At 43.3% G+C, this 260996-nt stretch overlaps 7 protein-coding genes and 1 long non-coding RNA gene across 14 annotated transcripts; 3 read left to right on the top strand and 5 right to left on the bottom strand.

Moving 5' to 3' along the window:
- Positions 1-36844: 36844 nt before the first annotated feature.
- On the top strand, positions 36845-89893 carry fcho1 (FCH and mu domain containing endocytic adaptor 1). The gene is made up of 27 exons (XM_083766436.1): positions 36845-36953; positions 46600-46657; positions 54972-55063; positions 59060-59134; positions 63019-63160; positions 63275-63427; positions 63906-64010; positions 65185-65283; positions 66307-66403; positions 66936-67047; positions 67488-67512; positions 69462-69527; positions 71429-71605; positions 71868-71892; positions 72027-72086; positions 73372-73423; positions 73825-73949; positions 74187-75227; positions 75829-75935; positions 76729-76927; positions 77475-77589; positions 79864-80019; positions 80507-80639; positions 81975-82171; positions 83845-83909; positions 88301-88468; positions 89195-89893. The coding sequence occupies exons 2-27, from the start codon at positions 46631-46633 to the stop codon at positions 89221-89223; spliced, it is 3642 nt and encodes a 1213-aa protein (XP_083622562.1). The 5' UTR covers positions 36845-36953; positions 46600-46630; the 3' UTR covers positions 89224-89893.
- Positions 89891-125662, bottom strand: rfx2 (regulatory factor X, 2 (influences HLA class II expression)). 4 transcript variants are annotated; one of them, XM_083766423.1, is made up of 18 exons: positions 125536-125662; positions 113263-113374; positions 107382-107471; positions 107124-107206; positions 104776-105043; positions 102169-102243; positions 100949-101130; positions 100639-100758; positions 100046-100167; positions 99779-99897; positions 96684-96796; positions 95746-95897; positions 95346-95443; positions 95039-95188; positions 94737-94945; positions 94413-94566; positions 92715-92757; positions 89891-92541 (listed from the first exon to the last, which is right to left on the bottom strand). In XM_083766423.1, exons 1-18 carry the CDS (start codon positions 125559-125561, stop codon positions 92420-92422), a joined length of 2238 nt encoding a protein of 745 aa, XP_083622549.1. In that variant the 5' UTR covers positions 125562-125662; the 3' UTR covers positions 89891-92419. The 4 variants fall into 4 exon arrangements, with proteins under 4 accessions (XP_083622549.1, XP_083622550.1, XP_083622551.1 ...); XM_083766424.1 differs by lacking the exon at positions 102169-102243; XM_083766425.1 differs by lacking the exon at positions 107382-107471.
- Positions 125663-145436: 19774 nt separating this feature from the next.
- acsbg2 (acyl-CoA synthetase bubblegum family member 2) lies at positions 145437-169268 on the top strand. The gene is made up of 15 exons (XM_083766422.1): positions 145437-145560; positions 152376-152493; positions 153460-153572; positions 156854-157125; positions 158440-158528; positions 160270-160390; positions 160643-160723; positions 161134-161283; positions 161894-162070; positions 163512-163693; positions 163932-164174; positions 165832-166049; positions 166642-166781; positions 167809-168055; positions 168168-169268. Exons 1-15 carry the CDS (start codon positions 145554-145556, stop codon positions 168284-168286), a joined length of 2277 nt encoding a protein of 758 aa, XP_083622548.1. The 5' UTR covers positions 145437-145553; the 3' UTR covers positions 168287-169268.
- A 19204-nt stretch (positions 169269-188472) lies between these two features.
- On the bottom strand, positions 188473-190754 carry LOC310859735. Its single transcript, XR_014569334.1, has 2 exons — positions 190515-190754; positions 188473-190459 (listed from the first exon to the last, which is right to left on the bottom strand). It is a non-coding gene; the product is annotated as an uncharacterized lncRNA (long non-coding RNA).
- A 494-nt stretch (positions 190755-191248) lies between these two features.
- mllt1a (MLLT1 super elongation complex subunit a) lies at positions 191249-212318 on the bottom strand. Of its 2 annotated transcripts, none has more exons than XM_083766428.1 (12): positions 212221-212318; positions 206647-206827; positions 205400-205482; positions 201354-201497; positions 201082-201207; positions 200326-200961; positions 197857-197947; positions 197439-197550; positions 195976-196075; positions 195198-195275; positions 194193-194264; positions 191249-193881 (listed from the first exon to the last, which is right to left on the bottom strand). In XM_083766428.1, exons 1-12 carry the CDS (start codon positions 212230-212232, stop codon positions 193753-193755), a joined length of 1764 nt encoding a protein of 587 aa, XP_083622554.1. In that variant the 5' UTR covers positions 212233-212318; the 3' UTR covers positions 191249-193752. The 2 variants fall into 2 exon arrangements, with proteins under 2 accessions (XP_083622554.1, XP_083622555.1); XM_083766429.1 differs by having other exon boundaries at positions 195207-195275.
- A 4267-nt stretch (positions 212319-216585) lies between these two features.
- Positions 216586-218454, top strand: LOC310859932 (transcription factor IIIB 90 kDa subunit-like; the record flags this gene model as incomplete). Its single annotated transcript, XM_083766697.1, has 1 exon — positions 216586-218454. The coding sequence occupies one exon, from the start codon at positions 216586-216588 to the stop codon at positions 218452-218454; it is 1869 nt and encodes a 622-aa protein (XP_083622823.1).
- A 1146-nt stretch (positions 218455-219600) lies between these two features.
- acer1 (alkaline ceramidase 1) lies at positions 219601-224444 on the bottom strand. The gene is made up of 7 exons (XM_083767324.1): positions 224397-224444; positions 223335-223447; positions 222369-222483; positions 222087-222225; positions 221206-221343; positions 220920-221057; positions 219601-220817 (listed from the first exon to the last, which is right to left on the bottom strand). The coding sequence occupies exons 1-7, from the start codon at positions 224401-224403 to the stop codon at positions 220625-220627; spliced, it is 843 nt and encodes a 280-aa protein (XP_083623450.1). The 5' UTR covers positions 224404-224444; the 3' UTR covers positions 219601-220624.
- Positions 224445-227949: 3505 nt separating this feature from the next.
- On the bottom strand, positions 227950-260474 carry myo1f (myosin IF). Of its 3 annotated transcripts, none has more exons than XM_083767255.1 (28): positions 260208-260474; positions 252854-252982; positions 251080-251169; positions 250373-250467; positions 250198-250285; positions 249867-249956; positions 246210-246341; positions 245188-245322; positions 244650-244782; positions 243868-244064; positions 243388-243468; positions 243184-243270; positions 242113-242199; positions 240664-240831; positions 239743-239828; positions 239542-239623; positions 239197-239303; positions 238910-239008; positions 238479-238623; positions 237058-237172; positions 236786-236955; positions 233401-233546; positions 231620-231766; positions 231029-231177; positions 229883-229951; positions 229234-229447; positions 228942-229114; positions 227950-228422 (listed from the first exon to the last, which is right to left on the bottom strand). In XM_083767255.1, exons 1-28 carry the CDS (start codon positions 260208-260210, stop codon positions 228346-228348), a joined length of 3294 nt encoding a protein of 1097 aa, XP_083623381.1. In that variant the 5' UTR covers positions 260211-260474; the 3' UTR covers positions 227950-228345. The 3 variants fall into 3 exon arrangements, with proteins under 3 accessions (XP_083623381.1, XP_083623382.1, XP_083623383.1); XM_083767256.1 differs by having other exon boundaries at positions 243874-244064; XM_083767257.1 differs by having other exon boundaries at positions 249867-249932.
- Between the last annotated feature and the right edge of the window lie 522 nt (positions 260475-260996).

The following is a 260996-nucleotide window of genomic DNA, read 5'->3' as shown; positions in this document are numbered from 1 at the left end:
CTTAAGTCCTACATAATATATACACTTAGTCGCACAACAATGTTCAATTGTAAAAATGGCTGATCTACAAACTCACAACACAGCATTGTGAGGCTGTTTTTGAACATTTGTAAAGGATAATTTCACATGTTTCAAGTGATTAAAGGATGGATGGCTTTGCTGGCATTTAATGTGAATCACCACCAGCCCAGGTGAAATGTATGCATAGTTCTTGTGAGGCTGGAATCTATTTTACAGTATGGCTCTAGATGCGGAACATAGAAATGTTATGTCAGATTTTCACATTCAGAACCGTGTTAATCAGACCAGTGTGTGTCCATGTGGAAACCTCGTATGAATCTGATCTCAGGTCAGAATGGGTTAATCAGACCAGTGTGTGTCCATGTGGAAACCTCGTATGAATCTGATCTCAGGTCAGAATGGGTTAAATACTACTGAAGTTTCACTTGTAAGTTTGGGTAAGAAACTGTTTTTTTTTTTGCAGAGACTTTTTGTCTAATCACGTGGTCTGGTTCTTTATTTTCTTTACTTTATACGATAAAGCGTCCAGTACAGGAGTTATGTACAATTTGTCAATTTGCAGGTATTTAGAACAAAATTATAGACTCAAAATCTATACATGCTGCAAGTGCTCCGTCTTCCAATAAATAAGGTTTATCAAGTAGAAATACATGTTTGGTTATGGTGACATACATTTTGTGCGTTGTACATTTACATGACATTGGCAGTTATAAATAAAATTGATATAAATTAACATGTTTTGAGTACTGAGTTATTTCACCGAGCTGGTCAGTTCAGGTGAAGAAGTTTAAATGGTTTAATGTTTGAAATTATGTTAATTAATTTATTATTAGCCAAATTTGTTTGATACATATCAAGTAGTGTCTAATGGGGGTCTAATGGGGGCTCAACAAATGTGGATTTGGGAACAACTGCAGACTGCAGTACAGTATTACGTTATTAACAGATCCCTGATTGATCTAAAACGAATCCACAAATCACCAACAACACAGCAATAAGGCATTAAAACGTTTCCTTTGGAAAGTCAGAAAGTGACGTGCAAAATAAAAAATAAAATCTGCCAATTTATACACACTATGTTACACGTATACCGACGGTATAGGATACCGTGTCTTTTAGGGGCGTTTCTGTGGTCAAGATAGGGCTTTTTTTTGGTACTGTAGCCTACCTGTCAGTTCTGCTGCTGGAGTCGGGTCTTCATGTAGGCTATAGCCAGAGATGGGCAAAATACATTGAAAATGTATTTTGATACAAAATACAAATACTGGGTCAAAAAAATGTATCTAAATACAAAATACAAAATACATCTTCCATCCCCATCGAAATACAAATTACAAAATACAAAAAAGTATTTCAAATACGTATTTCAAATACATGTATTTCAAATACTGCCCATCTCTGATGGGCAAAATATATTGAAAATGTATTTTGATACAAAATACAAATACTGGGTCAAAAAATGTATTTAAATACAAAATACATCTCATTTCTTCCATCTCAGCGAAATACAAATTACAAAATACAAAAAAGTATTTCAAATACGTATTTCAAATACATGTATTTCAAATACTGCCCATCTCTGGCTATAGCCTATGTGGTCTTCAATGTATAGCCTATGTGGCGTGAACACTAAATCCAGGCTAAAATCGCGAGATAGTCAGCAAGTCATTAATTACAGAAGTATTTCACACACCTTTGATTCGCTGTAATAAAGGAACTAAAAGGTGATCATGAAGCAGAGGGAAACACAAAAGTCAGTTGGCAGCGCCACAGCCCAGCGACACCCACGTTGTGGCCAGAAATGTCACTCCGTTTGTAAGCTAAAGGATCCCACATAATGTAGGTTTGTAATAATGTTGTTTTTTGATGAATTGAACAATGTGGACTTTTGATGAATTGAACAATGTGGACCCTCTAAAACAAGTGTAATGCTTAATTGGGTCGTCCACTCACAGTTAACAGTCTTTGTATTGAGTTTGTGCTTGAAATGTACTGTAATTCTACAAACTATTAATAAAATATTTAAATCAATCAATCAAACCAGAGCTAGACTAGACTACACCATGATATATTATTAGGAGTACAATAACTTTGCATTGTGAATAAAAAGGTATAGCCACAGTGGGGTTGCAGTGTAATGTAATGCTGAAGGTTTAATCACAGGGCTGTCTGCTTTATGTACTATGATTAAACGTGCATTCTGGTATTGTGAATCAACGATTGAGAAAAACATCAGAGGGGTTTGAACCCGTGAAGTTATATAAAGTTTAATTCAAAGTCGGGTGTCTAAACCGCTAGACCACTGAGGACGCTGCCAGGAAGGGGACTCATGTCTGTATTGACTATTTATAAGCCGTGAGGCCTCACGTCATACCCGGAAGGAAGTGCCGCCCCCCCTCAAATCAAGAAAGCTCCACGTCCTCGCGGGCGTGGCCTCACGTCATACCCGGAAGGAAGTGCCGCCCCCCCTCAAATCAAGAAAGCTCCACGTCCTCGCGGGCGTGGCCTCACGTCATACCCGGAAGGAAGTGCCGCCCCCCCTCAAATCAAGAAAGCTCCACGTCCTCGCGGGCGTGGCCTCACGTCATACCCGGAAGGAAGTGCCGCCCCCCCTCAAATACGGAAGAGACGCGTGGAGGGGGTTTTGCTCAGTGTTGTTTTGCCACGTCACCATGTCGGTCGTCGTCGTCGTGTCCGCAGCAAGCAGGTACGTTCAATGTTATTTAATACTTAACGTTGTTGTTGTTCAAACATCTATGATCACTTTATATGTTAACTTGTTGTGATGTTTATATATTATGTTCGTGCCACTCTGTAAAACCGTGTTCCAGTAGCCCAATGGTTACTCTCGGCGCCTAGTAGACAACAGGGCCCGGGTTCGAGTCCCCATCGAGGACTGAGAGTTAGCTTCATTCTTACCAAACTAGCACAATTGTTTTAGCTTTTCTCGTCGAGGTCCATTATTCATTCAGTATTTGAGCCTAAAAATGGTGGTCCCGTGGCTCAGATACGGAATGAATAAAGGACCTCGACTTGATGCAAACAAACAGTGTTGTGTTTGTTAAGAAGAAAATAAACTCGGTCATCGACTGGGAAGTGAACCCAGGCCCGGATGTTCACATACCATCGGCTTAACCATTTGGCTACTGGATCATGGTTTTATAAAGTAGTAGTAGTAACATATATGAACACAACACAGTAGGAACAAAGCATTCTGGGATGCACGCTAGTTCGTTAGCTAGCTAGCGTGCTGCCGTCGTGAACGTGCACAATGATAGTCAACGGACCAGCGCGTTCATGTGTTTGGGGCCAGGCTGCAATACCTTCATTCGGCCACTATGTCCATTTCGCCTCAGGGTTTCCTCTGGGTGCCTTCTCTATTCATAATATACTCTATGCTCACAATGGTGGTCCGTGGCTGAATAAATAATCGACTAGAGGTGAACAGAGTAGTGTTTAGATGGTTCTGTTATGACTGCATGCTGTAGTGTTTAGATGGTTCTGTTATGACTGAATGTTGTAGTATTTAGATGGTTCTGTTATGACTTCCCCTCTGCATGTTGTAGTGTTTAGATGGTTCTGTTATGACTTCTCCTCTGCATGCTGTAGTGTTTAGATGGTTCTGTTATGACTGCATGTCGTAGTATTACTATTTAGATGGTTCTGTTATGACTTCCCCTCTGCATGTTGTAGTATTTAGATGGTTCTGTTATGACTTCTCCTGCATGCTGTAGTATTTAGATGGTTCTGTTATGACTTCTCCTCTGCATGCTGTAGTATTTAGATGGTTCTGTTATGACTGCATGCTGTAGTGTTTAGATGGTTCTGTTATGACTGAATGTTGTAGTATTTAGATGGTTCTGTTATGACTTCCCCTCTGCATGTTGTAGTGTTTAGATGGTTCTGTTATGACTTCTCCTCTGCATGCTGTAGTGTTTAGATGGTTCTGTTATGACTGCATGTCGTAGTATTTAGATGGTTCTTTTATGACTTCCCCTCTGCATGTTGTAGTGTTTAGATGGTTCTGTTATGACTTCTCCTCTGCATGCTGTAGTATTTAGATGGTTCTGTTATGACTTCTCCTCTGCATGCTGTAGTATTTAGATGGTTCTGTTATGACTTCCCCTCTGCATGCTGTAGTGTTTAGATGGTTCTGTTATGACTTCTCCTCTGCATGCTGTAGTATTTAGATGGTTCTGTTATGACTTCTCTGCATGTTGTAGTATTTAGATGGTTCTGTTATGACTTCTCCTCTGCATGCTGTAGTGTTTAGATGGTTCTGTTATGACTTCTCCTCTGCATGCTGTAGTGTTTAGATGGTTCTGCTATGACTTCTCCTCTGCATGTTGTAGTGTTTAGATGGTTCTGTTATGACTTCTCCTCTGCATGCTGTAGTGTTTAGATGGTTCTGTTATGACTTCTCCTCTGCATGCTGTAGTGTTTAGATGGTTCTGTTATGACTTCTCCTCTGCATGTTGTAGTGTTTAGATGGTTCTGTTATGACTTCTCTTCTGCATGTTGTAGTGTTTAGATGGTTCTGTTATGACTTCTCCTCTGCATGCTGTAGTGTTTAGATGGTTCTGTTATGACTTCTCCTCTGCATGTTGTAGTGTTTAGAATGGGGGTGGGCAACTTTGACGATAGAGACTATATTTCCACAGTCCACTATATTTCCACTCTCACTCCAGAGGGCCACGTTGCATATTACTGTTGTAGCAAAAATAGCCGATGTACAAGCTCAAAACGCGTCGCAGTGCAACGCGTTTGGGGCTTATTGATCAGCTATTTTTTCCCCAAGACGGTGGATTGTGGCCCATGCCTTCCTGCTGTTATTTGTCATGTTGGTGTTCTCTATATCTTTTCGTCCTGGGCATGACGTTAAACTGTTCCGTTCGAGAGGACCGGCGACCCTCGAATGTAAACAGCCACGAAAGGAAACTATGTGTGTGTGAGGTGTTCTCTATCATTTCATTCCAGTAGGCTACTACTACTTTGGGTAGTGGCTGGACGTTTGTGTAGATATTGAAAAGGAGGGGGCGAGCAGGCTACCTTGTGGTAGGCCGTTCTTTTGGGCTTTCCATTTACTCCTCTGGTCATTTAACTGGACATAGAAGCGCCTGTTGTTGAGGAGGCTTTTCCTGACCATTGTGCGGTGTTGGACAGTGTCGTAGGCAGCAGAGATATCTCTGAATGCTGCTCCAGTTATTTGTTTTCCCTCAAACCCATCCTCAATGTGTTGGTTGAGGTTGAGCTCTGTCCAGCACAGGAGCGGCCAGGACGGAAACCACCTTGGTCTTTAGTCAGCTTGGTGTCTATGAGTGGCAAGAGGCGTTGGAGTAGCAGCCTCTCTTCTAGGTGATGCAGAGGAGGGAAATGGGTCGGTAGCTCTTTGTGGATAATGGGTCTTTGCCAGGTTTAAGGATTGCAACCACTTTGGCCTTTTCCCAGACAGAAGGGATGGTTTTCTGTGCTATGCATGTGTTCAGCATCCCCACAAGCCAGGTCTTTGCGTTGGGTCCCAGGTGCTGTAACATTTCTGCCAGTAGGTCATCAATCCCTGCTGCTTTTCCGGGTTTCAACTTTCCCATTGCAGTTTCAAGTTCTTCTAGGTCGAAGGAGTTGGTTTGAGGGCTGGCTGATTGTGCTTGGTCTGATACCACTGCGCAATGGTATTCTCCTGTGGGTCGGTGGCGGTCTTGGTCACAACTGGTGGCCAACAGTTGTAACCAACACCGCCACCGACTCACATAGAATACCATCGCACAGTGGTATCAGACCAACCACAATCAGCCAGCCCTCAAACCAAACCCTTCGACTTAGAAGAACGTGAAACTGCAATGGGAAAGTTGAAACCCGGAAAAGCAGCAGGGATTGATGGCATACTGGCAGAAATGATACAGCACCTGGGACCTAACGCAAGGACCTGGCTTGTGGGGATGCTGAACACATGCATAGCACAGAAAACCATCCCTTCTGTTTGGAAAAAGGCCGAAGTGGTTGCAATCCCTAAACCTGGCAAAGACCCATTATCCCCGAAGAGCTACCGACCCATTTCCCTCCTGCATCACCTACAAGCTCTATGAGAGGCACTAACATTTCTGAACAGACTATATTTACATCAATATGTCTGGGTCCCCACCTACTCACTCAGGGTTGACGTGTCACACCTGCAGTGATGGGAGGGGTACCAAAATGTGGTGTTTTGATTGGTTGATGGGGGCACTCCCTTAGTATAAAAGTGTATGTTTTGTGTACACATGACCTGATGAAGATCAAATAGATCGAAACGTTGTCAGTATTTCAATACAGAACGTTTTTTTTATACCTGTGAAGTGCGGGCTCCATCCAATACCTACACCAGTTGTGATGCAACAGAGTTTGCTGTGACCGTTGTGAATTATGGGTGGTGTGGTCTTTGCCAAGACGGTGGATTGTGGCTCATGCCTTCCTGCTGTTATTTGTCATGTTGGTGTTCTCTATATCTTTTCGTCCTGGACATGACGTTAAACTGTTCCGTTCGAGAGGACCGGCGACCCTCGAATGTAAACAGCCACGAAAGGAAACTATGTGTGTGTGTGAGGTGTTCTCTATCATTTCATTCCAGTACTACTACTTTGGGTAGTGGCTGGACATTTGTGTAGATATTGAAAAGGAGGGGGCGAGCAGGCTACCTTGTGGTAGGCCGTTCTTTTGGGCTTTCCATTTACTCCTCTGGTCATTTAACTGGACATAGAAGCGCCTGTTGTTGAGGAGGCTTTTCCTGACCATTGTGCGGTGTTGGACAGTGTCGTAGGCAGCAGAGAGATCTCTGAATGCTGCTCCAGTTATTTGTTTTCCCTCAAACCCATCCTCAATGTGTTGGGTGAGGTTGAGCTCTGTCCAGCACAGGAGCGGCCTGGACGGAAACCAGCTTGGTCTTTAGTCAGCTTGGTGTCTATGAGTGGTATGAGGCGTTGGAGTAGCAGCCTCTCTTGTAGGTGATGCAGAGGAGGGAAATGGGTCGGTAGCTCTTTGGGGATGATGGGTCTTTGCCAGGTTTGGGGATTGCAACCACTTTGGCCTTTCTCCAGACAGAAGGGATGGTTTTCTGTGCCATGCATGTATTCAGCATCCCTACGAGCCAGGTGTTTGCGTTAGGTTCCAGGTGCTGTATAATTTCTGCCAGTATGTCATCAATCCCTGCTGCTTTTCCGGGTTTCAACTTTCCCATTGCGGTTTCGAGTTCTTCTAGGTCGAAGGGTTTGGTTTGAGGGCTGGCTGATTGTGGTTGGGCTGATGCCACTGTGCAATGGTAATCTCCTGTGTGTCGGCGGCGGTGTTGGTTACGACTGTTGGCCACCAGTTGTGATGCAACAGAGTTCGCTGTGACCGTTGTGAATTATGGGTGGCTCCCTGAGGTCCTTGATCCCCATGGGGTCCAACAGTGGCCATTGAAGCGTGCACACACACATGCACACATGGACCTTTAAATGAACAACAACACAAAAACTAAGGCGCTGGTGTCGGACTTCTGGTTTACCGGAACGGGGTTCAACTCCCTGCAGTGCCCTGCTCAATGTGTTGTATTTCATTCATTGGTCCATGGTCTCAGGTCATTGAGCGGCGCGCTATAGTGCGCGATTCTTCATCTCCATCCAATAACTACACCAGTTGTGACGCAATAGAGTTTGCTGTGACCGTTGTGAATTATGGGTGGTGTGGTCTTTGCCAAGACGGTGGATTGTGGCCCATGCCTTCCTGCTGTTATTTGTCATGTTGGTGTTCTCTATATCTTTTCGTCCTGGGCATGACGTTAAACTGTTCCGTTCGAGAGGACCGGCGACCCTCGAATGTAAACAGCCACAAAAGGAAACTATGTGTGTGTGAGGTGTTCTCTATCATTTAATTCCAGACTTTCCTTCGTTCATTCCCAACTTCACTGTCTATCTCCTGTGTTCTCCATTCATCTTGAGCGTTACACAGTCGTCTGATGTGCGCGGGGAGGTGCCGGCTAGCGCATAAAGGCACGGACGGGACAGGTGTTGTCTTGACCCATCCCGTGATGATGCGACAGGTGTCATTTAGGGCTGTGTCGACCAATTTGGTGTGACGTGATCGGCTCCAGCTTGAGCAGGCATACTCTGCTGTAGAGAAAGACAGGGCCATGGCAGTTGCACAGATTGTTTGTGGGTCTGCGCCCCTCTTGGATTTCACTAGTTTTCACAGGATGTTATTGTGGGTGTTGACCGTGGCTTTTGTGTTCTCCAGGTGTTTTTGAAGAAGAGTGTCCTGTCCAGTGTAACTCCAAGATACATGGGGTGGGTATGGTTGGAGAGTTTGTGACCATCCCAAGTGACGCTCAGTTCTTTTTTCGCGTCTCGGTTCCTCAGGTGGAAGCTGCATAGTTGGGTTTGTGTGTCTTTCTTTTTCTGTCTTTCTTTCTTAGGACGGAGATCAAGGTAGACGCCGTTGGAAGGCTCAACACAAGCCGGTGCCCCTAGAGATCCATCCCAAAGCTTCCCTCAGGGAGCCCAGCATGCCAGCTAGCCAGCAAGCCTGCCCAGTCAGCGAACGCAGCCAGTCAGCTCCGCCAGTCAGCCAGTGTAGATAGTCAGGCTGCCAAGCCAGAGCATATCAGCCCTTGCAGTCAGCCACTGCAGCCATGCCAGCCTTGCTCAGTCAGCTCAGCCAGGCCTCTCTCGAGGCCTGGCTCTCTGTCTGCCTGGCCCGGTCTGCCCCGCCCTGCCTTGCAGCAACAGAACCAGCCTTTCTGGCAAGCCAGCCAGCTCAGAATGCGAGCTGAGCAAGCCAGTGCAGCAACAAGCCCAGACTAGGTTACTGCAGCCTTACTGTGCAGCCACAGCCACTCAGCGGAGATCAGCAGGAGCTGGCCAGGCTCCAACCCTTGCAGCGCAGCCTTAGGCCGGATAGTCCCCCTGCCTGCACTTTGTTGCCTTCCTGGCCTGTCTGCCTGCCTAGGCGCCTCGGTCTTCCTGTCTGTCTGCCTTGGCCTGCCTGTCTGAAACTGGTTAAGACTAACTGCGTGCTTGCCAGCTGCGCTGGCTTGCTGAGCTCGTATTCTGAGCTGGCTGGCTTGCTAGCAAGGCTGGTTCTGTTGCTGCAAGGCAGGGCAGGGCAGACCGGGCCAGGCAGACAGAGAGCCAGGCCTCGAGAGAGGCCTGGCTGAGCTGACTGAGCAAGGCTGGTATGGCTGCAATGGCGGACTGCAAGGGCTGATATGCTCTGGCTTGTCAGCCTGACTTTCTACACTGGCTGACTGGCGGAGCTGGCTGGCTGCGTTGGCTGACTGGGCGGGCTTGCTGGCTAGCTGGCTTGCTGGACTAGCTGAGGGAAGCTTTGGGATGGATCTCTAGGGGCATCGGCTTGTGTTGAGCCTTCCAACGGCGTCTACCTTGATCTTCATCCTAAGAAAGACAGACAGAAAAAGAAAGACACACACAAAGTCAACTATGCAGCTTCCACATGAGGAAGGCAGGCAGGAAGGCAGGCACGCAGGCACAAGCTGCCTGCGTGCTTGCTTCGCCCTCCAGTTGCTGCTCCAGTTATTTGTTTTCTCTCAAACCCATCCTCAATGTGTTGGGTGAGGTTGAGCTCTGTCCAGCACAGGACGGGACGGAAACCACCTTGGTCTTTAGTCAGCTTGGTGTCTATGAGTGGTATGAGGCGTTGGAGTAGCAGCCTCTCTTGTAGGTGATGCAGAGGAGGGAAATGGGTCGGTAGCTCTTTGAGGATGATGGGTCTTTGCCAGGTTTGGGGATTGCAACCACTTTGGCCTTTCTCCAGACAGAAGGGATGGTTTTCTGTGCCATGCATGTGTTCAGCATCCCCACGAGCCAGGTCTTTGCGTTAGGTTCCAGGTGCTGTATCATTTCTGCCAGTATGTCATCAATCCCTGCTGCTTTTCCGGGTTTCAACTTTCCCATTGCAGTTTCGAGTTCTTCTAGGTCGAAGGGTTTGGTTTGAGAGCTGGCTGATTGTGGTTGGTCTGATACCACTGTGCGATTGTATTCTCCTTTGGGTCGGCGGCGGTGTTGGTTACGACTGTTGGCCACCAGTTGTGATGCAACAGAGTTCGCTGTGACCGTTGTGAATTATGGGTCGCTCCCTGAGGTCCTTGATCCCCATGGGGTCCAACAGTGGTGAAGCGTGCACACACACATGCACACATGCACCTACACACGCACAGGCGCACATGCGTATGCACACCTGGACCTTTAAATGAACAACAACACAAAAACTAAGGCACTGGTGTCGGACTTCTGGTTTACCGGAACGGGGTTCAACTCCCTGCAGTGCCCTGCTCAAATGTGTTGTATTTCATTCATTGGTCCATGGTCTCAGGTCATTGAGCGGCGCGCTATTGTGCGCGATTCTTCATCATTGTTGAGGATTTTTTAAAGGTGAAAATCAAGGAAAAGCAAAAGGCTATAGTCCATGGTCACGGACCGCATACTGGTCAAGGTCATTTATACTGGGGAAGATCATTTACTAGTCTTGTAAAGGTCATTTACACTGGTCAAGGTCATTTACTAGTCTCATGAAGGTAATTTATACTGGTCACAGTCATATACTGGTCACGGTCATTTCTACTGGTGAAGGTCATTTATACTGGTCAAGGTCATTTGTACTTGTCAAGGTCATTTATACTGGTCAAGGTCATTTACTAGCCTTATTGAAGGTAATTTATACTGCTCAAGGTCATTGATATTGGTCAAGGTCATTAAGTGGCACGCTATAGTGCGCGATTCTTCATCATTGTTGAGGATTTGAAAAAAGGTTAAATCGCAGAAAAGCGAAAGGCTAAAGTCCATGGTCACGGAGGGCATACTATAGTATGTTGTTTTTCATTTTTTGGTGGTGTGCGGGCTCCATCCAATAACTACACCAGTTGTGATGCAATAGAGTTTGCTGTGACCGTTGTGAATTATGGGTGGTGTGGTCTTTGCCAAGACGGTGGATTGTGGCCCATGCCTTCCTGCTGTTATTTGTCATGTTGGTGTTCTCTATATCTTTTCGTCCTGGGCATGACGTTAAACTGTTCCGTTCGAGAGGACCGGCGACCCTCGAATGTAAACAGCCACAAAAGGAAACTATGTGTGTGTGAGGTGTTCTCTATCATTTCATTCCAGACTTTCCTTCGTTCATTCCCAACTTCACTGTCTATCTCCTGTGTTCTCCATTCATCTTGAGCGATACACAGTTGTCTGATGTGCGGGGGGAGGTGCCGGCTAGTGCATAAAGGCACGGGACAGGTGTTGTCTTGACGCATCCCGTGTTGATGCGACAGGTGTCATTTAGGGCTGTGTCGACCAATTTGGTGTGACGTGATCGGCTCCAGCTTGAGCAGGCATACTCTGCTGTAGAGAAAGACAGGGCCATGGCAGTTGCACGGATTGTTTGTGGGTCTGCGCCCCTCTTGGAGTTCACTAGTTTTCACAGGATGTTATTGTGGGTGTTGACCGTGGCTTTTGTGTTCTCCAGGTGTTTTTGAAGAAGAGTGTCCTGTCCAGTGTAACTCCAAGATACATGGGGTGGGTATGGTTGGAGAGTTTGTGACCATCCCAAGTGACGCTCAGTTCTTTTTTCGCGTCTCGGTTCCTCAGGTGGAAGCTGCATAGTTGGGTTTGTGTGTCTTTCTTTTTCTGTCTTTCTTTCTTAGGACGGAGATCAAGGTAGACGCCGTTGGAAGGCTCAACACAAGCCGGTGCCCCTAGAGATCCATCCCAAAGCTTCCCTCAGGGAGCCCAGCATGCCAGCTAGCCAGCAAGCCTGCCCAGTCAGCGAACGCAGCCAGTCAGCTCCGCCAGTCAGCCAGTGTAGATAGTCAGGCTGCCAAGCCAGAGCATATCAGCCCTTGCAGTCAGCCACTGCAGCCATGCCAGCCTTGCTCAGTCAGCTCAGCCAGGCCTCTCTCGAGGCCTGGCTCTCTGTCTGCCTGGCCCGGTCTGCCCCGCCCTGCCTTGCAGCAACAGAACCAGCCTTTCTGGCAAGCCAGCCAGCTCAGAATGCGAGCTGAGCAAGCCAGTGCAGCAACAAGCCCAGACTAGGTTACTGCAGCCTTACTGTGCAGCCACAGCCACTCAGCGGAGATCAGCAGGAGCTGGCCAGGCTCCAACCCTTGCAGCGCAGCCTTAGGCCGGATAGTCCCCCTGCCTGCACTTTGTTGCCTTCCTGGCCTGTCTGCCTGCCTAGGCGCCTCGGTCTTCCTGTCTGTCTGCCTTGGCCTGCCTGTCTGAAACTGGTTAAGACTAACTGCGTGCTTGCCAGCTGCGCTGGCTTGCTGAGCTCGTATTCTGAGCTGGCTGGCTTGCTAGCAAGGCTGGTTCTGTTGCTGCAAGGCAGGGCAGGGCAGACCGGGCCAGGCAGACAGAGAGCCAGGCCTCGAGAGAGGCCTGGCTGAGCTGACTGAGCAAGGCTGGTATGGCTGCAATGGCGGACTGCAAGGGCTGATATGCTCTGGCTTGTCAGCCTGACTTTCTACACTGGCTGACTGGCGGAGCTGGCTGGCTGCGTTGGCTGACTGGGCGGGCTAGCTGGCTTGCTGGACTAGCTGAGGGAAGCTTTGGGATGGATCTCTAGGGGCATCGGCTTGTGTTGAGCCTTCCAACGGCGTCTACCTTGATCTTCATCCTAAGAAAGACAGACAGAAAAAGAAAGACACACACAAAGTCAACTATGCAGCTTCCACATGAGGAAGGCAGGCAGGAAGGCAGGCACGCAGGCACAAGCTGCCTGCGTGCTTGCTTCGCCCTCCAGTTGCTGCTCCAGTTATTTGTTTTCTCTCAAACCCATCCTCAATGTGTTGGGTGAGGTTGAGCTCTGTCCAGCACAGGACGGGACGGAAACCACCTTGGTCTTTAGTCAGCTTGGTGTCTATGAGTGGTATGAGGCGTTGGAGTAGCAGCCTCTCTTGTAGGTGATGCAGAGGAGGGAAATGGGTCGGTAGCTCTTTGAGGATGATGGGTCTTTGCCAGGTTTGGGGATTGCAACCACTTTGGCCTTTCTCCAGACAGAAGGGATGGTTTTCTGTGCCATGCATGTGTTCAGCATCCCCACGAGCCAGGTCTTTGCGTTAGGTTCCAGGTGCTGTATCATTTCTGCCAGTATGTCATCAATCCCTGCTGCTTTTCCGGGTTTCAACTTTCCCATTGCAGTTTTGAGTTCTTCTAGGTCGAAGGGTTTGGTTTGAGAGCTGGCTGATTGTGGTTGGTCTGATACCACTGTGCGATTGTATTCTCCTTTGGGTCGGCGGCGGTGTTGGTTACGACTGTTGGCCACCAGTTGTGATGCAACAGAGTTCGCTGTGACCGTTGTGAATTATGGGTCGCTCCCTGAGGTCCTTGATCCCCATGGGGTCCAACAGTGGTGAAGCGTGCACACACACATGCACACATGCACCTACACACGCACAGGCGCACATGCGTATGCACACCTGGACCTTTAAATGAACAACAACACAAAAACTAAGGCACTGGTGTCGGACTTCTGGTTTACCGGAACGGGGTTCAACTCCCTGCAGTGCCCTGCTCAAATGTGTTGTATTTCATTCATTGGTCCATGGTCTCAGGTCATTGAGCGGCGCGCTATTGTGCGCGATTCTTCATCATTGTTGAGGATTTTTTAAAGGTGAAAATCAAGGAAAAGCAAAAGGCTATAGTCCATGGTCACGGACCGCATACTGGTCAAGGTCATTTATACTGGGGAAGATCATTTACTAGTCTTGTAAAGGTCATTTACACTGGTCAAGGTCATTTACTAGTCTCATGAAGGTAATTTATACTGGTCACAGTCATATACTGGTCACGGTCATTTCTACTGGTGAAGGTCATTTATACTGGTCAAGGTCATTTGTACTTGTCAAGGTCATTTATACTGGTCAAGGTCATTTACTAGCCTTATTGAAGGTAATTTATACTGCTCAAGGTCATTGATATTGGTCAAGGTCATTAAGTGGCACGCTATAGTGCGCGATTCTTCATCATTGTTGAGGATTTGAAAAAAGGTTAAATCGCAGAAAAGCGAAAGGCTAAAGTCCATGGTCACGGAGGGCATACTATAGTATGTTGTTTTTCATTTTTTGGTGGTGTGCGGGCTCCATCCAATAACTACACCAGTTGTGATGCAATAGAGTTTGCTGTGACCGTTGTGAATTATGGGTGGTGTGGTCTTTGCCAAGACGGTGGATTGTGGCCCATGCCTTCCTGCTGTTATTTGTCATGTTGGTGTTCTCTATATCTTTTCGTCCTGGGCATGACGTTAAACTGTTCCGTTCGAGAGGACCGGCGACCCTCGAATGTAAACAGCCACAAAAGGAAACTATGTGTGTGTGAGGTGTTCTCTATCATTTCATTCCAGACTTTCCTTCGTTCATTCCCAACTTCACTGTCTATCTCCTGTGTTCTCCATTCATCTTGAGCGATACACAGTTGTCTGATGTGCGGGGGGAGGTGCCGGCTAGTGCATAAAGGCACGGGACAGGTGTTGTCTTGACGCATCCCGTGTTGATGCGACAGGTGTCATTTAGGGCTGTGTCGACCAATTTGGTGTGACGTGATCGGCTCCAGCTTTAGCAGGCATACTCTGCTGTAGAGAAAGACAGGGCCATGGCAGTTGCACGGATTGTTTGTGGGTCTGCGCCCCTCTTGGAGTTCACTAGTTTTCACAGGATGTTATTGTGGGTGTTGACCGTGGCTTTTGTGTTCTCCAGGTGTTTTTGAAGAAGAGTGTCCTGTCCAGTGTAACTCCAAGATACATGGGGTGGGTATGGTTGGAGAGTTTGTGACCATCCCAAGTGACGCTCAGTTCTTTTTTCGCGTCTCGGTTCCTCAGGTGGAAGCTGCATAGTTGGGTTTGTGTGTCTTTATTTTTCTGTCTTTCTTTCTTAGGACGGAGATCAAGGTAGACGCCGTTGGAAGGCTCAACACAAGCCGGTGCCCCTAGAGATCCATCCCAAAGCTTCCCTCAGGGAGCCCAGCATGCCAGCTAGCCAGCAAGCCTGCCCAGTCAGCGAACGCAGCCAGTCAGCTCCGCCAGTCAGCCAGTGTAGATAGTCAGGCTGCCAAGCCAGAGCATATCAGCCCTTGCAGTCAGCCACTGCAGCCATGCCAGCCTTGCTCAGTCAGCTCAGCCAGGCCTCTCTCGAGGCCTGGCTCTCTGTCTGCCTGGCCCGGTCTGCCCCGCCCTGCCTTGCAGCAACAGAACCAGCCTTTCTGGCAAGCCAGCCAGCTCAGAATGCGAGCTGAGCAAGCCAGTGCAGCAACAAGCCCAGACTAGGTTACTGCAGCCTTACTGTGCAGCCACAGCCACTCAGCGGAGATCAGCAGGAGCTGGCCAGGCTCCAACCCTTGCAGCGCAGCCTTAGGCCGGATAGTCCCCCTGCCTGCACTTTGTTGCCTTCCTGGCCTGTCTGCCTGCCTAGGCGCCTCGGTCTTCCTGTCTGTCTGCCTTGGCCTGCCTGTCTGAAACTGGTTAAGACTAACTGCGTGCTTGCCAGCTGCGCTGGCTTGCTGAGCTCGTATTCTGAGCTGGCTGGCTTGCTAGCAAGGCTGGTTCTGTTGCTGCAAGGCAGGGCAGGGCAGACCGGGCCAGGCAGACAGAGAGCCAGGCCTCGAGAGAGGCCTGGCTGAGCTGACTGAGCAAGGCTGGTATGGCTGCAATGGCGGACTGCAAGGGCTGATATGCTCTGGCTTGTCAGCCTGACTTTCTACACTGGCTGACTGGCGGAGCTGGCTGGCTGCGTTGGCTGACTGGGCGGGCTTGCTGGCTAGCTGGCTTGCTGGACTAGCTGAGGGAAGCTTTGGGATGGATCTCTAGGGGCATCGGCTTGTGTTGAGCCTTCCAACGGCGTCTACCTTGATCTTCATCCTAAGAAAGACAGACAGAAAAAGAAAGACACACACAAAGTCAACTATGCAGCTTCCACATGAGGAAGGCAGGCAGGAAGGCAGGCACGCAGGCACAAGCTGCCTGCGTGCTTGCTTCGCCCTCCAGTTGCTGCTCCAGTTATTTGTTTTCTCTCAAACCCATCCTCAATGTGTTGGGTGAGGTTGAGCTCTGTCCAGCACAGGACGGGACGGAAACCACCTTGGTCTTTAGTCAGCTTGGTGTCTATGAGTGGTATGAGGCGTTGGAGTAGCAGCCTCTCTTGTAGGTGATGCAGAGGAGGGAAATGGGTCGGTAGCTCTTTGAGGATGATGGGTCTTTGCCAGGTTTGGGGATTGCAACCACTTTGGCCTTTCTCCAGACAGAAGGGATGGTTTTCTGTGCCATGCATGTGTTCAGCATCCCCACGAGCCAGGTCTTTGCGTTAGGTTCCAGGTGCTGTATCATTTCTGCCAGTATGTCATCAATCCCTGCTGCTTTTCCGGGTTTCAACTTTCCCATTGCAGTTTCGAGTTCTTCTAGGTCGAAGGGTTTGGTTTGAGAGCTGGCTGATTGTGGTTGGTCTGATACCACTGTGCGATTGTATTCTCCTTTGGGTCGGCGGCGGTGTTGGTTACGACTGTTGGCCACCAGTTGTGATGCAACAGAGTTCGCTGTGACCGTTGTGAATTATGGGTCGCTCCCTGAGGTCCTTGATCCCCATGGGGTCCAACAGTGGTGAAGCGTGCACACACACATGCACACATGCACCTACACACGCACAGGCGCACATGCGTATGCACACCTGGACCTTTAAATGAACAACAACACAAAAACTAAGGCACTGGTGTCGGACTTCTGGTTTACCGGAACGGGGTTCAACTCCCTGCAGTGCCCTGCTCAAATGTGTTGTATTTCATTCATTGGTCCATGGTCTCAGGTCATTGAGCGGCGCGCTATTGTGCGCGATTCTTCATCATTGTTGAGGATTTTTTAAAGGTGAAAATCAAGGAAAAGCAAAAGGCTATAGTCCATGGTCACGGACCGCATACTGGTCAAGGTCATTTATACTGGGGAAGATCATTTACTAGTCTTGTAAAGGTCATTTACACTGGTCAAGGTCATTTACTAGTCTCATGAAGGTAATTTATACTGGTCACAGTCATATACTGGTCACGGTCATTTCTACTGGTGAAGGTCATTTATACTGGTCAAGGTCATTTGTACTTGTCAAGGTCATTTATACTGGTCAAGGTCATTTACTAGCCTTATTGAAGGTAATTTATACTGCTCAAGGTCATTGATATTGGTCAAGGTCATTAAGTGGCACGCTATAGTGCGCGATTCTTCATCATTGTTGAGGATTTGAAAAAAGGTTAAATCGCAGAAAAGCGAAAGGCTAAAGTCCATGGTCACGGAGGGCATACTATAGTATGTTGTTTTTCATTTTTTGGTGGTGTGCGGGCTCCATCCAATAACTACACCAGTTGTGATGCAATAGAGTTTGCTGTGACCGTTGTGAATTATGGGTGGTGTGGTCTTTGCCAAGACGGTGGATTGTGGCCCATGCCTTCCTGCTGTTATTTGTCATGTTGGTGTTCTCTATATCTTTTCGTCCTGGGCATGACGTTAAACTGTTCCGTTCGAGAGGACCGGCGACCCTCGAATGTAAACAGCCACAAAAGGAAACTATGTGTGTGTGAGGTGTTCTCTATCATTTCATTCCAGACTTTCCTTCGTTCATTCCCAACTTCACTGTCTATCTCCTGTGTTCTCCATTCATCTTGAGCGATACACAGTTGTCTGATGTGCGGGGGGAGGTGCCGGCTAGTGCATAAAGGCACGGGACAGGTGTTGTCTTGACGCATCCCGTGTTGATGCGACAGGTGTCATTTAGGGCTGTGTCGACCAATTTGGTGTGACGTGATCGGCTCCAGCTTGAGCAGGCATACTCTGCTGTAGAGAAAGACAGGGCCATGGCAGTTGCACGGATTGTTTGTGGGTCTGCGCCCCTCTTGGAGTTCACTAGTTTTCACAGGATGTTATTGTGGGTGTTGACCGTGGCTTTTGTGTTCTCCAGGTGTTTTTGAAGAAGAGTGTCCTGTCCAGTGTAACTCCAAGATACATGGGGTGGGTATGGTTGGAGAGTTTGTGACCATCCCAAGTGACGCTCAGTTCTTTTTTCGCGTCTCGGTTCCTCAGGTGGAAGCTGCATAGTTGGGTTTGTGTGTCTTTCTTTTTCTGTCTTTCTTTCTTAGGACGGAGATCAAGGTAGACGCCGTTGGAAGGCTCAACACAAGCCGGTGCCCCTAGAGATCCATCCCAAAGCTTCCCTCAGGGAGCCCAGCATGCCAGCTAGCCAGCAAGCCTGCCCAGTCAGCGAACGCAGCCAGTCAGCTCCGCCAGTCAGCCAGTGTAGATAGTCAGGCTGCCAAGCCAGAGCATATCAGCCCTTGCAGTCAGCCACTGCAGCCATGCCAGCCTTGCTCAGTCAGCTCAGCCAGGCCTCTCTCGAGGCCTGGCTCTCTGTCTGCCTGGCCCGGTCTGCCCCGCCCTGCCTTGCAGCAACAGAACCAGCCTTTCTGGCAAGCCAGCCAGCTCAGAATGCGAGCTGAGCAAGCCAGTGCAGCAACAAGCCCAGACTAGGTTACTGCAGCCTTACTGTGCAGCCACAGCCACTCAGCGGAGATCAGCAGGAGCTGGCCAGGCTCCAACCCTTGCAGCGCAGCCTTAGGCCGGATAGTCCCCCTGCCTGCACTTTGTTGCCTTCCTGGCCTGTCTGCCTGCCTAGGCGCCTCGGTCTTCCTGTCTGTCTGCCTTGGCCTGCCTGTCTGAAACTGGTTAAGACTAACTGCGTGCTTGCCAGCTGCGCTGGCTTGCTGAGCTCGTATTCTGAGCTGGCTGGCTTGCTAGCAAGGCTGGTTCTGTTGCTGCAAGGCAGGGCAGGGCAGACCGGGCCAGGCAGACAGAGAGCCAGGCCTCGAGAGAGGCCTGGCTGAGCTGACTGAGCAAGGCTGGTATGGCTGCAATGGCGGACTGCAAGGGCTGATATGCTCTGGCTTGTCAGCCTGACTTTCTACACTGGCTGACTGGCGGAGCTGGCTGGCTGCGTTGGCTGACTGGGCGGGCTAGCTGGCTTGCTGGACTAGCTGAGGGAAGCTTTGGGATGGATCTCTAGGGGCATCGGCTTGTGTTGAGCCTTCCAACGGCGTCTACCTTGATCTTCATCCTAAGAAAGACAGACAGAAAAAGAAAGACACACACAAAGTCAACTATGCAGCTTCCACATGAGGAAGGCAGGCAGGAAGGCAGGCACGCAGGCACAAGCTGCCTGCGTGCTTGCTTCGCCCTCCAGTTGCTGCTCCAGTTATTTGTTTTCTCTCAAACCCATCCTCAATGTGTTGGGTGAGGTTGAGCTCTGTCCAGCACAGGACGGGACGGAAACCACCTTGGTCTTTAGTCAGCTTGGTGTCTATGAGTGGTATGAGGCGTTGGAGTAGCAGCCTCTCTTGTAGGTGATGCAGAGGAGGGAAATGGGTCGGTAGCTCTTTGAGGATGATGGGTCTTTGCCAGGTTTGGGGATTGCAACCACTTTGGCCTTTCTCCAGACAGAAGGGATGGTTTTCTGTGCCATGCATGTGTTCAGCATCCCCACGAGCCAGGTCTTTGCGTTAGGTTCCAGGTGCTGTATCATTTCTGCCAGTATGTCATCAATCCCTGCTGCTTTTCCGGGTTTCAACTTTCCCATTGCAGTTTCGAGTTCTTCTAGGTCGAAGGGTTTGGTTTGAGAGCTGGCTGATTGTGGTTGGTCTGATACCACTGTGCGATTGTATTCTCCTTTGGGTCGGCGGCGGTGTTGGTTACGACTGTTGGCCACCAGTTGTGATGCAACAGAGTTCGCTGTGACCGTTGTGAATTATGGGTCGCTCCCTGAGGTCCTTGATCCCCATGGGGTCCAACAGTGGTGAAGCGTGCACACACACATGCACACATGCACCTACACACGCACAGGCGCACATGCGTATGCACACCTGGACCTTTAAATGAACAACAACACAAAAACTAAGGCACTGGTGTCGGACTTCTGGTTTACCGGAACGGGGTTCAACTCCCTGCAGTGCCCTGCTCAAATGTGTTGTATTTCATTCATTGGTCCATGGTCTCAGGTCATTGAGCGGCGCGCTATTGTGCGCGATTCTTCATCATTGTTGAGGATTTTTTAAAGGTGAAAATCAAGGAAAAGCAAAAGGCTATAGTCCATGGTCACGGACCGCATACTGGTCAAGGTCATTTATACTGGGGAAGATCATTTACTAGTCTTGTAAAGGTCATTTACACTGGTCAAGGTCATTTACTAGTCTCATGAAGGTAATTTATACTGGTCACAGTCATATACTGGTCACGGTCATTTCTACTGGTGAAGGTCATTTATACTGGTCAAGGTCATTTGTACTTGTCAAGGTCATTTATACTGGTCAAGGTCATTTACTAGCCTTATTGAAGGTAATTTATACTGCTCAAGGTCATTGATATTGGTCAAGGTCATTAAGTGGCACGCTATAGTGCGCGATTCTTCATCATTGTTGAGGATTTGAAAAAAGGTTAAATCGCAGAAAAGCGAAAGGCTAAAGTCCATGGTCACGGAGGGCATACTATAGTATGTTGTTTTTCATTTTTTGGTGGTGTGCGGGCTCCATCCAATAACTACACCAGTTGTGATGCAATAGAGTTTGCTGTGACCGTTGTGAATTATGGGTGGTGTGGTCTTTGCCAAGACGGTGGATTGTGGCCCATGCCTTCCTGCTGTTATTTGTCATGTTGGTGTTCTCTATATCTTTTCGTCCTGGGCATGACGTTAAACTGTTCCGTTCGAGAGGACCGGCGACCCTCGAATGTAAACAGCCACAAAAGGAAACTATGTGTGTGTGAGGTGTTCTCTATCATTTCATTCCAGACTTTCCTTCGTTCATTCCCAACTTCACTGTCTATCTCCTGTGTTCTCCATTCATCTTGAGCGATACACAGTTGTCTGATGTGCGGGGGGAGGTGCCGGCTAGTGCATAAAGGCACGGGACAGGTGTTGTCTTGACGCATCCCGTGTTGATGCGACAGGTGTCATTTAGGGCTGTGTCGACCAATTTGGTGTGACGTGATCGGCTCCAGCTTTAGCAGGCATACTCTGCTGTAGAGAAAGACAGGGCCATGGCAGTTGCACGGATTGTTTGTGGGTCTGCGCCCCTCTTGGAGTTCACTAGTTTTCACAGGATGTTATTGTGGGTGTTGACCGTGGCTTTTGTGTTCTCCAGGTGTTTTTGAAGAAGAGTGTCCTGTCCAGTGTAACTCCAAGATACATGGGGTGGGTATGGTTGGAGAGTTTGTGACCATCCCAAGTGACGCTCAGTTCTTTTTTCGCGTCTCGGTTCCTCAGGTGGAAGCTGCATAGTTGGGTTTGTGTGTCTTTATTTTTCTGTCTTTCTTTCTTAGGACGGAGATCAAGGTAGACGCCGTTGGAAGGCTCAACACAAGCCGGTGCCCCTAGAGATCCATCCCAAAGCTTCCCTCAGGGAGCCCAGCATGCCAGCTAGCCAGCAAGCCTGCCCAGTCAGCGAACGCAGCCAGTCAGCTCCGCCAGTCAGCCAGTGTAGATAGTCAGGCTGCCAAGCCAGAGCATATCAGCCCTTGCAGTCAGCCACTGCAGCCATGCCAGCCTTGCTCAGTCAGCTCAGCCAGGCCTCTCTCGAGGCCTGGCTCTCTGTCTGCCTGGCCCGGTCTGCCCCGCCCTGCCTTGCAGCAACAGAACCAGCCTTTCTGGCAAGCCAGCCAGCTCAGAATGCGAGCTGAGCAAGCCAGTGCAGCAACAAGCCCAGACTAGGTTACTGCAGCCTTACTGTGCAGCCACAGCCACTCAGCGGAGATCAGCAGGAGCTGGCCAGGCTCCAACCCTTGCAGCGCAGCCTTAGGCCGGATAGTCCCCCTGCCTGCACTTTGTTGCCTTCCTGGCCTGTCTGCCTGCCTAGGCGCCTCGGTCTTCCTGTCTGTCTGCCTTGGCCTGCCTGTCTGAAACTGGTTAAGACTAACTGCGTGCTTGCCAGCTGCGCTGGCTTGCTGAGCTCGTATTCTGAGCTGGCTGGCTTGCTAGCAAGGCTGGTTCTGTTGCTGCAAGGCAGGGCAGGGCAGACCGGGCCAGGCAGACAGAGAGCCAGGCCTCGAGAGAGGCCTGGCTGAGCTGACTGAGCAAGGCTGGTATGGCTGCAATGGCGGACTGCAAGGGCTGATATGCTCTGGCTTGTCAGCCTGACTTTCTACACTGGCTGACTGGCGGAGCTGGCTGGCTGCGTTGGCTGACTGGGCGGGCTTGCTGGCTAGCTGGCTTGCTGGACTAGCTGAGGGAAGCTTTGGGATGGATCTCTAGGGGCATCGGCTTGTGTTGAGCCTTCCAACGGCGTCTACCTTGATCTTCATCCTAAGAAAGACAGACAGAAAAAGAAAGACACACACAAAGTCAACTATGCAGCTTCCACATGAGGAAGGCAGGCAGGAAGGCAGGCACGCAGGCACAAGCTGCCTGCGTGCTTGCTTCGCCCTCCAGTTGCTGCTCCAGTTATTTGTTTTCTCTCAAACCCATCCTCAATGTGTTGGGTGAGGTTGAGCTCTGTCCAGCACAGGACGGGACGGAAACCACCTTGGTCTTTAGTCAGCTTGGTGTCTATGAGTGGTATGAGGCGTTGGAGTAGCAGCCTCTCTTGTAGGTGATGCAGAGGAGGGAAATGGGTCGGTAGCTCTTTGAGGATGATGGGTCTTTGCCAGGTTTGGGGATTGCAACCACTTTGGCCTTTCTCCAGACAGAAGGGATGGTTTTCTGTGCCATGCATGTGTTCAGCATCCCCACGAGCCAGGTCTTTGCGTTAGGTTCCAGGTGCTGTATCATTTCTGCCAGTATGTCATCAATCCCTGCTGCTTTTCCGGGTTTCAACTTTCCCATTGCAGTTTCGAGTTCTTCTAGGTCGAAGGGTTTGGTTTGAGAGCTGGCTGATTGTGGTTGGTCTGATACCACTGTGCGATTGTATTCTCCTTTGGGTCGGCGGCGGTGTTGGTTACGACTGTTGGCCACCAGTTGTGATGCAACAGAGTTCGCTGTGACCGTTGTGAATTATGGGTCGCTCCCTGAGGTCCTTGATCCCCATGGGGTCCAACAGTGGTGAAGCGTGCACACACACATGCACACATGCACCTACACACGCACAGGCGCACATGCGTATGCACACCTGGACCTTTAAATGAACAACAACACAAAAACTAAGGCACTGGTGTCGGACTTCTGGTTTACCGGAACGGGGTTCAACTCCCTGCAGTGCCCTGCTCAAATGTGTTGTATTTCATTCATTGGTCCATGGTCTCAGGTCATTGAGCGGCGCGCTATTGTGCGCGATTCTTCATCATTGTTGAGGATTTTTTAAAGGTGAAAATCAAGGAAAAGCAAAAGGCTATAGTCCATGGTCACGGACCGCATACTGGTCAAGGTCATTTATACTGGGGAAGATCATTTACTAGTCTTGTAAAGGTCATTTACACTGGTCAAGGTCATTTACTAGTCTCATGAAGGTAATTTATACTGGTCACAGTCATATACTGGTCACGGTCATTTCTACTGGTGAAGGTCATTTATACTGGTCAAGGTCATTTGTACTTGTCAAGGTCATTTATACTGGTCAAGGTCATTTACTAGCCTTATTGAAGGTAATTTATACTGCTCAAGGTCATTGATATTGGTCAAGGTCATTAAGTGGCACGCTATAGTGCGCGATTCTTCATCATTGTTGAGGATTTGAAAAAAGGTTAAATCGCAGAAAAGCGAAAGGCTAAAGTCCATGGTCACGGAGGGCATACTATAGTATGTTGTTTTTCATTTTTTGGTGGTGTGCGGGCTCCATCCAATAACTACACCAGTTGTGATGCAATAGAGTTTGCTGTGACCGTTGTGAATTATGGGTGGTGTGGTCTTTGCCAAGACGGTGGATTGTGGCCCATGCCTTCCTGCTGTTATTTGTCATGTTGGTGTTCTCTATATCTTTTCGTCCTGGGCATGACGTTAAACTGTTCCGTTCGAGAGGACCGGCGACCCTCGAATGTAAACAGCCACAAAAGGAAACTATGTGTGTGTGAGGTGTTCTCTATCATTTCATTCCAGACTTTCCTTCGTTCATTCCCAACTTCACTGTCTATCTCCTGTGTTCTCCATTCATCTTGAGCGATACACAGTTGTCTGATGTGCGGGGGGAGGTGCCGGCTAGTGCATAAAGGCACGGGACAGGTGTTGTCTTGACGCATCCCGTGTTGATGCGACAGGTGTCATTTAGGGCTGTGTCGACCAATTTGGTGTGACGTGATCGGCTCCAGCTTGAGCAGGCATACTCTGCTGTAGAGAAAGACAGGGCCATGGCAGTTGCACGGATTGTTTGTGGGTCTGCGCCCCTCTTGGAGTTCACTAGTTTTCACAGGATGTTATTGTGGGTGTTGACCGTGGCTTTTGTGTTCTCCAGGTGTTTTTTGAAGAAGAGGGTCCTGTCCAGTGTAACTCCAAGATACATGGGGTGGGTATGGTTGGAGAGTTTGTGACCATCCCAAGTGACGCTCAGTTCTTTTTTCGCGTCTCGGTTCCTCAGGTGGAAGCTGCATAGTTGGGTTTGTGCGTGTCTTTCTTTTTCTGTCTTTCTTTCTTAGGACGGAGATCAAGGTAGACGCCGTTGGAAGGCTCAACACAAGCCGATGCCCCTAGAGATCCATCCCAAAGCTTCCCTCAGGGAGCTCAGCAAGCCAGCTAGCCAGCAAGCCTGCCCAGTCAGCGAACGCAGCCAGTCAGCTCCGCCAGTCAGCCAGTGTAGAAAGTCAGGCTGCCAAGCCAGAGCATATCAGCCCTTGCAGTCAGCCACTGCAGCCATACTAGCCTTGCTCAGTCAGCTCAGCCAGGCCTCTCTCGAGGCCTGGCTCTCTGTCTGCCTGGCCCAGTCTGCTCCGCCCTGCCTTGCAGCAACAGAACCAGCCTTTCTGGCAAGCCAGCCAGCTCAGAATGCGAGCTGAGCAAGCCAGAGGTTGGGTGAGGTTGAGCTCTGTCCAGCACAGGAGCGGCCGGGACGGAAACCAGCTTGGTCTTTAGTCAGCTTGGTGTCTATGAGTGGCATGAGGCGTTGGAGTAGCAGCCTCTCTTGTAGGTGATGCAGAGGAGGGAAATGGGTCGGTAGCTCTTTGGGGATGATGGGTCTTTTCCAGGTTTGGGGATTGCAACCACTTTGGCCTTTCTCCAGACAGAAGGGATGGTTTTCTGTGCCATGCATTTATTCAGTATCCCCACGAGCCAGGTCTTTGCGTTAGGTCCCAGGTGCTCAACTTTCCCATTGCAGTTTCGAGTTCTTCTAGGTCGAAGGGTTTGGTTTGAGGGCTGGCTGATTGTGGTTGGTCTGATACCACTGTGCGATGGTATTCTCCTGTGGGTCGGCGGCGGTGTTGGTTATGACTGTTGGCCACCAGTTGTGACGCAACAGAGTTCGCTGTGATCGTTGTGAATTATGGGTGGCTTCCTGAGGTCCTTGATCCCCATGGGGTCCAACAGTGGTCATTGAAGCGTGCACACACGCACACACACACACATGCACCTACACACGCACGGGCGCACATGTGCATGCACACGCTAACCAAATGTAACTCTGAGAGTGTAACACATGTAACCAAATGGACCCTTACAGCTCTAACTCTGAGAGTATGGTGGCCGACGGGCACGTACAGGTCTAGTGTAACCAAATGGACCATTTGGTCCATGTCTGTAAGTCTGAGAGTGTAACACATGTAACCAAATGGACCCTTACAGGTCTGTCATTCTGAGAGTGTAACACATGTAACCAAATAGACCCTTACAGGTCTTTAACTCTGAGAGTGTAACACATGTAACCAAATTGACCCTTACAGGTCCAACACTGGTTATCGAAGCATGTACACACGCATGCACGTGTAACCAAATGGATCCTTACAGATCCAACACTGTTTTTTGTTAATCATCGAATGAAATGTGGGAGGTCGGCAAAAGAGAAAGTTTAAAAAATCAAAGCAAAGGTAATTCGAAAATGTTATTTTTGTGCTTTTGTGTTTCTCTTCTTTATATATTACTTTACTGTTTGAAATGTAAAATTTACATTTCAACGAAAGGACCTGTAAAGGACAACACAAAACCTAAGGCACTGGTGTCGTACTTCTGGTTTACCGGAACGGGGTTCAACTCCCTGCAGTGCCCTGCTCAATGTGTTGTATTTACATGGTTCATTGAACGGGGTTCAACTCCCTGCAGTGCCCTGCTCAATGTGTTGTATTTACATGGTTCATTGAACGGGGTTCAACTCCCTGCAGTGCCCTGCTCAATGTGTTGTATTTACATGGTTCATTGAACGGGGTTCAACTCCCTGCAGTGCCCTGCTCAATGTGTTGTATTTACATGGTTCATTGGTCCATGGTCTCAGAGGTCATTGAGCGGCGCGCTATAGTGCGCGATTCTTCATCATTGTTGAGGATTTAAAAAAAGGTGAAAATCGCGGAAAAGTGAAGGGCTATAGTCCATGGTGTCGGACTGCATACTGGTCAAGGTAATTTATACTGGTCAAGGTCATTTATACTGGTCAAGGTCATTTATACTGATCAAGGTCATTTATACTGGTGAAGGTCATTTATACTGATCAAGGTCATTTATACTGGTGAAGGTCATTTATACATGTCAAGGTCATTAATCCATGGTCTCGGAGGTCATACAATAGTATGTCGTTTTTTTTCGATTTCGGAGGATTTGAAAAAAAAAAAGGTGAAAATCGCGGAAAAGAGAAAGGCTATAGTCCATGGTCACGGACCGCATACTGGTCAAGGTCATTTATACTGGTCAAGGTCATTTATACTGGTCAAGGTCATATATACTGGTGAAGGTCATATATACTGGTGAAGGTCATTTACTAATCTTATGAAGGTCATTTATACTGCTCAAGGTCAGTGATGGATTGATTGATTGTCGAATTACAGTACATTTCAAGCACAAACTCAATACTAAAAAGTTCCAGCATGTGTCTCCACAGTAAGCTGAATAACAAAGCGTGAATGTAGTTTCTAGGTGAAAGTGATTTTTAAATTTCCCCATTGACATGAATGGGAAAAGGCAAAAATTCACATTCAAGTATTTGTTCCTCGGAGACTGTAATCACTATAGTTACAAAACTTTTAGGGATAATTCAACATTATCCCTAAAATTATTTAACCCTAACATTTTATCGGTCGGCCTCATGGTGGCGCTATAACAGCCCACTTTACCTTTTGGCTTATAACTCTTGAACCGTAGGTCGTAAAATAAAAAATATTTTTTCCCTGGATTCCTTGGGTCATGACGCGTCTCCCCATATAGGCCACGCCCATTTCCGCCATGATAGATTTTCAGAAATCGGCACACGTGATCTCTGGACCCATCCAATTAAAACTGAACTGCAGAATTTTGAAAGTGCGTATCGTTCGGCCGTAATCCTCTTCCGAAGTTAGTAGGAGGGGCCTATATCACAAAAAATGCCATAAATCACGAACGGAATGTCCAATCCATCCCACATTTCAATCACATGTCCGGGGTGGTTCAATCAACCAAGTTCTAAAAGCAATTCCATTTTCATCCATAGGGGGCGCCGCAAATGCGAGAAATGTAACCGTTTGTCGCAAAAACATGAATTTCGGGGGTTAAATCCCCTCCGAATTACTTACGCATGATCTAAGGCGTGACTTGAAATTGTAATTGGCTGGCAATACTAGTGGGAGGGGCATATGTAAGCCACTGCGGCAACCACACTCTGCAATTTTTTTAAATTGCGAATTTTCTAGTTAATTTCTAGGCTGATGTCATTTCATTTTATTTGTGCATATTTTAATGGTAGATTAAGGGCTCAAAACATCATCTTCTGTTTCATCTGTTTTTATAGATGAATCCAAGAAGACTGTCGTTCAGTTTGTTTGCAAAAAGATAAGGTTTTGTTTATAATCACACAGGTCTTTTTTTCTATATATTGTTTTGCTTTCCTTTCCATGCACCTGAATGTTATTTCCAACCTCAAAACATGAAATGTTAAAGCTCTGCTCTTTGCAGAGCAATGCTGTATGTCAATGAGTCAAACATTGTCTGTCTGTCTGTCTGTCTGGCAAACAGTCTAGTTCAGCCTCCCTTTGATTATGCCAGCACGGCCTGGTATAGAGGGCAGCCGTCTATACCAAGCTCCAGGTATCCCAGAATAAACTGGTTAGGATGTGCACAGGTCTCCACCAGAAGGATAGGAGTGTGTGTGATATTTGGCAAAATGTTTAGGAGTAATATAAACATGTTTGTGTGTGTGTGTGTGTGTGTGTGTGTGTGTGTGTGTGTGTGTGTGTGTGTGTGTGTGTGTGTGTGTGTGTGTGCGCGCGTGTGTGTAATAATAATAATTGAAGGAGCCATTTCTGCCTGTGTGTGCCTTTAAACTGTTTGATGGGCGGGTTCACCATGGGGGGTGTGTGTCACAAGGATTGGCATATGAGAACACAGCAGGTGCAACAAGCCAGGTTGAACGGTTTGGAAGGTATGGGCACAGGCTAAGAGATCACAGGGTTTTTACCGTATCATTTTAATCTTGCATAAAGAAAACTACTGTATGACATAGGCTAATGTGTTCAATAAATGGGAACCTCACCCTACAGCAGTCAACGCCTGGACAATATATTATATACGCGTCAAAAACGGTTTCTGTATGCATGTGCCCAGCCGAGTGGCAAAGTATAGTTTGAGCTTGCCACTACGCAAGTAAAAACCAGATATTGTGGACAAAGGAAGACAATCCTGTCTCTTCTCATCTCATCTGGAGATTCTGATCTGGAGATCCTGCTCACGACCGCTGAACAACAAGAAGAGCTTTGGATCGTTCCCGAACTGGACTGGACAACTTCAACACTTCGCTCATTTGAGAACTGCGAATCCCCGCCCCCCCTCCCCCCCTTTGTGAAAAAACCGGAGCGCACCGGCCGACACATGCAAAATGCTGCAGGCTATCGCTGGTTAGTGCATATTCACTCACACATTTATTTTTGTTTGGAGCGGCATCGCGCCGTAAAATGACTTGGATCACGGCCGCTGTTTGATGAACAAACACCCCCCCCCCCCTTCTGCCATACACGCGCACACCAAGACCACAAGAGTGCGTGTCTCTGACAAAACGGCACAACGCATAAAGCAGCATCTTTGCACAATATCCGCACAGTGCACACACATGCCTAACTGGTTCTTATTGTTTGGTTGCAAATGAAAACACTGCGTAAGGTCTTATTGTTGTTTGCAAACGAAACTACACTGTTTAAAGGTCTTATTATTGGTTGCAAACGAATGCACTGTTTGGGTCTTATTGTTCATGGTTGCATTTAATACAGTCTTATTGTTGGTTGCAAATGAATGTGTATTTTATTTTTGGGTAAAAACGAATTTATGCACTGGTTTATTGTTGGTTCACTTGAAAATGAGCAGTAGGCCTACCAAACAAACCGGGTCTGCAGAAATGCAAATGAGCAGTACCAAACAAACCGGGTCTGCAGAAATACAAATGGTTTCTGATATTGAAAAAAGGGTGAGAACGCCAACTTTGAAAGGAATCCAAATGACAATGGAACGGCTTCAAATGGAAAGTTTAAAAACAGGCAAACAAACTAAAGACACAAACCACTGCTCTCATGGCTTCAAAGGAAAATGTCTCTGCTGTCCATCAAAATCTGAGAAGGATCAAAACCCTATTTGAAAAGGCTGAAGAACAGCACAACACACTGTTCACTGAGTTTCCTATGCCTGAGGGGGAGCAAAGTAAACAAAATGCATGGCTCCATTCAGTGATGACAAAGAGTAACACGTTCATTAAAGACACATCACAATGGTTACAGGAAAATGTTTTTTCAAATGAGGATGGTGAATATGATAATGCAAATGATGATAATGCAAATTATGATTGGGGTGAACATGTACAGTGTCAAGATTACATTAATCCTGTGGACAGTGTGTCTAATGTATCTGTGTCTCATGTGTCAAAGGGGTCAAGGGCCTCTAGCAAAGGTTCTGGGGTGTCATCTGCATGCTTAATGGCTAAGGCAGAAAAAGCAGCTTTATTGGAAAAAGTGGCTGCTCTGCAAAAGAGACACGAAATAGAGGCACAAGAGGAAAAATTGAGGAAAAGCAAGGAGCAATTGATGTTCGATCAAATGTGAAAGGTTATCATACTATGGACCCTCAAAGTGCAAAACGTCCCACTGTCAGACAACTGCTGCAACCAAACATTAGACCATTGCTAACAATCACCCCAAGGAACACCATTCAGAATGTCAATACAGTTTCAGAACCTCATGTACAGCAACATAAACAGGTCCCTTTCTGCACAAAACCAAACACCAGTACAGTCATTACAAAACTCAGTTGACCCCGAGACTCTTTGTGGAATCATGAAACGCCAAAATGAAATAACTACACTGCTGGTACAACAACAAATGGCATCCACTCTACCACAAAGAGACATAACAGTGTTTGATGGTAATCCATTACAGTGTACTTCATTTATCAGGAACTTTGAACATTGTGTCGAAGCAAAGGCAAGCAGTTACCAAGACTGTCTATATTACTTGGAGCAGTACACCAGGGGGCAGCCCAGAGAGCTGGTGAGGAGCTGCCTACATATGCTCCCACAAGAAGGCTATGAAAGGGCAAAGGCACTGTTGAAAGAGCACTTTGGCAATGAATATGGAATAGCCACAGCCTATATGGATAAAGCTTTTGGATGGGCCCCTATTAAAGCACTACAGGAATTTGCATTGTTCTTAAGAGGGTGCTGCAATGCTATGATGGAGATCCAATATATGGAGGAGATGGACATCCCATCAAACATGAGGCCTTCAGTTCCAGAGGGCAGGGGCTGCCACGTAGAAGGCTCTATCGCAGAGAGTCTGCCGTTTTGCGTGACGGATGGTGAGGAGTTCCATGTCTGAAGACCTCAGGGTGTAGTCCTTGAGGAGGTCAGTCAAGTACTGTGGGGCAAGGGCATGGAGGGATTTGTAGGTGAGGAGGAGCAGTTTGTAGTGAATGCGGAACTTAACCAGGAGCCAGTGGAGGTGTTTGAGGGTGGGGGTGAAGTGCTGCCAGCGTTTTGTGCGGGTGAGCACTCTGGCAGCGGAGTTTTGCACGTACTGCAATCTGTCAAGGGACTTCTTGGGGAGGCCGAACAGAACACCGTTGCAGTAATCCAGCCGGGAGGAGATGAATGCATGGATTAGGGTCTCTGCAACAGAGTCCGGGAGTGAGGGGCGGAGTCTGGAAATGTTTTTGAGTTGGAAGAAGGCAGATTTAGTGACAGATTTGATGTGGGATTGAAAGGAGAGGGTAGAGTCCAGGATGACACCCAGGTTGCGTACTTCAGGGGATGGAGAGATGGAACAGCCATCCACCTGGAGAAGAAAATGTCCAATCTTCTCAAGCTGAGCCTTGGGACCCATCACCATGAGCTCGTTTTTTTTGCTGTTGAGTTTGAGGAGGTTGGTGGTCATCCAGGTCTTTATTTCGAGGAGGCAGTTGACAATGGACTGTGGGGGGAGCAGAGCGGTTGGTGTAGTACTGAGATACAGCTGTGTATCATCAGCATAGCAGTGGAACCGTAGATCATGTTGGCGGATGATCTGACCGAGTGGAAGCATGTAAATGGTGGACCAAGTATAGAGCCTTGTGGCACTCCATGGTTTACTGGGGCATGGTGGGAGCTGGAACCGTTGGTGGAGACAAACTGCTGCCTGTCGGACAGATATGAGTGGAACCAGGAGGGAACGGATCCGGTGAGTCCAAGGTGGGTGGAAAGGCGGTTGAGGAGTATGGAATGGGAGACAGTGTCGAAGGCTGCTGAGAGATCCAGAAGAATCAGGAGACTGATGTTGCCTGAGTCAGCAGCCATGAGGAGATCGTTTGTGATCTTGATCAGGGCTGTGTGTGTGTGTGTGTGTGTGTGTGTGTGTGTGTGTGTGTGTGTACAAAACCTGTACAAAGCAGGCTACTCCTGAAAACTTTAGAAGCCAATCGTAGCCAATCTGGATGGATTATGAGAAATCAAACAAACCCGTCTTGATCACATGACTATGGAGAGTATGTGTACCGATTTGCATGAAATTTGGGTACAATCTGAAGGAGTAATATTAGAAAAGGTGTTTTACATTATGTCGACCTCTTGTTGCGCTATAAACAGCAGATGTGAAAGATTCCAGGCAATGGTTTTTCCTTGGCCTCTAGGGAGTGTGCATACAAAGTTTTACACAGATCCATGCAGTTTAAGGTGAAAACACTAATCGGCCAGTTATAGTGCCACCATGAGGCTGAGTTGAAAATGTTCCAGTGGTATTTCTTCGGCCTAGTGGGAATGTGCGTACACATTTTCACGGAAATCACACAATGTGTTCATGATTTGCGGCATTTTGTTTGAAACTGAGCACTCTTGCGAAATTTGGAAGTCAATATTAGCCAAAATTTGAAAGACCCGTTTCGTTGAATGGCTCTAGAGAGACTGTGTACCAATTTGCGTAATGTTTGAACAAAATCTGTAGGTGTACTGTCTAAAAAAATGTTTTGCACAAAGCGGCTTCCTAGTGGTGCTATAAGAGCCCAATGTGAAAACCTTGTGTGCAGAGTATGGCTGCGATCAAACCAACGGTGCCGGAGATTAGCTGTCCACAGACGGACAGACACACGGACACACGGGCGGACACACACACAAACAAACAAACACACGGACGGAGTGCAAAACATACTCTCTCCCCATGCCTTCTGCCTCAATACTCATTCACATTCACGGGGCATCATGAATGGAACTAATGGGGGAGGGATGCTGATCGATAATGCCATTTGTCAATTATGTTTGTGCATGACCAGACTGGAAATACAAATTAGCCTGTGGAAGTAAATTATGCTCGAACCCTACCCTGAGCTGTGTGAGAGGCAGAATAGATAGCCAGACCTTTTTTTGATTTGATGGAGAGAAGTACCGTAACATACAGAAAGGGTATAGCAGGGAAAAATGTAATAAAGCATACAACAGAATATGCCCGGCATACAGTACAATAGCCTGCAGGGAATCGGGATGATATGCGGCATTGTCAACTTTTATTAGGCATAGGCCATAGGCATATGTGTTAATAGTGTTTTATTTTTTTTGTTTTGTTTTAGATAATATTGGAGAGTAAAGCTGTCAGCCTATGAATGCAGCATTTTTTTTATTTATTTTTTGTACACTATGTGGACCATGGTGAATTGATGAATTCTTGATAAAAAGCTTCTAATTTATTATTTAGGCCCCACAATCTTTAAATCTCACACTATTAAGGCAACCGTCTGGTTGCACAAGGTTTTTTTTTCTTCACTTGAGCACCTGCCCCTCTAAATGTCTGTGCACTCCACTGTACATAATTGACACAATAGGAATTAACAATAAGCATCCTTAATCATAGCCCTTCCCCCTTTGCCCTGTGCTTTTTCAAACACACACACACACACACACACACACACACACACACACACACACACACACACACACACACACACACACACACACACACACACACACACACACACACACACACACACAATCCCAAAATATAGTTATCACATGACATGCCCAACAACACACAGGAGGGAGGTTGTGCAAGCAATTTCTGCTTTATTTATAAGCAAGTGTAGAGGCAAGACAATGACGACAGAGAGAGGGTAGACATGCAAGTTGTCAGTGCACTAACTGGGTGTGAGCCATCAGGCTGCAGATCTGTGAGTATGGTGGCCATACCAATTCCATTAAGCAGAGTGCATTAACTAATCTGATACAGTATTTAAACAATCAAGCCTAAACTAATCTTTTATCTTTTTGAAGAGGCCCTCTTTTCTGAACTTAGTTTTGATTTCAGTTTTGGCAACTTGTACAAATTCAACAGTTTCTTTCAGCTGTTTACAATATATATATATTTGTCTACTGTGTGACAGCATCTTGACGAGGATGTGATGATTTATGCAACTCAAACAGTGCTGAGTTGGCAGGGGCATGTCTTCACACACCGCTCACCGGCTCATTTGGTGGTGCCTCACTGTGCTCAAGTCTGCTTCTGACGCTACGCTACGCCTGCCTAGTTTTGTTTTTAGTGTATGTGTCAACCTGTTACAAGTTGTAAGTGAGGATGTCACTTCCTCATTTCATTGTGGGTGGTAGTTGCAGGACTACCGTATTCGCATCAGTCCTTGATTCGCATAAATATAGGGTTATATGGGTGGGGACTCTCTGGAACGCCCCCAAGGGCCCTTGGGTGTCGCTGGACCTCACTTTGAGAATCACTGATAACCTTACAGTGGCAGCATGATGAGGATAACGTTCCTCTTGTTTGTATCCTCACACTCCTATAAGGCTGAGCACCTGCATACATTTCTATAAAAAAACTTACAAATCTCACCATCTCTGTTATAATAAGGGGGAGGCGTCATAAGGCGTCATGTGGCATGGATACAGATAATAATATATGTACTGCCCCTGAGAAATTATGAACTGGCCTCCTCTGTTTGTTTGAATTATTTAATTTGTAAAGATTTTCATTTGACACATTTCTAATTCTACTCATAAATTGCCACTGTGACTGAAGTCAACACTTCTAAACACAACACACCAGCACAGTAGTGACCCCAATAATTAGATTTTTTATTATTGTTTTCAAAGTTTTGTTTATTCAGCATTTCAGGACATCCATTAAATAATGATGTATTTTGTGTGAAATGCCAACATACAGAAGAACAGAAGAGAATGGCAATAATATATTGACATACAAATGCTGTACCATCACTGTAATGAGAGGACAAGAAGTGCATACAAAAATAGGCAGAATTAGTATAAAAAGTGAAAAAACAAGCATAAAAACAAAGAACAAATTTTTTATGAAGAATAATACTAATGGTCCATAAAATAAACACATCAACAAAACAAAACATGGCTGCATGGTCACCCAACAGAGCTAAATAGATTTGGACTTTTTTATGTATACCTTCTGATTACCAGAAAATCTCTCTTCCGAATGCACACAATTGTGTCAAAGCAGACCCTGAGACATAAAACAACACCAGACTGTGTTTTGTTGACACAGTATAGCTGTTGTCACTGCATGCAGCCAACATTCGTGCAAAGGTTTCTGTATTTATAGTAAACAATAGCCTAATCTATTTTGAGACTCATGAGTTCTTACTGCATACAGGGGAGGGACTCTCTCTTCCTTTGGTGTGTCTGTGTAGCACAGGTAAATGGTGCATTTATATAGCACCTTCATCCAAGGTGCTTTACAGAGATTGTGCATTACATTCACCCATTCACACACCAATGCTGGAGGAAAACCATGCAAAGCACCAACCTGCACATCAGGAGCAATTAGGGGTTCAGAGTCTTCTTAATCAAGGACACTTTGACACTAACTCTGGGGGAGCCCGGGTTTGAACTGGAAACCTTGCGGTTGCCGCCCCAGTCCGCACCCCAGGTGGCGCCTAAAGCTTAACTTTTAACTTCACACACACAAACTATGCCTAAACCCTAACCCAAACTAACCCATAACCTCATAAACACTACGCCTAACCCTAAATCCCTAACCTTACCCTAACCTCACAGTTGAACCTAACCTCAAAACCATGAAGTTAAGTGTAAATCGATTTAAAAAAGATTAAGAGCATCTGCTAACTGATAAGTGCCTAAATTGTAAATTGTAAACCTGCACGTTGTCCGGTAATTCTAGCTCTGATTCATACCCTTCCTGATACGATTCTACGAATTTCTGCCCTCTAGTAAGGCTATGGGGCAAACGGGGTTAAATCTCAAATCGAAATCAGACCAGCCTCTCTCCTTTAGTGGAAATCTCACGAACGTTTGACCTACTCACCAATACAAACACGGGTTGTGTCAATAGAAAGCCTACTTTCCTTAGTGGACGAATTCTGAGCCCCCCACCACACGTATAAACTGTACTTTTTGGCCAAAAGGGGATTTTGTTTCCACCGGAAAAAAAAAAAATTTAGTTACTCCGCTGCGCCCTCTACTGATATTGCCCAGAAAACTGCCTCATAGAGAATATTTTTCCTCCGGTGGAAAAAAAATCCCTTTCTGGCCAAAAAGTACCGTTTATACGTGTGGTGGGGGGCTCAGAGTGCTTCCACTAAGGAAAGTATAGGCTTTCTATTGACACAACCCGTGTTTGTATTGGTGAGTAGGTCAAACGTTCGTGAGATTTCCACTAAAGAGGAGAGGCTGGTCTGATTTCGAATTTGAGATTTAACCCCGTTTGCCCCATAGCCTTACTGGAGGGCAGAAATTCGCAGAATCGTATCAGGAAGGGTATGAATCAGAGCTAGGTAAGCCTACTAACATGGTTAAATAATGATTGATGACAATTTCATGTATTGAAAAATATTATGTCTCATTCTGTGTTCTTCGACAAACTTATAAAAGCTGAATTATTATTATTATCTTCTTTTTTATATATGACTAGAACAGGCTGTCAATATTTTTTAATTCTTGAAGTTTGCCTTGTAGTGAACAATGTGAACTTCAGTCCTGTGTTTGGTCATTGTTCATCCTTTGTATGACCTTGAGCGCCACACTTAAAAACTGAAGTATTATTGCTACAGTCAGTAACACACTACAACCTTTTTAATATTTTTTGTGGGCGTCATGTTTGAATCATCATCCAATAGGCTATAGGTATATCCTAGTTGGCCCGCCTCTATATGGTTGCTATGCCTACAACACATTTCTTCCTGACTGAAGAACATATCGGCCAATCGGGTTAAAGGTGGGCGGTGGTTTCCGCGCACAAATGAAAAGTGCCTGGTGAAATTCTACTATGATCAAATCTCTCCGGGTGCATGCATGCTTCGATCGGACATTCGGACTCAAGGCTGTTGAATGGGCTCAGGATGGAAAATGTACTATAAAGGTTTTCTAGGAAACACATAGCAGGTAATAATCCGTTACCCGAATTCTGTGTTGTAGAATAGAATTAGATACGATTCTGAAACTACGAGGGAATACAAGATATACGACCGACTTGATCGTGGTTGTCAATGTTTAGTCCAAGCTAAGCTTGCAGCAGTTGTAGACAGTAGACACTGTGGCAGACGTACGTGTGGCTAATGATGAGGAATATATAAATATATGACTGAACGTGAACGAAGTAATGTGGGTGGATAAATTAACTACGGATTACAGAATAATTGAATGCGTGGTGGAAATAAATTAACTACCGAATAAATCGGGCTTAATTTTACTGCATTATCCTAAATATATCAACCCCAGAGTTAAGAATGTTTCAAGAAGTAATTATCAATGTGGATTTGCGCTTATATGCTTTCAAGTCTTTTTAATGTAGGAACTTCTCCCAGGACAGAATAGGAATTTTGTCATCAACTCATCATTTGACAGACTGACCCCTATTCAGCAGTTCTTCCTCCTTTCAGATGCTAATATGTGAGTGACCTTTGGGACCAAAGTAGGTTATAGCTTTCTATGGTTAAACCACAATCTCATCACCAGTGATGTACATCTCAAATGTCTAGCTATATTGCAGCATCTCCCTGATACAGTATGTCACTGATGATGAGAGACTTCATCTTAGGTTTCTAGCTAGGTTAAGGTTAAGTTTAGCCCCTCTCGGAACCCTCCATAAAGCTTTTCTGAAATTTGGATGTCGCTTTATTGTAGGGTCCCTGTTCATAACTATATTTTCGTATGGGAATTTTGGAACGCGGACATAAATATGCTCCGTAACATCGTATCTGCAGCGTTTGACGGCCTTTTTTTGTTTGAGTTATTCTGAATTCGTGAACTATAAGTACCTATACAAACCACTGCGAATATCTCCTGTGGCGCGGAAGCCGTTAAGTATTTTTTATTTTTGTTTGACCGATTTGGTCGCTTTATTTCTTCTTGTTTGTTTACCGTTTATTGTACCGCCTCCCGGTGTGCGGTTGGCTTGTGCCGGCTACGTCCCTGCCTCTGATCTGCTCTGTCATAGCTATAGCGTCACTAGCTAGCCAGATAGGCGGTACAATGAGGTGTCAATAAACAAGGAAGGAAGAGAAGAATCAAAGCGACCAAATCGGTCAAACAAAGCAGCATGTATGGGTACTTATACTTCACAGATTCAGAAGCCCTCACACGAAAATAAGTCGTCAAAGAGCGCAGACAGGCGTTATCCACGTTGTTTATGTTTTATGTATGTCCGCGTACCAGGTGGCAGGATACTGCTGGAACAGGACCCCATGGTCTGGGTCTAAAAAATGTCAGAAACTTCAGTACCATTGGGTTCTGCTTGGAGGGCTAGGTTAAGTTGTTGAGCAGCACAGTTATCCCATGTGAGTCCTTGGTAGATTAAGATTCTCCTTTTTTAAATAAGAGTCATGTGGTTGGCTTAATTGCTTAAGTTTAAATTGGGAGTAGAGTAGCCCCCACCCCAAAACTTCTAAAAGTAATCACAATACCAGTTTTTCTGTGAAGTCATGATTTTTAAGTATGGGTTATAGCCTATTGCATGCTTTCTAGAATGTGTTGTTAGCCTATTGTACCTGTTGTTACAATAGCAGATAATGCAAAATACTGCTTTGAGGCAACCACACTAATTATGTTATATATACTGTATCAATCGCAGAAAGGAATATTTTCCCCCCTTGTATTAGAGTAGTCTACTCTGGACTTCACTTCGGCATTCCCTTTCTTCAGAGCACCAGTAGATTATCACTTTGTCTCACTTTGAAGCCAGATATAGTGGGGCCTGGCTGTATCTTTTGATATACAATAGATAATGGTTGCCTGACTTCAGCATGGAGCAGCAAAGCCTTGGTTCTGCTGAGGATTGAGAAACTGAGTCAGGGTGAGTGGGATGGGTCATGGGAGTGAGAAGAAATGGAGGGAAGGGAGGAGTTTTCGCTATCACTTTCGCTATCAGCTGGTGGATGGAAATGACGCTAGTGTGTGCGTGGCTTCAACTTCGGCAAAGCGTTTCCATTTTTTGCCGACACTGCAAGTTGAAGCCATGCGCGAGCGTTATTTCCATCCACCAGCTGTTTAAAAACCCGGAAGAGACGCCTGGACTAGGTGGCGTAGGCTCTTTCTTGATGTCTCTTTGCCGCTACTGTCTGGGTACAGATATTGATGAATGTGATGTATGATGATAAGAGTTCACGCAAGTGTGATTTTTGAGGGGCGCTAGCCCCTCCTAGGTCCAGCTTTGAGGTTGCGTGTAAACACAAACGGAAACGGAAACACAAACATTGAAGACGAAGGTGAGGATGCAAATTCTAATTGAACACATGGGTGTTTAAAGAAAAATGTTGTAGAGCGTGACACCAGGACTATCTCTGACAGCTCTCCCATAGTCAATTAGAAAGGCCCAAGTACATTTATAAGCAGAAAGCAAGGGAAGTGCACAGTTATGATTAATTTGGGTTCAGATAAAGTAGAATATCATACATCCGTTTTAGGTTTTCTGAGAAAGCATTCAAGGATTGGCCCTCTGCGAATTACTATCTGCTGGGAAAACGCTGGCCCAAAGACTGGCTGCTTGTTTGCATTGCCTTTCAAAGACACACACATACACACACACACACCTGATGCAATTAGACCTCCTTTCTACTCATCCAGTATCCATTGATGTCATCTGTTTCAACTCCATGAAAGACTGTAATGTAGAGAGAGTGAAAGAAAGAAGGACGAGGTGAGCAGAAAAGGAAGAGCAAAATGGCTTTTCTACTTTGCATTTAGATTTGAATTGTCTTTGCTGTTGAGTTCAGGCCTCATCAGATGATACCTACTGAGCAGTCAGGCTTCGGCCACGTTTAAAAGAGAAATATGTCAAGGAAGTCACTAACACGTCTCAAATTTCTCATGTGTATGTTTGAAATCATATGCATAACTGACATCACACACAGATCACATCTCTCAGCTTGATCTGCATGCAGATCCTCTTACTATCCTCATTATGCCGGGATATGCCCCCTGCAGCTCTCCTACATGGGATGGTGCTGATGACAGATATTAATTATGAATGGGCAGCCCCTGTGTAATATAGGCTGCTAGTCCTCTCTCTCTCCTTTGCCAAACAGGGCAGAGCCGAGAGGCAGAGAACACGAGGCGACAGAAATGTCGGTTAACCTATTAAAGTCAGAACATCAACAGAAGATGCTAATCTCTGAAATGCTCATCGATTGTTTTACATACATCAATAGATTACTGTGCATAAGAGGTATTCAATATGTGTGGCATATCCTGAAAAGAGGTCTTGTCCATTATGTCCAACTCTTGTATTAACCATGATCCTTGCCCAGGGCGGTGAGTGAGGCCTGGTCAGGATCCCTGCTTACAGCAGATGGAGGGATCCTGGCTAGTTTCACACCGGCATTTTACCCTGGGGAAGCCTGGAGGAGCAGGCCTGCTTTAGTGACTTCTTGGCCTGATCCTCGGTCTATTTCTGGGTTATTGGTTCACTTCATGCAGGGGTCATTAAACATGAGTGATAGGGAGAGGTGGATGATAAAGGATTACTCAAGTGTGGTGAAACAGATCCCGACACCTGGATGGCATAATGGTTAGTTTGGTAGGTTGTTGGTTACTTTAGCAGCACTTTATTAGTCTCTGTAAAACTGAGGAAAAGCAGTTTGTTTTTATTTGCATGTGTAGCCGCCTAGCCGGGTTATTAAAAGCCAAGGCTGTCCAAAAGAAGCACACAGAAACTTCAGTGGGAGGGAAAGCTGGTAGGAGTGTTCAATTCACACATATCTTGGAGAGTCCTCTGCTACCTTTCTAGTCAGTAGACTAGTAGTTTGGCTACTAGTTGACTCGCATCAACTAAAATTCAAAGGAAAAGTGGGTGCTGTTTCTCCTTTATTTGCTGATGGGTTCTCATATTGGTAGACTAGTAAATACTAAATAGTCACAAAATACATTTTGTGGTGTGGCAATCGTCTGTATTTCATTTATTTCAAATACATTGTGAATCAAGTCCTGCGTTACAACTTAGCTTTGCTCTATGCAAATATGTTCCCAAGCAATGTATGCTGTTTGTCTTCTTGCCCATTTTAGAATATTAATCTTTTGTCTCTTTATGAACATTAACATGCATTGTGGAAGACAGGGCTGACTGACATTTGTGCCTACCATGCTCATGCTGTCATGCTGTGTTTTTCTCGGCTGTCTCTCACAGCTGCCAATGCCAGGGCTGGGTAGTGATGCCCGCCTGGCACATTGTCATAGACTGTACTGGACTGGGCTGTATGCTGCCTGCACCCACAAAAGCACATTCAGGCCAAGACAATGGGGAGCTGAGAGTGCTTGGCTTGTTTATTTATCTTTCTCTCTCTCCCGCTCTCACTATGGTCTGCCTAGCTGTCCTGCTCTGCTGATTTCTCGGTTTTGTTCTTTATCAGCACTGGCCAAGTCTTAAGTCATATGAAGTTTGAGCAAAATGGACATAAAACGTAGGGTGTTGTTAATTCATGACATCAGGATAGAAGTGAATAAGTGATTGACTCCAGGTTCTTACTTCTAGGTCCTCTTGTCTGTTTTTGTTTAAAGCTCAAAGCTTGGTTGTCTTTGTTGGGTCACAAGCTCTGTGTCTTGCTTTGTTTGATTGCTTGGTGGCTGCTGCTGATGGTGATGGTAGTTGTGGTAAAACGGATAGAAATCTTTCCCTGCATGCATATAAAAAGGAATGGCTCTCATTGTAAAGGTGCAATGGACAATGTTAAAGGGTTGTTTCATGCAGTTCAGTGTTTTCATCCAGCACTCATCTTAAGTTGACACTGCTGTTAAAATGATGGCTGCTCCTGGATCTCATGTGTTCGAGTAGCCTATTCTTTGCTGTTGCAGGGGAAATTGGCATTCACACACAAATCACTGTCCTTGCCTTGCCAAATCAGGTTTAGTAGTGAAGGACAAAAGTGAAGTTGTTATGCAGTGCCAGTAGGCTCTGGCTGTTCTCCAGCCATCTTGTAAAAAATATGTTGCAGAACTTGCAGCTCAGCCTCAGACTGATGCTATTTAAGTTCCAGTCTGAAGAAAGGAACAAGTCAACAGTTCCTTCCTTGTATATGCTTTTCTGGCCTGACTGAGGTCTTTTGCCAGAGAGAGTGGATGTTATCTTCCAATCTGTTCTGGAAATTTACTGAGGTAATAATAGTTTAATTATTGTGGTTGCACCAGGCAGCCACCAGTACTGGCAGTTCTTGTCTTGAACATCTTCCCTGGTTGTTCACCTGTTTGGAGTTGACATTTTTCAGCAGAACTGTCGGATATTTCAATTATTTTATACCTTTCCTCATAGTCTGTCCATTTACCCACACTCTGTCTCTCTCTCTCGCTTTCTGCCTTGCCTCCTGTGCCAGTGACAGATGGGGCTGTTAGCAGCCTGGCAAAGTGTCTGCTGTATATTCCACTATGGGTTGTGTTATTACACTTTAAACCCACCTCCTCTTCATTGTGTTCTCCAAGACAGAGAAAAACATTCTCTAAGGCTGTCTGTGACGGAAGCACGGGAAGCCGGAATCACTGCTCGTCTGTCTCTCTCTCTCTCTCTCTCTCTGTCTCTCTCTCTCTCTCTCTCTCTTTCTCTCTCTCTCTCTTTCTCTCTCTCTCTTTCTTTCAGTCTCTCTCATCCCTCACACTCATCCCTCACTGAGGAGCGGGTGGGCGAGGTGAGCAGGTGGAGGTGGCGATGAAGAGGAGGGAAGTTCTGCTGAGCTCTTCCTCTCTCCCTCTGAGGCAGAAGCATCTGACACTGACAGTAGAGTCCCCCCCCCCCCCCCCCCCCTAGCTGCAGAGAAAAGGGGGAGAGAAACGGCAAGTATAAGCTCAATATGGGCGGAGAAGTTGCACCATTTATTTCCTGCTGGATAAAAAAAAATGTCCTTGCTCGACAGTTTCTGTGTTCGCGATTAAGAAAGAGAATCTGTCTTCCTGTCCGCCCCCCCCGGCCTTCTAAAGGCCCAATTTTCATGGCAGCCATCTGTGTGTTGTCAGGCAGCATTAGGGGTTGGAGGGGCTGATAATATGATATGATAGCAGGAAACAGAAGTAGGAATGCTTTATTTATATATATATATATATATATATATATATATATATATACACACATACATATATGTGTGTGTGTGTGCATGCGTGCAATGGGTGCATGCATGCATGCATGGAGAAACATGCGTCAGGTTGAAACATGCGCACATGGGTCCATGTGCTCACATTCACAAGCAGCATAATGGTGTGCACTAACTGTGGTTGAGCCATACCACAAGGCACATATGGGAATGTATCTTTACTGATATGGCTACTGGGCTGGCCTCTCTTGACTCTCACTCACTGCCTGTTTGGGCCTGATATGATCACCTCTCTTCCCTATTGCAGCAAAACTTCAGACGCCACTGGCCTGTCCACATGGCTGTATTTGTCTCCCTGCAGATTATGTGTCTCTGTGACTCGCTCTCTGCCAAATCTAATTGTACTGAGTTTCTGTTATTTTTTGTCCCACAAATTAAAAATTAACCATAAGTGATTGTCTGTCTTGGGGGTGCTTGTCATATGCGTTTAAACTGACTTTAACCTCATTAGTGTAATCTGCCACTACCTGGATGTCTGCATGTCCCACTCCGTCATCAATGGAACAAGGAGGCATCAAGCAGTCATGTAGTGTACAAAGATTTGCTCGGAGTACTCTGTTAAAGGTACAAGAGATTAATTTGGTTTTTATGGAGCGCAGCGGGTTATTCTTTTTTCCCTCCCTTATTTAAACCTTAAAATAACTTGAGTACCAGTGTGGGATTTAATTGGTATTGTTTACTGCTGTTAGATGTTTCACCCACCCACCCATCTAGTGCTTGCTGGGTAAAGTCTCATACTTCTTATGACAGTGTCGTGTGCCACGCCGATCTACAAGCTAACAACGCGTCTCATCGCAACACGTAGTGAGCTAGTAGATATGCTATTTTCGCCATGCGACACCATTGTACAACTGTGTGTAGAATTGTAAATTAAGCATAAGTCCTGGGTCTGCTAATGGAGTCAAGCCATCTGATGCAAACCCTCTGTGACAAAATGCATGCAGAGCGTAACCATAATTTGCTCCGGTAGCGGTAAATAGTTTTTTTATAGAAACCGAAGATGATTTACGATGCGTCTGTCCTAACTTCATTTGAGCTTTGTTTGCCTGACAGCAGAGCTCAAACATCTAGTTGGAACCACATCTGCATGTACAATGCTGGATGTCGGCTAGTTCAGTCTTGCTACTACATCCCAGCAAGTGACTGGCTTGGCTTCCACATCTTAGGCCGCAACCGTTCTGTCACTCCCTGTATAAAAATATATAGGCTATAAAAGGAGCACAGTAAAGTCCCAATGCAAATTTCATTGTGGCACATCAAGTCTACCTAGCTGGAAAATGTATGTCAAATCCAATATTTGTCAATTTTCTCAAACTCCATCCCTGTCTGTCTCTATTTTTAGGTGCTCATTGGCCTGCCCTTCTCCCTCCATCCGCTCTCCCTCTCTTTTGAAGTTTTCTTTTTTTCTACTAAAACAGCTGGTACATTAGTGGGGATCATTGTCCCTTTGTCCTTGTCCCTACATGGATACTTTATCATGGCAGAATGTGTTCAGGGACTTGTTTGTTGATACCGGCAGCACATGATGGTGGTGTGACCTTTCATAAATAAACTGAAAGAATCTAATCATTTTGATGAAGTAGTGAAAATAGAAGATTTGCAAGCTCGTTACGTGGCGTGATGGGGCGTGTTTTGAGCTTGTAGATCTGCTATTTTCACGAGTGTGGGTCCTGGGCAAATGTCTAATTTCTCTTTTGGGTCGGGGTCTCCCGGGCTCTCCCCCTAGACCTGCAAGCAGAGAGGGTAGTACTTTGTCTGTCCTTCCGTCTGTCTGTCTGTCTGTCTGTCTCTCTTTCATTTGCTTTCTTTCTGTTGTGTCCGAGTAGCTCACTCTGCCAAACAGAACACTGTCCACAGGGGGCCTTTAGTCCCAGCGCTGAGCTAATTAACAAGGTGAGAGGCTGCTGGTGTGTGTGGGTGTGTGTCTCTTTGTGGTATTGTATTCCTGGCTGCCTAATGCTAGGTCGCCTGGCCCGAGCTCAGTCTGCCAGGAGAGGGAAAGGGCTGTTGTCAGCACAAAACGCACACACACACACACACACACACACACACACACACACACACACACACACACACGGTCAGCACTCGGCAGAATAATGGATGGCAGAAACCCTCAATGAGATCTGCCCTGGGGAAGTACTCTATATTATGGGCCATTGGGCCGGTGGCAGATTCTGTGTGTGTATAAAAATCGACTATTACCTTATTTTGACCAAATGGATAGTACTGTGATGATGATATGTTATTGTGTTTTCTTTTCATGTTTTTTATTTATTTATTTTGTATGTTGTAAGCTTGTAGATCTGCTATTTTGATATAGTTATCTATAGCCTAGTTGTAAGGTAGCTCTGGTCCATAGCTCTAATGCTGTGCATTTAGAGCTATGTTACTGTTGACTGCAGACCTGCCTCTTGTCTTTAGTGTACGGTAAATAAAAATAACATTTTACCTACTCACCAATACAAAAGTGGGTTGTGTCATTAGAAAGACTACTTTCCTTAGTGGAAGCACTCTGAGCGCAGTTGAGACCAGGAAGTTGTACATGCCCAAATTTGTGCATGTACAACTTCCTGGTCCAACTGCGCATGTTTCTTTCCTTCCATGGAGCAACATGGCGTCGCCCGTATGGTCTTCGTGTCTCGACCTCTTTAGACAGTCCTTGCCTAGAATGAGGATGTGGCTCAAATATAGAGGGCTATCACTTCCGGGTTGGGTGAAAGTGGTCTCTTATTCTGTGTTTTTCGTGCATTACACTGGCCTCACGATCCCACCTATAGTAACGGGAGGGAATGTGTTAAAACTGAGTGCTGTCCTGAGGTACTGTATCAGATCAATGCATACGTTTAATCATTCTGAAAGTAAAGTCTGTATCTTTCATCTCCTTGGCAGTTACAGTACTGTACCTCCTGTTTATTTCTCGTGGTGTCTCTCTCTCTCTCTCTGTCTGTACTGCAGCTTCCTCTTGTACTCTCTGTGTGGGTGTCCTTGTAGTTGTCAAACATGCCTATTTTCCAGCCAGGGCTGCTGTTACTTAATTAACTACTTGACATTACCTTCAGTATCGGTGTATTGTTCCAGACAGGTTTCTCCCTGTTTGACTCTCCATCAGAACGTTCCACACTCACTCTGTTTCATTACTCTGAAATATATACTATGTGATGCTTGCTTGCATTGTAGGGCAGAATTATGGTTCCTCCCTGGGCTGAGACTATGACAAATGTGGAGTATGCAGCAGGTTAAGATCAATACTAGTACCTATTAAAGGGAGAAAAGCTGCTGGCATACAGTACACACACCTCCTATACCTTTGTGTTTGGAGTAAGAGAACAGAGGTCAGATATAGAGTGACTTAAGTCTTGCTCCAGCTGCAAGACAGCAGATAAACGGCAACTGTATCCTCCTGGTTCTAACGCATTTTTTTCCGCTTTTCTTTCCTTTTACCTTCTCTTCTTTCTTTACAGATCACTGTACAGTAAGTCCTTCTGAGTGAAGATGGCCGTCTTTCAGAACAACTTCTGGGTGAGTTTGCATAATGATTGCAGTTGCAACCGGAAAGCATTTAGTATTATCATTTGAGTGTGCACCCTAAGAATTAAATTAACAGTCTCATCCTGAGAGTGCAGTGTAGGTGTGTCCTAGTGTCTTGCTCAAGGACGCAATGTCAGGACATGTTAATGTTGGGAGATACATGCCTGTAATGATGACAGTCTTTATGCAAGGCTTGCAAGCTTATTCTTTTAGCTGTCTAGGACACATTCTATTGCCCATTCAGCACAACATTGAGTTAGGATAATGAGTCACAGAGCTTTGGGAGTTGTACAGTATTCTCAGCACACCTAAACCTAACCTTAACCCGTGTCTAACCAATGACTAGTCTAAACTAAGTATGCACCCCGTACCCAGGTACCCACGCACGCTTCCTGCTTTCTCCCACCTCCAAAATGTGGAAGTTTTGTAGAAATTTTAAAACGCAAATGTTGGATCAATAAATGTAATTTAAGATGTAACCTTTTGTGTGGTATGAATCATTGCGGGAGGTGGTGCTTGCTTACTGCTTGATACTGAACACACACACACACACACACACACACACACACACTCACTCACTCACACCCTTTTCTGAGTTTTTCCCTTCCTCCCCATCTTGTACACCTGGTGCAGCTATTTCAGGTGTGCCCTACTTCTACATTGCCCCGTCGGTGAAATATTGGGACAAAAACGTAAAATGTAAAATGTGAACCCTTTATGAGGGAAAAAGCCTCTCAAAAGTAGGTTCTGATTAGATTGAGTAAACATTATGCTTCTGAGCTAGAGGTATACAATGTTGTTATTCATTGTTCAGGATCAAGCGTTCAAACAGGCAGAGATACCGGAAAAAGACCCGAGTCGGACCAATGCTCCGTCGAACCAATGCTCCGTCGGACCAAAGTGTGCCTCCCTGCCAACTTGCTCCCTGACGCCAACAGCTGTGTGTTCATAAATCAGCCTTCAAGTTAATGAGTCAATATAAGCCACCTGGGAACAGGTTGCACACAGGCTGATCTTGGATCAGGCACATTCCAAATGAGCACCTGCTCACAAAGCCTTACAGCATGTGCTGTCAATTTCCATCAGGAGCCATGAGAGATCTGCTGCTTACAGCACAGAGGGGGTACACCTGTTTTCTCTAATTAATACATCCTTCTTAGTAAATTAGGAACTTGTGTGTCGCTTGGGAGTCGAATTTCCTTTGCAGTATGATTTGTTGAATTTCCCCACACAGCACAATAAACTCAATGACCTCTAGTTTGTGTGCAGTAAACTGGAACACTCGGCCAATACTGTATACACAGCACAGTGTTTTCACTGAGTTCCACACAGGCACTAGGGAAATATCCCATCAATGCCGAAATTCCTTATGTGCTGCCTTGCCGAAAACCAATAATGTTTACTGTCCTCAAGCTACTGTACTTGTACTGTAGCTTGACACCAAGATGTTTCTAAATTATTATTATATATTTTTTATGTTAGAGGGGGGCATAACTGCATGTGGTTGCCATGCATGATTCTAAACTACGTCCGCTGCATGCATGCTGCAGGTCAGAGTGGGAGGTGCTTCTAGTACATAGTCAATCCCGGTGGGATTCCGAGTCCCGACACCCTCTGACTTCATGTCGAAATGTCCTTGAGTATAGTATGGGTGGAGGAGGAGTCGAAATTCAAATTTTAGCGTGTCACTTGTCAGCATCATCTTCTCCAGTTTCTACAGGCTCCTCCTCTTCATCTTCCTCCTCATCTTCCTCCTCACCCTCTTCAGCGTCAGTGTCTTGTTCCTTGTTTTTCTCCTCCTCCTGTTCTGTGTCATCTTCTTCTCTGGTTCCTTTGAGACACCCAATGTCTTGAGCCTCCTTCACATCATCTGTGATAATGAAGTTGTCGAAGATGGAAAATTCCCAAATGTATTAAATCTGTATGACCTAAAGCAGTGTTTTCAACCATTTTCATGTCAAGGTCCATTATTTATTCTGCATTTTTAAGCCACAGACAACCATGAACCATTTGATGACATTTAGCCTCTCAGACCCAAAACTTGAATAAGATGTCAATTCCATGCTGTATTGATGTGGTACCATAGGAGAGAGATGACAATGACGGTGTTGCTAGTCACCCATCACCGTGGTTCGTGAAGCTCTCTCTCTGTGGTGTGGGTGTGGCCTATGAGAACGGTAAACAGAGCTCTTCTTTATAGGGTTATAGCCTACTATCTTCTATCTCTGTCTGTATTTTCTACCTCTGTATCTTTGTACTTTTTTCCTTGCTCTCCCCATCTCTTTTTTTCATCATTCCCTCGCCTGCTCCTTTTCACTGCTTTGTTCATCTCAAAAGACATGTCCTTCCTCCAGTCATTTGTCCTTTCTCATACCATGCTTGCGGATCTGTTCCATGCCAAGCTAGATTAGATTAATAGCTCTGCATAGTGGCTCACTGTCCTGCAAGATAAATGGACATTTCAGAGTTATTTACCTTCAAGTTTGTAATAGCAGATGGTGTGTGTGTTGGAGTTGTGTGTGTGTGTGTGTGTCATGAGCTGATCCTGTGCTCAGACTGCACCACATCACTGTAGCCTCACGTGATGACCGCTGTCATCACTCAAAGGCTAACGGGCCTCGGCAAATAACTTTGGCCTGAAGGGGAGCCAAACTTGTGTGTGTGCGCAAGAGAGACAGTGAGAGTATTGCTGTCACAGTTCTATGAAAGGGTACTGTTTGTGTAATTGAAGCATGATCTCACATGCACACATCTGGTATCTTTTCTATACACGTTTGTGTTTTCACAAATGATGATTATTCACTCAGCATCAAGGATTGGATTGGGGGTAAATCCCTGCGACATAGTAGCATCATTCATGTCCAGGGGGTGTACTTGTACATCACGCTGCCTCACGCTACAGAAACAGCAGATAGGCTCCTGCCCTATGGGCCTCATGGCTCGGTAAGGGTTACTTGGTTACAGTATAGACCTCCACAACGCAAGTTATGTTGAATAAACCCTCCTTTGGTAATCCATTATCATTATTTATTTTCTCCAGATTAGCCTCAACAGTAGAACACTATCATTAGTGTGGGGTTTTAATGATGCTAGGCTATGTTGGCCGCTACTCCTAACACATGAGGGGACTGTCCATTTTGCTAAACCCCAGTCGATCAGCAGAAAAACGGAGTCAGCTAAACCCTCTCAAGTCACTGACTGGTTTGTTGACAGCCTAATGGATTGCTACAAGTCCATCCACTCGCCATGGTGGCTAAATAGAATCACCATTAAGGACACATTAACAAACACATTCTCTCGCCGTGAGAAAGAATACAAATAGATCCTGACTTGCTGATTAAAGGTATATTCAGTGATTTCACTTAATTCAAATATCACTTATTTTTTTGTTTTGTTGTGATAATCCTCTCTACTATAGAGTGTGCTGACCATATAAGGAGTTCCTCCCTGTCCCCAGTTAACCCCTGGGGGTCAAAAAACCTTAGGTTTCGTTTTTGACTCTCTATCCTGATTGGACGAAAGTTTGGGTCCCAAGGCAAAAACGAAACCTAAGGTTTTTTGGGTGAAATCACTGAATATACCTTTAATGAAAGAACATATTTTACAACCTGATAATACTGATCGAGCTTATGTACAATGCACAGATTTAGCAAATCTATGAGAAAATTGTAATTTGGTGAAAGACCTATAGAAGATACCTGAGGCCAGAAGATTGTGTTGACACGATCCTGCTCTCTTCTCTGCCCTGTTCTGCAGCAGTTTCATATGACTGACTGCCCGCCTGACTTCCTGCATCACAGCACAAGAATGTCCTCGGTCACCGGACCCCCTTAAACTGTCAAACTGATATTAGGCAGTCGGCCACTGAGTCAGGTGTCCATAATGATGAGTCAATCTGTTTGCATCAGACACAGCTTCAGCCTGAGACAAACTGAGCCTTGCATTTCTTGTTTACATATCTGTTAAAAGTTCTAGCAAGAAACTAGAGACTGAGGACTATAGGCAGAGGACTCAACAGAAGCTACGACATGTTATGACCCCTCTGACTGTCCCTCTCTTCCTGCCCTTAACCACTTAAGTACTTAGTTGATCAGTGTCCCCCAGGGCTCTATACTAGCTCTGTTCTTAAGGAGAAGTGGGCACTGGGCTGCCACCATGCAGCACACAAGGAATTTGATTTCACTCTACTCTCTTGGGTTGTGTTGCGGTGCTTTGTGTGCTGGCAGATCCGCAAATTTTGCTGAATGTTCACAGCCAGAATAAGGATGCTAGGTGTTATATGGTTAAGGCAGACAGGCAGGTCGTGAAGAATCAAACGGGTCCTTTTTGTTTATTCTAGTGGGCGGCATGTGAAGCTTGTTTATGCAGCCTAGGTTTGTTCTGTCTGTAATTATTCCCGGTGGAGGGGCAGGGGGTGGGTGTCTAATTAGAACCAAGTGAGAGTAGTTACTGGACCTGACGTCTTAAGAGTGTGTGTTTGTGTGTGTATGCATGCATAGTGTTCACCTGCTTGAGTGCGTACAGAGTGTGTGTGTGTGTGTGTGTGTGTGTGTGTGTGTGTGTGTGTGTGTGTGTGTGTGTGTGTGTGTGTGTGTGTGTGTGTGTGTGTGTGTGTGTGTGTGTGTGTGTGTGTGTGTGTGTGTGTGTGTGTGTGTGTGTGTGTGTGTGTGTGTGTGGGGGGGGGGGGGGGGGGGGGGGGGGGGTAGGTATATTATATTTTGGAGTATATGTTTGTGTGTGTGTACCAGACTAAGGAGGAGGTGGTGGGTACTCTAGAGGCGGTGCAGGCCCTGCAGGTCCAGAGCGGTCACCTCCAGAAGTCCAAGGAGGGCTACCACGCCAAGTGTTGGAGAGACTCAAGAAGGAAACCGCTCCTCAGAAAGAGCTGGAGAAGCGTGTGTGTTTATAAAGGGAGTTTGTGTGTGTGTGTGTGTGTGTGTGTGTGTGTGTGTGTGTGCTATAAAGGGAGTTAGGCTGTGTGTGTGCTATAAAGGGAGTTAGGCTGTGTGTGTGTGTGCTATAAAGGGAGTTAGGCTGTGTGTGTGTGTGTGTGCTATAAAGGGAGTTAGGCTGTGTGTGTGTGTGTGTGCGCATGCTATAAAGGGAGTTAGGCTGTGTGTGTGTGTGTGTGTGCTATAAAGGGAGTTAGGCTGTGTGTGTGTGTGCTATAAAGGGAGTTAGGCTGTGTGTTGTCAGCTAATGGGCTGATGCTATAGCAAAACGCTCAGCCAGCAGAATAGCCTGTGTGGTGAAGTGACTGAAGTCCCTGGGGCAAATGTTTAAAAAAAAAAGTTTTCAATATGATGTGACCTTACTTCTTGATGTGTATCAGTCCAGGGCTCAATTGATCTAATGCAAGTGATCTGATCAGATTTCTGTATTGAGACATCGTCAACCTATCCGCATTGTTTGCTAATCTACAAGCTCACGTGTCCTGGTATGAAGCAGTGTGAGCTTGTACTGTAGATCAGCTATTTTCGGTGAGCGACACCATTATTATGACGACGTATAAATCAAGCTTTTGATTGATTGAATCCTTAATCGTTTGCATAAAAAATCACAGGAAAGTACAGTTCAATACAAGGTCTGCTAATAGGATTTAAACCCAAGATTATGGCCTATATATTCGATTGGGGAAATACTAAATTCAGCAAAAATATGTGTCCTTATGTTTTTGTTGCTGTTCAGACTTGATAAAAACCAATCTGATTTTAATCTCGATAAGGCAAAAATTGGGCTGGCAGTCTGAACATAGCCCTAGTGTTGTGCATTCCATCGAATTGCCTTGTGACCGATCACCAGACAGCCACCGATTGGATGTGGGGATGAATGGGGATCCTGTCGTCTATTGTTAAACTTCTTCCCCATGCTGACTATAGATTTTCAGGGAGAGAAACAGGCTAAATGACAAGTCCCCTGTACCTCACCATCCTCCCTTGATAGAGTTGGAACAAATTCGCCCTGCAGCTGTGTGAAGTGCTCAGAGCTGTCATAAGAAAAGTTGTCAGAAATCCCCCCCCATGCAGATTTTACACACACCCTTCATTCCTCTCTCCTTGCTCCCCTCAATGTCATGATAATGTGCTTCTTCTTGCATGACCAAAGCGGTCATCTTAATTGATGAAAAAAAAAAGAGAGAGCACACTTAGAGAGAGAGAGAGAGAGAGAGAGAGTTTCTGATAAATTGTATCTCATAATAAATTTAATGTAATGTCCATTGCAAGTTATTGGGATGCAAGTTGCCAAACTACTCTATTTGCTTTAATAAAAATTCAAGGTCTGTCACAATTCTTCTTGAGGAGGTTTCCAGCGCGTAGCAACCATCTTGTACTGGACTTAGTTAACTATGGCAACTGATGAAGCATATTTGCATACAGCCTATAGACTGGCCTACTGACCTTATTGTACAAGGTGTAATGTCAAGCGAGGAGAGGGTGGGTGCGTGGGGGGGGGGGGGGGGTTGTGTGTGTGTGTGTGTGTGTGGCTCAACTTTCTATGACCAGGGTTTCAACAAGAGCCAAGTTGCTGTGGAGAGAATGAGACAAAGGCTGAGGCGGCCTGAGAAGATAATAGAAACCCAAGGAGAAACCACCCTATCACCAAAACCAACAGCCACATGTCTTATTTCAAGTCTGTTTATACTGCAGAATTAAGCAGTTGCAATATTAACTCCATAAACGCTAGCAGCCCTATTCTACATAATTGAATTCAAATTATCATAATACTACTTAAAGGTATATTCAGTGATTTCAATTAATTCAAATATCACTTATTTTCTTGTTTTATTGTGATAATCCTCCCTACTATAGAGTGTGCTGATCATATAAGGAGTTCCTCCCTATCCCCAGTTAACCCCTGGGATAAAAAAAACCATAGGTTTCGTTTTGCATAGAAGCTCAAACAATATTGAAGCTCTCAAGATAAAAAATACCATAGCTTTGTATCGCTGTCTGTGAGGTCAAAGTAAAATGACATGCTGTTAATTATGTTGATGTTGTCAGCCATGAGGGTATATTATGGTTGTGATTTGTAAGGCCATGCACGAATGAGCCTACATGTCAACAGCCTGTCTGACTTCACAGACACACACACACACACACACACACACACACACACACACACACACACACACACACACACACACACACACACACACACACACACACACACACACATGGTGGTTTGGTTTTGAGGTAACTTTGCGTCTCTACAGTATATGCCCAGACCCTTCCTTGGCATTCCATCCATTCCCCTGCTACCTGGGAATTTGTCTGGGCTGCTCTGATGGGGTATTTATAGTTCCTGAGAAGCAGCTGCCTGTCTGCCTGCCTTGAAACACAAGTTAGAATGGGCCCTCTGTTGGATGGTCAATGTGTGTTGGTGTTTTTCAATCAACGAGACAGGGCTATTTTTAATTGTGTTGCCTCAGTCTGGCTCTTTCTCACAATTACCGACATTAAAGTTAAGCCAGGTGTCTGTGATTACAGAAGCGTGGTTATGATGCTGTGTTTTTCTCAGTGGTATTCTTCTGGTATTGGTTGAGTCGCAGGGGAACCCTGCTTTGCGAATCAGCATGACTCTGTGCTGTTCTCATGCTCATGTTTGAGTAATGTTGTTGAGTCATGGTATTCCTAAGCTGTTTTTGCTTACCGCAGCCAAACATCCATGGCAAACAGTGTGTGTATGCTGCAGTGGTGTTACTGCGCACATGGCACACATCAAGTCTGTTGTGAGCAAGCAAAGAGACTTGCAGGTAGATATCAGCCGCAAAACCCATCAGAAAGGTTTTCCATTTATTTCTGGTTCTCGTTAAAATGTCATCCCAGGCTTTGATTACCCAACAACATTGAAGCACACACACACCCACACAGCACGAAAGCCTGACGAAAGGTCGTCAAAAAAGAAAGAAAAATGTGTTTCTTCTGTTGCGTGGGTGTGTATAGGATACTAATGTGACCAATTGATCTTGTCACTAAACCTTTTTTTTTTTTTTAAGATATTTTTTGGGGCTTACGTCTTTTATTGATTTTTGAAGGGACAGACAGTAGGCTGACAGGAAACGGGAGAGAGATGGGGGGATGACATGCAGTAAAGGCCGTGTCGGGTCCGGGAGTCGAACCCGCGGCACACTGCGACTGGATTACCAGTCCGGTGCCCAGACCGTTACGCTACGGCCTGGGCCGTCACTAAACATTTTGATAAGGGTCTAGACTTGTACGAAGACCACGCTGTACTTAACATTCCTCTCTTTGTCTTTAGTTTCTAATAATGGCCCGCCTGTGTTTTATGATTTGTTTCTCGGTAGGGGGAGAAGAATGCTGGCTTTGACGTGCTCTACCACAACATGAAGCATGGCCAGCTGGCTACCAAGGAGCTGGCCGAGTTCGTCCGTGAGAGGTAAGCCACTGTGTGTGTTGTACTGTATGCATGATAGGGTTGCACAATATATTGTTTCAGCATCAACATCGCAATGTACACATGTGCAATATTGACATTGAAATGACACAATGTAGCTGAGGCAAATTGGGCAAGTCAGTCACATTGTACAAAACACTTTTAGTTCTTGATGGAAAACTAAAACTAGCAAGGTTTGCATTTTTCATGAGTAATCTGGAAGTAAAACATTACAGTCCATCTAATAAATCATAAGAATTTAATGACTAACCTGGCCTTGCAAAAACATTCTTCATTCACTTCACAGAGGTGTCATGTTCAGTCGACCAGTATTGAACATCTGCCTAATATTCCACCCTCTAAATTCACCCTAATCATTGCTAGTGATACATTCTTTCAAAGTGGAACTATTGAAATGTATATGCAATTCAGAAAATTGTTTCTATTCATTCAGCCCTGAGTGTTTGTGTGTGTGGGAGGATATTGCCAGTTTGCCACCAAGTTTCACCAATATCATGTAATAAAAAACAAAATATAATATCATGCAGGTCTTGCATGATGACATTGATGAAGCTAAAGGCTGGTTGGGTGGTAAATGATGCATTTATATATATCAAAAGCGCTTTTACATAGATGGTGCATTATATTCACCCATTCGCATACAGAAGGCGGAGGAAACCATGCAAGTCACCAACCTGCACATCGGGAGCAAGACACTGAACCCCTAGTTCAGTGTCTTGCTCAAGGACACTTTGACACTAAGGGCTGTATTTTGCGTGTCTTAAAGGACAACTTTAGTTTTTTTCAACCAAGGTTCATGTTGTAGGTTGTTATTAGAGAAACTAAAAGATGAGTGTTATTTTTTTTCTCCATTTGCTGCTTTCTTTCGTTTTATACAGGGGGGCGGGGGCATTCGAGCATGGTGCTAAATAGGTATTTTTTTTTACAAAATATTATGGAGATTTATTTTTTTATTATTTACTATAGCCCTAATAAACCCCAGGAAATTACATCTGGCCACAAATAAATCACATGATCTACTGAATGTGACGGTAGCCTACTGGGGGGAAGCCACACTAGGCTCAATGTCAGTTTGACACATTCAGTAGATCTCGTGATGTTTTGTGGCCAGATGAAATTTCCAGGGGTTTATTAGGACTATAGTAAATAATTAAAAAATAAATCGCTATAAAATGTTGTAAAAAAATACATATTTAGCCCCATGCTCGAATGCCCCCGCCCACCTGTCAAAAACAGCTGAAATCCCTAAAACGAAAGAAAGCAGCGAATGAAAAAAAAAGAACACTCATCTTTTAGTTTCTCTAATAACAACCTAAAACATGAACCTTGGTTGAAAAAAACTAAAGTTGTCCTTTAAGTACCAGGTCTTATTACTTAACTTAAGACCTGGAGGCGTGATCAATGCCATTTGGCTATTCTGAGTGGCCAAAGAGCATTGACCACGCCTCCAGGTCTTAAGTTAAGTAATAAGACCTGGTACTTAAGACACGCAAAATACAGCCCTATCTCTATGAAATGCTTGGTGTCTGAAAATGAACTGTCAAATCATTTATTCAGTCACAAACGATAGTTCTGTCAGCAGAATGCAAAGTGGGCAGAAAAGATCACTTGCATGTCAAAAACCTGTTAATGATCTTGGATGGGAAACTGGTGTATCCTTGAGAATCGGAGTTTATAATTTTTATGTTTTTTGTACCTGGGTGCCGAATGCTGAGATACATTTCACAAATGGTTATATAAGTGTCTTCTATTTGTGTCCTTTCTCATATTAAATATCTTATTATGAATCAGTGAATAGTAGGTAAATGTAACGTTGGGTAAATAGCAGTGCAGAGTTTCCCAGTAATTTGTCACAGCAAGTGACCAACAACACCAGTGTTTTTACATTTCTGACATTGATTCAGAAGTTAGTCTTCTGCACATTCCTTGCAGAGAGCAAATTCGCTTTTCTGACAAATTAGCATCACACAACCAATCGGTGGTCAGAAAATAAAATGGGGACATTGTGGGATAGTGGTGGTATTGCACAGGACAGTGCATGCTATTGAAGTGATTTGCTCCATAGTCTGTACACACACACACACACACACACACACACACACACACACTGATAGAAATTGGATTTTCTGGTGCAGAAGTAGTTATTGCAAGTGAAGTAATAACCGTAGTGTGACACTCAAATTGCCCATTTCAGGGCCTATTGGTTGATTTCGACAGACCCATTCTGGCATGGTCTAATAAAGATATATTGCTACTGTTAGAATAGTGGGGACACCGGTCGTAACCCGTGATCCAGTTTTTCATCCGATGTGTAGCACACCAGCAGTCTGCTCAAGATCAATGCGTTTGTTTTATTTCTCTTCCTCTCTCCTTCTTCCTTCCACCCCTCTCCTGCTCTGTCTGCCTCAGTATCCTTCCACCCCTCTCCTGTCTGCCTCAGTATCCTTCCACCCTCTCCTGCTCTGTCTGCCTCAGTATCCTTCCACCCCTCTCCTGCTCTGTCTGCCTCAGTATCCTTCCACCCCTCTCCTGCTCTGTCTGCCTCAGTATCCTTCCACCCTCTCCTGCTCTGTCTGCCTCAGTATCCTTCCACCCCTCTCCTGTCTGCCTCAGTATCCTTCCACCCTCTCCTGCTCTGTCTGCCTCAGTATCCTTCCACCCCTCTCCTGTCTGCCTCAGTATCCTTCCACCCTCTCCTGCTCTGTCTGCCTCAGTATCCTTCCACCCCTCTCCTGCTCTGTCTGCCTCAGTATCCTTCCACCCCTCTCCTGCTCTGTCTGCCTCAGTATCCTTCCACCCCTCTCCTGCTCTGTCTGCCTCAGTATCCTTCCACCCTCTCCTGCTCTGTCTGCCTCAGTATCCTTCCACCCTCTCCTGCTCTGTCTGCCTCAGTATCCTTCCACCCTCTCCTGCTCTGTCTGCCTCAGTATCCTTCCACCCCTCTCCTGCTCTGTCTGCCTCAGTATCCTTCCACCCTCTCCTGCTCTGTCTGCCTCAGTATCCTTCCACCCCTCTCCTGCTCTGTCTGCCTCAGTATCCTTCCACCCTCTCCTGCTCTGTCTGCCTCAGTATCCTTCCACCCCTCTCCTGCTCTGTCTGCCTCAGTATCCTTCCACCCCTCTCCTGCTCTGTCTGCCTCAGTATCCTTCCACCCCTCTCCTGCTCTGTCTGCCTCAGTATCCTTCCACCCCTCTCCTGTCTGCCTCAGTATCCTTCCACCCCTCTCCTGCTCTGTCTGCCTCAGTATCCTTCCACCCCTCTCCTGCTCTGTCTGCCTCAGTATCCTTCCACCCCTCTCCTGCTCTGTCTGCCTCAGTATCCTTCCACCCCTCTCCTGCTCTGTCTGCCTCAGTATCCTTCCACCCCTCTCCTGCTCTGTCTGCCTCAGTATCCTTCCACCCCTCTCCTGCTCTGTCTGCCTCAGTATCCTTCCACCCTCTCCTGCTCTGTCTGCCTCAGTATCCTTCCACCCTCTCCTGCTCTGTCTGCCTCAGTATCCTTCCACCCTCTCCTGCTCTGTCTGCCTCAGTATCCTTCCACCCTCTCCTGCTCTGCCTCATTATCGTTCTGTTTTCCCTCTGACATTTGGATCCATATATCCGCCATCCTTGCTGTCTTTGGGGGTCTACAGATGGTTATTCAAGTTTTATGTTCACTCTTGGTGAAATAAGGAGAATTCATTATTTAAATGTGGTATTGTTGCTCAGAGAGTACATTTATCCAACACTGAAGTGAAATCATTTCTCTCACTGGTTTTGCTTTGTGTCTGTGTTGAACAGGAGAGAATGTACATTATGGGTTAACGGGGGCAGGTGGGTTGTGTGAGAAGGTTTTATTGAATTTGTACACCCTCTGCTGTGTAGTGTTCACTCTCTGTAGTCTAGTTGGTTCTTAGTCTTGTCTTCCTGATTTATTACTCGTAAACTAAATATTTCTTGTTCTTTGTTGTGTGCGTGTGTGTGTGTGTGTGTCCGGCAGGGCTGCAATAGAGGAGACTTATTCCAAGTCCATGAGCAAGCTGGCGAAGCTGGCCAACAATGGCAGTCCACAGGGGTGAGTGATGTTAACAGGCCTCCACAAGGTACTGTCTGTCAAACCACACCTAATTAACAGGCCTCCACACGGTACTGTCTGTCAAACCACACCTAATTCAGTCCACAGGGTTGAGTGATGTTAACAGGCCTCCACACGGTACTGTCGTCTGTCAAACCACACCTAATTCAGTCCACAGGGGTGAGTGATGTTAACAGGAGTCCACACGGTACTGTCGTCTGTCAAACCACACCTAATTCAGTCCACAGGGGTGAGTGATGTTAACAGGCCTCCACACGGTACTGTCGTCTGTCAAACCACACCTAATTCAGTCCACAGGGGTGAGTGATGTTAACAGGCCTCCACACGGTACTGTCTGTCAAACCACACCTAATTCTCCTGACGGTCTCTCATCATGTACTGTAAATATGTCAAATATGGAGTATTCATTTAACACTACATTAATACTAACCAGCTCAGTGGCCTCATGGTTGGTGTCCGTCCTGGGACTGGGAGGTCGGGGTTCGATCCCTGGCTAGGTTATACCAAAGACTGTGAAAAATGGGACCCTGCTTTGCACTCAGCATCAAGTCCCTGCGACATACTAGCATCATGTCCAGGGGGTGTACTTGTACATCAAGCTGCCTCACGCTACAGAAACGGGAGATAGGCTCCTGCATAGATATTTAAAAAAGATGATAGATGATAGATGCCTCATTGGTTGCTGCAGTTCATTGGAACGACGTGTCTCCATTGAAGGCAGGAAGTCAAGCGGAAATGCCATAGGGAAGCGCTGAAGGCACGCTGCGTCGCTGCCCAAGTGACGTCACTCATGCGACTCATCCATGTCTCTCGCTGTCACTCAACTGACTACTGGCCAATCACAGCGTGTCTTTTCCGGGACTTCCATTACGCACGCGCATGCAAGGAATCTCGGGGAAATTGTGCCTTCAATTTTGATGCGCGTCCCAGAGCCGGAAGAGGCTCCTTTAGATCTCTATGGGCTCCTGCCCTTTGGGCTTCATGGCTTACTTACGGTACATTAATACTAGACACAAGGCTGGGTGATATGGACAACATCATGTCACTGTATGTTTGACAAAATATATTGATATTGGTTATGAGATGATAAAAAAAATCTCCAAAATGACACATGGAGCTGATCTACAAGCTCACCCATGCGTCGCCGTTGTGGGATTATAGATCTGCTATTTACATTTTAATTTTGAATGTGTAAAATAGAAATCAGCAAAAGATAAAATCACTATTATTAGAAAAATGGCAGATGATATCTAGTCTCGTATCACAATATGGATATAATATGGGTAATGGTATACTGCCCAGCCCTATACACCACAGCAGTGTTTCCTAAACCTTTCAGCTTCTCCCCGGGACTCAACGTTACAAGAATACATTATGAATGAACCACTTAAAATGTTTTAAGTTATGTAATCTTTGTAATCCTGTAATTCTTTTGAAACATATTGTTTTTAATTTAAATAAAATACCGGTAATATAAAACAAGAAATGATCAAATAGTGATATTTGTCAGGTGAAAGAAGCGCTGGTTTCTTTATTTAGTAACGAACGCTCCTCTCAACCGGCCGGTCTCAATCATAATCATAACATTACGTTACATAACATTGGGTGTCTCTAAATTGGGTGTTACCTGCTTCCTGTTACCTGGTCATGTGACTTGAGTAACCAATACATGACAGCAGCCTGTGTGGCAGCCAATAAGGACTAAGTCTTCAGTATGACTCATGAATGACTATACAGTAGGTCTTTCACCTGACAAAAACAACATTAACCCATTCTGACCTGAGATCAGATTCATACGAGGTTTCCGCCGGACACACACTGGTCTGATGAACCCATTCTGACCTGAGATCAGATTCAAAAAATGTCAGTCGCTCTTCGATTTTTTAAAAATAGCAGACCTACAAGCTCGTATCGCGCCACTCGGTGGCGCGATATGAGCTTGTAGATCTGCTATTTTTAAATAGCTAAAGCATAACATGATGCTGACACCAAAATGGGTGCCCGGTCAGAATGGGTTAAAAAATTGGTATATTTACTTGATCGATGAAAATGGCGCACACACGCACGCATGGAGACTAACCCAGTCATCTGAAATGGCCCCAGACTGTGTTGGTGTTTTAAATGTTTTCAGAGGATGTAGAAGTGTGATGGTACCCAGATACCAGACTGTGTTGGTGTTTTAAATGTTTTCCTACAGAGGATGTAGAAGTGTGATGGTACCCAGATACTAGACTGTGTTGGTGTTTTAAGGATGTAGAAGTGTGATGGTACCCAGATACTAGACTGTGTTGGTGTTTTAAGGATGTAGAAGTGTGATGGTACCCAGATACTAGACTGTGTTGGTGTTTTAAGGATGTAGAAGTGTGATGGTACCCAGATACTAGACTGTGTTGGTGTTTTAAGGATGTAGAATTGTGATGGTACCCAGATACTAGACTGTGTTGGTGTTTTAAGGATGTAGAAGTGTGATGGTACCCAGATACTAGACTGTGTTGGTGTTTTAAGGATGTAGAAGTGTGATGGTACCCAGATACTAGACTGTGTTGGTGTTTTAAGGATGTAGAAGTGTGATGGTACCCAGATACTAGACTGTGTTGGTGTTTTAAGGATGTAGAAGTGTGATGGTACCCAGATACTAGACTGTGTTGGTGTTTTAAGGATGTAGAATTGTGATGGTACCCAGATACTAGACTGTGTTGGTGTTTTAAGGATGTAGAAGTGTGATGGTACCCAGATACTAGACTGTGTTGGTGTTTTAAGGATGTAGAAGTGTGATGGTACCCAGATACTAGACTGTGTTGGTGTTTTAAGGATGTAGAAGTGTGATGGTACCCAGATACTAGACTGTGTTGGTGTTTTAAGGATGTAGAAGTGTGATGGTACCCAGATACTAGACTGTGTTGGTGTTTTAAGGATGTAGAAGTGTGATGGTACCCAGATACTAGACTGTGTTGGTGTTTTAAGGATGTAGAAGTGTGATGGTACCCAGATACTAGACTGTGTTGGTGTTTTAAGGATGTAGAAGTGTGATGGTACCCAGATACTAGACTGTGTTGGTGTTTTAAGGATGTAGAATTGTGATGGTACCCAGATACTAGACTGTGTTGGTGTTTTAAGGATGTAGAATTGTGATGGTACCCAGATACTAGACTGTGTTGGTGTTTTAAGGATGTAGAATTGTGATGGTACCCAGATACTAGACTGTGTTGGTGTTTTAAGGATGTAGAAGTGTGATGGTACCCAGATACTAGACTGTGTTGGTGTTTTAAATGTTTTCCTACATCTGATGTAGAAGTGTGATGGTACCCAGATACTAGATCACATCTCTGCTCTGTGGTTTCTGTCCTCCTTCCTCTCAGAGCTGTCTTTTTCACTTCCTGTACAATGTGTGGGTGCTCTGACATTTCTCTGTGTAAATAAGTACACTGTAGCAATTGAACCACTTCTTAAACCATACTGTAACTGTACATTGTTGACTGGGTCCCCCAGGGGTCTATACTTGGTCCCCTCCTTTTTTCCCTCTACAACAAATCTCGTTGTTAAAGATAATCTATAAGCACGACATGTTATGAGCTTGTAGAACTCATACTCAAATTAATATTGTATATGTTTGACTGTTTGTATAGATCGCCTATTATTGACGAATGTCCGCCAGAATATGGAAGCTAGGGTTTATCTGGTTAACCAGTCTAGTCACTAGTGATCAGTTTCTACAAGCGTTCTGTGCAACAGCGACGATATATTTTTGATGATTTGTTCAGGTAAAAATACATTTTGATGCTACTGTGTCTTCATCAGAGTCAAAGGTTTGACTCTCATCCGTGACCTTTAGTCAAAAGGTGAAACATGTGTTTGTTTTTCAGGACATTTGCTCCCATGTGGGATGTGTTTCGGGTGTCCTCAGACAAGCTGGCTCTCTGCCACCTGGAGCTGATGAGGAAGATGAACGACCTGATCAGAGACATCAATAAATACGGAGAGGAGCAGGTTAAAACACACCGCAAGGTAAATTAACGCATCAGCACTAACAGAAGTTAGTTGTTTTGTGTGTGTGTGCGCGTGCGTGCATATAGTATATTATATTTTGGAGTACCGTATATGTTTGTGTGTGTGTACCAGACTAAGGAGGAGGTGGTGGGTACTCTGGAGGCGGTGCAGGCCCTGCAGGTCCAGAGCGGTCACCTCCAGAAGTCCAAGGAGGGCTACCACGCCAAGTGTATAGAGCTGGAGAGACTCAAGAAGGAAACCGCTCCTCAGAAAGAGCTGGAGAAGGTCAGACACTCATTTGAATCCCAGCATCCCTATCCTGGGGCTGTACGTTTGCCAATAATAATACATCAAGGTCTCCCCATTCGAAGCCTTTCATTAACTCTGCTCATCCCTTATAACACCTTTTGGTATATCTAAAGGTAGAGGGACTTAAACTAGGTCATAGTTTGCCTCTGGGGGCATGGAACATGGAACAGGAGGGCCAATGTGTTAATGAGCAGAAATTGATAAAGTAATCAGATTTGTCATTTGCTACAGAAACATTTTCTCATTGATCTGTGCTGAGCAGACTACAGGGACACCCAGTGTGTGAATTAATTGCCACTCAGTTTTTCTGTAAATACTCGGCAGAATGGCTGTAATTGCTCAGAATAAATTGTTCCTAATGACTTGGCAAGCCATACATTTTATTTAAGGTTTCGGAAATAGTCAGTTGTTAAAAGGCTCTGATTTATTTCCTTGTCTTTCTTTCGCTCACTAGGCGGAGCTGAAGTCTAAGAAATCGGCGGAGTCTTTCGCAGTGTGCATCGAGAAGTACAACCGCGTGGGAGGAGAGTTTGAGCAGAAGATGAGCGAGTCGGCCCAGGTCCGTTCTGACTCTGTCATGACCATCTTCATCTGTCTTTCCCTATTCTCCCTTATGCCATGCCCCCCTCCCAAGCTTTATCTTTCTCCGAATCTCTTTCTCACTCTCTCACTCTCTCTCTCTCTCTCTCATGGTCTGTCTCTCTTTCCCTCTCACCTGTCACTCTTAAAGAAACACACCGTGTGTATGATTGGCACCAGGTGACGACCAATTCCAAACCTTTCACCCTGAAAAGATTTTTCCCCAAAATTGGATGCCACGTTGCCCGCAGCCGTACACCGCCACTCATTACCCATAATTACTGCCTCCGGATCTCCATGGCTACCGCCGCCGTTACCATGGAAATCTTTAGCAAAAAAGCCATGCCTGCTTCTATGTGAAATGAGGATTGGAATCCTTTCCATCCAATTATCAGGATGGATTCAAGGGTCACTCTGTCCATATTTCTGAATGGTTGCACAGAGGAGCAGAAGTAAGGTGAATACAGCAAAGGCAGACTGGGACGGAGAAAGAGTCAAAGACGTACACAAAACCGGCCATACGTGTTTAGAAAAATGGGGACCTTGTTTATACTAATTGACGAGGAGATCATTGATCATTGGACTGATTGGAGGCTACGATGCGTAGTCGGGGAGAGAGGGTGGTTTACCAATTCACATCAGGGAGCTTCTCAGTACAACCTCCAGCAACCGGACGGCTTGTAGTAGTTAAGCAAGTCTCTTCACAGACAACGGCTAATCTACAAGCTATTTTTGCTGATTGTTTGCCTTTTATGACATGCCCAGAATAGCGACGCTATAGGGATCATGTGGCGAAGCGCCTTCAAGGCCTCATCGGAGTGCTGCACAATCACACGCTCTCTGCCACTGCCCCTGCATATCAACGCAGTATGTGTGACTGTGACAAATGAGGCCACACACTAAATCCATTCCAATTATCACAAGCTTATTACCTGGCAACGTCCGGTTCCATTCTTAAGCTGAATGCTTCCCTGGTGATTGTGTTGAATCCTCCATAGACCTGGACACACTGTTTGTTCTTATTAATGAGTTAATGAGGAAAAGAAAAAGAGAAAAAAAGCCCACCTGTGGCAGATGGTGGAATTGGTAATTACAATTCTTCATAGCTTGTGCGTTATTTAATTTTATGTCTGTGCATGCGTCTGTGTGTGCAGAAGTTCCAGGAGATCGAGGAGGCTCATCTTCGCCAGATGAAACAGCTGATCAAGGGATACTCCCACTCCATAGAAGACACTCATGTCCAAGTTGGACAGGTATGTCAGACAGGTTGACCAGACAGATCTCGGATCTCCATTAGAAGACTTGTTTATTTGTGCTTCAACCCATGCTGATGAGGCTCACTGAGGCTATTGGCTAGGCTGGCTAAGCATGGAACATTGAGGTCGTACTGGCTAAATCTGTCATTAAAAAAATAGGAATTTCTATAGAATATCTTAGTTACAATGAAAACAAATAAAATAAATTGCACACTAGTGCGTAAATTCTTGTAAATGAAGTAATGCAGATGTTTAACAATAAGTGGTTTGTTTTTAACCAATGCTGACCTGCAAAGCGTTTCAAGCGACTGGAAACAAATATATATCTTCAGGTTTCAAACAGCAGTGTTCTAAATCAACAGCAGTTGTCTGATCTGGGTACACAGGTGGGAACACTAGGCAGACGATTGTGTCCTTGTCACTGCACTTGTGACTACTGGTTGGTAGGTGCTAGTGTTGATTTCGTCGACTAAAACTATGACGAAAAACTACCTTTTTTCACTGAGGAAAACTGAATAAATACTAAGCTATGATGACTAAAACTAGGACTAAATATATTGACAATTTTGTCAGCAAATAAAAACTAGTCTATTTATGTGAATAATTGTTGTATAAATACTTTTGTCAAAAGAAAATTTATAAACATTTAAAAAGAAGAAAATAGTTTCTCCTCTTTAACGCACCTAGTAATTCATTTTCAATGAGACCTGCGTTTCTTTTTTTGTACGCGTGGAGAAGTCGAGGGGCGACAACGCAAACTTATTTACACGGTCCCGTGAAATTGTCGCGTGCATGCTCGTTTCGTGCGTATGCCAGCGACTGACTATACCTGGATTCTGGATTTACGCTTGCGTTGTCACGCAGACCTGGAGCAGATCTGTCGTTGATCCAGGTGACGTCCGTGTTAATCGATGCCCGTCTGAGGGCACCTTTTCTGTGAATTGGTGCCCTTTAGACAAGCACATGGTTGGCTAGTTGCTATTGCTAATGTATCAGTGCATCCTTGTCTGCTGTTCTCAGGTTCATGAGGAGTTCAAGCAGAACGTGGAGAACATTGGCATAGAGAACCTCATCCAGAAGTTTGCAGAACAGAAGGGCACTGGCAAGGACAGGCCAGGTACAGTATGCTAGAATGTTATATTCGTTGGATGGTAGTAGGTAGACTCATGAATAAAGGTGACCTCGTTTGTGTCCATGCTCCCTGAATGTCTAATTAATTACATTTGGTTGTGTAGTTAGGGTACGATTCTGAGGAGATCATCAAAGGTAGCACTGAGATGAAAAACAAGCACGCCTGTCCTACAAAGGAAAGGCGACTGCGTGCAGTGCTCTAGAGTCAGCCTAGTAGTGTCTAGTCAAGGCTGCCATTTCTCATGCAATAAAAATGATAAATAACAATCTCTGCTGCTTATGTAATATTAAACTCATCACAAACACCCACATGCTTAACAGTCTGCTGCTCAGGGCAGTAGTGGTCACACTCACATACTCCTGTTTTGAATTGATTTGTGTATTCAGAACTTGAATGTGCTTGATACATTATCACACAAATCAATTCAAAACACGAGTATGTATGAGGTGCGCATGCATTCTTTTTCTTACCTTTTCTTTGCCTGGGTCTATTGTTGGATTGAATGCTGGCTGTGTAGCTCTGGCGGGCTTTGAAGAGTACATGACAGCCGTGGTGCCAGAGGGGGTAAAGAAGAGTCGAGGGAAAGCCTTCAGGATCCCTGGCCTGGGAAAGAGGGACAAGGACTCCACGTGAGTGGAATACACAAGCATTTGTTGGACGTTTTGACATAGACATATAAATTACACTCACTCACACTCAGCCCACCCATGGTCGCTTGCCCTCACTCAATTTCATCTTTACTTGAATTATCTTACGTCACTTTACTTTGAATTATCTTCTGTGGATAGAAAATGTTACGGTTAGTAAGTTTATCCATTCATTTCACTCACTCGCTCGCTCGCTCGCTCGCTCTCTCTCTCTCTCTCTCTCTCTCTCTCTCTCTCTCTCTCTCTCTCTCTCACTCACTCACTCACTCACTCACTCACTCACTCACTCACTCACTCACTCACTCACTCACTCACTCACTCACTCACTCACACACACACACACACACACACACACACACACACACACACACAGGGCTCTTCTGATATTAAATCCTGATCTGTCTTTCTCTGTATCTTCACAGAGACTCCGCAGTGACAGAGGCTCCAGTGAGTATTGAGGACAATTCACACTTAAACACTACGGGCTGTATTTTGCGTGTTTTAAGTACCAGGTCTTATTCCCTAACTTGAGTAAACTAAAGACCTGGATCAATGCCATTTGGCTATTCTGAGTGGCCAAAGAGCATTGATCACGCCTCCAGGTCTTTAGTTTACTCAAGTTAGGGAATAAGACCTGGTACTTAAGTCACGCAAAATACAGCCCTACATCTCCAAAACCCTCAACCCAATTATCAGTTCTTTGCAACCTCCAGCTGCCCCCCGCCCTCCTACACACTGATCTGTCTAGTCTAGAGTGCATTTATTTTGTTTGGTATGTGAGCAGGAGCAAGTGTCGATGGGTAGGGGAGCCTTGTGTGCGTGTGTGGGGCTTTGGTTTGTGTATGCCTGCATGCGTTTTTGTTTGTCTATAGTGTCTTTGTGGGTGGACTTGCATTTGTATATTTCTGTGCTTCCTGAGTGAGCTTAACAGAACCTGTAAAGGGGAGTAGGCGGGTGAGAGGCAGCAGGCAGTCGTGTGTGAGTGGTAATGACGCAACTGAGCGTGTCAGGTTACCCACTTTATTCTGGGCCTTCTGAGAAGGAAGGGGCTTCTGAGGTAAGGTGTGTGTGTGTGTGTGTGTGCGGCACTGTGCAGCGCTTACGTGTAACAGCACGTGTGTGTGTGAGGCAGCTCCCGGGAGGCTTTGTAACAGACTGGAGAGCAAACATCTCTCTGGGGCCCCTGGATCTGTAATTTTGTTGGCTCACAACATTTTCAAATGCTTCCAAAATCAAGGCCTATGTACTTGCTGCTTAAAATATATATATTTTAAAGGGATTTTTAAATATATTATTGTAAATAGAATGTCAAACAGATGACGGCTGTGCTTGACTTTTAGGAGGCGGAAGTCGTTGTTTTCGCTGTAGCATTCCAAACGGAAAACAATAAAGTTGACATCACATGCTAACTGCTTAAAAGGGAAGTTTTTAATTAAAGTACTATTAAATAGGCTACTGTTAATAACAAACTATAACAACATAGTTGAATTACAGTGAAGAAAACTGCAACACTGTCATTGGGTTCATGGTGTTGAAGCAGTAGCCTGCTTGTTGGGTAGCATTGCCAGCTTTGTTAATTGTGTCAACACTGTTAATGTCAGCCACTTAATTGGCTTAATGTTCAGTAATTGATCCCTGGATTGACTAGAGAAGTTGGTTTTCCATCATGACTGGGAGCATTGTTCACAAGCTTGATCTGTTATCTATAGAGTCTGGCTGTGATGGCTGTAGTAGTGACTTAAGCTCACTTGTGTTGCTCTCAGAATGTTCTGGCAACATAAAGCGATACACTGCTGTGGTGGCATGCTACACTTTTTACACTAAATCCAATAAAAATCTAATTCCAAATGGATAATTTGGCTCACAACACCTATTTAACAAGAAGGAAACACTTTACAGAAGTAGCCTCCTTTTGGGTAAATAGCACATCTCACCACCGTAGTGGTGGTGGGTTACTGACACCACCCAGTATGAGGAACCACTTGTGCCTTTTGTAACGCCAGGGCTCCACTGGGCGCGTCTGCGGCGCGTCTGCGTCGCGTCTCCGTCAACGTCGGGAATGTGCCCTTTTAATCAATGGAGGGTGGCTCCACTGCCCGCGTTGCGTTGCGTTGTGCTGCGTTCGGTGACTCAAAAATTGCCCCGGTTCGTTTTTTGACGCACGCACGCGTCCAGTCATGTACAAAAATGTTTTGCTGACGCGCAGTTTTCAAAGGCCCGCGGTGGAGCACCTCTAGCGTGACGTTGACGTTGTCATGACACGAGCAGGACGCGACGGAGACGCGACACGCCCAGTGGAGCCCTGGCGTAAGAGAGGCAACTGAGGTGCTACAGTAGGTCTCCATCTTGCTGACACAGGTTTGTGTGTGCGTGTGCGCGTGTGTGCCCCTTACTAGAACTCGCCCCTGGAAGTGGACGATGAAGGATTTGTCATCCGAGCCGACAGCAATCAGAATGATATCCTTTCACAGTTTTTCTTACAGGGCTTGAACTGTGAAACTCCCATTTATGCCATAATTTCATATCGCCTATTTTTGCAAACGGCGGGTCATATCGCTAACCACCACCACTTTCACCACAACTTTATTTACCATTTACACCTGTGCACAGTATGACACACCTTCACATGCTCACTAATAACAAAACTGTGTGCAAATGCAAAATCAGACCCGTGTGTGTGAGTGTCCGTCCTATGAAGACATTTACGAATGCACCAGCATAGAGGTGATTCTGCTGGCTAGGTCATGTGATCCGTATGCCTGCAGTTCGTCTACCTCAACGGGTCCTCTACGGCCAACTCCAATCTGGCCCAAGGTCTGCAGGAGGGCAACACAAGCGCTACATTACAAGGACCACATGATGGTGCTGCTCAAGAGCTGCAACATACCACCCTCCAACCTGGAATGGATAACAGAAGATCCAGATACCTGGCACTCTTCCTGCATGCCTCTCAGGTGTCATCCCTGAGACGCGCAGCGAAGCGCAGGCATGAGCGTGCTGTAAGAACTGTCCAACCAGGTTCAACACACACCTGCCCCACATGTGGAAAAGTGTGCAGATCAGTAATTGAGATGAGACATGAGCCACATGAGATGGCATGAGCGCACCAAGCGCTGAAACCCCCCCTTCCCCCAGGAGATATGAAGTCATCATCGACAACGATAAGCAAGTGTGTGTGCGCTGCAGTGGTCAATGGGCCTGTGTATGTGTTTGTTAGGCTGCTCAACCGTGACACTTGGTGGTCAACCAACGCTATTGCCGTACTCATTTGGACATGCATACATGGGGACGGACACACATTGCTGTTCCTTGGAGTGGCTAGCAGCACTCAAAAACATTGGTGCATTGCCAATTGGTCTTATCATTTCTTTTCAGTGTCATTTGGAATGCTCATAATCATTTAGAGAATAATTCTTTCTTCAAAGATAAATAATATTAAGCCCAATCACTGATAGACATGTAGTGTAGTGTAGACTAGAGGAACATCTACAAATCAATTAAACACTATCAGACCATTAGCTGAGTAGACCATTACGTGAGACTGTGAGACGAGTTATTTATAAAGTAATTTGAGGAAGATGAAGGGAGGTGAGGGGGGCAGCAGCATACACTTTGTTAGTACCGATTATTAAATGTGTTTCACTTGTAAAATGGTAGATTGCAAGTAAATGCTTATAAAAGTATATATAAAGATAATGATATAGTACAGTAGGTAGGTGCAAAATTATTCTAACCACAAATTTCAGAAGGGAAGACATTGAATCTGGTGCCCATTGAAAAACAGGCAGTGTATTTTCCATTGTTTTTCCATCCGTCACATGCTACCGTCTATTCATATTATTGTGTACTCACACCTACAGTATGTAGACATTTTGCTCTGCCTTCTTTCATTGTTTCTTGGTCATCCTAATCTAATTAGTCCCCCAAAGATGTAATTACACGCAGCGTGTGCCCAAATAGCAATATCCACCAATGAGCCAAGGTATAATAAAATTCTTGCCTGCTGGCAAATAATCCACTGTCTGATGCGTTTATGGCTATGTGCAATTGTTTTATATTTCATTTTACCCCTCTGAGCCCATGAGTGGTTTTCTTACGAGATGTCTGAACCTTAGAAAGAGATTTATTTTAGAGGGAACAAGTACAAAGCATGTTTTCCTGATTTCTCTCTTTTTCACACTCTTCCTTTGATGGTTTTCTCTTGCTCTCGCTCCAGCAATGTTTTTCAGTGTTTTACGCCCACACTCACACCTTATATAAAATCACAGGGCGCCAGACAGTCACCATGTCTACTCAAGCTAAATTGTTTTTCACAAAGCTTGTGTTCCTTGACCCTCTGCTGTTCTCCATACGCTGTGTTGAGGAGAAGGAGAAGGACAACAACTTCTACTCTAGCGACTCAGACTTTGACGACGAGGAGCCCAAGAAGTTCCACATCCAGATCCGACCGGTAGCCAGCAGCAGCCGCAACAATTCTGCTGCCACAGAGAAGGAGCTGAAAGCCACCGTGGGGGCTCTTACACTGCCTCCCAACAGAGCGGTATGGAAACTGTGTGTGTGTGTGTGTGCCATAGCTGGCATGCTATTCATCATCACAGTGTCTTCAATTAAATTCACAAAAGCAATAATCCAAACTGTACAGTGATTTCAATAGTTTACTCCAAAACAATTAACTCCTCCTCCTAAAAAGCTAGACTACAGCGGAAGTCTGGACTTTACTGTCTAACAGTAAAGAATGTATTCTTGCAATTTGAATTAGACGAAAGTTAATTGTATTAAACTTTGCAATGTTTGACTTTCAGGTGTCAGTCAAGCGACATCTCTCCAGTAAGTTTCTTGCTTCTTTCCTCGTAATGCATTTATTTACTTGTATAAACATTGATTGAATATAAATATCGGTAATACAGTTTGCTTTATCTGCGTTGCCATTTGATCAGTTTTCACCTGTCTCTACACTTAAGGAAACTCCAGTACAGCAGGACAGCGTTCAGAAGGAGAGGGGGAGGGCGCTTCTCACAGGGGTTAGTCTCTCTTTGTCTTTACTTTCCTTTTCTTCTCTGGCTCCCCAGCACAAACGCGCTTCCTCCTCTGTTTTACTATTGTTTATCTGAGGTTGTAACAGGCACCAGAAATGAGGCAGCCTCCATTTGACCTTTTTAAGACCCAAGGTCGATTCTACAAATGCCTCGAAGTTTTTGGAAACACTTCGATAGGAGGGGCTAAAAACGATTTAAACTTTGTGCTACTTTTGTGCATGAAGTAGGGCTTTAATTTACAAAAAGATACAACATACAAATTTGAAACTTCGTTGTTATACGTACACGTATAACAACCTATAGGCTTTCCAGTTCTAAATGGGTTAATTACAAATCAATATCCACGCATCGCTTTTAATTTCGCATTAATCAAAAGAAAGAGCAATAGCAGCTTCATTATTTAGTAAAGAGAAGTGCAGTGGACTACTTTAACAAACAAAAAACTAGCATGACATCTTGGCTTTATGAGACTGTTTATGATAATGAGAACCGGGGCAGAGAAGAACTGCACCGGTTACGCCAATGTAACCGTTATGCCAATGTACCACTACACTGTAAAATCTGGAGTATTCAAAGTGGACCCGTAATGGTACAATCTGGAGTGTTTATTTCATAGGGTCCATTTTTTCACTTGGTTTGTTAATTGAACGCTCCAGATTTTATTGTGCTCATGTCCCCTCACACCCAGACACTCATTCATGCACCATTGGTTCAGTGAGGAGGAGGCTGCTGCTGCTGTCTTTCTGCCTCTGGCTACCTTGAATGAAGAATGGATGCCCTCTCACTCCCACCCAGCCCTCTGCTACTGCTCCCACAACCATGCTTGATCACCCAGAGATTAGCTCACTTCCTGTAGGTAAGGTGAGGGCGGGATGCTGCTAGCCGCAGTTATTTACAGCAGAGCAGAGATTCACTCTCTCTCTCTCTTTCTCTCTCTCTCATGAATTTAATCCAGGGGAGACGTGATTAAGGATGAGCGTGGGCGTGATTAAAGCAGTTATATAAGTGTCTGTGGAGGTGTGGTGCTAAGCGAGGCCATGCTAATGGCTGGTATTTATCACTGTGAAGGTAATGGTTGATGGGCATTCTCTCTCGGAAGGAGGGAGACATGGGGAGATGAGACCTCTCCATGGTCCCCTCCTTCCCCCTCCCCCTCTTGGCTCTGACTAATCGCACCGTTGCTGATTAGATTTGATTAAGGTACAAGCTCCAATTAAATTCCGTGTGTGTGTGTGTGTGTGTGTGTGTGTGTGTGTGTGTGTCCTTGCAGATGGAGAACAGGATGGTCTACGGAGGTCCACCTCCAGTCCTGATCATAGCAGGTAGCTCTCGCCATCTGTTGTTCTGTTTGCTCTCCTGTCTGCTTCTTTTACGGGACACTATCAGTCTCTTTTAAACTCCATCCATTCCATATTGATGTCTTTAATCAACATGTTGTTGGAGAGAGATGGGTACAGTTGGGGGTCTTTTTTGATTGCACCCGTCATGTTGTCTTTCAAGTGTATATCAAATGGTGTCCTTGCTGCCATCTTGTCTCCCCTCGAACCCTTTAGCCCTGTCTGTTCTTTCCTGATTGTTTTTCTGTGGCTCAGATGCTTTGCTAAGTCATTCCTGTCTCTCTGTGACTTCCTCTCTTAACTCCCCCCCCCCCCCCCCCCCCACTCTACACAATCGCTCACATTCACTCTGTCCTACCTGAAATTAATTCTGCTTCTTTACTTAGGTTGAACTCTACAGTATCTGGATCAGACAGTCTGTTTGGACCTCCGTTGGAGTCAGCTTTCAAGTCCAAAAGCTTTGCCGGACGAGAACAACTCAGAGAGCAAAGTACTTTTGGTCCATCCGAATGTATGTTAATTCCCTCCATTTCACTTTCGAATCCATTTTCATAAAGGAAAGAATCCAAAAGATAAGAGTAAAGTGGTTGGATGGCAGTTTAGTGGGGAACATAATGGCCAGTGTTGATTTAATTTGGTGGGTTTCATATAACTGTAATCTTCCCATGGAGTTAAATTAATTGCAATGCAATCTTGTTGTTGTGTTCTCTGTTGGTATTGTGCTGATACAGTGTCATGCGTTTCCCAGATGCTGCCTTCTCATCTGATTCCTCCTCTCCTGAAAATGTGGAGGATTCTGGACTGGACTCGCCGTCCCATCAGACCCTGGGGCCCTCTCCTGAACCCACGGGTTGGGCGGCGTGGCCTCCCACTTCACAGACTAAAGAACAGACCCACAGTCGTGGACGAACCTCAGACCCATTTCTCTCGGCTTTCCGAGACCCCTCTCCGGGACGCAGCTCCCAGCCCCAGGAGGACGCCTCAGGCGTCTGGTCGGCGGCACCGTCCCGCTCCGTGGACCCCTCATCCCAGCGGTTCCCTGCCTTCTCTCAGTCCCTGCCCCAACATGAGACGGAGGCGTCTGTGTGGAACTGTAAACACATCCCTCCGGAGGACCCCTTCTTGGCTGCTTTTGAGAGGACGATTGCCCCGGAGACCTTGCCGCCATCTGACGCCTGGGCACCCACAGTGCCACGCCCTACCCGGGAAGGCAGGGGGATAGAAGTGCGCAAGGACCCATTCTCCATTACGCTCTCGGATACCAAGACTCTCCCTGCCCCCGCATCATCGTCGTCTACCTCCAATCGTAAGGAGCGAGACAGAAAGCGTGACAGGAGCGCCCCACCGCCATTGTCTCCTGACGACCCGTTTGCCATAACTATGATTGGCAGTCCCACACATCAGTCAACTCTAGCTGCTGTGTCTGCGATCACGCCTCCTCACAACAATAGCAGCAATGGTACCAGCAACAGACTGGCTTCAAGTGCCAGCTGTGGCTCTTTACCTCCAGCCCAGCCCAAGAAGGAGCCGGGCCATTGGAACTCTGTCCACAACCCCTTCAGTGAGGGTGGTCCTGGTTCGGGGGCTCAGGCCCTCAGCGGCTCAGCCGCAAAGGAGGAGGGAGGCGAGAGGAGAAAGCATCGTTCATCAGACAGTGAGCCGCGCAGGAATGCCCCACCCCTCACAAGGCATTCTGGGCCGCAGGAGGACCTTTGTTTTTCGACAGACAAAGATCAAGACTGCCTGGATTTGAATGCTCAGTTGCCCTGCAATATGGGCCCACACAAGGGTACTTATCTCTGATTGAATATCATCAAATTACTCAAACGTCCTTAGCTTCTTATTTTAAACATAGTAATATATTAGAATGCAAGACTATTTCATTAGTGCTACGCCCACTTAGTGAAACACTTTATGGTGTTAATTGTTCAAGAAAATGCCATTAATTTAGTCGAGGCATTCATATACAATTCTTGAACTTGCTGAATCATGCAGTCACCCTAGAGTTGATTGAGGTCATAATATGAGGTGAATATATATTACAAAATGTACAAATGTATCAATTACATATTATGTAACTGATGATATAAGCGTACATTCTCTAAAGCCAGACTACCTTCATAATAATATCTCTGATTTGTGTCTGAAATACCCTGTTCACAGTAGTAGTACTGTGCTGTTTATGTGTGTTCTGCTCAATACAAGTGGAATATCCTACATTCCTACCTGTGGTGCCGTCTCATCTGGCCATGTAGACCCAACAGGGCTCTGAACGCAACCCTTTGACTATTTACAACATAGCTGCCTCTTGATCTTGTTTTTTTACCATTTCATTCAGATTGTTCCTGTGTTTGTCTTTCTGGCCGTCTAATTCTGCCTACTATACGCAGGTTCCAAGCACGGCTTCAGACAGGACAGTGCTGAGGTGCTTGTGGCTGCCCCCCCAAGGCCGACTCGGGCCAGGAGAACCTCAGGCCGACTCAGTGGCTGCGAGAGAGTAAACCTATGCCCTTTTACTATGCACATTATATTTATTTGTAGGCGGCTAGGTCAGTCTCTAGGTTGTGTAGTCTGTTTATATTGGATAAGAAAAAGAGGTTGAGCATCAACAATGGGTTTTCTCAGTGGAGTGCTAGACCCAAATCCAGTATACATATCAAAAGAAGGAATTGAAAAAATCCCAAAAAGGTAGCGCATCCAAAATTTTAAATCAAACCTGCATTTCCACTTTTTTATTGGCACACATCAAGAAACGAACGCTTATGCATTTCGGCTATGAGCCTTAGAGCATTCACATCACATCGTTTCAACTACAGTTTATAGAGTTGACCTGGCTACTCAACTTTTAATCCTATTAATGTAAAAACATGAGGATGTGGCCATCTACAGCCTATTATGAAATGGTCAACACTGAACTTGTCTGTAATTGCCAAATAAATTGCCACTTCGATTCACTTTTATTTTTAATTATAATGAACTGACGTGTGCATGCATACTGATTGGCTGTGAGTGACTTGAGTATCTATCACAGATTGGTTGTGAAGGAGCTTGGACTCGTCAACTTATTGCTTGTCTGTGAGAGAGAGAATGCATCTATCTAGGAAGTATTTTATTGACCTTGTTGAATCTTGCCCGGACCATTCTATATTACAAAGAAAAAACAAAATAAATAAATAAATAAATAGCAAAACCCCTTTAGAAATGAACTAAAACTTACTTGAAATTTTAAAACAAAGTAAAAAAGAAATAAGAAATGCCAAACTAACCTGTTTGTTTCCTGTGTGTTCCAGTCCAGGTCACTGTGCTCCTCTCCTCTGCCGGAGCCCAGTCCTCCCCTCACCTCCTCCTCGTCCTCCAGCCCCAGTGACTGGGGGCCACAGACCACCAGGGAAAATGAGTGGGGGGCCCAGAACCGTGCCCCCAGCCCTGCCAGAGGGGGGCAGGCCTCACCGGTACCATACCAGCACCAGGAGGTCCCCCAAAGACATAGTAAGTCATTATTTAACTATTAGTAATACCTCTGTAGATATATTTTTTCCCCTTGACTCCAGGCTAAATTGTTACGGTATGCATATCTCTGCAGAAACCAAAATATTGGCTTTTCGGGGAAAACAATTAACTTTTTTTTAGACTAATCAATGCCAAATAGGCAAATACCATACCAAATTGGTAGTGTCCTTACATTATCATCACTTTAGCCAAATACATCTTAAGTTGAGATAGGTTTTTGAAAATGAATGTGGAGAGACTTTTTCCGTCTGACTTCGTCATTCTAATCAATCGGAGAAAAAACACCTAACTCCACAAGTTGGAGTTGGATGATTTGACCAACAGTTTGAGACTTTTCATTGGTTCAATATTTGTACAGTTATTTCATAAAGGGTGTCGTTCAATAGCACTGATAGAAAAAAGGTTACTGTGACTATATACCGGTACATATCAGTAACCCTGAGTCACCCTCAAACCTCAGGACATTTGTGCTTTTATAGCTGTTGACTTACAATATTGCACTATACTACACTACCACTACCCACAGTGCACCTGTCGCGAGGTCCGAGCCCCATCTCCCTCAGTACCCAGGAGGCTTGGCCGGTGGCAACGGCCATAACAGAATACATCAACGCCTACTTCAAGGGTGGACAACATAACCGGTCAGGACTTTTTCAATTCTAACTAGTAGATTAGTAGAAGATACCTTGGAGCATATGTTTTGCCCTTAATGACTGTGAAACGTACTGTGAAATGTTTTCAATTAAACAAAAGGTATTTTTGATAAAACTATCCATGTTTTTGTTACAACAGTGGAAATGCATTGTAATATATATTTACCGCTACGTATTTTTAAGTTATTACATAGCATTTCTGATAACGTAGCTGTTATGTTCCAAAATATCCTCACACTAGAACCCTACAGCATTCATTGTTGGGCAGTAGTTACATGTTTCTTTCAAACTGAATTCTAGTTTGTGTCACATCCTAATGTGTGTGTTGACTATTTTTCATAATCATAAGTGTAGCCTCTGGCAATGGCTATTTGACCAGAGGCTATGGCTGTTTGGGGTATTAAACGACAACCTATATCTCTCACTCTGTATCTGTTGGTGTGAATTATCCCTCTGCTAAGTCTCTCCCCAACCCGTCCTTGTCCAATAGGCACGTTAGCAAGCTGTCATTCTCCCCCATAGAGATGCATGTTAAATGACGGGATTTATCCATACAAAATAAATAATCAATCATTTCAGTAGCATCAAAATGTATTCTATATCTAGTCAACCAGGCCTGCAGTAGGCTATGCACTGGACATATTTGACATTATTGCCATTATTATTTAAATAAACTAGAAATACGAGGAAATGACAGATAGATATAAAGGCCACGCAAAATAATACATTGGTCTCCGGTTGCCGACCGAATATGCGCGACCCATATTATTATTATTATTATTTTTTTAATATATTTTTTTGCGGCTTACGCCTTTTATTGATTTTTTAAGGGACAGATAGTAGGCTGACAGGAAACGGGAGAGAGATGGGGGGATGACATGCGGTAAAGGCCGTGTCGGGTTCGGGAGTCGAACCCGCGGCACACCGCGACTGGATCACCAGTCCGGTGCCCAGACCGTTACGCTACGGCCTGGGCCGACCCATATTATTTTATTGGCATTTGGTGAAAAAAAGTCAGAATGACCGAGTCAGACCAAAAACTCACTTTTTCGGTTCTGCACCTACTGGAGAAGTATATCACTCTGTCGGCAGCAACTACTACCCCCCCCCCACACACACACACACACGCACACCTCTCTACACTACACAGAGAGAGAGAGAGAGAGCAACTCCTTACTCCTCCATTACCAACCTTTGTCTCAAATTGACCAGCAAAACTATCCACATCGTCAGAGTGTGTGTCCTTTCCTTGTTCCAAATTGCTTGGAAGTCATGCGCATATTGCCAGGCACGTGGCAGCAGCAGCTATTAAGACGGTGAGCCTGTTAGCATTTCACCCTATAACTTCACCGCATAGGCAATCAAGACCCTTAATTAATGACAGCTGTGACGTCACTGTTTGTAGGGCAGGCTAATCGGACTACAGGGAGCAGGGACAACTATATTTTACATCCTCAACATTGAGGTGTGATATATATATATATATAGAACTTGAACCATTAGAATTATTGAAAAGATGGTAACTCAGGCAAATATTGAAGTTATTAAAAAAGAAGCCTATCCATCATTGCCGTAGGGGAAATAAATAAAATAAATTCCTTGCTACCCATCCTTCCCACGAAAAATAAAATAAAATAAATTCCCTACCTACTTTCAGCCCAAAAATGACAGCCAATCGGAGACCAAAGTTTTATTTTGCTTGGCCTAAGAGGGAGAAATCAACTTTTTCGTGTTGCACGGTCATTAGTATTATTGCCCTCACCTGGGTGGGTCAGTCGTGTAACTTTCTCGATGTTAAGCCGTGTATACAGTATTTTCAACAACACAGCCATGCAAAATAACATTGACGGCTATGAGGTGGCAAAAGCTTGACCTGCATAGCAACAGTTGCTAAACTATTTGGATTGGCATTGGGCAATCGCTTTTTGGGGTGGGATTTAGCGAAGGGCTAATTGAGTCCTGAATGAAATGTATGGCTGAGATTTTGTCCCATGATTCCATCACTTTGAACAGTTCCATAGTAGTGTATGCCGGATGATGTACAATGGAGTTGTAAAACTTCCTTTACTCTGACATGTATGAGAGTCTCTGTGCTGCACCCCTGTACAAGTAAGAGACCGTCACCAAGCAAGAATCTGACCTAGGCCCAGACCCACTAAGCCTGAAATGTGGATTTGTTCAAAATAGAATCTAACTGCTTATTTTCCTGCGATTTGAATGTGTGTGTGTGTGTGTGTGTGTTGCGCTTTTTCCATCCTCCAGCTGCCTTGTGAAGATCACAGGAGACCTGACCATGTCCTTCCCTGCAGGCATCACTCGTATCTTCACAGCCAACCCTAACGCACCTGTCCTCAGCTTCCGATTGCTTAATATTTCCAGGGTGGATCACTTTCTGCCCAATCAAAAGTTGCTTTACAGGTACTGGTAAAATGTTTTGCGTGTATATCTGCAATATATGATTGTCACTGCTGTGGGTTTGCATGTCTCTGTATGTACAGTATCTGTGCAAATTATTCATCCAGTGTGTAGATAATAATGTTGAGAACATGGATGTTCAAAAGTTGTAATGTAGTTTTAACCACTTAAGACTTCAAAATGTAATAGTAATGATAATAATCATTTAGTCCCCCTTGGGATATTTTTGTTACTGTAGATTTGTATATACATACAGTATGTGACACTACTAAACTAGACCACCCTGCATTTACCCATCCTAACTATTGGGAGCAGTGGGTGCTATTAATAGGCAGAATATATATTCTATATTCTTCGTCACCCGAACAAGTCGTGAAAATAGCCGATCTAGAAGCTCATAACAGATTGCGATGCAACGCGTTGTGAGCTTACTTTAGCTTTCACCAGGTTGAAACTAAAGTGGTCAATCCTCCAATATCTGTGTCTACAGTGATCCATCTCAAAGTGACCCAAATACCAGGGACTTCTGGTTCAACATGCAGGCTCTCCAGCTCTACCTACAGAGAGAGGCTGAACTCAACCCCCAGGCCTCCTACTATAACGTAGGCCTGCTCAAGTACCAGGTCAGCGTACCGCTAACAGTGTTCACATTTGACATGACTGTGATTGTTGTCTCTGCCAGGGAGAGAGGCCGAAGGCCGGAGATTATGTTTGCATTCCTATCCATTTCTGTGTGTATCCGTACGCGAGCAGCTAATCTCCAACACCGTTGGACTGAACAGCGTGAAACTTTGCAAACTTTGCGTTCCTGACATATGGCATTCACTCCGGCCGGCACAGCCGGCAGTGGCTCAGGGCTAGAGTATCAGGTAGAGCAGCCAGATGGCGATCGCGGGCTCCCCCAGAGTTGGCGTCAAAGTGTCCTTGAGCAAGACTCAACCCCTAATTGCTCCCAATGTGCAGGCTGGTTCCTTGCATGGTTTAATCGGTGTGAATGTGGGTGAATGTAATGCACAATCTATGTAAAGCGCCTTGGATAAAGGCGCTATATAAATATATTTACCATTTATTCACCATTTCCGGTGGGACGTAACTATGTACGTACCCCAGACAGAGTACATGAAAATATAATAGCGGATTTTTGACAAATCTGTAAAAGTCCACTATTCTGATCAAATTGAAATTAAACAGATCCCAGTCCTGCTCTGTAAAAATATTTAAATGCTCTCATCATGGTAACGCCGGGAAAATGCTCCACACGTCCCATTTTATGTAGTCATAGCAATTTATAGTATATAGTGTATAGTATAGTATAGTATGTATAATTTATATGTATAGTTTCATTATATAGATATTCCACTGTTGCGTTCTTAGCTTACGCATGTTTCATGATAACTACATTTTATGTATGTGATGTATTGCCATGCTTTTTGTTCTTGCTTAATGTAAATCGCTCTGGATTAAGAGCGTCTGCTAAATGCCTAAATTGTAATTGTAAATTGTCTGTGTACAGAATGATTCACTTTACCCATTCTGACCTGAGATCAGATTCATATGAGGTTTCCACTGGACACACACTGGTCTGACTCCTTCAGTGCCACCTAGTGGTCACCAGATCTCCCATTATAAAAAAAGAGGGCGTTTAAAAAAAAAAAGTAAAACAATAATAATAATAATAATACGTCTATACGGGCATGGCATTCAGTGCATAGCTGATTTAGATACGGGATGACGTCCCTGGCACTTAAACAGTTGAGTTTTGCACCTGCCCTAAACACATTTATTCAAGTGTTCAAAAGTTACGTATTTATGTGCAAAACAACTAATATCGGTGTATTTACAGTCTTACAGATCACTAACTCGCAAACTCTGTGGCCTGACACCTTTTCATTTTCACCTTCATTTATATTCAGCAGTTCTTTGCTAAAGTGTAACAATTTCTTTTAATCTCCCTTTAGGTGTCATCCCAGGACCCGGGCCGGGCTCCTCTCTTGCTGTCGGCTGAATGCCAGCGCAGCGGCACTGTGACCCGGGTCTCTTTGGACTACCACTGCTGCCCAGCCACAGCGCCCTCCACCCAGCTCACTGCTGTGCAGGTGCTGCTGCCCCTGGACCACACCGCCACAGACCTGCAGTGCCAGCCCCCTGCATCCTGGTGAGGGAAGCTTCAGCAAGGACCCCCCAAATGAATATATATAGACGTGTAAAAATACACCAAACTTTCAGATGCTGTTTCTCTGAGTGGAGGAAGAATGCATAGGATTTTTATTGTGATCTCTCACCCTTGAAATATATAATCCTTTGTGAACAATAATAGCAATTCAATGCAGTTGTCCTCAAAACCACACCTGCAGTCGCTGTCATAAGACCGGAGGGAGCGCTCTATATGAGCCTGATTCGCTGCGTTCCGGGAATTTGTTTTGTCACGAGAAGCGAAGTGAGAAATAAAACTCCGCTGAACGTATCAAGCAGGCTGAAATCCAGGCTAACCTGTGAGTCCTGGTTGGCAGAGGAAGTGTAGCGCCCAGGATTACATTCAATAATTGACACTGGGTGAAAAAATGGGTTGCAAAATCGTGAAATAAAATGTTTTGAAAAAAAAAAAAGATTGCTTTGAAAATAGCAGATCTACAAGGTCACAACGTGTTGCATTGTGGCACTTTGGGAGCTTTTAGATTGGCGATTTTCAAATAACTAATTTGGCTGGAGACCCCCCCACTTTGAAGGTCAGGGTTACAGTAGCTGTGGTCGAAGTTCTAAACTAGATAGGCAAAAAAAAGAAGAAAGAAATCGTCAGAAAATCGGCCGATATTGATAAATCATTATATTTATCTATTTATTTATTATCGATAACGGTACTTTTTTTTTTTTTTTTTTTAAGATATTTTTTTGCGGCTTACGCCTTTTATTGATTTTTGAAGGGACAGACAGTAGGCTGACAGGAAACGGGAGAGAGATGGGGGGATGACAGTAAAGGCCGTGTCGGGTCCGGGAGTCGAACCCGCGGCACACTGCGACTGGATTACCAGTCCGGTGCCCAGACCGTTACGCTACGGCCTGGGCCTGATAACGGTACATTTTTGGCAGTTTTTATTTTTGTCTGTCTGGGTAAACATAATTAATAATAATTAGGGTCTAAAAAAAGAAAAGAGAAAATTTGCAAAAAAGGAAAAAAAAGAAAACTGACGATGCTGGAAAAAAAATATCCTCACTGATTAAGAAGATAATGAGTGGGTGTGAGAGAGACGGGACAGAAATAATGAGTGGGAGGGATGTAGAAATGACTGCGACAGACTGATGAAGGAATGGATTGATTTAATACTTTATTAACACGATTATTATTACAGCTTGTACAGTCAAAGGTTATGCTAAGGATAACACAAAGCCCCAGGGTCTTGTTTCTACTGTGGGTTCATTAGGACAAGGGAACATATACTGTGGTGCTGCAGGACCCACACCGCCTGCATAAAGGTGACAAGAATGAAGGGGCATTTAAGTTCACCATCTCAGTAAGCTGTGAAAGGCCGGCAGGGACCTGTCTGTTGGATACGCTCCAGTGTTTCCTCACACTACTAGCGGATGGATACTAGATAAATGATTTTTCTATACGTACTATTCTAGGCTTCAATTATTTACCAAGTGTTCCAGACTAATGGAATGGAGCGATTCAATGAGGGTAGACTGACAGACAGAGAGGCTGCTTGTGGTGGGTGGGGGTGGGGTGGGGGGGGGGGGGGGGGGTTGTGCTCAGTAGGAAAGGGGTATAGTTCAAAAACATAAAAGTAGGAACAGGGTGGGCCTGACTCGCTTCTTTGTTTTCTCCCCCAGGAATGCTGAGGAGAGACGTCTGCTGTGGAAACTACCCAACCTCTCCCCGACGAACCACAGCAAAGGTCAGGGCTCTCTCTCTTACTTTTCATTTTCAGCCATTATTTAACAAGGGAAGTTGACTTTAGAACACATTGTTATTAACAGAAACCGCCTGAGGGAGTAGCTGCAGGGAGCGTAAGGGAGACTTGCACGTACCGTACATATACACAAACAAACCCATAGACCTACACCCGTAACACCTGGGATCTGCCCAATCAAACCGCTAGGCGTGTACCTATTGTTGGCAATTGTTTGAGGTGTTTAGTGCCTTGCTGGAGAGCACTTTGCCAAGAGTATAATTATTATGAGGACTGGAAAGTGTCCTTTGTTTCCCTGTGTGTCTGCTATGTTAGCCTGTCCATGTTTCTTGGCATCCGTATGTTTCTTTCACACTTTCTTTCCCTTTCCCTAAATGAGTACTGTACTGTACATGAGATGTGTGTTGATGCTTCAGTGGCGTGCCACGTCTTGCTGTTTCTCTTATAAGCTATATGAAGGAATATCATTATCTTGAGCATCAGTATTAGCATTTGAAAGGAGAGGCAACCACTGTGTTTCTGAATTAACTGAAGACATTGGGTTCAGGCTGAAAGCTGAACACAGAAATTGTCCAGAAACATCAACATTGAGCATTTCTCATTATGTTGTGTTTTGAAATCCATTTTCAAAAGTGATGGGTCTCACTCAGAATGATAAGAGTGAGTTAAAGGAGCGTTTGTCCTTGAAGGACAAACGCTGCGGCTATCCAGCCTTTGTCAGTGTTTTGCAATCCAGACATACAGTATATTCATTTAACAATGGCAAAACCAATTTGCTTTGACTTGATGATAGAAGTGTATTAAAGAATAACTCAAGCAACTCATAGTTTTACAACATCTAAACCTGACAAAAAGCTGGGACTGGTTGGACTGTTTAGCTATGTTTGTATAGTGGCTCATCTGATTGAAATGCATGTTTTGCCAGCACCTAGGATGGTATTCACTGCTGTGCACCGGGCGGACACCCACAATCTATTTTAACTATTTATATATAATAACTTATTTTCTGAAGCCACGCAGTTGGGGAACAATGAAAACAGTTCTTCGTGGCCTGTGGTGATAAATAGTGAGTTTTAAAGAACATTGATTGTTTATGATCCAAAGACAAAACACAGAAAGGTTACCATAACTCCTCCCTGTCCTGTCTCAAATACTGTTTTCCTGCACACGTCCTTTTGCCTTATTGCTGAGATGTAAGGAACCACAACGGTACAACCTCACATAAATAATGTCTTGCTAAGGCAAGTCAATAATTACATCAGTGGCACTGGAAGCCTTGTAAACAGAGGCCTGCCTGTCACTGAGGCAATATCTCTGTTCTTGACAGAGCTCTGGAAAGTGGCTAGACTTCACTGCAAAGCACTATTTATCAATTTTTAGGATATTGGCTCCTTAAATGCTCCCTTAAAGGTATATTCAGTGATTTCACTCAAAAAACTGTAGGTTTTTTGACCCCCAGGGGTTAACTGGGGACAGGGAGGAACTCCTTATATGGCCAGCACACTCTATAGTAGGGAGGATTATCACAACAAAACAAAAAAATAAGTGATATTTGAATTAAGTGAAATCACTGAATATACCTTTAATCAATAATAAATCGTCAATTTAAAGTGGACAATGGCTTTTTTTTTTGCATAATTATTTTTGTAATAGAGAATAAATATATATAGACGCATGCACGCAAGCGCACACAGCCTACAACAATGTGCTTAAATTATGGATAGTAGTAATATTATCAAATTGAATATGTATGAGTAGAAACAGCATTTTGTGACCAAAGAGAGGGTGTGCGTTAGTGGGATTATTGTTGGCAGCACCTAGGCTGGTATGGCCACCTCAAATCTCTGAATGTGAAGGGGGCTCCTATATAAGGGCTACCATAGTGTGGGGTCGATTAAGGACTTCTATGTTACTTACTTCTATATTACTAATCTAATTACAGTATTATGATCTGGGGGCGTGTAGTATGTCATATTGCAATTTTGGGCATGTTAAGAAGCGCTTTTGACACCCCGCGGAGTGCGCAAAACGGCCTTGAATTAGTCATGGGTGTGTTTAAGGCGTGTTTGAGACGTACCCAATCAACATGTCCGTACTATTCTCTTTACCAGTCAGCTGATGTCACATACGGAATGCGCACTTTGGGGGTCGTGGTATGACATTTCTTCAGGCTGGCACCATAGAAGACATGACATGCCTTTGTCACATTTGGGTTAATTATTCCTATTGCACTGCATGCTGTCACCTTTATGCCTCAAAAGAACAGACCCACCTTTCAGATCGGAATGGAATTGCGAGTAGATAGCAGCATATTGGCAAATTGCCAATCCATGCGTAATTAATTAATTCGATAACGATAGAACCATGTACCATACAGCGAATGAAAGCAAGATTCCTAAGGAATATGGAGATTTTTACATTTAATAAAACGGTTGAGAAATGAGAGAATCATGAGTGTTTATAGGCTAATATCAACGTTTTTTTATGAAAGACCAAACGGGCTGTGAACTTGAAGAGCTCAATCACCATCCCGACACGGAAGAAATATAGCCTAGTGCATGCATGTATATGCACTGTTGCACTTGTACACAGTAGCCTACACACGCTCTTTATTTGTTTCTATTGAAAAACACCAGTAAAATAACGTTTATTATATTTTATTTCATTCAAGTCAAGGAATGAGTTGAATGCGTGCTGTAATGCTGTGGCCCCGATGGTATGGTCTTCGCTGAGTTCGCTCGTAGCATTTTATTGAAGAAGACTTGAATCGGGTGTGATACAGCATATGAAAGCACATTTCCCACGGATTATGGAGATGTTTTTATTTATTTTTAAGGTTGAGAAATGAAAGAATTATGGCCGTTTCTAATCTCAACATTTTTTTTAAATAGACGCAAAACGGCCATGTCTCATAGAAACAAGTAAATGGGTCTATAAAAATAAGCGCATATAACAGGGGTCTGTAACCTATTTTAAATGAAGTGCCATGTTTTTATTTTCTAAATAGTGAGTCTGCCATATCCAGATTAATTTGAATGACACCACATTAAAATAAAAAAACATATTTTGATTGTCCACAAATATAAATTTCTTCCTTCTTTTTAAATATGTTCTTGCACATTGTTATAATGATCATTATATATCCCCCTGCAGTCAGAGTTCATAGTTTTAATGAATGAATGTGATGCATTGTGAGCTGGTATAGATCTGCTATTTTCAAAAGTAATCTTTTTATTTAATTTTTGGATTAGCTGTCCTTAGTTGGGCAAATGCATTCATCTGGGGATCCTTGACATGGGAATGTGCTTGTTTTGCACTGGTTTAAACAACATTAGGAGAAAAGCCCAAATAACCACTTTAGAAACAAGAAAAGCAATCACACAGAAAGCAACTTTACAGAAAAATAAGCCGCTTATAATAAACAGACATGGCAACACTCTACCAGCTTCCCAGAGCCGCTCAAGTGTCAAATCAAACAGTGCTTTTTGCGTTTATGAGGTGGTCAGACCCACGTCTAATCGTTATGCGCTGAGTGTCTTTAGGTCAAGGGGCTTAATAGCAAATTGCGCAAAGCGAGAATAATTAACATATGGACACTCCCACAATGCTAAAATATTCAGGGACGCGGTATGCCAAATGTGTGTGCGTTCAACACGGGCCGAGTGCGTTCAACACGGGCCGATATGCCTTTCATAATATGAATGTGCGCAGAGCGAGGCCAATTTATGTATTTCCATTGGTAAACCGCACCTTCAAAATCGACCTGCTTGTGTATCATAGGCTCAATATGTCAGTTTGTCACCTCCCCCTTCATATTCAATAGATCCAGTGCTATTTTGTGGCCAGATGTAATTTTCTGGGGTCTAGTAGGACTGTAGTAAATAATATAAAATGAATTGCTATAACATTTTGTGAAAAAATACATATTTATCCCCATGTTTGAATGCCCCTGCCCCCCTGTAAAACATATCTAAAATCACTAAAACGAAAGAAAGCAGCAAATGAAAACAAAAATTAACACATTTACTTTTCCTAATAACTAAAACTGAAAAAAAAACTAAAGTTGTCCTTTAACACATGGAGAAGCCGCTGTTTAGATGCCTCAATAAAATTATGTGTGTACGAAAAACAAGTGATTAGAAAACAACCTGTGATATGTCTTTCTATATTCCTGAACCTGATTAATTGACAAAGTACGTAATCTTACAGAAGTACTGTTTGTTCACATTGACTTTGACTGGCCGTGGACCACCTTCTATCATAGCAGCTTTGTGGACTGAATTGAGCATATATGAAGTGTTGTGTGCTGTGAATGCAAAAAGAATGAATATTTAAACATCTCTCTCTATGCCCGCTGGTTGTGTTAAATGTCACAGGCTCGGGGACCCTGTGTGCCAGCTGGCAGTGCCTAGAGGTACCCCGCGGCCCTCCACCCAGCCTGGCCGTTCAGTTTGTAGGTTCTGGGGCCTCCCTGTCGGGCATGGACGTGGAGCTGGTGGGGAGTCGCTACCGCATGTCCCTCATCAAGAAGAGATTTGCCACAGGTGAGATTGTAACACACTTCATCTTTCTGGGGCTGTACTACCATGCTAGTTTAGAACAGTGGCTCTCAAAGTGGGTTCCAGACAGGGTTCCTTTACGGCAGTGTTTCTCAACCTTTTACACCCACATTTTAGCTTAATCCAATAAGACCTGTGGCTGATTCTAAAAATGCCTTTTAAATCCTAACTTATTTCTGAAAGACCTTTGTTACTATATACATAGCTAAAATGTCACAGATGCTTTCCCGGTTTTAACAAGTTAAGCTTTTTTTTGTCTCAGATCTGAACCCATTTGATTTGGCGTTGGGAACCCGTTGCAACCACATGCCCTTGCTGAAGTCACGTCGACTCAATTTCATATAATTTCAATATCTTATTTTTACATTAAACTGAACTGTCATTATGTAATTATTAGCCTACTTACCAGGGAGAAAAAAATGCCTGTTACAATTACAAGTAGAACCGTATGTATTATGGGTCAATATCATGATTAGTATGAGTGTACAAGTCCATTTAGTTCCATACATCAATATAAAGGTTTACATGTCTATGTTCAAAATCTAAACGCTACTACTACTATATCGAAGACTACTTTAGAGTATGCCTTTACTGTTGGCTGTGTTGTTTCTCTTCTTTGAGGGCCATAATGTTCTAAACTTATTCTAGTTGTAGATTTACTATTTATATTTTTATTCTCCCCCTCCCTCCCTCCTCCTCTCCCCCTGACAGGGAAATACATGGCAGGCTGCTCCTTGTGAGTTGTTTTCCAGACCGTCTTGAGTCCCGAATGGATTGTCTGGGCTTCACTGAGAACCTTTGCACTTTTAGCCATCTGTGTTGGGACTGAACACTTACTGAACAGACACATGAGGAAGACTGTGGGTAGGCATCAACACAACAGAATCACCAGAAACAAGGTACCATACCCAGACTCAACTGCCCAGGCCTTGAAGGACAATGTGCACTTAAACTTCTGACGGTGTTGTGTCTGCTGTATGAGGACCAAGCCTTTTCTTGTAACCCCACCCCTCCCACCATGTTCCTTCTGTGCCGTACGTACACTCAATACCCTTCTTGGGAAGCGCACCCTATTCCCTCTTCTGGACCGTTTGGCTCATTCTGTTCTGTGTGCCTTTGTATCAAGAGACACTGGAAGAAAATATTTAATGTCACAAGTGAACAGTTTTCCTGAACACTAGTGTGTAAGAATGAATCATCTTGAACTGAGATTCCAATGAAACTGGTATTTAATTGATGTACATATTGAACAAATGTGTCTAGAACACCACGTGGACTGAATGGAGTCAAACTGTATGTGAATATAAAGTAATTGCTGTTCCAGAAGGAAATTTTGTAAATCTGCCGTTTGTTCCAAATGGTGATTTTGTGACGTTGACATTTCATAAATAAAGAAATGTGTTAGAACCAGTGGTTTACACCAATTTATTACACATTTTGACCAGGTACAAAATACAGTTGAACTATGCAGTTTGTTACAGACCATTGTCTGCCACTTAGGCTAGCTAAATTGTAGTCAAGAACAGGTTTAAAAATACGGAAAAATAAGGGTTCAGTATACTTGTAAGAACCAGATCTAATTCAATAAAAAATAATCCTCAGCCAAGTCTAAACAGCATTACAAAAACGATTACAAAGTACACATAGAAATTACTTTCCCAAAGCATTTAAAGGCAAATTACTGTGACAGGCACAAGTAAAAAAAAAAAAAAAAAAAAAGAAAAGCAAAAAGCCTTAAATAATGCAAGTTTAGGATTATCATAGCTACTACAAAATCATCTGGGGTAGTGGGTAAATCTGGAGGGGAAAATCACTCACCAATTATTCCAACACCAAGTTGTAGATCAGTTATAGTTCACATAAATAGAAATTGAGTTTCTCCTCTTGTGACTTTTCCTAAGTGACTTGGGCGCTGCATTAGCACCCACAAATATAAGTATTCATAAATGACAGCTTTGAAAACAAATTCATCACATAAATCGGTCTAATCCGTTAAATTAAACATCAAAGCATTTATCCCACAATACCATGTGACTAGTACAGTGAGAGTATAGGCAAAGACCAAGTAGCTCCAAAGGCCACATAAGAACACACTTTCTACATCATATAAAGAAATATATTTATATATATATGTATATTCATATAATTTAACAGTTTCTTGGTGTCACACATTGAGGCCCATGTCCAACTGTATGGCTACTATATAGCATTTCATCAATGGGCATAAGCTACAGGAGCTGAACGCATTTCCATATATCATGTAGACAGGACTAGATGTGGAAAGCACGCACAGAGAAATTCCCCAAGGATCATATACTGCATTCTCTCATTTATTCCAGGAGGCATGAGGTCTTGGGATCTGAGCATGTGCTGGATCAGATGCCAACAGGAAACTATCTTTCAATAAGGGTTTTGGTTGTACTTATTTGATCTATTCTGTAGATAAATAAGACAGGCCAGGAATGAGACTCTGGGAAACGGGTAGGGCTTTAACACGTACTAACTATTGAGTGGTTGTTCAGTCAGCCACTCCATTTACAGTAAAGCCTGAGTTCAACTTTGCTGTGCATGGTATTGTGCACCGAAAATAGTCGATCTACAAGCTCATAACTGCTTGCATTATGAGCTTGCAGATCCACTGTTTTTGGTGCACGACACCCGACATGCAACCAATTATAAATCAGGATTAAGTGGCTTACTATATCTCTGCAAATAAAGAGATGGCAGGGCAGGCCCCAAGCACATCTACAGTTCAACACATGGTCACCAAGTTAAGTCTAAAAGGTTAAATGCATTCTTAAAAATCACACTTGTGTGACGTGGGGGCACCTTTTATCATGATCATGTCACCCACTTACGTCATTTGCCATCGACACACACAAAGCCAGGCGTTGAAAAACAAAATGCTGACCAGAAATGCAATCACAGGATTGTTACCATTTGAATGAACAGTGTGGAGTTGTATTTACATGATCGTACAAAGTTAACAGTAACAGTGGCTACACTTTTTTTTTAAACTTGCCTCATGTCTTCTGAGCTGAAAAGAGCACAGCATAGAAAATCTATTGAGGTAAACAAACGTCATCTTATCAGCCAAGGATGATCGAATGTGAGTTTCCTGCCTTCTTGACTATGGCGAGGCTGTGAGGGTTGTCTGTATCATGAGGCCCTACTGACTTTACAGATCTACACTGTAGCCGTGCTGGTGGGTTATACATTGACACGACAGGTCCTTTGGGTCAGTGGGTTGCATGAATGTGCGCTTTGTTTTTTTCACTGCTAGCTGCAGCAGAGGCAACAACGAAGTGCAGGCCTACACCTAATTAGTTTTCTTTTTCTACTTTTCTTTAAAAAGGTGCTTTTGAATGTCTGAGGTTCTGAGACAATACATTCACTGCGGTAGAGGCACAGCTGAGGGATATATAGACATCTGTAGTGGTGGTTAAAGAGTTAGCATTCTAAGGCACTCAGATGACACTATGGCACAGCTAGTTAACAAAACCAAAAGAAAACTGAACCAAATACAAACACCACACACCACCACTCATACAAAGTTACACGCCCAATGAAAGATACTGCACAAAAGTCATTGTTCACAGTTGCAAAAAAAAAAAAAAAGAATGTAAAGAAATCCAAACTGCATTACACCCCTGTTAAAAACCACAGACACATAAGCCTCCTTCTGGAGTCCCCCCCCCCCCCCCCCAGCAGAGAGATCATTTTGTTTATATACATTTTATAGCTAGGGGGGAGAGCAGGTAGGTAGGATGGGCATGACATTGCTACACACTTCTCTATGTACACTGCACACACACACACACACAGACACACAGGCTGTTTAAGAGCTCTGAGTATGCTGGGGCTCGCTGGACCCAAGAGCTGCAGGGAGAGGCGCTGGGCTGGTTAGGTGCTAGAAGCTAGAATGCCATACTGGGCTCAGATCTCCTGCAGCGAGTGGTTGATCTCGATCCTCTCTCTCTTAACGGCTGGCTCGCTGGGCCCTCTGGACACATCTGCATCGCTGCCCATGTCGCTCATGTCATCAGAGAAGGACGGATCTGGTCACACATAGGAGGGATGTGGTCAACATAAGATGCAAGCACAGCTACTACTACCATGATCTCAGTGTAGACTAATAGACTGAATATCATCTGCAAACTAAATGTCATGGAGTGTGAATTTGGGCACAGGAGAAACATAAGGGTACGTTTCCTCATATCTTATAGCTTACCTTTATCCATCAGCGATGGCATCATGGAACTAAGGTCACTGAACTATAGTTGACAACGGAACAGAGAAGAAGTGACATTAATGATAATTCACCAGGCGTGATTAAATGAAGCATGAAAAACACATTTTACCATTATCAAGAAATAAATATTGTGGAGTACAGAGGGAAACCATCATTCCTGTTTTATTACTATTATTTTATGTTATTGTTAGTTGAAGGATAAGCAGTTCACTGCCTATTGCTGTATCGTAACAATAAACACCTTTAACCTCCTTCAGTCATATCCTAAGGATGTTCCACAGATTGAATAATACATTTAGCTAATGCAGACCATTCTGTAAGAAAAGAATCACTCCCGTGTGAAGTGAGTGGCGCTCTTATCATCATGAATGATCTCGTACTGGCCATTGGCCAATCAGAATGCCTGTTGCCTGTGGTTGGTTATCTGATTTGCTCGTTTACATGATACAGTACAGTACATTTTCTCTTCAATGTCAATTGCGTTTTGATGTTTAATTTACGTCATATTTAACGGGAAAAAACTTGAGACGGCGGGGACATAACCCTGCTGCGGATTGGGGTTTAGGAAGCCATGGGCTAAGGTTGAGGGATTTCAAGTTGTAAGTGAAATTTCTGCAAGCCCAGCTAACAGAGCTGTATGTCTTGGGCTAATCTCTCAATGCGATTACTGCCATAAACATGTATTGTTGTTAGTAGGAATAAACAGAAGCACAAGTGGACTAATAAATGGAAGGAGCCAAATCCAAAATTGAGGTCCAGACTAGAGGGCAGCACGTCCATAAAATTGGACCCGGTCCGAAACGGGACAGGTGATATCTGAACCGAACAGCTATGGATCAGAGAAACATTCCAATTGGCTGCACCCGCCCTGGAAGCTTTGGATCCGAAACAGAGCCAAGAAGGATTTGACTGTTTGGAACCAGTCTGACCAAAACAGCACCGATCCGATATAGATCTAGACCCATAGTGTGTTCTCTGCAATATTATATGCTTTAACATGACATGAGACTGCTCCCTATCAGCGACGTGCACCCCGCTGCCGGAGGAGGAGGGTTGCAAACTTGCATAAGCTATAGTGCATTTTAGCACACCGACATTCTTCCCAGAGCTGTTGACAATCACAACAAAACTGCCCCACATTTTTCCTCCGAGGTGGAAAACGACACGAGGTTAGCCCCACATTGCTCGTTGCTTTGCGTTTCACCTCGCTGGGTGATTGCATTAATATAGCAAGTGTGCGCGTGCGGAAGCAAGAGAGAGAGAGAGAGAGAGCGCTCTCGCTCATGTCGAGGTGCATGACGAGACCCAGCCCTCGTTGACTCTGTTCAACAGACAATGGACTTTAGAATGTAATAATTACAACGCATGCATGTCTATTTTTAAACCTATTTTTAAAGTTGAAGGGTTTAATATAAAGCTCGGATCCTCATGGTTATTTGGGGTAACTGCATTTCAGACGATCTGACGAGACCAATTTGGAATGGATCCTACCCTGCCCGAGGGAGTCGGGGACAAGTCAATATTTTGGGCCCGAACCGGCTCGGTTCTCGGGTGTTCGGTTCTGGATGGACCCGTGCTGCCCTTTAGTCCATACACAGACAGACGGACACACAGTCCGACCCTCTTATACGCTGTAATAACAGCAGTGTCACGTAAAGTTCCATCTGCCCTCCTCACCTCTCCCATGACGGCGATGGGCGTTTCCCCAGTGGCCTGGGCCACGCGGTGCTCCACTAGGTAGAACATGTACTCGTCGTAGAGCAGTCGAATGAGGTGAAAAGAGCCGAAACTGGCCGCGCTGCGCAGGGTGAGGTCCCTGATCACCATGGAGCTAAAGGGAGGAGAATTATCTTATTAGCACTGTGTGAAGTTAAGACAGCATCCGAAACATTCAATGCTTTGCTATAACTACAGGTTTTGCGTGTGTATAAAGACATGGTGATAAAACTAGGTATTTTAGGCACCCACATGTTTTAACAGCTCTGGGGGGAAAAACCTTACCTGTAGAAAGACCATTTGAGCAGGAACTGGCGTGCGGCTTTGGGAAAACTGGGGCTTCCTTGGTGAGGCTTAAGGACCTGGGTGACGACGTCATCCAACCAAGTGGCCCACTGGTCCAGTGAGCTCTGCTGCTGCAGGGTCACCTTGAAGTCCTGCTCCAAGCGCTGGACAACGCTCTCGTCACACTGACACACCCACGATGCTTGCTCCTGTCATCATGAACAACTGTAAATGATCCTTGTCCTAGCACAGCATAACCACAAATACAAGCGTTGCAGATATGTCTGCCGCGTCAAATTTACCTGGACGTTTGCAAAGTCAACGCGGTTGAGGTCCGAGAGCATCTGGTTGATCTGGGAGGTGTTCTGCAGAACTGCACGGGCCGCCTGGGCCAGGTGGTTCAAACTGGTGTAGCGACGCAGCGTCTGGGCAAATGCGCTGACCACTGCTGCCTACACCACACATACACATTTACACAGAATCCAGTGATTAAAACAAAAACAAAAAAATATTTTTTCAAATGTCTGGTTTCCATGGTAAAAATGAATTGAATAAACAAAACATGGCTTCAGAGCGAGTGCTTTACAATTTGAAGTTTTCCTCGCCCACCTTAGTGCGGACAACCTCTTGAGGAAAGTCTGTCATGGCTGTGGTCAGCCAGCCTTCTAAACTCTTGGCAAAGTTACGGATGGCCTGAGTGAGGGTGCCTGAAAGACAAAATGCAAGTTGAATTACTATCAGTGTTACTACAACTCAGCTGTGTTTATAATATCCAATAAACTAGGATTTAGCCATTCTTTAAAATAAACTAGGATTTTCCTACATATTATTTTTTACAGTGTACATATGCACAAAGCACAGTTATTTGCATTTTAATTTGGTATAGTTTGTATTACTAGGATTCTTACTGGTTCTGCAAGGGGGCATAGTCACCCAAAATGTAATTCCTGTCTTTCCAGTCATGCTCCACTTTATTCTATCTCAGAAAGCAGAAATACCATGATCTTACTTGGAACTGGTCGCAGAACATCAGGGATGAGTATCTCCACTAGGGCTTGATAAAGGATGTGATCACAACTCCTCATCCACAGTCTGACTGGTTCATATTTACACAGAGCCACCAGGTTCTCTCTGGGAATCATGCCCTCCATGTCGTCATCGCTGTACACACACACACACACACACACACACACACACACACACACACACACACACACGTAAAAAGTCTGTGAAATTCTGTTGTACAAGCTCCCATCATTTGAAGGTTCAGGAAAGAAAAATGTGTAAAGGAGAAGGAAACAAACAAGGATGATTGTCAAATATTCTAATATAATTCAAGTAATGGATGTGTAGTGCCTTGTGCATATAGGGCCTTATCTTGCACGATGCTTATGTCTTAATATTCTTAGGCATTTTTGTAATACATAAAAACATGGCTGCAAGCTTGTAGATTTTGTTTTGTAGAAAATGTGTTTCCAAGTATAAAAGAAATGCCAACGAAGCATAGATATACGGCATAAGGCGTAACACTAAAAGTGCAGCGTGTGTTGTGTAAAACAGAAGTGATTGAGAAAGAAATTAAATATACCTCTGTTTTTTGGATTTTCAACTGGTGTTGACTGGCTATATTTGGGGACTAGGTAGGAGGGAGTCCATTTTGCAGGCTGGGTCGTAACAGGTAGCACATCCAAAAATTCTAATAAATGGAGGCCAGAGTACTCACATTTACACTTTTTTTATTGAAAAAAGTGGAAATGTTTCTTTTTGTGGAAATGTTTTTTTGTGAGAAAATCATTAATTTTTTTCACTTCCTGCTTTTTGAAAGAAATGAAAATGTATGACTCTCTCTCTCAATTCAAAGGGGCTTTATTGGCATGGGAAACAAGTGTAAAAATTATAACAAATCTCTGTCTTGTCTTTCACTTCACTGATGTTGTTTGCTCTAACCTGTTGGGGATGGTCGTGGCTCCGTCACTAGATGGCGCCGTTGAATACCAGAAGCTCTGCCACAGCTTCTCAATGTAGTGGAACTGGAGGTTCATCACAACATCCAAAGTAGCCTGTGGGAGAGCGGCAACAGAGGGAAGGAGGGGGAAGAGGTAGCAAGGGAGGGAAGAGAGGAGGGAAACGAGAAGGGGGAGGGGAGGGGAGGACAAAACACACAGAGCTGAACCATGGCAACCAGACACACAACAAAGTTTCTGCAGGCAGGCTCTCTCTCCCTCACCCTTTCTTTTAGTCCCAGCCCTCCTGGTTGGACAATGAGCCAGCTAAATGCTGCCCCTTGCACATTAATCACATTTAGAAAGGCTGAGTTTAGGCTTTATCAGGAGTTTTATTTGAAGTCAATGTCACTCACTACCCCCCACCCCCTACCAGTTGTCTCCATTAGACTGATTCACTTTACAGAGTTGTGTCAGGACCTTTCTCTCAAAACATCTATTGACAAGCCAATCTAAACTACCATGTGACTTCCTGTATAAGCCTTTTGATTTAAAAAGCTGGACATGTTGCACATAGTGCAACAATACACACAAAGGCACAGTAAAGATCAAACAATGGTTTGCTCCAGACACAGATGTATTCAAGAAAGAGCTCAGACACCAGACAGTTAAGAGTAATGTGAGGAGCAACAGTTATTGAGCCATTCATATGAACGGAAGAAGTGTCAGCTCTCCGCCTCTTCAGTCAGAAGTGAAACTCCAGTGTAGTGTGTTTTGTTGCTACAGTGCGTGGTCTATCGACTATGATTCACACCATGCCCAGAGATTCTGCCTCTCACTGGCAGGACAAATGCTTTGCCCCTGGATCTTGTTACACAGCAGTGTAGGCTTTCCTTCAATCACATGATATGTTTTTGCTTCCTCTCTGGCCATCGCCATGGTAACCTTGTTTACCGTTGCCCCCGGCAACAGCTCAAACACCAAACTCCAAAACAAAAAGGAGAATTCCCCAGTCCCTTCCAAACAAGCGCGTTTACCTCCCGAGTTTTCGCTGCGCAGGAAAAACAGCATGTCTTGATGAATTGTGAAATGTCTAGGAGACAACACGCACGCAGCAGACAGACAGTGAGAGGCCTGTGTCAGAGATTCCTGAACCACCCTCCTGTCTCACACGTAATGTGGTTTTCACAATGATTTATTCAATTTGTTATTGCCCAGTTTATCATTCAACTCAGTCGTCAGGATTAAATGGCTAAGAGATTGTGGACCGCATCCATGTTCAACATTAATGAATGTTTGATGGACACATTATCGTCTGTGTCTCTAATGCACTGCCTGTTTACATCACTAAAAAAAGTAGTCTTACAGACTTTTACATGACAGCCTACATAAAAATATGAAAGTCGAAATATTGACTTGCATTATACCTTGTTACCTGTATTTGCGCTGTACATTTAATTGATGCCAGTAAAAGCCCTTGTGTGCCAAGTTAACGGGTCGCTGTTACTCACAATAGAAAATAAAACAAGACACACACACACACAAACATTAAGCTCGCCATGGACGGCACAGGGCGCTGTGAGAGTGACAGAAATGCACTGGCAGACAAAGGCAGGCAGCCCGTGTGCCCGTCCACAGACAAGGCTGCACAAAGGCCCACGGGGAGGCTGCCACAAAGACACCAAGATGTCCACACAGCGCGCTGAAAGGTTAATTGGCATGTCTTGAAAGCCGCGCCGAGATGAAAGGACGGCTGGAACAAAAGGAGCGTGGTGTGGCTGGACAAGGGGAGGGCAGGGATAATATGATAAAGCCAGCGCTTTCACAGCTTTAATCACGGTCTCACCTCCCCCCACTCTGCACCTTCACTCCTGTCAGGATGGAAAGGCCCTCCTTTAACTATTCAATATAGTTTCTCTCATCCTAGTTTTGTTTAATGCCAGTACAAAGTGACCCTTCTGTCCATTGACTTATTCTGGTAAGGAGGCCTTTTTTGCCATGCCCTTCCTCCCTAAATCATATAATTCTACAGCGTATCTCCTCAGCCAATGCTGTACTTTCTGCCGGGGGAAAGAAACCTACACAATGCTCCCTTAATGCTGGAAGAACCCCGACTTCTCAGTGCTCCCTCAATGCTGTAATATTCCCCTTCCTCTCTCTCTCTCTCTCAATGTCAGAGAAACACTCGGTAGTGTTTTCTTGCAGCTTATGTCCTTCCCAGATGCACATTTCTACAGCAGCAAAGTCAGAGCTCAGCACAGAGTAGGCCATGTTGGAGCACCCTTCCTTTTTGCAGGACAGTCCGACTCTGTCTGACCCAATGCACTTGAAGAAAGGGCTCCACTGAGCCAAAGAAGGGAAATCTGTATTGTTAGTTTATCTAAAGTAACTTTTGGAAATGCACATCCCATTCCAATCGGTGCTGGTGCAGAGGAATCACAAAGATCTGTTGTTCCGTCTCTCTCCGTTCCTGAGATATGACCAATTATGTAATTTTGGCCTCCACCTTGATGGTGACCTTGACATTTGAGTCCCAAAATGTAATGATCCCTTTGAGGCAGCTTACTGATCATTCCCACCAATCCATCTTCTTCATGAAAATCTGTCCATCCGTCCTTGATGATGATCAGGAGACCTTTGACCTTTTCAACCAAAACAATCAATACCATTCCCACCAGCTTTAATTAAAATCACACTTGTGTGAGCCTCACTCCTTTAAACAAACATCGTACTCTAAACAAACATTAAAAGTCCATAGACTTGGCTACCACATACGGGATATAACGAAATATCAATATAAATTAAATATATATACTATGTACAGTATATTAGCAGCATAACATTTTCTCCATGTGGGGGTCCCTGGAACTTCCAGACCCACAGGAACGTGGCCAGAGTGCCGGCCCGGTTCCGGCGAGCCGCTCCACGTCCGGAACGGTTGAGAAATGACAGAGTTACCGTGTGGGGGTCCCCAGGGGGTCCTTGTACTGTACTGTCACACCCAAAATCACTTAATGGATGCTAAAAACTCAGCTTCCCATCATGCAGCTGTGCACAGTGTGAAAAGGATGGGATGGTAGCAGTGGTGTGTGGTCTTACCTCACAATGCTCCCTGTAGAGTGTCTGCAGCTTCTTGATGTCATTGATGCTGATGCGCTCAGGTAGCGGCTGGCTGCCCAGGTCAAGGGAGGGGAATGGTGGCAGGGTATGGGACACATCTAAATAAAACAACAATAGGGACAATGACATTAGTCATTACTCAAATTCCTCAACACACACACACACACACACACACACACACACACACACACACTCTCTCACTCTCTCTCTCTCTCTCTCTCTATCCACAAATATGAAGTTCCAAACCTATATACTGCTGGTGGTGCTGACTCTGAGCCGCTACTGACTGCTCTGGGGTGTTGGTGGTGTGCTGAGAGCCGCCAGATAGGTGATCCGACATGCAATCCACCTTATGCATGGGCTTGAACCTGTGGGGGCAGGAGAGGAGACAATTATGATGGCTTTGGACAGCATGGAGCCTAGTGGACGACTGAGGGGGTGGGAGATCAAGGAGGAGAAGGAGTGGAGGGAACGATGACATTAATGGAGACAGAGGTGAGAGAAGTGCAGAAAATAAAGGGCAGGAGGAAAATAAGTGCAAGAAAAGGAAGACCACCAAAAAAGGAGCGTGGTGATACAAAGGTTCTTGTCAAAGACGAGATTCCACATGGCATTGACCTCGGATTCTAAGGTCGCAAAAGTGAGTTAAAAATGTTGTGTAGATTTAATGTAGAATGCCGTAAACACGCACACGCACGCACGCACACACACTCACACTCACACATACGCACACAGCATAAAAAGGAAAGTCGATCAAAGCTTATGTCATGCCAGATGTGAGAGAGAAATGAAAAGGAAGGGAAAGGAGGTGGGGTCGACAGTAGGCAGAGATGACTGACCTCTGCTTCTGGTGGATAGGCTGCTGCCTCATGGCCATGTACTGAGTGTCCTCCTGCAGCTGGCTCAGAGGCGAGTCAGGCTTCACCCGAATGCCATAGTAGTGGTACTTGGAGTTGCCTCTGATGGGACAGCAATACAGAGGAAAGCTTGTCATCAGTATAATCACTATCATTTACCCCCAAAGCCCCAATGCCTATGAGCATCATCACACTCATCGTCATATAATGGTTACAAGATTACAGTAATCGGCATGCTATGCTTAGTCATCATCATCGCCATACGTCCTGCTGCAGTGCAGCACTCTCCTACCTGGTGCCAAGGCGTCGGGTCTTGAGGCCCATGAAAACAGATCGGATGAGCTTGCCAAAGGAGGCTGCATTGACTGGGTCCAGCTTCTGCTCCTGGCAGTGGCGCAGGTAGTGGTAATACAAGGAGCACCTGGGCAGACTCACACCCTCCGCCGTCTCATAGTTATCCAGCAACCACTGCAGCTGAGAACACAAACGCACGCGCACACAATCAGTCAGTCCTAATGGATCGACTCTGCCCTCTGATCACCATCTGGCCAGTGATGAAGATGAGAAGTGTGTCTTATTATCACATCAAAAAGACAGATAAGGCACGTACACCGCATACCGCACATCTGTTAAATAAGGGAGAGACCACTCTTGCTGTGTCTATGCCTACGGTCTCGACTTCTTGGTCGTGGGAGTGAATGAGTGCCTGACTTGGGAACGGATCATTGTGCAAAGGCACATCATTAGGGAGCTAATAATTCTGTCTGGTTACAAATCAGTTACAATCAGACTACAGAGAGGCACAATGAATAAATGTTCAGTAAATTAGTGATTCCTCAATAATGAATGTTTAAAAAGAGATTTAACATAATTGTATACAGTGCCGTCAGACTGGTTACTAGAGGGTGGATAGAATTTGAGGGGACACCCGCCTAGAATGGAGGAAAAGTTCCTACTTCCTAACCAGTCTATTTGTGAGTTAGAATAATGGCTCGATTAAGTACAGTTGAGTTGTATTGAATCTCATTTCCATTTCAGTTATTATGGGCTGATTTGTCCCTCAACTAGAAGATTCACACTATAACCGCTAAATAATTGAGTGACGAGATGTATATTGTATATGAACTTTGACAGATGAGGGTTGTGTGTCAGACAGAACCACAGCAATCACACAGCCATCACCATGGCAGGGCAATTGCACAGCACAATTTTGAAGAAACCTGTTTGACTGAAGTGCGTGCAGAGTATTGGACAGGCTGCAGCAGCTACGAGTCACATTCTTGCGCAGCAAGTGATAGCAAATGCAAGTTTAGAGTCAGGAAGAGAACTAATTGGGAGAAAGGTTCTGCATGCCGATGAAACAATGAAGGGTACAAGCAGCTAGCAGTAGGCAATGTGTTCAACTTTAGCCCAAGTAGAGCACATTGCCCAAGGTGCAGCCAAGGCTTTTGTTTTTTCCCTTTTTTTCTCCTCTCCTGTGTCCTTTCCGAGGAGAGTTCCTGGTTGACTTACATGGCTGTTGAGCAGGGTGCTTTTGTGAGATGCAATCCCTTCAGACTTTTGGAGGTTTTCAATCGCCATTTCAAGCTAAAGAAAAGAAAAAAATGACCATGCAAAAAAAAAAGACGAGGGGGGGGGGGGGGGGGTGGGATGAAAAAAGAAGAAGGGGTGGTGGTAAGAGTGAGAGAGGGGGTGGATAAGGAGGGGGTACACAGGGAAAACAAAAAAAAGAAAGGAAATAAGACTGTTAGCAGGCAGCCAGATCTTTGCATTTCCATTAAAATCAGTCAGTGTTGCAGCCAAATTCATTATTGGCAGACAAAAGCATGCAAATCAAGAGACTCGTAGGGTTAAGCTGCCGACTGACGAAGACTGTCAGACACTCTTAGACGTATACAAATAAGAATCACAAACAGGACAACAAGTCATGTCAAGCCCTCAGAGAATGGGATGATATTGACATTTTACCACGCAGAGCTAGAGGGTTATTTGAAATGCAGTGGAGGAATAACCAAAACAGAAAGAGGATCAGGGGAATAAAAACATATGTCCAAATAATTCTTAGCTTTTCTTTCCACTAGGTATGCTATTTTCAATGAATATACCAGATCAACTTTTAGTGGTATGGAGGTCTGAAAATAATAGAGAATTAGGTTGGCAGGCATTGGGAATGACAAAACCAGGGACTTTCTTTTTAGATTAAGAAAAAAGTAGACGAAAGAAAAGATGTGTGGTATAGCAGCCAAACTAGAACCTTGGGGAAAAAAAAAAGAATCAGGCAATATTCCAAGCCTTAAGAAGGCTCCCCAGGGCTCATGGCCAAATGGTAATGAGCCCCAGGGGTTGCTTTGTTTCACAGTGGCGCTCAAGTGCCTGTGAAAACCTCTGAAACAAGGCAGAGCTGAATTATTTAATCCAGCGCCCTGGTTCTCTAGCCTCTACAGGGCTTCTCCCCGCTCTCCACTGCAGCACATGGAAGCCACAAATTCAAGTTACTTTCTAGCTCGCTCGTCTCCCATCTTGCTCCAATGTCACCGCTGCTCAGGCAGTGGTGACAATTAACACAAAGACCATATGGCACCGAGGACGTTAGCTATGCAGGGTGGCTTGTGTTTGTTAGCGGACTTAGCGCAACTAATGATTTATGACACTTGACACATAGATGACTGTCAGAAGAATGCAGAAATACATTTATTTACTTTGTGTGTACGCTAAATCCTATATACCGTACTTCTATAATTACGCGCAAGCAGAGTATGTATGTGTCCCATAGACTGTAAAAAATATGGACAAAGCGTTCCCCGGGTCTAACATGAACGTAAAATGAAGCCTGTAATAATATGCTAATTCCTGATGTAAGTCGCCATCTTTGGTACCAGCTGGCCACTGGCTGGTTCCGTTTTGTATACCAGCTGGTCATTGGCTGCCCAGACAACGAGGCGGGACTTCCCCCCTTCTTCTCCGTTGGTTTTTATTTTGACTCGAGTGGGAGGGGAATCCCGATCATAGACTGTAATGGTAGCCACGCCCCTCAGAACATACGCGATGGTTTTTTTTCTTTATGGTCATTTTTTTAATTAATGGGACCATAATTTTCCAAAAAGAATATTATGACATTAGAAATGAGACTTTAAACTAGTGACTGGAAGAAGAAAGTATTCATGACCATGTTTATTAAGGTAATACAGTCTAGGTGAAGTTGGGCCAAAATACATGGGCCTCTATGGAGCTATGGGGCTTTTTGGGTCCGGTCCAGCGCCACAACAGGCCATTATATGAACTACCGATTTCAAATGAGGCTTCACGAAATATCTGGCTGACTGCCCCCCTGATGTGTCCGCAACAGCCAATAAGGGTCAATAACGGGTCTAAAGGATTATGTACAGCAGTTGTATTATACATTAGTTAGTTAGTAGCACTCAAAGTAGAGAGGATTTAGACCAGCAGTTGTACCAGGCAGTAGACTCTAGACACTACCGGACACTGTACATCAAAGTAGCTTATATAATATAGGGACTCTATAGGACACAGAGCAGCAGTCGTACCCAGATTCTCACACCGACAGCAGAGAGCCCTAGGACTCCGAGCAGCAGTTGTACCCAGACAGAGAACTCTATAGGGACTCAACACAGCAGTCGTACCCAGACAGCAGAGAGCTCTATAGGGACTCAGAGCAGCAGTCGTTGCGGTGATGCCAGTGGTGAGCGTACCTCATGGCGTGCTCTGCTTGCGCACAAGTAGTGTGAGGCACAAGTTGGCATTTCTAGTCAGTCCTCTATTAGTCTCTTTTTTCCCTCTACACCAATCCCTTGCCAAAACATGACATGCTATCTCACACGTGTTGCAATACACGTGAGCTTGTAGATCTATTTTTTTCTGAATGTTCAGATAGGAGATGCCCAGACTAGGAACGCTATAGGGTTCATATGGAACACTAGGGTTCATATGGTTAATATAATTCAGACCATCACAGACTCTTTGTCTGTGGTGGTCTTTTTTCCCCCCTCTATGAACACCATTCAGCTGGAGCAGGCCTCGGTAAAGCCATTCCTCAATGAATCCCCAACCGGAGTGCACTCAAACTCAAAGACACTCGAAGGATGGGTGTTTGCTACCCACCATGGCAGAGGAGGAGCGTGCGGAATGCGAGGTGTGGAGGCGGCTGCTGTCTGCACCCCCACCATGGATCAGGTAGGCACCACCGCTGCTAGAGATGATCTGGCTGCCTCCCATGTCCATGGTGATGCCCACCATGCCGTGAGGGGGGGCTCCACTGCTGGCAGAGGAGGAGACCACCGTGGTGACCTGCGACCCGGCCTGCGAGTCAAAGTAGGCACCGCCCTGTCCATAAAGCTGGGCCTCCGGGTTGTAGCAGTAGGCTGTACGGCTAAAGAGAAACAGGAATGAGATATGGGACAAATACAGGCCAGGGATTCTCACTTCTTTATGGATTTTATTTTCTCATCACAATGCACACAGATGAGATCTTGAGCCTTCAAATTCCAAATAAATTTGGAATTTGCATTCAATGGCATCGTCGCATTATGCTGGTAGAGAGGTTTAAATAAGAGAGGATTTTCACTTTAGAAGGAATCATACAGCTGATGACTTTAAAAAAACATCCAAAGTTTGAAAACTGCAGGAATGATTATTGTCTCCAAAGGTGTGGCCGGTCAAGACAGTTTTTTCACATACTCTCCCTGGAGACCAGAGCACAACCTCTGCCCCAAACCTTTCACAGCGCCACCAGGAGGCAGATTTTTGTTTATATATTACTCCTACAGATTTGGTCCAAACATCACGCACATTATTATACATCAATAGTCATTCCATTCCAAGATTGGCTTCCAAAGTTAGCAGGAGTGGTCCATTTTGAACAAAATGCTGTGAAATTGGCCTCATGGTCTACAAAAGGCCGATTCACATTTTTAACTGTAACTGGACCGATGTGTGTGAAACTCTGCACCCTAGAGGCCAAGGAAATGCCTCGGACCATCCTGATTGGCTAAGACTTCCAAAGTTTACAGGAGTGGCCAGATTTGAACAAAATGCCAAAATAATTAATGAAAATAAATTAGATCGATTGAATCGATTAATCGACTTGAATAAACTGCATCCCCAAAGTTGAGAGCAAGGGCATTTTATTTCAAGACCCAGAGCCAACAAGAAATGTTATGGGTCTTAATTGTATGAAAGTACACGTGACGTCGTGACGCGAACACAGTAAACATGCACTCTTAATTGCAATGTGGTGTATGTTATATATTACTGCTTGACAAGCGTTTAAACTTTAAACTGTATCACAGACCACAAAAGAAGAAGGAAATCACACAGCATTCAATTAGCTCTAAAACACGTTCATCAGTATCACAGCATATCAGCTGGATGTGGTATGGTGAAGAGTGAGGCCAGGCCACCCACCTCTCTTTCATCTGCCTGTTCATACAGAACTCAAGTGGAATCTTAATGGACCCTGCAGCAAATTGTGTGTGTGTGTGTGTGTGTGTGTGTGTGTGTGTGTGTGTGTGTGTGTGTGTGTGTGTGCGTGCGTGCGTGCGTGCGTGCGTGCGTGCGTGCGTGCGTGCGTGCGTGCGTGCGTGCGTTAAGAAATCATTAAAAAATAAAAATAACCCCACTATGATTCTCCAAAGGTTGTAGAAAAAACAAGTCCGCAGGGAACAAGAGATGATATTCCTGATCTTTTTATAATTGGCCGTGTGATACGTGATACATGTTGTGAGCTTCTAGAGGTGTGTATATTGCATTTTCATGTTGCACCTGGTGACCCCTAAGCTAACAATAACTATAAAGATAGATTTAAAATGTCTTCTTACTTCTTTGTAAAGTAGACGGTAAAGCACACAACACAACTATAAGTGCGTTGACGACATGACCACTACTCTCACTACACTGACACACTTAGTATTATTTCCTTGTAGTTGTGCTGGTACAAAAAAGTTCAAATGAGTAAAACATTGTAATTAACCCATTCTGGACGGGAACCCGTTTTGGTGTTTTAACCAAGCATTATGTTATACTTTAGCTATTGCAAAATAGCAGATCTACAAGCTCATAGCGTGCCACCGAGTGGCGCGCTACGAGCTTGTAGGTCTGCTATTTTCTTTTTAATCGTGAAAATGTGGCGCAAATCCTGACATAAAACTGTCGGGATTTAGAAGACATTTTATACATTTCGACGTCAGGCCTAAATGGGTCAAGTAAAGTGTACAACTTTTATTACTGCTATATCCAGTTGCTGTGGGAACAGCTTGAGAAGCATGTTGTGGGATGGGCTGGGGGATAAAAACAATCACAGCTGACTGGCTGCCAGCATTTGAACAAATGTAAAAATAGCCATTCCGATTTCCTACTGCCATTGAATGCAAATTCCTGTGAGTCAGACTACAGTGCATAAGCATGCATCATGTTATTCTGTCATAACTGTAGAGAGGTCTAACATTGCTCACATAGTTCCATTTGTGTAGATTGCTTCTCCGCCTTCTCCAACATATTGGACTTGGGATGGGTATACGTGTTGGACCTGTTGGACCTATAGATAGAGACAAACAATACAAAAGTTAAAACCACTACCATTGGGTGGAGACTAGAAAGTAATACAAAAGCTCAAAACGTACAGGGAGTAAAAAAAAAAAAAAAAGGACTAGAGTTCTCATTGAGGTCAAATAAGTATAATTCTTGGTGCGTGTATGTGTACGTTTATGTACCTGCTGAGGGACCTGTTGGACCCTGGGTACTGACAGCTGCTGTACTTGTGCTACTTTCTGAGCTGACCCCGTTGCTTGCACCAGCACCCTCTGTGCAGGAGAACAGGCAGAAAGCAGTTACTTACTGTGCACGCACAAACACACAGCAATGCTAATGTGCAGGGGCCTCCTGCATCACACAGAAGCTAAAATACTTCACAGATCACTAATAGCATGGGGCAAATGCATAAACACGAATGCATTATGGGGATTTGTTTTCCAATTAGCAAACATAATGCGAGCTTACTGTGTCAATGCTATTCTTTTCTATTTTGGAGCGGACCGGTCCACTTGAGCAATTCCCCAATTTTCAACCGTATCTTAATAATAGGTCCTCAGTCCTCACTGATGCTTATTATAAGATGGCACAATTTTTGGTCTATTCACTCGGCGTCTCATTGGCAATGGTGTGCTATGGACAGTTTAGAAACCTGCCTACCAATGACATACTGCAAGCGATGGGGATTCTAAGCTAATAGAAACTAAAACCTTTCTCTTCTAGAAAATACAACAGAATGTGATAAAACAGAAGCCATTGTTCTTGCATTAATAAGAAATAAAACGTTTGAACTTTTGCCAAACTTGTCTACTGAAGAGGTCACTGGTAGGAAAATTTCAGGAACCGCTCTAAGAATGAGCAGACAAAAATGGTACCATCCTCAACCTTATTGAGAACAATTTATATGAAGATATGGGAATGGTTTAAGTGGTCCTTTAACCGCTTAAGGCGTAATGGTATAGAATGTTTTATATTTGAAACATTTTGGCCGAAATGGTGGCATGACACGAAAATAAATCCTTCATTCATAAAGTATATGTTTGTTCTTGCTTAATGTAAATCGCTCTGGATTAAGCGTCTCCAAAAGCCTAAATTGTAAATTGTATATGTCTTTGATTGATTGATTGACTGAAAACTTTATCAGTCAAAATGTAAACGGCATGTCGTGTGGTACAGTCAGACATTAAGGCTAAATGGACAACACCAAAATCCTGGGGACTTGTTTCCATTGTGTTTCTTCGAGGTTGTGTGAGGTTGTGTGATTGTGGACAGCCACTCCTGGTTGCCTTCTGCAATGGAGTGCTGCTGACGCAAATTCGTTTCATGACAACAAAAACAAATATAAACATACGTTTTATTCACAAGCCTGAGATATGTTGTGTCCAGACAGCGGTGTCATTAGGCTTGGTGCTGTTTTTTCTCAATGTGCTCGAGTTGTCCAAAAAGCCATTGGAGATTCACTACTGACTTAATGTTATTATTAGTAAAGTAATACCATTTGGTTTCCATGGATTCTGTTGAAAACAGTGCACTTCTAGTTGGCGGGAGAGACTGTTTCTGTATGCTGTGTGTGTGGGTGTGTGTGTGTGTGTGTGTGTGTGTGTGTGTGTGTGTGTGTGTGTGTGTGTGCGCGCGCGCACGCATACAAAGGCAAGGGGGGTTCGTATCACAGCAGACGCAAGCCTACCTAATGTCTCTTGGTAGAATGAAAGGTGTAACGGCAATTAGAAGCCTACAGGTGTGGCCATAGAGAAAGTGACCGTAATGGTGACCTAAATAAATCAGATCAGTACATGTGAGAACAGAGGTGTATGGGACTTGGGAATCAACCTTTTTCTTGAAACAAAAGGAAAGTCCCTTTATTTTACTGCATTTAACAGAAAACTGCTGCCACATTTTGCACCGATTAATGCACATTGAGTAGAGTAGTGCACTTACCACTAACCCTCCAGCCCTTTGAGAACTAATGAAGGATAGAGGCTCATACAGTTGGGATCTTCTCAACACTTGCAAGACGCCATTTAGCTGACCTACCATACGAACTGAATTGAGATCAAATTGACAGTTCTTTCCTTCGCTTCCTATTGGCTACTGTCTTCCCTCAGGGTCTAACACCTACTCACTCATACCGTTGAATAGCAGTGGGGATACCATTATCTTTTAAATGTCGATTAGCGTTGCCTAAACAAACAACATGTATGCTAATCCACTCACAGCTCACAGGAACGCTTCATTTGGATGGAGACAGAAAGCATATAAATAATAAATAATATCTTCCTAGACAAGCTGAGGCTCTGGAAAGTGTTGTCAAAGTGTGGTGCTTATTATGTTGACATTGATAATCCTCTAAATCCTTGACAAAATATCCAGGTTTGTTCCACTTCCAATTTACTTTTCCAGGTTTTATATATGAAAACTTATTTTACATTCTGTTATTAACAGTACAGCTGTGAGGAAAATGGTCCATGTGGTTACTTCTTGAGTTAAAATGGATAAATGTACACTGAGGATTAATGTGCACCGAGGTTCCAACAGACCATTTGGTTGCAATTTAGCCTACACTTAATTTTGGCCTTACAAATTAAGGCCCAAACCACACCAATGATTGGCCATGCAACTCCTTGCAACCAAATGGTTGCCGAGTAGTTGCATGCAACCATTATTCCCAAAGGCAGTTGCAAGGAGTTGCATTGGTGTGACATATCCTTAAAACTGTTTTGTAGCAAAGAGTAGCGACTAGTTGCATTGGTGTGGTTTGGGCCTTACACTGAGGATTTGTGTGCAGTGGCGGCGATTCGGTGAGATAGAGGTGGACGGAGATCAGACGAAGTTCAGAGAAGCCAATTGTAGTTTTTTTTTTTTGTGGTGCCATCAAAATAGCGTTTGGTTGGTTTTCACCACCAAGTGCCAGTGTTGCGCAGCCTAAAACACACACACACACACACACAGAAAAGTACGTCGCAATCGGGACTGGATTACCAGCCAAGGTGCCAGCCACGTTATTTTAAACTTTTTTTAGAGAGAGAGATTTAGGGATGTCAGTCAGGAAAAACTGTTCTTTCAGTTAAGCATTCAAGTTAACACACTGAAACACTACACCACTTTACACACACACTACGCACAACAGATGCAAATGATTCCATTAACTATAACAATGACACATCTCCAGGTGGTCTGAGGTGTGAAGACTTGCCCGCCTTGGGGGAGAGTGGGTGAGTGCGGTCAATCAAACCTAAATGTAACGTCCGGGGTGGTATCAAGGTGCCATATTTCTGTTTTAGAAAATGTTTCAGATGGAAAATAAAAATAAATCAAGCCAATTCGAATATTTAAGAATAGTCAGGGACAGGGAGCCTTCCGAGAGCTTCCTGAGCAAAGATAATTACATTTATTTTGCCCTTTGTGTGCAGGCTTTTCAGGCACCTTGTAATTCTCTAGGACTTGGCTCATATTTTAGTGCAGGCCCCTGTATGGGCACCCTCAGTTGTTCAGGACCCCAAGTTGTGTATACTGTGCCTCTTACATGCATACAGACAAACAGAAGCTACAGAATGTGTTCTTGAAGAAGTAGGTTACAATATTAAATGTATTTGTAAAGATGTATGATGAAAGAGACCAGAGCCATTGAGTAATGGTTGAGACAAAGCAGTGAAGAATCCTGCAAGATACATAATTTCAGTCTTACCCAATACCCAATCTTTCTGTTTTATGAACACAAGGCTGCTGTATTTTATACCTCATACTAAGCATTTAAAGTATGAGGTATAAAGTACAGCAGCCTTGTGTTAATAAAACAGAAATATTTGGTATTGGGTAAGACTGGCGTTATGTATCTTTCACTGCTTTGTCTCAACCATTGCTCAATGGCTCTGGTCTCCGCCACCGCGGTGGATATTAGACATTCCGTTTTTATTTTATTTTTATGTTGCCACTACTGTTGGAGCAGCCATAAACTACACAGGTTAATCTCGATGTTCTGGGCATCTTTGTAATGTTAGTGTTAGTAAAAAAGCAGGTAAAGGAGTAAAGTTTGAGGCAAACTAACATCAGTCACTCTGCCGTTCACTGTAGTGGAAGAGGTGCGCCTGGTGAGGGTTTTACCCCCGCAGCTACGTCGAGTCCGCCTACAGGAAATACGTAGGCTGCGACCATGAGACCCGCTACGGAATCGGTCTATAGGCCTACTAAAGTGTGCCTGGGATGTGTCTGTGTAGCTGCATGACTGAGAGGAGTGTGAGTGGATACAATCAAGATACAGGTTTGGAGGATTTAGCAGGTGTTGGGAATTTACCTAATCAGACCTAGGCTGGGGTTGCTATGGTGATCAATTGGATCAACAGTGGTCCAGGGACCACCAGTGGTCCTCATTTAAAAGATGGAGTTAGTATTAACCAAATGGACCCTTATTAACTCTCAAGAGTTACAATTATTGTTAATCAACTACATCAGGGGTTCCCAAACTTTTTTGACTTAGGTACCCCTTGGGGGGAAGATTATTTTTATTTGTAGGGTTCATAATCGATTAATCGTTAATATTGAATTATACAAATCGATTTTCATTTTGGACCCATTTACACATCCCTAGTCGTTCTTTGATTTTTCAAAAATAGCAGACCTACAAGCTCGTAGCGCGCCACTCGGTGGCGCGCTATGAGCTTGTAGATCTGCTATTTTTCAATAGCTAAAGCATGACATGATGCTAACACCAAAATGGGTTCCCGTTCAGAATGGGTTAAAGGCTATTTTTTACAGCCGGGCTGACCCGAGCTTGTAGGTCTGCTATTTTTGAAAAATCGAAGAACGACTGACATAGAAACATAGCTTTTTCAGAAAACTGTCTTGATATAGAAGACATTTTTAGAATCTGATCTCAGGTCAGAATGAAAACTGTCAGGATGTAGAAGACATTTTTAGAATCTGATCTCAGGTCAGAATGGGTTAAAGAAGAATTTGATGGTACAGTGGAGAGAAACAGGAAGTGAAGGAAGGTGTAGAAGTACCAGAAGATTTGAAATGTGTCTGATTGGCAGTGATAATAATACAGTCTTTTTTACTGGCAATCCTGACTCCTGGCCAGGATGTCCGGATGGAATTATATTTGTCTTTGTAAAAAAAGAAAAGAAGAAGGCCAAACCAGGCAATTACCGGCCTAACACACTGACACTATATATCTCTATTCATCTGGCTCCATGGATCCATTCCAGGTTTTCTTCCTAATGCTATACTGGCAGAATAAGTTTTGTTTACTTTCTTTTATACAATAAAAGAGTGACTGAGAGCTGTTTCTCCATATAAGTCAACAAGGAGACTATTTTTGGATTATCACTAATCAACGGCACGTTTACATTGTGCTTCTGTTGGGACAATGCTGTAAAACTGGCCATTCACTGGCATCTAATGTTTGTGTTAGGACAAAGTTTGTGTTTCAAAGTTGGACATAGGAGGGGACACGGTAACTAACTACATAACTTAAACCTTTATCAAAGTATGATTGCGCTTCAATTTCTGGAAACCCTGATAAATACGAATCACAAGTGGGTTTAGGTAAAAGGGATGTGATGTGATGTCAGCCAAGTCTATGGACTTTTTACAAAACATTTTATTCCGTATAAACTTTACAGGCTACTGTAGGCCTAAAATCAGACTTGTGTGAAGTGAGCGGCGCCTTTTATGATGAGCATGTATGATGAAGTCACTTGTTCATCATACATCAAGTTCGATAAAAAGTCCATAGACTTGGCTGCCACATGATGTCATGGGTGGGGGTGGGCACACACAAAGCCACATGTTAGAGTGACTAGTGCCGCTCAAAAAGAGATGTATGATGACTTCATCATACATTGCATCATACACTCACTTCACACAAGTGTGATTTTTGTGTGCCCCCGTTGACGTCATGTGGCAGCTAATTCTATGGAGTTTTTACTATGTCATAGTGCCCCGCAAAGTGCTAATAATAAATACATTATTTTAATTTGTGTTGCACTCCTAGGGGAACTCTCCAACAGGCGGGGAGTGGGGAGTCTGGGGACAGCCGTTGACAGGACGGAGGTAGCAACTCACCTGTTGGGAAGCTGGGACAGGCTGCACCACGGGTGCCTGGGCGGATGTGGACGTGCGTATCGCCGTGCTGGATGAGGAGTCGGAGCCTCCCTCTGAGCTCTGCATGCTGGGGCTGCAGGGAAGAGGAGAGAGACAGGTAAGCACAGGCTCTCACGGAGTTGCACCACTCACTCATTTTTCCAATGCAGATAGGACTCCCTAAATGTAGATGGTTGTCATAGCAATGTCAACCCCTCTGCACAGGAGAGTGCTGAAGCTAAACAATGCTAAAGTTAACTAATTTTGGCTAGTTTTAAAGTTTAACAGTATTCGGGAACTTCCATGCAGAATAGACCATTGTGACAGTCACACAATGATGCCAAGTGACAAGTCTCTCTCTGACCAATCAGTAGTCTAGTCTGCAGTGCTTTCACGCCACTGTTTGGCATCTGCTCAGCTCGCATGGAACCTCAATGGAGAGAATACCAAAAAGGGCCAAGGCAACCAAAAAGGGTGACTAAATTTGAGCCAAGTTTAGCCAGTACTGTGAAGTGGAAAAGTGCCATAAGGGGGCTGCTGCATCAGCCAAATAAAGCAGAGTCAGTCAAGCCATCCGAGTCCCAGAGAGACAACCTTCCCCTGGCCTCCATCAGTGGAATAATAACAGGAATAACTAGAACTGCACTCTGTCGAGTGCATACTTGCTTGTTGCACACTAGTAGGCCATAAATATCCAAACTAGTGCGCAAGCAGAGCGCGCAAGTCCTTTCGACCGCTGTAAACTGTCAAATCTCAGTATCTCTGTGAAGGAACGTTTGAAATGATTAATGTTTAGATGTAACTATTTGCTACCTACCTACTTCATGCATATAAACACCTAGTATTATTAAGTATGGTTCAAGTTTCTATCTATATAAGAAATACTGTTTTATCGTTGTAGATATATTCTGGATCCCTTTTTAGTTTTTCAGAGACAAATAAATCATTGATATGTGTTGATATCCCCCAGCTGTTCCGCCATTTGATGTTTATGCAAGAAAACAGCAAATCTGTGCCTGGTTTGCTGGGACCAAATTACCATATTTCTTACGTCATCATTAAGAGCTAGTCATACATATACACACCACGTACTCTGGTCCCAGCAGATCAGGCACAATTTGCTATTTTATTTTTTACTGATTATGTATATAGTATACGTAATACTAGCTCTAAATGATGACGTAAGAGATATGGTCATTTGTGGTCATTTGGTCCCAGCAAAACAGGCACAGATTTGATGTTTTTCTGCATAAACATCGAATGGCGGAACAGCTGTCACGACGGAGGAGACCGGGCGAAAACATTACTTGCGCGCTCTGCTTGCGCAAGTAACAAGCATTGTTAGATGTAATAATGGCTGGTCCTGCTGGTAGGACCAGAGGCGTCTGAAACAGGTGGAAAAGTTAGGATCTGTCAGGACACCAATACGACTGTAATGACATTCCCCAAGGACTAAACCCACCATAACGCTGCCACTTCTCTGCTCTTCCATTGGATGACAGTGTGTGCTCTGCATAGCAAAGCAGTGGAGCTAAAAATGGAGAGACACAAAGCTCTCTCTTTTAAGAGGGGAGAGAGCGGGAGTATGGGAGGGGTGAGAGAGAAGAATGGAACTGCAATGGGGAGCGAGCATGAAAAAAGAAACTACTTCCCCACTCTCTCTGAAAAAAAAGGGGGGGGGGAATGGCAGTGGGACTCCAACCCCTGGCCAGGGTTCTGATGATATCCAGCGTTTGTTTCGAATGAGAGCCGTTCTCCGGGGGCTCCAATAATCCAGCTGATATGAGGAAATTCCTCAATGCTTTGTAAACGTTTGTCGGTTGCTATGGTGAGGAATCCATGACGACCACCCCTTACCCTGCCCCCTCCTCCCTGCCCCTCCCCCCCTCGCTCGGCGAGGGGGGGAGGCACAAGAACTTTTGAGTGTGGTGGCCACAGAGAAAGGAGGGAGAGACAGGGATGTGTAGTGTGTGTGTGTGTGTGTGTGTGTGTTGGTAGTAGTAGTAATGGCGGTGGGTAGATAAGGTCTCTAGCATAAAAGCTTTACACAAGTCTGACTATTAATGCAATTCAATGTGTCAATTCAGTCAGTCCATAGGCAGATAGTGACATGCTGTTGTCGCACTTCATTACAGCTGAGAGCAGTGCGGTATAACCGGTTTAAGGCACAAGTTAACCCTCTTCTACAAAACAAAAAGCCAAGACACAAAATTGTGTAACATGTAAAATTGTTTCTAATTCACTGTAGGGGTTGCAGAGAATACATTGCTTCAATGGCTACAACAAGCTAGCGGTCAACTCAACCGTTGCATCTGATATCCGTTTGTGCAACAGGTGCGCTCCTGGCTTTTAGCTTCTGACTTTCTCAAGACAAGTCTGTATGTCTTTCACCTGAGATTGGGGTGGTGCTTGTTCATTTTAGCCAGGACCGTGGGCTCTAATCTACCCAATGGTCACGTTAGGTGATGGTTGACAATATCATGACCTGCCAGCATGGGGGAAGGTGATCGCCACTGCAGACCTGGAGGCTACCCGAATCAAAAAAGGGGTAAGACAAATTGTGTAACTGAGCTCTTAGTGGGGAATAACAGAATAACAACAGTTGGGTGTGCCACCGCTGACATTTTCCAAGCATGGAGACTTGGCCAGAGGCAGAAACGTTGCTCCGTCTGTCTACATGACTAATGGGCCTGAGCAAAGGAAAGCCATGTTGAAATTCATGACATGTGTCAATCGCTTGCCTTATCAAGCGGTTGAATGGTGACAGAGAGGAGATGCCACATGCAAACACACTCAATTGAAACCACCATTTGTCTGACTGTCAACAGCCCTCCCTCCTCCCTCTCTCCCTGATCCGTCTCCAGTGTATTTGTCATGATGAGTGCAAAAATAGCACTCATCTGTAAAGGCCTTATCTGCGCAGAATCCTATCCAAAGACTATTTTCAGAATGGTTTGAAGGGAAATCTTTTTATATGGTGCATCTTTTAAAGCAAGGAATTTGTCCATGGGGTGTCAGCCAAGTTATAAATACAAGTGTAACAATCCTAGCAGTTATCTTTGGACCACTTTTATTTTCACTGAACAGGGGGGGCAGACCTAAGGGTTTCTTTGCACTATTATAGCAGGACAAGGTGGTGGATGCCTGGCAAGGGGGGGGGGGTTATAAAATCGAGCACTGGCCAGCATGTTTCCCTCCATAAAAGCTCAATTAAAGTGCCGTCTTTAGTGGAGTGCACCATGGCATAGGACTGGCAAGAACAGGCAAAGAGGAGTCAATTCTCCTCATCCCCAAGGGAAGGTTAAAAGCCACAAATTCCCCACCAGCAGCTATGAGCGGCACAAAAGCAGAACACAGCAGGAGACCTCACAGACAACTGCAGAAACCCTACTGTGAATGGGCGGCACTTAACAGCCTTTCCCCTTCCAAACGCTTGACAACTTCACACACGTGTGTGTGTGTGTGCGCACACACGCACACACACACAGGCAAATCTCAAACGAGCAATTAAGAAGAAATTCGACAGCAGATCCCTTTTCCTGTGTTAAAGAGCCACCTGCGTTTCAGAAGGCATACAGAAATGGAAAAACTTAGGAACTCTGTAATTTTAAAGCTCTTAAAAAAAGGTTTACTAACTTTACTATCTAAAGAAATAGACAGTAAACCTACAGCCTACCTGCTGTTGTGTTTGAAAATATGGACAAGAGTTAAACATGTCACTGACAAATCTAACTTCAACAGCACTCAATCAGAGAAAAACACATACAGATGTTCAATTAAAAACAGGAGCCCACAGTCTTGGCTCATGTTTGCACTAGCCCACATTGTTTGCAGAGCAACAACGGTTGCTAGTAGCAACACCGTCCACTCCCGTTTCCAGGAGCCTGTTGCTATGCAACCAACAGAATACTTCCCAAACCAAACAATGCCATCCCCCAACTGATCCCTCTATCTCACACTAAGCAGAAACTTACAACAATAAATATGTAAGCTATTAATTTCAGACACCAGGGGGAAGACACTTGTATTTGTAGAGAGTAAAGATTACATAAAATGTTAAGACTTCATGCTGGTTTAGACTTGATTCAGGAGGACAGGACAGACTTGATTTAGGAGGACAGGACAGAATAAAGTGTTTTACTTTTATGTACTTGAACTGGACAAAAAAGGAGAAATGTTTAATTACAAAAAGAGTCTCTCCCCCAATCATGCTTTGCACCAGAACAACTATTGCTTTCCTTTCTAACTTGATAATCCAGCCATTGGGGAGATAGCAAAACACCTGTAGCAGAGGAAACCGTGTTTAATGCCTTTTACAACTCGGTGGAAGTTGAAACAACACAGCAATAAAGTGGAAATCTTGTGACATCTATTGTTTGTTGTGTGTGTGTGTGTGTGTGTGTGTGTGTGTGTGTGTGTGTGTGTGTGTGTGTGTGTGTGTGTGTGTGTGTGTGTGTGTGTGTGTGTGTGTGTGTGTGTGTGTGTGTGTGTGTGTGGCCCTAGGCAGTCACTACCAACTGTGCTCTGTTCAGTCCAGCTTCCATCCTCTTGACCACTAAAAGGCTGGTCACTCTGGCAAAACATGTATTCACACAGAGAGCAACAGGTTTCCTGATTTGGTTACGTTTTAACAAGCATGTTATTCCCTGTCTGGGAGTTCAACCATCACTAATAGTAATAATCTTAATTGAGGAACCAAGAACAGACACTATTCCGAGAATCTCAGGTTGACTTTGTATTCTTTGATTCAATTTAGCTTAAAGAAGGCTCTACAAGGCACATGAGGCGCACACACTCACACAAAGAGCGAATTAAGATATGATAAGAGATTTCCACCACGGAGGCTGTTCTTCAAGCCTGTCTCATTAATTCATGGCTAATCCAATCAAAGCAGCTCTCAGGGTCTGCAGATGGCAGGGCAATAGGAAGAGAGACAGAGAAAGAGAGAGAGAAACCCTAGCCTCCCCTCATCTCATCTGGTCTTCACCACAACCTGTCCACTCTATCCGTCACCATGTGCAGCGCAGGCCTGACAGCCACAGAGAAGGATCAAACCGTCACCATGGAGACGGTGTGTTCGCCCATGCACCTTTCTCCAACAACCCCGTCCCCCACCTCTCTTGAACCTTTCCAGATAACCACCCCCTCGCTCTGTTTCCTCCTTCCTACCATTTAACATTTCAAGATGAAGAATAGCGATAAAGATTATCGTTTTAATGCGCGGTTGGGAGAAGTAAAGTTAGGTGTGAGAGAGAAAGAGAACGAGAGAGGAGCAACAGTCACAGGGTAATCAGTTTAATCTCTTATGAGGGCATCTCCGTTTTTAATGAGGGTTTTTTCAAGCCTTATCGTGCTGATGACACAGTAGAGAAGTTCACTCATTTGTTGTTGTGCCACCTGGTTGCCAATGGTGAGGAGTAGGGAAAGAAAAGGCATTTGTGAAACATTGTAGCCTGCATGGCCAGACTAATATTACTCCACAGGGATTTATTTTTCCTGTGGCAGATTCGACTGGTTTCCAGGCTAGAAACATTGTGGAGCTGTTTTAATTCATTTGTTGATCTTTGGGGGGGGGGGGGCGGAGGATGGGCACAAATATTTTTGTGCAACTTAGCTCAATGCATAGCTGTTGAATCCATACAAACACATGGAGAATAAGACTTGGGTTCCACTCACGGCTAGATGCAAAGGTCACAATACAGACAGGACAAACCTTCCTAAAGCCTATTATGTTAGTTACGCTTTCCCCTTGATGAACCATGGGAAAAACATGATCATAGTGGAGTGGGATCACATTTAATCCAAAGTGCGCCATGCCTAAGAACACAGAGATGCTATCTTGCTAAGGACACATGTGGACTCTAGCCAACTCAAAACTTGAAGTGATAACAATCTTATATTGCCACACTAGTAAGACAATCTCTCTCGCATAATACATCCATCGATGGGATTGTTTTCTATAAAGAGGCAGAATCCACAATGATCTTGCTCAGAGCTGACAGAGTTAAGTCTACCTTGAACCAGTGATAACCGCTATGTCTCATAGTGGGGTGTTGGTTTTCTTGGCGAGGGCTGTACCCCCAGTCCAAACAGATATGACACCGACTGTAATTCATCGTTATGTTCTCCAAGTATCAACAGAACCATGAGTCACCAGCAGTTAATGCTTGAAGATTCAACCGATCGGAGCGCTTTTCTCCCCTCTGCGCAGTTGGCAGTGCGCCACACTGTCCTCTGGTAATCTTTCACAAATGAATGTGTCATCTCCTTGCAATGCAATATGCTCCGTTTAGATTTAGAACTGAAATGTTGCCTGATTCCATCCTAGTGGTTTACCAGTTGTTGCCATGAATGCAGTTTGTGTAGTGTGTGAACTCACTCACAATTTCTTGTGACTGTACATTAGCATCCAATGTGTATTATCATCGCATTTTTATTTTAGGATCTCTCATTTGTTTTGACTGAAAATACATTTAAAAAAATCACCCCCGTGTGAAGTGAGGGGCGCTCTTATCATCGTACATCATCATGACGTAAAATAGACACACAGAGTAAAATTCTCCATTCATTGTCAATGGGAATTTAATGTTTGTTTAAGACGAAGTTTGTGGACGGTAACTAAAAGCTGGATATAGGAGGGGCTAGCCGCTAGCGCCCCTCAAAAGTGTGGGTGTGAATCCAACAACTCTAATATTTGTCAGACAGACAACTGTTTGCCATTGTTACTTTCCTGAGTGTAGGAACTTGGACAAGGAAAAAAGTAAGCAGATCAACCCGTTGGCTGATCTGAGTGGGCGGGAGGGTTTGTACTTGCTTTGAATGCCAGCATCAAAATACAAAACTCTGATGCTGGCATTCAATTTCAAACTAAAGCAACCAAAGGCATGGCTCCCCCATATCTTACAAGTATGATCGAACCATACAAACCCTCCCGTGCACTCAGATCAGCCAACGCAGGGAAGCTGGAAGTACCTTCACTAAAAACGCCAGGACAACACTCCACCCGTCCCAAACTCTTCTCCCTTCTGGCTCCAAAACTATGGAATGCACTTCCCATCACAATCAGAACTGCAGCCACACTCCCAATCTTCCGCCGTAGTCTGAAAACCCACCTTTTCAGACTCCATCATGGCCTGTAGCACTTGCCCTAACCCCTTAGATAGCACTTTATGTAGCTTTATGCATTTTAAACAGACTTATAGCATGTTACAGCGACAGCACTAGAATTGCATTTTATGTAGTCATAGCATTTTATAGTACATATGTATACTTTGTATAGTATAATATTGTATAGTATGTATAGTTTATATATATAGTTTCATGATATAGATACTCCACTGTTACGTTCTTAGCTTACGCATGTTTCATGATAACTACTTTTTATATATGTGATGTATGCCATGCTTTTTGTTATTGCTTAATGTAAATCGCTCTGGATTAAGAGCGTCTGCTAAATGCCTAAATTGTAATTAAACAAATGGAATATTGTTGGGTAACTTGGGTGAGCTCAATTATAATTACACAAAAGCCAACAGACGAGAGTTTGATCAGAGGACAGAGGTGGCATCCGTCCGAAGGCCTGCCTCTAACAAGGACACATTCCCTTCAGTGCAGCCTTCCTCCACCTATGGGAATCATCAAATCTTCTCATTAAAACGAGTCTGATGTGCAACCCTGGAGACCTAGGACAGGAGATCACTGAAACCAACATTGGAGCCTGGGTCTATTAACGCTTGATTTATACTTTGTTATGGGCAGGTATCGCACACCAAAAACAGCTGATCTACAAGCTCACTACTACTATTTTCGGTGTGTGACACTGGCGCGCAAATATGTACAAATTACCCTTTACTCTCATCCTTCTGTACAGCTCTTTCCCATGTAATGCTCTAGCCTAGGTTACTCTCATTATTTTGCAGCATGTTTTCAATGACAATAGTTACTTTTTGAAGAAGAGACGAGGAAACAGCCACACAAAGAAACATCTCTTAACAAACTAGTCTTAACTACAAAAGAAAAGAACCAGGGGAAAAAGTGAGGAGAACGATGGTAGGGGGTCAGCTAACCCTGCCTGAAAGGCTCGTAGAGGGAGGGGAGAAGGCTGTCATTGTAATGCAAATGTCGCAGTCTTGTCTGCTGTTTGTGGCAGGAAATTTAATTAGCAGTTGTGTAGCTACGATACAAACCAGGTGGAATGTAAAGAATGCCCCCAGATGACTGTGTGTGTGTGTGTGTGTGTGTGTGTGTGTGTGTGTGTGTGTGTGTGTGTGTGTGTGTGTGTGTGCGAGCATGAACAAGAGAGAAATAGAAGGGCCCCTGAAAAAAAACAAAAAAACATTTCATTTCACAACAAGTCTTAACCTGTTGCAACTGTTGTCTCAGGCCCAATGATGGGCAACATTTTTCTTAAGGTTGTTTCTAAGTATCCTAGCAACATAAGCCAACAATGATTTCCAAAACATTTTTACCTGGGAAGCCCCGGCATTATGAAATATCATTCAAGAGTCAAGTGGGCACTTAAGATTAAACTAACTTAAAGTAGTTTTCTTTCATCTGATTCTAAGCATATTATGTGGAATGAACATGACAACATGTCACGTGACAATGGCTCTCTCTCTATCTATATCTATGTATATATAACACAAATGTACTGTATTACATAGTACTACTAGTAGTACTATGTAATACAGTACATTTGTGTGCATATATATAATTATATTTGTGTGTGTATATATGTATTTGTGTGTATGTGTATATGTATATATATAACACAAACTTACTGTATTACATAGTACTACTAGTAGTACTACCTTACTTGTTTTATAACTTGTTTATTACTATAACTTGTATTAGGCTATATCTTGTTTGTATGTTTCACATACATGAGGCAAAGTCTGTTGGAGTCTGCCATACCAACATTTCACTGTCTGACTGCACACACGCATGAGCGGCATGTTACAAATAAAGTCTCTTGATTCTTAGCATGAATAAATTAACGTTCAAGATCAGGAAAATGACACATTTGCGTGTAAAGAGACACTTAACAAATCCCTCAGGGTATTCTTTTATTTTTATGCTTTGCTCTGTGATTTCTTGACATGCGTTTGACTGGAGATTTGGGATAACCCATTAAAATAGCGTTAACCTCACATCATGAAATGTACACATGCAGGCAATGGTTAGCACAGTGGGCTCAAACTCGTTTTTATGAATACCATCAACAATAACACAGACAAAATCTATCCTTGCGGCAGTGATAGGGCTCATCAAGATGAGCTAAATACAGCATCAGCAAACACCCCCACACATGCATAGTCGCATACATGCGCAGAACATGTGACCAAAAGCTGTGTCGGGTCATACTCTGCCCCAGAGATCACTGCAGCTGTCCATGTGAGAGCTGCACTGTACTACTCACAAGTCCATTAAAACACTCAAAATGGCACACGGGTAACTGTGGACACACTTCTAAATACAATCACACGAGTGACTCTAGAGAGGTTGCTGTTTAGAGGGGCACCAGAGAGGAGTCGAAGTCTTAAGCCTGACGCGTCGGTGAATCACAGGTCACTGTGGCATCCATCGCTGAGAGGCAATGAAGCATGACCATGATCACAGGCTCCGGGCTGTGTCAATAATCAAATGGTGCCTGTGGTTCACTGCACTTGTGATAAATGAGTGTGATGTAGCTACGCTATGAGAGCAGCAGGTTGTTCTACATTTTGTAAAAAGACAGATATTAAAATGCACAGATCGCACATGTCGACCACTTCACAATCAGAACACAGTAGAGTACACTGTACAAAACTATGGTGACTCCAACGGCTGCTTTCCATGTTCTTCCGTTCTCCTTCCTGAACACCTTCTCCTCCTGACCTGCCTCTGCAAGCCAAAACTATGCACTGCACTCCCACCATAAAGGAGAAAAATTGCCTGATTAAAACCACTGACTTTTAAAAGAATAACATTTCGCCCCCTGGCCCACCCCAACTCTTTTCTTTCCATCACTTTGGGTGTATTTGTATATGAAGTTGCCATGTAAACATAACAGCAACATGCTCAGATTGGGGGGGCAGGGGGATGAACACAGAGTTTCAGTGCGGTCATTCCTTTGTTTTCCTTGTAGCTGAGAAGAGTGTGTGACCAATCAAAGAGTCGATTTCGATTCAGTCACACCATGTAAAACCAAGCTGCATGTTCCATTAAATGAGGATTAAATTCTTGCTCTCAAAACAAATTGTGATCATAATAAAAATCAAGTTGAAAAGCAACAAACATTTATACAGAGAAAAGTGCTGCAAAGTGTAAACTATACCACATAGTCATACAGCAAGTTTCCTTCAGGATCAATAAAGTATCTATCTATCTATCTATACATACATCTGTCGGAGCAGGGACAAATCATTCAATCATCTAAAAGTCAAAGACCAACGAAAAGTAACAAACGTGGCCCCTTTTCACCTAAAACGAACAAGGTAGCCGCCAGCGGCATCAATAATGCATCTGTCCCAACATGAATCATTCAGCCGTGTGCCTTGGAAGATAAAATAACTATGTCGAAAATAGAATACACCTGTTACACCATGTATTCCATTACTGTAAACCAGAGTGTTAATTGAATTGAAGATTTCTTGTGGCAAAGAGTGACTCAATAGGAAATAGATCTTGCAAGAGTATCTGACCAACCATCCAATTCTTGGCCGATATTACAGAAATTTAAAACAACAATGTTGCACGTTAAGCTAATCATCTAGGGACGGACCCCCCCCCCCCCACACACACACACACACACACACATAATTTGGGGACCACTGTGTTATATGTGAGTTGAATAGATTAGTAAATAGTAATAGTTACTCAAAAGAGGGGAGAAAGCGGGAAAACGTCTAAATTGAGACAACTGCACTACTGCAGGGGATAAGGAATCAGGCACAAAGTAGCCTATACTATAGTATAACTGAAAAGACAACAAAAATTGCACTCAACTCATCAATTGCACAAGAATACGAAGGAGTACTACACCTGAACAACGTACGTCATTATCAACTGGGAGGCTTTCCCATTAGCACACAATCACCAGACCACTGTAGCGCCACCAAGCCAATACACAAGATGGCATGTTTACAAGAAGAGAATGTAAATAAGTAAACTAAACACAAGACTTCCGGGCCGGCTAACATACAATGACTTATTATGCAGGCTGTTGGGAATGTCTAGTTTCCGTATTGAAGCCCATCACTCTTTGAAATGAGACCGTAAAACAGACAGGACCACCAAAGAATAAATAATCATCACAGCACCACCTAGCTGTAATATGCGAGTGTTTTGTCTGGCGTGCATTTGACTCGTAGAGATCTTTACGAACGTTTTTTTTCTTCAAGTAACAGTAAAGTGTTACCAGTTGAGTTAGTAGCTGTAGTTAAATTACTCATCTAGTGTTACAGGGTAAGTTGCTTTGGGAGTGAATTAGCAAACGGTGTAACACCGAACTAGGTGCGCATATAAAGAAAGTTATTTTGTATAGGCTAATACGCGGTCGACAAAATACAGCATTTTTGTTCAGAAAATAACCATCTTTAACGTACCGACACAAATAGAAGATCTAATGAACGACATTGGGTTTGCTGATGAATGTACCGTAAGTAAATCCCATCGGTCCGTTCCAGTCAATAGCCTGTTCCCATGGAGGAGCTACAGTGCCACCTGCTCCGAATCCAAATGAGCGAGCAAAACAAAACACAAACAAAGCTCGACTAAACTTTCGCTGTTTCGTAACGAAAGAGACACACTGGCAAATATTATATGGCGGTATAAAGAGGTTGCACACTGTCTGCACGTAGCATTCGTTCAAACATCTTTGTGTAACTGTGCCTGTACGTGTTAGCATTAGCGAGCCACCTGTAGCTTGAATAGCAACATCTCCACAGCGTTACTTACATAGCAACGACCCATAGTGACGATCAAGCCGTTTCTTTACAGCGCAAATAGCACATCCAGGAGGAATGCCGCCAGCACTACCGGGTGCTTTTAGTCAAGTTGTTATTACTAAGTTACAGGGAGTTGTTAGTGTGGATTTAGATCAAATTAAATAAAAACTGGGAAGCCCGTTAACGTTACAGTGAACTTGGGGGCAGGAAGGGAAAGTTGTGACATGGAAGGGAAACGGAGGCTGGCAATGCAATTCAATCCGGATGTATTTTAATCCAATGTCAGATCAATTTCAGGTCTCTATTTATGCTGTAAAGATATAGTCACCTTTGCCTTGAGAAAACTTCTGTCATGGTTGTGCTCTCTTTATCCCTCTCTCACTTGCTCGCTGACTTCCAGTTGCTGCTGCTGTTGCTGAGTGTTGCGGCCGTTGGTAAGTAACTGTCTCCACGGCTACAGTCACTATGGTGCGAGGGGGTCTCGAGGCAACTGTTGCTACCCTCTACCGACTACGTCACAGCCCCCACTGAAACCAGTAAACCCCGCCCAGGTCAAGTGAAATAGAATATGACCGCTAGGGGGCGGTCTTACCATTGAAAATATCTAATTAGTTTTTAAGTTTTTCCACAGATGTTTTTATGGATCATGGCCTCAGGCCTTTAGCCTGGGTTCTTACCATCACACCACCAGTCAGAGCCTGCACAAACATGTCATGCATTAGACTAGACAAGGTTGGACTTGTTACATCTTGTGTACAGGTACATAAGCGTAAAACTTGTTTGGTTTCCTTAAGCCCAAACCACACCAAAGGGTCGGGCCAGGACAAAACATTTAAGGTCAACCATACCAATGCAACTCAATGAGTTGCTAGCCTGGGCAGCATTCCTTTTCGGGTTTATGATCCGGTCTGGAGCAGATGATATTGCTACGTCATGTAGTATTGTAGTCATCCAGAACTTCCTTTGGCCTCATCACGATTCTCAATAAAAGCTGCAGGCTACAAGAGCTTTTATCGTTTTTTCTTCCGGGTTGAGGGAAAAGGAAGTTCAGGATTATTCTTCCTGCCTGATGACTACAAAACAATACTACAACATGACGCATCGATATCCTCTCCAGACCAGTTCAACTTCACACGGCAATTTTGTAACACAGACCAGGCTTTCCTCCGGGGTGGAAAGCCTGGTCACGTCGAGGTTATGAGTTGCATTGATGTAGTTTACCTAAAAGCAGTTTTGTCCTAACCTGACCCTTTGGTGTGGTTTGGGCTTACAGACAATGCAGCAGGATAGCATTCAAACAAGGGATAAAATAAAGAGTGCTAGAAAAATAGTAATATACAATACATGTTCTCACAGCTTCACTGTCAAGTTAATTTCCTGTTCAACTCCAAAGGACCAGAGACAACTCAAGATTTCCAAATCAAGACAACTTTTTATTTTCCAACTTTGTTTCTTTTGAACTGTTGGCTTCATTTTGTTGATTGGTTCATCATGTAGTTGGGTTGTAAACCTTAGACAGAAAAAAAACAAAAGGTTAACAACATTGCCAAACAAATAATATATTCTTTTTAAACAACTTATCACTCAGTTTCCTTTCAACAATTCTTGTTTTTAAGCAATACGTGTATTTTAAATATGATTAAAATTATGTATAATAATATTATATTAATATTACATAAAATGTGATGTATTTAATTCATTGTCTAATTTAAATATTTTAAACGAATTAATTAAAGTCAATATTTTAGACAAATTAACATTTTAACCATTTAAAGTTTAAATGGTTAATTTTTAATGTTAAACCCTTTAAATGGAATAGATAAATGTTTCAAATCAAGTTGGCCTACCATCTAAGCACTTTAAATGGAACAAAGATAAATAGCTGATCCTTGAGTTTGTAGATCAGATCTTTTTCAACTAGGCATTTTAAACCTTTAACATGGTGAAACATGAATTGTCCACATTTTAGTAGTAGTCTTTTTTTTTTTTTTTTTTGCGTTATTTTTATTATTGGTTTTTGAAGGGACAGACAGGCTGACAGGAAACGGGAGAGATGGGGGAAGACATGCAGTAAAGGCCGTGTCGGGCTCGGGAGTCGAACCCGCGGCACACTGCGACTGGATTACCAGTCGGGTGCCCAGACGGTTACGCCACCGCCTGGGCAGTAGTAGTCTTTTAAATTCTTAAATCATTTTAACATTTCTAACTTTGTCTTATTCTTTTGTAATTTATACTTTAAGCACAAATTAATTAATTAAGTTAAGTGTGAACACAGAAGGTGCCCACAGGTGCCCAACACACACAATGTATGTGTTCTACAATGTGTTCCTTAACTATTTAAATTTGACCATATGAACCATGATTTCAAATGCCAGTAAATAAACAATTTAACAGACCTTTGGGGTTGAGCTTCTGACTGTAGTCTTCTCTCTGGTTTCCATTTGTTTGAATGGCCTTTTAAACCCTTCAGGTGCTACTAATGAGCAGTGGCCATTTTGCTGCTGCACTCTGGGGAGTGTAGTTTTTTTTAGATGCCAAGCAAAAGCTCCACTACTGAGTTTTGACTCAACATTCACAGTAGGTTATGTTCCATTAATACAGTTTAGTTTAGGAAGGTGCAATTTAAGGCTATGTTCCAGTGCGAGAAGAGGGCGAGGGGTGGGGGGCTAGTGTTTTCCTTTGCCTGGTTTCTCTCTGGTTCTTATCAGTTCATTCATGTATCTGAGTGTTCAGGGAAAGAAGCTTTTTGCAGTCTATTTCCAGTGGCTTTGAGACTGTGAAAATGTTTTCCATGCGGCAGCATCTCGTAGGCCCACAATACCCACAACGAATCTGCCTTATTTCTGTCTGTCTGTGTCTCTTTTATGCCCATATATGGAGATATCTGTATGTGCTCTAATGCTTGTTGGGCACCGGCCCGCAATACCCATTGTCAGAGCAGAGTACGCTGTTGTACCTGTTGTCAGAGTACCAATTTTAGCTATCTGTCTGTCTGTGTCCCTTTTATGCCCATATGGATGTCTGTATCCGTCTGTCCTTGTCCCTTGTTGCTCTATCTGCTCTATCCAGTTGCAGTTTTGGCAGTTCTGTCCTGTTGTTTTCCATGAAATTTGGCAATATGGTAGAGGATGTTATAATCTGAAGCTCACAGTAATTTGTCAAAGGACCTCTGACCTTTAAGCCCAAACCACACCAAAGTGTCGCTTTGGGACAAAACAGTTTACCGTATGGTAAACCACACCAATGCAACTCATTGAGTTGCAAGGAGTTGCATTGGTGTGGTTTACCTTAAAAAAACGCTTTGGGCTTAAGATCTCCCAATTAATGAATTATATGATCTGCTCTATCCACTCTTGATGTCAAAAAAGCGACGTCAAAGATTTTCATAGCCTGGTTATCCACTTCCCCTTGAAATCGCATTTCCATTCATTTGTGTGGAATCTGAACCCTGCTAATAATGCATCACGGGAGTACAGTGTTGACAGACAACCCCTTCAGCCAATCAGCGGAACAAAAAAGTGATGCCATCCGGCCTCTGACCTGCTATTTAAAGCGATCATTTGTCAATTGAATGGTTTTCTTTCTCTAAAGTTCTCTCAAGTGTTTATAACCATGGCTCATTGTGCATATTGCTTTTGTGGCTTGACCTCGTCTTATTGCTGCTTACAGCTATATTTAATCATCCATCCAAAATATAACCCAAAATAAGTTTAAATTCCACTTGTAAATGTATCTATCAATCAATGCTTTAGCCTACAAAACATTAGCCTACAATGCTGTTGTTGGGTTTTTTATGTGTGTTGTGTGTGTCATATCCCAGAAAGCACGGTCAGGACCTGGACGAATTAGTGACGTCTCTATTGGATTTGGGGCCAGATCAAGTCAAACCAATACTACTGGCGCAGAATATCACCTGATTTCAACCAACATAAATTCTGCCCACTAAGACGGATGTCCCTGGAAGAATCAGAGAGTCCGATTGAGTCCAGAACAGTCATATCATAACTTGTCAGATCTGGCCCAGAATAAGCTATATTATTTCAACTGGTGAATACGTCCTGGAAATGACGTAAAGATCATCCCCATATGAGCTGTAATCTGGCCTAGTCCTGAACAACTTGAACGCCGTCACGGAGGACATCATCATGACGTCATTTGGCTTGATGGGATATGTTCCAATTTAATTGCTCTCATTGTTGCTGCTCATCATCAAATAAGGTACTTGCAACAAAGTCAAAAGAAAAACATACAAAAGTGAGCATTTTTACCCAACTGGGGAAATGATGTCCCAATCGAGTAGTCAGGAACAGTCGGATCTGGATTCCAGGAACTGTCGGTGTAGAGTTTGGATACAGTAGTCATGTCTTGCACTCTAAGGTACGTGTGCACTCTCCAACACACTCAACCAGTTCACCTGGGCTTTTATTCAGGTGCATCCATCCTCTATACTTTGTTATTTGCACGTGTGCCTGCACATGAAAACAAATTGAAAAAAATAAATTAGTACAATACATAGGCCTTCATTTTTGCCATTGGAAGTCTAAAGACTTGCAGTCAGGTCACCCATTATCCATTACATTGTTTTAGTGAAGGCTGCTATATAAAGTTGTGCTGCCTGGCAACCTACTGTTTGTTATGTGGAGTGTGGTATACAACGGAGCTTCACCTGTGTTTCAAATTCAACTGGCGTGAGGGTAAGAATTGACAGAATTTAGATTTTGGGTGAACTATTCCTTTAAAGCTGTACATCTGTGGCAAGCTGGAACTATTGCTACCTTTACCACTACAGCTTATGTAGTTAGGCTTAGTATTACTTAAAACTGCTGTCAGCTATTAGGCTATGGCTATTTATCACACCTGCTTTTCTTTCTTTGAGTTTTGAAATGGAATGATATTATTCATCTTTGTGAAAGAAGAAAATACATTTCTGTAATAGGCTACAAATTACTTATCCTCCTCAGACAGTTTGATACATTCCACATGCATAGGCCTGTACTGTACTGTACTGCAGTACTGTACTGTACTGTACTGATCAGAGCTGAGCTCCAAAATAAATTTATTCAACCGGCATCTAACATGGAGGCAATAGAAATTGTTCACATTGAAAATCACGTGGACATTGTGTGTGAGTGTATGGGACCCGAATGGAAACAAGACCGCAAGGTTTTTCTCCGGAAATCCCTTTGGACCAAAATGCCTCACTGTACATTGTGCTGTTTGCATTTTTCTTATTGACTAATAAAATATTCAATCAATCAATCAAAACATGTGGAATTAAATGTAATTGTAATGCAATGGTTTGGTATAGATGTTAAAGAGAATATTTGAAATGAAACAGCACTAGTTAAGCTCAGTGTGCTGAAATCAGCAGCTTTTTCTTCCTGCTATTTAAATCTCGACCACATGATGGCAGCACATACATTGTGCGGACAAAGTATTGTATCAGCAAAGTCAGCTGGCTGGTCTGGTTATGGTGAATATTAAGAAGTTCTGGACATTTGGTGAGGGTCACTGCAATTTTTTTTGTATTGTTGACCTATTTCTACCATATAGAGAAACTTTTGTTCAACTTTGACCGATCTGTTACATGGAACTATGGTTTTGTGCTGCTGCATATTTGTTGAAATATGTCAAAACAACAATACAAATGATGCTAGTTTTGTGGATTCATTTATTTTTAATGCGTGGCCCCCAGACCCTCACCAAATGACTATAACTACTTTAATATTCACCAAAACCATTAAAAACACCCTAAAGTCAGGGCACCCGCTGGCCATATGTGGCCATATACCACATATAGGTGCATACCTGACAGCGTTTCAACCTTTGCTGCGTGTCATTCCCAGTCTATCCTGGTTTCCCGTCTATCTCCACTGTGTCCTATCAATAAAACTGCTGAAAAACCCTCCGAAAATATTTAAAAAAAGCAAAAACACCCTAAAGTTTATGGTGTAGGGCCTAAACAGAGTGCTATATTACTAGTTTGTAATTATCAGTGTGTGTGTGTGTGTGTGCGTGCGTGCGTGTGCACGTGTATGTGTCGGAGATTAGGATTTGACTTTAGTTGTTGTATTTTTCAACATTTTTTTATTTTAAGTATGTGATAATAGAAATGATCCAACCCAATGCTTTCCTGCCTTATGGAAACAGTTTTTTGTATTTGTAATGCTCATATTGTTGTGGCGACTGCAAGTGGCATTTACTATGAAATTGTACAATTTTGTCCGTCAGTCAGTGTATCACTCAAAATCCCCATACATAGGAAAGCCCCCATATATGGTGCCCAGGTCTCGTGACATCAGAGATCCCTGATGTCATACCATGCAACCTCCATACTGTATATGGAGCTGACCTCTGACATTCCATATGTTGATCTGACCTCATCAAACTCTGTACACTCAAGACACGCTCCATATATGGCTAGTACAGAATTCATTACATATGTTGATCTGACCCCCCCCCCCCCCCCCCCCCCCCACGACCTCGCCCTTTAGCCCCAACTCTTACTGGTATTATTTGATTGTACAGATGGGTGTTAATTAGGGTTCTGGTCAGAGATAATTTAAGGTCAGCTTACATATAATTAACATATCAGCAACCAAATGCAATACAATGGTTGACTGTTGACCTATTTCCCCTGAAAGCTGTTTCAGAATGAATTAAAAAAGGGTGGTGGTCATGTGTGTACATAACCTTGGGCATGTGTGTGTGTGTGTGTGTGTGTGTGTGTGCGAGTGTGTGTGTGTGTACCTTTGGGCTACTCAAATACATGTGCACTTCCTTGGGTATGTATAGGCTAGCCTACTCCAAAAAGTTGAGAAAAGTTCAAGTGGCTGAAATTAAATGCCGTGATCCAGTTTTTTGCCTAAAATCCCATTAACTACATACAACTACAACATAGCCATCCTCACAGCCCTGTGCTCTCAGCAGTGTTGCTGGGGGGAGAAAACTAAATAAATCTTAGTTTTTAGTGGTAGAATATTGTATATTAACTAACTAAAGGAGGTGATATAATAGATGATATGCCATGGGGTTTGATTGATTGATTGATTGAAGTATTTAACAGTTTGCAGAATTACAGTACATTTCAAGCACAACTCAATACAAAAACCATGTCAGCAGGGGTCATCCTGCAATCTGCCCAATACTTTGTGATATCTTGTTGATATTTTGGCCTGAGGGTGGCACACTAGACTAGAGCCTACCACCTCATCCCTCAAACAATTAGTCTTCATCTACCACTCTCAGCATGTTTTTTTTTTATCAAATAGGTTTTTATTGAGAACAAATTATAAATTGTTACACAAACATTATGATATGAATTACATTTTTCTTTTATAGAAAAAAAAGAAGAAACAAAAACAAAATACAAGGACAAAAAAGAGACTCAGCACTGCAGGCTGTCTATAACCAGAATTGTACAGAAAAGTAGCCTAAAGGCCAGTTGGACAGTCCACACTGATGCAACTAGTCACAACTAGGCCTACTTGCAATGATTATCCCCAATGGCAGTTGCGTGGAGTTCCTTGGTGTGGATTGGCCTTAAAACTGTTTTGTTCCAAGGAGGTCGGGATAATAAGCCTAGACCCAAGGCAGAGTAGCAAACAGACACCACGTCGATTTTACAGTATTCTGATTGTGGTAGTGGGATTAATCAAAGTAAAACATATTCTGACCAATTCTGAATTTCACAGTGGTAATGTATCAGTAAACAAAACTCTATAATTAGGCCTTAATTGTAAAGTGACTCACGTCTGGTGCTGAAAAGATCTGCTACTTCCAGCCTAGCCCAGCCCAGCATCACTGACTGAACACCTGCAGGCTGCAGGTGAAAGGAGTCAAGCGCTTATTCTGCAGCCTGAGGCTCTCGTTTAGACGGTAATTCACTGCATGTTTAATAGTTGATTTGCTTATTAGTTAACTAAGATAATACATGAAATAACTCGACATCAATTATGCTATTGAATAGTACTTGTCTTCTTTCTAAACAAATTGCAGGATACACTGTGGGAACTGGGTGCGTATCCATTACTTATGTATCTTCTACACGGATGTGCACCTTGCACATAATTGGCTCCTGGTCTCAATCACTTAATTTGACACTCAATGTTTATTGTTTTGACTGGAGGCTCGCAAAATCGGCATTTGTGTCCATGGGGACATTACTCAACTTTTCTTCACTCAGCCTGCGCTGACCATATTTATCGTTTTGTATCCCTTTTTATCTCTGTGAATTATTCACAGATAAGAGGAAGTTCGTTTAATATTTGCATAAGTCCACACACTGCGCAGTGCACACACGGTCACGGTGTCTTGTTTGTTTTTATGACACTATGAACAACCAGACAAATTACCCGCGCTTGCTGGTGCACCGAGTTTTGTTTTGATCAAGAACTAAACAACATAATATCATCACCCTTCGAATCCGCTAATAATTTAAAACGGCTATATTTGAGCTGTGTGCACTGCTACTGTGCTACATAATAGGAACGGAGGAAACGCTGTGTATTGTGGATGGAAATAATGAGATCAAGTCAACGGATGTGATGTCAATGACCGAGTGTAACCTCGTTGTAAAGTGCATCATCAGTAGCCTAGCCTACTATGGTTTGCGCATCAGCCTCTGGCAGTCATGCGATGCTGTGGTGTGTTTGCTCTGGTATGTGACTGTCTTCGTCTCTCTTGGCGATTGGCTGACACTGATCTTGCTATAGTGGCGTCGCCTCTCCATAGAAGTAGGCCTAGTAGCGGGGCAGAGAACTGTAATAATCGTTCACTTGCGGTCAAGCACCAAAATTGGCAGGTAACATGTCATGTCACCCCAATTCCATCTCGCCCCAGCTTTTTTCCGCCGACAGCTCTGTGCGACGGTTCTTGTATTCTTTATTTTGTTTTACTGAGAATAGAAATAAGTTTAGGGTTTAGTTTAGGAATAGGGTTAGGTAGGCATAGTTTTACTGAGGTTGAGGTTAGGAGCATAATTTACTTAGATTACTTTAGGGAAACTTTGACAGAAAAAGACTTGCTCACCGTATACAAAATAGAAGTAAAACTCCTTAGACTGAGACTTAAGAAAATATTTTTTTCTTTTCTTTTATCATGCTCATAAAGTGCTCTGTGCTCAAAGTGCAATTAAAAAGCAAACTATATGACGAGTGCACTGAGAACCAATTCTCAGTGCTTAGATTACTTTAGGAATACCAGGCCGCGGCTGTTCCGCCGGATGTACGCCCGGGGCGGGGTTGACAAAGGGGCGAGCAGTCTCGTATTCAATTGGCACACATACTCCTTAGGGCCGATTCATACTCCTATTTTAGAGCCGAATAAAAGTCGGTTCGGCTCTGTAGAGCCTACAATGTGACGTCATTTGAGGTTCGTGTACCGTTCTAAAGTTGGCTCTTCGGTGCTACTGCAAATTTCTGACGAGCCGAAATCATTTCGGCACCACAGTGCCGAAACAGCGGTAAAATAGGAGTATGAATCGGCCCTTATTGCTCTTTTGATAAAACCACGTGGCCAAATAAAAATTCAAGATGGTGGCCATTTTTCACTTCTAATGTAGTAGCTCAACGTACAGCCAGGGCACACTGGTGGCACCGCTGCTGTGAAAAGCAGCATGGGGTTCAGTATCAGCTGAGTAATTAGTTTGGTGTAGTAGCTAAATAATGACTTCAGTGTCCAAAATGTTGTCTAATACTTACAGTTAGCTAGATTACATGTAGTTTACCATGAAAATGTAAAGTAGATGTTCAGTTAGACAGCCGCGTCTGAATTGACAGGTGATGGGTATTTTTCCACCATATACTTTAAAGACTATAAAAACAAGGACTAATAAGGACTGTATTAAAAATAGTTACTATAAATAGCTTCGACAGCAGAGCTATGATACTGGGAGCTGAGAGCTCCGAAACACCGGAACTCTAGAAATACTTTTAGAAGTAATCGAATTACAATATATACTTAGCTTAGCTTTAACCAGGATAATGGGAGATCAGCTTTGCATTGTCACTTCCCGACACGGTAGCGGGACTGGGACAAACACCTGCCTCTAGTGCTTCTGGCATGCCGCTCTGCAATACAGGAGTCCACGGCGTGCACACCGGCTCTCCTCATGCTGGGACGAGAGCTACGCACCCCGGCTGAGCTGGTCTTCGGTCGCCCACTGGATGCCCCGGCCGTCCCTGCATCATCACAGAGTTACGACGAATGCATTCATTGAGAAGTTGTACTCAGTGTTTGCCTGCCGGGTTGAAGCTTGGATTCTCCCCGGGAAGGAATCATCGGTCACACAACGGTAGTAGCCTCGGAAACCCAGACGTTTACAACGGTGGTCACTGGTTGCGAGAGGCGTGGAGCCGACTGTATGATGATAGATCATCATAGCGATTTTGATCATTACAATGAATAAGCGTGGACAAAGTAGACGGTGCTGTAGTGGCTGGGGCATTTGAGGGACAATATGTATTTTATATGCAACGAATACAAATAAAATAATATGTTTTATATGTTAATTTATATGATAGAAATTAATATTTTTTTAATGCCATATTTAGCCATTGTGACGCAAATATCTGATGTGTCCCCAGGACCAGGAGCTGGCAGCAACAACAACCCTTAGCCTGAAGTGACATGGCTCGATGGGAGGTGGGGTGGAGCCAGAGAAACATTACTCACTTTTCTGTGTACAAGGAGTACAAGGAGTTTTCACTACATGGTGTTTGTGATATGAAATGTAAGCTCACCCTAATCACAGTAAACATCATGTCTTCAGTCATTTTCAAGTTACTGTAGTATAGTCACTTCAGTTGGCTGGAGTAGATTGTGATGAAATCCTATGTATTGAATCGAGAATCATTTTGAATAGAGAATCGTTTTCAATCTGGAAAATGCTTTTGAATTTCTTTGAATTTTTTTTGGATTGAGAATCGAGTTTGAATCAAATCGTGACCCCAAGAATCGGAAACGAATCGAATCGTACAACAACAGCTGCGGGTGCGGCTTCAGTTCAGGTGGATCACCACCCACCTGAAAACCAGGTATACTTAATGAACTGGTGGGTGTGGCTGATTTTCAGGTGGGTGGTGATCCACCTGAACTGAAGCCGCATCCACAGCTGTTGTTGTATGCTAAAGGGGGAGGGGTTAGGAGAGGGTTGATATTGTGATATCACTAATTCAATTAAATTAAATTCAATTTTATTATAGTGTCAAATCACAACAAGTTGTCTCAAGACACTTTACAACCAACAAAGTTCCACCCAGAGCAATGGTAACGAAAAACTCCCCTTTAGGAAGAAACGTCAGGCAGAACCCGACTCTAGGGTGGTCTGCCTCGACCGTGTCGGGGGGGGGGGGGGGGGGGGGGGGGGGTAGAGGGAGAGAGAGAGAGATAGACAGGTGGGCTCCGTGGAGGGGTCTGGTCCACATCTGGTCGAGGTCGAGCTCTGTGAGGCCGGGTCCGGGTCACACTTCTGGTGGGCTCCATGAAGAGGCCTGATCCACGGTCACACTCGGCAGTCAGTTGGGGGTTAATATTAGTGGTCCACAGAACTGCGACGGGGAGGATGAAAAGAGACTCCGGGGAGAGATTCCCCGGATGTTGGATTAGTGGCAGGCCTTACTGGAGCCTATATAGTGTATATTACAAGTACTGCTGGGAGACAGACCCACACAACAATGTACAACCATGGTATCCAGCTAGACTTGGAGACAGGTCTAGCTATAGGCTTTGTCGTAGAGAAAGGTTTTCAACCTAGTCTTCAATGTGCAGAGCGTGTCAGCCCCACGGACCGAAGCCGGGAGAAGGTTCCACAGCTGAGGTGCCTGGGACCTAAACGCCCTGCCTCCTATTGTAACTTTTGATATTGTTGGGACAGTAAGCATTTTTGCATACTGTAGACGCACTGGTGTTCTATTTGGTTTGTAGGGATCAATGAGATCTTTGAGATATTGTGGTGCCTGACCATTGAGAGCTTTGTAGGTGAGGAGAAGAATTTTGAACTCTATTCTGTGTTTGACCGGGAGCCACTGTAGGGAGGCCAGTGAAGAAGTGATATGGTCTCTTCTTCTGGTACCTGTCAGCACACGCGCCGCAGCATTTTGAACTAGCTGTAGGCTTTTCAGAGACTTACCTGGGCAGCCTGATAATAGCGAGTTGCAGTAGTCCAGCCTTGAGGTAACAAATGCGTGGACAAGTTTTTCTGCGTCATTTTTGGACAGGATGTGCCTAACCTTTGCAATATTTCGCAGGTGAAAAAAGGCAGTCTTTGAGATTTGTTTGATGTGAGATGTGAAAGACATATCTTGATCAAAGGTAACTCCCAGATTCTTTACAGTGGCCTTGGAGGCCACGGTAATGCCATCTAGGGAAAAGTTCTCATCGGCTAGCTTGTCTCTTAGGGGCTTAGGGCCGATCACGATAACTTCCGTTTTGTCAGAGTTGAGGAGTAGGTAATTACGGGTCATCCAACTCTTTATGTCTTTAAGACATGCTTGAAGTTTGACTAATTGGTCCATTTCGTTCGGTTTCATCGATAGATATAGTTGAGTGTCGTCCGCGTAACAATGGAAATGTATAGAGTGTTCCCTGATGATGTTACCCAGAGGGAGCATATATAAGGAGAAAAGTATCAGTCCAAGCACAGAGCCTTGTGGGACTCCATATTTGACCTTTTCACGTGTTGAGGAGCCATCATTGACATTTACAAACTGAAATCGATCAGATAGATAGGACTCGAACCATTTCAGTGCGGTACCCCTGATGCCAACCAGATGATCCAGTCTCTGTAGCAGAATGTGGTGGTCAATAGTGTCAAATGCAGCACTAAGGTCCAGCAACACCAGCACGGAGAGGAGGTTATTATCTGCTGCAGTCAGGAGGTCATTTGTAACTCTCAGCAATGCCGTCTCAGTGCTATGGTTAGCTCTGAAGCCTGACTGAAAGCCTTCTAATAAATTGTTGTTATGTAAAAAGTCACATAACTGTTTGGCGACTGCTTTCTCGAGAATTTTGGAGAGATATGGAAGGTTCGATATAGGTCTATAGTTAGCTAGAATGCCTGCATCAAGAGTAGGCTTTTTGAGTAGAGGTTTGATTACCGCTACCTTAAAAGATTGTGGCACGTAGCCTGTCACCAAGGACATGTTGATCATATTGAGTAGGCATACCAAACGGAGGCAGGACCTCTTTGAGTAATTGAGTAATTGGAGGAACTGGATCCAGGGTACATGTCGTTGATTTTGAGGAAGATATCATTGATGTGAAATCAGAGAGCTCGATTGGAGACAAACTATCCATATATATATTCTCTGAGACCACCATATTGTGGTGTATTTCGATTTTCGATTGGGCCTCAAAGGCTTTCAGGATGAAACCAAAAATACACAGGGAAGACATATTTCAATATTCTAACCACACGGGTCTATTAGTTACAGCAATGTTAACTCCATAGACGCATACAAAACAGCATACAAAAATCATGGCACTCATGGGTGTCGTCCTCGTGACTGGTGCTCGTGTGATGGTTTTCACAGCGCTAGTTTGCTGTCTGGCAGCTATTGGTGTCTTTGGCAGTGTCCTGCTAGTTTCATTCTTCTGGCTGCTATTTTCTGGCTCACCTTTGGCATTCCAATATGTCAAAATATTTTGTCATCCTACAGAAAACCTGCCAGTTATGCTCTCAGGCATAACGGTTCAGTTGGCTTTTACTTTGGTATAATGGTCCTTTCTGGTTTGCTGTCTTCAACAGTAGGTAGAGTGCAGTGTGTAGGGGACTCTGAAAGCTAGTTTATCTCAGTTTATTCAGACATGTGCGGTTAGCTGATTAATTTGCTTAATTATTTTTTTAATTGTCTCCGTACATGGCACAGACTGTTTTGCACCCTGTCCATCCGGCATTCTGACTGTGTACAGCTATTCTCTGGCACCGTTGGCTTGATTGCAGCAAAACTGTGCACACACACTCCCTCAAAATCGGGTCTTTGAGAATTTTCATATTCCATCCTGATTGGCTAAGATGGGCAGGAGTGTTCCGTTTTTAAAAAATGGCTCAAATCTTGAACACAGCGTGCCTTTTCTGTGACTCGGTAGTCGGTACACATTATCTCTATAGTCAAGTGATCAAGACTGATCCGTTTGATTTTTTTGAGGGGCGCTAGCGCCCTATGTCCACTTTTTACTCCGCTTTTACTGTGTGCAGTGCACAAACTTTGTCCTACACCTACACAAACATTAAATTCCCATTGACAATGAATGGACAAATTTACGTCAAAGTGTAAACACTAACATTGTGTAACAAACATTGAAGATGAAGGTGAGGACGCACATTCTGATTGGCCGGAATGAGATGATGTATGATGATGATGTACGATAAGAGTGCCCCTCACGATAAGAGCGCCCGTGACATGACGTCACGTCACGTACGTCTCACATTTGCCATTGACAATGACATGAGAATTTACGTCATATGTGCCTGAAATATGACGTAAATTAGTGGCAACACAAATATTAATGCCATTGACAATGAAAGGAAAATATACGTCATATGTAGATGAGCAAATCGGCTAACCAATCACATAACAATACTTCTGTATTGCCTCTGTGTTGTTGACCTCTGACTGCACAAATTGTGCATTCAGAGGATACGTTGTGTTAATACCCTTGCCTGTATAGCCTGTCTATCCTGTTACAGAAGAACTCATAAAGTACAGGAATGGACTGTCATCCAGAAGTGATTGGCACATGGGTGTAGGTTTTACTTAGGTCGCATTCTTTTGGGCATGGAGGCACAGCACTGAGCACAGACGGCAGCATAAAATGTTTACAAGTTTATCAAGATGAAGAAAGTCCCTACTCCCCACAGTGACAGCACTCCATGTTTATGGACAGACAGACAGAATATTCTGTAGGCTACACTGCAGTTTTTTATGTGTTTCCTTAAGCAATTGATTAATGTACTCGTCCTCATATTTTCATCAGAGCTTCGGTCTCCTCATTCGACGTCTATCCACTGTAACGGGACATCTCTACGCTGTGTAAACTATGCCTTCTCCGTCTCCAACCATGTTTAGCTCCTCACCCACCACATAATTTACTTTGTTTGCTTTGTTTGCATTCACACCTGCACCGAATTGAAATCAAGTGGGATTGGAAGATTTTTGGCAGAGTAGAATGCGGTTCTTTGATGCACATTAGGATTAGATCATTCGAATGAGGCTTCACACCTGCCAGTACAAAGCGCACTTTCCGACAATGTGCAGCAGGATTCGTTTTAATCGCAGTAAAGCTTTCTGGTGTGAAGGCGACCTTACTTGTACACTGAGAGGGGTAGGCTACAGTATCACAGGCTTCACAGCCCACTAAACTGAACCTCCCCCCCCATCCTTGCAAACCCATTTTCTTTGAGACTTTCATAATAGACAACAGTTTTTTTTTGTAAAATGTATTGCAAATTGCAGCAGAAAAAGTATGCATGTAATAACTACTGTATTCTATACTCTATCTCATCCCCTAGCATCCTTTTTGCAGCAAAATATAGGCTGCGTACATAAATGGCTATGATGTATTAATCACGATTAACCACAACATGTAAAAAACATTTAAATAAAACTAAACTATAATTTCACAATGAACAATAAGTGTGAGCATGCTGGGAAATCCTGCAAAGCGAGTTGGCACACCCTAGGTAGGACGTATCTGAACTAAACAAACATCACATTGTAGAATATCACAGTTAATTTTAACATATTACAAGCCAACATCGAATGTTGCGGAAAACGGGGTCTGAGACAGCAGACAAAATGGTACCATATAATAATGATGAGCATTATGGAGGACCAAGGTTGAAAATGGGTGAAGTCATTTAAAGGACAACTTTGGTTTTTTTCAACCAAGGTTCATGTTTTAGGTTGTTATTAGAGAAAGTAAAAGATGAGAAAAAAAGATGAGACTGCACAAATTGACTGACTGCACAAATTGTGCATTCAGAGGATACGTTGTGTTAATACCCTTGCCTGTATAGCCTGTCTATCCTGTTACAGAAGAACTCATAAAGTACAGGAATGGACTGTCATCCAGAAGTGATTGGCACATGGGTGTAGGTTTTACTTAGGTCGCATTCTTTTGGGCATGGAGGCACAGCGCTGAGCACAGACGGCAGCATAAAATGTTTACAAGTTTATCAAGATGAAGAAAGTCCCTACTCCCCACACAGTGACAGCACTCCATGTTTATGGACAGACAGACAGAATATTCTGTAGGCTACACTGCAGTTTTTTATGTGTTTCCTTAAGCAATTGATTAATGTACTCGTCCTCATATTTTCATCAGAGCTTCGGTCTCCTCATTCGACGTCTATCCACTGTAACGGGACATCTCTACGCTGTGTAAACTATGCCTTCTCCGTCTCCAACCATGTTTAGCTCCTCACCCACCACATCATTTACTTTGTTTGCTTTGTTTGCATTCACACCTGCACCGAATCGAAATCAAGTGGGATTGGAAGATTTTTGGCAGAGTAGAATGCGGTTCTTTGATGCACATTAGGATTAGATCATTCGAATGAGGCTTCACACCTGCCAGTACAAAGCGCACTTTCCGACAATGTGCAGCAGGATTCGTTTTAATCGCAGTAAAGCTTTCTGGTGTGAAGGCGACCTTACTTGTACACTGAGAGGGGTAGGCTACAGTATCACAGGCTTCACAGCCCACTAAACTGAACCTCCCCCCCATCCTTGCAAACCCATTTTCTTTGAGACTTTCATAATAGACAACAGTTTTTTTTTGTAAAATGTATTGCAAATTGCAGCAGAAAAAGTATGCATGTAATAACTACTGTATTCTATACTCTATCTCATCCCCTAGCATCCTTTTTGCAGCAAAATATAGGCTGCGTACATAAATGGCTATGATGTATTAATCACGATTAACCACAACATGTAAAAAACATTTAAATAAAACTAAACTATAATTTCACAATGAACAATAAGTGTGAGCATGCTGGGAAATCCTGCAAAGCGAGTTGGCACACCCTAGGTAGGACGTATCTGAACTAAACAAACATCACATTGTAGAATATCACAGTTAATTTTAACATATTACAAGCCAACATCGAATGTTGCGGAAAACGGGGTCTGAGACAGCAGACAAAATGGTACCATATAATAATGATGAGCATTATGGAGGACCAAGGTTGAAAATGGGTGAAGTCATTTAAAGGACAACTTTGGTTTTTTTCAACCAAGGTTCATGTTTTAGGTTGTTATTAGAGAAAGTAAAAGATGAGTGTTAATTTTCTTTCATTTGTTGCTTTCTTTCGTTTTAGGGATTTTAGCTGTTTTTGACAGGGGGGCGGGGGTATTCGAGCATGGGGCTAAATATGTATTTCTTTACAACATTTTATGGTGATTTATTTTTGTATTATTTACTATAGTCCTAATATACCCCAGGAAATTACATCTGACCACCGAAGATCACAGGATCGACTGAATGTGATCTACCTACTGGGGGAAGGCTTATACTGTGTGTATAGGCTCAATATGTCAGTTTGTCACATTCAATAGATGTTATCTAATGTTATCTGTTATCTAATGTGGTCAGATGTAATTTCTTGGGGTTTATTAGGACTATAGTAAATAATAAAAAGATTAATCGCCATAATATTTTGTAAAAAAATACATACTTAGCCCCATGCTCGAATGCCCCCGCCCCCCTGTCAAAAACTGCTAAAATACCCAAAACAAAAGAAAGCAGCAAATGAAAGAAAACTAGACAAAGTGCCAATCGGCACAGGTCTCCACCAGGGCAGGTCAGGTTGTGGCCTCATGGTGGCGCTATAACAGGCTTTTGAGGAAGATTTGGGCCGGAGGTTCGTGTTGGAGGGATGCAGGTACAATGTTTTTCCATGTGTGCATACATAAGTTGTATACAGATCTATGCAGTTATAGCTAAAAACAGGAATTGGCCTGTTATAGCGCCACCGTGAGGCTGATTTTGAGGAAAAAATTGTGGCATGTCGTCCTCGGCCTAGTGAAAATGTGCGTGTATAATTTAACGGAAATTGCACACTGTGTTTGTGATTTGTGGCCTTTTTTTGAAATGGACGAATCGTGTGAGCTTTGGAAGCCAATCTTAGCCAATCAGGATGGAAGATGGGAAATGGTGGCGCTCCGTGTTGATCACATGACTATGGAGATAGTGTATACCGATTTGCGTGAAATTTGGATAAAATCTGAAGGAGTAATAATAGAAAATGTGTTTTACATATGTCGGCCTCCTGGTGGCGCTATAAAGAGCAGATGTGAAAAATTCCAGGCAAAGGTTTTTCCTTGGCCTCTAGGGAGTTGGCATACAAAGTTATCCACAGATCCGTGCAGTTAGAGGTAAAAACACTTTTCGGCCAGTTATAGCGCCACCTTGAGTCTGAGTTGAAATTGTTCATGTGGCATTTTGTCCTCGGCCTAGTGGGAATGTGGGTGCACAATTTCACGGAAATCACGCGATGTGTTCATGATTTGCAGCATTTTGTTTGAAACTGAGCACTCCTGTGAACTTTGGAAGCCAATCTTAACCAATCAGGATGGAGTCTGAGAAATCGGAAAGACCGGTTTCGTTGAATGGCTCTAGAGAGACTGTGTACCAATTTGCGTGATGTTTGGACAAAATCTGTAGGTGTACTGTGCAAAAACTTGTTTTGCACAAAGCGGCCTCCTGGTGGCGCTATAACAGGCCGTTCTGGAAAGTTTGGGGCAGAGGTTCATCGTTGGCATCCAGGGAGTGTGTGTGCAAAATGTGGCATTGAGCGGGTTAACGGTGGCCGAGATTAGCTGCTCACGGACGGACGGACGGACGGACACACGGACGGACGGACGGACGGACACACGGACGGACGGAGTGCAAAACATACTCTCCCCACATGCCTTCGGCCTGGTGGAGACAATTAACACTCACCTTTTAGTTTCTCTAATAACAACCTAAAACATGAACCTTGGTTGAAAAAAACTAAAGTTGTCCTTTAAGCATGATGCATTTTTGCTAGTAGTTAGAATGTGTATTTTTCGTTTTACTTTTAGCCTATTTTACCTTTTAGAAAAGCACAATCTTAGCTTTTCTTGTTTGTTTTTTTAGTTGAACTTGGCTAAATGTAATTTTTCTAAGATTGAAAGGAGCCCTGCTGATAGATCATATACGCCAATGACCGCAATATCCATCCATGGTAATGGACAGAATGGTCTGTCCTGATTCTGTTCTGGACAACTGTTACATTTTCCTCTTCTGATTACCGGTATCTGCCTTCAATTTGCTGTCTTATACCATACCATATCATCATCATCAATTTCCCTCAAAAAATTAAAATATTAAACATATTTTATAAGAACATATTTTGTTAATGTCCTTAAAGCCAAGCCAGCAGAGCTGCAAATAGTATAAATACAAATTTCAAATATGCCTACAACACACCGTATGCATAGTGCACAGCTGTACACATAGATATATAAAGGCTAGATGGCTCAAGGCGGAGTCTCTGACGTAGTTCATCCGGCGGCCATCTTGCTTCGGGGCTACAGTACAGTATGTTCTATGGCAGCTCAAAACAAAAACAGTCATAACTCGCTCAAATCTTGACGGATTTACAAACGGGTTGGTTTAATACAAACGTTGTCAACGTGGCTATGATTTTTTTATATGAACGTCGTATAAAAGCATATGAGTATGCGGACGTCTCTGACGTTTATAACAAACCAAACCGTTTGAAAATCGGTTGAAAATGTGCAAGTTATGGTTATTTAAAAGTACATGCCCCATAGACACAATGTTATGCTGCCCCGAAGTAAGATGGCCGCCACGTAGCAACGTCGCTCTCCATTGGCCAGAGCGCGGGTGAGCCATTCTTATATACATCTATGGTTGTACGTGTACACGCACGCTCACACAAGCTCGTGTTTGTCCTGTAGTAACCCCAGCCGGCATATCTGCATCGTGCGTTTGACTGTGTGCGGAAGTGGGTCCGTGTGTGAGAGGGGGGGAAGGGCTTTGAGGAGCACATCATCGTGTGTATTCCTCAAAGCCTACCCCCTGTTCCCTTATATGGAATAGGAGTTGTGGTGTGAGCAATTACAGCCAATCGTGTCGGTGTGGAATATGAGCGTGTCTGAGAAAGGAAGGGGGCTGTCCCGCCTGGGTGGGGTTTCGGGGGAGGGACCAGCCAAGCCGGCCCGGTGTTTGAAAATGAACGATAATGTCATATTTGTGTAATGTGTATGGAGACTGAGTAGCCGAAATAACAGCGTTTCCATCAGAGTGAGGACTTGGCCAAAGAAAATATATCCAGAATATATAGCTCCCCCAAAAATGCAATGTGAGTATTTCATTTATTATAAAAATAGGTTTTATGTTTGATGCAGATTATTGGTTTTCAACTGAACGGACTCTTGATAAGTAAATGGTCTAAGGATTGGTGTCAAAATGCTATTTTATTGTGTCATTTTTGCATAATTCCATGTAAGATCAGCGTTTGTCTTATGCACCATTAATTTATTGAATCTGCTAAAGGTTTCCTGTCCGCCCTATCATCCTGTTTAGAAGAACATGTGCAGTCGCTCTGTAGCAACCAGGGTGGAACCGGACCATAGACCAGTGCTGAGCTGTCAATTGAACCGAAGAGAGATTGAAACATTACATTAGTTTAAAGAGGCTCGTACTAGTGTATGAAGATTCGTATTAACCAATACATCCCTAGTTTAACATGGGTATAGATTCCATATAGATTATAGGAATGCGTTTTCAGTTTCACTACTGCTGGACGTGCTGGTGGTTAATCTGAAAGCATGCAGCTGGGAGTCGGTGATAGAAATCCATGAGATACCAGTTGTGGTTTGCACTGAAATGGGTTCAGGTTGTGGTGTCATGGTTTTGACCTTGTACATTGTAGAGAGTGAATGTGATCTTTTATTGATCCCCTTTTATTGAGTGAAATTTTGGGAAAGCGTAACAGGCATACTCTTGTTTTGACTGTGGATATGTACTGTAGTGGTCAGGTATTTAAATTCGGGGTGTGGTGGTATCACAATCATATTGGGGGTTGGGGGGGGGGGAGAGTAGGTCAGGCTGTTTAATTTGTGATGGATGCGCTATGTTGGTGGAGCTGGAGATTAGCGACAGACAGTTGCCTGATTTCTTATTCAGTATTTGTGCATGTCTGATAATAAGTGTGCCTCTGTCAGTAATATAATCTGTCCAACTGTTGAATCCTTGCATTTCTGAATGGACAGTTTGTGATGCTGACCTTAATCCTGTAGTTTTTGTATAAGCCTGCAGTTTATTTTTGGACCAAACAATCGACTGTGTGTGTAATTTATCACACCTCCTGCCCTTTTCTGGGCAGGAGGAAATTGGGGAATATTAATGAAGTGCTCTGGTTTTGGCTGACAGCAGGCTACATACTATCTGTATGAAATGAACCACATCGCCGTAGTAGAAGGCAGACTGTGATGATTGATTATACAGCAGGCTTAGGCTACAATGAGATGTGCATTAATGATCCTTGAGAAGAAATCGGGACAAGAGGCAGAGTTTTAGCATGAAACTTTAGGGTGACAAAATGTGCAGGGATTACCATATAAACCTGCTGACCATCCATAGTATTTATGTCGGGTCCACTGAACTCAAAAGCTATAAGCTTATGTTATCAATATTCACGTTTTGTTGTTGCCTGACTAGTCTAGTCAGGCAAGTCAGCTAGTCTTGCCTAGTCATGTCACCTGTGATGTAGAAATGGCAGCAGGGCTAGCCTGTCACATTTGAACAGAAATATCAGGGCTCCAGTCTTTTTAATTTTGGCCATGAGGATGTGCATGACAGCCGATCATCAGGTGAGGCAAAAATTGAAAGGATTGGTGGGGGAATATGAGGTGAGCAAGGACTAAAGGTTGCAAGATGTGTTGCCCGATGTGTTGCTCTAAAGCTGCGTCAGAAATGGAAGATTGCCAGCTTGTGTCTCATGAGCGGTTTTGAGTGAAATAACATTTTTTATGATCACTGTCACCCCTCCCACTCAACCTTTCCCTAGACATCCAAAACACACAGCAAAGCAGTTCTCACTGGACCTTTTAAAACCCTATCATGATCCACCCCCACTCCCTCACTTCCCTGTCCCCTTGAGACCACCACAGTGACCACACACTCCCACACAAACCTCTGCTGTATGAGCCAAGCACACAGCTGTGTGTGTGTAGAGAGGTCTTTGAGGAATCTGCAGCTGCTTTCAGAGGAATACTGAAAATAAAATGGCACCTTGGAAGTGGTGAGCTCACCATGTGACATCTGCCGACTCCGCGAAAAAGTCAGCAGGGTTGTCTGCCTGAAAGAATCCACAATGAGCTCAAGTCTCATCAAGGCTAAGCAGCAGCTACCCGGGCAACGCTGCGGTGAAATCAATAAAAGGTCTGTGACGTCGCATGCCAATGGAGGTTTACATGGGATGGCTCTCAAAAACGGCTTCATAGAGGGAGGGATTCTTTTCTGTGTTTTAAGGCACCTTTCATACCCATCTAGTCCCTCCCCCATCACCAAACCTAATATTTTTGTTCGTGCTCTCTGACCCCTGCTCTGCCTGTTTGCTATCCCCTGGCCTTGCCCCTGACCAATTGTCCCGACTGTTGAGCGATGATAGGCTACCACCACAATGGACAGAATAGGCTGCTGGTATGTGTTTTCCATCCCACTAAATAAACGTGCTAAGAGGAGCCCAGACTTGTGTCTTTTTCTAAAGTGGGAGCCAAGCGAGGCTGTTGTGTAGCAACCAGGGGGTCTGGTTTTGGCGGTGGTCACGTTTCATTGTTCTGGAGGGATGGCATGCTTCCTGTGTTGACTGTCAAAGGTGGAAGAGTGAGCTTTTCTTACTTCATCTCTCTTTCCCTCCCTAATTTGGATGTGGTGTAACTTAACCAGGTCTCTCACACATGAGTGGAGGTGATACATTTAGTGAGGAGAAGCAGTGGAGGTGGTACTACCCACCTTTTTAATGAGAAGAAGCGGTGGAGGTGATACATTTAGTGAGACGAAGCTAAAAGCAGGTCATCTATCTTAAACCTCTGCTGTGAGCTCTCAGCTGTTTAAATTGGTTATAAATGTTATGTGATGGTTTAGAAACCCGTAGATTTTTTTGAGACTAACTGTTCTTCAAAGCTTACCACTTTTATCAACTAGGCTCCATGGTCCACTCCTACCATTTTGTCAACAGTTGCAGTTAATTTTGTCTATTGCTTGCTTGATTACTTACACATGTTTGTTAAGCGTATGGTCTTGTTTCGATTTTGGTCCATTGTACTCAATTAGTCAAGACATACAATACATTACATATTGGTATTCGGTAATGACACCAATACCATATGTTTACAGAAAAAGAGGGGTGGGGGCAGGGGGTGGGGGATGCCACTCCTATGTGGCTCCTTCCATTCCTTGGACTCTCTGGGGGCAAGCTGGTAGGGGATAGAGTATGTACTGTGCGACCAATAACATCTTATATTATTATTAACATTTTATCATTATGCATATTGGCAAAAGTTTCAACACTGATCAAATGAAATTAACCCATATGTTAATTAGCAAATATTATGTATCTAATTACGGATCAGTGTTTTTAGAGTTGGCACTATTCGTCACAATAAATAATTTCACCCTACACAAACTAGGATCAAGCCATGTTGTTCAGAGGATGTGGCACCAATCCATAATTACCTCTAAACACTGGTGTGTTGTGTTCCTCTAGTGCCTGATCTTTTGATTCAAAGCCAGCATCACTCTCGTGCCGTCTTGTGAGCACTGGTAGCCACTGGCAGTCACATGTAGGTGAGGTTTATTTTAGCAGGTGGCAGTGCCAAAGTAAGGAATGTCTGGACGTGGCTCCTAGACTAGCTAGTTAACTAAGCACCAGATCTTTGGTCACCGAGTGATATGCCTACCGGTATGTAAAGGTATATATTGGGTACTTTTACTGACTGAGAAAATGATAACGGGGTCCAAAGATGGACCTGTATTATATTGTATTTGGGTCCTTAGCTGTGTAAACGTAGCCTGGGAACAAGATGAATTTACAATGCAGTGATAGTGAAGAGTCGCTGATGCGTGTATCTGGCTGTGTACTGGGGGCAGGTGGTGTGGTGGCCTCTGGTGGATCTGCTGCCCCTATAGGGTGCATGGATGGATGCAGGCCTTAGCTTAAGACTCTCGTAGATGTATTTATCGATTCTGACATTTTCAATCTACGATAGTCTAAGCGAACTCGCCCCATGGTCCTGCGCCGAAAACCCTCTGCCCTTGAATGACTCTGAAGATGTACAAATGCAAAGTGCTTCACCTGCTGCCCCACTTGTCCGGTTTCCTTACGCATACGCTGCATAGCACGCTGCATGCTCATCCGCCTGGGTGAGGGCAGACTGCTGGGCGAGTGCTGGTGCTTTGACATGGGGGGGGTCAGATCAGCATATTATGTACTGGCCATATATGGAGCGTGTCTTGAGTGTACAGGGTTTGATTGATGAGGTCAGATCAACATCGAATGTCAGAACAGGAAGGTCGGGTGGGGGACGATCACCTTAGAGCAGTGGTGTGAAGAGAATCATCTCCTGATGAATGTCTCTAAGACCAAGGAGGTCATCGTGGACTAGCGGGGGAGGGATCCACAACCTCCTGTCATTATCAACCGGTGCTGTGGTGGAGAGGGTGGAAACCTTCAAGTACCTGGGGGTGAACATCCATGAAAAACTCAAATGGGAGGCACATACAATTCTAGTGGTTGCAAAAGCGCAACAGTGCTTATATGGACTCGGGCGCCTCAAGAAGTTCGGCCTGAGTCCACAATTCATCAAGAACTTCTACCAAGGGACGATGGAGAGCCTGCTGACGAGCATCTTCACAAGCTGGTATGGGAGCTGCACTGACAAGGACCATAAGGCTCTCAGGAGGGTGGTGCGCTCAGCTGAGCACATCACTGAGGATCATAAAGGACCCCACACACCCCCAGAATGTTTTTTTTCATGCTGCTGCCTCAGGGAAAAAGGTACCAGAGTATCAAAGCCAACACAAGCAGGCTGAACAGTTTTCTCCCCCAGGCTGTAAGACTGCTTAACAGCCTAAATGAACAATGAGCATTTTTATGGTATTATGGCCTTGTTGGGGCTTAAAATAAACTGACCAAAAACCAAAATAATACACAAACCCAATAAGCATCGGAGGCCAGACACTGGAAAAGGTCGACAAATGGGAAGTGTGATAGCAGTGGATGGTGGGACAGAGGAGGATGTGAATCCGTACTTCTGTACGGATCATAAACGTGGAGGACATCACCAATAAACTGCAGAAATTCATCATCCACTGCCTAAGACGCATCTTCAGGATCTTCTGGCCAAACCGCATGAACAACATCAACCTATGGGGAGAACAATTATAGATACAGCTGATAAGGAGCTGTGGAGTGGAGCTGGATTGGTCACACATTAAGAAAAAACAAAACGGCAATAACTAAACGGGCACTAACATGGAACCCACAAGGAGAACGGAGCAGAGGGATGCATGGAAACGGCTGGAGAGGATGGCAACGACTCATCAATGGCCTATGTTCCGAAAGGAATGCAAAGGTCCAAGTACGGCCTTGTATGCTGGTCTGACTTTTTATTTACCGTTTTTATTTGTGTATTGTGGAGCATCACCCAACCTAAGTTTCTTTTCACAATGCATGTACATCTGTGTGGCAATAAACATCTTGAACATATGGAATGTCAGAACAGGTCAGCTCCATGTTATATAGAGAGGAGATCTAAGGTTTTGAGGTCAGATGTAGAGTTGCTGGCCGGCTCCATATATGCAGATCTAGGTGATGAACGGACCAACGAACCAATAGGAAATGATATGGCCATATATTGACATTCCCATATATGGGGAAGGGCCCCTGCCGACTACATATATGCCTACAGGTATATCTGGAGATGTCTGTCACGTAATGTCACGAGGCTTGACCATACAGTATATGGAGGCATGGGTGACTAGACATGATGTCACGATGTGTGACCATATATGGAGACGGACGGACTAACTGACAGGAAATGCACGTTTTCATAGTAAATGCGAATTGCGGTCGCAATGATATGATTCTAATTACTTGGACCTCCATATATGGAGCCGGAATAGTATAAGAAGGACAGCACTGTCATAGTAGAGGATGTATTTCAACCAACGCACTCGGGAATCTACCTTCATATCCAACAACACTCCCCAGGACCTCCAGCATTACTCTTCTCAGCACAGGACACAGACCTCTTCAAGACCTTTTACCTTCAGTAGAGGATCATGATCAAGCACACCTCAACCCATACGAACTGAGGTATCTGGTCTTACAACCCAGGTATCTTTAACTAGCTTCTTTAAGACCATCTTCCCAATCACATGGGCGGCTGTGGCTCAGGAGGTAGAGCAGGTCGTCCAATGATCCATGTGTCGGCGGTTCGGATCCCGGCTCCTCCTCCTGTCCACATGTCGAAGTGTCCTTGGGCAAGACACTGAAGCCTACATTGCCTCCAATGAGTCGGTCGGTGTAAGCTTGCCACCATTGATGTGGGAAGTGAGGACGCTGGCGTCGACTGTTCGCCGATTCACCTCCGAATGTATGAATGAATGAACCATTGTAAAGCGCTTTGAGCACTTGGAAAAGCTCTCTAAAAATGCAATTCATTTAGACATCCCGGTTTAAGTTCTTACCGTACACTGTGGTGGGCCCCACTCCTAATCCTAGCCTTGAGTTTGAATATGGTCCTTTCCTTTAGTATTACAATCCACTATATTTGGGCCCGAGCCGACCTAGTGCTGATATCAGATAGATCTAACTGGCGAAGAATATACAAAGGTTCGGCTTCAGGGAGAAAGTCGTAGTCGAAGCATCATGGTTTAAGTTCTAACCGGACACCACTGCGGTGGGTTCTAACCTAAGTAATCAGCAATAGAGCCTTGAGCTATTTTATAACGATAATCACCTTTACTTCTGTATATTGTGTATGTGGGTCACTTTAGTTGACGTACCAGAGCACCAAACACACCAAATCAAATCTATTGAATCTAAAGGTACCTCTGAAATATAAATAAAACTATTACATGTCTGTCATTATGTGCCCTCTCCCTCAGTGACTGTGTGTGAGCCCAGTGCCATGTCAGCAGCTGTGGAACGGCCAAATGATAGCGTCTTCCTGCACTCGTCATGTGACGTTGAAGACAGCTCAGCCTCCTTGGAGAATGTGGCAATGTATGTGTACACACACACACACACACACATACACACAGCTTAACGGTAGGGCATGTGATATTTCTTGGTTAAAACCAAAGGTATGGTGAAAAAGTTAAGACTGTTTTTTGCTGAGTGTGTGTGTGTTCAGTAATAATAGCCTAGGGGTCTCTCCAGCTCTGCAATAAACTGAAAATACATTTCAGGTGGGTTGCCAATTTAATCCAATCAGGAAAGAGGACCTTCCTTATTACATTTTATAGTGTTCCGGTTTCTATTTTGTCTGCTCAGTTCTTTGTCATCACTTTCCATTTCACTTGATTATCTTGTTCTCTCTCCCGGTAGAATAAAATTGGTATCCTGAACTGAAAAAGCATTTTTCCTGGTAGAAGGAAATTGGTATCCTGAATTGAACTGCATTTTCTCAACAGACGGAAGACCCCTGTTACTGAACAAATAATCTATAGCAATGATTACTACCAGAGCTCTTTCGCACTTGTTTTAACAAAAATATATATCACTTATCTGAACCTTTAAACCAACCGGCTTATGTCACATCGCGGACCACCACACACTATGTTCCTCATGTCCCTCACGCAAGGATATCATGCTCCACGTCCTGCCGACTACACCAGATTGTAGCATTGTGCAGAAAGCGGGGATTGAACCCGGGCCTCCCACTCGCCAGATCAACGCGCAACCTGTTGTGCCAATAGGGCTGAGCCCAATTAGCAGGGCTGTTGCGGGCTGGGTTTAGGCTGGGGGCTACAGTAGCATCAGACGGTACCTGAGGGAGTGTTTACTTTGTAGTACTGGGAAGTTATTCAACCTCTGACTCACTGAGTGGAACTTGTTGCCCCAGGTTATCTCCTATAGTACCAGAGTGCAGTCAGTTTGGGGACACAAGTGTGTGTGTGTGTGTGTGTGTGTGTGTGGTGTGTGTGTGTGTGTGTGGTACTAAGATTAACTCCTCTACTTTTCCTTCAGTGAGTCCACAGAGGAGGAGTCAGCTGGGGAAAGGGAAGACGACACTGGAGTCAACAATGAAGTCAAAACTACAGAGCCTGCTGAACCGTCCCATTCTTTACACACACAGACAGGCAAGCAACTACCCCCCCCCCCCCCCCCCCCCCCCCCCTATTAAGTATAGCTCCGGGAGCCCCTTTTTCAGTGAAGTTCATTGGTTTTAAGTGGTTAACATCAGTGAGGGTGATTCAGACGGGTTGTATTTGAGAATACACACAGACGCTGATAAGGGAGTTGAAAGAAGCAACTTGAGCCTGTATGTACGTTTTTGGTCAAAGTCAGCACTCTCTGTTGCTCTCCTGACCTTTTCACATGAGGAAGTGGGCTAAACGGAAGTGACGGAATACCACATTCTCTGCCGGTATGTGTTGACTTCCCTTTTCCTGCCTCTAATCTACACTGACTCGGGCCAAGAACAATCCGTCTCCAACACTGATTCCATTCCATGCTTGCTTTATGCGCTCAAAATGCATTAGGAAAGCAGATTAGTTCTTTATTTAAGGCACGCTTGAATTAAAAGGGCTCATTAAAGGGAAACTTGACAAAACACTGCAAAAATGAAAACGACCATTATTCTAAGCGGTGTGCATTTTGTCACGCTAGTCTGAGAAGATTTTTGGAGTAAAAAAAAAAATAATTTAAACGTGGGACCCCAAGAGAAACAATGATATGGGTGTAACAGTGTTGCGCACAGCTGACTTATGTATGAAGCCCATCTAATGCACTACTACTAGCTCTGTATGTTGTTAACACAATCAGCGCTGGGATTTCTTTCAAAATAGCAGCTCGGGGTGCCACGCAGATATGGCAGCTTTTACTCTGAAAGCCCCCCCCTTCCGTTCCGTACAAAAAAACGGGAGAAATAATGTTGCTTGCTTACCTCGCTATGATTACGATAAAGTTGCTCGATAATCCCTCGTGTTCATATTTTAAACGAGAGGCATGTTGAAGTCAGAAATTAAGAGCTTAGTATATCCATCTGGTCAAAACCACGGGAGAGCTCCCTAGATTAGGAGATACGAGCCTTTCTTTCTGAGTGGTAAACGGGGAAGTGAACGGCAGCGTGCATGCACGAACAGCAAGGAGTGTGGTGCAGAAGGAGAGGCCAACCCCCCAAAAAAGAAGAGAAATCCGAATAAGTTTATTTTGTTTGATATCAATGAAAATGCGCTAGGACGTGTACACGTCCTCGCAATCCATCGGTTGGATTAGCCAGGACGGCTCCACACATTCTACGGTCTAAATGGGTTAACAGTACTTTGATGAACACCTTTAATTACTTGCGCAAGTACTGCGATCAGCTGGGTATGTATGTCGGTGTTCACCGTATGTCTGTTGTCTACTGGCCAATAAGGGACCACCATTCTTGATGACGTAACTAAGGTAGGTTTGGTGATCAGCTGGGTATGTATGTCGGGGTAAGAATTGTGGTCCCTTATTGGCTATTGATGGTGACGTAACTAAGGTACGTTTCATGGTTGGTATAATGTCAATAACTGGTCTAAAGCAGAGGTTCCCAACCACCGGTCCGCGGACCGGCACCAGTCCGTGGGACATGTGCCACTGGTACACGAGAAGGGAATCTCAAGTTTTCCCGTCGTATTTTCAAATCCATTTGAAAACTGAGGGAAAAAAAGAGGACAAACACAGGCAGCGGATTGCCAGCGGATTGCCGTTGCGCGTAGTATAGATCATGACCCTCAATCACCCACATTGGAATGCAAAGGCATGCCTTTCAGGCAGCCTTTGTATCATACTCGTCTGGCAGGTATCTCTTTGAAAACCTATTGTGCTTCTGATTGTGCGGGGAAGACGACACATCCAGTCTGCCCAATTCCTAGAAACTGTTTCCCGACCTTCCTTCACAAGGTCGGGGAAACTGTTTGGAAAATCAGCAGTGAAAATGGACTCTTCTCCTCCTTGGTATCTTCACCCGTTCATACAGTATGTGTGCTCAGCCGCGGAACAACAGCTGCAGCCTATGAAACAAAACACTACACGGTGACTGTACAGGATTATTATTTCTTGTCAAGTATCAGAAGTTGATGTTACTCAGGTAAAGTAGGCTAATGCGCCACTCTGAAATTCTGAATGTTTAACGTTTTCCACAAGTAATTCATGAAAAAGACTTCATACAAAAGACTTCATACAAAAAAAATCATACTATCATTGTTGGGTCAATGATATAACATTATGTTGTGATATAATAATATACGCAGCGGGTAGACCTTAAGGGCCAGCTGTCATCCGTGAGTACGTGTTTGGTACGATGACGCGCGACGCAACCGAAACGAAAAATTTATTCAGCTTTGTGAGGGGAAATTACTGACGTGTCAGTGTATAATTTCTATTCCCACTGTCCGGTAGTTAGTTGTATTTTTCTGTAGGACTGTGAAACATCAGTGTCTACTGTACTTGCTGCCTGAACGAGCTCTAGACAATTGGCATGGTCCAAGTGAATTAGTATCACTTACTATCTTAGTAGTTAATGTTTTCTGCCCTCTGACAGTGGTGCGTGGGAGGTTGTTGGGGAAAACCTCAGTACCGTAAACCTCTTGATGGACCTGGCTTGGTTTCCTGTGTAACCTCTCTAAAGAGAAAGGGCCATTCAGACTGATTTGATTTGGCTTGTTTAAACTGAGGTTGCCTGAGCATCATCTGATAAATTGATTTTGTTCGCTCGTGTCCCTCTCAGTGACAAACTGTCGGCATGGTAAACTGAAAAGGGGTGAACTTCAAAGTGATGCATTGATCACGTGATTGTCAGTAAATATTCTCCCCTCAAGAGGACACTCACACATTTTTAACGCCAAATTGCTGTCTGTTGTATACTAGCCCACGCTGTTCATTTCTTCCCTCCACTAATTTAACTATCTGTTTCAAACATTGTACATCTCAGGAAAAGGTATTAAGGTCACCTGGGCCATCCACGAGAAACACGAGATTTCATTACAAATTATTAAATACACTCTGTGCGTGTGTGTGTCCAGCAGGGGGCGCTGTTGCATAGTTTGCACCACTCACTCATTGTAAAAACAGCGTACATGATAATCTGCGGTGCACAGGGTTATTAGTCTTATTTATGCTTAGATTGGCATACATGCCATCTTTATAGCCTATTAATACGTTAATCCACGCCATGCTGATCACAATCGTGGAGCTTGTCCGCTCCGGGGCGGGCGGAAGTGATGCGTCTCCTATGTTTATTTTCGCTGATTTGTCCATCACTGGTGCCACATTCTGGCCTGGAGGGCTGCCTCTTATTGTGTTAAACAAGAATAAAACCTACAGTAAACAAATCCTCCTTTCTTTTCAACCAATCCCCTCCCACATCCTCCTGTCTCTCATCCTACAGTCGGTGTCCAGCGCCCAGACTCTCTGTCAGTGCCAAAAGCAGGGGAGCCTCCTCTGTGGACATCCAGGGGCAATGAGGAAGTGAAGCTGAGAATGGGGGAGTCTGGCATGTCTGCCGAGCCCCCAATGACAGTCGACCAGATGTTCACCTCAGCTGTGGATCGATTTGGTAACTTCATCGCTCTGGGCTGGAAGGACGGTGAGCAGCAGAAGGTCCTCAACTACAAAGAATACTACCAGATCTGCCGCACGGCAGCCAAGAGCTTCCTTAAGGTGAGGCCTGAGCAGAGACGAATGAGTAAATGGTTCTCTAGCGCCTTTATCCAAAGTGCTGAGGTGGAGACAGCCATATACAGTAAGGCACCAACCTGCTATTCGTGAGCATTTAGGGGTTCAGTGTCTTGCTCAAGCAGGAGGATTTGGGGATCAAACCGGGACCTAGCGATTACAAGACTGCCTCTGCTGCTCACTAGTACCCAAAGCATTAAAAACAAATGAACTGAACAGTCACAGGTGTCATCTAAAGCCTGTTTCATATCACATGAAGGTGACGCTTGTCAAATAAACATAATATGCAAGTCATCAATGTGTGACAAAATCCTTATACAGTAGTTGATAGTAAGGTCTTTATCACAGGGTAGTGAAATTGTGACCTTTGACGGACCTTTGACGGTGAAGTATCATCCAAGTATGCTTCCACAGAGAAACATCACAACAATTAGATCTACAAAACTGTTAAGCTGAACAAAAGGTAAAAAAATTTGAGATGAATGTCTAAGTAAGAAGTATGCTTTATACAGAAAAGAGGCCCCAATTGTTAATTGCCTGCCCAGCACAAAATAAATCACCTGTCTCAAAAGGTCAAAAGGTTATTCATTAGTCAACTAAAGATCTGTTGTCTCTTTAATATCTACACCAGTTCGATGAGTTTATCCTCCTGGCAGGTCAGGTTCCACATCGTGCAACTCTGTCCCACAGGGTGGGCTGAAATGTCAGCCAGCCAGTGAGACGTCTTGTCTCGGGACGATGCTCAGCTGTACATACAGAGCACTACGGGGTGCACGATAGTTTATTGTGAAACCCAACACTGTTTGTCAGCAAAGACTTGGCGTGAAGTTGTGTGCAGTGTGGGGTGTTTGCAAGTGTTGCATACAAAGACTTAGTCACATGCAGCTTGTCTGCACAGACAACACAGACACACAGACGAGCAAAGATCCTTAAGCTGCCCTGAACCTGACGGCATAGAAGATACAGATAGGCAGTCCCTGAACCTGTTACCCTGCACCCCTAAGCACATGTTTCCAAGTATAACACTAACGGTGTCAGATGGCAGCATATCAATTTTCGGCACTATGAAATGTTAAAGAGACGTACAGTTTGGCCAGCTGCCAGTGTTGTATTTCTACTGTATCTGAGGTTTCGGACCTTGTGTCGTGTGACTCGTGTTCCCACCACTGTCATTATGAAAGACTTCATAAGTTATTTAAAAAGCACATCCACTTACATACTTGGTATAACAACAGTTTCAATAATGTTCATGTTCGTCCACACATGTAGGTTTATTTGTACTTTTTGTGTTGTGTTCAGCTTGGTCTGGAGCGGTATCATGGTGTTGGCATCCTGGGCTTCAACTCCGCTGAGTGGTTCATCTCTGACATTGCTGCCATCATGGCAGGGTGAGTGTCCGCCTATATTTATTACTATTCTAGTTGGTCATGGGACATTGTCATGATGTAAATTGTGTTATGATGAGGGAGTTCAACTTTCAAGTAAGTCTTCCACAACCACTGTTGTCCAAGACATGATGGCTGAGTGACTTCACGTTCCTCATCTAATGGGTGTGCAACAGTTCATAGAGCTAATCTACTTCTTTTTTGTATCCTACAAGCTCATAACGTGTTGTGGACATTTTTTAATTGTCTAAAGTGTCTACAATTTCACTTTGTATTTTATATCTACCGGTACTTGTTTGATTGTTTATTGTATAATATGATTTAAATGTTTGCTTGTTCATTGTATAATTCAAATCATGTTATTTTCATATTTTGACTTTTAATGTACTTAATTAAAAAATATTAATGTTCTCAAATGGAACTAAAGTTCCATTTGAGAACCAGTCTGTTTTGACCTAGCCGGACGGCGTGCAGAGGGTTCGACTCCCGAGCCCGACGGCCTTTGCCGCGTGTCACTCCCAATTTCTCTACCCCTTTCCTGTCTAATTACCGTACCCTGTAAATAAAGGCAAAACAATATCTTTAAAAATAAAATATATATATATCCGTTTTGATTAAAGTGATTTGAAAACACGCATCGGACACAAAAATATGGCATCGGCCTGGCTCCAATTTGACACAATGCACATTTTGCTATATGCCATTTCCTGGAGCACCTTTTGTGGATGCCTCCAGTTGGAATGGAACCTGTTCTAGTGTAAATTACTTTCAATGAGCAGCAAAGGCTCAAACGGCAGTCATCGAAACCTGTCAAAGAACTGTACATTCATCAGATAAGGAACAGTTTGCCCCAGAGTCAAATAACAGATGGCTTATTATGAGACACGTACAACATCTGTCATCTGTAATCAGCTGGTGTTTCACAGAAGCATTTTAACCAATCTGAGTTGCATTCGTCATCATCCATTCACTATAGCTCTCAGAGCTGTGAGAAAGGTGCTGATCGTTCTTCTCCTAGAAAATCTTAAATCCCTGCTCTGCAATGAATCTCCGCTCAATCAAACTGTTTGCGAACGCAGTGAGCCACTTACTATGACAGCAAGGGCTGAATGTCTGTGTGTGTGTGTGTGTGTGTGTGTGTGTGTGTCACGCTGTTACACCACCCGCCCGCCACCAGAGGGCGCAGCTGTAGCACACACACACACACACAACCACACACACACGAGCTGCGTTCGCTTCCCGCGTTTGCGCGTCTTACTTGTATCTGATGTATTACCCAGGCTTTCACACCTTGTTTCTAGTCTGTGCTGAAAATGACATTATATTGAAACTGTATGCTGCCAAATCAGTCTTGATTAGAAAAGGTTTCTTTTGGTAGACTGTGCAGCAGACAGAGCATTTCACAGAATATCATAATCACGCTGCCAAAATGAAATGGCGTGACTTCTTGTTTCAGTACGTACGTGCTCGTTCCAGACAGTACGTACCGTACATCGTACGTCCTTCCATTAACTGACTGGTTTCTTGAGTTTCTTGCCGTCACTCTCATGTCGGGCATGGCAAAATTATTTGTACAGCACATTTCTACAACAAGGAAATGCAAAGTGGTTTGCAAACATTAACGCATTTAGACACATTGCATTAAGAGTGCAACAGAAATGCATTACAAAAATACATTTGAATATTATAATGAAATTACTTATTTTGCGACTGCTCTCTATAAGTTTGGCTCTCCTGTTTGTAGAGGGTTTGCTGTGGGCATCTACACCACCAATTCTCCTGAAGCATGCCAGTACGTAGCAGATAACTGCAAGGCCAATGTGATTGTGGTGGAGAACCACAAACAACTGCAGAAGATCCTCCAGGTGAGCTTAAAGCATGTTAACATGCTAAATTGGTGACACAAAATCTTTCTTCCATGAGAGATATTGAGTACTACTTGCATTACGGGTGTTTTACAGCAAGATATATCACATTGCCTTTTGTCATTAAATCCATGTTATTGCTTTTGTGGTATTCAATAAATCCCTGTTATTGCTACTGTGGTATTCATGAACTGTTTCCTGTTATTTGATCACACAGAAATGTATTATGTGTTTGCTTACACATTTCTACAGGTTCAAGACCAGTTGCCACACTTGAAAGCAATTATCCAGTACAAAGACGCTCTAAAAGAAAAGAGACCAAATATATACACGGTAAGAATCTCTCAAAATGGCCTCATAACAGAAACTGTGTTGAGTATTTGCCAGTAGAGCAGTTTTTCTTTGTGAACTACCTACTCTATGAATAGGCAGTTTCAGCCTAGCCAATTGTCTCACTGTTACAACATGCCTATGATCTCTTGAAGAGCTGCATTCTTAGTTGAGCATGTACTGTATGCATACAGTAAAATGTGCAGTGTTAAGTTAACTCTGATGAGTAATCAAATGGAACCGGTCGATTTAGTTCCATTTGTAATTTAACTGAGTAACATTTACACTAGATTTGACTATTTAGTGAAGGTTTCTTACTTCATTTTTGTAGAACCTTTTACTCATTTTGTCTTAGAACTCCAAATTGTTAATTTATTTATTTCATATTTCATTATGGTCTTTCTGTTTCTTAGTGGGAGGAATTTATGGAGCTGGGACGTGATGAGCCAGACGCTCCTCTTAATGACATCATCGCCAGCCAGAAGCCCAACCAGTGCTGCTCACTTATCTACACCTCAGGGACCACAGGACAGCCTAAAGGAGTCATGCTCAGCCACGACAATGTAAGTTACAATGGACAACAGCATTTTAACCTAAGATCACCAGTTTCATTCGTAGAACTGACTTGACTTAAATCCAGCTACTGTATTGGAGGAAAGCTATAGTTGAATGAAATTCATAACGCTGGGTGATAAATAGAAAATGAACCCCAAATTGCCATCACTCCAACATAAAGGGCTATTGAAAGGACAATCTGTTCTTAGGACGTTAAACATTGCCACGGCTGCCCTAGCCTGGCCCAGCCAGCGTGCTTTCTGATCTAGAGGGGCGGGCGGTCTTGGAGCAAGCGCTGGAGAATATTGGTTCAGCCATCAGAGACCCCCACCCCCCTCCGTCCCTCCTCTCCCTGGTAGAAAACAGCTGAGAAAACTGACGTCACTCTATTGAGAGTGACGCCCCCCTGCACTGTAGTTCACTCCCACTCCTAGACCAGGAAATGTCTCAGTTCCCCAGGCTTTCATTTTTTGAGCCGTAGCAAACGAAAATAAAAGCCTGGGTACCGAGGCTACAGCTTCCCTAATACATTTTAACAAATGTTGCTGTTATAACAGTATGTTGGACACGTAAAATGCTTCAATTTGATTCTCCGTTCCCCCATCTCCCTCCCTGCAGCTGACGTGGACAGCCTTTGCCACCAGCCAACACGTACGTCTGACAGACGCCACCGAGGCCCAGGAGACTGTGGTCAGCTACCTGCCCCTCAGCCACATCGCCGCTCAGATGGTTGACATCTGGGTCACCATGAAGGTCGGAGGAGCCACTTACTTCGCACAGCCAGATGCCCTCAAGGTAAGGTTTTTGTGTGGCTGGCTGTGTGTGTAACACCCAGGATTTGTACTCTGTTCTCCCACGTGAAAGTCCAACATCTTAAACAATAGACCAAAGGGATATCCCTATGGACCGGGGGAGATATTAGACTTTTGAGGGCATCAGGCTGAGGCTCTGAGCCTCACACCCTCACCCCCTTTTGACCCGATCCAGGTCACGGCACCAATGTAACACCTGGGATTCGAACTCAGGTCTCCCGTGTGAAAGTCTTAAACAATAGACCAAAGTGATATCCCTATGTAGAATACGAACACATAATGTGACCTTGAGGGAATATTCTAGCACCGATAGCCACTGAGTAACATTCTTCAGTCTTGTAGTGCGTCACTGATCTATTTAACCACGGAAATCATACTGTACAGTATATACTTGGGGCGGCAGTGGCTCAGGAGTAGAGTAGCCAGTAGAGTGGCTGAATGGGAACTGCAAGGTTCCCTGTTCAATCTCGGGTTCCCCAGAGTTGGAGTCGAAGTGTCCTTGAGCAAGATTCTGTCTGTACCCCTAATTGCTCCCGATATGCAGGTTGGTGCCTTGCATGGTTTCCGCCGGTGTATGAATGTGTGTGTGACTGGGTGAATGAATGTAATGCACAATCTATGTAAAGCGCGTACCATTTAAATGCACCATTTTGACCGTGGTCTCCCAGGAAGAGTCTGTACGCAGCACATTATGAGCTTGTAGGTTGACATTTTTGCCGAATGTTTGCCCCAGAATGGGGACGTTAGAGTTCATGTTGTTAAAAAAGGGCAGCCTTGTCTCTGAAGAATTTTGCAATAAAAACATGACTGTCCCATCCACCCTTCCATCCAATGCCTTCAGTCATTCAGGGTTTTCTCACAGGAATCTTCAGGATTGGTTTCACGCTTTTCAAAAAGGGCCTTGTTTATGCCATGTTTATTTATATGGGATCATGTGTTCTCGTGCCCTCATCATCCTCCTCCACATCGTCGGCATCATCTTGCTTTTCTTTTTTTATCTGATTAACACACAGCAAGCATGTAATCCAGTTAAAATATGCAGATTAGCTATGCCTCGATGGACAAGTTAAAGAGATACCCTCGCTGAGGGTGGACATGTGGACTTAGAAGTCTTAGATGAGAGGTTTTGTGTTTCAGTGCACACATGCTTCAAACAAGATCTTTCTACTGCACGAGGAGTTTATGTGCTTACTTACAGTAGTTAATTGTATCATTTTACAGCATATTTATGTGGGTTTTTTTTCAGATGTTGAAGTATTTGTTGTTGGATTGAGGGTAACATGCATGAACACTGTCTATTTACAGTGTTATATATATATATTCACACCAGAAAGTGAATGCGTGAGAGAGCACCCAGTGAATATGGTCAATTGTCCTGTTGTCTGCTAGCACTTATGCAATTCTGTCTCTCTTGGGCTTCCCAGGGCTCCCTGGTCAACACCCTGAAGGAGGTGCGACCCACAGCCTTCATGGGCGTCCCTCGTGTCTGGGAGAAGATGCAGGAAAAGATGAAGTCTGCCGGGGCCAAGTCGTCCACAGTTCGCAGGAAGGTGGCCATCTGGGCCAAGGATGTGGGGCTACAGACCAACCTCATCAAGATGAACCAGTACGTACAGTCACTAAGATATTGACTTTGATCTATTTAATACATGTTTGTACATGTTGTTAATATTGGACACTAGTTAAGGGATTAAGAATCCTATGTGTTGTGAAAAAACTGAAAAGAAACAAAAAAAATCTAAGCTATCTACATATATACACATGGCATTAAAAAGTATCAGGTATGTTACAATGTAAGTTTAGTCAATAAGGTACAAACTGTGACTTTCCTCCCCTCAACTCAGAAATGGAGCAGCTTGTCGCACGCCACTCAACTACCGCGTGGCCAAGAAGCTGGTATTCAAGAAGGTACGCAAGGCTCTGGGCCTGGACCGCTGTAACAAGTGCTACACGGGCGCTGCCCCCATCACCAAAGACACTCTGGAGTTCTTCCTCAGCCTGGACATCCCTGTTTATGAGCTGTACGGCATGAGCGAGAGCACAGGACCTCATACCATTTCCCTGCCCGATGCCTTCAGACTCACCAGGTACCCTGCTTTTACCCCATCTCTCTCGCTCTCATTACATTAGACTAGACGTACCGTACTTGGCTGGAAGTAACGGCATCATATCCACTAATACACAGGTCTGAGGGGAATAAAAATCAATACTCGGAAAGAAGAGGGTCTCCAATCAAAATGTCCAATCCACATTAATTCTTCCTGTGGGGGAGATTACACTGCACAGATGTGTCATATGAGCAAAAGGTGAATGTAGACTCTAAAGTAGATGATGCCATGCCTAAAGGTGTCTGGAATTAATTTGTGTGAGGTTTGGACAAAATCTGTAAGAGTAGTAGCAAAAGGTGTTTTTTGAAAACTCAAAATGGGAATGAATGGCCTATATGGGAAGTTGAAAAGATTGTATGATACTGACCATGTTGTAATACTGACCTGACAGTGGCTACAGGACAGTTAAATCCCCTTTTCATTCAGAATAAAAGTTAAATCCTATTAAAAGTTGTCATGTAAACAGTAAACACCTACAAAAATCCTATTGAAACCATTTTGGACTCATGTCCAACAGGTCTTTCTGTGCATGCTTGTTTCCATGTAATTGTTATGGCTATATTATGCTCTTGTTTTGCGATTAATTATAAGTAACTACCGTAGACATGTTTAATTTCACATCTCTGAGAGCAACCTAAAAGTTAAAAAAAATAAAAAATAAAGTGAAAGTTTTTTTTTGTTATACCTGAAATGTAGTGGAGTATTGGAAATACTCAAGTAAAGTACAAATACCTCAAAATTGTACTTTAGTATAGTACTAAAGTAAATTACTATTTACTTTCCACCACTGGACGTAATCAGAAGCCTTCCCAGCCCCAAACCTGATGTGGAATGAAATAATGGGATTTAAAAGTATCGTCCATGTAAACACTCATTCGGAATGACCATTTCCCATGTAAACACGCAGCAAAAAACATTTACTTCTGAATTAATTAATTCTGTAGTTTTCATTCTGAATGAAAAAGCCCTCATGTAACCGCAGCCACTGACTATGATAATGACATGATACTAACTCTTTGCAGAAAATTGCAGCTGTACAAACTCACAAGTCACTTTGCAACGGTTTCTGAGCTTGTAGATCTGCTATTTTTGCCAAATGGTGGCACCAGAATAGGGACGTTGAGTGCATGGCATGTTCATGGATTAAAGTTCTCAGTCGCCACAACTGATTTCAGTCATTTGGATTCCATAGTGTCTTCTGTGAAAGCATGCTACACACCTAAAAAAGCAGATCTACAGCACGACATGTGAGTGTGTAGATCAGCTATTTTCAGTCATTAGTTATTTTAAGATGAGAGTATTTGAACTAAGTGATCTAATACAAGTTTAGAAGCACCTTCTAGAAACATGAGTGGCCTCAGAAATGTCATAAAAGAAAAGGGGTTAATGCCTCAAATCTGCGATCTCTTCAACTGGTCGGCTGTTGTGTGGAACAGCAGCAACAATAACTTTGCTTTATTCCATGGCATGTGGATAAACGGTTGTGAATAAATGTCCCTGCAGCTGTGGGAATGAGATCCACAGGTGCAAGACATAAAAAGAAAAGAGAAATGAATGTCCCTGCAGCTCTGGAAAGGAGATCCAAGAGTGCAAGACATTAAAAAAAATATATAATAATAAATAAATGCCCCTGCAGCTGTGGAAAGGAGATCCAAGGGTGCAAGACAAAGCTTCACAACCCAGACGAGGAGGGGAACGGGGAGATATGTTTCTGGGGCCGCCATGTGTTCATGGGCTACCTCAACATGTCCGACAAGACGGAGGAGGCTCTGGACGCAGATGGCTGGCTGCATTCTGGGGACCTCGGCAAGCATGACAAGGATGGATTCCTCTTCATTACTGGACGCATCAAAGGTAAACGGCTCAACATGGATTTTTGGCCCTTTTGAGCGTTCAGTTCACCACTTTAACACGGAGTCCGCCAGAAACGAGGAACACTAAGGTTTAAATTAGTACCCTAGCCCGCCAAACCCGAGATTCTATTGTGAGGGGACACTTTCCAGTCCATTTTCTGTGATGAGAGCTTGTGCTGAGCTTTTGCCAGCCTCCAAAAAACGTATCAAAACACATTGCTTGGCCTGGGCCGTGGCTCAGCGGTCCAGGCACCTTGGCTGGTAATCCAGTCTGGCAGTGTGCCGCGGGTTTGACTCCCGATCCCGACGGCCTTTACTGCACGTCTTCCCCCCATCTCTCCCCAGTCGGCCTACCGTCTGTCCCTCCATTAAAAAAAAAGGCGAAAGCCACAAAAAAAAACCCACATTGCTTTATGTAGGCAAAATACCAGTGAAATTCCCCTTTAATGGGGGCCAATACTTGTGAAATGTCCCCATGGAAAAAGAGTTGGGGGGGAAAGTTCTTTCCCAGATCTTTCATTCTTTTTTCCTAGACCACAGAACGAACTGCTGTTGCATCAAGTAATTGAACCTTGTTTTTGTGCACTGTGCAGAGCTGATCATCACAGCAGGTGGAGAGAACATCCCTCCTGTTCCCATCGAGGATGCTGTGAAGATGGCTGTACCGCTCATCAGCAATGCCATGCTGATTGGAGACAAGAGGAAGTTCCTGTCCATGCTGCTCACCATCAAGGTAAGCGTAGGAACGCGACACACTGTAACCTCACATTTTCTTTCATAAATTAATGTCCAACTTTTTCACACTACATTGTCACACAAGTATGCGACGGCAACAATATCCGGTTCCTTCAGCAATATTGAGCATCAACTTGTAAAACACCTGTGAAGAGATCAACAGACAACATAAACTCTTACCCAGCCATTCTTTTAAAGTGTTATGAATGTGATAAGAGTGACAGTATTCACCAGGTTCTCTTACACACTCAGACTATCTGATAAGAAATTACTACAACACAGATTATCGTGTTTGTGATACTGTATCTGACAAGCATTTTGAGTCAATCTTGTGTTAACATCTTATCTCTTTAAATACTTTTTCAAATGCAATTTTCAGGGTTTGGGCCAGGCTAGCTCCCAGTGCCATTTTAGTGCAGAGGCTGCCACCCAGTGGACACTTGGTCACACTGCAAGATAGAATAGAACCTAAGTATGGAGCATAACCCATGTTCTGAACTTCTGAACAGCCCAACTAGCAACTACAAGATGAATCGTGACCATAAAACATTTGATTCAGGTCAATAAAATAATTGGAAAATGCAAGGCATAAATCATTTCGCATATACCTTTCCAATGCTTCCAACGATTGTTTAGCATGCTTCTTTATTGGTCTATATATCAGTTGGTAATAGTCTTGTGACTTGATTTCTGAGCTATGGGATCTAGTGGTAGCAGAAACTGATTGACATTCACGGGTGCAGTAAACATTTCCATGGTAACGTAACGGTGATCTCCACCAATCAGTAGATGGTGTAGTATTTCTCTGTGACATCGGGAATAAAACAGGTTTGTCTTAAAACTACCTGACTCATACAAACTTGTGGCTGCCTTCTACAGGAGCTGGAAGTGCAGCAGCAAATTATTCCAGTTTTGCAGGAAGCTGATTATATATATTCTTTCCAAATGTATTCTTCAAGAATGTAATAATTATAGTTGGGATTGGGAAAACAATATAATTGAGAGATGATATCTTTCTTGTCCAGTGCCAGGTAAATGGCGAGACGGGCGCCGCAGAGGATGAGTTGACACCTGAGGCTGTGGAGCTGTGCAAGAAGCTGGGCAGCAAATCCACACATGTCTCCGAGATCGCCGGAGGCCGAGACCGTGCCGTCCATGCCGCCATCCAGGAGGGAATCAACCGGGCCAATGAGAACGCCACTTCCAACGCTCAGCGTGTCCAGAAGTGGATCGTTCTGGACCAGGACTTCTCAATCATCGGGGGAGAGCTGGGTGAGTTGGGCCTGTGTGCTCAGAAGGACACCTGCTGCTAAATGGCTCATACAAATTATGAATGATTTCACTGCCAAGTTCTGATGTTAAGTATCTGTGGTGTGTCTGCCAGGTCCTACCATGAAACTGAAGAGGCCGGTGGTCATGAAGATGTACAAGGAGCAGATTGAGAACTTCTACAAAGAGGTGGTGACCCCTAGTACTCCTGACAATCCTCTACCTCCCAAATAGAGCTGCATAGACAATATACTCTAGAGAGAGACACGATGAAAGACTTTATCTACTCATCACACAAACACAGTACACGTTATGCCTTTTCACAAATCGCCTCCCATCTTATAATATACACCCTCTTGCCGCTTTCCCATGAAACCTGTTGTGCCAGCTTTCTGCCTTGATCATTGGGCTTTTGTTTACATTTGTGGGTGATGGTGAAAAGAAAAATATCTGCAAGAAGCCATTGTAAAATATCGTTATGCATTCAGAGAAATTATTGGTATGCTGATTTCAACTATTTATTTGTATTATTGTGAAGAAGAACAATAGTATTATTGTGATGAAGCACAATAATCAACAGATGAAGTAGCTATGGCTGTACATAAGAAAAGGCATTGTTCATTGTACTGTAGCGAGACAAAAGTGGCATAGAATCCAAAAGTCTATAGGACATGAAAATGTAGTTGTTTTTTTTTCTTCTTCTTTTTATATCTTGCTCTTGGGTTATTTATTGTTTTCAGTTTGCCAAAGTTCTAAAAGCTCTTACTATCCAACTATGATCCTCACATCCAGTATTGGCTGGCCTGCCTAAATGAGGAAGGTGAAGTGAAGTTTAATGGACAGGGAAAGGAAAACGGTGAGAAAGGATATCATTGTCCTATTTATTTTGTTGTTTAGTTTGTATACTTTTGTTTCGTTCTTTGTCAGTCTGGTTTCAGAGTTGTGGAGGAAAAGCGAATGTCATTCAAGTTGCAGGTAGGCACGAATCCTTCTACATCCTTCTACACTGACTTGATTGCAGGATGGCAGGAGTAGATGTTGTACAGAGGATTTTATATTCGGAGCTCCAAATACATAACTCATAGCGAACAGCCAAATTAACTTTCCTCAAACTGTGAAACCATGTCACTCAAGCCATATATCAATTGTAATTTCTTTTGTAACCAATAAATATGTATTATGTTATGTGTTTATATATTAAAGCATACGCACTGTTGGAATATTTAATAATTCTTTGGTCGGTGGAATTGCTGTGACCTTGTGAAATACTGCAAGATTTGATTATCTTTTATTTTTTTATTTGTTTGCCTACATGTATGCTTGTCTTTTGGTTATGTTTCTTGTTTAATGTTATTTCAAATCGCTGTGGACTGATCCAACAGCACAGGAAGCCAAGGTTTGGTACTGTATTCATGTAAGAAAGCAGAATTGAGATTTGGATGGGCAGATGTCAGATTGTGTTTTGGAGAATATCCACCCACTAGAAGGCTACTGTCACCACACACATGAGAATTAAAGAAATTGTCCTTTTAAATGTTTCTGCCAACCACATCAAAGTGGCTATTGGGCAACAATCCAGATTGTGGTATAATGAGTAATGACCAAATTTTTTTTGTCTAACTCATGGTGTTTCTCACTGAATCAGATTCTGAAACACTTGATTTAGACTAAATCTCTTTCTTTAGTTTCGACTTGGAGGAAGACAATTAGACGGACATCTACTACAATCCAAAGCGTTGATTACTGTCTGTACTACTGTATGAATGCTATTATAAATTGTACATATTCTTTGCGTGTAATATTGTGCAAAGTAAATACTGGTCTAGCTTGTTCAAACCAGTTGAGGTTCAGGATAAAATGTTGCAAAGGAATCTTAAGCCAGAAGGCATCTAGTGTTTAATGAGGAAATGACGGTAATCCATAGCATGTTTGGGTGGTCCAGTTCTCTGGTGACTTGATTTTCTGATGCTAATTATGGCTGTGAAGGCACAGCTAAATGCCTCAAGCATTCAACTGTTTGAGTTCCTGCTGCTCCTTACAAATCCAAAAACCCTGCAAGGGACAGTAAACCTCTAAGAACATGGCCTTCTAACCTGTCATGTATTTCCCCCCCCCCCCCTTTTTTACAATGAGATTAGAGGGGGAAAAAAAACACAATCCTGACAACCACTTGAACACTAGTGTCCCTATTCTGGGGTGAACATTTGGTGAAAATCTACAACTGCTACATGTTGAGCTTGTAGATCAGTTATTTTTGGCAAAGGGATTTTGTGTTGAGCGAACATAGTCCAGAGCCCTGGGAGACCCCAGTCAACAGGGAATGGAGGGTTTATTAAAGTGGTTAAAATATTGTTCTCACAAGTCACCAGACCTTACAGTTCCCCTAGACAACTGAATGCTGTGTTTACCTGACCCTAGTTAGATTTGAGAGCTTGGATAGCCTTTCTTCCCAAGAACATAAGGGTGGGAAGATAGAAATAGCCTGCATGTTGCTCCTTCTGTAGGATGGTGGAGCAGGGCCGTTTATATCAGCAACTGTACAGCTTAAAGAGCTCAGAATGTATGATACAGCCATTAAAAATAAAACATGTACTCTTGAAATGTCTCAATGGATTACTTATATTTTGCTCAATGCATACTGAATAGCGTATTATTACCAGTGGTGGAATCATTGTACATTTATTCAAGTAGGCTTATGTATTTTTACCTGTAGATCTGCTATTTTCAAAAGATCTTATACATTTTTAAAACTTGAAATGGAATGGCCCTGGGACACTGTATGAGTACCTTACTTTTGAAGTACATTCTGATGCCAATTATTTTGCATTTTAAGTACATTTTGAATACTATACTAAAATTGAGATATTTTCTCTTTTTTATTTTTACTTTTAACTATTTACATTGTAGTAACATGTTACCAGCCCCATAGTCTCGCGTAGCCAGAGAACTATTCCACAATCTCCGAATGATGAAAGCATTTGGAAATTGCGAGAGACAACAGTCTAACGCGAGACTACCAGCCCCATGTGACAACCCTGTCACAGGGCCTGAAACCTATAACTCTATGCCTGAAACTGAAAGCCAGGCCCTATCGTCATGGCCACCATAGTAAGTAAATGTATTTATTTTCTTTTATAAAGTAAGTACATTTTATTTATAAAGCACCTTTCGAAACAAGGTTACAAAGTGATGAACAGTGACGTTAAAACAAACGTAGTATAATAATAATTATTATATATATATATATATATATATACATATATATATATATATATATAATATATATATATATAAAATCAATACTCAGGGATTAAAAACAGAAACAAAACAAACAGACCTGCAGAGGAGATCAAGCGACAACATGGGAAAAAATTTTACGGAACAAAAACGTTTTTAAACTGCTTTTAAAAATGTCAACTGACTTGGAATTTCTCATAGACAGGTAGCACCATAGTGACAGGGACGCTCACGCACCATTGAACAATGGTTCTCAATCAGTGGTCCGGGGCCCCTGGTCCGGAAATATTTGCAGGGCCCCCATAGCGCGCATGTGCATGATATTTACGTGTTTTTATCATCTTTAATTACCTACATTTAACAAAATCAGGAGCCCTTTTCAGGGCGTCAAACCTAGTACCTCACAGTCCAATTTCCCAGAGAGAGCCAATTTCCCCCCTGAGAGCCAAGGGCCCCTGGGCCACGGCCCCACTGGATAATTTGTCCCTGGCATTGGGCGTTTAAGTTAAATAACTCATAAACTACAAAACATTAAAAAAAAAAAAAGTTCCAGCATGTGTCTCCACAGTAAGCTGAATAATAAAAAGTGTGAATGGAGTTTCTAGGTGAAAGTGACTTTTGACATGCCTATAGAGCTGCCATTGAGCCCCATGTTAAATGTCTCAAATTTGAAAGCACTATATTTCTAAAACTATGAAACATTTCAAAGATTCCTTTTCAGGCAGACATGTCCACCGTAAGATGAACCTAAGTAGGCTAGAATGGGGTTGCTAGGTGTAAGTATGTAGGACTAGTAGCATGCCAAATTTTGTGCTATTGCCATAGAGAATGCATTGGGCGTTTAAGTTAAATAACTCATAAACTACAAAACATAAAAAAAAAAAAAAAAAGTTCCAGCATGTGTCTCCACAGTAAGCTGAATAATAAAAAGTGTGAATGGAGTTTCTAGGTGAAAGTGACTTTTGACGTGCCTATAGAGCTGCCATTGAGCCCCATGTTAAATGTCTCAAATTTGAAAGCACTATATTTCTAAAACTATGAAACATTTCAAAGATTCCTTTTCAGGCAAACATGTCCACCGTAAGATGAACCTAAGTAGGCTAGAATGGGGTTGCTAGGTGTAAGTATGTAGGACTAGTAGCATGCCAAATTTTGTGCTATTGCCATAGAGAATGCATTGGGCGTTTAAGTTAAATAACTCATAAACTACAAAACATAAAAATTAAATAAAGTTCCAGCATGTGTCTCCACAGTAAGCTGAATAATAAAAAGTGTGAATGGAGTTTCTAGGTGAAAGTGACTTTTGACGTGCCTATAGAGCTGCCATTGAGCCCCATGTTAAATGTCTCAAATTTGAAAGCACTATATTTCTAAAACTATGAAACATTTCAAAGATTCCTTTTCAGGCAAACATGTCCACCGTAAGATGAACCTAAGTAGGCTAGAATGGGGTTGCTAGGTGTAAGTATGTAGGACTAGTAGCATGCCAAATTTTGTGCTATTGCCATAGAGAATGCATTGGGCGTTTAAGTTAAATAACTCATAAACTACAAAACATAAAAATAAAATAAAGTTCCAGCATGTGTCTCCACAGTAAGCTGAATAATAAAAAGTGTGAATGGAGTTTCTAGGTGAAAGTGACTTTTGACGTGCCTATAGAGCTGCCATTGAGCCCCATGTTAAATGTTTCAAATTTGAAAGCACTATATTTCTAAAACTATGAAACATTTCAAAGATTCCTTTTCAGGCAAACATGTCCACCGTAAGATGAACCTAAGTAGGCTAGAATGGGGTTGCTAGGTGTAAGTATGTAGGACTAGTAGCATGCCAAATTTTGTGCTATTGCCATAGAGAATGCATTGGGCGTTTAAGTTAAATAACTCATAAACTACAAAACATAAAAATAAAAAAAAGTTCCAGCATGTGTCTCCACAGTAAGCTGAATAATAAAAAGTGTGAATGGAGTTTCTAGGTGAAAGTGACTTTTGACGTGCCTATAGAGCTGCCATTGAGCCCCATGTTAAATGTCTCAAATTTGAAAGCACTATATTTCTAAAACTATGAAACATTTCAAAGATTCCTTTTCAGGCAAACATGTCCACCGTAAGATGAACCTAAGTAGGCTAGAATGGGGTTGCTAGGTGTAAGTATGTAGGACTAGTAGCATGCCAAATTTTGTGCTATTGCCATAGAGAATGCATTGGGCGTTTAAGTTAAATAACTCATAAACTACAAAACATAAAAATAAAAAAAAGTTCCAGCATGTGTCTCCACAGTAAGCTGAATAATAAAAAGTGTGAATGGAGTTTCTAGGTGAAAGTGACTTTTGACGTGCCTATAGAGCTGCCATTGAGCCCCATGTTAAATGTCTCAAATTTGAAAGCACTATATTTCTAAAACTATGAAACATTTCAAAGATTCCTTTTCAGGCAAACATGTCCACCGTAAGATGAACCTAAGTAGGCTAGAATGGGGTTGCTAGGTGTAAGTATGTAGGACTAGTAGCATGCCAAATTTTGTGCTATTGCCATAGAGAATGCATTGGGCGTTTAAGTTAAATAACTCATAAACTTCAAAACATAAAAATAAAATAAAGTTCCAGCATGTGTCTCCACAGTAAGCTGAATAATAAAAAGTGTGAATGGAGTTTCTAGGTGAAAGTGACTTTTGACGTGCCTATAGAGCTGCCATTGAGCCCCATGTTAAATGTCTCAAATTTGAAAGCACTATATTTCTAAAACTATGAAACATTTCAAAGATTCCTTTTCAGGCAAACATGTCCACCGTAAGATGAACCTAAGTAGGCTAGAATGGGGTTGCTAGGTGTAAGTATGTAGGACTAGTAGCATGCCAAATTTTGTGCTATTGCCATAGAGAATGCATTGGGCGTTTAAGTTAAATAACTCATAAACTACAAAACATAAAAATAAAAAAAAGTTCCAGCATGTGTCTCCACAGTAAGCTGAATAATAAAAAGTGTGAATGGAGTTTCTAGGTGAAAGTGACTTTTGACGTGCCTATAGAGCTGCCATTGAGCCCCATGTTAAATGTCTCAAATTTGAAAGCACTATATTTCTAAAACTATGAAACATTTCAAAGATTCCTTTTCAGGCAAACATGTCCACCGTAAGATGAACCTAAGTAGGCTAGAATGGGGTTGCTAGGTGTAAGTATGTAGGACTAGTAGCATGCCAAATTTTGTGCTATTGCCATAGAGAATGCATTGGGCGTTTAAGTTAAATAACTCATAAACTACAAAACATAAAAATAAAATAAAGTTCCAGCATGTGTCTCCACAGTAAGCTGAATAATAAAAAGTGTGAATGGAGTTTCTAGGTGAAAGTGACTTTTGACGTGCCTATAGAGCTGCCATTGAGCCCCATGTTAAATGTCTCAAATTTGAAAGCACTATATTTCTAAAACTATGAAACATTTCAAAGATTCCTTTTCAGGCAAACATGTCCACCGTAAGATGAACCTAAGTAGGCTAGAATGGGGTTGCTAGGTGTAAGTATGTAGGACTAGTAGCATGCCAAATTTTGTGCTATTGCCATAGAGAATGCATTGGGCGTTTAAGTTAAATAACTCATAAACTACAAAACATAAAAATAAAATAAAGTTCCAGCATGTGTCTCCACAGTAAGCTGAATAATAAAAAGTGTGAATGGAGTTTCTAGGTGAAAGTGACTTTTGACGTGCCTATAGAGCTGCCATTGAGCCCCATGTTAAATGTCTCAAATTTGAAAGCACTATATTTCTAAAACTATGAAACATTTCAAAGATTCCTTTTCAGGCAAACATGTCCACCGTAAGATGAACCTAAGTAGGCTAGAATGGGGTTGCTAGGTGTAAGTATGTAGGACTAGTAGCATGCCAAATTTTGTGCTATTGCCATAGAGAATGCATTGGGCGTTTAAGTTAAATAACTCATAAACTACAAAACATATATAAAAAAAAAAAAGTTCCAGCATGTGTCTCCACAGTAAGCTGAATAATAAAAAGTGTGAATGGAGTTTCTAGGTGAAAGTGACTTTTGACGTGCCTATAGAGCTGCCATTGAGCCCCATGTTAAATGTCTCAAATTTGAAAGCACTATATTTCTAAAACTATGAAACATTTCAAAGATTCCTTTTCAGGCAAACATGTCCACCGTAAGATGAACCTAAGTAGGCTAGAATGGGGTTGCTAGGTGTAAGTATGTAGGACTAGTAGCATGCCAAATTTTGTGCTATTGCCATAGAGAATGCATTGGGCGTTTAAGTTAAATAACTCATAAACTACAAAACATAAAAATAAAATAAAGTTCCAGCATGTGTCTCCACAGTAAGCTGAATAATAAAAAGTGTGAATGGAGTTTCTAGGTGAAAGTGACTTTTGACGTGCCTATAGAGCTGCCATTGAGCCCCATGTTAAATGTCTCAAATTTGAAAGCACTATATTTCTAAAACTATGAAACATTTCAAAGATTCCTTTTCAGGCAAACATGTCCACCGTAAGATGAACCTAAGTAGGCTAGAATGGGGTTGCTAGGTGTAAGTATGTAGGACTAGTAGCATGCCAAAGTTTGTGCTATTGCCATAGAGAATGCATTGGGCGTTTAAGTTAAATAACTCATAAACTACAAAACATAAAAATAAAATAAAGTTCCAGCATGTGTCTCCACAGTAAGCTGAATAATAAAAAGTGTGAATGGAGTTTCTAGGTGAAAGTGACTTTTGACGTGCCTATAGAGCTGCCATTGAGCCCCATGTTAAATGTCTCAAATTTGAAAGCACTATATTTCTAAAACTATGAAACATTTCAAAGATTCCTTTTCAGGCAAACATGTCCACCGTAAGATGAACCTAAGTAGGCTAGAATGGGGTTGCTAGGTGTAAGTATGTAGGACTAGTAGCATGCCAAATTTTGTGCTATTGCCATAGAGAATGCATTGGGCGTTTAAGTTAAATAACTCATAAACTACAAAACATAAAAATAAAAATAAGTTCCAGCATGTGTCTCCACAGTAAGCTGAATAATAAAAAGTGTGAATGGAGTTTCTAGGTGAAAGTGACTTTTGACGTGCCTATAGAGCTGCCATTGAGCCCCATGTTAAATGTCTCAAATTTGAAAGCACTATATTTCTAAAACTATGAAACATTTCAAAGATTCCTTTTCAGGCAAACATGTCCACCGTAAGATGAACCTAAGTAGGCTAGAATGGGGTTGCTAGGTGTAAGTATGTAGGACTAGTAGCATGCCAAATTTTGTGCTATTGCCATAGAGAATGCATTGGGCGTTTAAGTTAAATAACTCATAAACTACAAAACATAAAAATAAAATAAAGTTCCAGCATGTGTCTCCACAGTAAGCTGAATAATAAAAAGTGTGAATGGAGTTTCTAGGTGAAAGTGACTTTTGACGTGCCTATAGAGCTGCCATTGAGCCCCATGTTAAATGTCTCAAATTTGAAAGCACTATATTTCTAAAACTATGAAACATTTCAAAGATTCCTTTTCAGGCAAACATGTCCACCGTAAGATGAACCTAAGTAGGCTAGAATGGGGTTGCTAGGTGTAAGTATGTAGGACTAGTAGCATGCCAAATTTTGTGCTATTGCCATAGAGAATGCATTGGGCGTTTAAGTTAAATAACTCATAAACTACAAAACATAAAAATAAAATAAAGTTCCAGCATGTGTCTCCACAGTAAGCTGAATAATAAAAAGTGTGAATGGAGTTTCTAGGTGAAAGTGACTTTTGACGTGCCTATAGAGCTGCCATTGAGCCCCATGTTAAATGTCTCAAATTTGAAAGCACTATATTTCTAAAACTATGAAACATTTCAAAGATTCCTTTTCAGGCAAACATGTCCACCGTAAGATGAACCTAAGTAGGCTAGAATGGGGTTGCTAGGTGTAAGTATGTAGGACTAGTAGCATGCCAAAGTTTGTGCTATTGCCATAGAGAATGCATTGGGCGTTTAAGTTAAATAACTCATAAACTACAAAACATAAAAATAAAATAAAGTTCCAGCATGTGTCTCCACAGTAAGCTGAATAATAAAAAGTGTGAATGGAGTTTCTAGGTGAAAGTGACTTTTGACGTGCCTATAGAGCTGCCATTGAGCCCCATGTTAAATGTCTCAAATTTGAAAGCACTATATTTCTAAAACTATGAAACATTTCAAAGATTCCTTTTCAGGCAAACATGTCCACCGTAAGATGAACCTAAGTAGGCTAGAATGGGGTTGCTAGGTGTAAGTATGTAGGACTAGTAGCATGCCAAATTTTGTGCTATTGCCATAGAGAATGCATTGGGCGTTTAAGTTAAATAACTCATAAACTACAAAACATAAAAATAAAAAAAAGTTCCAGCATGTGTCTCCACAGTAAGCTGAATAATAAAAAGTGTGAATGGAGTTTCTAGGTGAAAGTGACTTTTGACGTGCCTATAGAGCTGCCATTGAGCCCCATGTTAAATGTCTCAAATTTGAAAGCACTATATTTCTAAAACTATGAAACATTTCAAAGATTCCTTTTCAGGCAAACATGTCCACCGTAAGATGAACCTAAGTAGGCTAGAATGGGGTTGCTAGGTGTAAGTATGTAGGACTAGTAGCATGCCAAATTTTGTGCTATTGCCATAGAGAATGCATTGGGCGTTTAAGTTAAATAACTCATAAACTACAAAACATAAAAATAAAATAAAGTTCCAGCATGTGTCTCCACAGTAAGCTGAATAATAAAAAGTGTGAATGGAGTTTCTAGGTGAAAGTGACTTTTGACGTGCCTATAGAGCTGCCATTGAGCCCCATGTTAAATGTCTCAAATTTGAAAGCACTATATTTCTAAAACTATGAAACATTTCAAAGATTCCTTTTCAGGCAAACATGTCCACCATAAGATGAACCTAAGTAGGCTAGAATGGGGTTGCTAGGTGTAAGTATGTAGGACTAGTAGCATGCCAAAGTTTGTGCTATTGCCATAGAGAATGCATTGGGCGTTTAAGTTAAATAACTCATAAACTACAAAACATAAAAATAAAAAAAAGTTCCAGCATGTGTCTCCACAGTAAGCTGAATAATAAAAAGTGTGAATGGAGTTTCTAGGTGAAAGTGACTTTTGACGTGCCTATAGAGCTGCCATTGAGCCCCATGTTAAATGTCTCAAATTTGAAAGCACTATATTTCTAAAACTATGAAACATTTCAAAGATTCCTTTTCAGGCAAACATGTCCACCGTAAGATGAACCTAAGTAGGCTAGAATGGGGTTGCTAGGTGTAAGTATGTAGGACTAGTAGCATGCCAAATTTTGTGCTATTGCCATAGAGAATGCATTGGGCGTTTAAGTTAAATAACTCATAAACTACAAAACATAAAAATAAAATAAAGTTCCAGCATGTGTCTCCACAGTAAGCTGAATAATAAAAAGTGTGAATGGAGTTTCTAGGTGAAAGTGACTTTTGACGTGCCTATAGAGCTGCCATTGAGCCCCATGTTAAATGTCTCAAATTTGAAAGCACTATATTTCTAAAACTATGAAACATTTCAAAGATTCCTTTTCAGGCAAACATGTCCACCGTAAGATGAACCTAAGTAGGCTAGAATGGGGTTGCTAGGTGTAAGTATGTAGGACTAGTAGCATGCCAAAGTTTGTGCTATTGCCATAGAGAATGCATTGGGCGTTTAAGTTAAATAACTCATAAACTACAAAACATAAAAATAAAAAAAAGTTCCAGCATGTGTCTCCACAGTAAGCTGAATAATAAAAAGTGTGAATGGAGTTTCTAGGTGAAAGTGACTTTTGACGTGCCTATAGAGCTGCCATTGAGCCCCATGTTAAATGTCTCAAATTTGAAAGCACTATATTTCTAAAACTATGAAACATTTCAAAGATTCCTTTTCAGGCAAACATGTCCACCGTAAGATGAACCTAAGTAGGCTAGAATGGGGTTGCTAGGTGTAAGTATGTAGGACTAGTAGCATGCCAAAGTTTGTGCTATTGCCATAGAGAATGCATTGGGCGTTTAACTTAAATAACTCATAAACTACAAAACATAAAAATAAAATAAAGTTCCAGCATGTGTCTCCACAGTAAGCTGAATAATAAAAAGTGTGAATGGAGTTTCTAGGTGAAAGTGACTTTTGACGTGCCTATAGAGCTGCCATTGAGCCCCATGTTAAATGTCTCAAATTTGAAAGCACTATATTTCTAAAACTATGAAACATTTCAAAGATTCCTTTTCAGGCAAACATGTCCACCGTAAGATGAACCTAAGTAGGCTAGAATGGGGTTGCTAGGTGTAAGTATGTAGGACTAGTAGCATGCCAAATTTTGTGCTATTGCCATAGAGAATGCATTGGGCGTTTAAGTTAAATAACTCATAAACTACAAAACATAAAAATAAAATAAAGTTCCAGCATGTGTCTCCACAGTAAGCTGAATAATAAAAAGTGTGAATGGAGTTTCTAGGTGAAAGTGACTTTTGACGTGCCTATAGAGCTGCCATTGAGCCCCATGTTAAATGTCTCAAATTTGAAAGCACTATATTTCTAAAACTATGAAACATTTCAAAGATTCCTTTTCAGGCAAACATGTCCACCGTAAGATGAACCTAAGTAGGCTAGAATGGGGTTGCTAGGTGTAAGTATGTAGGACTAGTAGCATGCCAAAGTTTGTGCTATTGCCATAGAGAATGCATTGGGCGTTTAAGTTAAATAACTCATAAACTACAAAACATAAAAATAAAATAAAGTTCCAGCATGTGTCTCCACAGTAAGCTGAATAATAAAAAGTGTGAATGGAGTTTCTAGGTGAAAGTGACTTTTGACGTGCCTATAGAGCTGCCATTGAGCCCCATGTTAAATGTCTCAAATTTGAAAGCACTATATTTCTAAAACTATGAAACATTTCAAAGATTCCTTTTCAGGCAAACATGTCCACCGTAAGATGAACCTAAGTAGGCTAGAATGGGGTTGCTAGGTGTAAGTATGTAGGACTAGTAGCATGCCAAATTTTGTGCTATTGCCATAGAGAATGCATTGGGCGTTTAAGTTAAATAACTCATAAACTACAAAACATAAAAATAAAAAAAAGTTCCAGCATGTGTCTCCACAGTAAGCTGAATAATAAAAAGTGTGAATGGAGTTTCTAGGTGAAAGTGACTTTTGACGTGCCTATAGAGCTGCCATTGAGCCCCATGTTAAATGTCTCAAATTTGAAAGCACTATATTTCTAAAACTATGAAACATTTCAAAGATTCCTTTTCAGGCAAACATGTCCACCGTAAGATGAACCTAAGTAGGCTAGAATGGGGTTGCTAGGTGTAAGTATGTAGGACTAGTAGCATGCCAAATTTTGTGCTATTGCCATAGAGAATGCATTGGGCGTTTAAGTTAAATAACTCATAAACTACAAAACATAAAAATAAAATAAAGTTCCAGCATGTGTCTCCACAGTAAGCTGAATAATAAAAAGTGTGAATGGAGTTTCTAGGTGAAAGTAACTTTTGACGTGCCTATAGAGCTGCCATTGAGCCCCATGTTAAATGTCTCAAATTTGAAAGCACTATATTTCTAAAACTATGAAACATTTCAAAGATTCCTTTTCAGGCAAACATGTCCACCGTAAGATGAACCTAAGTAGGCTAGAATGGGGTTGCTAGGTGTAAGTATGTAGGACTAGTAGCATGCCAAATTTTGTGCTATTGCCATAGAGAATGCATTGGGCGTTTAAGTTAAATAACTCATAAACTACAAAACATATATAAAAAAAAAAAAGTTCCAGCATGTGTCTCCACAGTAAGCTGAATAATAAAAAGTGTGAATGGAGTTTCTAGGTGAAAGTGACTTTTGACGTGCCTATAGAGCTGCCATTGAGCCCCATGTTAAATGTCTCAAATTTGAAAGCACTATATTTCTAAAACTATGAAACATTTCAAAGATTCCTTTTCAGGCAAACATGTCCACCGTAAGATGAACCTAAGTAGGCTAGAATGGGGTTGCTAGGTGTAAGTATGTAGGACTAGTAGCATGCCAAATTTTGTGCTATTGCCATAGAGAATGCATTGGGCGTTTAAGTTAAATAACTCATAAACTACAAAACATAAAAATAAAATAAAGTTCCAGCATGTGTCTCCACAGTAAGCTGAATAATAAAAAGTGTGAATGGAGTTTCTAGGTGAAAGTGACTTTTGACGTGCCTATAGAGCTGCCATTGAGCCCCATGTTAAATGTCTCAAATTTGAAAGCACTATATTTCTAAAACTATGAAACATTTCAAAGATTCCTTTTCAGGCAAACATGTCCACCGTAAGATGAACCTAAGTAGGCTAGAATGGGGTTGCTAGGTGTAAGTATGTAGGACTAGTAGCATGCCAAAGTTTGTGCTATTGCCATAGAGAATGCATTGTGTTGCGGAGGATGAGAGGAATGCTCTCATCCTCCGCAACACCCATTCTCATACACCGCTATACACCGCGAGGATATGGGCTATAGCACATATCGTACGGCATACTATACTGTAGCACGCCGTTTTTCATTATTTTTGAGGATTTGGAAAAAATGAAAAAATGAAAAAGAAAAAACGATGGGTTATATATAGCCCATCGTTTTTTGAATTTTGATTATTTTTTTTTATCCTAGTTTTTCATCATTTTGGACCATGGGCTATAGCCCATATCGTACGGCATACTATAGCACGCCGTTTTTCATCATTTTTGAGGATTTGGAAAAAATGAAAAAAAAACCGATGGGTTATAGCCCATAGTTTTTTGAATTTTTGATTTTTTTTTTAATCCTCGTTTTTCATCATTTTGGACCATGGGCTATAGCCCATATCGTAAGGCATACTATAGCACGCCGTTTTTCATCATTTTTGAGGATTTGAAAAAAATAATTCAATTTAAAAAACGATGGGTTATAGCCCATCGTTTTTTGAATTTTTGATTTTGTTTTTAATCCTCCTTTTTCATCATATTGGACCATGGGCTATAGCCCATATCGTACGGCATACTATAGCACGCCGTTTTTCATCATTTTTGAGGATTTGAAAAAAATGAAAAAATGAAAAAAACGATGGGTTATAGCCCATCGTTTTTTGAATTTTTGAAAAAAAAAATCCTCGTTTTTCATCATTTTGGACCATGGGCTATAGCCCATATCGTACGGCATACTATAGCACGCCGTTTTTCATCATTTTTGAGGATTTGAAAAAAAAAAAAAAAAACGATGGGTTGTAGCCCATCGTTTTTTGGAGAAAAAAAATCCTCGTTTTTCATCATTTTGGACCATGGGCTATAGCCCATATCGTACGGCATACTATAGCACGCCGTTTTTCATCATTTTTGAGGATTTGAAAAAAATAATTAAATTTAAAAAACGATGGGTTATAGCCCATCGTTTTTTGAATTTTTGAATTTTTTTTAATCCTCGTTTTTCATCATATTGGACCATGGGCTATAGCCCATATCGTACGTCATACTATAGCACGCCGTTTTTCATCATTTTTGAGGATTTGAAAAAATAAAAAAACGATGGGTTATAGCCCATCGTTGTTCGATTTTTTTTTTTAACCTTGTTTTTCATCATTTTGGACCATATCGTACGGCATACTATAGCACGCCGTTTTTCATCATTTTTGCCATTGAGCCCCATTGTAAATTTGAAAGCACTATATTTCTAAAACTATGAAACATTTCAAAGATTCCTTTTCAGGCAAACATGTCCACCGTAAGATGAACCTAAGTAGGCTAGAATGGGGTTGCTAGGTGTAAGTATGTAGGACTAGTAGCATGCCAAATTTTGTGCTATTGCCATAGAGAATGCATTGGGCGTTTAAGTTAAATAACTCATAAACTACAAAACATAAAAATAAAATAAAGTTCCAGCATGTGTCTCCACAGTAAGCTGAATAATAAAAAGTGTGAATGGAGTTTCTAGGTGAAAGTGACTTTTGACGTGCCTATAGAGCTGCCATTGAGCCCCATGTTAAATGTCTCAAATTTGAAAGCACTATATTTCTAAAACTATGAAACATTTCAAAGATTCCTTTTCAGGCAAACATGTCCACCGTAAGATGAACCTAAGTAGGCTAGAATGGGGTTGCTAGGTGTAAGTATGTAGGACTAGTAGCATGCCAAATTTTGTGCTATTGCCATAGAGAATGCATTGGGCGTTTAAGTTAAATAACTCAGAAACTATATACAAAACATTTCAAAGTTTCCTTTTAAGGCAAACATGTCCACCGTAAAATGAACCTAAGTAGGCTAGAATGGGTAAGTATGTAGGACTAGTAGCATGCCAAAGTTTGTGCTATTGCCATAGAGAATGCATTGGGCAGGGACGGATTAACCCCCTGGTCCGGTAATATTTGCAGGGCCTCCATAGCGCGCGTGTGTGCGATATTTTCGTGTTTTTCATCTTTTTTACCTAAATTTAACAAAAATCAATGGCCAATGAAGGGCCCCAGGAGCCCTTTTCAGGGCCTCAAACCTAGTACCTCACGGTCCAATTTCCCAAAGGGCCCCTGAGAGCCAAATTCCCCTGGGCCACAGCCCCACTGGCCCAATGGTTAATTTGTCCCTGGACAGAGGAGGGGATGTTCCGGCAGGCTGTCCAGCAGCGCCTAGGTCGGAAGAGAAGACTGGGCAGATCACTCGAATCGAGACACGAAATATTTCAACTACTGGTGTGGCAAAGCCACCACAGGGTTCTTCAACAGCGCGGAACGGTACTCACACGCAAGGCAGAGCCGAATCAAATTCGGTATCTGCCACTGCGGTTGCTGAGTATTTTGAAGCACCCGGAGGAACCGTCTCAGAACGTCTACTTCCGCATTTGACCCAAGAAAGCTCTGAGAAGGAAGGGAAGTGGTCACGTGACTGGGCTGCGCCATGACACTTTCATGGGAGCCAAACACCGGAAGTGCAATGAATACATGGCATTGAATGGAGCCGGCTGGACCAGCTCATAACAAACATTATTCATGAACAATTGAGACCTTTTGTAAAGTAATCACTTCTGGAAAATAACAGAAGACATATCACAGGTTGTTTTCTAATCACTAATACTTTTCGATGTGCACAGAGTGCACAGTATATAATTTTAACTGAGGATCTAAACAGCAGCAGGTATCGTTTCTGGCTCCGAAGTATCGCGAGAGTTGACTGCCAGACAGGAAACGGTGGGAAGTCTTGCGATACTTGGTGCGTTCAGAAAGGTACTTTGTGCTCTTTAGATACCTTACCTCTATAAAAATTACACAGTGTACACATCGAATAACAACACAGCAGACAATAATGTGTTAAATGTCTTCTGTTATTTTCCAGAAGTGATTACTTTACAAAAGGTCTCAATTGTTCATAAATAATGTTGGTTCATGAGCTGGTCACTGAGCTCTCATTGACTCCAGTGCATTCTGCCAAACTTCCGGGTAGTTTGGCTCCCATGAAAGTGTCATGGCGCAGCCCAGTCAAGTGACCACTTCACTTCCTTCTCAGAGCTTCCTAGGGTCAAATCCTTGGGTCAAATGCGGAAGTGCAACCGAGCGCTCAATGTTGAAGCCCAGCTGCACGGGGTATCCTGGTCATGAATCCACGGGTCCGCCTGCAGTCCCTCCTCCTACCACAAGGGCACAGTGCTTCAACGTTGAAGAGCCTCACTGGGGCCTTGGCTCATCTGGTCTCCTTATGTCACACTGCTCGGACCCAATTCCTCTCCTCGGCTCAAAGCGATCCTGGAAAGGTGGGAAAGGCTTAGCAGATTACGTACGAGGTACGTAATAACTCAGATATAACGGTTCACTGGCATAGCCGGATATAAGTCTCTTCAACAGTGTGGAACCGACGGTACTCACAGTCTCACACGCCAGATAGAGCCAAATCGAATTCGAACTCTACCGCTGCGGTTGCTGCATGTCACACTGTCACTCTAGTTACAAGATCAGGTCATCTCTCCCTCCGTGGTCTAGGTATGGCTCCCAGGCTCTGCTGCAGGCTATTCTAAAAACGGGCTCCGCCTCCGCTCTCTCTGCTGCTTTTCTCGTCTCTATTAATATATACTCTAAGGCTAGAACTATCCCATTGAGATAGAATGAGCACTTCTGCATTCCATTGTTACAATGGGAGTTAACGCTAGTGTCGCCACTCTGACTCAGCTGTAAGCTTCTTTAATTGCTAATGTCACGTGATGTCTGGAGTGTTACTGGCGAATGCAGGGCAGATCATTAATAAACACAACACATCAACAGCACAACAACTCAGACACAACATGCGGGTAAGTATAAAGTCACAACATACAAAATAAATAATAAATCAAAACAAACCATAGCAAGTAATATAACACACGGTAAGTAGAATTAGGGTTTAAAGAACACAAAAATAATAATAAAAATAATAATGTCTGCCGGCTGACACGTACAAAGTAACTTCAGGCCCCCGGTGGCCGATTATCGGATCGTCAATTTACCCTATCTGTGATAGTCAATTTACCCTATCTGGAGAAACCGAGCTTTTACACCATTTAAGTGGTAAAAATGTCAATCAGTATAATATCAAAATCAATATAGTATAATCATTTTGCATCTTTGTGACAGGCCTAAACATTCTCCCCTTCCTCCCCACACACAGGAACAGTTTTGACGTGGGTTTTGACATATAACAATTTTGTAAATATGCTCACTGCACAAGATCGGTATCGCCGATCATGACATAAACTATCTGTGACCTGATTGGAGCATCCCTAATAACAGTAGCACAATTAGAAATGTGCACCCTATGGCCAGAAAAAGTATGAAGTCTGTGTGTTTGAATAGGGTTTGACTGGTTTGCTGAATTCCTACAATGACCATAACGCCTTAGTGCACTGCCCCTCCTTCTGGAGAGGGGGGAGGCCATAGACATATAAGGGTAGACGCCTCTTCCGGCTCTGGGGTGATAGAATCTCTTTGGCGTGTGTTCTCGAGAGGGGGCAAAATGTTCCAGAGATTCCTTGCGAGTCGCATGAGTGATGTCACTGGTGAGTGGTGACAGCGGGCCTTCAGCATTTCCTGCGCACTTCCGCCCTCTTTTGCACACGTCGCTCCAACAAACTGCAGCGGCCAATGAGGTAACTATTTATTTTAATTATCTGTGAGGGAGGCTGCGTGGAGGTGTGACTTGTAGTCCAGGAAGGAAGTGAGACCACATTTTCATGACAAATTCTGGTCAATTTTGAACATGGCGTCATGACTAAAATATCTAAAAAACACATTACACACATAAAAACCCCAGGAAAGTGTTTCTTGTGTCCTACCTAAACATCATTCAAATAAGATCTGGTTGCAAAAGGGGTGAAGTAGCCCTTTAAGCCGGTGTCTTCAGTTTGATGGCTGTTAAGCTTTTTAACCAGTTTTCTTTAAATCACACAAGTTTGATTTCGCAGTTGTTCAAGTTGTTTGAACCTAGTATCTTCAGTTCATAAACCCCTGACCTTATTGTGGCTTGGAAGAAACAAGTGAGTACGAAATACTGAACCTTTTATGATTGAGATGGAGTGCAAAAGGTGTCCAATGCCCAATTGTGGTCTTGAACACCAAACCTTGGGCTTACAAACCGCTGACACAGCTCTCATGTCACAGATTCAGAAGCATAGAAGATGCAAGTGAGAATGAAATTTAGATCGCAATCTACGTGTTGTGAACTTGTAGATCGGCTATTTTTGGCAGAAATTTAGTGTAGAGGGAAACAAGCGGCATATATGCGCTCCCCCATTTCTAAGTAGCACTACACCCCCAGCCTGGCATGGTCACACTGCATAGATATTAGTCTGGAACTTCTGTGAGGAAGATTTATTTCCAATGGGCCGTTACAGACAGATTCCAACATCACAGCAAAAAAGTATCACTTTGAATAGTTTGGTCAACCACAACTCTGGGATGAGCTAAATTTAATTAAAACAATGGAGTGCCAGACCAATATCTATACCCAGGGCTTTTTTTTTATGTGGCAGATTCGTCTGGTTTCCAGGCTACTACACCCCTGCTTACACAAGTGATTATTAAATCAAATGAAATGTAGTCGCATTATATTGCATTTCTTTTTACCATCACCGTAAAACATAGATAACAGGTACTCATGGACATTAACCCCACAGTGGAACATAATGGATAGGATAATGGCAATGTTCTCACAAAAGCAGTCAACCTTCCGGTGTCACAGCGCGCCGTTGTCCTTATTTATTTTGGCCAGTTGCCAATAAATGTCCACTAATAGCAACATTTTCTCAATAGATTGCCCATGCATCATGACCATTGTCTGTCCTATACTGCCTGTCCTTTTAACCCCATGCAGTCTGCAGGACATCACTGACCCCACCATGACCCCACCATGAACTCTCTGCAGAGCTATCAGCGGGTCAACCGCAGGGCAGTGAACGGACACGCGGCCACAACAGCGGACAGTACTCAATGACTTTATTGATATGATTTCAAAATAAAAAATAACATTAAAATAACATTTTTTGTCCTTGTTAACAACTTGCATCGTATGACCACATGGTGGCATTGTAATGCCAAGTTATATTTTTTTGCTCCTCTTTTTCTTTTTTAAATACCAAATTGCCTTGTTCTTCTGCTGTTCGGTCCATTATGATAGCATCAACCACATATATGAAACACATTGTAGACGTACTCCCAACCCTATCCCAACCACCCGCCACCCCCACCTCAAAAAATAAAAATAAAACCATGATAAATACAGGCAACCCTGTCCCGTCACAGACACATTATGACGACCACTGACACAGGAAACAACCCCAATCGCCCCCCAACCCCACCCACACATACACCCCCCCCCCCCCCCCCCCCCAAACCCCACATTCCTCACAGCATCTGGAGAAGAAACACTTATTCGCTATGAACCATTTGCTGCTTCTTTCTGCATGTCCTCAACCGCTTTAAAATCCACACAGTAGACATTCTACCTGGTTTATTATACACACTTGTATAATATATAGTCTCCATCCCCTACAGCCCTACTGTCTCCTATGGGGTGTTAAACGCTTTCCTTCAGGTTCAAGGGACCATTAGAACTGAATGAAAGAAAAAAAATAGAGTGAAAGAAGTTGATCGTTTTGTGTCAGGGCTGCGTAACCAGAGTACATGAATACTTTGAGTAAAGAAAGAAATCTGACCTGACATACAGTACACAGAAAAATACTTAAAATATTAAAATCTAACAGTTCACCGGTTAAAACCAGATGATCGACATGGGCTTATCCCAACACCTGTTCATTAAACCTAATTTTTGCTGCAACCATGTCACTCAACGAAAACTGATTTGCAACTGAAACGTTATTTTAGATGAACGACAAAATCCACTGATTTGAGCAACTAAGTATAAATTAGCCGTACTTATAATGTCCGACTGACTGTCATCAGGACCATCAATCAAGGACCACCAATAAAAACCATTCAGGGAACACCCCAGAACATAATTGTAGGCCTAAAGATGATTTTATGGGCATGTTGTGAATAATAAGTACAGTACATGCCAAAAATACAAAGACAATTAAATAATTTTCATTTTTTTAAATGGTTGGCAAAGAACAAAAGAAAAATCAATTATATTGTATTGCATGTAAATATTGTATAAAAATCCTTAAAAATACAGTTTACATAAGTACTGAAGTCACCACAGCCAAAAGTGCAGAGGTCCATAAATAAAACGTTGACTGTGGGCAAGACGAGTGGGGAATCTATCCAGGTTGGAGCTACCGCTCGACGTCATACCCCATGTGACCCCACTCCACCACACAAAGGACAGAGTGAGTGCCTGGTCAAAGGTCACAGTTCATGAACTAGGACTTGGAAGGTTAAAAGTTCACACATCCATGCACAGAGGAGAGGCCAGGAACATTCGCTCTCTCTCTCTTCCTCCCTTCTATCGCTGACATACTCGCAAAAACACACACACAAACCTCATTGTACAATCACACGGTTGCAAAGTTCATTCTCAGTGATGACTGCCAGGGAGTTATGTTGACATAGGCACACCTAGAGGGAGGTGGGGGAGGGGGCGGTCGAGTGGATGCTGCAGGGCACGTAAGGCGGTGGGGTTCAGTTTGTTTTGCGCTCAGTTATTGAAAAAAAACAAAAAAACATGAACACACTCCAGGTGCTTGACGCTGTGTGCTTTTGCTCACAGAAGACTTTACGCCTGGTTTATTCTTAGTTGCTTGCCAGTGTCGATCATGGAACACCCGCAGATCTACAAGCTCAACACGAGTCACGATGTGATGCATTGAGCTAGTCGGGTGTGCGACACGGTGCGCTACAAGTATAAATCAGGCGCTACAGTAAGGGCTGGGGGTGTGTACTTCGCAGAGCCAGGCTGGCTGGCGAAAAAACAGTATTAAAGCTTTCATAGAATCAGAATAAATACACTGTCGGTATGTATGAAGACAACAGAGGAGGGGAGAGAGGCAGGGTGGAAGTCGCTCATCGGAGCTTGAACCACAGTGGGTTGGTGTGTGTTGCGTGTGAGAGCTATAGGGGCCACATAAACTACAGCTTTACATACAAATATTTGAAGTGGGAATAAAACAGTGCTTGGTTAATTGTATTTGCCATACATAGTTCCATTGTTGATGTCGACATTTCTGGTAGCTTGATACGTTAAGTTCAAAGTCAAACTTTAAAGCTGCATTGTGATATTTTGGGTAGTAAGAAATATACAGGTTCATTGAGACATAACAAATATGTGCACATGCCATCAGTCTGTTGTTCACTTTGCCCGTTCTTTAAAAATAATTTAAGCTAATTGTCTAAATCCAGCCCAATCCACGGTGCATCTGGCTTGGCCGCGTGCTCCAACAAACACAACAGGGCATGTCGGTGGATAGGGAGAGAGATCTGTAGCTGCATCAACAACTCTTACAGGTTGGCCGGGTTGCCTGTTCAGCAGAGCGCAGAACTGAAAAGGATAGACTGTTCCTTCTCATGCATCCATAGAGTTATAATATAGCTAGAGAGCGGATGAGGAGTGACAGCCCCACCCCCGCTTTCAATGGAAGTTGCACAGTGGCGTTTTGAAGGATTGGTTGGCTCGTGGTACCTTTACGTAACGTTTTACGGTGCTACGTCAAATTCATTCGTGAATTGAACCTGGGACCAGCGGGTGTTGCTATGATTGGTTGGCTCCCTCGCGGTACCTCTACGTCACGTCTTATGGTCCTACGTCAAATTCATTCATGAATGTAACCTGGGACCAGCGGGTGCGGTATATTGCTTGTGCATGTATGTCACCAGCCTGCAGTTCCAGTTTTGACCACTACCGTCAGTGGCTTCAACGTTGCCCAGACATTCTGTGGGCTTGGTTACATGCTCTGGGTGAAACTCCTCACTAGTGGCAACGGCAAATGGCAACGACACGTGTATCGGGCGGACGTGGTCGTCTACACCAGGGGTTCTCAAACTATGGGTCTTCTTGACCCAAAGTGCCATTGTGGTCGTGCTAGCCTGACCTAAGCAGAGACATTTCTGGCCTAGATGGGAGGGTCGCGTCTCAGAAAAGCGCGCACCCTGATTGGATCTCATCGATCTGTCCATCACCCCCAGCCCCTCCTCTCCCCCCTAGTGCAGCGCTACGTCACATCATTTAGAGCGACGCCTACGCGGAAGGGTTGACTCCCACTTTTAGACTGGTTCAGCCCACGGCTTTTTCCAGGCTTTCATCTTTCGCGCAGACGAAATGAAAGCCTGGGTATCGAGGCTATGGTCGTGCAGATGTGCATTGGCGACCGAAAAAATTACTTTGAGTCAAACCATTCAATTTACGGTCGCAATGTAACATTACCGAGCAGGGAGGTGGCTAAATATGCTTCAGTTTACAAATGTGTACCGAAACACTTCTGCTGCTTTTGTTGATATTGTAGCGTTCTCCAGCTTAGCAGACTCGTCTTTTGGGCAACACTACAATGTTGATACAAATCAGCAGGAATCAATGTTGTAATTTTATTTTCTAATAACTATTCATATATAAAACACCAGCAATTTATGCATTTTTTTGCCTTTATATTAAAATATTATTTTTTCCACTTTAAAATTGCACTATAACTAAAGTGTGGGGTCGTCCAAAAGTTCCCCCATAAAATGGGGTTGTGGTAAAAAGGTTTGAGAACCCCTGGTCTACACCCTCCGCAAGACAAATCAGTGGGGGTCAGGAGTCAGCATGGGGATATTGGAATAACTAGCAAATGGGGCTGGGGGAGAAATCCAGCTCAACTAAAAGCTCTTCTCTTGACTTACGGCTTTGTTTCAGTTGCTTGTTGTGAAATGGAGTGGCTTATCATACTTCCCCTTGTTTATCAGTAGGGGCCATGTATCTTACAATGCAGCTTTAAATGGTTTTGACTGGTTTCACAAGCTTGACAAGTGAGCACGGACATGGTAGCCCAGTCCCTTCTCCGCCAACAACCGAGAGCAAAACGGACAAATACAAGACACACACACAAACTGTAACTAGAGCTAGTCAACATGAGCATCAACAAGGCAGTCATCCAATGCTTTTGACGGTGTCTCTTACAACACCACGAACACAGTATCTGGAGCTTCTTGTTCGTGTATTTGTTAACAGAAAAAAAAAGGTACTGTGAAAAAAAGGGGAAAAAAGACAGCAGCCGACAAAGTCACTGGGGAGGGAGGAGAAACTCATGTCAGGAGCCATAAGACAGAACAAGATGTTCAGGCATCCCCTTTAACACTTGTTCCAAAGGAGGCGGGGGAGGTGGAGGTGGGGGATCCCCTCTGTAGCCGGCACTAGGCTTACTGACAACAGAGCTAGTCACCCCCTCCCCTCCCCTCTCACACTGCGAGTTGCAGAAAGGCACTAAATAGAGGGTTTGTTGCTAGCCCTAGAGAAATTAAAAGCATATACATTCATATCTCTGGAAATTACACCAAAATGCATTTGTAGAAAAATAAAATGTAGGAAGAAGGAAAAACGCAAACACTGTGGCCCCTAAAGATTTCCTTAAACTTCTGAGATGTCTGGGAGATGTACTGAGATGTAAAGTATGGCTACTTTTTCACGGCTTTTTATGATATTTTTTTCCCTTTCCCCTAAAATGCCCCCCTCCCACCCCCACTTCAAGGCAATACAGGAGTGATCCTTCACCGCAATGTGCCCCCCCACCCCACCCCCCAACCAGCAGTTGAGCCCTTTCATGCACGCCGGTGTGGGAATAAGGGAGAGGGGGAGGAGGAACGGGAGAGAGTGAGGGTGCAGGGAAGGTTTCAATAGGAGCAGAGGGCGAGGTCGAGGCTCAGCTTTCAGTGTGAGGAAAAGGGGGGGGGGGGGGGGGGATGGGGGGGGGGGGGACGGAACTTGTGGTCACACAGAGAGAAATCTCATTCCCCCAAAAAACCCACTGACAGACATCAGTGGCTTCACGTGTACAGTAGAATGTACAGTACACGGTAGGAACAGGGAGCATGATTTTGTGTTTATATGTGGGTGGATGGTGAGTGTGTGTACTAGCAGTGAAGTAAATACGTTTTCAATGTAATGGGTCCTGGGACCCAGGGGTGGTCTAATAGATGGGTCCCAGGGACATTTTATGAGTCCTACTTCAACGACGTTGGAGTACAGTATTGCATCCCAGGACCCCCGGAGGGTGACATGATTGCATCCTTTCTCAATTTAGTGAGTCTAAGGATGCAGGATGCAGGCTATTTGCATCACTGTTAGTGTGTGTGTGTGTGTGTGTGTGGGGGGGGGGGGGGGTTACAGACTGCCATTTGTGCTCGGGCTTCAGGAAGAGTGGAAAAAGTCACTAACCACAAAGACATCTCGTTTTGAGCCCCGGGCTCAAGAAACAAAACACAAAAAAAGAGACGACTCTGGGATATGCTGGCAGAGAAATGAGCTCCAGCAGAGAACAGAGATGGAGGGTGGCGGCGGGGGGTTTGGAGTGTTCTGCCGAGTAAGGACTAAGAGTGTGGGAAGGGGGCGGGGCGGAAGAGGAAAGGAAGTGTTGGGTTTGCGAACATCAGGGCACTAAGAGTGCGGGAGGGTGAAGGAGGAGAATTGGAGGGGGTAGGGGGGGGCATTCCACAGTTCTGCACGTGGGCATGACACTCTGAGAGACATGTAGTGAAAATCCTGAAGCGCCGACAGTCACAGTCTAGCTAGCGGTAATGTCCTCCCGTCCAAGTTTTAAAAGAGACAGCAGCACGCCTCCTCTCTCTCACACACACCCACACTCTCCTCCCCACCCTGCTGTGGGTACCCACAGACCCCCGCCACCTCTCTCTCCAGTGCCAGTTGATGGTGTGTATGTTTCTTAATGTGTGCTTGTGTCTGTGTGTGAGTGTGTGTATATAGTAGTTGTTCTATGGTTCTTTCGGGTCTGTGATACAGCCGTGACAGGTGTGGCCCCGCCCCCTCTTTGAGGAGGCACGACCACGGTCTCCCTCCACTGCCGCGCCGACCCCCGCCTCTTCCTGTCACGTGGCGGTAGCCTCCAGGTAGCTCTGTAATTTGCGGACGGTGGACTCGTCCAGTGAGAAGAGGTCGAAGTCGAAGGTGGTGTTGGTCACGTTGAAGTGGCCCGTCTCCTCTATCAGGTTGACGATCTGTGACAAGACAGCAGAGGAAAGCTAAAGAACCCTCCTGTAGTAGTGCTGTGAAGCAGTGTCCTTCACTGCAAGAACATTTTATTTATAAAATAAAATAAAGAACGAAAAAAATAAAACTGGCAGGACCATAATAGTGTGACTGTGTGCTGTATATATACAGTATATTCGCTCAACGTGGTTGTGTAAATCCAATCAAGGATATTTACCGCAATTTGAAAGACTAATAATTCATGATGATTCACAACGGAAAATGGTGTGGCATCATAAACTGAAAACAATGTCTTCATTAAAAAAGTCAAGACATATACCTGCTGTAGGACATTTCGCTCTCTCAAAGCCATCAGTCTACGATGAAGGTCTACCAGCTCTTCTGTGTAGGCCTGCAGAGAGGCAGGAGAAGTGGAACACAGGCAGAGAGAGAGGAGAAGATCAGTTCTGTATTAAGGCTCTGGTGCTGCTGGGGGATGGGGGTATGGTTTAAGCTGAGCATTCATCACAAAAGAGGCGTTCGGAGAAAGCTCATCAGCTCCATATCCAGATGTAGCAGAAACATTTGTAAATTGTGTGAGCCAATAGTCAGCCTCGAGGGACTAGTGTTACAAAGTAATCTTCCTTAAATTGATGTCATTTTTGTTAATAGGCCGTAGGTAAAACATAATCAGACATCTAGTTAATTTCTCTGACCATTCCTTCATCTTGAATTAATTTATGTGCTGAAAACCAGGTTGTCATAACATTATCAAGCTGTCATTGAACATTAACCCATTCTGGGCGGGCACCCCTTTTGGTGTTAGCATTACGTTATGCTTTAGCTATTGAAAAATAGCAGATCTACAAGCTCATAGCGCACCACCGAGTGGCGCGCTACAAGCTCATAGCGCACCACCGAGTGGCGCGCTACAAGCTTGTAGGTCTGCTATTTTTTTAAACTTTTTTTTTTTTTTAAGATATTTTTTTGCGGCTTACGCCTTTATTGATTTTTTAAGGGATAGAAAGTAGGCTGACAGGAAACGGGAGAGAGATGGGGGGATGACATGCGGTAAAGGCCGTGTCGGGTCCGGGAGTCGAACCCGCGGCACACCGCGACTGGATCACCAGTCCGGTGCCCAGACCGTTACGCTACGGCCTGGGCCTATTTTTTTAAACTTGTCAGGATGTAGAAGACATTTATATAATCTGACCTCAGGTCAAAATGCGTTAAAGAACCACCATTCTTCAGTGTGTTAGAATCTGATCTCAGGTCAGAATGGGTTAACGAGCATGAGTGGGAGAGTGAGTGTAGTGCAAATATATAAAAAAGAAGTTTGATTTACCCTTCCTACCTTGTCGTATCCCTTCTTCAACACCTTCTCTGAACGGAACGAGGGATCTGGACTCTTTCTGCCGGACACCTGCACATAGATGGAGAGATCAGAGAAAGAGAGACGGGACAAAGATAGAGGACACACTGTGAGACTAATGCTTAATTTATACCTTTTCGCCTCGCTCTCTATTTTTGGTGATTTGACTTGCCAAAAATAGGAGCGACACAGTCATGCGGCAAACTACAAAGTAAGCTTGAGGAGGAGGACATCTAAAAGTGTCACTTTTCACAGATTTGGATCAGACTCAGACAGCCATTGTCTATAGACATGTCACTGTCAACGGTCAATAGAGAGCTGGACAAAGGACAAAGATAGTGGGACACAACTAACAATTAAGATGGCCGACATGGAAGCGGAAGGCCGGTACACTACAGTACTAGAGTCTAGGGTTCCTTGTCTGCCTGGCTGTTTGAATGGCTTTGGCTGCTTATTTTTGACATCAAATACTTTCTCCTCCTGATAAAAGCACTGTTATTTGGATAAAAGATTATTATTTATTTTTTTCCCCTAGGTGAGCTATTGACAGATTACCGGTATTCTTCCATACATTTAAGAGTCAACATTTCTGGGCTGCACTTTGCAAATAACATCGGAGCACAAAGGCTTTGTTTTTTCATTGATTCACAATGACACGCAGGTCATCTTGGCACCAGGATGCTTTCTGGGAAATCCCAACACAAGTCAGTATGAAACAATGAAGCTCAAGTGGCAAGTTGTCCCGCCTCACCTTGTTATTGGAGGAGCTGTGCTTCGTTGGAGGCGGGGCAGGGTCTCGACTGGGGCGGTGCGATCCGTCACTGCTGTCACTCTCGCTGTCCAGGCTGAGCCTGAAATGAGACGGGGCAGGGAGACACGTCAATCACAGCACATACTATCAAAAAGCTTTGCATTGGTTTTGGAGTAATGCCTGATTTATACTAATTTCCATGCTAATGTTGCTAAATCTAAAATAGCAATTTGTCACAAGATGTGATGTGCAACTAAGTATAATGAGGATATGGGTGATTATGTGTATCATAGATTTAGGCTGTGCTAGTTGTCAATCTGGGCTTTTGGGTACTTTTTGTGCTTTCATTTGCTAATGAATGCTCAATTATGTGGCAAACATATTTATATAAAATACTTTAAAGAAAAGGTCTATGCCAGTGTCAAGAAATCATTGTCTATTCAGTCGGCCATATATCATACCAATTTGCTGTTTATGCATGACACTTTCTCAAAAGTAATTAAAACATTACCAAATCTGTTGAAGTCATGTGATTTAGAATTATATTAGTGAATCTAAACTTTAAAATGCATTCAAGTAAGTAGGCTGGATTAGCTTATTGTTGGTATCACTTGAGCAACAGACTATCTACTATCTGTGACTGTGTTGACGACATGAATTCCTTTCTCATGCTAAATGAAAATAAAACAGATTGTTCTATTCTGCTCTCCAGACAAAACTAATGATAGATGTACTTCCCTTGGATCATTATCTTCTTTCACTGAACCACAAAACCTTGGTGTTGTGTTGTTAGACAAGCAGATCAACTCTGTGGTAAAGGGAAGCTTTTTCCAACTAGAGCAGTTAGCCAAAATCATTCTTTAGGGCTTTTTTACACAAGAAGCAACTGACGCACCTTGGATTCATTTTCAATGAAAGGCAAACGTTCAGGTAGGTCTCAAATCAAATGCCCGGCTGCATCAAGAGTTGAAATGTATTGAACTTTTTATTTAACACATTGAAACATGGCCTCTAAACTGCTCTCCATGTCATGTCTTCTGTTCTTTGTGTTATTCTACATTTATTATAGTTATTCACATACTATACAGCAATTCTCAATTCAATGTGCTTTATAAATAAGACGGACCTGACTTTACAATGCACAGACTAGACACATGGGAGATGGATTGCTGAGGTGAAACGCCACATAAACGCCCAGCACTTAAGCACAGTTACCCAAGCTGTAGTGTCTAAGATCGAACACAGAACCACGCCATTCAAAGGCGAGCATGCTACTGACCCGGACACTTGACAAATTAACCATGAACTGAATCCAACGGCTTCTTTGAAAATCTATCAAACCATGGAATGCTTTGGAATATGGTTGGCAGTATTGTCAACTATATCGTTACCAGACCACCAGTATGGCTCTTTAATGTGGAAGTGGGACATTACAGAAAAGAGTGTGTGTATGTGTGACTAACCGAGAGTCACGGTTGGGAGGGTTGGTTTTGACGGGGGTCCCCTCTTCCGAGCTGCTGTCATCATCATCGGACTCCTCTGACTGGATCTCCTCCACCATGGAGCGAAGGGGGCCTAGGAGGAGTGCAGAGGGGTCATTCAAATGAAGCACATCTCAGACCTAAACTCTTTGGATGCCATGGGCGAGATTTCTCGCCATTTTCTTCTATGGTTCAGTCGAATTGTGTTCAGTGGAGTGCCCATTGCCCAACCAAGCTGGAGGCACTGCGTAGAAATCGAATTCTAGTCTCCAGCGTGGTGGGCAGGTACTTTACTCCACTCCACCCGGACACCCCTCATGAGTCATGATGTTAAATCTAAGTAAAAATGGCTTGTGGGCTTATTTCTACAAACAGTAAACAGCGCAGACCGCTATGCTACCTTGGCCTTGTTTCTGTCCTGGTTCAAAGTCTGAGTCTGAACTGGAGTCAGAGCTGGAGCTGGAGTTGGAGGGACTGGAGGGGGCAGACTGCTGTGGACAGACAGGGGAGAGAGAGAAAGAGAGCGAAATGGATAAAGTAGTTGGTTTAGTGGATTTAGTTTTAAATCTCACAAGTCCTTAAAATAGGCATGACATGTAAACAGAGACATTGATCACATTGTATATTAAAAGTCAACAAATGACACCTGACCACAATAGTTTTTGGTGCAGTCTTTGATGATCCTGCACACAACCTAAATAATTACGTTTTCCCCTCCAGTGTTTTATTACCACTATGAGACATGCAGGATTTCCATCAGGAACGCCAGCAAAACTGTCTTTCAGACACTCAACTTTTGAGGTTTCCAAAAGGACCAATCATGTCATGCTACCTAAGGGGGCTAAATACCTAATGATCAGGTTCTATACATGGTAGTCTACTCTACCCACACCATTTTGGAAAGGTAAAAACAGACAATTTCCCAAATGATTCCTTGACCCATCACCTCACTGTGAGTAGAAATGGGTTACATGGGTACCACTACCTACAAGCCTCCCCTGTACAGCCAATTTCTGCTAATGTCATGCAGTTTGCAATACAAATGCGTAATTTCCGACTATTGTAAAAACTGTTCTGTATCTATAGCTGTATGAGACCACTGTAATATATTGGCACAACCAGCAGCAACTGGTCAGCTGACCTCAGGGCAGGGGGGGGTCATGTCCCCCACTATTGGGAGATGACTGGTCTAATGAATAAATATATTAATCTATTTTTCCCGACCCGGCACTGGTAACACCGCTGCCATTTTGTTGTGCAGCGCAATCGTCGTTGTAAACTTGTATTGGCTACACGGCGCTTTCCTCTCTGCAACGACCATTCTGCATGCTCTATCAAGGTGCCAGACAAGCTAATCGTTCTGTTTGTATGCTGGCTGTAGGCTAGTAGGTGTGAAAACAGCAGGGGCTCAGGCTGCTGTGGCATGCTGACCATTACTGCAGCGCAATATACGGTATGGGGGAACAACGTTTCTGGGTGTTCTGGGATGAATGCACGCAGTAAAACGATTCAAACCTCCGTGGACTCAACAGTGTGACTGCCTGATCATGGATTACATTTACGCAATCGAGTTAGAGGTGAAAACATGCGATTTAATTGTCATTCCATTGTGCGGGTGCCTCTTTCTTTTATGTCGGCTCCACTGAACTCTGATCTCAGAACCAATTTCAGGGGTCCATTATGGTTTGGGTCCCTGTGCATGGGGTGTGGTTACAAACAAGTTATAGGGACCACTGTACTGCATCTATAGACCTAGACTGACTGTACTGTATCTATATGACTCAGAGCCTCGGTATGATGACCAAAAACCTAATATCTCCCCTGGCCATGGGGGAATTCCCCTTTAAGCTAGTGGTTGAGATGTTGGCTTTCCACGCGGGGGAGACAGGTTAGATTCCCGGGCGTTATATATAGACCGCTGTACTGTATCTATAGCTTTATGAGACCACTATACTGCATATTTATGCTGTACTATGGTATAGTGTGTGTAGTGTAGTCCAGGCTCAGCCACTGACATGACAATTAATAGCAACAATAGTACTGTGCTATCAACAGACCAACTGACTTGTACTTGTATCGTAGAACGCTTGTGCTAGTCTACAATTCTCCCGAGATCAGCAGAGGGGGTGGCGCAATGACCAGGACAATATAATATTGCAAAAGAGTTCAAAAAGTATAATGACTTCCAATCATACCCAATTTATGCAATTCATTTAATGTTTAACCCATTCAGGCCTGACCTCGAAATAAATAAAAAAGTTTTCTAAATCATGACAATTTTCTGTAAGATTTTAGGCACATTTTAACGATTAAAAAAAAATAGCAGACCTGCTATTTTTCAATAGCTAAATTATAACAATGTATGTAACCACCAAAACGGGTTCCCGCTCAAAATGGGTTAAGAACGCCCAGTCTGCAGAAAGGGTCAAATACACCATTTCTACAATAGGAGGAAATCACATATTTGTACTGCGTGCAAACAAACTGCATGGTTATTGCCCAAGACCGCATGAGAATAGGTAGGGGAGAAGATGTAACCCATTTACATTGAGGTGAGAGGTCAAGGGATCATTTGGAAAATGGTACTGTCCGTTTTCCCTTGACAAAATTGTGTTTATCTTCATTAGGTATTTAGCACCCAACAAGGGCTCCTCTCGTCGGCGTTCCTGACAGCAATCACGCAGGTCTCATAGGGGTAATAAATCATTGAAATTAAACCACAATTTGGACGATTTGTTTTCTTGGTATCATCAAAATCCTTAATTTAGAGGTCCTATGGATGCCCAAAATCCAGACTAGGAAAAATAATGAAGGCATTAATGCACATGGACCCATCCTAGGTCCACTAAAACCAAGCAGGCCCACCAACCTCTGACTTGGAGGAGGCTTCGTCCTCAGAGTTTGACTCGTCAGACTCCGGAGGTTTTTTGGGTTCCTTCAGGTCCTGCGTGTCCGTCTTGCCTTTGGGCCAGCGGCCCTTCTCTTTGGGCGGCTTTTTCTCGCCGTATGGCTGACCAGCGGCGGACGAGGAGGAGACGCGGGGAGAGGTTCCAGTGAAGGCCCCAACAGCAGCCCCCTTTGGCCCTTCAGAGCTGCCCTTCTTCTGCTTTTTGGCACTGGGCTTGGGGGACTCCACCGTGGAAGGCCGCTTCCCGGGGGCTTTGGCGTCCACAGGCCCTCCCCCTCCTCCCCCACCACCCCCTCCTGCCCCCCCTCCTTTGGGCGACATGCTCTCCATCTTGGCCTCTTTCAGGGTGAGTTTGGGTTCCTTAAAAGCGGCCTTGGGCAGCACCTTGCCCTCTTCTTTTACTTTGATCTCTGCTGGCTTCTTGGAAGAGGACGATGAGGAGGAAGGATCTCGTCCGCTCTTGCCATCGCGGTCGCTGTCTCCTTTCGACGTGGCCTTGCTCTCAGAGTCTTTACGTGGCCGTTCGCGGTGCTCCTTGGTCAGTTTGTGAGGTTTGGGGCCTTTGCTGCTGCCACCACTGCTCTCTTTACTGGGCTCCTACACAGACAGTCAGACACAGGAACACCAACGTTATCATCATATCCACTCTTCTCTGACAGCACTTAGTACAGGGGCAACAATGCATGCATTGCATACTTAAACTAACTTAAAACTAACCTTTGACACATGGGAGGTCTTGGTCTTCTTGGGATCTGAGAAGGCGGAGAGGGGGATGGTGGGGAGCATGGGGTAGTCTGGACTGGGTCTAGATATGGCTTCAGCCCCCTCTGGAACCACCATTACCTGTGTTATGAGGAGAGAAAGAAAACATTGGTCTCATCATACAAGAACAGATAGAAAATTGGATGTACAGTTTGCATACAGTCATTGCTTTGTTTATATGCAGTTGCAAACTACATACACTTAACAGTTGCTTCTGATACCCTTACCCCTCCAGCCTTAACCAGCTTCTTTCTGAACTCTTTGGTGGGGTTGTTAAAGGTGAGCTTCTCACAGCGTAGGTGGTTTACAGGTGGGTTCCCTTCCAAATTCAGAAACAGGTCATAGTTAAAGGTCACCTTCTTTGGCTCCTCCTGCAAGAACAGAAAAGGGAAACGTTATTTAATAAAAAACAGAACTCTGTCCACAATCCACATAACCCTTGTAAAACATGTGTACAAACACATCTTCAGAGATATGCCTTGAGGCAATATCTGTTGTCTTTTTCTTGCATACCATCCTAGGTAGAAAAAAAAGCAGCTCTCTAGTATGTATTTCACAGTAGAAGATAAAAGGCAAGCCTGACCCTATGCAACATCCGGACAGATGTTATCAGCACCACCATATCGGCTAGCTAACAGTAAGATAACAAGCCATCACCTCGGAAGTCAATAAGACACAGAGGCATACCTGGAGTCAGTCTGAATGAACACTGATAAGAAATACAGCTAGCATTCCGTCGCTGTCTGGGTGGAAACCTTGTATGTCCAAAAACATGACTTTTCAGGAAATGGAAAAACTGAACTGTGTTCCAATGGATCCAACGTAGTTATTTAAATATGGAGATAAAAGGTTTCTGCTCAACAACGATTCCTGAGGGTTCCGTTTTTTAAAAGACAAACGGTAGTGGATTAGCGAACAAAAAGAATGGTGGTTAGGGATTCATGACTATAATAAGCCTTAGAGGGGGACAATTAGCTGGGGGACAATTAAAGAAGTAGTGGCTGATGAGGACATTCATCAAAGACTCCATAATAAATATTGTCATTGGGTCACCAGGACTCCTGGTAGATTTGGGGATTCTGAAAAATGTGCCCGACTTCATCCTGTCCCCCAAAAACTCTTGTTAGCAGTATGAAATGATGCAGGTTAAAATACATGCTAATTTTATTTTAAATTAGGGTCGGGACTAATTGCGATTAATTTAGATTAATTAACTACAGAAAAATTCATCGCGATTAACTACAGATAAATTAATCGCACCTTTTTTTTCACCGCGGAACGTTTCTCACTGGGCGCTTTTCTATAGTACTGAAAACTGGAAATAATAAAAAGTCACCCCATTTTGTGTTGCCTAGAACTGGAGGTCTGACAAAAAACAGTAACAATACTAGAAAAAGTGCCCTTCTGGGCACAGGTCTCCACCAGGTTATCCACAGATCCGTGCAGTTAGAGGTAAAAACACTTTTGGGCCAGTTATAGCGCCACCTTGAGGCTGAGTTGAAATTGTTCATGTGGCATTTTGTCCTGGGCCTAGTGGGAATGTGGGTGCACAATTTCACGGAAATCACGCGATGTGTTCATGATTTGCAGCATTTTGTTTGAAACTGAGCACTCCTGTGAACTTTGGAAGCCAATCTTAACCAATCAGGATGGAGTCTGAGAAATCTGAAAGACCGGTTTCGTTGAATGGCTCTAGAGAGACTGTGTACCAATTTGCGTGATGTTTGGACAAAATCTGTAGGTGTACTGTGCAAAAACTTGTTTTGCACAAAGCGGCCTCCTGGTGGCGCTATAACAGGCCGTTCTGGAAAGTTTGGGGCAGAGGTTCATCGTTGGCATCCAGGGAGTGTGTGTACCAATTTGCGTGATGTTTGGACAAAATCTGTAGGTGTACTGTGCAAAAACTTGTTTTGCACAAAGCGGCCTCCTGGTGGCGCTATAACAGGCCGTTCTGGAAAGTTTGGGGCAGAGGTTCATGGTTGGCATCCAGGGAGTGTGTGTGCAAAATATGGCATCGAAAAACTTGTTTTGCACAAAGCGGCCTCCTGGTGGCGCTATAACAGGCCGTTCTGGAAAGTTTGGGGCAGAGGTTCATGGTTGGCATCCAGGGAGTGTGTGTGCAAAATATGGCATCGACCGGGTTAACGGTGGCCGAGATTAGCTGTTCACGGACACACGGACGGACACACAAACGGACGGACGGAGTGCAAAACATACTCTCCCCACATGCCTTCGGCCTGGTGGAGACAATGAAGTAAGTACAGCTTTGTGATGTCACTGAGATGTACTTGTTACTGTTACTAATTTCTAAGTTCTAGGCAACACAGAATGGGGTGACTTTTTATTATTATTTCCACAACAGGTATATTAATGACAGTAAAATGTTGAAAATGAGTGGTATCCTGTAGTCACTATTCGTTGATTCACTGGGATACCAAAAAACATTTAAAAAAAAGGTTTCTCGCTGTTCTCGGGTTGAATATTGATATGCGATAAAAATGGGATTAATCTAGATTAATTAATCGCAAAGCCTCTGATTAATTAGATTTTTTTTTTTATCGAGTCCCAGCTCTATTTTAAATATATAAAAATATTATGCCACATCAAAAAACTCTTTAGGGTGAATATTTCCTTCAAGGGAAGGACAGGACAGTTAATGGCTGAGAGAAATTATAGTAATCTAGAGACGACTTCCTAAATGTGGGGGTTTATCTCCAGAATCTTATCTAGAATAGATACCTGCTGTGTCACCTGTGAAAGTGTGAACAATGCGATTTTGCATTATGTATGCAATCTACTGGATACTGGAAATGGTATGATGACGGAAGATTGCAAATCCTTGATTTAGTTTAAATGCAGAATCTATTTCTTGTTAATGTGAAAAGAAATCCTAAAACAAGCTACTATAAACGAAATGCTGATGGATGTCTAACATCACATCATTTTCTGTAACAGATAATTTTTTTTAAACCACTCAGCAGCATTAGGTGCAGCCTACTACTGTGAAGAATTTCACAAGTTAATCAGTCAAAGTAGACAAAGCACTACCGAACATTTTAACGCACACAACAGAGTGAAGAAAAAGTACGGTACAAAGTCTGTATCCCCTGCACAACTGTGTTAGCAGGCCATGTAGGTACTATTCAACATATTATTAGATCACATACTCTAGCACTTCACATTGGAGAATTTAAACAGGGTCAGTGTCAGAGTGTTCAGGAAACCCTTTGGAAGGTTAAAAGGGAAGTTTGTCGCTAGGCCTACCTGTCTGATAGTAGGATCTAGCCAGACTGACTAATAGGCTACACAGTGCGACAATGGGACAAAGGCAACTGTATCATTTACAAGCAGGTCAAATGCCACATATACTGTAGGCAAGGAGACACACATTCTAACACATACTCACACATGTGTGAGCATTCAGAGTAGTTACCGACTTGGCTCATTTAATGAGCCAAGTCAGTAACAGAGGAACCTGCCTCAAACAGACGTCTATGAACTTGACATGCGGAAACAAAGTCACACCAAGTCAATTACTTTAGGGATTTTTTGTTGTCCGTCTGAATGAATAATTACCCTATTGTTGCATAGTTGCCATGAAGATGTCAAGCAAACTCTAGCTCAAAATAACTCACAGGCAATTTCCTCTGTCACACAACAGCTCATAGGCGACCTCGAGTGAATGCTAGAATCATTCTATCACATGGCCTGCCGCAGTTCAATTCCCAGTCAAAAACCTCAAACTGACAAATTAAACCTGGAAGAGAAAACCTTTTGCCAACTGTCCACAGCTTGCGAGTGCGGCACGTAAACAGCTTGTCGCAAGGTGACTGCGAACGATGGTACGCTATTTGATCTGATTTCAAGGGAAAGTGTGATGAGAGGAGGGAACTTGATCTTAGGGGGAAAAGAACCATGTGACAGAGGCTCATATCCTGAGGGACAGGCTGGCCCTCGTACCAGAGAGCAGATTCCAGATCTGCCCTGGTGTCCTGGTTGTACCCCACTCTGCTATATGGCACATCTTTTTTCCTTGTTTTTGACAGCGATAGTGGCGAGAAAGGAAAGGAGGAAGTATGGGAATTACAGTCGGCTGGGAACTGAACCGGAGATTCGCTGATCAGGGCACAGCGCCCATGTGGTATGTGTCCTAACCACTTTGCATCGGATCACCCTAGCAATGATTTTACAAAAGACAACAGTGTGACAATATGAGCCGGACGTGAACCCACACATTCATCTACTAGGATGTTGGGGGGGCGGTCTCTCTCACCTTGTTTTTGAAATAGACCTCAATGGGCATGAGGAAGCCCGCGTAGCCACACTCCTCCACTTTGTATGGTGGCTCCTTGCATACTGTAGAGACAAATACACACGGTAAGAATAATAATAGTACAGTATCCTAATCCTCATATCTGAGTCTAGTAGGAATCCGATTTTATTCTGCAACATGAAAAACTAAATGGTGATGATTAAAATATATCTGGAGGCACCATCTAATATACTTAACTATAAGACAAAATGCTAGTATGCAGCTAGGGGCAGGGTCTGGGTGTCTGTGACCTTCAGGGGGGAGGGCTTGCCCTGACTAGCATCTGTGATAAATCCCTCTCGATAGTATGACGTTCAGTTAGTCCATGTTCAGTTATTCTACCTTTGTTCTACTTTTATCAAAGCTGTGTGAACGATCTCCAGGATATACAGGGGTTGACACTAAGGGTTGCCCACCTGCCTCTGGCAGGTAAATAAAAGATTTGGGCAGGTGGAGTTTGCTTTCAGGTTGCCCGACCAGGCAAGTAATCGTTTGAAAGTGGACGCAACCATCTATAGACACAACACCAGAGTGGAATGTAAAATAAGAGCACTGTAAGCGCCAAATGACCACTAATGTCAAACACATATATGTAACCTTGGGGTGGCGCTGTTGTTACATAAGCGTCAAGTTCACGTGCATGGTGAGGGAAGGATTGACCGGAAGGGCAAACGGCTTCGACCGCAGGTACGTCAGCACTTTGAAATGGTGTGGAGCGAAATGTTTGTCTGTTTCAGTCTGAAGTATCCATTGTCTGTAATCTGTCTAATTATGGTTTATTTCTAATATCACGCAGATCTGATGCTGTACACAACTCTTTGCATGGTGAAATAAATACGTTAAAAGCATGGAGAGCTGCCTGTGTGACGTTATTGGGGCTGACACACAGTGAATAAACAGTACGGTGTCAGAATGGCGCGTCAGTCAGGTCCAGCTACGGGATCAATTCCTTGAGAGATCCGAGGCTCTCACAAGCACTGTTTACCTATAATGTGCTGTTTTCGCTGTTGCTACATTTAAAAATAAGTCATATTTATACAGGAGGTATTTGTCATAAATAAAATTGGTATCACAGACCCAGAAAGTAAAAAATAGTGTTAAATTGAACGGAAATTCAAATTTGACCCATACTTTTATAATGGATAATTTACTTTTCGGGCAAGTGGGCATGACCTTTTGGCAGGTAGAACATGACCTGTACTAAATACCTCTCTTGGGCTTGGGGAAGCTCTCGTGCAGCCTGAAGACGACCTTCTCCACAAAGTGCTGGATGTCGCCGGTCTCGGGGCCTCGAACAAACACCATCCAGTCATGGGTGAAGCCCTCTGAGGTCACCTTCTTCCTCAGCAGGGCTCTGTGACCCAGCTCCAGCTTCACCTGCACTGTGCACTGTCAGGAATTGGGGGGAAACAAGAGTGGTCAAATTAGTGGAATATGTTGGAAATGGGGGGGGATGCATCAGGAAAGTATCCAGTATCCGATTATCCAGATCACTTAAATTATTCTAATTCTAATCATTATCTTTTCCCTGTTATGTATAATTTTTACATATAAGCATATATGCCATCTAGGTTGACAATCCATTTTCGATAATCATGTTAGATAATCAGTTTTGTTTTGTTCTAGACCTTTTCTTTATACTATGCAATCATGTCATCTGTAAATAACATGTATGGCATTCAAATCTTTTCTGTTTTGTTTGTTTGTTTTGTTGTACACAGGTTGAGGTCTCGTAGAAGCCCTTTGGGCTCCAGGTCTCCAGGCCTCCTCCTAGCACTTTCATTTTCTACGTATCTTCTCTTTTATACAATTTTTAAACTGTACTAAATAAATAAATCAAATCATGATTGTTTAAATAACAGTAAACTGCGCTCTGCCTCTGTAGTGATAAGACGTTCATGATTGAATCATTCTAAGATGCTTCCGTCTTTGACGTGAACGTAAACAAAATCGTTCTTAATTAGGATGGAATATAAAATAATAATAAAATAAATGTATATATATTTTTATAGCCCACGATTTTATAATCCATTTTTCCACCCCTGTGTCAATTATCTAATGTGATCCTGGGCTCTACACACCCTCCGCCAACCTGGGGAGAGCAACGGACTTGAACTCATGCTTCCTTCATGCATGAGTGTCCAAGTTGCTCCTTTACACCTGACAGGGGGGAGTTTCCCTGGTTGGACGTAGCTCGTGGAAGGAACACGTTATTCCAACCAGTTCCTTTCCCCTCCATCAGGCGCCCGGCTGGCTAGGGGGAGGCAGTTTAGAGACTAAGATTACTGCATGTTATATAGGGTTACGGCACTGATGACGCGGAGGAGAGGACACGCCCACAGGCGACAGCATTACCGACTGTGCCACCGTGCCTCGACAGATCTGTTGCGGGATTTTGGACAGAATTTGGAGGAGTAATATCCAAAAATAGTCGGCCTCCTAGTGGCGCTATAACAAGCCGTTCTGGAAATTTTGGGGCAAAGGTTCATCATTTGAATCCAGGGAGTGCGAGTGCAAAATGTGGCATCGACCAGGTTTAACGGTGCCGAAGATTAGCTGGTAACAGACGGACACACGCACACACTCGGACGGAGTGCAAAACATACTCTCTCCCCATGCTGGCCTGGTGGAGACAATAAAAAGTACTGTTGTTCCTGACCTTGACAAAAGACAGATCGGGTATCAAAATAAATAAATAAGCATGGTCCTAGACAAAGGACAGATACAGGTCAATTAACACGTTTTAGTTTGAATAGAAGATGCAAATAGTATTCTACCCCGTCCCCTACTATTGAATTTCAAGACATGCTAGGAAATCACAGTCATGTGAGTGTATGACTTAGGAGACTGCTTTGTATAAAACATTGAATCTGTGGAAATAATTCTTGACTAATAAAAAACTAATTCTAGTTCTACTAACTAAGAACAGTGCTGTGTTTCTGTGCAGTCAGTGGGACCGGCTGCACTCAGTGCTGTGTTTCTGTGCAGTCAGTGGGACCGGCTGCACACAGTGCTGTGTTTCTGTGCAGTCAGTGGGACCAGCTGCACACAGTGCTGTGTTTCTGTGCAGTCAGTGGGACCGGCTGCACACAGTGCTGTGTTTCTGTGCAGTCAGTGGGACCGGCTGCACACAGTGCTGTGTTTCTGTGCAGTCAGTGGGACCGGCTGCACACAGTTGCATCACTTGCATGCCTAAAAGTAGCACATGCGCTCCGCTGGGACCGGAAGCTTGACCAAGTTCTAATGAACAAATCATTGCAATGAACAATTGTTCAGGAAGGATATGTGTCAATAAACTATGATTTTTAATCATTAACGGGATTCAAAAGTAATGGATAGAATAATTGCTAAGAAAATCGATAGTTGTCTCCACCAGGCATGGGGAGAGAGTATGTTTTACACTCCGTCCGTCCGTGTGTGTGCGCGTCCTTCCTTCCGTCCGTCCGTTACCAGCTAATCTCCGGCACCATTGGCCCAATCCATGCCAACCTTTGCAGTGCACACACACTCCCTGGATGCCAACGATGAACCTCTGCCCCACATTTTCCAGAACGGCCTGTTATAGCGGCACCAGGAGGCCGACTTTTGTAAAACACATTTTTTTATATTACTCCTCCATATTTTGTCCAAAAATCGTTTCACAGTATCTCTATAGTCATGTGATCAAGACAGATCTGTCCGATATTGCATATTCCATCCTGATTGGCTAACAGTGGCTTTCAAAATTTGCAAGATTGGCCCGATTTGAACAAAAAGCCTCAAATCATGAACGCAACGTGCAATTTACGTGAAATCTTTCACAGACGTCCCTACTAGGCTGAGGAATATATCCCACATTTTCACATTGGCCTATTATAGTGCCACAAGGAGGCCACAACCTGACCTGCCCTGGTGGAGACCCGTGCCCCGAGGGGCACTTTTTCTAGTTTGTTCATAGTTTGGATGTGCAAATTGTGATACTTTTGAATAGACATCTACCCGACTCAACCCTACTTTATAACATCAGTAGCTAGTCAAGCCTGGTTATGAATAAACAACGCTTAGATTCCTGATTTAGCCCTAAACAAACTAAATCACTTGCTTTTTTCAGTGACTAATATATTCAAAAGAGGTGATGCTCTTAGGAAGTTTGTTGGGAGACATTGCAGATTTCAAAGTGTTTGTTCAAACAGGGGGCTACTTCTCAAGTGCCAAGAACAATGACAGCAGTGGGACAACCAAATGACATACTGCTGCTTTGGTGGTGGCGATCAGGACAGCTAGTGAAGAAGCCTAGGAGATGGAGTGAGAAGGGGGGTGAGAAGGGACAGAAAGGGCACTTTATGTCCAGGCAAGGGCTGAAGAATGTGGGGATTTGGCCCCTTCAGTGAGCTGCTCGTGAGATGGGACTGAGTGGGGGGATTAGAAGGGGAAAGGATTGAGATGAGCTGGTGTGGCGCTCTCAAGCTTGCTCATTCTCACTCTCACACCTCCCCTGCCTGGCGTTCCGCCCGGCTATTCTGTGGCAGTAATGCCCTTTAACTCCAGACTCCACCACACCCTCAGTCAGCAGCCACGGAGCCCCTCCCACCACCCGACTCCGCAGGACCCCTCTGAAAGTGCCAGCCCCAAATAAGGGATGTGATGATAAGGACAACAAAAGCGCAAAACACAGACGATCAAAACCCCCCCCCCCCCTTATATAATATAACAGAGCAAACAAAAAAGCATGAACCTTCAGTTATACAGTAATTCTTGAGGAACCTCAGAAATGAAGCGACATGAGGCGTAACAAATAGGAACAGAAACAAATTCACAATGTAGGTGTAATGCGGATTGCATAAGAAAATGTAAATAGCATGCATGTAAAATTTGTCTTGTTGGAAAAGACACCCTGTTGTGATGAAACACCTGGTATTGGGAAAATAACAGATTATCAGTCATTGTTCTGACATGATAAAACGGACAACATTATGTTGTCCAGCTACTCTCTATCAAAGCCACTGCAGGGGAGATAGAAACAGTCAACAGCAGTGAGTGCACGAACACACACACACACACACACACACACACACACTTCCCACTGAAGGGAAATGCTCGTTTTGGCAGACACGCCGGCTCGCATGAAAACAATGCACCCCCACGTGCCATGTAAATAAAAGCACTCATGACCAAGTTAATCTTTGCCAGTCAAAAAATCTACTCAATGTTTCCTTTGAAGAGGACACAGACGAAAGGAGACAAAGTGTAACCAGTCTCTTCAAACGACCACCACAGTGTATAAACACAACAGCTAAATGATCATCACAGAGTCATAACACACACAATCGTACCAAGTTTGGACATATCAATAGAGCAGTCACCTGTACTGGAATCTGGTCAAGCCCCCGACTATCACAAACAGGTGGGTCACAGTCACACCCAGCCTACCTATTTACAACACCTCTGGTAAGGAATGTGGATGTATGCATATGTGAGGGCTCTTTTGGTGGGGGTGTGAAAATTTACATGACCACTCAATAAGTCCTCACATGCACACACAGTCACACACAATGGTGAAACATTCACAAATTTCACAGATTTAATACAACTTTCCTTACCCAGATACTCTGAGTCGTTCCATATCAGACAACAAACAAACAAACTAAAATGACCAGTGATCACATTCAATACAGGTATATATTAATGTTGCTCATGCAACAACAGATTATATTGTATAAGAGCTGATCTTGACCGATCTTCCATGTCGTGACGTCATTGTGGAATTCCACTAACCGCACAGAGCTGAGAGAGCAGGGACTTCAAAGGAAGAAAAAACAGAAGGGACCAGCTCCCTCCAATGCTCCCATGCTAGAGGGACCAGCTCTTGGGTCACTTTACATGGCTTCATGTGGCCTACCTACCTGCAATACAGACTTCAAACAGTGTCTAGTACCTGGACACAGTATAATGATACAATCCTGTCTTATTATTTTTTAAATCTGAGCGTACAAATTAAGTCAAATGAGCCCCCGGATCACGGGTCCATTTGCACACTCAGTTAAATAGACACAGGATTTACCATGTCTCTCATCTTCATCACAGCAAAGATGCAAGCCTCACGTTGTGCCAAATACTATGGGAGCGTTTCCACCATGCTGGATGCCCCCCATACACAACCTTCATTGTGTTCCGATCTAAAACCATGAGAAGATTTCGCACAACTTCTATGGAAGCTCGTGAATTAACAGCATCAGTCCCAGCTTTTACCCGTAAACGTGCACGCCGCTCGTAGTACAACCAGCAGCCCTCCCCTCCACAACCTAGGAAAGGGCAAATCTTTTCCACCGGCGCCTTCCATGTAGCTGCTTCTGCTTTAGCCTAGCCAGCCAAGGGCCGATACACTCCTGGTACTAGGTAGACAGGCTGGCTGTGGCTAGCTTAGCTTAGCAAGACAAAAGCCCCCCCTTAAATCAGGCATGGGGCTGATTTGTGATGTGCATGTGCTGCACATGATGTGCACGGTTTTCAACATCAACAACATGCCAGAATTCAGCCACAGCTGAGGAAGCCTTTGTGCTGCCTCGGGTTGTAGAGCTATGCAACGCTGCTGAATGAGGCTAGCAGCCTAGCGGTAAATACCGATGTATGTATGTACAGCTAGCGGAGCCAACCAACCAACTAGGACTTCATTACAGCAGGAGCGTTTTTTTCTCTCTATGCTAGCAGGACAGAGCATTCATTCCTGTCTGTCCCAGCCGCAGCCTTCTTGTGTTTTCCGTAAAAGTTTGCAACTGGAGACAGCGACGCGAAGCCCACTTTACCTGGTTCTCCATGATCCTCCCGGCTTCAGTGGTTGTGGTATTTATTTACAGCGGCGTTTCGAGACCGTCTTCCCTGTCCCTGCTCCTCATTGTGTGTCAATTTCAGCCTCAAACCGGAAGCCAGACGGCACCCCTCCCCTTCCAGACGGCTGCTGGCATGCAACCAAAACAGAAAGCCTCCTCGTCCAATCACACGGGGAGAACGTTTGAGCCGCTGGGAAAGCACCAACCAGAGCTCTGGAGGGGGCGGGGCAACGCTTCAACCGCAAATACAATTGAAGCATTTTCTTATAGCTTTCTCGAGTGGCAGAGAGCTTCTCCCAATGGCTACAGCTCATTTTCAATTGTAAAATGCACGTAATGCCTGCTAATTGATTAGTAAGTGTGGGGTTCCCAACCATTATATATATATATATATATATATATGTGTGTGTGTGTGTGTGTGTGTGTGTGTGTGTGTGTGTGTGTGTGTGTGTGTGTGTGTAATAACATGTATTAAAAGATTGACTGAAGACTGATCAAAGTCATGGTACCGATAACCGATATTAAAAGAAAATCTAAAATGTAAAATTTGGCCTCAAGTAACTCGCCCTGGGCGATTATGGACCGCCCAGGGGCCCTTAGCCTTGACTAGGGGCTGTGAGGGTACATGAGGCCTATCAACATATACCTACATTTAAATATATATTACTTATACAGTATATTAGGTTATCGCTAAAATATGTGCATGTGGAGCCCTCAGCGTACAGGTCTCCTCCTTGTGGTGTGACTAACAGGAGTATTTTTACGTGCAAAAATCGAATGTAAATAGTGTATATTAAATACTGTATAGTGTATAGTCTGTGCAATGTAAATCCTTGATAACAATTATGTTATCTTGACCATACAGCTCAAATGGTGTGTTTTTGTGAACAGAGAGAGAGAGACAGAGACAGAGACAGAGACAGAAAGAGAACTGAGATTGAAGCAGATCTTAGACACCTGCTAAAGAATACAGGACAGAGGGCCTCCTTTATTTAGTCTTAAGCTGTAGGCCTACCTGATAGACAGTCAAAATCAGTTTATGCCAGTTTTACACCTTTTAGCTTCACGTTTAACACTAAGCTCTCAGTTATTTCCGGCGAGCCACACAGTCGTATGGCAAAGTATAAATTAGGCATTACTCTCTCACCATTGGCACATTGTACTGCCTCTGTTTATGTGTCTGCTCTAAAAAAAAAAGCAGTGTGCATTTCTAACTGGAAATGTCTATACCGGTAATCTTTTATATAGAGAGAGAAGGAGTGAGGGCCCATTGCACTTTGATGTGAGCTTATGTGGCCTCAGCTATAGGATGGAAGGTCACAACCCTCTCACTCCGTCCCACACATATAGGAGGTTCCACCTGGCTGTCACACGTGCCCTCACTGCATTGAGATGTCAACCTTTAAATCCTCCTTTTGTAAGCAGAGATTGAATACAAATAGCGAATCCATTTCCTAAACACTTAAAGCCATATTACTGGAGGACAGGTGTTTGAAAAACCTTTAAACATATGCAAATAAATCTCTTTTTTCTCTCTCCATTTGTTCGACGTGTAGTGAAAAGCTACAAATGATTATATAGTGGTTCTCGAACCTCATATCAAGCACCTCCAAATTAATATTTGGCTGTGGACTCCCATCTGAAAATATGTTGTGCCAGGGACCCCCAGCCCCATACACGATTTGGGTTATTAAATTGTTTCAAAATGATTCATATATCGCTCACAACACGTGGCGATGCATTGTGAGCTTGTAGATCGATTCAAATATCGACAAAGTGGTTAACCTGATTTTGATCACCAAATCACCACTACCAAAAATGTATTTCCGGGTAGATAAAACAGGCAGCGTTGCTTTGTAGCAGTATTATTCATTAACCTTATTGCTGGAAGAACAGGACACTTATGATATCGTTATTGACTATTATAAATATATTATTTTGATATAAATATCCACCGGTTGATAAACTAGACATAGCTAATGTTCTGGTCACTTGTGAAAACGTCCATAGACATACCTGTTTATTTATGAACATTCACAAAAGCACTGCTATAGAGGAACTGTCCAACCGACTTTAATAACATAATTAAATGTATTCATTACCTGACTGCCATCCTGATATTAACATGTTATATGTTAATGTTGAAAGCCTGTCTTTGAATCATTTCAACTACATACTAACCCACAAGAGGTCACTGTTGTCATTTGAAGTTGTGATCATGAAGTAAACCAAGAACCTGTCATCTGATGGGACGTGTGGAGCGTTGTCCCAAATGTTTTAGAACAGAGAGGCTACAAAACAAGATGAGATCATTGACATTATCCCTGATCTTTGACCTCACAACTCTCATAAAAGGCTCTACATTGGTCATTGAACCATTTTACATCTTAAGGAATTGCTGGTATAAAAGGTTAGCCTCATCTAAAAAATCACACTCCGTGTGAACTGAGCGGTGCTGTGTGTGGGTGTGTTTAGCTAGGAATGGTCCAGCATCTGCAGGGGTCAATAGGTCATACTGTCTAAGCAGCAGGGTCGCATACTTCACACGAGTGTCACACGAGGAGCACCTTTTATCACCCGCCACACTATTTACATCATTACCATATAGACTTGGCTGCCACATAACATCATGTCTGAAAGTCAGAGTCAGTTGGAGGGGTTAGAGCACCCCCAAAAAAACATTAGGTTGTAGCAATAATGTCTGACGGTATACAATGGTGTAAACCAGTGTTTCACAAACTTTTAGCTCAAGATCCAAAAGACAAACTTGGCACCTGTTGACATTGTACTGTGCCTGTCTGTCTCTGTCTGTTTATGCCCATATATGGAGATTTGCGGTCATCAATATAGGCCCATATGGGCATGCCCATATATGGGCATATCAGTTACCTTTGCAGTTCTGGACAACTGGATCTCCATATATGCCTATGTACGGGCCAAGTTTGAAGTCAGTCTGTTCCATATATGCACACAGGACACAGGTCTCCAGATATACTTAAGCCTATATATGGGCGTATGTCGTACACTGTAAATCCCTGGAACATGTGACGCGTTTAAAACCTAAACACCAGTGTGTAATAATAAAATGCCAAATGTTTATTAATAGTCATAAAATACAGTAGAACACAAGTTCACTCAAACACCTCACGAGAACACCTAGTGTTCGAATTCTAAACACCTATATGACTGACTTTGATTGTAAAAAGTGTTACTGGCGAATCAGTGCGATTAAACCTATGGATTAAACATGTTCTTCTGTTTATAATCTAAACACTGTGACACGTTTAAAAGTGTTACAAAGAAGTGTTTAGAACCTAAACGCTTGGGTTTAGTGTGTATGAGTTGGACCTGGACAGCCTAACCGCGTATCCTACACATTCTCAACTCCCTTGGGTCGCCGAATTTGAAGTTGGCCAGTCGGATGGTTCTCGATGTGGATGTTCATGGACATACACATACAGTACAGTACAGTACATACATAGTGATTTTGTGCAGTTGTTGTAAGAAGATATCACCTCCTTTTGGATGTCTCAATGGACCACGCTTTAGGCCAAGCAAAGTCCTGCAACATGCTGTTGGAGAGGTGATGAATGTAGAGCTGGGCTTTCTTTCTGACCAAGTAGACTGCTCTGGTGTTTAAAAGCTGCTGTGGGAATCTGTGAATCTGTGATGATGAGCTAGGTTACCATACATAGCCTCTTCTGGCTGGGTCGCAGTCCTGTCGGTAATCATCTCTTACCTGCACGCCAGACCTGCCACGGCCATACTGCCTTCCCTCTTTAAATCCGGCATCCCACTCTGTCCGGTGATGTCATCCAGCCTTGTGCCGTTAATAAAGCGCATGGCATGTTCTGCATCTGCACGGGTATAGTATTCAACGAAGCAGAACCCACAGGCAGTCTTCTTGACTCTATCCAGACCAATGACTATGCGTTTTACATCTCCAGATTTGGCAAAGAGCTCATAAACCTCGACAGGTTCCCCACATACAGGGTAGTACTCTGCTTCAGCAGCTTATCCTGTTCATATTGGTTGCCCTTAAAATTATCAACTAGCTTGAGGTGTGCCCAAATATGGAGATGAAAATCCTATTGATGATGTCATTGAAGGCATCAGCCTTCCAAATATAGAGTTCTACACAGCTCCAGACTGGCATCCAAGTACTTGCCAATAATGTGCCCAAATATGGAGATGTCTGATGTCATAGTACTGTCACAGATGACTGGACTGGCCTCAAATAACCTGTATAATGGGTACTGCAAATTGGTGAAAAGTTATATCTTTCACTCGTGATTTGTAGGTCTGCATGTCTAGTATAGCCAATTGGTGAATTTAACCATCATGTCTCAGGTGTGTAAGCAATGTGGATGTTCTGACATCGAAACGGACGAGGCGGAGGGGAATACGGTGTGTACCAGCTGTGGTTCTGTGCTTGAGGAAAGCATAACTGTGTCAACGGTCCAATTTGTTGAAGGTGCTGGTGGGAGCTGTTTTGCTGTGGGACAGTTTGTCTCTGCAAACGCTCCAGAGAAGACTCCAACTCTAGGACCTTGTTTCTACGGCAACACTGGCAAAGACTCGCGAGCCAAGACATTACAGAATGGGAGGCGTCAGATCTTCCAGCTCGGCAGTCAGCTCCAGTTAAATCAGCACCATCTGGATACAGCTTTTAACTTCTTCAAAATGGTCATCAGTAAACAACTGACCAGGGGACGAAAGACAACACACATCATCGCTGCCTGTCTATATTTGGTCTGCAGGACTGAAGGAACTCCACACATGCTTCTTGATCTCAGTGACCTTCTACAGGTCAATGTTTACATTCTGGGACGGACCTTCATCATAGTGGCCAGAGAGCTGTGTATCAACACCCCTGCTATAGATCCTTGCCTCTATATTCCTCGTTTTGCTCACATGTTGGGGTTTGGGGAGAAAACTAGCCTTGTTTCCATGACAGCGCTGAGAATCCTGCAAAGAATGAAAAGAGACTGGATGCACACAGGAAGACGGCCATCCGGCCTCTGTGGAGCAGCTCTTCTGGTAGCTGCCAGGATGCATGAGTTTCGTCGTACAGTAAAAGATGTCATTGGAGTGGTGAAGGTCTGCCATGCAACACTCAGGAAGAGACTGACAGAGTTTGAGGACACACCCACCAGTCAGCTTACCATCGGTGAGTTCATGCACGTCGATCTGGAACAGGAATGTGACCCACCCTCGTTTATAGCCAGTCAACAGAAAACCAAGGTCTTCCAGCTGGAACAGGAATTGGTCAAGCAGCTGGATCAAGTCCAAGAGATCAAAGAGGAGATAGAAACAGAACTAGAAAACAGCCACCCCAAACTCAGAGGAATGTATGCTGCTTTTGCAAAGGAAAGGGAGAGTGGGGATGAATCCACCCTCTCCATGGCCTCTAACCCCTTGGAGCAGCAGGAGGGCGAAGAGGAGGAACTACAGGCTGCCACCAATCACCTGACCCAGGACTTCCTGTGTCACATCCTCCAGGATCAAGAGGACGGACAGAATGATGGACAAGAAGATGCAGAACAGGAGACGGTGGCCATGGCCATGGCCTCCATACAGGGACAAGGTCCTCTACAGCTCCCAATACAACCCCTAGTACAACTGACTCCTAGTACACTGACTGAAAACACAGAGACTGATGATGACAGATCAGAGAATGGAGAGCTGGACCTGGGCGGAATTGATGACCAGGAAATTGACAAGTACATTCTGAATGACAAAGAGATTGAGAATAAAACAGCTCTTTGGATGAAACAGAATGAAGATTATCTGCGAGAACAGAGAGAAAAAGAACGGAAGATCAGTATAGAGAAGGAGCAGGGGACATATAGGGAGAAGAAGAAGAGTGTTTCTCGTAGAGCTCAGTTGAACGAGAACGGCTCAGCAGGTGAAGCCATACAGAAGATGTTGGAACACAAGAAGATCTCCATTAAAATCAACTATGACATTCTCAGAGACCTGGGCATGACGACTCCCTCTCCTCCTCCATCGTCTTCCCCCAGAGCACGAGGCATGAGTGAAGGTGTAAGTCAGAGAAGACCCTCAAACCAACAGAATGACACAAACGTTCTGGGACTGGCGGCTTCCACTGGAAAGATGGGAAGGAGACTCCACCCACTCGTCCCAGCGATGCTACCATATGTGAGGAACCAAGTTCATAGACCAGAGAGACACAAGAGGATTTGTTGAAAATTGTCAACGTTTGTAATTCTCAGAAGAGTAACAAATACTTAATTAACAATTCTGGGCCCTAAACAAAAAAGGCCAACATAACAGAACAATAAAGCTCAACCACAGCAGGAGAGAACTGAACAGAACAAACCTAGTAACTCAAATACAACTGAATAAACAGAATGCAAATTTAGCTTAAATGAAAATGACAACATAGATTTAATTAAATTTGTGCGTACTCCAATCAGCCAACTGTACTGTCAAGAATTTGCTAAGAAAGCAGTATGTTATTTAAAATCAAAATCTATGTGTCCAGTTCTTTCTTTATGTATTTTGAGTGTTGTGCTAAGAAATAAACCTAAATGAACAATTGCCAAAATGTTTGGGCAGTGAATGAGCACCACTGAAATGCACTGCAGATCTACCAAAGTGAGTCATTAAGAGAATCATAATGTAAAATGTAGAGTATATTGTATATAGTATATTGATATGATAATGTATATTGCAGGTTTTGTTGATGATCTACGCATGAGAATAGCTAGACAAGAGCCCTAGGGTGAAGCACTCTCGAGGGTGCTAACATCTAAATGCACTAGCCTACTGTAAAAGCTGATATCCTGCCATCAACACACACTGACACCTATTGAGCCAGCGCAAGACGCAAGACAAGCTTGATCTGAAGGACACAAATAAGAAAACATTGCTAATTGTGATACAATGGACAAACCAAGCACGTCCCGTCTGCCTACATGTATCGAGTACCGAATGCTTCAGCACCACCGCCGCTGGACAGTGGCATGAGGCTATACTTTCTCACATTTGTGCCCATTAGACAAGTTTTCCTGACTTCAAATAACAAAATATTTCATTTTATTTATTTGACAGCCTTATATTACTACAGACATGTCTCCCTGTTCTATATGAATGTCAATTGCTTTCTTTTAAATAATAATAATAATGGCCATCTCTTTGAATAACTTTAACTACATTAATGACCCACAAGAGGTCACTGTTGTAATTTCCCGTCCACAGAATGAATGTGCACGTCTTTGTGTGAACCCGAGCACAACAAATACTCTCAAAACACCAATAAAATGACAAAATAACTTTATAAACAATGATCCATTTAAGCAATCCAAACCAAAATGAATGTACCTTCGGCTATATTGTTTATATTAAAGATGGAGTGCCACAATTTATTTTTCCAGTTTTTCATGTGTCTATTAGGTGACAGTACTTCATTAGACATTTTAACAAATACTGTACACTTTTTGGAAAAAGTTCTTCCTCCTTATATTATAATAATACCTGATGATCATGTTTTAGGTTGTAAAAAAATCGTGGCACTCCATCTTTAAGCCTACACAGGGGTCAGTTACAAAATAGCTTGGTCATATACTTTATGGTTAAGACAGAGTAAACTGAAAACACAAATGTCCTCAATAAAAGATTATTAGCACACTGTATAAAAAAGGAAACATACATATAAAAAGTTATTGTGTCAAGACAAAGGAAGAAGCCAATAGCTTATTTGGAATCCTTTCCATAATAGAAGAGATTGTTAAATAACATGAATTAATACCTTGTCCTGGGATTCATTTCACACTTCACAATTAGCGTGTTAAGTTGTTTCTAATGACAAAACCACACTTTTGAGGTATATGTTACCACCTGGTGACAAAAATAAATGTCATAGTAGCTCTCCATTCAAAAGGTTATATTTTTAAGATGTTACTATTCAACACTTAAAAAAAATATTTATTTCATCATAGTGAAAATGAAAATTAAATAAATGTGGTGTACAGAATACAAATTGCATTCACATCTCAAAAACTCATTCATTTGTACAGTATTCTAAAGCCACACATTTCCACTCTCAAGCACACGTGCATGCACACATTAATTTACTCATACTCACAATTTGTTTCATTGTTAATGTCAACACTGTAAATGTACCTACACTCAATGTATGGAGCCAGTTTGTTCTTTAGAAACTATTTCCAACTTAAAATACTCAGCTTCTAATTCTTGTATGAAAATGGAGTGGCAAGAATTTCACAAACAATAATCTTTTCCATATAATCTTTTTGAATATACTGTGTAAAATGTAAAAGTAAGAAACTATGGGTACCCAGAGTAGACCTTTTTCAAAGGTTGCCATAATCAATTAAATATTCATTAAAAGTATTTAGCAGTGTTTCTGTTGCATTGCTTTGGATTTCCTCCTACTGGCTTTCAGTACAATATGAGGCAATCCAATGGCCCACTTGTCACAAGGCCAGTACTGTAGTCCAGGGAGTGAGTAGGGGATCTCAGAGTTGGCATCCAGGTAGGCTATCAAGGTACTGCCATAAGCCACAGCCATCACAATGAAAATGTGCCTGGTGGTGGGTACACAGATGAAGATGGCATGAATGACTTATAAAAGGCTTGTTATTTTTGGCATAGATGTAGACTAGAGCTATACCAACAGCAGGACTTACCAGAAACCATGCAAGTAGCAAAAGTTTAGTCTCTGCCAAAAGCTGCAGGCAAAACGGTCACTAATCCAGCAGGAGATGGCCAGCACCCACAGACCCACTGACAGCTTGGCCAACTGCAGAGCCTTCTGGTCGGTACAGCTGAAGGACAGACACATAAACGGAGACAAAGGGTTGAGAAGAGGTGGTAACTTATTATGAACACGCACGCACGCATGCACGCACACACACACGCACACACAGACAGACACACACACACAAATATTAAAATTAGTATAGTTGTCCATACCGTCTCATCTCCATGCCTATCGAGTACAGCATGTGGAGGCCAAAGCAATTTAGAGCGTAAGCATTAGCTGTAGGTTTAACAAATGATGATACTGTGGTGATAACTGTAATCCAGAGGACCAGCCTCGTGAAGGTAGCCCTGTGGTTGAACACAAAGAGAGGGAGAGATGAATGCATGGATATAATGGCGCAAAAGGATATTGAGGAAGAATTTAAATTCTCATTGTTGAAAAGGGAAATAAATCAATGGGAAGTTATTGAACCGAGGCTATTATTATTTTCAGAATTTCATCCATATTTTATTACTTGATGGTTAAATATTTACACAGGGTTTAGTGTGCAATCCTTTCCTCAAACTATAAGGAGCTCCTCTCTGTCACTGGTAGGTGGACAACAGCACTATCTCTGAGACAATAACTTCAACCTTATGAAAGAAATAAAATATTTAAGGTGTTTTTATTTTATCTTTTTGGTAATAGAGGGCAAGTATAGTATAGTATGTTTTAAGACATATTTGTCTCATTAGCCAGGGATCCTTTTAAAGGAATATTGGTGCGTGCGTGCGTGCGAGTGTGTGTTCACCAGTTCACGAGTTAACGAGTGCATGTGACATGCTTGTGTGAACTAGAAGTACCACATGCAGTGTGTGTGTGTGTGTGTGTGTGTGTGTGTGTGTGTGTGTGTGTGTGCGTGCGTGCGTGCGTGCGTGCGTGCGTGCGTGCGTGCGTGCGTGCGTGCGTGCGTGCGTGCGTGCGTGCATGCGTGCATGTGTGCATGTGTGTCTCTATCACACACATGCACGTATGCATGTACAGTATGTGCACGCACCCACACACACCCACAATCACACCAGTTTGGGCTATTTCAACAATGTTACCTTACCTGTCCTTGACAAAGGAAGGGAAGAGCCTACGTGGAAACCACAGGGCATATCCTACAGCCAGCACCCACAAAATGGACAGCTCATCCAGCATCTGACCCATGAAACTCAATGTCATGTGGAAGTAGGCAGAGAAGAGCCCTAAACATGGAAGTAAGGTAAGATTGCCCATTCATTTTAATTTTAAGTATTATGATATATTATGTGGAGGCTATCAAACTTTTGAGAACAATTAATATCAATTATACACACAACAGAGAGAGCGAGAGAGAGGGGGTACTGACCTACAAATATCATCATGACCCAAACCAGATGGATTGCCAGGTTCCTCTCCTTGGCATATGGATGCAGCAGGTAGAGCATGATGGGAGATACGATGAAGAAAAACAAGCTGCTCATCTATACAGGGACAAAAAAAAATATAATTCAGTCTTTCAGTCAGTCAGGCAGTCATGTATGTATAGCATATATCATAAACATCGGATGGGACCATAGACTGATTGGACCCCATAGCCTGGAGGAATATAGCCTGGGTAAACCCACTCACCCTGCTGGACAACATTTCATTCTGCCAGGAGGGGTGAGTCTGGCTAAATGGTAATACAAAGTCCTTAAGATTGTATCAGCTTTGGTACGAGCCAATCCGCGACCGAGCTCAGGGCTCTGTGATTGACAGCGCACGTTGGCCAATCAGGAACGATTTGAGCAGTTGATGACGTGTGAACTCCTCGACTCATTCACAACAACAAACATGGGAATGAGGAAGTAGGAACGGAACGCGTTTAGATGACGCCTCTTGTTTTGATATACGCTGATTGGCTGAAGGGGTTGTCCGTCAACGCTACTCTCCCGCCCCACGGCTAAACAGCCACACAGGCGATTATGCCAGACTCACCCCTCCTGGCAGAATGAAATGTTGTCCAGCAGGGGGAGTGGGTTTACCCAGGCTAGGAGGAATATGGGTTTGAGATTATAACGAAAAACTAAAGTTGTTGATGGATTTGAAAAATATTCAGTTTGAGTTCTTTGGCCAGCTGGCAGCATGCACAAGAAATCTGAAGCTGGTGGTTTGTAGTTGTTTGAGAGATTAGCCATGGAAACAGACACACACACTCTCCTCCCTGCCTTCAGCCATAAATGTGTTAACTGTATTATGGAATACATTACTCTCTTGTAACATGTAAAAGAAATTAATTAATTTTTACTCAGTCATAAGGATGCAATGCACAGTAGAGTGAAAGCAGGCTTACTGTGTTAAAGTACTCCACTACATGTTCTGAGTGCCTGTAGTTATCTTCACACCAGTCCACCTCTGAACTTTCGTAAGAGAATACTCCGGTCATCCTTTCACTTGAGTAAAACCCTAGAAGAGAGACAGGTAGAGAGAGAGACAGAAGAGAGAGATAGTGTCACTATTTCTGCTAGAAATCCCCAAGGCAGTGAGTAGTAACTTAAGGCACTCCACCTTGTAACACACACACACACACACACACACACACACACACACACACACACACTCTCACACACACACACACACACACACACACACACACACACACACACACACACACACACACACACACAGCATGGTGATTTTAATAAATGTATAGCCTAACAATGTGAGGCGAGGACATCCATGCGGAGTAGGCCTATCTTATCAAGGCCTGTGCGCATTTAAACACCAGTGGAACCATATTCCTTATTCTTTCACAGGTGAAATGGTGAAATCAGTTTCCAATCCTTGTGAGTTGTGTAAATATGGGCTGGGTGTCCTATCTTCAATCACTCAAGACATTTGTATATTAATTTAAACAATGGCATTTCAGCTGATCTGCTGTTTAGTTAAAGGTTTCCCAACCACAGAGCCTTCTATATGCTCTAGTAGTCTATTGTGTATAGATATAGTCTGAGGGCTCCAGAGCACACAACACTGCATGTTCCAGAGAATTGGTGATGTGAATTGCCTGTGTACAATATAGGCTACATCCTAGTAGCCATTATAGTTAATGGTTAAACTATAATGTTATAGCCCATATATATATATATATATATATATAAATATATATATATATATATATATATATATATATATATATATATATAATGTTGCTATTATTGTTCATAATGTTTAAGTGACAACGGCATGATGATGACATTTTTTGTGAAATAAAATGTAACTTTACACTTCAGTTCATCAGATTCACAGAAATGTAATATTTGCCTATACTGTGTGTGAAGAAACAAACAAAACAAAACCGCTACAATAGGCTACTGCGTGTATATAAGATCAGAGATAGAATGGCAGAGCTTACCTCCCATGCTGCTGCTGCTGTTGCTCCAATGACTGTAGCCTAGGCCTACCTACATTACTGCGCTGTTCAGGAGACACACTCACAACAGGTGGATTTTATGGAGGGGAGGAGCGCAGAAATGTCCCCGATCCTGCTGCGCGAGTCCAACGTGCATGCAGCTGCTGTGACATCACGCCCCGTTGTGACAAGTAGGCTGATGAATATCAGACTGATAGACGAATATAGGCCTACTACATTCCTGTCAACAGGCATTCAATCAGGGCGGAGGTTGATTTACCACCACTGACAGTGCATGGATCATGTATATGGACGTACGCGCTATAGTAGCCTGCAGAGTAACCATGCCCCATATGACTATTTAACGTATAGGCCTACAGTTATATGATTGATTTTATTTGAATTACTTCCCCCTTTCAAATTGCAGTATCAGGCGACTTCCTTCCCTTGCCTTGCCTGAGTCCCTCAGTCCTCTGCAAGCCTATAGGCTTCTGCTCCGGCTTCTCCGGTCCCACGCGTTTCGAAAGCGGTATCGACCACGCCTATACTGTATAATACCGTACATTAATTAATTAATCCTTCCGTGCCTCTTTTTCGGTGCCGCATGCCGCATGGACTCGGCTGGAACCTCCAGTCTACAGCTGGAGGCATCACATCAGGGAGGCATTGCCAATGATTGCCTCTCTGCTCAGCCTCTGACTGATAGCAGTGGTAACCAATCGTAGGATATGGAGTATGAGCCCACGTGTTTCTCATTCTGCGCTATTATTCATGTGTTCTGGAACCCCGTGTAAATTTCACTAGCCTCGTTGAAACTGGAAGCCCATGTCTAGATTTTTCAAGTCCATACATTAGCCGCTATGTCTTTGTAAGTTGTAACTATTCATTTTGGAGTTGTGTTATATCGGCTATTGAAGAGCAGAAAATCATTTTTAAATAAATATCCCAATTAAATAATAGCTATAATATAATGACTTATACACAGCTTATACACAGCCCTATATTAGCCTACAGGCCATGTGAGCCCATGAAAAAATAGTGTCAATATTGACAAGAAATGGGCTGAGGGGACCAGCTCTCCAATGAACAAACTCTTGTAGGCTAAATAGTTGACAGTTATGTCTTTGTCTCCTGCAGAACCCGTTTTGTTTTCTAGCACTGCATATAGTGAAACTGTCAACAATTACTCAGACACCATAGGCCTGCTGCAGAAGCGCAAGACATGCAGTCAGATGGATGCCAAGACAGAAAGACAGACAATGCTGCTCTCTGCATGAAGTTGTGTTAATTAGCCTACTCCCAGGGGAAGACAGACTGTGTCATGAGAGAACATGACCTCATTGCTCATTCCAGACTGAGCACATGACAGGTGGATGTGACGTGTAGTGTAGCCTATATAAGTCTGAATTCCATTAGGCCACTTCGGCATGTAGGTATTGTTAAAGGGATAGTAGAATTTACTATCCCTTTAACAATAGGAATCACTTTCAAATATGTTTGAAAGTGATTCACCAATCAAGCTTGTTCTCACATCAACATAATGCTGATTGAACCTTGTGCGCGCGCACGCACACACACACACACACACACACACACACACACACACACACACACACACACACACACACACACACACACACACACACACACACACACACACACACACACACACACACACACACACACACACACACACACACACGTACAGTACAGTACAGTACAGTACAGTACAGTACAGTACAGTACAGTACAGTACAGTACAGTACTGTAACCGTAGGCTACACATGGTAACTGTCATTTCTCAACCGTTTGAGGCGCGTTCCTGGGGGTCTGGATGTTCCCCGGGGACTCTGTCATTCTGTCATTTCTCGACCGTGTCGGACGTGGAACGGCTCGCCGGAACCGGACCGGCACCTGTGGGTCTGGAAGTTCCGGGGACACCCCGGGGACGCCCACACAGAGTTGCACCACTTACTTCACACGGGTGTGATTTTAAATGAATAAGGTAGTCCAGGTGAGCAGCTGAGGTGCACCATCCAAGAGACTATGGTCAGTTCAGTGCAGGTGAGAAAGAACGCTTTGGTATTCTATTATGCACATTGCTGATAGGTATTTTGAGTATTTGGTGAATGAAGGGGTAATTTTCCATGTGTAGATATAGTAACTCTCTCTCCCCTTGCCTGTATACAACTCTGTATACAACTCTTGACCAACATACTGGAAGTTTATAATTACCACCTGTAGTTTTTCACTCTTTGATAAAACAGGTCCTCTCTTTATTAAAAAGAGTAGAAAAGAATTGTCAAATCATCTTGCCCTGTATGAAATCACATTGTGAATCCGTTACAGTTCAAAATTAACTCATTGAAGATTGAATTACTTGAAGACTGTAAAAAAATATGTATTTCTCCACTCATTCATATAATTTTTTTTAAATATTTTTCATTGATGGTTTTACAAGATTAAAGAAATTAATTACGGAAATCATTATTTCACCACTAGATTATTTTATTAATTATTTGAGAGTCTTTGAGATGATATATGAATGAACAATAACTATGTCTCCCATGGTGAATTATGAATGTTTGAAAAAAAAAGAAAGAACTAAATCGTATTCCAAAAATATGTTTTAATCTCTTTCTCGCTTTCTTACATTTGAAAACACTTTTTGTTTTGCTATGATGACAAGTGAAACAGTTTAATTCCGGTAATAGGTGAATTCATTTTGTATTGTAATACTGTACCTTTACATTTACATTTACTGAATGGTCACCAGACTATTAGGTAGCCTAATGCAAATGAAAACATATATTAATTTCAGGTGACAATAACAGGTCTAGACTTCTGTGAGCTAATAAAGAAGGTGTTTGAAGGTGGGTCAAATAGCTTGTTGCTGGGTCACAGAAAACCGGAATCTCTAATATAACAACAGAGTATCACAAGTATCACATTGTACCAGATCGCCTTTTATTAAATATCATGAGACAGTGTCTCCGTCACTTTGTTCATACCTATTTGTGTCAGCAACTAAACAGACTGGGGCTGCAGATCCACCTACTTTTGTGATGTATTGCTCTGTCCGCTATAGAGGCCTTTCACAGAATACCTTTAATGCCTATTTATCCTAGCCTGGGTAAACCCACTCTCCCTGCTGGACAACATTTCATTCTGCCAGGAGGGGTGAGTCTGGCTAAATGGTAACACAAAGTCCTTAAGATTGTATCAGCTTTGGTACGAGCCAATCCGCGACCGAGCTCAGGGCTCTGTGATTGACAGCGCACGTTGGCCAATCAGGAACGATTTGAGCAGTTGATGACGTGTGAACTCCTCGACTCATTCACAACAACAAACATGGGAATGAGGAAGTAGGAACGGAACGCGTTTAGATGACGCCTCTTGTTTTGATATACGCTGATTGGCTGAATGGGTTGTCCGTCAACGCTACTCTCCCGCCCCACGGCTAAACAGCCACACAGGCGATTATGCCAGACTCACCCCTCCTGGCAGAATGAAAAGTTGTCCAGCAGGGAGAGTGGGTTTACCCAGGCTATATTTATCCTCCATGTGCAAAACAATAATCGCTGTATTGATATACCGGTATACAATATTCATTATTTTAACATAATAATTTGGTCACAGCGGAACAGTAATTTCATGCTTTTCCAATGTTTTACCTATTCTACCATGGCACGGAAATTGGGCATTATAATTTGAAAGTGGTTACCAATGGTTACCAAAGTGGTTACAGGCAGTCATGCTGCATGGAAGAAAGAGGACTATATACAAACATTCAATACACAGCCTCTATTAACATTATGCCCTGCAACAGACATTAATCCATACTGACAGTTCATAGCTGATCCTGGTCAGTGGGTTGATCTATTCTATGCACATATTTTCACCACACAAAAATAATTATCTCCCGCCTAGAGTAGACCAGAACATATCACTGTCAAATCTTCTCTACATAGTTTCCAGGGAATAAACCCTCCTTGCCTCGAATCCTGCCTCTCCACCAACCAGATGGATCTACAGTGAAGAAGAGCAGGGAGAAAGGTCATTAAGAGGAATAAAATAATGCACAGTGACCTCGGAACAGTCGCCACTAGGTATTCCTAAATGTAACCTCAGTAAAACTAAGCCAAACCCTAAACGTATTCCTAACATTAACCTCAGTAAAACGAATAGAAGAAAACAAAAACCGCTGGGGTGAGCGGTCTGCGACTGGGGGGGGGGGGGGGGGGAGTGTGTTTTAGGACGAGTGTTTCAGTTAGGACTAGTTCAATAGATATTCAGAGATGTGTCTGTCAGTAGCGGAAATCTTTGTTTGCCTTTTAGCGTATTCTTTACACTGACACTGAAGTATGACAAAGTAGGGCATTCATTTATTATTAATTTACGAAAAACATAAAAAGTTGAAATATGGATATAAGAGGTTTCTGCCCGACAGCAGTGATACTACTCTATATACGATATAAAAGTGTCAAAGTATGTAATAATATAATTTTATTTAATGCCCTTCCAGAGTTCAAGTTCACTCCCACATACCTTCATTTGTCAGGTCAATGGTGTCATTGGCTTCAAAGCTGATCTCATCTGTGTCTTGACCAACATACTGATAGAGCGCCCGGCAACGGGGCCCCTGGGGCTGCTGCTGGACTTTAGGACGGCTAGACGGAGCTGGGGGCGGCCGCTGGCCAACGTTACTTTGCCTCCGCTTCCTGGACCGAAGGAAAAAGAAGAGAGTGAGAAGAAAATAGAAAGGATGGACCTCAAAATCATTATCCATCTCCCCTCTTAATTTCTTTCCTTCTAGTTAACTGGAAGTTATCAGCCATACCCTGACATGCCCTGATCAGGCACATTGAGGAAATCCAAGTTCCCTCGCTGCTGATGAGCCTGGGCTCTCCGGCTCTTCTGAGAACCCAGTTTGGGCAGGGCTGTGCTGGGTGGACGGCCATGTTTACTGGGAATAGAGTATGTGGCGTCTGATGGGGCCGGAGGGGCTTTGCCTCTGGTTTGTCTGGAAAACTGTGCTGCTCCATTCTGGTGTCCTGAGAGAGAGCGAGTGCATTTTATGGAGGGAGCAGAGACAGTTTCGAGAGTTATTTTGTTTACAGACGCACACGCATGCACGCGCACGCACGCACACAGTACACACACACACACACACACACACACACACACACACACACACACACACACACACACACACACACACACACACACACACACACACACACACACACAGTCACACACATACATAATACAGTTTTCCCACTCTGTACATGATTTTTTTGGTTGTTGTTTGTGATGACATTGATTGCTTCAGACTAGTCTAATTTTGGGAGGTCTAGTTAGTTAATGTAAATTTAATTAAAACCAAAGGCAGCTGGTAAGGGATAAATAATGTATGGATAACTCTAGCCTATAAGAGGAGATAGAACTCTGGAATTAACAATGTAGAAAGCTGTTCAGTAGAATAATACCTTTGCCTGGCTGGCAGCTGGCTGGCTGATTCATCCCTCTTCCATGAGACTGAGTCTTCCTGGTTGGCTCTGAGGAAATTATAATTAACTTATTATTATATATACATACAGTATACACTACAGCAATGCATGAAACAAAGAATCAGCCACTGTAGAACAGTGTTTTTCAAAAAAGTTCATGTCAAGTATATGGCTGCAGACCTTCTGAAAATATTTAGCAGGAACCCCCATAAGAGAAGCTTTGTGTACCGGTAAATATTTTCAAAGCTCCAAAGTCATCACAATCTTTCAAGACTTTTCAAATTTGTTTCAAAAATACAACTACCAGCTCACAACACAACGTGTTCCTTTAGATTTCAAATATAAAGTATATAAAATTGGGATAAGTGGTTGAACAGATTTTGATCCTATATTAACTAACCAAAGGCCCCTGCTCTGGTTGTCCCCAGGACCCACTTTGGTCTGCCAGTGGGACGTGCCTCGAGGACCTCCCTAGGGAGACGCCCGAGGGGCATCCTAACCAGATTCCCGAACTACCTAAGCTGGCTCCTTTCCAGGTGAAGAAGCAGCGAATCTACTCCGAGTCTCTCTCGTGTGACTGAACTTCTCACCCTATTTCTAAGGGAGATGCCAACCACCCGTCGAAGAAAACTCATTTCGGCCGCTTGTATTATGCTCATGTTTATGTATTATGCTCATGTTTCTGACTCACAATTCTTGCCTCTAATATTTGACTATTTGTCAAATCTTTCATTCAAGAGGTATTAAAAATGTCTTTAAAGGTTAAAGTGATTTCACTTTAGAAAAGAAAATACTGTATACACTTATACTGTATACTATACAGTATTATGTTGACTTGTTTACTGTTGAGTTGAGAAAACAATGTTGCACATTAAGCTAATCGTCTGGGCACGCCCCAAAATCATTTGGGGAACCCCCACGGGGTTCCCGACCCACAGGTTGAGAATCACTGTTGTGGAGGTTCTACTACTGTTTCCCCATATGCTGCATGTCAGCTGTTGCAGTGAGTCACGACTGAAAGCCTGTTCACATGCAGTGTGTAGACACACTGTGGATACTGCTGAGCCAAGGAAATGAGAGCAGTGTAACTTTGATTTGACCTGTTCAACATCTGTTAGAACTTACTGGAGGTCTTGGGCATGCCGTCACCCACTGTGACAGTGAGCGTTTTCCCTCCAGGTTTGATCTGTACCAGGTCCCCCTGGCCCCTCTGGAAAAGCACCAGCCTGGAGCCTCCTCCACCCCAGCCCTCTTTCTTAACTCTGAACTCCAGCCTAGGGGAGGCACAAGGTGGTGCAGAAGATGTAGTGAGTGTGAGTACACAAAATACTGCCTAAGATTTCGTTTTTCTGATGTGTATTTGCCTATATGCAAACATACATTTTTGATCGATTGAATAGTTTATTAGACAAAATGTAAAAACAGCAACAGAGTACAGTCAAACACTTATTCCAAAAGGGAAAGCACCAAAAAAAGTTATTGTGATCTTGTTTCCGTTTAGGTAACAACAAGATTCAATATCATAACAAACAAAAACTAAAAAATCTATATCATTTCAGGAAAAAAATAAAACACTATGTACAGAGTGGGAAAACTGTGTGTGTGTGTGTGTGTGTGTGTGTGTGTGTGTGTGTGTGTGTGTGTGTGTGTGTGTGTGTGTGTGTGTGTGTGTGTGTGTGTGTGTGTGTGTGTGTGTGTGTGTGTGTGTTCTCCTACCTGTCGTTGAACGAGAGTGAGAGTTTCCTGCTGGTCCTTTCCTCATAGCGTTTACATAACAGGCTGAGAAACTCTGTCTTGAAGTTGGACTCAAGCAGACTGTCGTAATCTGCCTCATGCACGATGAAGAAATCATCCTGTCTCGTGCTACAGAAAGGGAGAGGAGGTTTAATTTATACCCTGCATGCCTCAATTCCAACTCTTTCAACTCATTTTCATTAAACATGTTACATGTTGACACTTTGGAATGCCTTTCTCAGTATCTCAAGCCAAACCTTCTCTTCCAAAATGTTCAAATGCGAGAGTCTGCCAATTCAAAGTTGGGAACAGAAAGCTGTCAGCTGCCCTTTAGACCGGAACGGTATATGTGGACAGTGGAAGTCAATTAGTGATATCTAAAAATGTACTGATCTATTATATTGTCACTGTCAGGTGGAAAACTTGTATGTCTAAAATAAATTTACCTGAGTTCCAATGGATTTAGCATAGTTATTATTTAGTCATGAGCTAAAAACCACAGACATACAAGAATATCCAACGATCTCACGTCCAGGACTCGACTCTTCATCAACACTGACCTTAGTATATCTTTAAGACTCAAGACCCGTTAAGACCCTCACCTCTTCTCATCAGAACAACCTCCAGAACTCTTATCATCAGGATGCCAACACTATACCCAGGATCTATAGGCACATACTCTTTTGGCTTGAGCTAGTTGCCTTGAACCACAGGTTACATTATCTAGCAGACACCACTGCAGGGGGAGAAAATAGCTGGTCTACAAGTTCTCAGCACATCACATCATGATTAATTTGTCACACGACGAAAATGAAATATTTAGATAGAACGTTTCTCCCTGACACACTAATTCGTTTTTTACTTTTTTCTTTTACTTTAGTAATAAAATCCCCCAAAACTATATATATATATATATATATATATATATATTAGTGATGCACCGAATATTCGGCCGCAGAAAATATTCGGCAGAAAATGTCTAAAAATGCATTTTCGGCCTATTCGGTTTCGGCCCAAATAGGCAGAAAATATATCACCGAATAGTATATGCAATGAATGCATTCAAAAGAGCTGAATAAATGTTTTATGGATCCATAATAGTGATTATTATTTAAGTTAAGTTTTGCCATAACCATAACATAACATTTGTAGAATCAAACTCAGGTTAATGGGTTTAAGTGAGGATACTAAAACAGCGATATTCAGTTACACTTCATACCAATGATACTGTGCGGGTGTAGGTATGTTAAGTGATAACCACTTTCAACATGGCATTATAGGCAAAAGCTTTCTAAATCTTTCAAATTTTCCAAAAAAATTCAAAATTTTCCAAAATGTTGTTGTACAACAAAGTATATAGTGCTTAAGTGGCATTATAGACTAGACCTGTCTGGCTGGAAACATTGTGGTTGCAAGGACTGACCTTCTGACCTTTCAGCCAGAGGACTGTGTCACAGTCATTACCAGGTGATTGAGAGATTATTTATTTATTTATTCTGTACTTACTCTATATAAACATACTATTTTAAGTTATATATATATATATATATATATATATATATATATATATATAAATAAAGCAATGAAGCAAAAATAATCTTGTCCTGAGCGTCTCTGGAGTTTTTCTTTTTAAGTAAATAGGGTGTGTGAAAAGAGGGAGATGAGAAAAGCATGTTCCAATGTCACACTAGATCGATCATTTCTTGTTTCTTTAACCCACATTATCAAGCACAATATTAGGTCATCTCATCTGTTGTCCTTACCTGAGAGACACACCACTGATGCTTTCGAACTCCAGCTTTCGTTTTAGCACCTCCCTTATCTGTCCTTTCTCTGGCCCCTTCTTCACCTTCTCTCTGCCAATCAGATAGATGCACTTTGGTGTCAAGATCAGGTCCCTCTTAATGGTCTGGATGGGCAAAAAGAGAAGAACGGGGGTTGAAGAGAAGAGTGGAAAGGTATGGAGAATGAGGATGGTGAGTGTGTTGCGTCCACAAAGACAACTGATACCGCTGTGTGACGCAATAAAACTAACTAAACTTTTTCATTCCTTTTAAAGATTACCGGTATACTATTAAAAGCACGACAGTTTGATTCCCTCCAGCAAGGGCAGAATCCATTTGTTCCGGCCAACGGGCCGGCCGGTCCACACCGTCGGCCGGTCCGTGGGTGGGTCGGCCGGTCGTTTGATATGTTGGCCGGTCCGTGGATAGGTCGGCCGGTCCGTAAATAGGTCGGCCTGGTCCGTGGATAGGTCGGCCGGTCCGTGGATAGGTCGGCCGGCTGGTCTTTTTTTTTCTTTTTTTTCGGGGGACCCCAAATGGTAACTCTGTCATTTGTCACTGTCACTCGTCAGGAAGCTCCCTGAGGAACGTGGCACATGCAGCGACCAGCAGCAGTTTGTAACCGGCAGAGTTTGTCACGTTTTTCGTTGTTCGTTTTTGTGTGCGTTTACGTTTGAGTGTTTCATAGTGTTCATTAACCGACTGTGAACACCTTAAATCTTTTTTTTTTCTTTTTCTTTTACAATTTTTCTTTTTTTACATTTTTTTTTAAAACGCCCTCTTTTTTTTATAATGGGAGGTCTGGCACTCAGAGCCTAAACTGGTGACGACTAGGTGGCACTGAAGGAGTTTTAAAGATACATTTGACTAATGCACCTGCACCTTACAGGTGCTCAAACTTATTATCCATCCCAATGGCCCCCACCACAGTTAATCAGTCACCACCAGTCCAGCTAAACCTTGCCCTGTTTAATATAAGATCAATAACTAACAAGCTCTCCTGAGTAAACGATATCATTATAAAAGAAAAGCTTGATATACATTTTCTAACAGAGACATGGCTTGGTTCCGACGGAGCTATTCTGTTACCAGCAGCATGTCCCCCAAACTACAGCTTCATTCACCAAGTGCGTGAGGCTAAGAAAGGAGGTGGACTGGCCAATATTTTCTCGAACAGTTTAAAAATCAAGCCTTTGGCCCTTGGCAATTTTTTATCTTTTGAGTACCAGGCCACTACACTGGAGAGTCAATCCTCTGTGCCATTAATTAGTATTTATCGTCCTCCTAAATCAAGTAAAGCCCTGTTCTTAACCACATTTTCTGAGCTCTTATCTATTTGTTCCACGAACTATGATAAAACTCTGATTATAGGTGATGGCAATTTGCATGTGGACAATGCCTCAGACAGCGTGGCTATGGACTTCCTACAACTATTACATTCTTTCGACTTTACTCAGCATGTTGTTGGGCCTACTCAAACATGGGCACACTCTGGACCTGGTGATTTCTAGAGGGCTGAACATCACTGTGGAAAGGACTATTGAAAGCCCTGAGCTATCAGACCACTATTTGCTGTGTTTTAATATGACTGTCTCTGATCTAGAGAAAAACATCACTGAATATACCATAACAAAGCGTTTTTTTAGCTCTTCTGCAGCCGACGAGTTCTCTCGTCATCTGGGCCCACCCCCCTGCCCGATACTCCCCCAGTAAATGATATGGTTCAAATTTTTAATCTTAAACTAGAGTCAGCTCTTGATATAGTGGCTCCTTTGAAAACAAAAAAGAAACATAACACCAGAGTGACGCCCTGGTTAAATGAGCATACACGCTCACTGAAGCAAGAATGTCGTAGAGCTGAGCGAGCTTGGAGAAAAAATAAACTCCCCACCCACCTAGAGATTCTTAAAAACTCAACAGTCGCCTATAACAAAGCCTTGCGTCTAGCAAGGCAGGCATATTTCTCTGGCATTATTAACGAGAACAAGAAAAATGCCAGAGTCCTATTCTCTACCATTGAACGACTTTTAAACCAGTCCTACAAGCAGTCATTCCCTAGCCTGGGTAAACCCACTCCCCCTGCTGGACAACATTTCATTCTGCCAGGAGGGGTGAGTCTGGCATAATCGCCTGTGTGGCTGTTTAGCCGTGGGGCGGGAGAGTAGCGTTGACGGACAACCCCTTCAGCCAATCAGCGTATATCAAAACAAGAGGCGTCATCTAAACGCGTTCCGTTCCTACTTCCTCATTCCCATGTTTGTTGTTGTGAATGAGTCGAGGAGTTCACACGTCATCAACTGCTCAAATCGTTCCTGATTGGCCAACGTGCGCTTTCAATCACAGAGCCCTGAGCTCGGTCGCGGATTGGCTCATACCAAAGCTGATACAATCTTAAGGACTTTGTATTACCATTTAGCCAGACTCACCCCTCCTGGCAGAATGAAATGTTGTCCAGCAGGGGGAGTGGGTTTACCCAGGCTAGTCATTCCCGGCCTCTAAAGCTAAGTGTAATGAGTTTGCATGCTTTTTTGACAAAAAACACATCTAATTTTAACATTAGAGCTGATATTATGAATGGTGCTGCTGCTAGCACAAACCTTCAAACAGCAGCTAATGGTCCCAGGGTAGATCTCTCCAGGGGGAGCCTATTATCGTTTTGCGCAATTGATGAAGACGAACTCCGCAAAACCATATCACAGATGACATCTTCCTCCTGTTCATTGGATACAATTCCCACCACCTTTCTCAAAGAGGTCTTAGACAGTGTGATTGGAGATATCCTAAAAATGTATAACAGCTCTCTACAATCAGGCGTCTTCCCAGACTCACTGAAGACTGCCGTAGTTAGGCCAATAGGCCCCTACTCAAGAAACACAATCTTGATCCCTCCGACACGATTCCAACGAGCCCACCCCCGTCCAAAACGGTAGAGAAATGACAGAGTTACCATTTGGGGGTCCCCCGAAAAAAAAAAAAAAAAAAAAAAAGACCGGCCGGCCAAACTATCCACGGACCGGCCGACCTATCCACGGACCGGCCGACCTATCGCACCGGCCGGCCCATGGGCCGGTACAAAAAAATAATATATATATATATATATTCCGGCCGCCCGACCTATAAAACGACCGGCCGACGGTGCGGACCGGTCGGCCCGTCGGCCGGAACAAATGGATCCGTCTGTATTGATATCTGACATTGTAGGATTTATCACTAACTCTCACAGTATCACAAACAAATACTCTTATAAAGCCAAGTATGTGACTTAGATCTGCGTGACTTAGATCTGCATTCTTTCATTCAAAGAGAAATTCGAAGAGGAACTCCCCCTCCAGGCGCACGCACACACACACACACACACACACACCTTGAACCTGCGGTCAAACTTGTTGACAGAGTCTGCGAAATCCACCCGCTCCCTCTTAGCTAGGAACTGTCTTAGCTCAGGTCTCTGCTCCAGGCCAAGGTAGTCGCCCACAAAGTTCCTGTTGATGCTGTTCCTCCTACGCTCTTTGGAGTTGTACAGGATGTCTGAGGCTGAGGATGGCAAGGAGAGACATGACAAGAGTTTCAGAGAAAGAGAAGAGAAAAATATAGATCTGACTCTAAACTGTATAGCCTACACACAACACAACTCACCTTCCTCTCTCATCTGTTCATACTTCTTTCTAGCTATGTATTTTCTCCAGGCCTTCTGGATGAGTCTGGCAAAGGTGTCAAACTTCCTCTCTCTCATCTCCTCCAATAGGAAAAGCTACAGAAACATAGAGGCAATTAAAAAAGAATACTGTATCTCTTCTCTGTTTCTAATGTGTCTTTGGAACAGGCTAAAATGTATTATTTATCCTATATAAAACTAACATTACGTTACGTATATAGTTTATGTACACATATTGTTAGGCTGTATAAAATATAAATGTTGTAACCGGAAGGATGCAGACCTAAAGGCTGTGTATCAGGATACAGTGTACAGTATGTGGCTCTTGGTCAGCTCACTTTCTTTCTTTCTATGTACTCAAAGCTTATGGTGTCTCTCTCAACATGCTCCACAACCTGCTCCACAAGCCAGGGTGATGACCCCAGATCCCCAGCATCCCCAGCTGCTCAGCCCTGAATCCAATCTTCTGTGACATGCTGCCCTAAATCCCTGACCACTGCACTACACCGTCCAGAATGCTACAGTATGTGCAGTACTAAACATCCAAGGCTGAGTGAGAACATGCCAGCCAGGAGAATGAGGCCATTGATACTGAGAGGAAAGTACTGGCCAGCTAGCCAGATGTATGGAGGATGGAGATGACTGGAGACGCCTTTGGAGGCGCTGAACTAGTTACTAGAGTCTATCCATGGGTTCCAAAGTTTGACTTTTGCAACACTTACACAACTGATGAAGTCAAGTAGAAAAGAGCACCTCCGACCTGCTTTGTTTTTTGCTTCTTTGCTGCTGCTGCTTGTTATATGCTGTGTTGTATGCTGTGTGTGTGCTTCAACTTCAAGCTAGTATTTACTGTCCTTTTGGGACCCAATGACTGGGTGGCACTGAAACATTCAGACAGTAACTGTTTGTGACTCTGTAATTGAATTGAATTGACTGGAATTGTGTGTGTGGAAATGTGAGTTGTAACAGGGAACAGATGTGTAGCCTATGTGGCTCTTGATCACTTCAATAATCCTATGAGTGAATTTGCTATTTCATTTTGGTTCATAACAGCCAACAATTCCAAATTTTCAATTGTAGACTGATAAACAGTATAGGTTATGTGTGTTGTGTTCATTGCGAGTTATTGTGTCTGTCTGTCTGTCTGTCTGTCTGTCTGTCTGTCTGTCTGTCTGTCTGTCTGTCTTTTTGAAAAATATAGATTTTTGTTATCCAGCTCATGAATGTAGCCTGTGATAGTGTGATGTCAGGTAGGTCTACTGTCTTTGATGGACCCACCCACAATAGCGGTGGTCCCCAGGTTGCTCTTAGTCACTATGGTGGTCCCTGGGTTAAAATCTGTTGAAAACACACAATCTAGATAAACAGAGACATTAGATCCAAAATTTAAACAGCATTTTACCGATTCAGGGTTCTTGACAAAGACCTTGGTACGTCCCATTTGGTACTGGTCGTTGTCCATATTAACCGACCTAAGGAGGTGAAGGACCCCCTGTTGCTCTGGACCCCTCCAGCAAGGCCATGTCTCAGCAGTCAGAATGGCATACCTAAATACAACACACAATGCACACACGCACGTTTATATTACAGACTTTGTGGGTGCATAAAAAGCAAATTGTCATAAAGAATAAAATGTTTACTTAACATGCTGGACCAACCTAACCCTAATCTTAACCTTAACTACAACCATACCAACCTTAACCACAAAATGGGGACCAGATAAATGTCATCAAACATAACATAAAATCAAACGACACACTCGTCTGCATGCAGTCGCGGATACTCAAAATCTGATGCAAAAGCATATACTGCACCCAAATAATGGACACTCACCTCTGCATGAACTTATTAAAGACCCTGCGATAGGCAAAGCCTGCCCGCCGTACACGGATGTTCTCCCGCAGCCCAAGATATCCAACCTGATGTTTAGCCCTGTAGATGTGGAATGCCATCATTATTTGCTATGCTGATTCTGCGTGTGTTTCAGGCAGAAAAATAGAAATAAGGTGTGCATGTGTATTTGTGTGTCTGTGTGTGTGTGTGTGTGTGTGTGTGTGTGTGTGTGTGTGTGTGTGTGTGTGTGTGTGTGTGTGTGTGTTATAATTGGTGAACATGCTAACCTGCTGTCCTCCCAGTCCTTCGGTCTCTTGGTCTCGTTGGGTTTGATACAGCGAATATAGTGAGGTGTGCACTTCATCAAGGTGTTCACAAGATCATTGGATTGTTTCTACACAAAGAATGCACGTTGAATATGTCAATTAATGGCTGCAGGTTCTTATATGGTACTTAGGATGGATACAAATTTGGCTACACAAAAACAATTTACTATATCTGCTGATGTAGCGATGGGTTGAAATGAAAACAGGCCCACATACTGTATAAACGTTTCTGTACTGTAACTGTTATGTACTGTACAACTCTGTGGTCTACCACTGTAGAAATATGCTCCATATTTCAGTTCTTACCTTAATCTTGGAGCTGGCTGTGGTTGGTCTGCCTTTCTTCTCTGAATTTAGGTTGTCAGGAAACAGGCTACGGATGAAGTCACTGTGGAGACAAATTTAGGCAATACATTTATTACAGGTGTAATACATTTGCTATGATTCCCTTTCATCCAGATAATGACAGAGTACATCACTGTACATGCTATAAACATGGACACTCACTGCCCGCTGCTCTGCATCAGCTCAATGAGATCGTTGAAAAGGACATCACGGTTTCTCTCGCAGAAGCCATTGATATCGTATGACACCTGAGGTGATACCAAACATTAGAATGGGACAAATACACCAGCCAGTCATTATTGAGATGAACAAAGACAATTCACTCCAAGCCCTAAAAATAAAAACTATTAAAGTTGAACTAATTTGCTATAGAATATAACTAGTAAGACGCCTGAGGGCGAGAAACGACCTCGCCCTTTACACATCCGCCTCGTTGACGGCAGACTGCTGGGCGAGCACTGGTGCTTTGGCATGGGGGCGTCAGATCAACATGGAATTAATTCTGTACTGGCCATACGCATGACTTGAGTGTACAGGGTTTGATGAGGTCAGATCAACATATGTAATGTCAGAACAGGTTAGCTCCATACAGTATATGGAGAGATCTAAGGGTGGTAGCGGGGACATTCTCTTGAGTGTACAGGGTTTGATGAGGGCCCAGGTAGGGCCGGGCCTTCATTTTCGGGCCTGTTGAGAACTCTAGTCTTCGCCAGCTGCCGGGTGCGGCTGCACTAATAACTTTGGGGCAATAATTATTATTATTGTTATTATACATTTGTTTTTTATGGTGTTTTTATTTTGCAAATGTTGCTTATGCTGCACTAACTGTGAGTCAACCTTATTAGTGAATTAGTTGTTGGTTTGTCAATACTCAATGTGCCAAAGTAAAGTCCTTCAAAGAGTCTCATTGTTGGCACAGTGGCTCATCGTTTAGAGTGAAAAGTCTTGTGCCAACCAATGTGAGTATGTGACTGTTGAACATACTTTCGTTTGCATACAAAGGATACAATACGTTAACTGGGAAAGTGGGTTAAACAACATTCTTCACAGCCCATTGCGCATGTGATCTCCTCAGTTTCCTACCTTGCCAGCATAGTGGTGTATGACAAAGCCTGAGTTCCAGCTGTTGAAGTGCTCGTGCGTTCCCACAGAAGCCTGGAGCTTTTGCAGAAGGTTGCCGTCTGCCCCCTCACCCTTGGCATGCATGGTGGCACACACGTCATCCAGCACACTCATTATACCAGGAGGGTTCTGTAAGGTGTAGACGGGTTGCATCAAGTAACTGTGTGTGTTCATGACCTTTAAGGATGAATTCACCCATTTTCAACCTATCTTCATATAATTGGTCCTCAGTAATGCTCATAAGATTTCATTCTTTGTCTACTCCGTCTGTGGCTCAAAGGAGGGCTCTGGACAGTTCCGAATTCCGCCTACCAGTGACATCATCAATGGGGAATCTAAGCTAACCTGGAAAGTTAGGATGCTATAATGGAAGCCATTATAAAAATGTGAAATCTGTCTATCACAACTGAACTGTCCACAGCCCTCCTATGAGACAGACTGAGTAGAAAACAATTGTACATTATTATCAAGAGCATTAGTGAGGACCAATTATATGAACATGTGTTGAACATTGGTGAAGTCGTTCTATGAGTATGACAATTGCACTACCTGGTAGTAAAATAACAACTTGTTCTCATAGTTCTCATCTTTGTTGTAATAAATAACATGGACTGCACAAAAACAATGAGTTTAACGAAATTCAGACCACACAGGGCGCAGGCCTTTCCCTAAACTTAAGCATTAAATGTCAACAATACATAATACAACAATAATAGTAAAATCACGTTTTGGCATTTTAGAGTTTTCTACACCGTATATTGAGAATGGTTTAATTATTATTATGAGGAAATTCAGGGAGTGACAGAATCAAGAAAAAAACAAACACTTGAACCGTGACAAACACCACCTGCCCGGGGCAGGTAAATAAAATGGTAGGGCAGGTGAAGTTTGCTACCGGGTTGCCCGACCGGGCAGGTGCACACTATGAGTGGGGGATGCAACCATCTTCAGTTCACTATAAACACAACACGTCACGAGATATAACTGTCTTGAACGTGGTCAGAGCACTCTGCGTCTCCCCCTATCTCTCTACCAAGTACCTCTCCTCATCCCCCTACCACACACACACTCATGAAGTGGCTACGGCATTGCGCTCCGGTGAAAACAGCTAATTTACAAGCTCACAATATCACCAGGTTGCAAAAGCCAGTTTTCTCAAGCCAGGGCTCAAAATTGGGACCATATTGGTCACAAATGCACCTGAAATTGTATCTGTGCAACATACAAATATATTTGGGAGCACCTGTGGCTGTCCATAATTTCTGTGGTGCATGTCAAACTGGGGGTCTTATCTTTTCAAATGGGGGTCCTTGCCATGAAAATGTTTCCCTACCATGCATTACCATGCAAAAATGTACTGTAAATAGACTATTCATTCATAGGGCTTCTTGAATGTCTTTATGAACTTACCAGTTTGTTTTCAATGAGATCACACACAATCTTGTTGTTGAAGTATTCAATGGGTGTCCACTTGATGCCCTCCTGAACATACTCTTCCTGGGATCAAACAGAAGGACAAAGCCACTCCGTGAACACTAAACAATGTGTGCTACTGTCACAGCATGGTAATTACATATATTTGATGAGAATATTTAGAAAGGGGCCTCTGCTTGCTTGGTGCAATGATGAGGTGGTTAACTTCAACTTCAAGTGTATTGCCATAAACTTACACCCACGTAAAAAGGAGCCAGTGAAATGATTTTGTGCAAGCTTCCCACAAGCGTATCAAACATCAAAACGAATATCAAATACACATAAGGTGTGAGACAGTGTGCCGCAGTCTCTTTCGCTTCTTATTGTCATTGTTTGTTTGTATAGGACCTGAAAGGAAACAAGACCGTAGTACTTGCCGTAGCACTTGCCGTAGCCTCAGCGACCTTACAGGTGTATGCATAGCCTCAACTTATGCAACTTAGATAGCATTTTATGTAGACATAGCACTCTATAGTGTATACATATAGTTTCATTATATAGATACTGCTAGGTTCTTAGCTTACGTATGATTCATGATGACTATTTCATGTATTTGATGTATTACCATGGTTTTGTTCTTGCTTACTGTAAATCGCTCTGGATTAAGAGCGTCTGCTTAACTGCATGCACCCTGTGCTGTCTGCATTTTTTATTGTCTAATAAAGTAATAATAATAAAAAAATCACATCTGTGTGAAGTGAGGGGCGCTAATATATTAAAGTCTAACTCATGTTGCTATGATTAGGTGATGATAACAAACGGTGTCAAAACAAACATTAATTTCTTTTTTCATTGTCAATGGTGTTTTTAAAACAAACATTGAACTAAAAACAAACATTAAACCTGTATACGCCCCTCAAAAAATAAAATAAGAAATAAAATATGCCAATGTATCTACAGTCAGAATGACAGCTCAGAGCAACATTGTAAATGTTTGCATTTTAGACTGACATCTAGTGGCCGCATTGAATAACAGAAGAGATTGACAGTAATGTAGACTGTGGATACCTGCTCAGCCTTGAGGGTCAGTTCAATGAAGATCTGCTGCAGTTTCTCATTGACAAAGTTGATACAGAACTGCTCAAAGCCATTTCTCTGTCAGGGAGGACACAATAAAACCAATTACACTTAAGTAGGGGGGTAAAGGGACTTTCATATCTGCTGCAATGCTATAAGCATTTCATACAATGATGAATCTCATGAAAAACTAACCTGGAATATCTCAAAGCCATAAATGTCCAATACTCCAATACTGTACTCTTCATGGGGCTTTTGAATGGCATTATTTATAGCCTAGAAGCAGAGGGAAGCAGAGAAAGTGAGAATGATACTGATCTAGTGAGAATGATACTGATCTAATGAGTTATATTTCACTAGCGGTTCAGGTCGCTACGCGGCCCTCACACCACTATGTGGCCTATATTCTGTAAGAAACATAGAATTATATGACAAAGTATAAATTAGGCGTTATTATGTTAATGCAACAGTGTTCATTGTACAGTACATGTGATCAAAGATCAACAAAAAATGTGGTGTTTCATATCTGGCAATTACAATCTGGCAAATAATTGTATATTTAAACACAAGCTACATCATCAAATGTCTGATATTTATTATTTATGGGGCCCAAACTATGAAAAAAGCTCTTGTCAATCTATTACAGTATAGCGATATAGCTGACATGATGCAGACCTCTACCAGGTAGTCAAAGAGGCGTGTGTAGAGGGCTTTGGCCAGGGCATCGCGCGTATAAGTGGCTTGTTCTTGGTTCAAGGTCACATTGATGCACTCCGACTTTCCTCCCCACTTTGAATCCATCTGTCGGCTAGTCAGTTTGTTCTGCAGACGGTTGGGATCAATTCCCAGCAGATACGCAGGGAAGGCAAGCACTATATGGCATAGAGAATATAACGATTTAATTAATCATCAACAATATTAAATAATCTCCCAATGTTAGTGTAACAAAGAAGTGAGGCACTTAAGTAGTAGCATATAGAATTTAAATGAGACAATATTTATGTTCTGGGAAGTGAACACAAAAAATAGCAGTCACTTATTGGTGAAAGAAAACCCCCATCAATTAGCGGCTATAGGCAGGGATTAATAAGACAAACCTCAACGAAGAAGAACTGGGTAATCAGATATACAAACAAATCATTCAATTAGAGTGACATTTCTCATGGGACAGACTTTGTGTGTGTGTGTGTGTGTGTGTGTGTGTGTGTGTGTGTGTGTGTGTGTGTGTGCACGCGCGTGCGTGCGTGCGTGCGTGCGTGGTAGGATGGGGTAGATGGACATGAGAGTTGTAGACGAGCAAGATAAAAGGTAGGTAGGTATACAAAATACATGTGCTGTATTATGTTACATGCGTGCGTGCATGTGTGCGACGTGCGTGCGAGTGTGCAGTGCACGACACATTCTTGTGCCAATGTGTGTACTGTACGCATGCATGTGTCCGTGCATGTCTCACTCACAGTCAGTGCTCTCCACTTGCCCATAGTTGCCTGCTTCTATGAAGGTGATATTTCCCAGGTGCAAGATGCCTCCAATGATCTGCAGCACCTGTGCCTGAATGTCCTGTGAGATGCCAATCACCCCCATGGCTTCCTGGTGACAACACCACAGCAGTGGATGGTTAGTTTTTCAGTACTATTTCAGAACAGTTATTGCACAATGACAGAATATAAGAATGACAGATCACAGATGTCACTCTCCACCTATAGAGTTTACACAGGTGTAGAATTCAGTTATGGGGATCCCTGGCACTAGATCTTACGTATCAATTTGGTATTTGATAATATTAAGGTAACTATTTGAGGCAAGGACATAAATAGCAGCAGCAGTTTAGACATACATTTTAATAGCAAACACAAAAAAAACCCCATAAAAACCCAATATAATACCAGCTATGGTGTTCGTTCTTCTTACTGTATGTCATAATGAGATAAAAGGACATAAACACAGGAACTTCCTGTGTGAACCACATACAATGTGACATTGGATATTTTGTACCATAGTCTCCTGAAAGTCCTTGCTGTCGTTGGTTCCATCCACTTTGTAGGTCCCAGACTGGTTGAGGTAGCAGTAGTAGTCAGGGGTCATGATGCCCAGGGCCTCCTTCTGCTGGGCATTGGCGCCCTCTATCACCTATCAAATAGTATTACAGGTAGAAGAACAGTACATAATGAGTCAGTCTCATAAAAGTCACTGATTTCAGAGCAAGACCTGAACTGTATACCTTTGAAGACAGTGAACGGGAATCAATATGTAGAGATTAACTGCACTTATCTTATAACAGCCATCATAGTTACAGTTTATTATTTTACAGACCTTTGTCCTAGATGCAAAGCAGAAGGGTATACCCATATTCACATGTTTTGGCAATGTAATAAGTTAAAACTTAAAACCCTTCTCCAGTTCAATGCTGGAGATTCTTAAAGAGATATATTACTAGATTTGAGATCCCCTGCTCACCGATTCTAACCCTAAAGTTAGGTGAAATATCTGTTATTCCTCTAAAATAAATTATATGCACTTTAGAGTGACAATATATAATAAGCTTTTGTATGCACCTACTCAAAGCGCTTACAATGGTTAATTGAATTCATTCATATATTGGGAGGTGAAGTGGCGAACAGTCGACGCCAGCGTCCTCACTTCCCACATTCACACACCAATGGTGGCAAGCTCACACCGACTGACACATTGGAGGCAATGTAGGGTTCAGTGTCTTGCCCAAGGACACTTCGACATGTAGACAGGAGGAGCCGGGATTCGAACCGCCTGCTCTACCTCCTGAGCCACAGCCGCCTATATATTATATACATATAGGCTATACATATATTGTAGGCCTTTTTAAAATTTGTGACGCAAAACAAAACAAAATTGAAGAAAATTTATTAAATCTTTAGTTCGGAAATAAAAATGTTCACCTACAGTATAGGCCCAATGACCAAAATAGCAAAACCAGGTTGAAAGTCCATGGTAAATTGCTGATACATTGTTTATATTATGTATGTAAGATCAGCCTCTACCTGGTAGTAGATGTGGAAGTTCCTCTCGTTTTCATTCTGGTTCACCACCCTTGACTTCTCCAGTAAGAAGTTGGAGATTTTACCTCCATCAGGCTCTCCGCCTCTACTGAACTGGATCTCAAAGTATTTCCCCTGACAAATGCAACACACACACACACACAAAAACACACGCGCACACACGCATGCACGCACACACACATTGATTGATTGATTGATTGATTGATTGATTGATTGATTGATTGATTGATTGATTGCACCAAGTCGATGTGGTGGACTGGTGGTGTGACTGTGAACATCACTGACCTTGGTGAAATAATTATGTTGCTATTTTCTGCACCCTGCTCAACTTAATCAGTGATACCCTCTCTTCTACCCTAAGCCATTTGAGCAAAATGACAATGTCAAAATGACTAGGCTCTGTCCGGGCCCCTCCTACGTCTCACCAGGTCCACTCCTGCTCTCACCAGGCCCAGGACCTGTGCGTTGCACCAGACTCCCAGCACCAGGCACTTCATTCAGGAGTGGTGGATTATAATGGCCCTCCTAAAGGCCTCACCGAGGTTTGTTGGGCTTCCTCCTCACAGAGGACACAGGCTGGGGCGCTAACCCATACTGCTCACCCGGGTGCCGTCTACATTCCGGCTGTCACCCGTCTCTCCGGTGGGTTGTCACATAGTCTATTCCTATGAGTCACTATAACATATAGTACACAGAAAAATCCTACTGGATGTCTTTTTGCAGAATCTTTTTACAACTTTGACCCTACCTCATCTCTAACAAAACAGCACAGTGCATCAAAAAGATAAAACACATCGGAAGCAACGTCATGCACAAGTAACCACACTGCATTGCATACAATGCATGTAGTTGTGGTTCAGTGCTCTGGAGCATCAGGACCCCTCAGGAAGTCAATATTACTGTGCTCGATGATTGAGCAGCAGAAGGTGTAGCAGGTATAAATTGTTCTATGCGGATTGCTGAAGCCAACGTACAATAAAAGGTAAATGCAAGCTATAACAGCGGTAAACCTTCCTGGGAACTTAAGCTGTGCATTATTCCTTTGTCTACACAGCATGAGAAATGGGTAAAAAAATCTCCTTAAACACCTTAAGTAAAACAACTTTCATTACATTTGGTACTGTAGGTAGACGAAGACCTATGTGACAAAGGTGCAACACAATCATGTAATGTCTCAAATCTCTCAATGGAAGCAAGCTATATGAGAGTTATATGAAAATCAATCGCTTATGTAATAATCCAGTTGCATTTATTTTAGAGGATAGGCTTATTAAAAGGAGAAATTAGCGTGCATATGGATATTAACCAGAGTAGCCTACTTCTATTTTGATTGTTACAAATTGTGTGATGCTGCCAACTGACACCTTTTCACACAAGTTACAATAAACAGTTATACACTAGTTCTTTACTGATACTACTGAACGTATACTACTGATCGCATACAACATAAATACAAATACAACAAATCAAACATAAAACAAAACACAGCAACTAGCATACATATCCCTTACTGGTTGTACATTTTCCTCAGGACCCAGGCTTTCTCTAGATAATTTGCCAATTTAAATAAGTATTTTTTAAATAAACTGTTAATAACTTGTGTATCATTCATATCCATCATATTAACATCGTTTATATTATTAAACAACGCTTCTCTAACTGCACCATAAAAAGGACAATACAACACAAAATGATACTCATTCTCTATTTCATCGAGATCACACATTTGGCAGATTCAGATCTAGCCCAGGGGTCCCCAAACTTTTTCCTGTGAGGGCCACATAACTTTTCCCTTCTCTGATGGGGGCCGGGGTCAGTTTGTAACAGAAAAAGTGTGACGATCGCAGGGGTGCCAAAGTAAACTTTTTTTTCTTTTCCAGAAAGCCACACATAACCAAATATTAATAACCAGTGCACGTACTGTACATGCAGCACTACAGGGCTGCATAGTGCCAGGGTTTCCTGCACAATGTTGTTGGCATGGCGCTGTGCCATGCTTGAAATAAATCGTGCCATACCAAGCTGTTTTTTTTTTGAGGGGCTTAGTGAATCATGGTGTGTGTGTGTGATATGAAATGTCCAGTACCTCCCCAGTGCCTCACCAGTGTCTCCCCAGTGCCTCCCAGTGTCCACCTGAGTGCCTCCCCAGTGTCCCACTGAGTGTCTCCCCAGTGCCTCCCAGTGTCTCCCCAGTGTCCCCCTGAGTGTCTCCCCAGTGTCCCCCTGAGTGCCTCCCCAGTGTCTCCCCAGTGCCTCCCAGTGTCCCCCTGAGTGCCTCCCCAGTGCCTCCCTGAATGCCTCCCCAGTGCCTCCCCAGTGTCTCCAGAGTGTCCCCCCGAGTGCCTCCCCAGTGCCTCCCCAGTGTCTCCCCAGTGCCTCCCCAGTGCCTCCCCAGTGTCCCCCTGAGTGTCTCCCCAGTGCCTCCCAGTGTCCCCCTGAGTGCCTCCCCAGTGTCTCCCCAGTGCCTCCCCAGTGTCTCCCAGTGTCTCCCCAGTGCCTCCCAGTGTCCCCCTGAGTGCCTCCCCAGTGCCTCCCCAGTGTCTCCCCAGTGCCTCCCTGAGTGCCTCCCCAGTGTCTCCCCAGTGCCTCCCCAGTGTCCCCTCAGTGTCCCCCTGAGTGCCTCCCCAGTGCCTCCCTGAGTGCCTCCCCAGTGTCTCCCCAGTGCCTCCCCAGTGTCTCCCCAGTGTCCCCCTGAGTGCCTCCCCAGTGCCTCCCCAGTGTCTCCCCAGTGCCTCCCTGAGTGCCTCCCCAGTGTCTCCCCAGTGCCTCCCCAGTGTCCCCTCAGTGTCTCCCCAGTGTCCCCCAGTGTCCCCCCAGTGCCTCCCCAGTGTCTCCAATAGCAATACAAGAGCAATAATACAAATTAATCTTAATTTATTATTCTAATTATTTGCTCTCATCCAGTGCTAATGAAAAATAAAAATAAAATCCTATATTTTGGAGAAAAAAAAAGTTTGGGGACCCCTGATCTAGCCCAACATAACGATCCGTTTCAATATAAAGTGGCTGTATACCTCCTCTAATCTGGGCACAAAGTGATATTTTTGTCTTTGGCAGATTAAATAAAACATATAGTTTTCAATATAATAGTCATGTTTGATTTCCATATGTACGTCATTTTGGTTTGCTCCAGATCTCTTCTGTCCAAGTACGTTTGACCTTATCAAAAGTATCGGAGGGCTCGGTTATGTACAGCTACACTCTTAGGGAATCTCCCATGACCCCAGACTCCAGCACCATAATCTAGAACTGGGCAAACACATGCCTGATAAAGTGTTGTATAGGTGCGGAACCCAATATCTCTAAGTACCTTGTTTTTACCGAATTACTCCTCCTAAGGCTCTGCCTGCAGTCTCAGAGAGGACTGTGGAACCATGAACCAAACTCATATGCTCATCAACATAGAAACCCAGATACTTTACATAGTTAATCCTTTTTTCACCAAAATAAAACTGATATGTACTAATGGGAGTTAGAGAGCTGTATACCATTCCCCCTATGCTGGTGACAAGTGAACCTCTCATCCGGTATCCCATTTGTTAAATCAGCAAACATCAGCATGAATGAAAAGAAAATTAAAGTGAAAAAGAAGAGAGACAGTTAAGACTTTCATGTGTACTGATGAGGGCTTTTACTCACAAATCGACTGGAGTTGTTGTTGCGTACTGTCTTGGCATTTCCAAAGGCTTCCAACAGAGGATTAGACTGCAGAATGATATCTTTTACGTGCTGACACACACACACACACACACACACACACACACACACACACACACACACACACACACACACACACACACACACACACACACACACACACACACACACACACACACACACACACACACACACACACACACACACACACACACACACGAAGAATGTAATCAGTTTGTAGTTTCGCTAAAAGGCATTTGAGCTAGTTTGTGCGATCAGATAAGTTCTAGCCTCAGCATGTTACAGTATGTACCTGTACTTTAGGTCCACCCCCAGATACTTTGGAGACGTAGCCCATGATGTACTTAGCAGCCACTGTCTTGCCGGCTCCACTCTCACCACTGAGCATAAAATGTCATAAAAACACTGTAAACACAACACAATGCAACACATTTCCTTTCATAAGAAGATGTAAGACAGGGGATCACCTGATGATAACGCATTGATTCTCTGCATCAATCAGCATGTTCCTATACATGTTATCTGTCAGAGCGTAGATGTGGGGAGGATTCTCATACTGGGCCTATGAGAAATATTCAGAGGCAGGTATAAATACATAGACATAGACATAGACATAGACATAGACATCGCATGATACTTTGACATTTTACCTCTGTCATTATGACAAGGCAGCGAGAGAGAGAGAGAGAGAGAGAGAGAGAGAGAGAGAGAGAGAGAGAGAGAGAGAGAGAGAGAGAGAGAGAGAGAGACAGAGACAGAGACAGAGAGAGAAAATCTCCCATACCTACTGGGAGAAATCCAACAATGTGCAAACAAAGCAGCAAGATTTATGAACTACTCTAACTACTATACTGTACTGTACTGTACAATCTCCCTCTATCTCTTAGAGCCATCTCATAATTTAATAGTTTCACTTCCTTATATTCACATGAATCTAGACTCAACTTAATGTCTATGCTTCTAACCTCACGTGCACGCAATCTCGCCCTTCTCGTCTTACTGTTTTTTTTTCTTCAATAATGTTTTTATGTTTTGACACTTTCCGCTTTGGCAATGTAAATGTATGTTTTCTCATGCCGATAAAACTCCTTTGAATTGAATTGAGAAAGAAAGAAAGAAAGAAAGAGATTTAAAGGACAGAGGGATTAGATGGAATAATAACGGTTTTACTCACAGCTCCTTGGTAGAGTTCAACTTCTCTGTCAGTGAAATAGGGCATCTGTTTGAACGGGTTGACTGATATAAGCACTGACCCAATATAGGTCTGGACATCACAGTTAGGGAATACGTCAGATCAGAGATGTTTGGGGAACAAATAATTATAACATCTTTGAGACAGCCTCATCTTATACTGTATAATATTATTTCCTTTGTTTTTTTGTACATCTTCTATCTCAAAATATTCAATAGATATTTTGTGTGTGGCAGTTCAAACACCTGTGAAGGTATTTCACCTGTTCTACATTGACCTAAAGATAACAAAAGATAACTAGGGAAGTAAATTATTAAAAACAACACAAATGGATGGCCATGGCAGTACCTACTGTACTGTAGGTGATGCACTACAGTCTTAGCCTGGTTAATAAACCAGAGGCTACTACAGTCTGACATTACTAGAACACTCCAGTTACATGCTGATTAGATTGGATTGTTAGGCTTATGCTTGATTCATTTATATATTTGTTGAGCATCAGTGAGCATCACCAAAAATCGGCAACATAAAAGCTCAAAACATGTTGCATAAACAAAGCATCAGCTTCATCACTCTCAGTCTAAATATGGATTTGAAGGAAGCCATAAGTGAGCTGTTGAGTCAGTCAGAGGATGTAAAAGAGGAACTATACTATCCTGCCATATGTGTTTGTTGACGTGAAATGCTTGTTTCAGTATTGCACTGCATGTCTGGGGAAACACTCTGCCCCCCGAAAGAATGTGTCTCATTTTCGAAGTGCCGTGTTTTCTTTCCACCCTAAAACATGATCAGGTATTATTATTACATAAGGAGGAAGAATGTTTTTTAAAAAGTGTACAGTATTTGTTAAAATGACGTTTTTATGTGGACACGCCCACCAGTTCATTAAAGGACCACTTCACCACTTTTCAACCTATCTTCATTTAATAGGTCCTCACTAATAATCATGATAAAATGGCACGATTTTCTTCTACTCTCATAGGAGGGCTGTGGGCAGTTTAGAAACCGTCCTCCAGTGACATCATTAGGCAGATTTTTTTTTAAACAAGATTTTTTTACAAAAATGTTTAGATTTTCATTATCGTGAGAACGATGGCTTCCATTTTCGCATTGCAACTTTTCAGGACTAGAAAGCCTGCAGTTTCTATTAGCTTGTATTCCCCATCTGCCCACAGCCCTATATGAAACACAGACAGAGTAGAAAAAAATTACGCCATTTTTTCATGATTATTAGTGAGGACCTATTATGAAGATATGTTGAAAAGTGGTGAAGTGGTCCTTTAAGTATGCCTGCCATTGCCTGGTTTGCCTGATGGAACTGAAGCCGCACCCACAGCTGTTGTTGTATGATAAAGCGGGGAGAGGTTAGGGGAAGGGATGATATCGTGATGTCACTATATCACTGTTTATTTCATTGGTACGTTTGACTGTTTGACGTTTGACTGACTTTCAGCCTCCAGGAAGAAACCCTAAATACAAAAGGAAGACATCATTGCACATACTGTACAACCACACCAAGGGGTCTACCGTCTAATTAATTACTGTCACCTCATAAACACGTGAAAAACAGGAAAACATACAAAAATCACGGCACTCCATCTTGAATGTGTTAATTAGATGCCATGTACACTAGTATAATCTACTGTATAGGAGAGAAATATACAGTATAAGAATATATCTCATGGTGGTTTTCATTCATATAAAATGTTTATACATTGCAGTACTCATAATCTCAGCCACAGCCGTAATAGGATACAAAAATATAGTCGTCCATGTATCTCTTCTTGAGGTTTTCCACGATGGCATCTTCGTTGATCTTGGACAGCAGGACCATATCGTCCACACCACTCTGCTTGACATTCTGACTCTGCCAGTGGTATTTGGCCTGTATGAGACAGACAGACAAGCAATTATTAATAATTATAATCAATAATTATATTAATGACAAATGTGTAGTATTAATCTACAGATGTAAAAGGTGTATATAGTGTGGGTGATGGCTGATTTAAGCAGCCATTATTCATCATGATGAATCAGTCATCCCCACACATGAGTCACGACTGCTCTGGCATGTACCATTTTGCTGGACCCAACGAGCAGGAGAAGGAATAGGGCCTCCCCGTGTTGTTCCAATGAATGCTAAATTGAGTAGCGCTGTTGTGGCCATTTTGTTGGTTCCAAACATTTCTACCTTAGCCAACAAACCCACTGATGCACTCAGGGATTTTGGTAGCCCCTTTCGGGACCCTACATAAAGCTTTTCTGAAATTTTGATGAGTTTTATGTTGGGTCCCTGGTCAGAACTATATTTTCGTATGGGAATTCCAGAACGCGGAAGTAGAAATTCTCTCTAAGATTGAATCTGCGCCGTGTGACGGTCTTTTTTTGCTTGAGTTATTCTGAATTCGGGAACTTTAAGTACCTATACATCCCGCTGCGAATATCTCCTGTGGCGCGGAAGCCGTTAAGTATTTTTAATCTTTGTTTGACCGATTTGGTCGCTTTATTTCTTCTTGTTTGTTTACCGTTTATTGTACCGCCTCCCGGTGTGCGGTTGGCTTGTGCGGCTACGTCCCTGCCTCTGATCTGCTCTGTCATAGCTATAGCGCCACTAGCTAGCCAGATAGGCGGTACAATGAGGTGTCAATAAACAAGGAAGGAAGAGAAGAATCCAAGCTTCCAATTCGGGCAAACATATATTAAAAATACTTAACGGCTTCCGCGCCACAGGAGATATTCGCAGCGGCATGTATGGGTACTTATACTAAACATATTCAGAAACGCTCACACGAAAGAATATCGTCACAGAGCGCGGCCAGGCGCTAAAACATGTTGTTTATGTTTAAGAATGGCTGTGTACCAGGTGGCATGGTAGTGGTGCAACAGGACCCCATGGACTGGGTCGAACAAAATGTCAGAAACTTCAGTACCATTGGGTTCTGCTTGGAGGGCTAGGATTTTGGATGTACGCAGACATAAGAAACAGATTGTCCACAGGTTCAATGTCATTTTGGTTTGCATTTACTTTCCAAAGTGCAGTGAATGATACATTACAAACAGTCACATCTTCTCTTCCTTGTTATGGCTAGCCCTCCAAGCAGAACCCAATGCTACTGAAGTTTCTGACATTTGTTAGACCCAGTGCATTGGGTCCTGTTGCAGCAGTATCCTGCCACCTGGTACGCGGACATACATGAAACATAAACAACGTGGATAACGCCTGTCTGCGCTCTTTGACGACATTTTTTCGTGTGAGGGTTTCTGAATATGTGAAGTATAAGTACCTATACATGCCGCTGCGAATATCTCCTGTGGCGCGGAAGCCGTTAAGTATTTTTAATCTTTGTTTGACCGATTTGGTCGCTTTGATTCTTCTCTTCCTTCCTTGTTTATTGACACCTCATTGTACCGCCTATCTGGCTAGCTAGTGGCGCTATAGCTATGACAGAGCAGATCAGAGGCAGGGACGTAGCCGGCACAAGCCAACCGCACACCGGGAGGCGGTACAATAAACGGTAAACAAACAAGAAGAAATAAAGCGACCAAATCGGTCAAACAAAGATTAAAAATACTTAACGGCTTCCGCGCCACAGGAGATATTTGCAGCGGAATGTATAGGTACTTAAAGTTCACAAATTCAGAATAACTTAAACTAAAAAAGGCCGTCAAACGGCGCAGATTCGATCTTAGAGAGCATGTTTATGTCCGCGTTCCAGAATTCCCATACGGAAATATAGTCATGAACAGCGACCCTACATAAAACTCATCAAAATTTCAGAAAAGCTTTATGTAGGGTTCCGAGAGGGGCTATGTTATGGCATGATCTCTGTGCTGTCTTTCTCTCTCTCTGTCTGTCTGTCTGTCTGTCTGTCTGTCTGTCTGTCTGTCAGGTAAAAACCATTTGTCCACCAGGTGCATGCCGCTCCCCAATCACCCAGACCTACTTATACCCTCTGTCAAGCAATTAGGCCTGGGGAGGCGTGCCCCTGTTGTCCAAACAATAATTAAATTATAGCCCATCAAACCAATGCAGTAGCTACAACAATTGTGATAATAATGAATAGACATACAAACAGTGAGGATGGCTTCTACAAGCGCTATGAGTTAGAATAAAACATGGACATACAGTACCAGTTGATAGGTAATTTTGTATATTTTATGGGTGAATGGTCCTTTGACCTTTTGACCTTTTAATCTGGTTGCCCTGTGTAGTGACTTCACGCTGTCTTATGGCGTTTAGTTAGTAAGAATTATTATTGCACTGTCTGTCTAGAACCCTACATGTAACTGACCTTGAAGGCCTGGCGCTTCCCTTATCAGCCTCGCTATGGCTGAGACTGACAATTTATCCTTTAAAGCCGGGTGCCATGCCTGACCAACCTCTGTGCTCTTCCGGTTTAGGGTCTGTTGGTTGGCCAGTGAGTGAATTCTATGTTGCCACGTCTACTTTGTTTCATTCTCCATTTTGTATTGAAGAAGTATAAATACTCCATGCCATTTTGATACGGCAGAGATAAACCATTTACCCACCAGACCCTCTGGGGTCTGGGTGAATTATTATGCTGTTTTGTGAATCCTTGTTCTGTCTCTCTGAATCAATATATAAAAATGACTAAAACCTCACTCTGAATTGGACGTCTCTCCTTGGGTGGACTCAGGTAACATTTCGGTATTTATAAGGTCATTCTCCTAAAGTTACAGTGTTTATATTGGCTATTTACTTATAGTATCTTGGTAAAAGCTAAAGTTAAGTATATATTGTAATTGGATTACTCTTAAAAGTATTTCCAGAGCTCCGGTGTGCCGGAGCGTTCCCAGTATCATAGCTCTGCTGTCGAAGCTATTTATAGTAACTAAATTCATACAGTCCTTTCATAGTTGTTTTAAAGTATTTTAGCGATAAAATACCCATCACCAGTACACCCAAATGTATAGTTAATTCTATTTTAAAGATGAGAAAACAGAACACAGCAAACACCACATCACAGGTTTATGTATAACTGCTGAATTGCCATGATGGTGTGATGAACTGTGGAGAACTATTTCCCCACTAACCAGGACATAAACTGCTATACAGCAGAAGGAGCAAGATTGATGGACACAAATCAATGAGACACTAGATAGAGACCTCAGGACAGATGTGACGTCCATATAGCCCTTAATCTTAATCACTGACAAACTAGCCTAGGCTGACTGTGTGCTCACCACTCATGTCAGACATTGCTAGGCAGCCTATGTTTGACATGAGTGGTGAACACTGTCATTATAAATGCAACAAGCATGTGGTTGCCTATTAGAGGAAGCAAGGAGCAGTTACCAAGCAACAAGTAAAGGAGAGTTGAGATCGGACAATTTAGTCACGAAACTGTACCAAGTCAGGAACAGGAAGTGATTTGTGGGTGGTGTTTTGTCTTCATTTTATTTCTTGGTTTGGCTCTGGGTAAAACAAAGAATGCAGGCCAGATTTGTGTTGGATAATTCAATAAGTGCCCCAACAACATGATGCCTCTGCCAGTTCACCACTGCGGCTGTCTGAGAGGAGAACTAGAGCAATGGCGGGTTCATCCAATGTCAAAGAGCATGCAACAATATCTCAGAATTTGTTACATTACATTACGTTACATTTTTTTAATTCCAGCTTCAAGTGCAAGACTTTTCCACTCACTTCCAATCATCCGCATCCATCCAGCCTTACAGGCATCTACAGACCAAGTTGTCTTGACTGACTAGTTTATGTCTGGAGGTCAGATCAAAGTGACATCAGGTGACGTCTCATGTTTAAAAGTTGCTCAAAACACACTGCACACAGTCACAGACTACAGCTGACAATCAGCTGATATACTGTTCTGTGCCTGTGTGAGAGGAAATAATTTGGTTAATATGTAATCTGTCTCTCACTCTCTCTCTCTGTGTGTGCTCTTCTAGGTTCTCAATATGGGGTCTGCGTACCCATGAATGTGGAACAGTTTAAACATTTAAGCCCTATTTTATTTTTCAAGTTTCGAGTATTCATAAATATGCAATCTACAAGCATGGACAAGCTTGCATGCAGTGTGAGCTTATAAATCTTTATTTAAAAAAAAACTTCAAAAAGACTTCTCTTATGGATGTCCCTGGGCCTTGCACAATGTATTTTCATATGTGGGTCTGTGACCAAATAGCCTACATGTTCTGATCATTATAGGCACCGTTGGCACGGGATACACCGCACTAGCCTGGCTTTGCCAGACACATAACTTGGACTCACTCACGCCTCCTCCTGGAAGGGTAAGTGAATCCACATTATCAGTATGGCCAAAGCCATGTTAAAAGGACACAGCCTGAGAAAGCGGGCAGTTATCAAGCAACAATTCCACAAGCTGTGGTTGGCAATACAGGAAGCAAGGGACAGTTGGAAACATGTAAAAGAAGGGAGATGTGACTTATATTCATTAACTTTGACAGTTTGGCGATGTGCTGCTTCCGTCTCACATGTGGTCAACCATCATTGATGATTTCTCACAGGCAGATATGATGGAGAGATCACATCACATGGGCTGTGGCTTGAATGGCCAACTTGTAGTAACATAGCACAGTCTGAGATTATGTGAATCTCTTCACAGTGGGTCTGGTTTGATTGTCATTCCTCCAACTCCACTTGATATGGTATGCCATCAGGAGTGAGGAGGCATTGAGAGTTGTGACCGAAAGCACAGCCGTCTTGTAGAGACGCCTTATCAGTAAGGCTGAACTGGAATCAGTCGGGTCTTCGAGGGCAGTGTGGGACGTGGTGCTGAGGAAGATAGAGCGCTCTTGGGGTGAAGATGTGCTGCTGCTGCCACCACCACTAGTTCCACTAGTAGGTGGTGTTACAGCGTGACACACACACAGACATGTTCTGCTGGTTTACATAGTAGAGGCTCACTGGCGTTCGCAAATAATAAAGTGATGATCTCCCAGAGCTTGTCAGTGGATGATTATACAAACTGGGAAAATAAAGTCATCATCCTTGTGTTTAGCCCCCATGTTCCACTTCATGCCTAATTTATGCACCGTCAGACAATGGTCCAGGATTTTCTTGTTGTTGTGTATATTATACAGTATACATGTGACTGCATGTGAGTGTGTGTATAGTGCAGTGATTCTCAAAGTGGGGTCTGGACTCTGAAGACTCCCAGGGCTCCTTGCCTCCTTGAGGGGGTTCCAGGGCCCCTGGAATTAAATCTTGTTATACACAGTTTAACCAGCCAAACACTTATTCATTTGGGGGTCCTTGACATGAAAAGGTTTGCGAACAATTGGTCTACTGTGCAGGTGTGCCTCTTCTCCTTTTTATAGAAAAAAGGGATCTCTATCATTCTACTCCAATTGACAAATGTGTTGTGAGTCACTCTTAACATCCTGAAATAAATCTGTCTTCCAAGCTCAATCAATGTCATGGTCAAGCTCAATCAATGTCATGGTCTATTTTCCACCCTGTCAGGAATGTGAAGAAACAATAATAATTGGTAAACAACGTTGCTGAGAGTGAAAACCTTTTCAAAATGTGAACTGAGGAGCTACAGTACTATGTGTTAACTACTGAGGTGATGTAGCAACATTTTGTGTTATGAATGAGGAGCATGCAATCACTGCTCTATAATAAACGCGAACAGTTAATCATCCAAATAAGAATCCTCTTAATGCAAGGTATGTTTGCACACACAGTATAAGGAATGTGTTTCTGTGAGGTTGGTGCATTACACTATTCTGGGGAGAACCTTCACAGATAATAGCAGATCTACAAGCTCACAAGCTTGTTGTGTGGTTGTAGATTGGCTATTGTCAGCTAAGATATATAATGTAGAGCAAAAACTGAAAAGCCACTAGAATAGTGTTCTGAGAGACTCTGGTCTCTGGTCTAAGTGGTTAAGGCAACGGTTAAGGAGAGGCGAGCAGTGGTCGAATAACTGCAGTGGTCGAATAACTGAGGAAGTGCTATAGCCTGAAACTGCAGTCCTCTTTTGTGGACTCTAACTTCCCCATCTCATGTCTAAACACCAGCCTCTTGTGAAACTTTCTGAACTTTGTAACTACCAAACTGCTGCCTTTCCTGTTTCTTGTTGCTACCCTGGGTCCTCCACGCCCAGGCTCAGACGCACTGTGATGGGGGTATTGCTACCCTGGGTCCTCCACGCCCAGGCTCAGAGGCACTGTGATGGGGGTATTGCTACCCTGGGTCCTCCACGCCCAGGCTCAGAGGCACTGTGACGGGGGTATTGCTACCCTGGGTCCTCCACGCCCAGGCTCAGAGGCACTGTGATGGGGTATTGCTACCCTGGCCCCTCCACACCCAGGCTCAGAGGCACTGTGATGGGGGTATTGCTACCCTGGCCCCTCCACACCCAGGCTCAGAGGCACTGTGATGGGGGTATTGCTACCCTGGCCCCTCCACACCCAGGCTCAAAGGCACTGTGACGGGGGTATTGCTACCCTGGCCCCTCCACACCCAGGCTCAGAGGCACTGTGATGGGGGTATTGCCCATGGCTTTTCATCAAACTGGGGCTACATAGACTCCACTCAACCCTTTTAGTACAGTACAGTACAGAAAAATGAAATGCCCTGTTTTCTGCATCTACATTTGTAGACATTTGTGTGTAATTTTATCAGCCCATGTTCCAGACCTGCTGAGCAAAGTATACAGCATGGCAATAAATGCATATTTCTTTATATGTATAGTGAGACTTTATAATGACAGGTGTGATCTGTGAAAAAGAGGAAACTGTGATGAGGTCTCATCCCCCTCCTACCAGTGACATATCTCAATTGTTAATAATTATAATAAAGAGCATGACATTTTCTCTCTGAATTGAAGTGAGATTATTTTAAACCTAAGCGGTTATCAGTGCTCCTGGACATAACACCTATAGAGATTCTTATCATCATAGGGGTCAAAGGGGGAGAGGGATCAGAAAGCTCCAGAAAGTGTAAGCATAGGCAAGCAAGGCTGTCAAAGAAAACATTGACAGCTTTGAAAGCAAGCAGATGGAGGACATAGTCATCACTCCGTCTATCACCCTGTTGTAAGGAGGGTTCACCCATTCTACAACACAGTCAGAGTACAAGATAGAATACAGGATTATTACTGTACCATTGTGCTGGTGGTGTGTGTGTAGACCTAGTGCCGGTGGACCTCTCCTCCCAAGGTCCTTTCTCCAGGTGTCCAGATATGTGCAGGTGTGTACGTACAGTACGTGTATGCAGGGCTACGGCTACTGTTAACACCATAAACTGGTTCTTTTACGGATTACGGCCATCACAGAGAGGAAGTCTCCAGATAGTAGCACGAACAAAATCACAGAGTCAATACAGGGACAGCAGGGACCTACAAGACTCTGACATCCACTGCAACACTCAAACCTGCTTCCTCATCCTCCCACAGCCCTGCAACCTGAAACAAGAACTGATCTGTCATACAAGCCCAAGACGACACAATAGTACCACACACACACACACACACACACACACACACACACACACACACACACACACACACACACACGCGCATGTGCAGGCATATGGTTGCTACTTCTGTACTGTAATATTGAGCAAGTTGATTGTGTACTGTACTGTAGTGTAAACTTAAATACAGGTGCCCTTTGCTGTGCATTGTATAAGAATAATAATAGTTTGTTTCCAAGTACAACACAGAATGATCTAAACGGCTCATTAGTATTACACTGCAGCATCTGTGTCAGCACAGTAAACGTCATCTTGTAATAACTCAATCCAAATAATCTACTAAACAACAGAATGGTGTTGGTGGTAACAACCAACCCAAGTGCTCATTATCTTAAGTCTGTTTCCAAAGGTTGGCGTCTCGTTGGTGAGTTGCCTGCTCCACCCAGGCTGTGGTTAGCATGGCTGTCTCATCTTTGCC

This window comes from Protomyctophum parallelum, assembly GCF_964188405.1.
Source record: "Protomyctophum parallelum genome assembly, chromosome: 6".
Taxonomy (NCBI): Eukaryota; Metazoa; Chordata; class Actinopteri; order Myctophiformes; family Myctophidae; genus Protomyctophum; species Protomyctophum parallelum.
This window is presented reverse-complemented; position numbering and strand designations above follow the sequence as displayed.

What these genes read in the sequence shown, in the direction of transcription:
- fcho1 (XM_083766436.1), top strand. Translation starts at nt 46,631, where the DNA reads ATGGCCGTCTTTCAGAACAACTTCTGG. An exon ending in GGAGGGCGCTTCTCACAGGG is followed by an intron (nt 72,087 to 73,371) that starts GTTAGTCTCTCT and finishes GTGTCCTTGCAG; the next exon opens with ATGGAGAACAGGATGGTCTA. An exon ending in TGCCAGCCCCCTGCATCCTG is followed by an intron (nt 82,172 to 83,844) that starts GTGAGGGAAGCT and finishes TTTCTCCCCCAG; the next exon opens with GAATGCTGAGGAGAGACGTC.
- rfx2 (XM_083766423.1), bottom strand. Translation starts at nt 125,561, where the DNA reads ATGACAGAAGTTTTCTCAAGGCAAAG. An exon ending in ACCCGACGCCTTGGCACCAG is followed by an intron (nt 100,759 to 100,948) that starts GTAGGAGAGTGC and finishes CTGTCCCATCAG; the next exon opens with AGGCAACTCCAAGTACCACT. An exon ending in CCTATCCACCAGAAGCAGAG is followed by an intron (nt 100,168 to 100,638) that starts GTCAGTCATCTC and finishes CTGCCCCCACAG; the next exon opens with GTTCAAGCCCATGCATAAGG.
- acsbg2 (XM_083766422.1), top strand. An exon ending in AGAGACCAAATATATACACG is followed by an intron (nt 160,724 to 161,133) that starts GTAAGAATCTCT and finishes TCTGTTTCTTAG; the next exon opens with TGGGAGGAATTTATGGAGCT. An exon ending in CATTACTGGACGCATCAAAG is followed by an intron (nt 166,050 to 166,641) that starts GTAAACGGCTCA and finishes TGCACTGTGCAG; the next exon opens with AGCTGATCATCACAGCAGGT.
- mllt1a (XM_083766428.1), bottom strand. An exon ending in AGCTGGTTAAGGCTGGAGGG is followed by an intron (nt 201,208 to 201,353) that starts GTAAGGGTATCA and finishes CTCATAACACAG; the next exon opens with GTAATGGTGGTTCCAGAGGG. An exon ending in AGCGAAATGTCCTACAGCAG is followed by an intron (nt 193,882 to 194,192) that starts GTATATGTCTTG and finishes GTCTTGTCACAG; the next exon opens with ATCGTCAACCTGATAGAGGA.
- acer1 (XM_083767324.1), bottom strand. An exon ending in TAGTGGAGTACTTTAACACA is followed by an intron (nt 222,484 to 223,334) that starts GTAAGCCTGCTT and finishes GTCCCTGTATAG; the next exon opens with ATGAGCAGCTTGTTTTTCTT. An exon ending in ATAGGCATGGAGATGAGACG is followed by an intron (nt 221,058 to 221,205) that starts GTATGGACAACT and finishes TCTGTCCTTCAG; the next exon opens with CTGTACCGACCAGAAGGCTC.
- myo1f (XM_083767255.1), bottom strand. An exon ending in CAGCCAGCTCCAAGATTAAG is followed by an intron (nt 239,304 to 239,541) that starts GTAAGAACTGAA and finishes TTCTTTGTGTAG; the next exon opens with AAACAATCCAATGATCTTGT. An exon ending in TTGTCAAGAACCCTGAATCG is followed by an intron (nt 237,173 to 238,478) that starts GTAAAATGCTGT and finishes ATGTTTCTGTAG; the next exon opens with CTTTTCCTATTGGAGGAGAT.